The following is a 288358-nucleotide window of genomic DNA, read 5'->3' on the forward strand; positions in this document are numbered from 1 at the left end:
GGCCATAGCAGATGGAGCTGAGCTAGAGCAAATATAGCCCTCAAATGGTTTGGTGCTTCCTCAGCTCTTTGGCTCAGTGGTATTGACCTGTTGAAGAACTAACTTTGAATTTTAAGCATTAAGGCTAAACTTCATAGCCAAACATTTTATTTTATTTGGAGATGCAGCACAGTAACAGGCCATTCCAGCCCAATGAGCCTGTGCTCTGGAATTACACCCATGTGAGCAATTGACCTCCTAACACATTCACCTTTGAAATGTAGGCGGAAACCCAAGCAGTCGCAGGGAGAATGTATAAACTCCTATCAGACAGCATGGAATTGAACACTGGTTGCTGGCACTGTAATAGCATTATGCTAGCAGCTGGCCTACTGTGCCACCCAATTCTCTTTGGTAGTAAGGTATTTGAAATATTTTTTTTTCCCTGAAGGAGTGAATAGTTTTCAGGTCTAAAGTGTGCTGTCACATCAGCCCAACAGCACCACCTTGTGTAAAGGTAAAGTATATCATTTCCATTTGATTTATCATGAGTTTTAATTTTTCATGATTTCTTAGGTAGCCTTGTGACTTTGAATTCAACTATAATTCAGACAGCACTTCTATCAAATTTAAACACTTTCTATTCTATATATGACTTCTCAAATTGAGGCATTGTGTGCAATGCAAGTGCACAATAGCACAAATCTGCTGGGAAATTCCTGCAATTATGTTTCCTAATCCTTTCAAAATGTAGCCCATAATGTGCTGACCTATTTAAACCTATTCTGCAATCACTCTCTGTCTTCACCCCTACATGACCCATAACTGTTCATTTTTTAATATATTCATGAGCTTATCTAAGAGTCTCTTAAATGTTCTATTGTGTCAGCCTGTAACACCATCCTGGCAATGTGTTCCAAGCACCAACCACTTTGGGTTTTAAAAAAAACTTGCCTCTGATATCTCCCTTAAACTTTCCTCCATTCACCTTAAAATGATGACCTCTGGTATTGGCCATTGCCGTCCTGGGTAAATGGCACTGGTTATCCACGCTATCTATTCCTCTGACAATCATACACTTCTGTCAAGGTGCCTCTCGTTCTCTTTTGCTCCAAAGAGAAAAGTCTTAGCTTGCTCAACCTTTCCTGGTAAGACATGTTATTTAATCCAGGCAGCATCCTGGTAGATCTCTGCACACCCTTCCTAAAACTTCCATATCCAGAACTGAACACAGTACTCCAAATGTGGTCTAACCAGGGTTTTGTAGAGCTGCACATTACCTTGTGGCTTTTAACTCTAAATTCTCCAACTAATGAAGACCAATACACCTTAAACACCCTAACAACCTGTGTGGCAACTTTGCAGTCTATGGACTTGGACTTCAAGCTCCCTCTTTTCCTGCACACTGCTAAGAATCCTGCTATTGGTATGTACTCTGCCTTCAAGTTCAATCTTCCAATTGTGTCCTTCAATGTATCACTTCATACTTTTCCAGACTGAACTCCATCTGGCACTTCTCAGCCCTATAGACTCTATCGCTAGAAAGATTATATACGGTATAGGTATCTGTTACAAAATGATGGACAAGTCACTGATAGTATTTCCCATTGTAAGTCAACTTCCAGGTATTTGCTAATTTTGATAAAATTTGTAGATATAATATTTATTTTACTATTCTCTATTATACATCATTGTGAACTGCAGATTCTCAGACCTGAAGCATTCTAAACTCAATATATTAACAACAGGTCCTGCTGAAGGGTCTTGGCCCAAAACTTTGTTTATCCCTTTCCATAAATGCTGCCTGACATGCTGAACTCCTCCAGTATTTTGTATGCATAGACCTGCAATGTTGACTGTTTGCCTTTCCACAGATGCTGCCAGACCTACTGAGTTTTCCCAGCATTTCTGTTGTTGCAACACTCTTACTGAACTGGTAACAAATAGCAAATGAAAACCACATTAATTCTGCATACTAAGAAAAGGGAGCAAATGTTTCAGCTGCATTTTAACTTTTGCTTTTAGTTTCATCATATGACTTTAACTAAAAATTAAGTGGACTGTTAATGGTTTAGCTGTTTTATGCGTTTTACCATTTCCAATGTGGGGGAAATTAATTTTGTTTGCATTTTGCCTGATCACGTGCTATTTTGGCAGGAGAGAAAGTGACTCAGCAGGAGCTGATAAAACAGCTTTGTTCAGAAGCAATTAACCTTTCTCTGTTCTTTTACATACAGATTACTATATTCTTTAAAAAGTTACATGACCACGTCGGATGTATTGTTTGCACTCCCAAAGTTCATGCACTATCAGTGCATGTCTGTTTAATTACCTTTATTTTAAATTTGGGGATCTAATTTAAATACAATAAAATGTCACAATTTAGACCTTACTGGCTTAGTATTATTGCAAAGCAGTACATTGAAAACAAGAAAATGTCTGAATTATAAAAAGTAGAAATTCCAGGAGTGACTCCATATCAGATTGTCTTTTTTTGCTGTAGTTAGGGTCATTGGTTGAGTGAGTGTTGGAAAGGACAGGTCTGATTAGTACTGTAATCATAAATTACAACTAAATCACTGCATCAAATAAAAAAATAAGCTACTTCATTGTTAATCTGCAATTGTAGTTATGTGGCAGAGAAAATTGTGTGTCTCACTATTGCCAAGGGGGGGTCTAGAAGCCAAAGTAGAATAGCAGTTAGTGTAACACTATTACAGCTTGGGGTGTGGGAGTTCAGAGTTCAACACCAATACTGCACCTTCTGTAAGAAGTTTGTACATCCTTCTGAGTGCTCTGGTTTTCTCCCATATTCCAAAGACATACTGGTTAGTAGGTTAATTGGCCATTGTAACTTGTCCTGTGATTAGGTTAGGCTTAATAGGTGGGTTTGCTGGATATGGCTCGTTAAGCTGGAAATACCTTTTCTGCACTGTATCCCAAAATACGTAGAAACAAGCTTTGCTGACAGCTCCTGATCTGTGGATCAGTGTTTCATTTGGAAGTGAAGCTTCACCATATTGACTTCAACCTTTTACATCCCGGTAAATCAGAAATTTGTTGATTTGGGCCCAACCACAGGATGTACAGTAACAACCCATTGAGACTATTAAAGGCAATTTGCACACAAGTTTTCATAAACCATTTAACCACAATTAATATTATGATAATAACCATATACTTCTCAGTTTTGATATTGGTTGAGGAACAAATAGTGGACCCGGGGGTAACTCAACAGCTATTTGAAATAATGTAGAATCTTTTTGAGGTTGAAGTAGCAGTTTAATACTCCCAATATCATGAAGTGTGTGGGTTACATAAATGCAAGATCAGTTTGAAAGGAAAAGATTTATCAGTAAATTTCAGAAAAATGTATTCTCTGAAAGATAAGCTATTTATTTTAGTTACTCATTATGAGAAATTGATAAATGCAACTTCGTAATTGTGCCCTGTATTTCCTGTGCACTCTATGGGTTGTTAGGCCTCCAAAGAGTTTAAGAAGATAAAAGTTCTTTTGTTTTTTCTTTGCTGTAATTAAAACAGTAAACAAAAATCATTGCAGAGATTAGACTGAACGCTCACTACGCACAGATCCACTTTGTCACTGTAAAAACCGACAGGTATTTGAATGTCACAATATTTTGAAATGTGATAGTGTGACCTTTCTTCTCATTGTAATGGGCTTTGAGAATTTCAGCTTCAGTGATAGAGGTCAACAGACTCTGCAAGATCATATTGTAGTTCTTTAGTAAATGAAAGTATCCTTTGATACTGTTGTTGATACTTCTGTAGTAGGAGTGTAACCAGTGTCACTTTTTGGTTGACCTATTTTAGCAATTGCATCAATTGCTAATGTTACCAGTTGCACAGTGCTTCAGTTCACAAGATGCTGATCCTATCTATTTTGACGGATGGCACTGATAATATTGATGAAAGCATTCCTGTGTGTAATGAGAGTCTCATTATATTGCAGTCTGAAATTGATCCAACAGATGGTGCTAAGGATACAGTTTGCAGAATGTCCCGTACACCTGGGATATGCAATAGACTTAAGGTGGCATTGCCAATAAAGAACATTGATTCAAAGCTGAGGCATGAAGTTCTGGAGAAATCTTGAGCAACCAACACAAAATGTTGGACCGACTCACCAAGTCAGGCAAATAAACAGTCTATGTCTCAAGCTGAGACCCTTAATCAGAACTGGAAAGGAAAGGGGGCAGAAGCCAGAATACGAAGGTGGAGAGAGAGAGAGGGAGGAGAATAAGCTGGCAGGTAGTAGGTTCAAAACTACGTAGAGTTGCCAAGTAAAGAGTTTCCAATGTGAATACTGACTGGCAGGGTGTGTCTACAGAAGTAGATTTTTAATGATTGCAATGATCTTGAGTTAGTTAAAAAGTTGATGAGGTGTAATGCATTCTCAGTCTGGTCATACTCAGTTAAAGTTTTCCAAAGATAAAATATTTCCTTTGTTATACCTCTGGTTGCAGGGGAAAATACGTTGGGAGGGGGAGGGGTAAATGTGGAGGGATGAGTGGACCAAGGATTTACAGAGGGAGGGGAAGATATGGATGCAGGTGAGATCACTTTGTAGCAGGCAGAAGTTGTGAAGAATGATGTGCTGGATATGTAGGCTAGTGTGGTGGTAGATGATGACTATAAGACATGTAACAATTGTGCTTACACCTCCTACGTAAGACCCTCCAGGTGAGATAATTCGCACAACTGCAAATCCTCTGGCCTTATTTAATGCATCTGGTATGCAGAGCATGGCCTCATCGACATCAGTGAGAGTGGATGCAGACTGGACAACCCCTTCATTGAGCGCCAGTCTGCTGTGGCAGGCTGGATCTCCTGGGTTAGGCCATTTTAACTCCTTTCCACTCCCATATCAACATGTCAGTCCTTGGCTTCCTGTGCTGCCTCAGTAAGGAAAAATGCAAACTAGAGGAAAAGTACCTCATATTTTGCTTGGTTAATCTACAACCGATGTCATGAACATTGAATTATCCAACTTCTAATAAATTCTTCTGTCCCTTTTTACACTGTCTGCAGCAACCATCATCATCCTATATCTTCTTTCTCCTCCAGCCTCTCCATCTGCTCCTTGCACACATATGCTTCATACTGGTTCCCTTCCCCCACTATTCTCTCCCCTTTCCCTTCCTCTCCCATCAGATTTCATAATTTTCAGCCCTTTTTCATTTTTACCCCTCACCTCCCAGCTTCTGGCACTATTTCCACTCTCCCCTCCCCCAAGGTCTATCGCACGCCCTTGCCCAGATTTGCTGATCTCATGCCAGCTCTTGCTCCACCTTTTCCACTCTACCTTTCAGTCCAGGTGAAGGGTCTTGATTGGCCATTTCCCTCTACAGTTGCTGTCTGATCTGCTGAGTTCCTCCAGATTGCAGCATTTGCAGTCTCTTGCACCTTCATTGAGGTCAAGGATCAACTTTATTGGCTATCTACATTTATATGTATTAGGAACTTGCAGTGGTGTGTTGGTCAGGGTGCGATATGCAATATTCAACAATTGTAACAATTAAGAATTATATGATAAAGTTAGAGGTTAAAGGACCGATATTGAATAAAATATGCATAAATACATAAATAACAGTATGCACAGAACTGCAAAGTCTTAGGCACATATATAGCTAGGGTGCCTAAGACTTTTGCACAGTGCTGTAATAATTTTATGTATTGCACTGTACTGCTGCCGCAAAAAAAAACTCATTTCATGACGTGAAGATAAGACTGATTATGATATGGGTTTCTGTGAATTGGGAGTGAGGAATCACAGTTGAGGGGGGGAAGAGCGGGAAGCATCAGAGAGACATTCTGTAATGATCAATAAACCAATTGTTTGGAATTTAATGATCTTGCTTGGTGTCTCAGGGCTGTGTGTGTCTGCAACTGCACCACCCTCTGTCCCATCACTTGTCCCCCTGTCCCACACCCTCCTGTGGCACTCCATGTTGGCAAATGCAGTACTGTGCAAAAGTCTGGGGTATATATATATATACACAGCATATTTACAATGTAATCTTCATTAAAAAGTGGTTTAAAATGTACCATGTAATGCAGTGACAGGAGTACTGAACTAACATCATGTGAGTCTTTCCTCATCATTCTTTAATGTGAATGATTTACAAACTCATGTTCAGAGTTAACAAATAACAAAGCATTGATGGTTGTTTATAGAAATGGGTTCCAAATTTCTATTACCTTTTGTTTGTAGAAGCGTTTCTTAATACCACTGTTAAAACATCTGATTTTCAAACTTTTCCAGTAAGGTGGTGGGGTAGCAGCTTCTACCGGGTCAACCAAAGCCATTATTGTTACTTTTAAACATACTTTTTTATAATTACAAGACCCTGCTGGGTATTGAGAACTTAAAGTACTGCAGGCCTACACCATCAGCGAATTACTTGTTGGCAGAGAAACTGAAGGAACGGATCGTGCTGCTGTCTGCGTCAGAGAGGAGTCAATGCACGAAGGCAGTGTGCAGTATAACATCGGCTGATCGCCTTAGTCACTTTTCTTGTGATTGCAAGATCCTCTTGGACATTGTTAGTCCTTGGACACCATAGGCGGAGTGGTGTGATGTCAAATTGTATTCGGTGCTGGCCCCAGTGTTCGCTGGGCAGAAGACAAGCCACATGGTGTCTGATTGCCAATTGTGGCAACATTCGTGGACTCAGGGTCTTGGACTATATTTTTTTTGTATGACTGCATTTTACTGATATCTTCTATGTGCTTACTGTCTTATATGTGTTATGTGTGCTTTATGCTGTGTGACTGTTGGTACTGTGTTTTACACCTTGGCCCCAGAGTAATGCTGTTTCATTTGGCTGTGTTCATGTATGGTTGAATGACAATTAAACTTGACCTTGAATTTGAACCCTGTCCCTTTAATACTGGATTTTACAAACAAAGGAAATGTTCTTCCCGATTGCTATCAGATTCTGAACTGCAATGCAAAGCCCGCTCACAATTTACATTTGTAACATACTATGCTGCTGTTGCAAAGAAACTAATTATATCTTAGCCCCCCAGTAGCCTCCAACCTGACAGCATGAATATCAATTTCCTTAACTTCTAGTAATTTCTCCTTCTCTCTTTTTCCATTCCCCATTCCCTATTCTGGCTTGCCTCTTACTCCTTCTCTTCTCCTCACCTCCCTCTGGTGCCCCTTCTCCTTCCCTTCCTGTCATGGTCCCCTGCTCTCTTCTATCAGATTCTTTCTTCTTCAGCTCTTTACCTCTTCCACCTATCACTTCCCGGCTTCTCACTTCATCCCCCTCCCCACTCATCTACCTCCCCCTTACCTGGCTTCGCCTATCACCTTCCAGCTTGTATTCACCATCACCTTATTCTGGATTCTTCCCTCTTCCTTTCCAGTCCTGATGAAGGGTCTCAGCCCAAAATATCGACTATTTATTCCTCTCCATTGATGCTGCCTGACCCGCTTAAGTTCCTTCAGCATTTTGTGTGTGTTAATCTGGATTTCCAGCATCTGCAGAATCTCTTGTGTTTACATTTGAGCTGTAGGTTACCCTCAGGTAAGGTATAGAACCTGCTTAGCCACACCCCCCACCCCTACTGAATTAGGGTCACTTGAAGCCATGGGAGCAGGTGGTGGATGGTTGTTACGAGCAATTGGTACATATCACAAGTCCTGGTTATGTGACCCCTGATGCCAGGCAGACAATCTCTGAAGAGTATTGATCATGGCTGGGGTCACCCATCTTGTAAAGACACTGCCCTGAAGAAGGCAATGGAAAACCACTTCTGCAGAAGTATTTGCCAAGAATAATCATGGTCATGGAAAGACCATGGTCACCTATGTCATACGACATGGCACATAACGAATGAACATTGACAAACTAGTCCTTCTCTTAATCCACATTCTTCATTTCCCTCATGCTGGTTGTATTATACATGGTCCTAGTCTAGAATTCCCAAATGTTTTCTTCAAACTAATCTATATCAGAACTAAGCAACACACATCAAAGTTGCTGGTGAACGCAGCAGGCCAGGCAGCATCTCTAGGAAGAGGTACAGTCGACGATTCAGGTGAGACCCTTCGTCAGGGCTTCGTCCTAGAGATGCTGCCTGGCCTGCTGCGTTCACCAGCAACGTTGATGTGTGTTGCTTGAATTTCCAGCATCTGCAGAATTCCTCGTGTTCGCGTATATTGAAACTGAGACCATTTGTGTTAAAGAGCTGCACAATCTAAGCTCCAGTAAAGAAGTTACTGAGTTTCATGATACCTCATCATTCCACAATTGGCTACATACTTTTGACATGTCCTCACTGATGAGGGGAACATCAGTAATGTAATAATAACCAGATTGCTTTGAATCTTCCATTGACATCACCGACACCATCAGACCTATCAGACCACCAGAAGCCTTAGCTGCCCAACCACCGGGGTTCAGGAAGAGTTATTGCCCTTCAGCCATCAGGCTCCTTAACTACCATGAATAACTTCAATCACCACTACTCTGAACTGATTCTATGACCTACAGACCCACTTTGAAGGACTCTTTACAATTCATGCTCTCAGTAATCTTTTTTATTTGCAGTTTATCTTCTTTTACATATTGTTGTTTGTCAATCGTTGTTCCTGTACAGTTTTCATAAATTCTATTGTATTTCTTTTTCCCCTGTAAATGCCTGCAAGAAAATATATCTCAAGATAGTACTGTATATGTTAACATATATGTACCTTGATAATAAATTTACTTTAAAATTTGAACTTTGACATGTGACATCATCTTTGGTAACCTGCTGCCTTAATCCAATCTGGTTCTTCCAGCATGATCCCACTTAGGGGATGAGCTCCCAGCTCATCAGCCTTCCAAGGGCTGCTCCTAACTCACTGAACCAATGGATAGAACAACATTGGGATGTGTGGCTATACCCAGGATCTGATTCACCAACCGTCAAAGCTTCTGCTTACATTGAATTGCAAACAAGAGAAAATCTGCAGATGCTAGAAATCAAAGCAACACACACAAAATGCTGGAGGAACTCAGCAAGCCAGGCAGCACCTATTGGGAAAAAGTACAGTTGACGTTTTGGGCCTGCTGAGTTCTTCCAGTACTTTGAGTGTGTTGCTTACATTGGACGTTTGTGAATGTCGTAGTCACAAACATTCAAGATCACTTAAGACCGATTTAAAAGAACACAAATGTTAGATAACTTGTGTAACATTTTAACTTAAATGCATCCTAATTTAAAAACTACTGAAAAGATTTAAACTAATTTAATGAAACTGCCACAAGCATTGCCACAGAGCAGTAGCATCTGTTATCTGGGAACCCCATCATCCAGGTCACGCTTTCTTCTCACTGCTGCCATTGGGAAGAAGGAACAGGAGCCTTGGGTCCCAAACCACCAGCTTCAGGAACAACTATTACCTGTCAACCATCAGGCTCCTGAACCAGTGTAGATAACTTCACTTGCCTCAACTCTGAACTGATTCCTCAACCTATGGACTCACTTTCAAAGACTCTTCAATTCACTTTCTCAGTACAACTCATGTTTTCTATATGTATACATGTATTTATTTATTGCTTTTTTGTATTTGCAGTTTTATGCGTAGGAGTTGGGGAGGGGGGCTTTGGGGTTCTAACATTTTTCCGTCATTCATTCTTTGGATGGGTTTCTGTTTCATGAATGTCTGCAAAGAGTAAGAATTTCAGGCTGTGTACTGTATGCATTGATGCATATTAAATTGAACCATTAAAACATTTTTCTTCTTTTGCACATTGGTTGTCATTCATCATGTGTAGCATTTCATTGAATCAGTCGTATTTCTATGTTCTACTGTGAATGCCTACAAGAAATGAATCTCGGGTTAGTATATGGTGACATATACATAATTGGATAAGAAATTTAACTTTGAACTTTGAAACATTTCACTCATCTTTCTCCTGACTGCAGACATTTACAGAAGTCCCATTAGGAGTCCCACGACATCAACAGGTTGGTACTCTGCTTAGTTGAAATTTGTATTATCTCCTCTGCTCTGGAGTAACCCAGTTCCAGGTACTTGTGCTGGCAATTCAGTGTAGATTTTGACAGATGATGTTCTAATTTGTTTTTAATAATGTTGGTTGATGAATAAATGCTGGCCAGGGTCCCTGTTCTCTTCAAAACTAGTGGCACTCCATATGTCCAAGTGAGAGAGTAATCAAGTTTAACATCTCATCCAAAGACACTTCCATCAGCACAGAACTCCCTCAGTCCTGCACTTGATTTTATGCTCAGATATCTAAAAATTGACTTGAACCATAATCTCTTGTGTTAAGAGTGCTATCTTTGACATTCATCTAGAGGTGCAACTAGAAATGTTAAATTGAAAAATGCATTTCCAAGTTCAAAGTATATATCATTTTGACAAGTACATACAGTGTATGTCACCAGAGACAACCCCAAGATTCATCATCTTGTGGGCATACTCAATAAATCAATAGAATGGTAACTATAACAGGTTCAATGAAAGATCAACCAAAGTGCAGAAGACAATGAGCTGTGCAAACACAAATATAAATAAATTACAATTTTAAAAAAAGAGAACATGAGATAAAGAGTCTTTGAAAGTGAGCTCATTGGCTGGGGGACCATTTCAATGAAGGGGAAAGTGAAATTGAGTGTAGTTATTCAAAAGCCTGATGGTTGAGGGGTAACTGTTTCTCAGTAAAATAAATTTAATTGCTCTTGAAATGTTGGAACATGAGAAGGCTATTCAGCCCTTTGATGCTGTCACTCCATTCAGTTAAATTGTACTGACCTGTATTTTTCATTGAGCGATATATCAAGGAATAGGCCTTTCTGGCCCTTCAAGCTATGCCACCCCAGCAATCCCACAGCCCTGATTAATCCTAAACTAATCACGGGACAACTTACAATGACCAATTAGCCTACCCAGTACGTCTTTCAAACGTAGGAGGAAACCGGAGCCCCCAGAGAAAACCAGCGCATTCTCTGGAGTGGATGTACAGAGACTCTTTTCAGAACGGCATCAGAGTTGAACTCCGATCTTCAGAATGCTCCGAGATGTAATAGTGTTGCGCTAACCACTACACTACCATGGCACCCATTTTTTTTAATGTTATCTTATGTTATTACTGTTATCCCATGTATTTAAATGTTATCTGCATGAACTGCTTCAACAACCCTCAGCATCATACCACAAGACCTCACAAAAGATTGTTTGGACTGCTGAGAGGATTGTCGAGGTCTTTCTTCCATCCGAGATATTTATCAGGTGCGCTGCATAAGCAGGATCCTTGCCATTATCAAGGACTCCTCCATCCATCTAACAAACTTTTTGACTCCTATCATCAGCCAGGAGGCACCGTAGCATTAGGACAAGGACAATTAGAATGGGAAACAGCTTCTTCTCCCCAGGCCATGAGTCTACCAAGTTTCTGGCCACCGCCACCCCCCCCAACCCCCAACCCCGTCCAGGTCTCATCATGTATGAAGTAGCAGTAATGTTACACTGTATACTTTCTAATTTGTTTTGTAAATGCACCTTATGGTAAATGATAAACTTCTGGACTGTTATTAATTTTTGTTAAATTATTTATGGTGATATTACTATTTGTATTGCGTTAGTATTGTGCACCTTGGTCTGGAGGAATGTTGTTTCATTTGGTTGTATACATGTACAATACTGTGCAAATAAGTCTTAGGGACACAAATATATATAGCTAGGGTGCCTAAGAATTTTGCACAGTGCTGTAGAAGGGTTATGTATTGCACTGTACTGCTGCCACAAAGAAAAAAACACAAATTTCATGATGTATGTGAGTGATGCTAAACCTGATTCTGATATGGGTCTCTGTTGTGGACTGAGAGCGGGAAGGGGGTGGGGAGAGGGGAATCATGATTGGGAAAAGGGGAAGGGAGAAGGGGGGAAGCAGGAGGCATCAAAGAGATGTTCTGTAATGATCAATAAACCAATTGTTAGGAATCAAATGACCTTGCCTGGTTCCTTAGAGCTGGGTGTGTCTGTACCTGCGCCACCCCCTGCTCCTGGCACTCCTTCTCTTCCACCTGTCCCACTCCTCTCCCACGGCACTTCACCCTTACTACTCCCATCAGATTTACAAATTCGCTCTCAGTTCCATGTTGACAAATATAGCATTGTGCCCCCTATATGTGCCTAAGAGTTTTGCACAGTATGTTGTAGATGGCCGGATGGCAGTAAACTTGAACTTGAGCATTTTAGCACACTGTCATCACAGTGTTGGGGGTCCCTTCGGTGTTGTCCACCCAGGAGAGGTGAGATTTCTCAGTCATTGAACAGATACAAGAAACAGGTGAATGATTACAAGGCCTACTCATGCTCTTGTTTCTCAAGCTCTTTACTTACTTACCTACTCCCTGTTACACTGCTGGCGTTTAGGCCATCAATGAAGGTCCTCCATCTCTGGTGGTGTTCAGGGCTTCCTTCATCATGTCAGTAGCTTCCTCTCAGTTTTCACTACACTACTGTCTGCCATGCTAGTCCTTGGTCGCACTCAGATATAGAAGGATTCTTTATTGCTGTTTCCATAACAATATTGCTTTACCAGTCAGGTTTGTTAGCCCTGAGCTGAAGCCCCAGTCCTGGAAGACTGGTGAACCCCTCTTAGTCTGGCGTCTACTCTTTGACCTGTTTGGCATGGGTGACCCTACCAAGAGCCAAAGCACAAGGCCCTGACTCCAGCCAACATAGCTCTCCGGGTCATTGAGGCACGCAAGCCTCCAAACCATGACAAGGTTGTGGTTCTCTTGGAGGTCTCAAGCTTTGTTGTTTGTTAAAATATATGAACATTTAATTTTGTATTTGAAATATTTGAATTGCCTTATCTCAGCAGCTTGTTATTCTTGGTAGAGAAGGAGACATTCTAATGCAGAAGGATCAGAAGGCCAGTGTCAATAATGTTTCCAAGTCTTAGAAAATTTCTAAATAGAACATCAAGTTTATTTTCCCTTTTTTTTTCCTTTTAAGCTTTAAATATACCAAGGTTGATAGGTCCTTGATAAGTAATGGCATCAAAGCTTATGGGGAGAAGGCAGGAGAATGGGGTTGAAAGGGATAATAAATCAGCCATGATGGAATGGCAGAGCTGACATGATGGGCCCAAAGTCCTAATTGTGCTCTAAAATGAAAAAAGGAAAATAAATTGATGTTTCCATAGAAATTTCAACAAGACTTGGGAAGATGATTGAGACTGGGCCTCTTCATTAGAAGTTCTAAGTAATAGCTTTCATCTGCAGAGGGGGTGGAAAGTGAAGGGAGGTTGAAGCTTTAAAATTATATCAGCACCATTCTATCTGAAGGGGATAAACGCTGTTGATTTAAAAGAATGTTCAGCATCTGGACTTGCTGTCAGAGGCATGCTGGTAAAAGCAACAAGCACAGGCTCACTGACAGCTCCACAGACACTTTAATGGGGGTACCCGATGACACAGTCATGCTTTTTTGTAGCAAACCTTTTTTTTAACTGAATTCAAAAGCAGCGAAAAAAAAACCCAAAACAATAGATTCACTGATATGAAATTGATGGGATTTTATGGCACTCGGTGCTGATTTTTTTTTTTGCCCCTTGACAGTTTGGAAAGGAGTATTTGCTTGATCTGAGAGTAGATCTCGGGGGTTGAAGTGTCCTTGTTGTTCAGTTTCTGCAGATCTTTCAGCAGTAATTAAAGCTGCATCTTGATTTTTTTTTTTGAGGTTGGAATCTCTTGAACAAGGATTTCTTTCCATCTGTCTTTGCAGTCAATATCACCACCCACAAGCAAGATGAACAGGCTTCCCTTTCAGCGAACATCCGATCAAGGCTTCAGCACGAAGGCTACTCAGAGACAAGTGTGGTGAGAATCTTCAGACTAAAATGATCCGCATGCTATGAGCTGTGCTGGTCTTTGTGGCTTCTGTGTATCTACAACAGATCTCTCCATCCTTTTGAATTTCATCCAGAATCTAACAAGGCAGAGTTCTATCACCTTATCTGCAGTGAACTCATGGTGTGGATCTTTCTAAAATACTTAACATTTTAAGCACAAATTGTGTGTGTAGCAAAAATTGATGTTACTTGTATTTTCCTAATGGCATGAGGTAAACTTCTCAAAACTTGGAATAATGAATTTGTTGGGTTTCTGTTTAATTTTTGATATTGGGGTTCTCCTAGGGGTCAGGAATGACGAGCAGTCTGAAGCCCAAGATTTCTGTTTATTTTAGAGTACTAACAAACACACAAATACCGAGCCAACTAGATAAAGAGCTAAGAAACAATGTTAAGAGGGAAATTAATGTTTTGGGGTGTAAGACAAAGGAATAAAAAAAAATAAAAGATGACACTTCAGAAAAATTTATCACTTTTATAGATTAGGTAATGAAAATTCCTTAGATAGTGATAAATTAGTTAATAAGCTACATAATTAAAACAATTACATCATGTGGGTAATGTGCTAATACTTAGCCAATGAAAAATGAGAAAGGTGATAAGCCGTTGGTTTAGCTGCTATACCGCTTTCTGCCAGTGAATGCGAAAAATGTATGAGTTTGTTAAAAAGTACAAATCTTTTAAAATGTATTTTTTTTTAAAAACAGTGGTTTCCAACAAAGGCACAAATCAAATTTAGAGTTAGTGAATTAAGATTATGTCAGGAGTGATCCTTCATATAATATAACTAGGGTTAATTTACACCTGAACGGTCTCTCTTGTTCAAATGCTGACTGTTCCATTGTCTGTTTGCATTTTCTGATTGTGACTGATTGCCATTCATAATAATTCTACAAAACAGAATGTAGGAGAGGGGGAGAAAAACAATTTGATAGAGAGGGATGTTGCATGGTAAGTCATAGGAGCAGAATTAGGCCATTCAGTTCATCAAGCCTGCTCCACCATTCCATCATGGCTGATTTATTATCCTTCTCAACCCCATTCTCCTGCCTTCTCCCTATAACCTTTGACACCCTTACTAATCAAAACCTATCAATCTCTATGTTAAATATACCTAATAACTTGGCCTTCATAGCATCTGTGGCAATGAATTCTACAGCTTCACTACCCTCTAGCTAAAGAAGTTCCTCCTAAAGGAACATCCTTGTATTCTGAGGCTGTGCCCTCTGGTCCTAGACTCCTCCAGTATAGGAAACACCCTCTCCATTGACACTCTATCCAGACCTTTCAATATTTGATAGATTTAAATGAGATCCCCCCTCTTTCTTCTAAACTCCAGTGAGTACAGGCCCAGAGCTATCAAACACTCCTCATTCTTAGACCATAAGACAAAGGAGCACAAGTAGGCCATTCGGCCCATTGAGTCTTCTCCGCCATCTTTCCAGGAATCATTCTCGTAAAACTCCTCTGGACCCTCTCCAATGCCAACACATCTTTCTTTAGGTAAGGGGCTCAAAACTGCTCACAATACTTGTTGTGTGGTCTGAACAATGCCTTATAAAGACTCAGCATTACATCTTTCCTTTAGCAGTGTGTTCTAGTCCTCGTGAAAAGAATGTTAATATTGCATTTGCCTTTCTTACTGCCAACTCAACTTGCAAGTTAACCTTTAGGGAATCCTACAACAAGAAGAAGATGGCGGCGCGACGCAGCTCGCAGCGGCCACTATATTTGTCAAATAGGGTGCCGTGTATAATCCTGATTTGATGGAGATGAACGTGAGAGTATGGAGGAACATCTGGTGAAAATTCTGAAATGCCTGCTTCGCTGCTGCTGTTACTGTGTGGTCCAGAATCTCCAGAGGAGAAGGCCCTGAGTCCTCGGCTTTGCTTGTTGCTCGGCGGCCAGGGCGGGGTCGTAGCGCTTGGCAGAGGACGGTGCTCGGAGAGGCTGTGTTGGAGGGGCTGGTCGGAGGCTCGAAGTTTTCGGACGGACTCAGAGTCTGCTGCGGTCGGGTACTTCCAATGGTGCTACATTGGCAATTTGGCGGCACTTGGAGGTTCATGACAGGAAGAGTTCCCTCCTTCTGCCGCCTGCATGAGATGAAGAGTCTATCGGGATTTTGAAACTTTTTTTTACCATGCCCATGGTCTGCTCTTTATCAAATTATGGTATTGCTTTGTACTGTTGTAACTATATGTTATAATTATGTGGTTTTGTCAGTTTTAGTCTTGGTTTGTCCTGTGTTTTCTTGTGATATCATTCTGAAGGAACGTTGTATCATTTTTTAATGCAGGCATTTCTAAATGACAATAAACAAGGACTGAGTGTCCTCATAACCTAATCTTTTACCCCTTGATTTCTTGGATCATGCTCATTAACCTCTTCTGGACCCTCTCCAATGCCAGCATGTTCTTTCCCATATAATGTGCCCAAAACTGCTTGCAGTAGTCCTGGTGACTAACCATCGGCAGGATAGTGCGATACTGACTGCCCCTGCAGCAGGAGCGTTTGGCAAAGTGTACAGGAAGGGTGGCAGAGCGTTGCAGCAAGTTCAGCTGCTGGCCCATGCCTCCAGCAACCCAGCTCCAATCCTCACCTCGGGAACTGTCTGCGTGAGGTTTACCTGCTCTCCTCATGAGCCAGTAGATTTCCTCCAGGTGAACGGTTTCCTCAAGGGTTTGCAGGTTAATAGATTAATAGGCCCCTGATCCCTGGTGTAGGTGGGTGGTTGAAACTGAGAGGGTTGTTGGAAATGAATTTGAATTTGATTTTTGAATTGACTTTATTTCTTACATCCTTCACACATGTGAGGAGTAAAAATCTTTGTTATTTCTCCACCTGAATGTGCAATGTGCAAATTATAGTAATTTGTAATAAATAGTATGTACAGTAAGATACATAATAGAACAGTCAATATAGCTTAGAAATACAATTGTGTCAGCATGAATTAATCAGTCTGATGGTCTGGTGGAAGAAGCTGTCCCGGAGCCTGTTGGTCCTGGCTTCAATGCTGCGGTACCATTTCCTGGATGGTAGCAGCTGGAACAGTTTGTGGTTGGGGTGACTCAGGTCCCCAATGATCCTTCGGGCCCTTTTTATACACCTGTCACTGTAAATGTGCTGAATAGTGGGAAGTTGACATCCACAGAGGCACTGGGCTGTCCGCATCACTCTCTGCTGAGTCCTGCAGTTAGGGGAGGTACAGTTCTCATACCAGGCAGTGATACAGCCAGTCAGGATGCTCTGAATTGTGCCCCTGTAGAAAGTCCCTAGGATTTGGGGACTCATGCCAAACTTCTTCAACCGTCTGAAGTGAAAGAGGAGCTGTTGTGCTTTTTTCACCACACAGCCAGAGTGTACAGATCAAATGAGATGCTTGGTGATGTGTATACCGAGGAACACGAAGCTGTTCACCTTCTCAGCCCCAGATGTATTGATGTCAATAGGGGTGAGCCTGTCTCCGTTCCTCCTGTAGTCCACAACCAGCTCCTTTGTTTTTGCGACATTCAGGGAGAAGTTGTTTTCTTGACACCACCGTGTCAGGGTGATGACTTCTTCTATGGAGGCTGCCTCGTTATTATTTGAGGTAAGGCCAATGTGTGGAGAATAAGTGGGACTCACTGTCCCCAGTTCATCCTTAGGCTGTGCTGCTTGTTAAGGCAAGTGGTGCATTTCGATGTACATATGACATATTAATAAATCTGAATCTGAATTGTAGTCTAGGCTTTGTGTAATTTATGTAGGAGAGATGGCATGGACTCAATGGGCTCAAAGGTCTTATTCTGTGCTCTCTGACTTTGTACTGATCAATAGCAGAACAGCAGAAGGTATCTCAAAAGACCAGGTTATGATCGAATCCGAAGTCTAGACGTCAGGATCTGCAAGTCCACTGGGGTAGTTGAAGGCCCAATGTCAGCACATCTACAATCCAAAGTTTGAGGCTGGAGGCCGAAGAATATGGAATTCTTGGAGGTAGAGGACTGCGTATATGCATGGGTGGGAGGGAGTGTTGAAGCTTGTTTTGCAGTTGTAGTTTTTTTTACTTGCTATGTTCTGTGTAGTTGTGTTGTCTGCTTTTGTGTTTTTTAAAATTTTATCGAGATACAGTGCAGAATAGGCCCTTCTGGCCTTTCGAGCCACACTGCCCTGCAATCCCCCAAATTAATCCGAGCCTAATCACGGGGACAATTTACAATGGCCAATTAACCGAGGAACCAGCAGGTCTTTGGACTGTGGGAGGAAACCGGAGCTCCCAGACGAAACTCATGCAGTCACAGGGAGAATATGCAAACTCCTTACAGTGGGAATCGAACCCCGGTCACCTGTACTGTAAAGTGTTGTGCTAACCACTACGCTGCTGTGTCCTTCCCAGTCTACTGGGCATGTTATGTTGGCGCCAGAATGGGTGACGCCTCTTGCGGGTCCCCCCCCCCAACACCTGGTCATTTACGTAAATTATGCATTTCACTGCATGTTTCGATGTACACCAGATAAATAAACTTGAGTCTGAAACCTTTAATGATAAAAAGGTTGCACCGTACTGTAATTTATGACAAGCAATGATTGTAATGCCTTTGAGTTTCAACTCCAGCTCAAAATATTGCATTACAGACTGCCTCATTATCGCTGAAGCTCCAGTCGGCCAAGATGCTGTGATGTCAGATCCTCAGACACCAATGGACTGGTTTTTCTCTGTGTCAGACATCATGAGACATCAGCTGTCCCTTTAAGGACCAACAGCAAACTTTAATGTGCACTGGACAATTAAGAGAAGTATTAATATATAACACCGGGAATGTTGGGTAACCTTTTGCAACCCAATAACTCTCACTGAAGCATATCGTTGAGTTACCAGCATGATTTACAATTGTGATCTTAAAAACAAAATCAAGAATGGATAATCTATGAATATGCCAAGTAATGCTGAACAGTGGTTTCCTGGTTTGGTTCCCAGTCTGACTAGAGGTAGCTGACTTCATCTGAAACACTGGTTTAAAAAAATTCAAATTGACCCCTAGGTCAATAAGGAGAAGATTGATCACAGCTTGAGCTCCGGACCAGAACGTTAGTCTCAGGCTCCTGCTGCACTGGCTCGGTGGCAAAGACATGGGTGGGTGGTGATGCTTCCCGTGTTTTGAGTAGCCAGCTGACCCCATCTGCTTGGGCTCATAAGTTTGTTCCTCCATACAGCTGCAAGTGTTCGGGTGATTGTACCCCAGTGGCATATTCCAGCCACTAAAGGGGGAGTAGAGATTGCGAGGGAGGTGTGTACTTTTGTTCTATTTTGTGAGAGACCAGTTGAAGGAAATTGAAAATAAGTGGTTTTCTTGATTTCTTTCAGGCATTTAATTCAGCACTATGTATAAATACAAAATCTCTATCCCTCTTGATGAAGGATTTTGGCTTGAAATGCCGACTGTGTATTCCCCTCCACAGAGTTCCTCCAGTGTTTTGTGTGTGTTGCTCAAAGATGCTCCAGAATCAATATTGTGTATTGTGTCTTGCAATGTTGAAGTCACTGTCATGTATCAGCACCAGTCTGCCAAGTATAAACATATTGTTCCAATTAAATTTTCTGATTGATTGATTGAGATACAGCTTGGAATAGGCCCTTATGCCCTTTGAGCCACATTGCCCAGTAACCCACCGATTTAACCTTAGCCTAATCATGGGATAATTTACATTGATCAATTAACCTACCAACTGCTTTGTCTTTGGACTGTCGGAGGAGAACCTGGAGCACCCGGAGGAAGCCCATGCGGTCACGGGAAGAATGTATAAACCCTTTACAGGCAGCAGCAGGGTCTCGCTGCCCTGTTGGAGAACTTTTCCGAAGTGGCAAACTTGGTCGGCTATGACTTTTTTTCCATCTACCAATTTTTCAGCCAATGAGCAAGAGGCATAATTTCCAATGACTCCTATTGTCACATGACCATTTAATACATGCACTAATATTATTGCTTATTTTAACATTCAGATAGAACTTGTTAGCAAATGTGGTTGGTTGAAAGCTCAAATACTGGAGAAATCTGCATTAAGGTTGTTCATTCGTTTTGTGCCATCTTGTATGACAAGGGCGATCATGGCCTTTCCATGCCCATAATTGTTCTTGGCAGATTTTTTTCTACAGAAGTGGTTTGCCATTGCTTCCTTCTGGGCAGTGTCTTTACAAGACGGGTGACGCCAGCCATTATCAATACTCTTCAGAGATTGTCAGCATGGCGTCAGTTATTGTATACCCAGGACTTACTATATGCACCAGCTGCCCCTTGGCTTCACTTGACCCCGAGTGGGAGGAGGGGCTCAGCAGGTGCTACACCTTGCCCAAGGATGACCTGCAGGCTAGCAGAGAGAAGGAGCACCTTACACCTCCTCTGGAAGAGACATATCTCCACCACATCTCCCAATTAAAATCAGGATAACATACAGGAACCTGGCTAATGATACAGCACCGATAAAGGTCCCCATCCTACTGAGAACCCATCTATCCCAATGCCATTTTATTTTCCCAGCATTCCCATTCACTCTCCAGGTTCTGCATCTCCACTGTGCACACAAAGCAATTCCCAGCAGCTAATTAACTTATCAATCCGCACACAAAATGGCATGTGGGAGGCAGGCAGAAAACCTGGAGGAAATTCAGGCAAGCTCCACACAGACAGCACCGGAGGCAGCAAGAGCACCACTATAAAAGGATAAACAGGGTTAACTTCAGTTTAGGTAGAACTTTCTTGCTGAATCAGCATTTATCTTTCATTTCTGTTTCCATGCTGCCTGATTTGTTGAGTACTTCCACCATTTTGAATTTCTACTTCTACAATCGTTTGCTTTTTTATGTTAAATTAGCATTTATAAAGTGTTTAGGCAGCTTGAACCTGTCTCAGTTAGGTTAGAAAAGCAACTAAAAGATCTAAATATTTCCCAAACACTTTTTGAATTGAGTGAAGACTTTCAGTAATTAACTTGTGTGTTATGAGGTAGAATTGGGTAGGTGAATTGCAGATTCGAGCTGCTGTCTTCCTTGCCAGCAGATGGCAGTATATCACAAGCGGTGATAAATACTTTATTCAGGCAATGACCAAATAGTGAATATGAAAATATTCACAGGTCCCTTGGGTTAAGAATGCCTAACTTATTGATGCCCCTTATGTACAATTACGTTTTCAGAATATTAATAAATTCAAAAGTTAGATTGATATACGTATCTCTGTTCCTATGAATGTCGAAATTAGTTTCTTCTCTCTCTGCTTTTAGTAGTTGTTCTTTCTTATCAGTTTAATATGCTTTTAATGCCAGTCATCACAATACTGTGGAGATATGGTTACCATATTGAGTGATCTTTGAGTATTTTCCATCTTATAGACAGAATTGACATAAGGATGTCTGCATAAATGGTGCCCGTTTGTCAATGGAGTGGTCTGTATCCTTTTCAGCAAACTCTATTTTCTGATCGAGAATCAAAATTGTTTAATGCCATTTCCAGTACACAAGTGTAAAGGAGAATGAAATAATTGTTATGCTGGATCCAATGCTGCACAAAATAATACATAATACAATAAAGGTTGAGAAAAAAGCAATAAATATAAATTCCTAGAAGCATGATTTTCCACAAGCTATTCTGTAAACAGACATGTAGACCTCAATCCCATTTATAAGCCAATGTGGGCAAAATACCAGACAACGCACAGAGTTTGCCACACATCCAATCAGCGACGAGACCCTCTCCTCACGTCACAATTGAGTTTCCGTGATGACGACCAATCAACTGATTGGTAAGTAGAAAGGCCAAGCATTCGGAGGACACACCACAAGTGAACAGCGCACCGATAATGTCTCCTCGCATGGTGATGAAACATCTGCAAATGGATTGCCAAGATCGGAGAACAGCTCAACCCAACCATAAATTCCTAAAATAGCTTATATCCATAGATTATTGGTATGACCATAAAGTAACACTAGGCACAGGTGTGTCTGTACATGAGGTAACTCTGACAAGAAATGATGACATAGTGATGATAGAAGGTGTAGAGGGGTGGGTTAGTGGAGGGAGGTGTTAGTCAGCCTCACTGCTTGAGGAAAGTAGGTGTTTTTGAATCAGGTAGTCCTGGCGTGGATGTTACGTATCTCCTCCCTGACAGGAGTGGGACAAACAGTCCATGAGCAGGGTGGGTGCGATCCCTCATGATGTTACTGGCTTTTTCCAGCACCTTTCTATATATACATATGTCCTTGAGATGGGTAGGCTCATGTCAGTGATTCGCTGGGCAGTTTAGACTACCCAGTGTAATGATGTTTCTATACCATGCAGTGATGAAGCATTTAGGATGCTCACTACTGTGCAGCTGTAGGAGTTCATGAGTATAGACGTGCATAGTCCAGCTCTGTTCGGCCTCTTGAGAAAGCAGAGGTGTTGGTGAGCTTTCCTGATGATGTAGAACATGTTCCTTGATCATGAAAGGTTGCGCGAGATGTGTACTCCCAGGAGCTTGAATCTTCTTGCAGTTTTCACTGCTGTGCCATCGACGTAACATGGGGTGCGAGTGATTTGAGTTCTCCTGAGGTCAATAACCATCTCCTGTGTCTTGCTAACATTGAGGAAAAGGTTACTTGCCTGGCACCAGGCCTCGATTGCTTCCACCTCCTCTCTGTAGACCGTCTCATCATCGTTGGGGATGAGCCTCACCACAGTCGTGTCATCGGCAAAATTGACGATGTGATTACTCGTGTGTTTGGCCGTGCAGTCACGTGTGAGATGAGTGTACAGCAATGGGCTCAGCACACAGCATGGGTGGCACGCGTGTTGAGGTTGATGGGAAGGGAGGAGCAGTTGTGGATCCTGACTATCTGATACCTGTTCGTTAGGAAGCCCATCACCCAGTTGCACAGTGGTGTATTTAGACCAAAAAGTAGGGGTTTGTTCAGCAAGGTCTGTGGGACTATAGTGTTGAATGCCAAACTGAAATCCAGTAACAGCATTCTGACATAAGTGTCCTTGTTTTCTCGGTGTGTCAGGGCCAGATGTGTGACAGAAGCTATGGTATCTGTTGTAGAGCAGTTCTGTCGGTAAGCAGATTGGTGAGTGTCCAGTGTGGCAGGAATGGAGTTTTTGTTATGTGCCGTTACCAGCAAAGCTCTTCATGATGATTGGCATCAGTGCCGCTGGATGGAAGTCATTTAGTTCTGAGGCTGTACAGTTCTTTGGTACAGGGATGGTGATGGCTGATCTGAAGCATGTGGGGACAGCAGCCTGGGCAGGTGAAACGTTGGAGATGTCTGTGATGATGTCAGTGAGCTGATGTGCACACTTCTGGGATGTTGTCCGGCACAGAGCCTAGCAGGGATTGATTTCCTGCTGAGTCCTTCTCTCATCTGCTGCTGTTACAGTGGCTGCTCACCTGGGAGGGGACTGATGTTGTGCTGGAAGCCTTGAGGTGCTTAGAGCATTGGTGAAGGAGGCATCATTGGTACAGCCAACACTGGATTTCCTTGCATAGTCAGTAATGTCCTTCGTGCCTAGCCACCTACGCCAGGGTTTGTTATCGGAGCAGTGATCCTGATTTTTTTGTGCGTAGGTAGTCTTCGCCCTCTTGGTGCCTAACATGAGGTTTCTCTTAGCTGCTCCGAGACCTGGTCTGTCTCCAAACTTGAAGGCAGCAATTATGCAAATATATCAACATGCATGAAGAAATCTGCCAATGCTGGAAATCCAGAGCAACACACACAAAATGTTGGAGTCAGGCAGCATCCGCAGAAAAGAGTACACTGTCAATGTTTCGGGCCGAGACCATCAACGTGCATGACTGCTTGTTTTAGCTTAATTTTACAATGAAAATTCTTAGAACCTAATCATGTTGGAAAGTTAAAATCCGAAACATTCAAGTGTTTAGAAAGAGAAAAGAAACTTTCAATTTTGTAAAAATATTTTCAGGTAAGTGATGCTGTCTGGTTTAAATTTTGAATCATTTTGATGTATCATTGATGGGATGTTGAATGCTCAAGTCATTATGTGAAGTCAGATTTCTCTGTGTATACAAGGCACCACGAACGCCTCTCCATGAATTCATCTCAATAGTCCTAGAGTCATAGAACAATACAGCACAGAAACAGGCCTCTCAGCCTACCTAGTCTGTGCTGAACTATTATTCTGTCTACTTCAATCAACCTGCACCCTGACCATAGCTCTCCATACCCCTCCCATCCATGTACGTATCCAAATTTCTCTTAAACCCGCATCCACTACATCTGCTGGCAGCTCGTTCCATTCTCTATCGAGCCTCTGAGTGAAAAGGCTCCCCCTCATGTTCCCCTTAAACATTTCACCTTTCACCCTTAACCCATGACCTCTAGTTCAAGTCTCAACCAACCTCAGTGGAAAGAGCCTGCTTGAATTTATCCTACCTATACCCCTCATAAATTTCCCCTCATTCTCCTCGACTCTAGGGAATAAAGTCCTAACTTTCCCTATAACTGAGGTTCTCAAGTCCCAGCAACAACCTTGTAAATTTTCTCTGCACTCTTTCAATCTTATTCATATCCTATAAAGAGAACATAATAAGAAACCTCCCTGTAAAACATCTGGTTCTCTATACCCTTTTAGCTGAATTTCTGTTCTCCCTTCTTCCAGAGTAAGGGAGTCTTTTTTTCTCAACATCCCTGTGGTTTTGATTAAAAATTGCAATTATAACAAAGTTTTATTTAAGTGCATTGGATTCTGGTTAACTGGGACACATTGGGACCTGTACATTGTGGCCCAATTAAGCAGCTGCCCCAATTAGCTGAAGTTTCATGGAAATAGTTAAAAGGTATAAAAAAGACAGACTACCATTTAACTGAGTAACAAATTATGCATTTAAATGAAACACAGAACAAATTAGAGCCCTACCAATACCTCTACAGTACTATAAAACTGTGTATTAGTTTCTAATAATTATTGATGGACGAATTCATCCGCCATGTACTTTTGTTTGACTGTAAATGAACAAAATCAGTGCAGACACCTAGTGCAAATAATGCAAGCCTTCATATAATGCTTTAGACAACTGAATCCTCTAAATCTTTATTTTCATTGCAATATTCAAGATACCTTCAAATTCTCCTTAATTCCTAACTTGTTGAAGTAGTGAAAACACTTCCTTTTCACTCCTGCCCGTTTCTGGCATTTCCAAACCTGAATACTTGAAACTGCACTGAGCAAAACAGTTCTGAATTCTCTTACTGCTTATTTCTTGCCATTAGTAGCAAAAATCACTGCTTTTTGAACTTAAATGCATGCAACTGATGCTATTTAAAAACTGCTTGCTCTAAGCACAGTGGCCACACACGTGCACACGACTGACACTAGTCTCCTGTCCCAATAAAGTAGCATTCTGTCCCAAATAAACAAAAGGAATCCCAGCTATTGTATCAATTTAGTTTTAAGAATTGTCCCAAATAAAGGACTACCTCGATTAACCAAAAGCCCAATTAACCGGAATCCACTGTATATTTAACAAGATTGGACTGTGCACCCTGTGCTCACCCAAGCTGGCAGGCTGATCAACACCTCCACCTATTAACCAGCCCCACCTCCAATACATACACATCAGCCCCTCTTCTCAATACCCTTCATCACCCTCAAGCACTGGCACTTTACGGTAGCAGTTCACACCTCAACAAGTACTGAGCAAAAGTCTTAGGCACATATAAATAGCTAGGGTGCCTAAGACTTTTACACAATTCCGTAGTAATTTTATGTATTGCACTGTAATGCTGCCACAAAAATAAAACAAATTTCATGACATATGTGGGTGATGATAAACCTGATTCTGATATGGGTCTCTATTGTGGACTGAGAATGGGAAGGGGGCAGAGATAGGGGAATAATGGCTGAGAAAACATCAAGAGAGAGGTGAGAGAGCAGGAAGCACCAGAGAGATATTCTGCAATGACCAATAAGCCAATTAATTGGAATCAAATCACCTTGCCTGGTGTCTCAGGGCTGGGTGTATCAGCACTGACGCCAGCCCCCACCCTGGCACTCCTCTGCCACCTGTCCCACACTGCTCCACCCTCACCATTCCTAATGTCCTTTGCTCCTGCCAGATTTACAAACCCGCACTCCGCTCCACGTTGACAAATACGGTACTGTGCAAGCTTTCGATCTCTCTCTCTCTCTCGCTCGTTCCTCGTTCTCTAAATAAATCTCAAAAGTATGCAATCCGATAGGTAAATCAGAATCAGGTTTAATATCACCTCGTACGTCATGAAATTAGTCGTCTTTGAAGCAGCTGAAGACTGCAATACATAATAATAGAACTGAATTATAGTAGGTATGTGTATGTACTAAATAGTTAAGTAGTGCAAAAATAGAAATAAAAAAGTAGTGAGGCAGTGTTCATGGGTTCAATGTCCATTGGGACATTGGGTGGCAGAGGGGAAGAAGCTATTTCTGAACCACTGAGCGTGTGCCTTCGGACTCCTCTACCTCCTGATGGTAGCACTGAGAAGAAGGCTTGTACTAGGTGATTGGGTCCTTAACGATGGATGCCACCTTTTTGAGGTATTGCTCCTTGAAGATGATTTGGATGCTAAGCATCTCCACCTCAATGGTAGTAGTGTGAAGAGTGCATGTTCTGGATGGCGAGGGTCCTGAATGACATATGCTGCCTTTTTGAGGCATTGCTCCACGAAGGTGTCCTGGGTAGTGCTCCTGATGGAAATGGTTGCACTGAGTGTATAGGTGACAGGTAGAATCTGGAAGGAGTTGAGGAGAATGACGGGAGAATAAAAACTAAGATTAACTAAGGTGACTGATGGTTGGCATATACTGGGTGGGCTGAATTGCCTGCTTCTATGCTGTATGATGCTACAGAAGGCAACAGACATAGTAAAAATATAAATAACAGGCATAATTTTTCCTTATGGTAATTCTACATTGCTTAAACATTAGCTGTGAGTTATTATCTAATTCAAAGAAAGTGATTTTGTTTAAAAAAACAGTTTTATGCTGAAGACATGGAAGTACGTGCACACGCTTAGAGAGGGGGTGAAATCTGTGGCTCTGCTGAATGTTCAAAGCAACACAAACAGGCCAGAGACCTGTAACCCTTAATCCAGACACATAACATTAGAACCAGCCATTCATCAGTTCACTCATTGCTCTTCCCCGAACAGCCTAAATGCCTTAGTGCCAGGTTGAAAAGAACAGGTATGGGTGAAAGGAGGGTGCTTCCCCAAGCGACAGAGCGTGGGCCCGAATGCAGGATATTTCAGGGCACTGTTACGCTCGGGGACCTGAGCGCTCTGAAGAAAGCGAGACAAAAGAAATGGCAAGAATAGCGTCTGAAGAAACAAGACGGTCTGGGTCACTGTGTCTCAGAGCAACTGACGTGGTGGCTAATTATGCACGCGGAGGAGGGGCTGTCTGCTCAGGGCATTTTGAAAAAAAAGTTTTAAAAGAGATAAATAAGTTTAAGATGATTAAGGATCCCTTTGAAGGCTTTCTTTGGGTCTGAAATACATTCAGAGGTCAAGTCTTTAAGATACAGCAGATCGATAAGCAATAGAGAGAGGTGGAATTGATGATTCTGTAGGTGCTTTTCACAAAGACATGGTGTCATATAACGATAATGCTTTTAAATAATAGCAGAGTCTCCAGGTATTTGGTTTTAATTTCTAGTGTTTGGATTTTTGCAACTTTGCCTTATTTTATTTGTGGTGTTGATGAAAGACCAATCCTCACTAACCCAATTTTACTCACCAGTGTGTTGTAGGTGGTAAATTCTCTGTTCTCTGTGAAACTCACTCAGACATGTCAGGCAGACTTGAGATTTGGGAGACGGTTCATTTTTTTTTTGGCTCTCAGTCAATGTAGCACAAAATGTCACAGAGTCATAGAAAGAGACAGCACAGAAACAGGCCCTTTGGCCCATCTAGTCTGTGCCAAACGATTTAAACTGCCTACTCCCATTGACCTACACTGGGACCGTAGCCATCCATATTCCTCCCATACAAGTACCTATGCAAACCTCTCTTAAACTTTGAATTTGAGCACCACTTGTGCTGGCAGCTTGTTCCACACTTTCATGACCCTTTCATGAAGAAGTTTCCCCTCATGTTCCTCTTTGGTAAATAAAACAGCCCATAACATTTGACCTTCCAAGAGGACCATAACCTTGTCATGGTTTGTAATGATGGATCAGAGCTTTATGCTTTGGCTCTTGGTAGGGTCAAAGGATAGAGGTCAGACTAAGAGTGATCCACCGGTCCTCCAGGTTTGGGGGTTCAGCTCAGGGCTAACAACCCTGACTGGTAAAACACAATTGTTATGGAAATAGCAATGAAAAATCGTTCTACATCTGAGTGCAGCAGTACTCTCCACCTGGGACTTGCATGACCAAGCTACCGACACAATGAGGAAAGCTCTGAACACCACCAGAGACAGAGGACCTTCATTACCCTCCTAAACACCAGCAGCGTAGCAGGTAGTAAGTAAGTGCAACAACTGGTAGAAACTGTCCTGGTGATGAGAGTTGGAATCTACTGTTATTAACTATTGCCCCATTAGAAAACTTCCTGTTCCAACCAATTCTGAGACGTGGCGACTGGAATAAGACTGTGCACACCATGCGAATAAATGCTAAGGAATCCTGATTTGATGCGGAATGCCAATGAGACAAGATACTCATGGATTCCATTGCGATCAGCAAAACCATTTGTAGTGGACACACAAAGGATTTCAGTGGGTTAGGCAGTATCTATGGAGGGAAATGAACAGTGACATTTCCTCAGTTCTGATGAACATTTGGGTAATCAATTTCAAGTTTTGAACCATGCAAGAGACCACTTGACAATAAACTTAAGGAAGAAATGTTACTATGAAAAGGCTTCACTGTCTTTCTTGCTTTGCAGCCATCTTCAGACTCTGCTGCTTTTTTCACCATGAATAAATTAATTGCTCTGATATTTGGTGGGTGTATGTACAGTATCTCAGGGCAGAAATGGCTAATATGAGGGGGCGGGGTCATAATTTTAAGGTGATTGGAGGAACGTATAGGGGGGATATCAGAGGAAGGTTGCTTACACAGAGACTGTCACTGTCAGTGATGGTGGTAGAGTCGGATATGTTAGGAACATTGAAGAGACTCTTAAATAGGCACGTAGATGGAAGAAACTTTAGGATTTGTGGGGGGGGAAGGGTTAGGTTTTTCTTAGAATATTTTAAAAGGCCAGCACAACATTGTGGGCTGAAGGGCCTGTACTACATTGTACTGTTCTATGAACTTGTAGGGAAGTGTATACTCATGCACTTTAGTAGAAGGAATAAAGACGTTGACTATTTTCTAATCAGGGAGCAAATTCAGTAATCAGAGGTGCAGAGGGACTTGGGAGTCCTCTTGCAGGACACCCTAAAGGTTGACTTGCAGGTTGAATCAGTGGTAACGAAGGCAAATGCAATGTTAGCATTTGTTTCAAGAGGACCAGAGTATAAAAACAAGGATGTGATGCTGAGGCTTTGATAAGCCATTGGTCAGACCGCACTTGGAGCATTGTGAGCAGTTTTGGACTCCTTATCTTAGAAAGATTGTAGTGACATTGGAGAAGGTCCAGAGGATGTTTATGAGAATAACTTTGGGAATGAAGGGGTTAACCTTTGAGGAGCATTTGATGGCTCTGGGCCTGTACTTGCTGGAGTTTAGAAGAATGAGGGTGGATCTCATTGAAATATATTGGATGTTGAAAGGCCTTTAGTGAGTGTGAAGAGCATGTTTTCTGTAGTGTAGGAGTCTAGGACCAGAATACACAGCCTTAGGATAGAAGGATGTCTCTTTGGAACAGAGGTGAGTAGGAATTTCTTTAGCCAGGGGGTGGTGAATCTGTGGAATTCATTGCCACAGATGGCTAGGCCGAGTAATTAGATTAGATTAGGAGAACACTCAGTCCTCTTTTATTGTCATTTAGAAATGCATACATGCATTAAGAAATGATACAATGTTTCTCCGGAGTGATATCACAGAAAACAGGACAGACCAAAGACTAACACTGACAGGACCACATAATTATAACATATAGTTACAGCAGTGCAAAGCAATATCATAATTTGATGAAGAACTGACCATGGGCACAGTAAAAAAAAAGTCTCAAAGTCCCGAGTTGATTGACTCCCGAGTCCCCGATAACAAGTGGCAAAGGGGAGAAACTCCCTGCCATAAACCTCCAGGCACCGTCAACTTGCCGATGTCTTAGAAACAGCTGACCACAGCCAACACTGAGTCTGTCCGTCCAAAAACTTCGAGCCTCTCACCAGCCCCTCCAATACAGCCTCCCAAGCCCCATCCTCTGCCAAGCGCCTTGGACCTCGCCCTGGCCGCTGAAACACGCAAAGCCGAGGATTTTGGGGCCTTCAGCTCTGGAGATTCCGGTTACCACACAGTAGCAGCGGCAGTAAAGCGGGCATTTCAGAAGTTTTCCAGATATTCCTCCGTGCTCTCACATCTATCTCCATCAAATCAGAATTGTGCACGATCCCCTACTTGACAGATAGCAGAGATCATCACCGAAGTGGCCGCACACGCTGCCGCTGCGCCGCCATCTTCTCCCCCCCCTCCCCAATATTAGGTATATTTAAAGTGGAGGTTGATTGGTTCTTGATTAGTAAGGACGTCAAAGGTTTAGGGGCAAAGGCAGGAGAATGGGGTTGAGAGGAATAATAAATCAGCCATGGATTCAGCAGATGTGATGGGCTGAATGGCCTAATTCTACTCCTATGTCTGATGGTCTTCTAATTCCCTCTATAATGTCTCTCTTTCAAATTTTACAGGGATTTTCTCTTCTTTGACCAAGCAGTTTGTCGTCTAACGCTGATTTCTCTTATCACACATGGTATAAAATTTTGATTGATTAGAAGTTTGATTCATATTTGCAAAATGCTTTAGGACACTTTCAAATATAAGTTGCTGTCAATTTTGATCTTCAGCACTTTCTATGATTTTCCATTCCAGTTGCCTGATAATTACAACCCGATAGTATTTGTTCAAAAGAAAAACTTTTCTCAAATTGAACATTTGTGCTCTTGACCACCCTCTCAAAACATGATTTAAAACAAAATTGCCTTTCACGTGCTCCTTTTTGCTTAATGTATCTTTATGCCATCTCTCAGATGCCTCTCTCAAACTGAAGGGCAGAAATATTTGCACTAAATTCACTTAAGTGGGATTGATGCAATCTGATTAAAACCTTCTGCAGCAGTAAAATAAAATGTACTGGTGGTATTGAAAGGATGACCACATTAAGCTGACATTCACTATGAACAAAGTGATAACACATTATTTTGATGAGCAGTCAAAAGGCTCGCGTGTGACACTGATCACACAGATGTTTTAGGAACCTCATTTTTTTTTTATCTGTCTGGAGAAGTCGATGGTTTGTAAGACCTTAGGTGGATCAAACAGGAGTACTGCACCATGAGGGTGTACTGTGTATATGAGTGCTTTTATCATTAGTGAATAGAGAATGATTTGTTGTAATGAAAACATACCGTTAAAGGGAGTAAACATGATCATCTGGAGTGTAGGGGCTTACACGTTATCCAATGTTTTATATTAATGATTCAGGTGCTTACAGATACCAACACAGGTATTTGAGTCTGATGCCAGATGGTCACATTTAACTTTTGCAACTTAGCAGGTACAGTATTTAACTTAAAACACGTTGAATCTCGGCCAGCATTTCTTCCTATGTATTTTATTTTGGAGCAAAACTGGAAAAACCAAGAGATCACAGTTAGTTATTTTAACTTTATTTCTGTTTCTTTAGCAATATTGCAGTTTTGGTACCCTAATCTGAGGAAAGACATTCCTGTCATAGAGGGAGTACAAAGAAGGTTCACCAGATTGATTCCTGGAATGGCAGGACTTTCATATGATGAAATTCTGTGGAATTCTCTGCCACAGGAAACAGTTGAGGCCAGTTCATTGTCTATATTTAAGAGGGAGTTAGATATGGTCCTTGTGGCTAAAGGGATCACAGGGTATGGAGGGAAGGCTGGTACAGGGTTCTGAGTTGGATGATCAGCCACGATCATACTGAATGGCGGTGCAGGCTCGAAGGGCCGAATGGCCTACTCCTCACCTATTTTCTATGTTTCTATGAAAGACTGGATCGACTAGGCTTATATTCGCTGGAATTTAGAAGATTGAGGGGGGATCTTATTGAAACATATAAAATCCTAAAGGGATTGGATAGGCTAGATGCAGGAAAATTGTTCCCGATGTTGGGGAAGTCTAGAACGAGGGGTCACAGTTTAAGAATAAAGGGGAAGCCTTTTAGGACAGAGATGAGGAAAAACTTCTTCACACAGGGAATGGTGAATCTGTGGAATTCTCCGCCACAGGAAACAGTTGAGGCCAGTTCATTGTCTATATTTAAGAGGGAGTTAGATATGGCCCTTGTGGCTAAAGGGATCGGGGGTACGGAGGGAAGGCAGGTACAGGGTTTTGAGTTGGATGATCAGCCATGATCATACTGAATGGCGGTGCAGGCTCGAAGGGCCGAATGGCCTACTCCTGCGCCTATTTTCTATGTTTCTAATATAGTATGGTTTTTTATTTATATATATATATATATATATACACTGCCTTTTACACCAGTGGTGCTTAAGGCAGCAATGAAAGTCTTTGGTCTTCCCTCTCTGGCCATGTTCAGGGCTTCGTTCATCATGACAGTAACTTTCTTGCAGTTTTCACTACTGTCAGTCATGCAAGTCCCAGGTGCAGAATCGAGCATATCGCCGTGCACAGATGTAGAAGGATTCTTCATTGCTTTTTCCATAGCAGTTTTGTTTTAGCAGCCAGGGTCATTAGCCCTGAGCTGAACCCCCGAACATGGAGGACTGGTGGACTGCTCATAGTCTGACCCTTTGACCTGGGTGACCCTATGGAGAACCAAAGCATGAAGTCTTGACTCCAGCCACCTAGCTCTCCAGATCATTGAGGCCCACAAGCCTCCAAACCCAACAACAAGGCTGTGGTCCTCCTGGAGGAATGGTAACATTCCAGAGGGAGCACCTGGAACTGGAATCCCTAAGGCAGTCCTATGTTGAGTTCAATGCTGACTAGCAACTCCTGCGATGCTGCTGGTGGCCGACTATATCGATTTCCGCTGTTCCTTTGGATTCATCAGATGTGTGGAGAGGGGGAGCTTGCGACATGGGCAACAGCTTGCTCTCCATGTTGTACTGCCCAGCCTTGCATATCTAGACAGCTAGGACACAATATCCATAGTCAATCCCAACTGAGAGGCCTTTACTCACTTATGGTAATGTGGTACTGCCCTGATCAGATAAGTGTTTAATTTACACCACTGCAACTTATTTTTAAAAATGGACATGAGCTCTAAGAATGTTACAACATAAATGTTCATCTTCACTAAACATGGTAACAGACATCCCATTCTGCAAAAACACATTTCAGGGAGGTAGCACCATCAATTTGCGGGAGACTTCCGGGAGAGGTGGGATGTCTGCAATAGAGTAGCTCCTTAGCAGCTGGCCAGCTAGTTTAAATAACGTTAGCTATGCTAATGAATGAATGACACTTGTTAAACTCACCTCAACATGTCTTTTACAGTCTTAACCCACCATGGGCAATAGAAAAGTCACTGTTGCAAACAGTGCAGCGAGCAACACTGTCATTATTTTTGACCCCTATTAGGTAGGGGTACACTTTAGTGTAGTCTGGGGTAACATACGTTTTATTTTTTTTGGAACACTCTGCAATGGTGTGGTCGCTCACGCGCTGTCAAGCGCTCTTGCTTGCTTTCTCTCTCACTCGTTCTTTCTCCCTCTCTCACTTTCTCGCTTGCACGCTCGCTTGCCTTCGCTCTCTCTCGCGCGCATGCGCTCTCTCTCGTGGTCGCTCTCGTGCTCTCTCTTGCTTTTCTCTCACTCGTTCTCAAAAAAATTGATTTCTGTGATATTGTATATAATTTGCGGGCATCAGGGAGCCACTATTAACATGCGGGAGACTCCCGGAAGTTCCGGGAGAGGTAGGATGTCTGTGATAGAACTGCATGGTAACAGGTTCTTTTGACCTAAAGAGCCAGTGCTGTCCAACTACACCCATGTTACCAATTAATCTACTATCCCACTCATTTTTGAATGTGGGACAAAACCGGAAGAAACCCTCACAGTCACGACTCCATACAGGCAGTAGTGGGAATTGACCCCCAGTTACTGCTGTTGTGATTGCATTACACTATTCACCACAGTAACATAATTTACAGCGGCAAATAAGGACTTTTTTTTTGTGGCAGTCTTAAGTCGAATTTACAGTCTGAACAGCTTTAACCGAGAAGCAGTTTGTATAAACCTTTTGTGAAAATGCTCATTTGTGTTGTAAAATTCAAAGAGCATTTTCTAAAATGGTGTGAATTAACTGATCAGAGTAAATTAAACAGTAAATTAATTATCTGATCAGAGCAGTGCCATGCAACCGCACTTTCAGTGCCCACAGACCCATTCCAGGAAAGACCTATCCTAAGAAAGGATGTGCTGGCGTTGGAGAAGGTCCAGAGTAGGTTCACAAGAATGATCCCCAGAATGAAAGTGTTCATGTTTGAGGAGTGTTTCGTGGCTCTGAACCTGTATTTGCTGGAGTCTAGAAGAATGTGGGAGATTACATTGAAACCTATCGGAAGGCCTAGGGTGGAGTGGATGTATGTTTCCTATACTGGGGGAATCTAGGACAAGAGCGCACAGCCTCAGAATACGAGGACGTCCCTTTAGAAGACAGATGATGAGGAATTCTTTTTTAGCCTGTGGGTGATGAATCTATGGAATTCATCTCCACAAATGGTTGTGGAGGCCATGCCTTGGGGTATGTTTAAATTGGAGGTTGATAGGTTCCTGATTAGTAAGGGCATCAAAGTTTAGGGGAGAAGGCAGCAGAATGTGGTTGAGAGGGATAATAAATCAGCCTTATTAGAATGGCAGAGCAAACTCAAGCTGAATTTTGCTCCTATGACTTATGGTCTAAAGCCCCCCATAAGAATGCTGTATCATAATTTGAGACCCCTACACTGGGGAACCCATGTTACCACAGTACAATAATAGGGCATTGATTGCTAGGGTGTCAGTGGGGTTCCCTCATTTGAATAAAAGTACATTTTACCTGCTAGTGTAATGGCACCTTAGTCTGCAAGAACATGTTGGCTGTTGTTATACCCTGCTTATGTGGTTTATGAAAACAGGGAACACAGTAGCCAATGTATTCAGGCAGAGGAATGTCACTGTGAATCCTGCAGCAAATTTTAATTATACCAAAGCTCTGGCTGGAAATCTGGCCACTGTCTTTCAGCTGTGGGATGGCATAACAATGATAAGTTCTATAAAGATTAATTTTATTTGTCACTTAAGCATCAAAACGTACAGTGAAATGTACCATTTGCGTCAACGAACAAGACAATCCAAAGATATGCTGATGGCAGCCCACGTGTTGCCATGCTTCCAGCACAAACATAGCATGCCCACAACTTACCAGCACATAGATCTTTGGAATATAGGAGGAAACCAGAGCACCCGGAGGAAACTCTCACAGTCACTATTAGGACGTGCAAACTCCTTACAGACCGTGGCGGTGATTGAACCCAAATTACGGATGCTGTAAAGTATTATGCTAGTCACAACACTATCATGCCACACTACACTCCATCCCTCTTATTAACATAATTTATCTCTTATCATTCTTTTAGAATAAGTTCCATACTAATCTTTTTATTTAACATGCAGAAATGCTGCTGTCACATCTGTGAAATGATTGCAGAGTTATGGAATTGCGTTGGGTGTGATCAGTTTTAGGTTTAGTTCTGAGCAGACATAGCCTGATGACTCAGAGCTCACGACATTCACCTCTGGATCCTTGGCTTCCATTCAGCACAGGTGTATGTTTCCCTGTCACATGGGAATGAAGCTCAATTTCTACCAGGCGGACGTAGGTATGGTCAAAGCTTTTTCAGTCAGAAATAATGAATATCCTCACACTGGCAATAAGCCAGAAACGCATCAGTAAGGCTGAATACAAGGAACGCTTTCACAGGAAAAAGCAGCATCCACCATCCAGGCCATGCTGTCTTCTCACTGCTGCCATCAGGAAAGAAGAGCAGGAGCCTGATGTCCCACACCGCCATATTCGGGAACAGTTATTACTCTAGAACCATCAGGCTTCTGAACCAGTGGGGCTTCCTTTACTCACCCCATCACTGAACCGATTCCACAACCCATAGACTCACTTTGAAAGACTCTAAAACCCTTGTTCTCAATTTTTTTTACCTATGTACTCAACATTATTATTTTTTTTCTTTATTATTTACACAAATTTGATGTCCTTTGCAAACTGGTTATAGTCCGTCTTTGTTTGTTTGCAGTTTTTCATAGATCCTATTGTATTTCTCAGTATTAACTGTGAATGCCCACAAGAAATGAATCTCAGGGCAGAATATGGTGACATATACTATGTATTTTGATAATAAATTTACTTTGAACTTTGAATAGTGGGAACTTCCTGTTAAGTCTAACATAGTTGAAACAAGCATCTATTTAAAAAATGTTTTATTATCTTGCTTCATGTTATTGATGTGTAAGTGTGCCAGGGGAGAGGCTCAGGTAAAGGCAAAAGTAAGTACACCCAAAAATCTGCCTCATTGGTGTGCCTTGGCTTCTCAGATCTTGTACTTTCAGCCTCTGGTCCAAAGTGGTCTATTGAGTAATACTTGCCATCTTCCCTTCATGAAAGAAAATGCTTTCACCTCTGGCCAACAATCTGCGGTCAGTGGTTAAGCAATGGTTCTATTCACCGCCAAAGAAGATTTTAAAGAAAGATAAGTTAAAGATTAGCTCTATTTGTTGCATGTACATTGAAACATTGAACATGCAAGTGAAATGTGCATGCTATGTTGGCGGTGGAAGCGTGGAGCCAGGTGACGACCACCAGCTCATCCTTAACGCAAACGACACATTTCACTGTACACTGTACACGTTTGGATGTACATGTGACAACCAAAGCCAATTTTGTCTGTTGTCTATTGTGTCCAGTGCTCCCGATGTAGCCTCGTCTACATTGGTGAGACCCATTGTGAAGTGGGGGACCACTTCGTTGAGCACCTTGGCTCCAGCCACCAAAAACAGAACTTCTGCCTGATGGTATGAATGCTAATTTCTCCTTCCGGTAAAAGAAATTCCTCCCCCTCCTCTCTTCTTCTATTCCCCACTCTGGCCTTTTACCTCTTCTCACCTGCCTATCACTTCCCCCTGGGTCCCCTCCTCCCTCCCTTTCTCCTGTGGTCCTCTCTCTTCTTCTATCAGATTCCTTCCTCTCCAGCCCTTTTATCTTTCCCACCCACCCAGCTACATGCCTTCCCGTCCCCCCATTTTTTAATTCTAGCATCGTCCCCCTTCCTTTTCAGTCCTGAAAAAGGCTCTTGGCCCAAAACATCGACTGTTTATTCACTTGCATGGATTCTGCCTGACCTGCTGATTTCCTCCAGCATTTTGGATTTCCAGCATCTGCAGACATCCTCACGTTGATGAACTAAAGCTAATTTTAAAATCTCTATCCTTAAAGTAGTAGCAATACTGAAATCCGATGAAACATCTCCACATGAAATATTGGCCATCTATTTCCTTTTACAGATGCTGCCTGATTGACTTTATAAGTTCCTCCAGCCTTTTGAGACACGAGACTCCAGGTGCTGGAACCTGGAGCAACAATTTGCTGCATGAACTCAGTGGGTCCAGTATTTTGCTTTTCACTCCGTATTCCAGCATCAGCACTCTCTTGTGTGTTCATGCCATCTTTGCTGATACGCTAAGCTCTAACAGGGCAGCACTGTAGCCTTGGAACTGACAGCATCTCAGCCAGGGCTCCTGTTCCATTTCAGTTAGTAGTGATCTCCAGAGAAAAGAGGATGTTGGCTGAAGCCAGTACTAGGCTCAGTACGTATTTCGCCTATTGCATCTAATTCCATGTCTGAGCTCTCATAAACTGAATAAGCCATTGGTGTGGACGTTCTTGAGGAATAAGGATGAGAGGAAAGGGGAATAAATATAGGGGAAGGACCGTGGGCATGGGAAGGCAGGGATGACATAGGAACAAAGGTTCTTATTTTGTGCAGGGAGTTTACATACACTTAGTGGTCACTTTATTAGGAAATAGATGTCAGCGAGTGTATTTCTATACATATGTTCATGGTCTTCTGCTGCTGTAGCCCATCCACTTCACAGTTCAATGTATTGTGTGTTCAGAGATGCTCTTCTGCACACTCTGTGTAATGCATGGTTATTTAGGTTATTTTGTCTAGTCCTGACGAAGGGTCTCGGCCTGAAACGTCGACTGCACCTCTTCCTACAGATGCTGCTTGGCCTGTTGCGTTCACCAGCAACTTTGATGTGTGTTGCTTGAATTTCCAGCATCTGCAGAATTCCTGTTGTTTTATTTAAGTTACTGTAGCTTTCCTATCAGCTTGTACCAGTCTGGCCATAATCCTCTGACCTCCCGCATTAACAAGGTTTTATTTGCCCATGGAACTGCTGTCACTGGATTTTTTTTGTTGTTTGCACCACTCTTTGTAAACTCTAGATACTGTTGTGCATGGAACCCCCAGGGGATCAACAGTTTCTGAGATACTCAAACCACCCCATCTAGCACCAACAATTAGTCCATGATCAAAGTCATTTAGATCACATTTCTTTCCCATTTTGATGCTTGATCTGAACAACAACTGAACCTCTTGACCATGTCTGCATTGAGTTGCTGCTACATGATTGGCTGTTTAGATATTTATATTAACAAGCAGGTGTACAGGTGTACCCTAATAAAGTGGCCACTGAATGTATATTGGGGAAGATATTCTATTGCCCCAAATTGTCCTGGGACCAGCACATAAGAGTTATTTCAAAAAAGACACAATACTGTAATGTCTCTACTTTCCACATATAAGTTGTGGAACTGCAGATTTTGAATTTAGTTAGATGATATATCCTGATAATAAAAGAATACATAAAAGAATATTTCTACGTGAATGAATGTCTTATCTTACCAGAAGAATTCATTGGAAAAGAGATATTGCTTTACATGTTCTTCTTAGCCCAAGGTCACACGTTATGTGATCTATAAGTTTGAAATATTTATTTTTATTCATTGCTTTTTACTATTTGCTTGTGTTTATTGTTAACATGATTTGCTTTTTTTTTTTCTCTTTTCACTTTGGATGCTTGACGGTCTTTTTTAAATTGGGTTCTTTAGGTTTCTTTGTTATGTGGCTGCCTGTCAAGAGACGCTTCTCAAAGTTTGGTAATAAATGTATTTTGAACTTCGAACTTAACTCAAATTACTATCCAGAGTTTTTTGTCTCATTGTCATATTAAAGTTTTCTTTTCTCGTGATCATTTCTATTTTGTGATCTTGTTATTCTGGTCTAGTTTCAAATCTGTTCACGTTGTTAAAAAGAGGTTGTGTTGATTTGTAAGGTGGCAAAGAAAACATCTGCATTTATATAGAATCTCTTCACATCCTGAGAAGTATCTAATGAAGCCTTACAGAGCTTATGGATTATGTATGAATGGTCATCGCTGTAACCAAAGAAAATTAACAACATTCATGTCATTTATTGGCTGTGTTTTAAAACCATGAGCAAAATGCAGTTGGCCGTTGTTTGTTCATTGATAGCTGATCTTCACATTAAAATTCTGCTATTGTAAACCAAAGAAATGCTTAGCTTGTACAAACTGAGAAATGAAAGCTGTTAATTCCTTGGACTTTAAGAAACCCATTCTTTATGAACTAGTAGGAATCAGAATCAGAACTAGGTTTAATATCACTGGCACATCTTGTGAAATTTGTTGTTTTGTGGCAGCAGTACAGTGCAATACTTAACTTAAAAAATTATAAATTACAATAAGAGACATAGACATAAAAATACATTAAATAAGTAGTGCCAAAAAAGAGCAAAATGAAAGGAAAAGAGTGAGCAGGTGTACATGGATTCATTGTCAATTCAGAAATCTGATGGCAAAAAGGAAGAAGCTGTTTCTTTTTTTTTTGTAATTTATTTTTTATTGAGTTTCATCATCAAACAAACATTTCCGTAAGATGTATTTCAGATACTGTACGTATATATCATATAATCATATTTGTCACAAATCTCCACATAATATTTGTCTGAGGTATACACTTATAGAAAGGAGAGGAAAGAAAGAACAATCGAAAGTAGAAAACTACGTACAGAGTAAGGAGTGATTTCTTTACAACATGTTCGTTGATTGTGAGAATAAAATCAGGCCTATGAGGTGTTATGTAGTTAAACCATTTTTTCCAGTATGAATAAAATTGTTCCAACTTATGATTAACAGGTGTTATCTTCTCCATTTTGTAAATGTCCATTGTAATTTCCATCCATACATTTAAAGTTGGGCTCTCCTGTGATAACCATTTCCTGGGAAGGGTCTTTTTACCAGCCACCAGCAGTATATTCATTAAATATTTATATTTATCTCTTTTCAACCATTCTTGAGATATATATCCAAAGTATATGGTCTTACTCTCTAAGTGTATTTATCTGTTAGTATATCATTGAAATTTGCAGAATATAACAATTGATCTACTCCCTGAACAAATAAGAACCAAGAAAAGTGAATAATAAAAAAAAAGTAATGAAGACATGATTCCAAGGCTGGGGTCTCTAGATGACCCTGGGTTGGGCTAGAAGAAAAATCTAGCCGTGGGGGATAGCCCCTCCTACCTGTGGGTTGAGGGCCCCCACTGCAGTACCTATAGAAGTAAGTAAAAAAAACTATGTCCATTACACAGAAATGATTTCCCCGTGTATTCCTCCCATGTATATATTCTCATTTAGGTGGGGAAAAAGGAATGAATAAATGAATTTTTAAAAAAGTTGAGTAATGTAAAATCCACCTTATAACACGTATTTCTTGAGATAGATATATCACCGTCTATTTTTGCTTCCGTTTAGTTTATCAGCACTTTTAAAGTTAACCAAACCTTATGGCTCTTCTGGAGGAGGTGAGGGCTGCCCTCGGAGAACTGACAGTCTCTTCCTAAAATCCTTCTCTCGTCCTGTTCCCGTCCCCTGCTTTCTAGGTCCTCTTACAATTTCCCAAGCAGCTCGGCCAGACTTTCCCATGGTTTGACCACGCTAATGGACAGTCCTCTGTTGTTCATGTCTTTAGTCGCCTCCTCCACCGTCTGGTACAGTCGCATCCCTTCTTGGTAAAATACCCTCAGTTTAGCAGGGTACAGGGTTTGGAATTTAATCTTTCCTTGCTTTAATATTCATTTCACTTCGGAATATTCCTTCCATTTCTGTAGGACCGCCGAGGGCTAATCATGATCAAAGTATGTTAACTTCCTGTTCCCAAACACCCTCTTCTTACCTCAGGCCCTTCGTAGAATCTCCGCCTTGCTCTTGAATCCAAGGAATTTAAGTACTATTGAGCGCGGTTTACTTTGTCTGTCTCTAGGAGGCCGCTGGACGAGTGAACGATGCGCCATTTCAATTTCAATCTCCATTGTCTGGGGAATCTCCAGCGCCTCCCGCAACAGCTTGTCTACAAAGTCCATCATTCACAATTCCTCCGTTCCTTCGGGAACATTATAAGCCCTGATATTTTTTCGTCGCGATCTTCCCTCCTGGTCAAGCAATTTACTTTCCTGTTGATTTAATACTTTTATCATCTTACTTAGTATCTGTTCCACGTTTTGCACGCGATCTTCCACCTTCTCAATTTGAGTCTCTGCCACCACTATTTTCTGATTGACGTTGACAAGCTCTGACTTTATATCATTGAGTTGCTGCTTTGTATCTTTTTGGAGTTCCCTCATCTCCTCCAGAATCCCAATCATATTTGCTGCTTCACCTGCACGAGGTCCATTGTCAGCTTCGCCGCCACGCGCACGTGTAGGAGAATCGCGCACTGTACCTCTCTCTTCCATACGCTCCGCAGTGGTGCTTTTTTTTATCTCTATTCTTTCTCCCCATTCTTGCCCCCCTTATCAATTCAGATATTTTGGAATGATCTTATATTTGATGGATTAGCCGGGCAAAATATGCATTTTTCCGGAGGAGCTGTTGATTTAAGCTGCCATTCTGAACGATGACGTCACCGGAACCGGAAGAAGCTGTTTCTAATATGTTGATTGTGTGTCTTCAGGCTCCTGTACCTTGTCCTCGATGGCAGCAAAGAGAAGCGGGCATATCCTGGGTGATGGGGATCTTTAATGATAGATGCCGTCTTTTTGAGATGGACTCTTGTGACCTCATCTTTAGCCCGTTACAAAATAGAATGGAAGCCATTGATCACATGGGCATTTTCTCTCAGATATTATCCATGCCAATCCTACATGACTTCACTCCATTCTGTGAAGAATGGTTTTGCTTATTCAAAAAATGCACTCAATTCTTTCCCTAAGGCCCAGCAAATTATTTTTTCCTAATGTGCCTATCTACTTTCAGAGAACATAGAACATAGAGATCTACAGCACATTACAGGCCCTTCGGCCCACAATTCTGTGCTGACCATGTAACCTACTCTAGAAACTGCCTAGAATTTCCCTACTACATGGCCCTCTTTTTGTCTAAGCTCCATGTACCTATCTAAGAGTCTCTTAAGGGACCCTATCGTATCTGCCTCTACCACCATTGCTGACAGTGCATTCCATGCACCCACCACACTGTGTGAAAAACTTACTCACTGACATCCCCCTTGTACCAGTTTCCAAGTACCTTGAAACTATGCCCCCTCATGTTAGCCATTTCAGCCCTGGGGAAAAAAAGCCTCTTGTTCTCCACAAAGATCCACACAACCTTGTGAAATCCCAGATCATCTGTTTCAACCAACCATAAGACAGTGAATTCAAGACCACTTTTCTGCATCAAAAGATAATGTCTTCTCCCCTTTTCCCTCATCCCCACTCCCTAGGTTGTTTGCCCATCATTTTAAATCTATCTCCTCTGCTTTTTGAACTATCCACTACTGGGAACAATTACATTTTATTTGACCCTTCCTAAGTCAGCCATGATCTCGTACATTGCTATCAAATCTCCTTCCAGTGTATTTTTTTTTTTTTTTTTACAGAATTTGAAATACAGCTTGGTAAAAGGTCCTTCTGGCCCAACGTGTGGTGAGAGTGGTGGGACGAGAGAGTCCATTTATTATCCATACCAGCAATCAGGTCAGTTTAACAGAAGTAACACAGATGGATGGATGTTGCGGAAGCAGGGAGGTCTCAGTCCCAACCTGGGAGAGATTACTTATGTATTGCAGAAAGGAGTCACTGGGATTTTGTTAAAGAATCACTTTGTGTTTGTTCTGTTATTTAGAGACACGACACTGTAACAGGCTCTTCTGTCCCAAACGAGACCACACCGCCCAATTACATCATGTGACCAATTAACCTACAAACCCATATGTCTTTGGAATGTGGGAAGAAATCGAACACCAAGAGGAAACCCATGAGGTTATGGGGAGAACATCCAAACCCCTTACAGACAAAGGTGGAATTGAACCTGGGTCACTGTCGCTGTCACAGTAATAGCGATATGCTGACCGGTATGCTACTGGGCTGCTAAAATGAATAGAACTAACGATTCAGGAACAGCTTCTTCCCCTCTGCTATCAGATTTCTAAATGGGCATTGAACTACCTCTCTACCCTTTTTTGCCTCTCTTTCTGCACAACTTATTTAATTTAACTTATATATTATATATATTTCTTCCCGTAATTTACAGTCTTTATTATGTATTGAAATGTACTGCTGCCACATAACAACAAATTTCACAGCATATGCCGATGATATTAAAACCTGATCCTGACACAATTTGGAACTAAAAGCAGAAAATGCTAGAGACAGTCAAGTATTGGTAAATGGGGCAAATGCTATAATTGGTGTAGGCGTATCTCTGAGATTGGATTGATAAGTTTTGTTGTAATGGATAATCCTCCCACTGTCTTAATGGAGCTTGCACCTTCTCCCAGTCACTAGCCCGTATCCCTCTGAAGCTTTTCTATCCATGTACCTGTCTAAATGTCTTTTAAATGTTGTTGTTCTTTCCTCAGCTACTTCCTACAGTGGCTCACTGTATCTAAGAAGGTACCCCTCAGGTCCCTTTTAAATCTTTCCCTTCTCATCTTAAACCTATGCTCTCTCTTATAGACTCTCTTTCCCTGGGAAAAAGACTATACACCCTAGCTATGTCCCTCATGATTTTATAGATCTCTGCAAATTCAATACACGGTCTTCAACATTGCAATGAATAAAGTCCTGGCCTGTCTAACCCCTCAGCCCTCAAGTCCTGGAATCGTTCATTCCACCTTCTACAGGGAAAAGTTAGGTGGTGGGGTGGAGATACGTCTCTACCAAAGGCTGTGCAAGACTCTCCTTCCCTACTCTATCCCGCACATTGCCCTCGGGCAAGGCGTAGCAAGCGCTTAGCCCCCGCTCCCCTGATCAGGGTTATGCGAAGTCATGGGAGCAGGTGGTGGATGGTCGTATGAGCAGCTGGTGCAAGTCACAATTCCTGGTTATGTGACCACTGATGTCAGGCAGTCAATCTCGGAAGGGTATTGATAATGGCCGGGGTCACCTTTCTTCTAAAGACACCACCCAGGAGAAGGGAGTGCAGAAAAATTTGCGAAGAACAATCATGGCCAAAGACTATGATCGCCTACATCATATGCCATGGCACATGATGATGATGAGGAAAGGACAGGAGGAATGGGATTGATTGGATTGCACAAAGAGCCTTTATGGACCTGATGGACTGAATAACCATTCCCTTTGACAGAAGGAAATTTGAGAAATAATATTTTTCTCTATTGAATGCAAAAGATTGAAATTACAAACTAAAATTACAAAGGGAGGGAAGATGAGTTTAAAATGCAATTTAAATTCCTGCACATGAATATTTAATAAAAATTAACAAAGCACAGGGAACCTGATGCAGTAAAAGTAATTTCCCACTGTGAGTGAACATGTTAAGAAACATTCAGAATGGATTCCAGTATTACTGAATTAAATGTAAATACAAAATTCACGAAGGCAAGGCATTGGCAGTTCTTAATTATAGATATTTAGGAGTTAAAATATGTTAAGATTTTAAACTGAAAAGGTATTATTTTGAAATATGACACACACACACACACACACACACACACACACACAGAGTAACAATACTGGCTGTAGAACAGTGACTTGTACATTTTGTAGAAAGAAACCGCACAGTGGGTAAAGAGCGTTTTATGCTTGGGAGTCCAAAGGTTCATTCACAAAGTACCATAGAACTGTTTTCTTTAAACAAAACAAGCCTAATCCCAAGTTCTTGTGCTTTGAAAAGCAGGAACAACTGCAGACCATAGACGAGGGATTTAGAATGTTTTTTTGTGCTTGTGATGGCTGGGGAATTAAATTTGTGGCACTCTGTCACTCTCGTAGACCCTGTGGGTATAGAGTGGTTCAACCCTTCAGTACTCTTTTAAAAAAAAGAATGTGGTTTTTAAGGGTTTGTTCGATTTATTCATTCAGTCAGGTCATGAAACTAAACATCTGCCACTTGGAACAAAGCAGAACAAACATTACAGTTTACTAAATATCTAAGTTACAATTCCAACACTGGCCACATCTGCCTTATAAATACAATCCAATAAAATGAATAATGACTACTTAATACACAGTAGGCAGAACATCCTAGTATAATGGTCTTGTGTTTATCTCTATGTAAAACCACAGAAAGCACCTGCACTTGTTAAGTTGTGTATGTCTGGTTGAGCATAGCATCTGAACATCCCTTTTGATTTAGACTAGTGTACCGATTTCAGTTTCTTAAAGATAACTTACATCAAAAGAGCCACTTTGATCTGCTAAGTGCTAAGTGCAGAATTCTATTTTATATGCTGCTGACTGAAACCTAAAGTCATTATAAACAAAAAAATTATACATTATTGGAGGCTGTAAGGTTTATCGTAATATTCTGTGTTTGATGAAAATACATTATTGGAGGCTGTAAGGTTTATCGTAATATTCTGTGTTTGATGAAAATTTTAGGCAAACCCACAGGTAGTGGGGAAGATAACTTTCAGAACTTCAAATAGAGCAGGGCATGCAAACTTCTATTACACACTGGTGCGAAACTCTGAGAGGGCTGGAGGAAGAACTGTTTTGGAAATGTAAGAGCAACTCATTCTCGAAGATCTTCCTCAGGTTGGTCTTTGTAGTGTGATCATGGGAGGAATGAGGAATAAAATTGGAATTCTAGGGAATGTCAAAGCCTTGCACCTCACCTATTGGGAAGCCTGCAGAGACCATGTTATATGCATCCTAGTCTCACAGGCAACAATAAGCTGCAGCATCACTTTGGTAATATTGATTGAAAGAGGAATTGCAAAGGAAAATCAGAATCGGCCTTTGCATTTCTATGAATGGTGGGCCAGTAAATTTCCTGTTTCTCATTGATGTCGGAGAATTTTTTGCCTTTCTAATGTGGTTAAGCTCTCACCTGAAGAGTAACTCCTCCAGCTCCAATGCATTATGCTAAATGTGTGCATCCAGATTTAAGAAACACACAAAATGGAGACAATGCCAATATGTTAAAAAAATAGATTGCCAGTATTTTGAATAAACAATCAGCTTTCTCTGCATGTGTAAGGTTAATATAATAGTAAAAGATTGATGTGGTTCTTTACAAAGTTTTCAATGGAACTGGATATAGTTTTTGCAATAAATGCTATTCATCATTTGGAGAAAAAACGATGTGGCAGACTTTAACATCGTAATTAGCAATTTGTTTTGTTTTTGTTTGTCTCCCCTCTCACTGTGTGACACCCCTTTGCCCCTTTATTAGGGAGGAAGGGAACCTGTGGTATGAAGAATTGTCAGGTGAACAATTAGTTTTCCTTGTACTGCAGATCATGTTCTCTGTTTGGGGGCTTTGATATTGCTTGCTTGGTGGGTGGAGAGTGCTGATGCTTTTTGCTGAAGTAAGTGGAGGAGGGTTGATGCTTTGCTACTGCTTGTGCAGGGGCGGGGGAGAAGGGGCTTTGGCGTTCTAATGTTTTTACTGTCTCCCATTCTTTGGGGCACTCTTCTGATTTCATAGACATCTGTGAAGAGCAAGAATTTCAGGTTGTATATTATATATATTCTCTGATATTAAATGGATCTACTGAAAGTTTTGAAAGGCAAAAGATTTACAGAGAAGGGAAAGGCTGAACATCAAATTCAAAAACTAAGCAAGAGACATTTATGGACAATTGAGGAATAAAAATGTCTCTATTGTTCTTGTGAAGGCAGAATCATCTCTGTTCTGATGAATAATGGAATCACCCATTTGATAAATTAACCTTAAATCACACCAGGTTCCAGGTCTTGAAAATCCAAAACAAGCCAACAGATAAACTTTCCTTATAGCCTGTAGTTCACTGACCGATGAAGTCCATTGAATGCATACCTGGTTTGCACTTATCTTACCTTGCTGGAGCTACACACCGTCATGGAAGTGACTTCTTTTTCAGCAGAAATTTACAATTTAGGTGAGTTACACAAAAGTTATGCATGGCACGGTAGTGTAATGTTAAGTGTAATGCTGTTACAGCACCTGCAACAAGGGTTCAATTCCTACTGCTCTCTGTAAGGAGTTTGTACGTTCTCCCCATGGTCTCATGGATTTCCTCTGGGTACTCCAGTTTCCTCCCACATTCTAAAGATGTACAGATAAGTTGGCTAATTGGTCACTTGGTTATCATTGTAAATTGTGTAAATTTTGTTTATTGTGGCTATTTGTGGAAAGAGAAATCTCAGGGTTGTATTCAGCATAGACACTTTGATAGTGAATGTACCTTGAATCTTTGAATCCTAATTGTGCAGTGCAAGATCATAGGGCCAGAAGGGCCTGTTACCATGCTGTATTTTAAAATAAAATAAAGTAAAATAATAATCAGAAGAAGAAGAAATATTAATTTCTTGATCTGTCAATCAAGATATTTCAAAGTTCTTTAAATCTAATCAAGGTCTTTTGGAGTGTAGTCATTGTGGCAGGGCAAGGAATGCAGCAGCAAATTTATCCAAGTTCCCACAAAATTGATTTAATGATTAATAATCTGGTAATGTGTAAGAAGATTTGTTATAGATAGCATGCAGCAAATAGCTCCCCTTCTTTGATGAAACATGACAGGATATTTTACATATGCCAGTGCATATTGGCCACCAAGAGGGCCACAAACTTGTTATAGGATTTGGAGCTTCCTCCTGTACCTGTCTGTGGTGGCCAGTGCTATCATGTTTGCTGTTGTGTGCTGGGGCAGCAGGCTGAGGGTCGCAGACACCAACAGAATCAACAAGCTCATTCGTAAGGCCAGTGATGTTGTGGGGATGGAACTGGACTCTCTCACGGTGGTGTCTGAAAAGAGGATGCTGTCTAAGTTGCATGCCATCTTGGTCAATGTCTCCCATCCACTACATAATGTACTGGGTGGGCACAGGAGTACATTCAGCCAGAGACTCATTCCACCGAGATACAACACAGAGCATCATAGGAAGTCATTCCTGCCTGTGGCCATCAAACTTTACAACTCCTCCCTTGGAGGGTCAGACACCCTGAGCCAATAGGCTAGTCCTGGACTTATTTCATAATTTACTGGCATAATTTACATGTCACTATTTAACTATTTATGGTTCTATTACTATTTATTATTTATGGTGCAACTGTAACAAAAACCATTTTCCCCCGGGATCAATAAAGTATGCCTATGACTATGACTATGGCTATGACTATGGAGGCTTGTGTGCCTCATCGACCCAGAGGGCTATGGAGACTGGAGTCAGTGCTTTATGCTGTAACTCTTGGTAGGATCACCCACGCTGAATAGGAAAAAGGATAGAGGCCAGACTAAGAGCGGTCCACCAGTCCTCCAGGTTTGGGGATTCAGTTCAGGTCTAACAACCGTGACTGGGAAAACAAAACCGTTACCGAAACAACAATGAAGAATCCTTCTACATCTGTGCGTGATGGTACTCCTGAGTCTCCAGCTGGGCCTTGCATGACTGACAGTAGTGAAAACCAGGCCACCTGAGATGGCAGACCTTCTTTGCTGCCCTAAACGCCAGCAGTGTAATGGGCAGTAGATTGATAGTGCATATTGGACTTGCTGTTCTGAGGGAATGTAGAAATGAAAAGACAGATCCAACTGTGCCACACACCCTCAGAATTACAATGGAATGTCACCCTGTATTCTTTAGTTCTTAGTCTGTTCGTTGAGGCTAATGGGAATATGTTCTGCTTTGCTCTTCATAAATGTGGCCTTCACGGTTGTGTGGAAAATAACCAGACGGACAATGAAGATGAAATGATGCTGCTTTTGAACTCTTACTAAGTTAAATAAATGTCTTTTACTGACAAGTTATTGTGCAGGTATGTGATTGATGCTATTTTCTGTCATAAAATGAATTTGTTGCTGATTCCATCAAGATACTGGGAAGAAGACCCATTCGCATTGCTGTGTAACATTTTCCAAAGTATGTAAATGCATTTCCACACACAGGAAATTCAGAAGTATCACCTGCAACCTCTGATACATCAATTTTAATGCATTGGCGTAATTTTCACTTAATGTCATGAACTTACATTCAGTGGCCACTTCAAGAGGTACATCTGTACACCTGCTTGTTAATGCAAATACCTAATCAGCAAATCATGTGCCAGCAACTCAATGCATAAAAGCATGCAGGCATGGTCAAAAGGTTCAGTAGTTGTTCAGGCCAAATATCAGAATGGGATTGAAATATGATCTAGATGACTTTGACCATGGAATGGTTGTTGGTGCCAGATGGTGTGACTTGAGTATCTCAGAAACTGCTAATCTCTTGGGATTTTCATGTGCAATTATCTCTAGAGTTTAGAGAGAATGGTGTGAAAAACAAAAAATAAGTGAGTGGCAGTTCTGTTGGGGGATAAAACACATTGTTAATGAGCGAGGATAAGGAGAATGGCCAGAATGTTTCAAACGGTTACAATAGTTGTATGCAGAAGAGCATCTCAGGATGCACAGCACATCGAACCTTGAAGTGGATGGGTACAGCAGCAGAAGGTCAAGAACATACATGTATATCTACAAAGAAAGTCACTCGTCTTCCCCAAAAAGGTCTGTTCCTTCTTGGTAGCTTTAAATAGCTACTTGTTGATGATCTAAAGGAAATGAGAAGAATTCATTGATCCATGTTGGACTTATTCACTTCCATTGGGACAGTGTTATTTTTGCTATCCGGTCCTCCAATCTCTGAAGCAGGGTAGATAATATACTAAGCAATCAGAATTTTTAAAATATGTCAAATGTTGCATATCTGAGAAAAATTAATGGAAACACTCAGGAAGTCATGGAACTTCTGTGGCGAATGAAACCAAGTTAAATTTTCATGTTGATGATCTGCAATATCAAATTGTTTAATGTATTTTAATGGGTTGCAATGTATGGACGGTTTCCCGTCCACTTAAAGGGTTACAAGCAGAATGAGCAGGGTTCTGTCAATGCTGCCGTTACTGCAGGATTTTTAACCCTCATCGAAAGAAGGACATCTTCGTAAATTTACTGCAAAGATTCACTTGTCTCAAAGAAGTGGCAGTCATGAAAGGGACAATAAGTGCTACATATACCTCGGTTGCAAATTCAACAGCAAGTGTTTCCTGCTCACTGGCAGACAAGCTGCCATTGATAATTGAACTCCTGTGACCTGGTCACTTTTTGCTCATCAAAAAAACCTTCAAAATTTGTAGTTCAAAAGCCTTACTTGTTATGCTTTAGACTATAAGATATAGGAGCAGAATTAGGCTATTTGACCCATCAACTATGCTCCACCATTCCATCCCGGCTGATTTATTATCCCTCTCAACCTCATTCTCTCAACTTTCTATCATAACCTTTGATACCCTTACTAATCAAGAACATATCAATCTCCGCTTTAAATATATTCACAGACTTGGCCTCCAGAGCATCTGTGGCAATGAATTCCACTGATTCACCACCCAGCAAGACCATAGGGTGATGTGCTGATGGATTTCTTGGGGTGAATCATAAATGAATGCAGACATGGAGGTTTTGGGGGAGTACCAGAAGATGTTCCTGTCCTTCCTATAACAGGGATTAAAAACTATTTTTTCAATTGTTTGTAAGTTTGTATTGCACCATACTCTGATCTCCCCAATGGCTGACCCCATACTGCCATTCAGTTGTGCATCAATCTGAGGCAAAGCCCACCAGAAAGACTGAGTGGTACCAGAGTGATAGGTTTTCATTTACTTATTTATTTTTCAGGACTGAGGCATTGTTGGCAAGGTCAGCATTTCTTTCCCATCTTGAATTACCCTTTAAAATGATGGTGTGGCAACTAAGTGGCTTGATGTCTCTTAGATCATTTTTCTTAAAGAAAAATCTCCCAATGTTTGGATTTGTACATGGGGCATACAGGGTAACATATGCAGAATTCTTCCATAAATACATTTTTAATGCCAATCCTGCAGTATTTGTATGATCAATATTGATAAAAATTATTTTTTGAATTATTAAAAATTAAATTCCACAGGCACGTGATGGCGTTTGATCTGAGGACTCTGGATCAGTTTTTTGTGATCAGTATTGCTTAAAACAAAGTTTTTTCAAACTATTAAAAATTAAATTCCACAGTTGTATAGTGGGATTTGATCTTGGGACTCTGGACAATGAGTCAAAGGGTCTAGATTCCTGGTTAGGTAACTGAATGGCTCTACCATAGTAACCTAAGATGTGACAACAATTGTAATCGATAAGAAGCAATCTTATTTCTATAGGAAGAACACAGAGAGATCTTACTACTATTTGAGACTGTGTAATTGGATTTTTTTTTATCCATCTGAGAGGACAGGCTAGGTCTTTGCTTGATATCTCACTACATGGCAATTTTGGCAATGTGGTAATGGTGTCACACTGGAGCATCAGGCTCTCCGGCGTTAGGCTCGAACCCACTGACTGTTGACTGTGATACAAAAAGGTGCTAGATGTAAATGTGACCCATTTTCTTTATCATCGGCAGACAATTACCTTTATTTTTTGCTCAGGATTATGTTTAAAGCAAAACTGCACCAGTACAGCAACGGGTGCATTTGAAATAATTACATCTTGCTTTTGCACATAGCTGTTTGAGCAGCTGATCGAAGTTATAATTCAAGATCGCACGTTCACTCAATGAAAACAGATCAGGTTGCTTGTACCATTAATGAGGAATCATCGAAACCAAATTTTGTAAAATCAACTTTATTCTGCTTGCTGTAGTCGAACTGCAAGTGTGATTCTTCTTCATTTTTCATATGTACATCTTTCCAGAGCCATTCTCTTGAGTTTGCAGAGCAGACTGAAGGGGCCAAATGGCCGAATTCTGCTCCTGTATATCTTATAGTCATTCTCAAATGTTTCAAAGAATAAGACCCCAGACTTCTGTCGAAGGATTCCATTCAGGGGCACAGATTTAACGCAAGAGTTTAAGAAAGTGTTGCATCTTTGAACAGACGGCTAGTCTCCTGTTTGAACCCTGGATTCTAAAGAGCTTTATGAAATTCCTGGGTGGATGATGTTCAAAGCCTGGCAGTGCAGTGAAGCCAGCGGAAGTGAAGTAACGCTGTTTCATTTGGCTTTATTCATGGGTATTCATGTATGGTTGAATGACAATTAAACTTGAACTTGTATTGCAGTTCAGTGATTCAACTCAGCAAAGGACTACAGCAACTTCAAGTGTCTGGAGTCTTGCTGCACATATAGAGTTGGTGTTCAGTTAAGAGAGGCTACAAGAACAGTTTCAGGAATTGTAACATTAAGCTAACTATGAAATTTTTATTTTGTAAAGTCATATTAAATCCCTGATGCTTCTTGAGAACATATCTCACTCGTAGAGTACAATAGTCGGGCAGACAATGAAGCATAAAGAACCTTTACAAGTAAACACCACAAATCTCATCAATCATGTTGGAACACAGCTGGAAGACATCCTTTAAGTGCTGAGAAGGCAGGGATAGTAAAATGATGAAATTTCAAAATCTGTTGTTGATTTAAATTGCATAGGTGGTGAGTAGGGAAATGGATTGGAATTACCAGTCCGGAGTGCACGGGGTGGTAGTGGAGGTGAATATGACTATGACATTTAAGAGGCTCTTAGATTAGCATGTGAGTGGAGGGATGTGGACTTTGTGTAGATCAGAGGGGTTCATTTAGTTAGGCATTTAATTACTCATTTACTTATTTCGGTACAACATCATAGGCTGAAGGGTCTTTTTCTGCCCTGTTATTATTATTTTTATTTACTTAGAGGTACAGCACAGATCGGATCCTTCCCGCCCACCGAGCTGCACCGCTCAGCAACTCAACTATTTAACCTTACCTTAATCACAGGGCAATTTACAGTGACCAGTTAACCTACTAACTGGTGCATCTGTGGGAGGAGACCGCAGCACCTGAAGGAAACCCCGTGGTCACGGAGAGGGCGTGCAAACTCTTCGTGGACAGCGCTGGAATTGAACTCTGACCCCCCACCCCCCCAGGCTGTAATAGTATTGCACTAACTGCTGCAATACCATGATGCATGTGGTTATTTTATGTAAGCATACCAGAAGTCCTCCAAGCGGATCGCAATCTTGTCGTGGTTTGGAGGCTTGCCTGCCTCAAAGACCTGGAGAGCTAAAGGGCTTTATGCTTTCGCTCCTGGTCGGGTCACCCATGCCAAACAGGTCAAAGGGTCGAGGACAGACTAAGAGTGGTTCACCAGTCTTCCACACTTGGGGGTTCAGCTCAGGGCTAGCAACCCTGACTAGTAAAACAGAGACAGCAATGAAGTGTGAGTGTGATGGTGTTTCCGAGTCTCCACCCAGGAACCGCATGACTGACAGTAGAGAAAACTGAGAGGAAGCGACTGACAGTAGAGAAAACTGAGAGGAAGCTACTGACACAATGCAGGAGTCTCTGAGATGGAGGACCTACATTGCTGTCCTAAATGCCAGCGGTGTAACGGGCAGTTGAGAGAGTAATACCAGAAGTAAAACCGTCCTTATAATTGTGTTCAGTAAGTGCCATTTTCCCAGTGCCATTTAAATAATTTTTATGGTACGAATGAATTTGCTCAAACTCAATCAAGGAGTACAGACAATATGATAAACTACAAAGATAAATTTAATAAGATACCACTTTATTCACTATGTTATAAAAGAGTTGCAACACTCTAATAAACACATTGTAAACCTTTAGAAATCCATCAGAAAACAATATCTCTTGCATGTGCTTTCTAGGAAAGAATGAGATTTATTGAGTTATGTTACATGAAAGCCAACTTCACCTGTATGGAAATGATATTGGTAGTTCTGCAAAACCACCATCAGGAATGTTCCAGCATCGCTTTAACCTAGGAGTAACATCACAATTTATAATTGCATAAATATGACCATATCCTACAAAATCATCAGCCTATCTAACGGTCGCTTTGTAGGGAAGCATTGCCCTTGTATCTGTGCGTAATGGAAGAGTCACAAATTCATCTCTTCAGAGCTCACAATATGTTCAGCTTGGACGTCCCATCTCCCACGATGGGAGTGCAGTCGGTACACAGTCCGTGAACTTGCAGAAGTTAGTACATTGTTTCTCTAAAGCTGGTGCAAATTACAAATGCTGTCTTCTTTGACTAGAGCATAGTCTCCTGTGCATTGAAACAATTCAGAACTTTGGTATAGGTGCTCAATAAGACTTTAGTTCAACCTCTCCCGTTATCCCACCCCAGATACCAGAACAGCACTGTTCACCCATTGTCCACACTCTGAGTCAAAAAAAAAATCAGCTTCTTTCAGGCCTTTTTTAAAAGACCAAATTGTTCCATTAAATCCTACTGCATTACTTCTTTTGTCTATTGTGACTGAAGGGTTTTTCTTTCCTCTACAGAAGTCCTAAGGTTATACTGATGAAGAGGCACTGCAAGTGGTCCCAATAAAACCTATATTTACAACAGTCTATGCTCTGTTGCCTCCACAAGCTTAACGCAGAAATAAACAAAAAATAGCTCAGTATAAAAGATGCATGACAGAAAGGAAAGAAAATGTGCACTTCTTTCTTGTGAAGCATCAAGTAGCAACACTCGGTAATGGTATAAGTTTCAGGGCTACTGGGCACAAGCTGACCTTTAAGGAACCATCATTGGGAGGAAGTGTGCTGAAAGATGTTTTCTCCTTGTTTTATGTCCTCGCCGAGGGGACCCTTTCCCATTCAATGAGATGAACATTTGTCGTCCTTTGTGCTTCCACCTCAGTGAGGCATAGGTATTGTAACCATTTTCTTCTATCCTTTCCTTAAACTTGCAATTGTTGTTGTACTCTTCCTAGAGAGAAAAAAAAAGATCAACAGTTTAGGAATGTTTTCTTTTCTTATTTACCCATAAAGTGAGAATTAATTTTTCTGTTTGGTTCTACCCGGAAGTACTTATCCATGTAATCCTGATGAGCTTTCCCTATATACTACTCCTGGTGTAGACTGTTCAGGTAGACTGGGATGACTAGAGCAAGCAAGTCATTTTTACTGATCGGTTACTAAGGAGTAAGCTTGGATTCCAATTCACAAGTAATTTCGATATTTATTGCCTTATAGTCAAAAGATGTACCGGTTGGAAGCTTAATTGATCATTGTAAATTGTCCTGTGATTAGGCTAGGATTAAAAACACAAACATGAGGAAATCTACAGAAGCTGGAATTTCAAGCAACACACATAAAAGTTGCTGGTGAATGCAGCAGGCCAGGCAGCATCTCTAGGAAGAGGTACAGTCGACGTTTCGGGCCGAGACCCTCCGCCAGGACCCTCTCAGGTCTCAGCCCGAGACATCGACTGTACCTCTTCCTGGAGATGCTGCCTGACCTGCTGCGTTCACCAGCAACTTTTACCCTCCTGATGAAGGATCTCGGCCCGAAACGTCGACTCTACCTCTTCCGAGAGATGTTGCCTGGCCTGCTGCGTTCACCAGCAACTTTTATGTGTGAGACTAGGATTAAATTGGCTTGAAGGGCCAGAAAGGACATTCTGTGCTGTATCACAATAAATAAATAAACCTCAAATCCATTCATCACAAGCACAGAGTGAACAGTGGAAGGTGAGCACCACCTCTCAACACCCACAAAGTCAGGCAGCATCTATGGAGGGAATGTAGTCCTGATGAAGGGCCTCAGACTGACTTACTGGCGCGAAGAGCTGGAAAGGGTTGTTCCGTGCTGTATCTCAATAACTGTCTTAAACCAGAATTAGCATATTCTTTTTGGAAGGAAATAAGGAAGCAGCTTGAGAATGCGAATGTACATGAGGGATGGGGTGGGATTTATGGAGATCTTTGGGAAAACAAAATATCAGGATAAGTTTAATGTTCTTTAACTTTCTGTCATCTGGAAAACACCAGTGATTTCCCCTTCTGTGAGTAGAGTTTGTGGTTAAGCAGTAGCTGGCACCAGTGGGATCATATTTGCTTGTGACTGAGAGGCAGACCATGCAATTTTCAGAGCAATTCCATCATCCCATCATTCCAATTATTTTTCCTCTGACCATTTCTCTCATACATAGCCATTAAAACCTCTTTAGTTCTCCTACTAGTTATAGTCACTAAGGGTAATGTGCACTAGGCAATTATATTGCCAACCAGCACCCCTTTGGGATGCAGGAGGAAAGTGGAGCATTGGGGCCATTCCACCCAGACACAGGGAGAATTGTGAAATGTGTGTGGTCACGACATCTTCAAAAGGTGATACCTCAAAAAGACGGCATTTATCAACCAGGGCACACCCCCTTCTCATTTCTACTATCAGGGAGGAGGTACAGGAGCCTAAAGAAACACGCTCAACATTTTAGGGACAGCTTCCTCCCTTCTGCTGTCAGATTGACAATGAGCCCACAAAGAGTACTTCACTATACTTGCTCCCATTTTGCACTACTCACAGTATTTAATTTTTAAATGTTTTTCTTACGGTAATTTACATTGCATTTTACGTGTCGTCGCTGCAAAACAACATATGTGAGTGATAATAAACCTGTTTCGGATTCAGATTCTGATTCGGCGCTGGAGGTCAGGAATTGAAGCCAAGTTGCAGCAACTGTCCATGGCGTGCAACAACAGGGCACCACACACGGCAACCATGCGCGGACAGGGGAGTCCAGGATTTCAAAAGGTGACTTGTTCTCTTTCTCCATTTATTGTCCACACCTGCAGTCAGGTCATAGATGGATGCATGTGTGGAAGCAGAGAGACCTCAGTCACAGCCCGGGAGAGACATTTATGTGTTACAGAAAGGAGACATTGGGATTTTGGTAGTCACTTTGTTTAGAGATACAGCACAGTAACAGGCCCTTAATTGGCCCATGTGACAAATTAACACAATGTGTCTTTGGGATGTGCTCGGAAACCAGAGCTCCCAGAGGAAACCTATGCAGTCACTGGGAGAACGTACAAACGTATAGACAGCGAAGAATCAAACCCGGGTCTCTGGCGGTGTATTAGTGCTATTCTGTAGTGCCGCCCCTCAATTTTGATTCGTTTATTCATAGTATTAGAAAAAAAGCCTCAATATCTCTGCACCTACCCACCCTTCATCAGAATCAGGTTTAATATCTCTGACATACAGTATGTTGTGAAATGTGTTGTTTTGCGGCAGCAGTACAGTGCAATACATAAAAACATCCTGTAAATTACAGTAGGGTATACATAATTAAATAAACAGTGCAAAAGGAGAGCAAACTTAGTGTTCATGGGTTGGCTTATTGTCTGTTCAGATATCTGATGGCAGAGGGGAATAAGCTGCTCCTAAAATGTTGACTGTATGTCTTCAGGCTCCAGAATTTCCTCCCTGATGGTAGTATTAAGAAGAGGGTGTATTCTGCACGATATGGGTTCTTAATGGTGAATGCCGGATTTTGAAGGCAACGCCTTTTGAAGATGTCCTTGACGCTGGGGAGGCTAGCACCCATGATGGAGCTGGCTAAGTTTGCAACCCTCTGCAGCTTCTTCGGACCATGCTCTTAACCTGGGCTGTGCCAATGGTTCGTTGTCTGAAAGCAAATTGATATCCAGATCTCTTTCATCTTCCTCCCCCTCTTGAGAAGTTGAGATGCAGTTTGCAGCTGAATGATAGGCTTAAGAGACCCTCGTGACAGCAGGCCAACTTGTACTGGTATTCACAAAGGGAGGTTGTCACAACTGGTTTGTGCTCTTTCTAACCTATTTATTTCAGCTTTAAGTACAAAGTTCTACTTCTTTCCCCCTCACTTATTTGTTCTGTTTCTCCTTAAAAGCTCTTGGGCTTGTCCAGTCCTTCACAAGTAAAGCCCTCCCCACCATTGAGTACGTTTACATGGGGTGTTGTCACAAGAAAGCAGCATCCGTTTTCAAGGATGGCCACCATCTAGGCAATGCTCTCTTCTCACAGTAGTGTTCTTCGGGCAGGAGGTTCAGGAGCCTTGGATCCCCCACCACCATGTTCAGGAATAGTTATTACCCTACAACCATCAGGCTCCTGAACCAGCATGGGTAACTTCACTCACCACAACTCTGAGCTGATCCCACAACCTATAGACTCACTTTCAAAAACTCAACAACTCATGTTCTCAGCTTTATTTATTTATTTCCACAATTTGTCTTCTTTTGCATATTAGTTATTTAACAGTCTGTTTATGGATGCCTTTTCATAAATTCTATATATTTATTTACTTTTCTGTAATTGCCTGCTAGAAAATGAATCTGAAGGTAGTATATGGTGCCATACATGTACTTTGATAATAAATTTCCTCTGTCTTTGACTTTGATCAAAAGAATCTGAATTAACCATATTGTTACTATTGCTTGTTGTAATGAAATGGCACACTCAGGTGTCACATTAGTGCGGGAGGCGATGCAACTGTTTCTTACGGTTCCAGTAATTTGTGTTCAATTCTTTGGTACTGTCTGTGTGGAGTTTGCATGTCCTCCCTCTGACAATGTGAGTTTCCCCTGAGTATTCTGGTTTCCTCGCACAGGCTGACTCCCGTAAATTTGTGGCAGATAGACAAAATAGGCTGAGTTGAATGACGTTTGAGAGAAACTAGTTTATAGTGAAATGTGTGGGAACAGGATTGATGAAGTTGATCTGAGACCCAATATGGGCTGAATGGTCACCTTTTCTGTCACGAGGAGATACAGAGTTTGAGAAATATAGCAAAGGAACACAAATGATCTTGCAGACGGTGCAAATCCAGAGTAACACATACAGAGGAACACAGCAGGTCAGCCAGCATTCCTGCAGCATTTTGTGTGTGTGTGTGTTGCTCAAAGAACCATAACTGTTAAAACGGTAGATCTGTTACATAATTTAAGTATCAGCCAGCTCAGAGGACCAAAAATGTTCCAAATGTTCCAGATGTTTAATAGTCAAGCTCTAGGATTTCCCACAGCTTAGTGTTTGGGTGCCACAGACAAATATTTGTGTAACGTACAATCCAGAGAATAATGAATAACTTTTGGCACAGAAATCATCTCGATCAGAAAGGAGTTTCTATGGGAAATGGAAATAATCCCCGGTGCCTGAAGTGACTGCTATTCGGGAGCTGGGATCCCATCATCATTATTGAAGAAGGGAAATTGGCACGTCAACAACAAATGGAATGCTTCAGGCTCCTAACTTCAGCATGTGAATTAGAAAATACTCACATAATGGTGGCAGACCTGCTGAGCTTGTCTTTTTCCAGCCAGTACTGCTAATTATTGGAACCAGAGTATAAGGTTTGTTAAGGGCGTTGCAAATGTGCTATTTGTTCAAAAGATCTTTACATTAGCGTCATGGATAAGTACAGCACAAAAACAGACTTTTTGGCCCATCTAGTCCATGCCAAACCATTTAAACTGCCTACTCCCATCAACCTGCACTGGGACTTATAGATTTCCATACCCCTACCATTCACGTACCTATCCAAACTTCTCTTGAATGTTGAAATTGAGCTTGCATGCACCATTTGCACTGGCAGCTCGTTCTACACTCTCATGACCCTGTGAGTGAAGAAGTTTCCGCTTATATTATCCTTATATTGATCTATGACTGCGTTCCTGTACATGGCTCTAACTCCATAATCAAGTTTGCAGACAACAGCATGGTGGTTGGTCTGATCAGAGGGGATGACGAGACGGCCTACAGGGATGAGGTCCAGCACCTTGCCGTGTGATGTGCCGACAGGAACCTGGCCCTTAACACCCAGAAGACCAAGGAGATGATTGTGGACTTCAGGCATGCTAGGAGCCACACTCACATACCCATCTACATCAATGGAGCTGTAGTGGAGTGTGCATCAATCTTCTAACTCCTTGGTGTCCACATTTCCGAGGATCTCACCTGGACCTTGAACTCCTCCATCCTGATCAAAAAGGTGCAACAACGCCTTTATTTTCTACGGAGCATCAAGAAAGCTCACCTCTGTCCCAGGATACTCACGGGCTTTTACCGCTGTACCATTGAGAGCATACTCACCAACTGCATCTCAGTGTGGTATGGCAATTGTCCCGTATCGGACCGCAAAGCACTCCAGCGTGCGGTGAAAACTGCCCAGTGGATTATCGGCACCCAGTTACCCACCATTGAGAACTTCTACCATAAACACTGCCTGGGCAGGGTGAAAAGCATTATCAAGGATGCACCTCACCCTAACCATGGACTTTTTACTCTCCTCCCACCCGGTAGGCACTACAGGAGCCTCGGCTCCCGTACCAGCAGGAACAGGAAGAGCTTCTTCCCTGAGGCTGTGACCCTGCTGAACCTCACATCACAGCGCTAAGCAGTATTGCACCCGTATTGTACTGTCTCAGTACTTTTATATTTGTGTGCTGTAGCACTTACTTTTTATTCACAGTTATTTTGTAAATAACACTATTCTTTGCATTTCTGGTTAGATGCTAACTGCATTTCATTGGCTTTGTATCTGTACTCGGCACAATGACAATAAAGTTGAATCTTGTAATCTAGTAATCTAGTAAACTACAGGCGAGTAATGGTTTGTTCATTGGTACAATTGCAGCTCGCCTGAAAGGCAATGACTGTGATGAGCATAAGGAGCGAACTTCCCATCCACCCTGGCTCCCAGCTTACAAATAAAGACAAACCAATTCATTTGGGTAATTAGTGTGGTCAAACAAGTATTCATAAAAAATTTGCTAAGATGTCTCCAGGAGAGTCTGGCGTATTGTGATCTAGCCCAGAGCAGTAACACTGATATGGAAGCACGGGATAAAGTAGGGATTTATTGTGTGTCGGGTTATGAAAGATGATCTACACCATAGGTTTTCTTTGTATTTCAGTCTTTTGTTGTTCTTATCACTGATGAAACTCACCACACTTACCAGTATCAGTGGCAGGTATCAGACTCCACTCAACTTCAAGTTTGGCTGTGAAGTTGAGCAGAAGGTATTATTCCAACAGCTGTTAGGTAATTTAGTAAATAAGTAATGTGGGCAGGGATCGGCCGATCTCCTTGTCCTTTGCAGTCAATAGTCCACAAAACTTTGGTACATTATTTAGGCAGAGCAACAGCCCAGAAATGACAGAAACGGTGATCATGTTTCCCATTATCGAGCAAAAATTCTACATTTTGCAGAGACTTTTATTCTTTCACAGGACATAGATGTCATTGGCTACAGCAGCATTTATTGCCCATCCCTAATCCCTTGAACAGCAGGAATGCTTAGATAATTGCAGTTCCGTTCAGCCATGATATTGTGGCTCCTGAGTCACATAAGACCTTAAGACATCGGAGCAGAATTAGGCCAATCGGCCCATTGAGTCTGCTGCATGCAGGTAAGGATGGTAGAATGGTAGCTTACCTTTTGACAAGGATATTCATGAGCTAGTGATCTTACAAAATATAGCCATTTTGTGGCCACTTCTAATAATCCTAGATTTTTGAAATTCTAAACATAGAATTCATTGCTTAGTACAGCTGTCATTACTTGTCCAACAAAATAACAAATGTCTATTGTTATTCTTGCGTGGTATTTTTAGCATATTGGCAATAGAAAGGAAAATGGAGAGGCACGATAGTGTAGTGGTTAGCATAATGCTTTACAGTACCAGTGACCTGGGTTCAATTCCCATCGCTGTCTGTAAGGGCTTTGTACGTTCTCCCCGTGACCACATGGGTTTCCTCCGGGTGCTTCAGTTTCCTCCCACAGTCCAAAGGCGTAATGGTTAACAGGTTGATTTGTCATTGTAAGTTGTTCTGTGATTAGCTAGGGTTATATTGGGGGTTTCTGGGTGGTACAGTTCAAAGGGCCAGAAGGGCCTATTCCAGGCTATACCCCAATAAGTAAATTGGTTATGCGCTGCAGTGTTGGAGATATGATTTTCAACAGGGTTTAAATAGATCTCTATCTGTTACAATCTTGAGAAGTCTCACCTCATTTTCCATCCAGGTATGTTGCACTATCTCAGATTTAATATTGGATCCTCCATCTTTGAGTAACTCACTCTTTCTTTCTGCCTTGATCATAACTGGCCACTTCTGCTTGTCATTACTTTTGGCCATGTTTCTTATTTCATTTGTATAGTCTTGCCTACTCCCCATATCTCATAACCCTACTATTAACAACATACTAAAAGAACAAGCAACTATCAACATCATCATCATTATGTGCCATGTCATATGACGTGCGATCGTGGTCTTTGACCATGATTGTTCTTGGCAGATTTATCTGTCAAAGTAATTTACCATTGCCTTCTTCTGGGCAGTGACTTTACAAGGCAGGTGACCCCAGCCATTATCAATACTGTTCAGAGATTGTCTGTCTGGTGTCAGTGGTCACATAACTTGAGTGATTGGTACCAGCTGCTCATATGATTGTCCATCACCTACTTCCATAGCTTCACGTGACTGTGATCGGAGGGGGTGGGGTGCTAAGCAGGTGTTATACTTTGCTCAAAAGGGTGACCTGCAGGTTAGCGGAGGGAAGGAGCATCTTACACCTCCTTTTGTAGATATATCTCCATCCTGCCACCCACTATAACTGCTCCCATTAACATTTTGGTATCATGCTATCAGATATCTTCCCTTTGTTCTATCTGTTCAACCACCACATCCTTCTCTGGTCTGCTACTGAAAACAAATTTATTTTTAGCGCTTTCTCTTTTCTATTGAAGGTTCCAGACCTGAAACATTATTTGTTTACACTAGAGCTGCCCGACCTGCTAAATATTTTTTTTTGTTTTATTCTCTGTCTGTCAGCTATGAATGTCAAACAAGAAGTGTTGAATATCTGGGCCTATATTTGCCCTATAACAATGCCACATTTATATATGGAAGAGGGATTTCACATATTAGGTAAGGTGAGAAAAGATTGGATTGTTTTTCTTGAGACAAAGACAGCTGGGAAGAAATTTACTGTTGAAAGAAGATTTACCTGGGCTTAGAGAGGAAAGGTTGAAGTTAATCCCATTAACAAGATGGAGTGCTGGGAGGATGGGTGCTACGGGGACATAGATGAACTTCTAGGCAACAATCACAAGGAGGAATGAGATGGAAAACATTTTTACATAGAGTAGCTGTAATCTAGAGCCCACTGCACATTGTAATTGTATAAATTAGGTCAAAAGGGCAACATTCATCGTTATGGACCCCCATCATGCCTTGGAATGTTGACCTTTTGCAGCATTGCCTTTTGAAGTTGTTCTCACTGTTAGGGAGGCTAGTGCCCACGATGGAGCTGGCAGAGTTCACAACTTTCTGCAGCCTTTTCTGATCCTGTACTGCGACAGCTCCATACCAGATGGCGATGCAACCAGTTAGAATCTTCCATAGTACTTCTGCAGAATTTTGTGAAAGTCTTTGGTGACATACCAAGTCTCCTCAAACTCCAAAGAAACACACCACAGTCATGCCTTCTTTGTAAGTGCATCAATATGTTGGTCCCAGGATTGATCTTCAGAGATGTTGACACCCAGGTACTTGAAACTGCACATCATTTCCACTGCTGATCCCTTGGCGAGGACAGGTGTGTGTTCCTCGACTTACCCTTCTTGAAGTCCACAACTTGGTCTTACTGACGTTGAGTGTTGAGTGCAAGGTTGTTCCAACATTGCTCAACCAACTGATCTGTCTCACTCCTGCACACTTCCTCATCACATCTGAAATTCTGCCAACGATAGTTGTGTCATTGCCAAATTTACAGATATCATTTGAGCTGTGGAGAGAGTTGAGCAGTGGGTTAATCACGCATCCTTAAGGTGCTCCAGTGTTGATTACCAGCGAGGAAGAGATGTTATTTCCGATCTGCACTGACTGTAGTCTCCCGAAGAGGAAGTTAAGGATTCATTTGCAGGGAGGAACAGCGGTCCAGGTTTTGGAGCTAGTTGATTAGCATTGAGGGTATGATTGTGTTGAATGCTGAGCTGTAGACAATAAACAGCAGCCTGACTTGGGTATTGCTGTTATCCACGTGATCCAAGGCTGAGTGGAGAGCCAGTGAGATTGCATCCACTGTAGATTTATTGTGGCGAAAAGCAAATTGCAGGAGTTGATCCTGGCCGCGACCAACCTCTCAAAGCACTTCATCACAGTAGATGCAAGTGCAACTGGGTGATCATCATTGAGAAAGCTCACTCTGCTCTTGTGTCCCTTTTGAAGCAGATGGGAACCTCTGACTACAGTAGTGAGAGATTGAAGGTGGCCTGGAACACTCTCCCAGTTAGTTGGCTCAGGTTTTCAGTGCCTACCAGGTACACCATCAGGGCCTGGTGCCTTATGGAGGTGCACCCTCTTGAAAGATGTTCTGATATCAGCCTCCGAGACAGAGATCACAGGGTCACCAGATGCTGCAGGGATTCACACAGGTCTAGTTTTATTCTCCCTTTCAAAGTATGCATAGAAGGCATTGAGCTCATCTGGGAGTGAGGTATCACAGCCGTTCATGATGTTAAATTTCACCTTGTAGGAAGTAATGGCCTGCAACCCCTGCCAGAGCCGAATGCATCTGATTCCGTCCCTAACTTCAATCAGAATTGTTTTTCTCACTCTTTAAATAGCCTTCTTTAGGTCATACCTGGACCTTTTGTATAGTTCTGGATCACCAGTCTTCAACAGATCTAGCAGACTATGAATCTCCTGGTTCATCTATGGCTTTTGGTTTGGGTGTGTCCAGTATGTTCTCGAAGGTACACATTCACTCACACAGGTCTTGATGGAGTTGGTGACATTTGTAGTGTATTCATTCAGATGTGAACATTGTCCAGTCCACAGACTCAAAGCAGCCCTGTAAGTGTTCCTTCGCTGCTCTTGACCATACCTCCTTGGTCCTCACCACTGGTGCTGCGACCTTTAGTCTCTGCCGATACGCTGGGAGTAGTACAGCCAGACGATCTGGACTTGCCAACGTGTGGGTGTGAGCTAGCACGGTAACCGTTCTTGATGGCAGCATAAAAGTGGTCACGTATGCTGGCTCCTCTTGTTCCACAGGTGGTATGTTGGTGGTGTTTGCTCAGGGACTTCTTCAAGCTGGCCTGGTTGAAATCCCGCACAATGATAGGCAAGGTATCAGGATGTGCTGACTAGGTGGCATCAGGGGAAGGAGCTGGAGACAAGATTGCTCAAAGGAGCCTAAAATAGACTGAATGGTCTCCTTTGCCAGGTCACATCTATTGTCTGGGAGTCTATAGGCATTCAATTTAATATTGCATGTGGAAGATTACTGTTTACAATTTGGTTTCTGCAGTGAAGGATGATAGTGAGCATACTTCAAATATACCTAATATGACGTGATAGTAAAGCATATCCTTGCTGCTTTCATGGTTTCTTTTAATTTAATGAGTTTGTACTCTCAATATTGTTTAATGTTTATTTACTTCAGTAAAAAATCACCAGGTCATAAACTTACAAAGTAAATCATACTAGAATCTTACAATGGAAGTCATACTAGTAAAAGTAGCCTTTCCATTCACTGGTCAAGAATCTTGTTAGAAAGTCAAGAACACAAGAAATCAGGAGCAGAATTTGGTCATAAGCTTCCTCAAGCTTGCCTCATCATTCAATATGACCATGGTTGATCTGCACTGGCCTCAATTCCTCTGCTGTGCCAGTTCCTCATAATTGTCAATTCCTTGATCTTTCAAGTATTTAACTATCTCTACCTTGTATATGTATATCTAATGATGTTCCCTCCAGCACCTTCGGGGGCAGAGAATTTCAGAGACTCACTACACTCAGAGTGAAGAATTTTCTCAGCACCTCTGTTTTAAATGTGCAATCCTTTATTGGCACCATTGACCCCTTGTTCATGACTCTTTCACTAGAGAAAACATCTCAACATCTATTCTGTCAAGACCCTGCAGAATTTTGACACTGTAGAATCGTCTGAATGACTTTAGGCACAGGAAAATGGAGAGAGATGGACATAGAAAAGAAAGATGACAATAAGCTATTTTTATAAGGTAATAATTGACTTCCTGTAAATAGGATCATAAATTTCAATGTTTTTTTTCTAACTCTAATCATTTTATAACTTAACAAAAATATTTTGATAGGAAGTACCAAAGTCTCACCACCCAGCATGGCCCCTGCTAGGTGCCCACCAGTGTCAGAAAATACTGGTTCATTTTGTTCCCCACCCCCATCAGTAATCCTGCTCTGAAGAAGTCAGAGGCAGAGGTCACCCAAGGAAGCTCCAGCTGCTTGTGTTGGGATTAAAGGATCATGGCCAATGTCTGCATAGAAATGTTTAATGGTTTATACTTTAGCAAAACCTGGATTGGTCAAATACTTCTGAAAGATAAGGGTAAATTTTCTGTCCAAGTATTAATGCCAAAGAGTTTGAAATCTCTTGTATTTTCAATTTAAGCTTAAAGTTTAGTCTATTGCTGAGTAGACGATATTCTCCCACATCTCTGAATCAATGTTACTTTGAAAAATATTACAGATATTAATCGCTTCTGCATCTACTATGTGGGCACGTGGCCAAGTGGTTAAGGCATTGGACTAGCAACCTGAAGGTCGTGAGTTTGAGCCCCAGCCGAGGCAGCGTGTTGTGTCCTTGAGCAAGACACTTAACCACACAGTGCTCTGCGGGGACCCTGGTGCCAAGCTGTATCGGCCCTTGCCCTTTCCTTGGACAACATCGGTGTCGTGGAGAGGGGAGACTTGAAGCATGGGCAACTGCCGGTCTTCCATACAACCTTGCCCAGGCCTGCGCCCTGGAGAGTGAAAACTTTTTAGGCATAGATCCAAGGTCTCGCAAGACTAACGGATGCCTTATTTATCTACTATGTAGAGACCATCACTTCCAGTGTTGTTAATTTGGGGTTTAATGAGCAGACATTAATGGACAAGACTGGAAAACATCTGCTAGTTTCCTTAAGGTGGGACTGAGGAGAACAGAGTCCTATTTTGTAAGCCATTGCCTGCTTGGAACTGGAGTGAGGAACTATGTTTCATTTTCTCAAAGGGTAGAAATTTCCTGACAGGGTAGAAATTGACCCCAGGCGCAGATATTAAACACAATAAAATAGCAACAGTACATTGTAGGGCAGAATTGCATAGTGGTTAGCACTTCGCTTTACAGCGCTAGCAACCGGGGTTCAGTTCCCGTTGCTGTCTGTAAAGAGTTTGTATGTTCTCCTCATGACTGCGTGGGTTTCCTCCAGGTGCTCCAGTTTCCTCCAATATTCTGAAGACGTAGGTTCATTGGTCACATGGGTGTAATTGTGCAGCACAGGCTCATAGTGCCAGAAGGGCTTGTAACTGTGCCGTATCTTTAAAATTTAAAAAACCTAAAAAACACACCATTTTGGCTCCATTTGTATAGTTGAATTCCATAGGATACGAGCCATAAGCAGAGCAGACTCCATCAGATGAATTGCTTAATTCTATACACAAACAAGTGAAAACCTGCAGATGCTGGAAATCCGAGCAACACACACAAAATGTTGGAGATCTTGGCCCGAAACGTCGACAGCTTACTCTTTGCCATAGCTGCTGCCTGGCCTGCTGAGTTCCTCCAGCATCTTGTGTGTGTTGCTTAATTCTGTACCTACATCTTATGAAATTCTGGAAGCAATATACAATGTATAGCTGCTACTTCAGTTATATTCCATACACAAAGGTGATGACAAGTTTCTATGGTTGCGGCCAACACACAAGATACTGTTAGTCCCACCAGTTCAAACAGCATTTGAACCCTGCCCCCCACCCCAAAGAACTGCTGTGCCAACCACCCCACCCATCCACCCCAGCACCCAACGTTCCCCACACATTCCCCAAATGAGCACACGTAACACTTAACAGAAACTTGATGAGCTGCTTTTATAATCACTAAGTAACTGAGATGCTAATGTATAATCTTACCGTGCCATATAGCTTTCCTTTCTTGTTCATGGCCAAATAAAAGCCAGTGTTGACTGCTTTGATGGCGACCACTCCAACATTAACTGACCTGATCTCCATTATACCTGTAAGTGAAGAAGGAACTATGTTACAAAAAGGGTTTATTTGTCCTACTAACTAACAACCCTAGAGCTGCATTATGCTCTGACAGAGTTCTAGGTAGCACTGCTGCCTGGTCTTTGTATGTATTAATATCCATAAACAAAAATTATTACATCTTCCATATTAATTACTGATACATCTTATTTTGTTTCCTAATTGCAATCTTATCTCACTTGATAACTAGATAGACTTTCCATCTGCTGTTTTAAGGTTCTCTTGCTGAAGAGACATTTCTGTTTTATGGAGATCCTTGAGGAACAGTGTCTCAAAAAGGCAGCATCCGTCATTAAGGACCCCCACCACCCAGGACATGCCCTCTTCTCATTGATACCATCAGGAAGGAGGTACAAGAGCCTGAAGGCACTCACTTAACAATTCAGGGACATTTTCTTCCCTTCTGTCATCAGATTTCTGAATGGACACTGAACCCATGAACACGACTTTTTTTGCATGACTTATTTAATTTAACTATCTAATACATATATGTATATATTGCCAACTGAAAATAACTCCTTCCAAGGCGATGAAATGTTTGTGTAAATTGCCAGGACTGGAGAACAACTCAACACAACTATATATAATTTCTTTTTCTCACCCCTTATGGGTGGTGTGAAGGTGTATTTTCCCTCAATCTTGGGTCCTCTACCGGAAGCCTGGGAGCTTGAGGGCTTGGTGTTGTATCCTTGCTGTTCCTAATAGTTCACTCTTCTAGACTGAGATCTCAGATGTTGTTCCCGGGATTTGTTGGAGCCACTCTCCCAGTCCAGGCGTCACAGCTCCAGGTGCTCCTATCACCACTGGGATTACTCTGGCTTTGACCTTTCACTTCAATATATATACTTACAGCAATTCACAGCTTTTATTATTACGTATGTATTGCTGTCGTAAAAACAGCAAATTTCACAACCTCTGCCTGTGATATTAAACCTGTTTCTGATTCTGATCAACATAATTGGCTGTCTCTTTAATAACTCATGCACAGGCACACCTACAATTTTGAACTTTAAGGCCCAAGTTAAATGAGCAGAATTGCTAAATACAAGAGATTCATTCTGCTGAAAATCCGGGGTAACATACGCACAAACTGGTGGAGGAATTCAGTCGGTCAGGCAGCACCTATGCAGAGAAATAAAGGGTCGATGTTTTGGGCCGAGACCTTGCATCAGGACTCAAAATAAATTTAGTCTGCTGCTTTTGTTGGGTTTCATGTCTAGCAAAGGACAAGTGGAACCAATTTCCATACATTGTAGTATTTAATACCAGGCATGCATCCTTATGTCAACGTCTGTGTTGGTTGTGTGTTTTACAACATTTCTCTGGAGTATCTTGAGAAGCTTTTCTACATTAAAGGTGCTATAACAACGCAAATTTCAAACTCATTTTTTGTTGTACTCAGAAGTTTGATGGCTCAAACTCTGAGCTGACTTTTTGTCCGTGTACTGTATTCTCAACTGCAGAACAGAATGGAATCTTCAGTTATGGATTGAATGAAGCCTCATGATGTGCTGACCTGGAAGGTGCTGATGGTTGGACAGTAGTTCTGTGGGGAATGCTGGCTCACAGCACTGCACGCGGCTGCGTATTCCTGACTTTTGCACCTGTGCACTCTCGTACCGAAATCAGGAGGTCATCGGAGGGCAGATCTACTCTCCTGGTCTGCTGCTGCACTCACCACCCATCCCACTGGCTTAAATAGACTGAGTGTGAGAGGGGGAGAATGTGTTAAAATGTAACCCCAGATATCCACTCAGTTTTGGTCAAACACAAGTTGTCCTGGCCGCTCTTTCTGAAACAGGGGTTCCCAACCTGTTTCCAAGGACCCCAGGCATTAACCAAGGAGTCTGTGGACCCCAGGTTGAGAAGCCCAGCTCTAAAATATTAGTTATTGGAACATGCTGGATTATAAAATGCCTCATAACAAATCTTTGTACTCTAAGCTCATGGACGATTGGCTTCAAAATTCAAAACATGTTCCATTAGCCTAATAATTATTAAGGGTAAGGACACGGATGGTAATGATGGTAAGTTGATGCAGCGGACTTTGATTCATCCCGGATGCCACTGGCAAGTCAGCATTGACTGATGATACCCTGGCGGCTTGTGAGAATGGGATGGAGGCTCAGCACGCCCTGCCCTCTCAGCCGGGCCCTCCCATCCTCCCATCCGCTGGCCAGAACTGAGCGAAATTCAGAAGCAGTATCAGCATTGGGTTTAATATCACCGACATACATCGTGCAATTTGTTCTTTGGCATTAGTAGTACAATGCAGCACAAAAAAACTACATTACAATAAGAAACCTATGTTAAAAATTCAGTTAATTAAGTAGTGCAAAGAGACAGTAAAAATAGTGAGGTAGTGTTCATGGTTTGGCTCATTGTCCTTTTAGAAATATGATGGCAGAAGAGAAGAAGGTATTCCTAAAACATTGGGTGTCTTCTAGCTCCTGGACCTCCTCTCTGATGGTAGTAGTAAGAAGAGAGCATGTCCTGGCTGATGGGGATCCTTAACGATGGATTCCACATTTTGAGACATCACTTTTTGAAGATCTTCTTGATGCTAGGGAGATTGGTGCCCATGATGGAGGCATAATTTTCCATTTAAAGCTAAATCATTATTTACTTATCAGACTTTTGTAACAGGCTCTTTGTAAATAGATTTATAACTTGCCTTCCACCCTCAGATGTGCATGTAAACACTCAGGTCTTTCTGCTCCTTTAGAATTATGGTTATCCGAGCCTATGAGGTCAATATGTTTGCTGCACTGTTAACCAACCAGTGGTATAATTTCCATGTTGGGACACTTCCTGCTTGCCTCCCCTTTACAAGCACTGCCCTGTGCTGTGTGGTAGATGTCATCAGTCTGCACTTTATACATGCTGAAAAGGCCATCGCAGGCCAGGACGTGAGAACTGAGGCACAGAACACAGTGCTGTTGTATTTACAGCTTTTATGTTGCTTCAAAGCACCAAGTGACTCCATTACAAACTGCTGCAGGAAATCAGTGGTTGTCGTTCCTTCTCGCGCCTTGCGGCACACTGAGCAGCTCTTTTGCTGTCCCCATAGCATTTGCCTGTGTTTTTTTTTAACGAGGCCAAGTTGCTAGCTCGACGCTCAACCCTATGCGGATAGAAAGCGTGAAAGGAGCCGGACAGATTCTCTCAGGACCATTGGCCTCGAATTTTGATGCTGAAGCCACTGCGCCAGCGCACGGTTTAGGAAATCAATGGGTCAAGCAACATCTGTTGACATTTTGTGTCAAGTGTCAAGATACATCAGTAGTTTCAAATCCCTTACTCACTCTTCCTTCAGTTAGTCCTGACGAAGGGTCTCGGCCTGAAACGTCAACTGCACCTCTTCCTAGAAATGCTGCCTGGCCTGCTGCATTCACCAGCAACTTTTATGTGTGTTACATCAGTAGTGGTAGTTTTGCTGACAATTGGACCATAATCTTTGAAGTAGTCATAGCTAATGATGTGTTTGAACATTTAAATTCACTAAAATTTACCGCGTTAATCAAAGGATTCAAACAGATTTCATTAAATAACGTTACAACTGCTCCAATGTTGATAGTTAATAACTTTACAGTGACTCCTTGCTGGGTTACAGTTCATAGAAATTTTTGTCATCTAACAGTGCACAGTTTTTCCCATGGGCACAAGGTGAAAATACATATCTGTGGCTTATTTCACATCAGGAAGAACCCAGCATTTTTTGCTTTCAATAGACAATAGATAATAGACAATAGGTGCAGGAGTAGGCCATTCGGCCCTTCGAGCCAGCACCGCCATTCACTGTGATCATGGCTGATCATCCACAATCAGTATCCAGTTCCTGCCTTATCCCCATAACCTTTGATTCCGCTATCTTTAAGAGCTCTATCCATCTCTTTCTTGAAAGCATCCAGAGACTTGGCCTCCACAGCCTTCTGGGGCAGAGCATTCCATATATCCACCACTCTTTGGGTGAAAAAGTTTTTCCTCAACTCCGTTCTAAATGGCCTACCCCTTATTCTTAAACTGTGGCCTCTGGTTCTGGACTCACCCATCAGCGGGAACATGCTTCCTGCCTCCAGCGTGTCCAATCCCTTAATAATTTCATATGTTTCAATAAGATCCCCTCTCAGCCTTCTAAATTCCAGAATATACAAGCCCAGTCGCTTCAATCTTTCGACATATGACTGTCCGGCCATCCCGGGAATTAACCTTGTGAACCTGCGCTGCACTCCCTCAATAGCAAGAATGTCCTTCCTCAAATTTGGAGACCAAAACTGCACACAGTACTCCAGGTGTGGTCTCACCAGGGCCTTGTACAGCTGCAGAAGGACCTCTTTGCTCTTATACTCAATTCCTCTTGTTATGAAAGCCAGCATGCCATTAGCTTTCTTCACTGCCTGCTGTACTTGCATGCTTGCTTTCAGTGACTGATGTACAAGAACACCTAGATCTCGTTGTGCTTCCCCTTTTCCTAACTTGACTCCATTTAGATAATAATTTGCCTTCCTGTACTTACCAAGAAAGTGGATAATCTCACATTTATCCACATTAAACTGCGTCTGCTAAATCATTCAGGCAACATCTGCTTCCATCAAGATTAACCAAAGGTGTCCCACAAAATCCTTTACCAAAAATGGTAGTCAAAGATCTCTTGTTATCAGAATAAAGTTTAATATCACTGGCATCCAGTATTTCTTGAAATCTGTTGTTTTGCGACAATAGTACAGTGAAATACACAATTAAGAACTATAAATTACAGTAAGAAAATATATACATGAACAATTAAATTAAATAAGTTGTGGAAAAAGAGAGCGAATTATTTTAAAAAGTGAGATAGTGTACCTGGGTTCATTGTCCATTCAGAAATCTGTTAGCAGAGGGAAGAAACTATTCCTAAAACATTGAGTGTGTGCCTTCAGACTCCTGTACCTCCTACTGGATGGTAGCAATGAGAAGTGGACATGTCCTGGGTGATGGGACTCCTTAATGATAGATGCAGCCTTTTTGAGGCATTGAACATGTCCTCGACCCTGGGGAGCTGGCTGAGTTTGCAACTTTCTGCAACTTATAAAGGCCTTGCTTGTGACTCCTTAGCTGGGCACAGAATCTGAAAAATGTTGCCCTATGTAGCAGTATTTATTGGCAGTTTTCTGAGCCTCTTTAGGAACTTGTACTTTAGGATGTAGAAATTTTTAGTGAGTCTTCTGAAGTCAATTAAAAAAATTGGGATTATGATGCATGGAAAATGTTTATTGATTGGAGAATGGATAGTGATGATTCAGATTTATTTATTTATGCTGTGTACATAGAAACATACAATGAAATGTGTCATTTGCGTCAACGCAAAGTAGGAATGAGTTGGAGGCAGCCTGCAGATGTTGCCACACATTTCTGTGACAACATAGCATGCTCACAATGAACTTCCTTTTGTTTTCTCGAGCTTTGTTTGTGGTTAACTGAGCCAAAAATATCTCGCAATTTTGTTTGAAATCTAGGCGACATATTTTCCATCAAGATTTCTCAGTTGTGGATATTCCAGACCCCTTGTCTCGTGAGGGTAGGTTGAGTGAGCTAGGGCTTTTCTCTTTGGAGCAAAGGAGAATGAGAGCTGACTTGATAGAGGTGTACAAGCAGATAAGAGGCGCATGTAAATTGAGTGAAGAGCTGGAGACATTTTCTCAGGGCTGAAATACCTAATGTAAGGGGGCATAATTTAAAGGTGATTGGAGGAAAGTATGGAAGGAACCCAGAGTTAAGCTCTTTCAACAGAGTGTGGTGGGTGCATGGAACGCTCTGCCATGGATGGTGGTAGAGGTAGGTACATTAGAGACATTTAAGAAACCCTTAGATAGGCACATAGATGATGGAAAAATGGAGGGCTATGTGGATTAATCTTAGAGTAGGTAAAAAGGGTTAGATTGAGCTTAGAATAGGTTAAAAGTTTGGCACAACATCATGGGCAAAAGGACCTGTACTGCTTTGTGATGTTTTGTGTTCCATGTCCAATGTGAGCAGGTGAGGTGGCATCTAAGCTTGAATTTAAATAGCTTCTGGGAATGGTTTGGACACAATGGGTGAAATAGTATCCTTAAATGTTGCAAAGTTCCATTTTTTATATAATCAAGGTAAGCTTCATTCATAATAAAAAATATTTCCAAGAATTGTTTGATCATTATGTGGTTTGTCATTTGAAATAGGTATTCATGGCCTTTCCATGACTATGATTATTCTTGGCAATTTTTTCTGCAGAAGTGCTTGCCATTACATTCTTTTGGGCAGTGTCATTACTGGGTGACCCTGGCTGTTATCAATACTCTTCAGTTATTGTCTGGCGTCAGTTGTTGTCATGCACCAGCAGCTCATATGACCATCCACCAACTGCTCCAACGGCTTCAGCTCACCCTGATCAAGGGGGGGGGGGGGGGTTAGGGGTGCTAAGCATGTGCTACACTTTGCCCAAGGGTGACCTGCAGGCTCACAAAGGGAAGGAGCGTCTTACACTCCTTTGGTAGAGACGTATCTCCAACCCGCGTCCCATTACAAGAATGAACTGTGCAATGCCTTTTCATTCTTTACGTTCACAGTCAACGCTCTCTGTACTGTCCTGTTACATTCCTACACATCAATAGTACTGCTGCCACTCGTGTAGCCCTTTGGAGTGGTTCACTACTACAATGATTGAGGGCTTCCTCGCCCAACCCGGCCCTTCCCTCTACAGTAGCAGAAAAAACCCTATACCCTGGTCCGGCCCCTCCGAGCCTGTAAATTTCCAAAATGCTACAGGACTCAGGGCTGAGATTCTGTACTGTTAAAAGCTACAGTTCAATCACAGTCATGGCCAAGTTTGTCAGAGACTTTTCTTTTTGTTGTGCGATGCAGTCAGGATGATGCCAAATTAAACATACGTTTTAAATCAGATTAATCAAGCTTCTGCAGCTTTAAAAGGCATTCATCAGACCACACTTGGAGTATTGTGAGCAGTTCTTTAAAATTTAGAGATACAGCGCGGAACAGGTCCTTCAGAACGCCGAGCTGCGTTGCCCAGCAACCCACCGATTTGAACTTAGCCTGATCACAGCACAAAATACAGTGACCAATTCAACTATTAAACGGTACGCCTTTGGACCATGGCAGGAATCCGAAGCACCCACGTGCTCACAGGAAGCATGTACAAACTTTCTTGTAAAGGATACCAGAATTGAACTCAGAACTCCGATGCCCCAAGTTGTAACAGCATTGTGCTAACCACTGTGCTTCCATGGTGCCTGGATCCCTTATCTAAGGAAAGATATGCTGGCACTGGAGACGGTACAGAGGAGGTTCAAGAGAATGATTCCGGGAATAAAAGGATTAATGTATGAGGAGCATTTGATGGCTCTGGGCCTGCAGTCACTGGAGCTTAGAAGAATGAGGGTGGATCTCATTGAAACTTATCAATTATTGAAAGGCCTAGATAGAGTAGTTGTGGACGGGATGTTTCTATAATGGTGAGCCTAGGACCAGAGGGCACAACCTCAGAATAGAGGATGAATATAGAACAGTGATGAATAAGAATTTCTTCAGCTGGACATTGTTGAATCTGTGGAATTCATTGCCACAGAAGGCTGTGGAGGCCAAGTCATTGTTTATATTTAAAGCTGAATTTAATAGGTTCTGGATTAGTAAGGGTGTCAAAGGTTACGAGGAGAAGGCAGGAGAATGGGGTTGAGAAGCCATGATTGAATGGTGGAGCAGACTCGATGGGCCGAATGGCCTAATTCTGCTCCTATGGCTTAAGGTATAAGTCTATACTTTGTACATGGTGAAAAGGCTGGAGCGAGCTAGACTTCAGAATCACGACGGTATAATTTTATAACGTAGCATATTCTGACTAGTCTAAGTTCCTGCAAAATTTGCCAAACAGCATGGGGAAAGGTGTATGTGGCTAAGACTACCAAGTCACGCCACTACAATCTGCTGGAGGAAATCAATGGGTCGAGCAGCATCTGTTGGGGCAAGGAAGGAACTGTTGACATTTTGTGTCAAAGCCCTTCATCAAGTAGTGTTAGCGATGTTGACAACTGGATCCTAACCTGTGAAGTATTCATAGTTAATGCTCTGTCAGAACATTTGAATTCACTAAAATTTATGACATTAATCAGCCTCTACTGAAAGGATTCAGGCAGATACCATTAAGTAACACGAGAAATTAAATATTGGGAATTTTTGCCATAAACAGCAAAATATTAAAACTTCCCAAAACCATCATTTCACATTTGTTACAATAAGCAGTCAGAATCCCAGTGTAAAATTGCTCTGCATAAGCTTTTCAAACCATAATTACTTTAAATTACCTGGCTTTATTTTATATAAATTGGCCACAATAGAATGGAGGCACAGACTCAATGGGCCGAATGGCCGGATTTTGCTCCTTATGGTCTTATGATCTTCTACGAAGCCATCAATTTGTAAAAAAAGATGTAGTTCTTAATTCAATGCACTGGCAAGCGAAGACTCTAGAGCGTGTTATCTCGGAGGAAAACGGCAATTATCTAACAGCTGATACATTACTTTTGAAAACATGGGGGCAACAGGACTTTCTGTGGCTACACCTACAATTGTCCACTTTGAACGTAGCTCCAAAAGAACTTGTAGAGATAGATTGTCGGGAGAAAATGATTGAGTATTTGTAAAATAATAAAACCCCTATCAAAACAAACCCAGTTTTCAAAGGTACTTGGAGCTGAACTCATGCTATGTGTGTTATCTGATGACCTATCATCACCTTGTCATGCATTTTTAAGTCGCATCTTCACGCAACTGTCAATATATTTACTCTTGTAGTATCTACAATCTTGTTGCTACAGGCAAGATGATGCTATTTATATGTCACCTTTCCTATCAATCAAATCTGAAAGAGCTTCGCATGTTAGGCAAAGCTTCATGATCTTCACCCATAATTATAGGTGGCACGGCAGCGCAGTTAGTATCATAATGCTATTACAATCCTAGTGACATGGATTAGATTCTTACTCTATCTGTAAGGAAGTTGTTTATTCTCCTTGTGTACATGTGGGTTTTCTCCAGGTGCTCCAATTTCCTCGCACATTCCAAAAATCTGTGGGTTAGTAGGTTAATTGTTCATATGGATGTTTTGGGTGGTGCGGGATCGTGGGCTGGAAAAGGACCTGTTACAGTACTATCCTCTAAATAAATAAAATACATATTGTATTAACTGCTAATTGAATAACTCCTGCAAGTATACTTGGCCTGTTAATTAGTAGATATTTGATCAGTGATTGTGGTGAAGGGTATTTATGGGTTTATTATGAAAAACAGTTCCCTGAATCTAATCTATTTAATATACATTCAGTGGCACTTTATCAGGTACAGGGGTGAAACCCAGAGTAGCCCTTTGTTGCTGTAGCCCATCCACTTCAAGGTTCGGTGTTGGGCATTCAGATTTGCTCTTCTGCATACCACTGTTGTAATGTCTGAGTTATTGTCGCCTTCCTGTCAGGGTCTTGTGCTTTGGCTCTTGGTCGGGTTGCCTATGCCAGACAGGTCAAAGGGTAGAGGCCAGACTAAGAGTGGTCCACTGGTTCTCCAGGTTCAAGGGTTCAGCTCAGGTCTAACAATCCTGATGGGTCAAAAAATTTGTTGCACCAAGTCCTACTATAGATGTGTGTGACAGAGATGGAGGACTTCACTGCTGTTCTAAATGCCAGCGGCATAACGAACAGTAAAGAAATCTGGAGATGTGAGTTCAAATCCCATTTCAGCCTCTGAAGAATTTTAATAGTAAAATAAATCTGGAGTTTGTAAATATCCACAATCAACAAAGGTGATCATGATGGTTGTAAAAGCTGGTTCCCTACATCATCCCGATACCCAACAGCGAATAAGAGTAACACACATCAAAGTTGCTGGTGAACGCAGCAGGCCAGGCAGCATCCTGACGAAGGGTCTCGGCCTGAAACGTCGACTGCACCTCTTCCTACAGATGCTGCCTGGCCTGCTGCGTTCACCAGCAACTTTGATGTATGTTGCTTGAATTTCCAGCATCTGCAGAATTCCTGTTGTTAGCGAATAAAAGTAGCCTAGTCTTCATTAGATATAATGCCAATAACAATATGACTGAATCTTATCTATCCTTAAGTGTGATTGAGCAAGGTACGAAGTTGTGAAGGAATATTTTTCTTAAGGCCACTAATGGATGCGCAATAAATATCGGCCTTCCCAGTGAGAATTACTTTCTAAAAATCAATAAAAGAAAATGACATTTACTTTCCAGGAAGGAAAAGTTGACAGGAATCAGCAAGCTGTCCCACATCGATCCCCACCACCCCATGTCCCACAGAGGCTAGCAAAGACAGAATTCCCAGACCAGGGCTGGTGGATTGGCCTTTCTCACTTGAGTGAATTGTCCCAGGTCTTCCCAAAAAAAAAGTACTTGAAGGTTCCAGTTCTAATCATGTTTTAAGTCTAATTCCCAAGGGTTTCATTGTCTACAGAAAGCAGTAGCTCAAAGAAAAAAAAACATTGAAGAAAAGCAGATTGTCCAATCAATGGAACTGATGTTGAGCAATGGCCACGGGATGCATCGGTTGGCCCATTGTCTGACTTCCAGACTTTTTAACTAGAACACTGGAAAATGAAGTGCTGCAGGCTGGCAATTTCTGCACACCTGACTGAATGAGCCCTGTAGGTGATCCAAAACATGATGGTAAACACAATCACGAGGAATTCTACAGATGCTGGAAATTCAAGCAAACCACATAAAAGTTGCTGATGAACGCAGCAGGCCAGGCAGCATCTCTAGGAAGAGGTACAGTCCACATTTCGGGCCGAGACCCTTCGTCAGGACTAACTGGAGTGCCTTGAGATATTATAAATCCCTCCTGCTCTTATCTAATTGTCTTTGCTCATTAGAGTCTAATGCCTGGTACATAATTCACAACAACCTTGGAGTTCATAACAAACAATGTATTTATAATTAGTTACCAGGCAAGTTGATCTATGATAATATCTCCCGTTATCAATTGTTTGGATAATCAGCCTGTTTTACCATGACTACATAGCTCTATGTTCCTGTTTTTAATAATCCCTGTTTGGACGGAGATTCCGGCACTGGGGCAGATTGAAAAGGTCAGCGTGTCGGGCCCCGAGCCAAGGGATGGGTTGGTTCAGATCACTGCTCCGTGATTCGGCCCTGCATCATATTGAACTATGGGACTCTCTTTGCGGAGTTCAGTTCAGAACGCTATTTGCTTGTGACTGCTGTTTGCATGATGTTCCATTTTCTCTGCACATTGGGTGTTTGACGGTCTTTTTTTTTTAATAGGTTCTCTTATAATTTTATGGATTCTTCTTGATGGGCATGGTGCGTTTTTATTCTCTGCACACTGGGTGTTCAATGGTCTTTAACATGGGTTCTTTTGGGTTTCTTTATTGCCTGGCTGCCTGTTAGGAGACAAGCCTCAAGGTTGCATAATGTGCATGGATTTTGCTAATAAATGTATTTTGAACGTTATCTAATATTTCTACTAAACTCTGCAGATTCAACATGTAATATAATAAAGGGTATTGAGACTGATTGTGTCTATTTTAGTTTTGTAATCACAGCAAATGGATTTCCTGGCTGCATCAATTCCACTCTAAGTGATCTAAAAAGGACACATTTATAATCCCATTAGTAATAGTGATCAGAGCAATTATTATCGCGTGTTTGTTTTAAACCAATAATGAATAGGGACTAGAGCAAGTCGCTCCTCATTAACTGAGTCTCCACTACAACTTGCAGGCAGCCATCTGCCTTTAGGACAGATTACACTTCCATAATGAACAAGATCACAGCCTAGCCACAAATGGATAGACTTAATTCCATTTGATGACATGGAGTGCAAGGATGTTATTTTCTGGATACAGAGATCACTTTCTGCAATGCTTACCATCGGTAATAATACCTATTGATTTATGGTGACGGCGCCATTCAAAATCACTTTTAATTGTAATAGCTAATGAATATTCCAGGAACCTTTTCTGATTCTCTAGGAAATGTGCGCGATGCTTGCATACATACTTTTCACATCACTCTATCGCTGGATGGTATGTTTATTTGTTTGTTTATTGAGATACAGTGTGGAATAGGCCTTTCCGGATGCTTGAGACGGCACACCCAGCAACCCCTCCGATTTAACCCTAGCCTAAACACGGGACAATTTTACAATGACCAATTAACATACCAGCCAGTACATCTTTAGAATGTGGGAGGAAACCAGAACACCTGGAGGAATCCCATGCGTTCATGGGGAGAACATACAAACTCCTAACAGACAGTGGCGGGAATTTAACCTGTGTCAACTGTACTGTAAAATGTTGCGCTAACCACTTCACTACTGTGCTATATATAGTTCTGCAAAGATTTTAGACCATAAGACCATAGGATATAGAAGCAGAGTTAGGCCACTTGACCCATCCAGTCTGCTCCACCATTTCATCATAGTTGATCCATTTTCCCTCCCAGCCCTAACCTCCTGCCTTCTCCCCGTATCCCTTCATCCCCTGAACAATCCAGAATCTATCAACCTTTGCCTTAACTATAGGCAAAGACATGGTCTTTACTTTTTGTGTGAAATTTGTGAAGTTTATTGTGAAATTTTCCAAATTTCAGAGTCATACTTCATTGAGAATTTTTTTGGGTTGCAGTTACAGTGTATGAAAATACTTAAAATGTGTTTTAATTATAGAATGAGGATTTAAAGAAAGCAATATAGTGAACACCTGTTTGTCTGGTTACTGAGTGTGTGGAATATTTTTGTCCTTTAAGTGTGTTTGCTTCTAATGTTTTTGGGCTGTTTAGCAAAGCAATACAGAGCTGTTTTAGGACTCTCTTTGTCATTAGGCATTTTGGCTTCTGGTGTGCTGGGGCAAGAAACGAGTTAAATGTTCTGGGCCTTGAAATAAAAGCCGTAACATGGTCGAAACATAAGAGTGACTCTGCTTCGTCCAAAAGGAAACAGGCCTTGTGGAGGAAAAAAGACTGGGTATAAGATCAATCAACCGTCTCTGACCTGATGGCCTGACTGGGTCTTTTGTCAGGTTTAAAATACTGTGTGGTCTATAGAATAAAACCCTGACAAGGTTCCTTTTTGACCCCAAAGTGCTCACCTGAGAGTGGCTTTAACAATAGCTCCCAGTTATATTCAATGAGGGTACAAAAAAAGAGTAAAAGGCTTATTAATTGTACAGATTAAAGGGCAGACCCAAAGTCCTCTAAGGCTTTAGTAAGCTTTTCCTGTGTCGGCCCCATCACCACAGTCCAGTTAGTACAATACTGCATGGGAACTCATCAAATCCCACCGTGCCCTTTCTCTGATTGACATACCTTTTCAATTATTTCACAGTTTGCTCAGTTATAAATGGAGAGGGCCTGCTTCTAAGACATCTTTTCATGTTGACTCTGCATTTGCAGCTAATGACCGTGACTAGCACCTTTGATCTGGGACTCTGTGCCCCATGCTGGCTGCACTTGTGTAGGCTTAAGGTCTATCTTCCCATTTCAACACGCCTTTCTCATTCTGGCCCTGTAGTAGTGATCTGTCACAGTTAAATGTGAACAAAAGCCTTTCTTCACCCCTTGCATTTTTCTCTGGGTGGGGGTTGGGGGGGGTGCAGGGTCGTTGGGGGAGTGGTGCTGTTGTATGGAGAGAGGGATCTGTCTGCTGCCGCACACTTTATTTTGTAACCCTTTCTGGTCAAGTCCTTCCTACAGAAGCTGAAATAATTGCTAAGGCTTTCTGCCCGGCATTGGTGGCCATCAAGCAGAACTCCGAATTTATTGTCTCTGCAAACAAAAATGATATTGATCTTGATTTTAATAAAGCTTCATACTATTATGGAGCAGATAGTCCACCAAGAATACTTTAAAATGATTTCAAACACAATTAAGGAAATTATATTATTTTACCAGTTCCCAAAGAGGCAGCCTTTCAAGGTGGGGAGGGGGGAGCAGCAGTCTTTTTCACCCTTCAGGGTATTTTCAGACGGAAAACACAAATAGATTCTTATTCCATCTCTTGACAATTTTCCTCTAGAATTTTATTGTTTGCATTTTACTCCATTGATGCAACACTGCGTCAATAGCTTAACTGAGTTTACGCAAGGCAGGATGCTTAATCTTTGTCGGTTTTTAAAATGCTCCTCAAAATATTTATTTGCTGACCTTCAAGAGGATTAATTCTTGCCTGTACAATCTCACCCTTGTAAACATTTCCCCCTCTTTAATCTTCCTTTCCACCCAAAATATCTCACAACTGGACTTAATCTTTTTTGCAGATGCCTTTTGTTTTGCTGTTCTCCCTCCAGATGGATTGAAGAAAAATAATGCCACTGCCTTGCCGTGACTAGAACCATGGTGCACAAAGCAGGCAAAGGCCTTCTCGCTCATTCCCAAGCTAGGTTTCATCTATTTTTGCAAAGGGCAGTCTGGTGTTAATTTCAAAGAGCACATTACACAGCAGATTGTTTAATTCTGATAAAACATTTTTAGTTCTGTAAATACAGATATACTGCATGTCTCAAAATGATGTCGTGTGAAATTATTTTCATCGGATCAGCTTATCCTTAGAAATATGAATTAAATAAACATTCAAACTCCCCCAAGAGGACCACAACCTTGTTGTAAGGTTTGGAAACAGCAATGAAGAATCCTTCTATACAGACAGAGATGGAGGTCCTTCATTGCTGTCCTAACAGCCGGCAGTGTAATGGGCAAAAAAAGCAAAAAGCAAACATTCAAATTATTGTATTTGAATACTTGTTCTCAGAAATAGTTAATTTAAGTACGTCTTTAACATGCTTAAAGTATCTGTTGAAATCCCATTCTATTTCTTGTTAATAGAAAATATACTTGTTTCTCTTTTGTAACTACCTCTCTGTCCTCTTGCCCTTAACTTATTAATTTTTATCATGCTGTTTTCTTGCTTGACACGGCTACCCTCAAAACTTGTTTCTCTCATGCATTTTTTGTCCTCTGATTGCAAACTCTTTGTATCAATGTGCATTCTCGCTCTTATGACTGTAGTCAGTTTTAGTGGGACACGTTCTTTGTATCCACGTGAGTAGAAAGCATCCAATTAGTAAAAAAAAACTTTATGAAATGAAAACATCCCCATTTGTCCTGTTACTAAATTTGTAAATCAATGTTTAAAAAAAAATCTTTAAATGATTCCTTAAGGTTGATATAGCTGGAGGTGGCAAGGGGAACAAGCTCCCAATACCTGCTACATGCTCCTAATGGCGTGCACCTCAAATGGCCTTTGACAACCAAGTCCTGCTCCTGGCCTTCAAATGTGGCTTAGCTACTAAACCCAGAAGAACTGTTTCTACTGACAGGAGAAGGGGAAAAACCGGGTTACTGGCATCTTATAACCAGTTGCATCGGGCAGATGGAGCTCATTAGCCGTGGTTGGCAGGTCATCTAGGAGAAGGAAAACCCTGGACTCAAACCTCTGCTGCCTTGTGGCTATACCTACTCAAGAGTAAACATCAAGGAAAAATCTGGAGCTGGAGTCCCTAAAGCAGTCAATGCTAACAGGCTACTTCTGTGACACCACTGGTGTCAAACTGTATCGGTCTCAGCTATTCATTTGGGTTCCTCAAATGCACAGGGAGGGGGAGTTTGCTATATGAGCAACAGCTCGCTCTCCATATTGTACTGCTTTGGCTTGCTTATCTAGACAGCTAGGAGGCAACAACCATGGTCGACCCTGACTGATGGACGCCTCAAACCCAAACTAAGAAAAAATATTAGAGTAAGAAACTCCAGAACATTCAGTGAAAGATGGACATTGGACTGGATGGTGAAGTTAATGAACAGCAGAAGCTTTAAGTTCCTTTGGTGTTGAGACATTAGTGAAGATGGATGTAGGACAACACAGGTCTAAGTTGTACGCCACAGATTCATAGCAGATCCATATTTAAAAACAATTCAAGGAACATCTTCCCCATTAAGGTCAAGTGAAAAATAAAACTGATGGTTAAAGAAACAACCCAACAAATAAAGTAAGCAGTAAAGGAAAATCTGACATCTTAAGTTAATCGACTCTAATGAAAGGAAACATTAAGTAAAATTAATCATGTATTTTAAAATTACTGGAAGTGGAAACTGCGCCAAGACACTGACAAAAGACAAATATAAGGCTGTTTCAGGGAACTGTTAAACTGGGAACCATAAACAATGCCACTCACTTGGTCAGCTAAATGAAACAGAAATCACTCTAATATTATTTTGTAACCCTTTCTGAACCAGACCTTTCTTCAGTAGCAGATGTTATTGCTAAGAGTTACCGCTCTGTCTTGGTGACCACCAATAGAACTCTGGATTTCATGTTTTGGAAAGCAAACATGTCACTGATTTCGATTTTAATAAAACCAGATTATTATAGCACAGATCGTACACGTATCTTCATTCTATGAGGGGTACAGATAGGGTAAATGCAAACAGGCTTTTTCCACTGAAATTGTGGTTGGACTACAACCAGTGGTCATGGGTGAAGGGTGAAAGGCAAAAGGTTTAAGAGGAACATGAGGGGAAACTTCTTTACTGAGAGGGTGGTGAGAGTGTGGAACGAGCTGCCAGCACAAGTGGTGCATGCAAGCTCAATTTCAACATTTAAGAGAAGTTTGGATAGATACATGGACAGTAGAGGCATGGATGTCCAGTCAATGGCAGAAGGCAGCTTAAATGGTTTGGCACAGACTAGATAGGATGAAGGTCCTGTTTCTGTACTGTACTTTTCTGCGACTCTCTGACCATTACATAACAGATCATACAAGTAGCTTCCTACTATTAAATAAAGTTTCATACTACCCCGGAACAGATGGTACATGTAGAATTGTTTAAAATGATTTTAAATACAGTTCAGGACATGGTGGCACTCCACAAAAACATGTTCCTCAAGAGACAGATTATCAGCAGGGATAGTCTTCATTATCATTCTTAAAGGTATTTTGAGAAAAACAAACAAATAAATACCTAACACTGTTTGTAGAAACTGTGCTAAGACACTGAAGAAAGGTAGATGTAATGATGTCCAGGAAAGATAAACCTGAGATCTATAAACAATGCCACACATGTAATCAGCAAAATAAAAGAAAATATCAGAAATCAGACTATCTGGGTGTCTGAGTAGTAGGGTTGCCAAATAATTTATTGTTGGTTAGTCACACTACCATGCTATTTACTTGTAATCTGCCCCTGAACTTCTGACTATTGAAATTAATAGAATTACTTTTGAACTCAGAGACCAGTGCATTGATATTGTTACATGGTATATTCAGCACTACCCAGAGAGGGTGAACATCTATCCAAGCTTTTGATAAGCAGTTAATCAAAAAGCAAGAGATCTTGCTTCAAAGTGAAAGGAAAGTTGATTGTCACATGTGCAAGTACATGTATACAGAGGTGTACGGAAAAGCCTACATGTTGACAAATCTACTTCATTTGTAAATATAATTTAGTCAAAAATTAGTCATATTTGATATAAGCCTAGAGTTTTGTAAGTCAAAATCAGACACTCCTCCATAAAGTAAAATCTCTTCTATATCTCCAAATAAATGGATAATCAAAATATTAAAAGCAGGTTTCTAAAAAGAGCAACTTCAAAGTGGAGGGACGTTTTCGGTTCAGTAAGCTGGAAAATGTCCAAAAATATTCTATAAGCATATCAAGAACAAAAGATTTGTTGCGGATATACTCAACAAATCTATAGTATAGTAACTAGGATCAATGAAAAGATCAACCAGAGTGCAGAAGACACTGAATTGTACAGATGAAAATATAAATAAATAGTAATAAATAAGGAGAACATGAGATAATAAGATAAAGAGTCCTTGAAATGAGATCATTGATTACAGGAACATTTCATAGATGGGGCAAGTGAGCGTAGTTATCCCCTTCTGTTCAAGACCCTGATGGTTGAGAGGTCGTAACTGTTCTTGAACCTGGTGAGACCTGAGGCTGTTGTACCTTCTACCCAATGGCAGCAGTGAGAAGAGAACATGGCCTGGGTGGTAGGGGATCTCTGATGATGGATGTTGCTTTCCTACAATAATGTTTCGTGCAGATATGCTCAATGATCGGGAGGGCTTTGCCCGTGATGTACTGGGCCGGATTCACTACCTTTTGTAGGATTTTCCATCTGATTTTTTTGGGTAGGATTAAAAATGGTGTAATCTGTATGTGGAGCCAAGTGACACGGCTAAGGGTTTAAATGAGTATTCACCAAGGAGAAGTGAAAAGATTTTAAAGATACGATTAGCTTTATTTGTCACATGTACATTGAAACATAGAGTGAAATGCATAAATTATATCAAATCAAATCAGTGAGTATTGTGCTAAGGGCAGCCTGCAAGTGTCACCACACTTCCAGCGTCAACATAGTGTGCTCTCAATTTACTAACCCTAACCGTACATTGCTGGAATGTGGTGGGAAACAGGAGCTCGGGGAGGAAACCCAAGTGGTCATGGGAAGAACATAAAAACTCTTTACAGACAGCAGCGGGAACTGAACCCTGATTACCAGCACTGAAAACTGTCATGTTAGCCGCTGCACTACCACGAATCCACTATTTGTTTACATTAGTAAATTGTGGTAATTTTATGCCTTTGCAATATACTACTGTCACAAGACAGCAAACATTGCATAATCTAAGTGAGTGATAATAAATTTGATTCTGATCAAATCTGTGAAGACATATGTGATAGTAAGACTACAGTAGATTCATGATCACTGTTACTGATTTATCAGTTTATTCAAGAATAATTTACTTAACAGAATTTATATTCCTCAGCTGCTGTGGTGGGTTTTGAACTTGTGCCTTCAGTTCATTAGCACAGACCTCTGGATTAATTTAACTGCGCTCCAAGCATACTCCAATACCATTGCACATATTTGAGGCTGCTCAGATAATTAAACCAATAAACATCCCAACTTGTTGGTGGGAGAGTATTGTGGTTGTTCAGAAGATAATAGCAAATCAACATCAGAATCAAGTTTAATATCACCAGCATATGTTATGGAATTAGTGGTAGTACAACATTATACAAAATAATAGGAAAAAATGTAAATTACGGTAAGTATATATATATATTAAATAGTTAAATTAACTAAGTAGTGCAAAAATAAAAATAAAAAATAATGTTCATGAGTTCAACAGCCAGTCAGAAATCAGATGGCAGAGGTGAAGAAGCTGTTCCTGAAATATTGAGAGTTCTGCATCTCCTTCCTGATGGAACGACATGGGTGATTGCAGTCTTTTATCTGCACTGAAAACTGTTATGTTAGCCGCTGCACTACTGCAAATCCACTACCGCCTTTTTGAGGCATCGCTCCTTGAAGATGTTCTGGATGCTACAGAGGCTAGTGCCCATGATGGAGCTGACTGAGTTTACAACTGTCTACAGCTTATTTCTATCCCGTGCAGTAGCACCCACCCCACCATAAGCAGATGGTGACGCAGCCTGTTAGAATGCTTTCCACAGTATATCTGTAGAAATTTGCGAGTGTCTTTGGTGACATACCAAATCCCCTCAAACTCCAAATGAAACATAGCCACTGTTGTAACTTCTTTGTAGCTGGTTCGATATGTTGTGCCCAGGATAGGCCGAGGATATCGATGCAGATACTGACTGGAAACTGAGGGAGTTGGAAACTGGTCCCTGTCTTAGATTTATTTTAAAAAATACGAACTTTATGAAATAAGTGCAGGTGGGCTTATGGACCTTCAAATCTATTCAATAATTTGAATTTATTTTGGATTTATTTAAATCTTACATCTGTCCCATAACGTGAGGGAGTAAAAATAAGATCGTGGCTTCACATTTCCTTTCTGCTATGGTCCTTAAATTCTTTGATTCACTTGAAATTCAGCATTGAATGTTCTACATGTGACTTTGTCTCCTCCAAGAGAGAAGAAATTTCAGTCTTCATTGGGTGACCCTTTGTCCTGAAGTGATGCATCTTAAATTCTAGATTTCCACAGTAGGGGAAACATTACTCTGACAAGCCATCTCTCATCTTAATAAAATTGTCTAGTATTCTTCTAACAGTCCAAACATCAAACTTTCCAAATACAATAAACATTTTATATCTGGAATCAATCTAATGCTTAAGTCATCGTTGCTTAAGTCATCGTTACCAAAATCAGGTCCATGCGAATCTTTGCTTGAAAAGTTGGACCACAGTGATAAACTGTAGTTGTAGATCCTCTCAATGGATATATAACTCCCTCTTTACAAAATGGTTTCCACACAGATCCCAAAGACCCCAGGGTGATCTTCCAAATTTGTGCTATTAGCTGGTGATCGATGGTGAATCTGGTAATTGTTATTAACTGCCAGTCCAAGCCAAGCAAGAAAGGTTACCCTTTCCTCAGCTTAACCTTAAATGACAGAGTGAGATATCAGAGGAGAAAGATCCCTTATTACACTGAAAGAGCAGGAGAAATATATCAACACTTATAAACCTTAAGGGGCTCCAGAGATTCTGTCATAAACCTGACCAATATTAAAATGTTTAAAAATATTATAAAAAGCATATGTATGGTTCAATTTTCATCCCATTATGAAGCTTGGTTAGAAAGAAAATCACCACATTAATAGCAATGTAGAAAATGTCCAAAAACTTTAACTCCCTGACTGTTGCAAACTGTTTTCACTGCAGATGGAAACATGCCTACAATCCAAAGACTTAATTTTGTCATTATCATCTTCCCTTTCAAATAAACAGTATTTATCAATTATTAAGTGATTCACTAATACGTTCATCAGCTGCCCTTTTGTAAGAAATTTGCATGTTCTCCTTATGACCGCATGAGTTTCCTTCGGCTGCTCCAGATTGCGCTCACATTCCAAAGACATACGATGAGGGTTAGTGAGTTGTAAGCATACTATGTTGGGATCGGAAAAGTGGTAACACTTGCGGGCTGCCCAGCACAACCTTCGCTGATTTGTTTTGATACAAAACGACATATTTCACTGTAAGTTTTGATGTGCAAGTGTCGAATAAATCTACTCTCTATCCTTTTATCAACACCATATAACTGAAAATTGTTAATAAGAAATAAATCATGTTTGTAACAATTTCTGGGTCAATTCATACCAACTGGGAAATTCAACCAGGCACTTCTGGCATGAGTCACCCTTATGACCCTGATGTGATTTCTAGTTCAGGGTCATAGGACATAGGAACAGAATTAGGCCATTCAGACCATTTAGTCTGCTCCACCATTCAATCATGGCCCATTTATTATCCTTCTCAACCCCTTTCTTCTGCTTTCTCCCCGTAATCTTTGACATGCTTACTAATCAACAACCTACCAAACTCTGCTTTATTAATCTCCGTTAACAAATTTCACAAAATATGCTGGTGATATTAAATCTGATTCTGATTCTCAAATATACCCAATGGCCTGCCCTCCACAGCCAACTGTAGCAATGAATTCCACAGATTCAGCACCCTCTGGCTAAAGAAATTCCTCCTCAAAGAAGATCATTAAACCTTCTGTTGGATAGAATGGGAAATGGTGATACAATCGAACCTTTACTTTACCTTACTTTATACTTTATTGTTACTAGAGCGTACAATCATCACTGCAATATTTGATACTGCGCTTCATGCTCCCTGGAGTACAAATCGATAGTAAATATTAAAAATTTACATTATAAATCATAAATGGAAAACAGAAAAGGGAAAGTCAGGTAGTGCAAAAAAACCAAGAGGCAGGTCCGGATATTTGGAGGGTACGGCCCAGATCCAGGTCAGGATCCGTTCATCAGTCTTATCACAGTTGGAAAGAAGCTGTTCCCAAATCTGGCAGTATGAGTCTTCAAGCTCTGAGCCTTCTCCCGGAGGGAAGAGGGACGAAAAGTGTGTTGGCTGGGTGGGCCGTGCCCTTGATTATCCTGGCAGCACTGCTCCGACAACGTGCGGTGTAAAGTGAGCCCACGGGCGAAAGATTAGTTTGTGTGATGTGCTGGGCTGTGTTCATGATCTTCTGCAGCTTCTTCCGGTCTTGGACAGGACAACTTCCATACCAGCTTGTGATGCACCGGAGAAGAATGCTTTCTACGGTGCATCTATAAAAATTAGTGAGGGAACCTGGAGACCCATTGCGAACCAGATGGAATAAGCACAGTATAAATTTCTCTGATTATCACGGATTAACAAGCAGAAATCTGAACTGAATTATGACAGACAAAAATAAAATGGGATTTTTACATTCTGGAGCACATACACTTAATGAAAGGTTTACAATATAACCTGGCATCTGGTAGATCTGATAAGCACTTTCATCTGGCATCTTTGACTGATAAGACATATCCAATTGAGAAGAATCAATTGTACTGCTGCAGGCCTGTTATCAATGGGTTGGTAATAATTAAAGCCATCACGCAATGGGAACACAAAACATCTCTCCCTGGGGTAATAAGAAAACAGTTAAAGTGCCTTATCGGGAAAATCTGCCACAATGATATCCTGAGAGACTTCAGTGATGTGGGAACAACAAATGAATGTCCAAGATTTAAAAAAATGGTAAACTTGGAGGAAATCTTAGGTCTGCTGCAGTGAACATCAATGGCATGTCATAAGGGTGATCTGGATTGTAACCGATGGCGTTTCTTTGTATTTTAAATATGCAGCTTCTAAATCTTCCGTACAGAAATTACTTAGTGAATCATTTTCTTTATTGTCATATTATGCAGATATTTTACAGCGTACCTTCCAAGTAGATGAATCATTACTTTGCCTCAGATTTATTCACAAGTTAAACATTTCTGATGTTGTTTCAAAACTACCTGAGTCTAGTTGACATTTTAAAATGCAGAGACATAGGAAATAGGAGCAGGACTAGTCCACACAATTCCTATGTTATCTTGTGTTCACTTCCACTTCCCTGCTTGTGTCCCTGTAACTCTTTATTCCACTAAATTCAAAAATATAGTTTTGTATATGAATACACAGAATCATAAAATCATACATCACAGAATTGGGTTCCTTTGGCTCAACATGTTCATGCTGACTGTGATACCTATTTACACTGATCCCAAGTGACTTCATGAGGCCCGTATCCTTCTCCACCTTTTCTATCTAAATGCCTTTTAACCATTGTAATTGCTTCTGCCTCAATCACCTCCTTTGGCAATTTGTTCCAGATAACCACCTCCCTCCATATGAAAAGACTTTGCCCTCAAATCTCCTTTAAAATACTCCCTTCACACTTAAACCTGAACCCTCTAGACTCCCCTGCCCTGGGAAAAAGACCCAGAAGTTCTATCCTCCCTGTGCCACTCAAAATTTTACACATCCTTATAAGATCACCCTAATTTCCAAAGAGAATAAACCCAGCCTACCAAATCGTTCCTTATCGCAACAGCCCTCCAATTTCAGCAAAATTGTAAGGAATCTCTCAAATTCCTCCTCAGCTCCATCTTAAATGGCAGCTCCTTCATCTGAAATCATATCCCTTTGCCTTAATTCCTCAAGAGAAGAAAAGTCATCTAGGCAGATTCAAATAAACTTGGTTGTCACATGTACTGTGAGTAAGTAAGGAACTTTATTACCAAAGTGTATATATGCCACCGTCTACAACCCTGAGATTTGTTTCCTTCCAGGCATACTCAGGAAATCCAAGAACCATAATAGAAGTAATGGAAGAGCATAGTCAACAGGACGGATAGGCAATAAATTGGCAAAAGACAACAAAATGTGCAAATACAAAAAAATAAAAATAATAATTATCATCATAATAAATAAATATCAAAAACATGAGATGTAGAGCCCTGAAAGTGAGTCTATAGGTTGTGGGAATGGTTCAGTGATGGGACTAGTGAAGTTGCGTGAAGTTATTGGTTCAAGAGCCTGATGACTGAGGGGTAATAACTGTTCTTGAACCCTGGTTGTGTGGGTCCTGAGGCTTCTGTACCTTCTTGATGGCAACAGTGAGAAGAGAACATGACCTGGGTGGTGGGGGTCCCTGATGATGGATGCTGCTTTCCTGTGACAACATCCCGTGTAGATGTGCACACTGGTGGGGGGGTGGGGGGTGGGGGGCAGGAGTACTTTCTCTGTGGTGGACTCAAACCTTAAGGTAACCTCATAACTCAATCCAATGCTTTTTTTAAACTGGATTCCAGAAGAGATATCACAGGGTCGGAATGTCACTGACCACTTCAGATTACTCCCCAGAGTCTCATGTAATGGCAGAAGGCATCGTTCCCTGAACATTAATGATTATATAGAATCTTATAGCATTGCAGTAGCTCCATTGTTACTATCAATGATCCCAGCATTTCATACTAGCTCAAGTTTAAACTCCTCTTATGCCATGATGGGATTCAAGCTAACGTCTCCACACTAGTGGCCGAGAGCTGGGCTGGTGATCACAGATCTTCTCCCTGAATAATCAGTTACTTGAGCCTGTCAAGGAAGTGTGAAACCACTATCTGAGTGAGAAAAGCTCCAGTTTAATTTGATAGTTTGCTAAACAACTTCTAAGATATTGATAGGGAACCACATAGTGCCGAGTGAAATTGTGTGTTGGCTTGGCAGGAATGGTACAAATCCATGTTTGAAGAACATTTGGCCCATCAAGTATTCTTTCTCCTGTTAGTCCACAGGTTACTTTTGAAGACAATTGAGCTAGGTGGAACAGAATTCATAATTTAGTTCTGGGGAAAGGTTGCATGATCTGTTCTCTTTTGTTTAAGATGATAAATCAATCCCTAGTTTACTTCCTTGGATGAACATAAAATATCACTAGATAATACTTAAAGAAAAGCAAAGGAGTTGTTTCAGTTTTTTGGCCAGTCATTATTTCCCAAACAGATTTGCTGTTTGGTTGTCCAAGAAATGTACAGAAGTCTGCAGCTTGCACCTCTCTGGTAAGGGTGAACATACTTAAAGAGTGATACATTAAGAAGAAAAAGGAAAATATTCCCCCTCTTTCTTTCTAGTCCAATGGCATAACCACTACTGTCCTAAAATGTTATCAGACAACTGACTTCCAATTGTGATATAAAATGGAAATGTAATTATGTAACTCCAGCCACATGTAGGAAATTGTCATTGAAATATCCTTGTAAATACTATAACTAATTCATGCATGAAATTGGCCGTTACTTGCATTTATACGCGCATTAGCGTTGAGTTTACTGGAGATTTATAGACACAGTGCTCAGTTATTTAGTTAAATCCAGACTGATTTTATTAATACATTTAATTGTACTCTGCCTAGTTGATGAATGGCTTTACCACTGGTATCATATTTCAAACCTGTCATTTACACCATGTGCCAGCATTCCCACATGGAATATTTCAAAGATTAAGATAAGGGAGATTTTACAAGTACAATTTAAATGACTTGTACGTTTTGAGCATTACTTTCAGAAAGGAATTTGTAGGAATTCAGAAGTATAATTTGTAGGCTCGCTATAAAGTTTGAAAAAGTTTATAAGAATACTTTGTTCTTAGCCATAGTTTCCAGCATGTTGCAGTTTATTTCACGGATTGGGTCACCAGTTTATCTTCAAATATAAGAGAAATCACAAGAGCTAGAATGAGGAAAGTGAAGGTCTGCAGGAGCATTGGGCAGTGGAGTGGTGATGGTTGTGGAGATGCTGTAGCTGGATGATAGTACAAAATCCAGAAGTTGAGTGCTATCACAACACAAGTTGTTAAATTCAGCATAAAGCTATCTGTCAGGGCAGTGACAGAATCAATCACAGAGCCTGTCTGATACACTGCCCGGTTTTATTATCCTTTAAGTTGAGCTTTGTGCAAAATAGGAAATTAGAAACCTAAAGTGCAGACTCTGAAGAGATAAAATGGGTGTCAAAGTGCCAGCTGCCATTCGATGACATTGATTTTATTAGGTTCAACATATTCTTGGGATTTGATGCCTGTATTGACATTGTTTGTCCATTTTAGATTTATTAAGAAAGGTAACTATAAACAGAGCCACTGGACGTTAACCACTGTAATAATAAACAAGGAAGCCAGCATTTCAAGCTGCAAAATGCCCATGTATCAGAAATGATTATTTCAAATGAATTGTTCTCAGAGGTTAAAAGTCTGAATTTTAAAATCATCAGATGGACGTTGACTTATTAATGCTCTTCTCAAGCACAATTCAGTTCTCCATAGCCTAGTATGGGTTTCCTCTGGGTGCTCTGGTTTCCTCCCACATTCCAAAGACATACACTTAGTGAGTTGCGGGCATGCTGCATTGGTGCCAGAAACTTGGCAACACCTACCTACGGTCTGCCCAGGACAATCCCCGCTAATTTGATTTGACACAAAATGACTCATTTTGCTGTACATTTTGATGTACATGTGACAAATAAAGCTAATATTTAAATCTTTAAAATTTCTCTCCTTCAAGCCTCTATTTAATACCTTTTTGAAAGACAGATCTGATTTTTTCCCCACCACCCCGCCCTGACAAGCAAGAAATTTGCTTGTAAATTGTGACTGCTCATTATATCAAAATGATTCTTCATGTTACACCTAATTGTCTTGTTAGTCATCTTAAGTTTTAGTCCTCCGGTTTTCAAACTCTTCTACCTACTCATTCACTTTGAACCATCAATAATTTTGAAAACTTCTGTCATATCACTTCACGTCCAATGTTGCCGCAGGACATGAGGGTGTTTCATCCCGTCAACTTGAATTTGAATCTAGCCTAGATTAATGGAAAAACAAATCCCCTCCTCTTTATTGTTGGAGACTGTGTTGAAGATAATTTTTCCTTCAATTGCAATCATTTTTGATTAATGCGCCAAAAACATCCTTGCATCCTATATCTTGTTTCTAGGAAAATTGCAATAGAATTGAATGTTGGTCAGAAAGCTCAGAAGATAATATATAGCTCATTTTGTTTCTGGGTGGAGTGGTGTCCAACAGCTCATGTGCCATTGGTAATAATGAAAAAATTTGAGACAAAATATATTGTTCAGCAGATAAAATCTTGGAATACTTAATTGATGAGAAAGAATTGTTCTCCTTAAAACTGGGAAGGTTTATTTTTAACACAAGGAAGTTTGCAGATGCTGGAAATCCAAAGCAGCACACACTAGATCCTAGAGTAACTCAGTAGGCCAGGCAGCATCTATGGACAGGAATAAACGGTTGACATTTTGGGCTGAGTCCCTTCTTTATTTTTGCCCTTGACGATATATTCTACTACAAGTATTTGATTCTCAAATAGTATAATTTCTCTTCCTCCAAACTGTTAGGTAACACATTAAACTTAGTTTTGCTGAAACACTTTATGACCAAGTAATTCATTTATTTTCGAGGTGTTTTGTTTAGCTGTGATAGGTGCTAAGTTGACTCAAGTTTTCCATTTTGTCCCTTCCTGAGCAATAATGGAGATGGCTGGATTGGTGGTTTAAGCCTTGGGGTCTGTCTCACTGTCGTGGTTGGAAAATCACTGAACAATATGTTGCCGGGCATGAAGCCACACGAGCTATGATCAGGAGAAATAGTTTTAGCTTTAGCTTTTTAGATTTTGTTTTGTCACACGCATATCGAAACATACAGTGAAATGAGTAATTTGTCTCAAATCAAATCAGCGAAGATTGCGCTGGCAGCCCGCAAGTGTCGCCATGCTTCCAGCAATGCCATCGCGTACCCACAAAACATTAATCCTAATCATACGGTTTTGGAATGTGGGAGGAAACATTTCAGAAGAAATCCACGCAGCTACTGGTAGAGTGCACAAACTGCTTGCAGACAGCAGTGGAATCAAGTACCACTCTTAGAGATGACACTGTAAAATGACACATTAACTACTGCACTTACGTGCTGCCGGAGGGTTATTAAGAGCTCCAAGGGTTACCCTTAGTTAATTTGCCTAGGTAAGGAAGAGGACTGACTTTTCCTGTGTTTGATTTTAGAAACATGGAAAACCTACAACACAACACAGGCCCTTCGGCCCACAAAGTTGTGCCGAACATGTCCCTACCTTAGAAATTACCAGGCTTACCCATAGCCCTCTATTTTTCTAAGCTCCATGTACCTATCCAAAAGCCTCTTAAAAGACCCTATCGTATTCGCCTCCACCACCATTGCCGGCAGCCCATTCCACGCACTCACCACTCTTTGAGTAAAAAACTTACCCTGACATCTCCTCTGTACCCACTCCCCAGCACCTTAAACCTGTGTCCTCTTGTGGCAACTATTTCAGCCCTGGGAAAAAGCCTCTGACTGTCCACACGATCAATGCCTCTCATCATCTTATACACCTCTATCAGGTCACCTCTCATCCTCTGTCGCTCCAAGGAGAAAAGGCCAAGTTCACTCAACCTGTTTTCATAAGGCATGCTCCCCAATCCAGGCAACATCCTTGTAAATCTCCTTTGCACCCTTTCCATAGCTTCCACATCTTTCCTGTAGTGAGGCGACCAGAACTGAGCACAGTACTCCAAGTGGGGTCTGACCAGGTTCCTATATAGATGCAACATTACCTCTCGGTTCGTAAATTCAATTCCATGATTGATGAAGGCCAATAGACCGTATGCCTTCTTAACCACAGAGTCAATCTGTGCAACTGCTTTGAGTGTCCTTTGGACTCGGACCCCAAGATCCCTCTGATCCTCCACACTGCCAAGAGTCTTACCATTAATACTATATTCTGCCATCATATTTGACCTACCAAAATGAACCACTTCAAACTTATCTGGGTTGAACTCCATCTGCTACTTCTCAGCCCAGTTTTGCATCCTATCAATGTCCCGCTATAACCTCTGACAGCCCTATCCACAACACCTCCAACCTTTGTGTCATCGGATTTTATGGATTTTATTTTATGGGTAATTCTACCTGAAATCTTCCCAGAATTACTTAGAAACACTTTCAGAATTGAATTTTATAAATAAATACTCTCCACTTATCTTTTTTGATGCAATTGCTCAAATGCACCTACGATATATATATCTTGTAATGTAAATGTTATTAGTGATGACAGTAAACACGAGGAAATCTGCAGATGCTGAAATTTCAAGCAACACACACAAAAATTGCCGTTGAATATAGCAGGCCAGGCAGCATCTATAGGAAGAGGTACAGTCGATGTTTCGGGCCGAGACCCTTCGTCAGGACTAACTGAAAGAAGAGATAGTAACGGATTACGTCTTGGCCTGAAACGGCGACTGTACCTCTTCCTATAGATGCTGCCTGGCCTGCTGCATTCACCAGTAATTTTTGTGTGTGTTGTTTCTTATACAAACAGTTTCTTTTTTGCTTTCTGTCTCTCCATCTGAGCATAAGTTATTTTGATACTAATCTCATACGGAAGGAATTTATGTCTTTTTTTCTTTTTATTAATTTTTCAGGATCTTGGTGTTGCCAGCAAGGCCAGGGATTATAATCCATTACTACAGTGCGATGAGGCCAATTTTGTTTTAAGAATCGAGCACATGGATATATTCCTGGGGTCACATACGGGCTGGGCCTGCTAAAACTGTCAGATTTCCTCTCCCATAACACATTAAATCTGATAGGTAATTATTACAACCTGATAACTTTTGCTGTGGACATTACCAAGAGTAGCTATTGTTATAAATTCCCTATTATTAACTGAATTTAAATTCCAAATTGGAATTTGAATTTGGGTCTCTGAATTGGGAGCCCAAAATCTGGACAATGAGCAAATCCTAGTATTTGATTTTAAATGAGCTGAGGCAGCACGGTTGCGAAGTGGTTAACACCGTGCAGGTAATCTGGGTTTAATTCCCACTGCTGCCTGTAAAGAGTTTCTATGTCCTCCCCATGACTGTGTGGGTTTCCTCCGGGTGCTCTGGTTTCCTCCCACAGTCCAAAGACCTACCGGTTGGTAGGTTAATTGATCATAATAAATTGTCCCGTGATTAGGATGGGGTTAAGTCGGAGGATTGCTGGGCAGTCTATTCCAATAAATAAAGAATAAAATTATTTTCCCGATTGTGGCTGCTTGTTTAGCCTTTCTGAATGAAGCACTATGTAGATCATATCTTCTTATGGGAGAATTTCCAGTGAAAATGTTTTCTCCCCTCCAGACAACAATTACGAATGATTATATCGGTGCACTTTAGCATTGAGTTGGGTGCACCATCTTTATTTGTTACATTTTAAATGATAAGACCGACAGCCGGAACAGATGCTGTGATTTCCCAACAGCTGCTTTGTTTTACCTTAAATTGTGTCTGATCTGAGAGGGAAGTTCAGAAGGAATTTGTATTCTTATGTTCTTTTTCCCCTCACTGCAAATGACTAGATAAAAATCACTCGCTTCTGAAATGTAACTATTCAGCGTGTACTTAAGGGAATTAGCTAGGATGTTCTTGGGCTATTAAGTGAATTAGAAGTATCCGATTTCTTCAATAGCGTGACTCGCTCTGTTTAAGGGTAGTGTGAGAAGGTTGTTTAGACAATCGTGCAGTAGAAAGGGTCAGAGCTACCAGACCAGTGAGCAGTCTAAAGCGCTGGAGGTGTGGGATATATGCGGTGATGGATGAAAATGATCAGCTTAGCGCTGGTTACCATGTGCCCTCGGTCACACCAACCTTGCTTAAACATATGCAATGCATTATCAAAGGAATAATTAGCAGGCAATTCACTCTGGTGTGACTGACAGTTTATGTGTCTAGATGTCATGCTGGTCTGATCTTGTTCTTGTCAGTTTTCAGTAGCCCAGTCTGACCGTCCCTGCTCTCCATCAGGCCACTGGGGTGAGTGATCTGATCAAAGGAACAACTAACTCATCTGATTTCCCCGAGCCAAGTCTCAGCTCAGAGCCTTTCTTTTTTCCCCGCTCTAATCAATTCTCCACCTCTCCTCCCCCACTGCTGCCACCCACTGCCAAGCTTCCTCTCCAGTCAGAGATGGAACGGTCTGATATCACGGTCATTGTCAATGCCATTCTGTGATCAGCCGACAAGACATGTGTGCCTGTAGAGCCGAGCCGGCTCTTCCTGCTATTCCTTTCTTGAGACACAATGCTTGCTCCACAGTCACAGTATTCTCTGTGGTTGTGTCTCCTGCAGCTAGCAATAGCTGCACTTTGTTCAAAGTTCAAAGGTCGAAGTAAATTTATTATCAAAGTATGTGTATGTCACCATATGCCACCTTGAGATTCGTTTTCTTACAGGCATTCACAGTAAAACAAAGAAATACAATAGAACCAATGAAAAACTACACACAACGGAGTGTAACACAGTACCTGAGTGCTAAATGGGCATGCTGCATTAACGAAAAATAAAATGAGGCCTAATTTAAAAAGAGGCACTGTATAGACTTCAAACCACTTTTTATAACATTATTTAAATACATACTGGTCTTTACGTATCTAAGCACATTTTATTCCATATCCATGCTACAATTTTTAACTTTATTTTTAGATAATTCCTTCTAATTGTTGAATGTTCTTGATTTGTGTTGCATGTCACGTCCTGACCAACACATCACAGCAAATTTCTGATACATGTAAATGCATATGGCGAATAAAGTTAATCCTTGATCCTTGAGCCTTTACTTAAAGGGTCTCTTCACCAGGAAATGCAAGGTTGGATTTTAAATCAATTTATTTCTCCCAATTTGAGTAGTACTGCTATTTTCTTAAACTGAGATTTGTTTTTGAGCTTCTGAGGATTGTTGCAATTTTGTTTTGCAGGCACAGTAAACATTCTGAATCAAATTCAATTAATGATCAGTTTGTGTTCATCTGGAAGTTCATTGCAAGCCAGCAGCTGATTGTAGAGAAAGTTCCGGTACTTTTAACTGTACCAGACTGACCAGCTACAGAACTCAGTTTGCCAATATCATAAGGCAGAAAATAGATCAGTGTAAAGCCTGACCAAAGGTTAGGCAAGTCGATGAATTTAATGATGTAAGGGAATTCATAACCCACAATAGAGTCATGTCTGAGATGCAGAAACCCAATTCTGAGCTCTCATAGTGAGGGTTTAAATGACAATCCAAACCATGGAAAATTTTGCTAAGTGGTGTCGAGAATTTGAAAGCATTCAGCAACATGGTCATTATTCCTGGGAACTTATGAAAGTAGACCTGTCAAAGCATAGGCTTCTACTGGGTGTTTGCATATCTCCTACATAAAGGAGGTGTCCTCTACCCTGCAAGCATTGTGGGGTGATTGGGTGTGGAAGGACAATTCAGCCTGCAGTGACCTGCAGTTCTTGGACCCTTCCAAATTCGTGGACCTGTGGTAGTTCCCTGAAATGACGAGTAACACTAGTCAAGTCTGGAAAGGTCCCATGTAATGTTCAGAATAGGCAGAGAGAAGTTTGTCTATTGATTACACATGTGATTGGAATCCGCACCACACCCACCCCCAGCCCCAGGACATTAGTCTCTTTAGTCTCCTTTACTGACCTTTTCCTCCCCTCTTATAGTTTTTACACCGTTATGCTTCCTGGTTTCACCTATCACCTTCCTGCTTTTACTCCTTCCCCTCCCACCACCTTCTTATTCCGGCTTCTTCTCCCTCCTTTTCCAGTCCTTTTGGGGGGTTTTGGTCCAAAACATCAACGGTCTATTCCTCTTCATAGATGCTGCCTGACCCGTTGAGTTCCTCCACAGTTTTAGGTGTGTTGCTCTGGATTTCCAGCATTGATGAATTTCTTGTGTTTGTGTCTTTTATTGTCTTTTCATACTTTCCTTTCTTCCTGTCCTAGAGCTTTATGTCAATGCTGGACTCTGTCTTTCAACTATCCTCATCGCCATTCTCTCTGCCTTTCCACCAGCTTAAGACCTTGCATAGCTCCAGCTCCAGTGCTCTCAACCTGAAACACTGTCTAGTTCTCACTCTATATATCCTGCTTGACCGGCTGAGCACTTCCGGTATCCTATGCCTTTGTTTCATCTTTCCAACTTCTGCAATACTGTGAGGCTTATAAGCTCCACCTTGGACGGTTCCAAGCCCGGCTGTGAAAAGAGGAAGGCTGGGCATGGGGCTCTGTTGTAATTATAGTGTAGCTGATATTGATCTATGTAAAAGCAGGTACACACAAAGTGAACTGATTTGTCACAATCTGTACAGTTTTGAATATTACTGCTGATTTCAGTCTGGTGTCTATTTTAACATTTTATCGGTTTTATACTAGAATGTTACCTGGGTTTCATCACCTAAGTTACAGAGAAAGGTTGAACAAGTTGGAACGTAGAAGGTTTGGGGGGACTTGATAGAGGTATTTAAAATCATGAGGGGGATAGATAGAGTTGACGTGGATAGGCTTTTTCCATTGAGAGTGGGGGAGATTCAAACAAGAGGACATGAGTTGAGAGTTAAAGGGCAAAAGTTTAGGGGTAACATGAGGGGGAACTTCTTTACTCAGAGAGTGGTAGCTGTGTGGAACGAGCTTCCAGCAGAAGTGGTTGAGGCAGGTTCGATTTTGTCATTTAAAGTTAAATTGGACAACTATATGGACAGGAAAGGAATGGAGGGTTATGGGCTGAGTGCAGGTCAGTGGGACTAGGTGTGAGTAAGAGTTTGGCACAGATTAGAAGGGCTGAGATGGCCTGTTTCCGTGTTGTAATTGTTATATGGTTATATATTGAGACATCATTCTACATAGAATACTACAGCACAGTACATTCCCTTCAGTCACAATATTTGCCAACCTTTTAACCTACTCTAAGATCAATCAAGCTTCCCTCCCACAAAACATTTCATTTTTCTAACATCTATTTGCCTATCTAAGTGCCCCTAATGTATCTACCTCTACCACTGTCCCGGCAGGATGTTCCGCACACTCACCACTCTCTGTATAAAGAACTTATTTTTGGCATCCCGTATGTATTTTCCACTAATCACCTTAAAATTATGCCACCTTGTATTAGCAATTTACCCCCTGGGAAGACGTCTCTGGCTGTCTATTCTGTCTGTACCTCTTATCATCTTGCACACCTGTATCAAGCCACCTCTCATCTTTCTTTGCTCCAAAGAGAAAAGCCCTAGTTCACTCAACCAAACTTTATAAAGCATGCCCTCTAATCCAGGCAGCATCCTGTAATCCCCTTTGCATCCTCTCTTACCACCCATAGTTCTGGCCAACATTCCTTCTTAATGTCCCCCAATAATAATTAACTAATGGACAGTCAACATTTTGCTCAAGGTCCTTCTGGACATGAAAACTGCCCATTTCCTTCCACAGATGCTACCTGACCCACTGAGTTCTTCCTGTGATTTCTGTACTTCTCCAGGTTCCAGCATTTGCAATCTCTTGTGTCTCTGTTTTAGCTAATTTATCACCGGTTTCTGAAAGATTTTATGGATTAATATTTATTTACTTTATGGCTGGGGGTGGGGGTGGGAGTGAAGAAGATGTCAGATTCAAAACATTAACTACTTTTCTCTTTCCACAGATGCTGCCTGACTTTCCAAGTGTTTTCTGCTTTTATTTCAGAATTCCAATATCTGCCATTTCTAATTCTGTTTTCGTTCAGTGGAGATAATGTTTACTGCTGTGGGAATATCTGGAACTAGAGGCTGCCCATTTGAGACAGAAAAGAGGCAGTTCTTCATTTCTGTCAGTCTTTGGAATTCTGTTCCTCAAAGGGCAACCGAAGTAGAGCTTTTGAATATTTTTATGGCAGAGATGAATGGATAGTTGATAAGCAAAGGATAAAAGGTTACCATTGGTGGACAGGAATGCGGAGCTAAGGTTTCAATCAAATCAACCAAATGCTGGAACTTGCTTGGGTAGTGGGTGGGGGGGGGTGTATTCATTGAGCTATTCTTAGTTTGTGTGTATTGATAGTTGATAATTCTGGTTATTATTCCAAACATTACAATCTAGAATTTTATGGAACATTTCCTATCACGCAACTGACGATTACAAATAAAGGGCAATTGCGACTATGCATAACAATGAAAGTTGTTCTGTTTGCACCTGATCTGAGTGAGATTCATTTCATAATATCTTCACATTTATATGAACCTGCGTGCAAGGTGTTGAAAGATAAGGGGATTAATCTCTTGCCATTTTTTCCATGGAATATACATCCATTTATGCAACTGCTTTTTTCCATCAACCTTGTTGGCATATTTCTTTATTCTACATCTGCTTCCTTTAAAGATTGTATACAGTATATTTCCCTTAGTCAACATCTATAGGCAGGTGCACTTGTTATTTGCAATGTCTACGTCAACTCCTTTCTGCCTGTTACATTACAGTTGCCATTATTCTCAAATGCTTTAACAGTTATCTTGATAAGAACAGAATTGTGAGTTATTCACTAATAGCATCAAATTTTAGCTTTAAAATCACATTGTGCATTCATAAATTTTCACAGATGATTCCTTTCTAACTCCCCTCCTTCTCACCTTAAGTAACTATTTTTTCATTTGTTTAAAGGCAGTTCACAATCCTGATAAGGCCATTGCTTAATATAGCCAGGATGCCTAAGACTTTTGAACAGTACTGTAGTAATTTTATGTATTGCACTGTATGACTGCTGCAAAAAAAAATCATGACATACGTGAATGATGATAAACCTGATTCTGATATGGGTCTCTATTGTGGCCTGAGAGTGGGAAGGGGGTAGGGAGAGGGGAATCATGGTTAGGAGAAGGGGAAGAGAGAGGGGAGAGAGTGGGAGGCACGAGATATTCTGTATTGATCAATAAACCAATTGTTTGGAATCAAATGACCTTGCCTGGTGTCTGTGGGTTGTGTTTGTCTGTACCCAAACACCACCCACCCCGGCACCCCTTCTCTATTACCTGTCCCACATCCCTCCTATGGTGCTACACCCTCAACATTCCCAACATGCTTTGCTCCTGCTAGATTTACATAATCGCTCTCCACTCCACATTGACAAATACAGGACTTGCGCTCGCTCTCTCTCTCTCTCTCTCTCTCTCTCTTTCTCTCTCTCTATTTTTTATATATATATATATCTAGATATATATAGATGTTCCCAAGACTTTTGCCCAGTACTGTATGCTGCCAAATACAACCCTGAGATTCATTTTCTTGCAGGCATACTCAATAAAGCCAGTAACTATAATAGAGTCAATGAAAGACCTCACCCAATAGGGTAGACAACCAGTGTGCAAAAGACAACAGGCTGAGCAAATACAAGAGGAAAAAAAAAGAAATAATAATACAAAATAAATAAACAATAAATATTGAGAACATGAGATGAAGAGTCCTTGAAATGAGCCTGTAGGTTGTGGGAGCAGTTCAGTGATGGGACAACTGAAATTGAGAGAAGTTATCCCCTCTGGTTCAAACCCCTTGTAGCGGAGGTGTAATAACTGTTCCTGAACCCAGAGGTATGAGGTGAGTCCTGAGGCTGCTGTACCTCCTTCCTGATGACAGCAGTGAGAAGACTTGGGTGGTAGGGGACCCTGATGATGGATGCTGCTTTCCTGTGACAAAGTTCTGAGTAGATATGCTCAATGCTTAGTTATGCTTGAGAGGATGGTAGTGGTGAGACTTCTTAAAGCATTGCAATTAACTTGCCTGAAAATATTGTCACATGCTGCAGATTTAGGATTTCCTGAATTTAGCCCTAGTATTGATGGAGGACCATTGAGTTGTTTGTGTTCGGATTCAGCTTCAGGGTTAGTTAAACATGTAGATGGAAACATACAGTGAAATGCACTATTTGCATTAACAACCAACACACACAAGGATGTGTTGGGGGCAGGCTGCAGGTGTCTCAACACATTCTGGCGCCACCATAATATGCCCACAATGTTTCACAGCACAGCAACAGCAAAATGAGCCCCTTTAGTACACCACTGGAAGGGGAACAGGCAGCCTGTGAAGTTATATCAGAAACAAGAGAAAATCTGCAGATGCTGGAAATCAGGGAAACACACACAAAATGCTGGCGGAACTCAGCAAGCAGGCAGCATCTGTGGAAAAGAAAAAAACAGTTGATGTTTTGGGCCGAGATCCTTCACCGGGACTCCTGAAGTGTCTTGTCCCGAAACGTCAACTGTTTACTCTTTTCCATAGATGCTGCCTGGCCTGCTGAGTAGGTGGTGAAGTTGTCTTGCTCCTACTGTTATTTTCCTTCAGGTGGTCAGCAAAGCAGAACTGGGAGCAGCCTGAGCTTCAGCCAAGTGCATTATATGCTTCAGCAGTAATATTGCTAAAGTGTATCTGCACGCTCATGGTGTCTTGCTCTGGGTGAGTAGGGGAGTATTTTACCAGCTGATATATCAGTATATCCACCAGATCTAGTGTTCATCTGGCCCTTTCATATAACACAAATGTTGATGCTATATGATGATATTCTAATGAGAGCAAAGAATAAACATTAAGGTGCTGGGCTTTGGTCTACATTAGTTTGAGCATATCAGATACATTATTTTTTTCACCTGTGAGCTTCTAAGATCATACAAGGCCTTTGAAAAGCAAATACTGCAAGTATAAGAAATAGGAATTAGAACAGAAAGTGCCAGAAATACTCAGAAGTGCTGTGGCTTTTACAGCGAGAGAATAAAAAGCTGGCATTTGAGGTTGAAGATCTTTCTCAGGACTTTTATCAGTTCTGGGAAGGTCATTGACTTGAAACGTTACCTGTCCCTTGCTCTACAGATGTTGTCCAACCTGCTGAATATCTCCAGCATGTTCACTTTGTATTTCACACCAATACCATACAGATATTAATTGGGGATTATAGAGGAATAGAAATGTCACAGCCATGGAAGGACATTTCTTCCTTCTAGACTGTGCCATTTCATGTCAAAAGCAAGGTGCTAGTCCCCCTAATCCCTCTCCCATTGACTAAAGAACAGTTCAGTGCTGGACAGGTCATTAGACCATAGACCATAGAACCATAGACCATAAAGCAGAAGAGTGCTGGAGCAGCCACTAGACCTACAGACCATAGAACCATAGACCATGGAAAATGGACCATAGAACAGTAGAGAGCTGTACAGGCCATTTAGCCCATGACGTTGTGCCAATCCTGATGCCAATTTGTACTAAATAACCTCCTTCCATGTATTATTCATACTCCTCCACTCCCCATCTTTCTCTGTATTATAGACTTAGGGATATATTTTAACGTTACTAAATATGACTCTGAAATTCAATATTGGGAATGCATATTGAAAATTGTTACCATTTAATTTGTGCTCTACAGCAGGTTTAGATGGGCATTTATTCTTGGGCATTAATTTTGACTTTGCTTTTTCAATATGAATAAAAAATCAGTTTGCTGTGCTGGATCTTTAATAATTGTAAGTTATGTTGGCAGTTGAATACAATTCCACAGACCAGCACTTTGCTAATTGTTTGACCTGCTTCTGCCAATGTTGTTTATTATGGCACAGAAGTGTAGCAGTTAGCTTTACAGTGCCAGCGATTACCAATTGGGGTTTGATTCACACCGTTGTCTGTAAGGAGTTGATGCGTTTTCCCCACGAACACATAGGTTTCTACTGGGTGCTCTGGTTTCCTCCCACATTCCAAAGACGCACAGGGTAGGGTTAGTGGCATGCTATGCTGGCACCGGAAGCATGGCAACTCTTGTGGGCTGTCCTTGGACTGTGTGGTTATTGACGCAAAAGGATACAGTTCACCGTGTTTTGATATTCCAATGTACATGTAGCAAATAAAACTAATCTCTCTTTATCGCTAGATATGCTGGCACAAGTGCCATCAAGTACCTAGGCATTCATCCGACACAATGGCGAGGTACTGGCCACCTTCAACAAGATAGCATCAAATCATTTACCATTTACACTTGAAAACATCGCTTTGCCAAGTCCCCCGGATCAATTGTCTGGGAGATGACCATAGGTCACAACACAGCTTGACCAATCACATAAATACTGTGATTACAGAGTAGGTCAGAGGGTGGGTTCGCTGGCACTCTACAGCTAGTAACACGCCTCCCAACATTCTAAAGTGTTTTCATAGCTTATAGGAATGAAGTTTGGAATACTCTCCACTTCTTTGGCTAACTGCAGCCCCAAAAACACTCAAAACGAGGAGAAAACAGCCCTCTTAATCCCTTCCATCACCCTAGTCTTGTGTTCCTTCCCATCATTACCTTACCGAGGTTTGAAAGTACCATCTACAAAATGCACTTCAATTGCTTGCCTTGGCTATTCCAACTGCATCATCCAAATCTGAAACCACTTTCAAAAAGGACAATGCATGAGAAGAGTGATCCATTCCAAACCCATATCTTCTCAATTAAGAGATATGTGATTGTTCCTTTATCTTTACGATGCCTGAATACCAGAACTCATTAGCCAACAGTAGTTTGTGACAATCTCACCATTACCTTTGTGAAAAAAAAATGTAGGGATTGATAATACATGATGGCTAACTAGTGAGGTCCACAATATCTTCAAAAATTTTTTACCTCAAACATGAGATATAGATTAGTGATTCATGATTTACAAAACAAAGCAACTACAGAAAATTATGGAAAAAAAATTATGTGATCAGTGTAGTAAATATACCAAATGAACATATTTCCTGGTATTTTGAGGATTGTTTAACATAAAGTGCCAATGAAATATAAATCTTTTATATTTACTTTTCAAAGCATACATTGAAGATAGGGAGCAGAGTATCTTTTGTATCTGGGAAATACTTCAATAAACTTGCAATATTTGGGCTTTTGACTATAGCTCCAAGTCTAATGGTTGCACTGGCGAGACTCTACCAGATGAGTGATTAAAGGAAATTTTTACTTACAAAGGGAGAATGAGGCATGGACTGCAAGACTAAACACTTGAAAGAGCACATTGCCATAGAAACCATCAGGGAATCATTCTGTTTTCAAAACAAGTGATACTTAAAAAGGCTATATTCCAGGCTGTATCATTTAGTGTATAAGGCAATCTATTGTAGTCTATACTTTAGAAGTGTCAGACCTCAATGGCATTTTTAAATTCAGTTTGAGATAAGACGTAGACATTTATTGACCATTTGTAGCACAGGTAGCCACAGATGAATGCAGCAATTTTTACTGCTGCTACTAAGTCCTTCAAAATAGCCTTAAGGAGGAGAATGAAGGCAGTTTTTTTTTGTTAATCACTACCTGGATACTGTTGACTGGGAATAGCATTCAAGAAGCAAAAGGTGGTATTCTGTATTACTAATACAATTATTCACCTCTTTAACCTCTAGTGCAACTAACTCTGATGTTCATACAATCGTTTTCTAAAATAAGATCAACTCTAAGCCCTTGCTAATCCATCAGAACATCCAATTGTAACCACTATCTCACTAGAAAGAAACACAACTTGTAATGTAGAGTCCAAAATATCAATCATCCTCTTGGAATTCTATCTGCGTTTAACTGTTTAACTAAAACATTTTGATATTGTACCTGAAAACGCATAACACAACAATCCAAAGTCAGTACTAATGTGCACTGTAATGTTTGCCCACAGAACCGATGGCTTTCAAAATAATGATGTTGGTATTATTAGCTGTTGGATACAGAATAATGAGTAATGGAGATGATTCTTTAAGGTTGATTACTTTGTAGCATATCTCATTCAATAATCTAACTTACCGACTAAATAATGCAAAAGATTTCACTTGGGCTTAAACCTGAGATGCATGTAATTAGATTAAGTGTATACAATTTCACCCGTTTCCTGCCACATCTGTACTCAGCTTTATCATTCTTAGTGGACAGTTCACTTCACTATTTTGTTACTCAAATATATTAAAGAAGAAATGCAACCATATTCAAATGATATAATTTGTTTTCTCAGTCTAATTCACAGGAATCTGTAAAGGCAGATTTAAATTTCTTGATGAACATTAGCAAATGACGAAATCAATGCTCAATTAATGGTGGAACAAAAAATGTCCTTAACATTCCATTCGTCATGCCTGTGATGCCTATTGCTATTCCTTTCTCAGTTACTTTTAAGGAAGTTAGAGAGCTTAATCTGTTTATTTTAATTAGCACTTCTGGTTAAGCCCCTGACAATGGAATTCCTGCATGTATAATATTAAAGCTATTAATTACTGTACTTATATTTCATTTTAGATACTTTCCTGGCTTCAGTGCATAAGGTAAATTAAATGTACAAAATATTAATTAGGTTTGTCTACCCACAGAACTAATTTGTTGAGAATTTCTGGTATTTTCCATTTTTGGATACTATAATAGCATTCACATATTAATTTTAGTTATTTTATGGGACACTCTGTTTAAAAATAATAAATTTATTTTAACATCTATTAGAGAAAGGATAGGATTTCAATATTTATAAATGCAGAGCAATATATTTGCTTTAAGAACCTTGTTAAGTGCATCAGTTGGCAAAGTGAATGTGTTCATTGAAATAGTTTGGTAAGCTATTAAATATGGATAGATTGAGAATTGGAATCAGGTTTCAACATATCATTTTGGTCCAGTCAACGAGGTGAGAGAGATCAGCACAAAGGAAATCGATAAACCCAGACAATAATAAGCAAAGTATTGAAGAAACCAGAGGTAATCATTCACTCTCCGGATAGCATCCTTTGTGATACCACTGTCACTTACACATATCCCACAGCATTTAATGCAGTTGTATGATCAAGTGTAATTTTGTAAGATTTGCTAGTCAATGATAATTATTGTTAAATTTATATTAAATCAGTACTTAGTGTGACATTGCAAGAAAGCCTCCACCTGCTCTGAACCAATGTATTCCAGATTTAAATCATTCTCTGGGTGAAAAAACTTCTTCCACAAAATTTTTTGTGAACTTCCTACCCCTTACTTTAAACTGATACCCTCCGCTAAGGGGAAGCATTTCTCTCTATCTTGGCTATATATGTTCTACATAATTTTATATGTTTCAAACCGATCCCACCTCAGGCTTTGCTTCAAGGGAAACAAGTTTCAGCTTATCTTGTCTCTCATCGTTGCTGAAGTGTTCAGAAAATGTCTTCTCTGTGTCCTTGCCAATGGAAGCATGTCTTTCCTATCATATGACTACTAGAACTGCACACAGTACGCCAGCTTTGGATTAATCAGTGGTTTTTATGGTAATACTGCAAACTCCTTGCTCTTCCATTTCATACTCTGACTAATGAAATCAATTATCTTCCTGTCTCAGAACACAGCCTCAGAATAGAGGGGCGGCTTTTAGGATGGATATGAGGAGGGACTTCTTTAGCCAGAGAGTGGTGAATCTGCGGAGGTCAGGTCTTTATGCATACTTAAGGCAGAAATTGATAGATTCTTGATTGGTCAGAGCATGAAAGGATATGGGGAGAGGGCTAGAGACTGGGGCTGATAGGAAAATTGGATCAGCCATGATGAAATGGCGGAGCAGACTCGATAGGTCCAATGGTCTAATTCTGCTCCTATATCTTAAGGTCTTGATGACTTTATCTGTCCATGCTGGTACTTTCTAGGAATCCCTGAACCTGTACTATAAGGTATGGCAGCCTTCCCTGTGAAGAGCAAGGTAATAATGTCCCAACGATGAGCATTCAGTGGGACATGCATAGCTCGATACTTGGGTAGCAAACAAGGTAACTGGCCTTCAAAGAATTTTACAACCACTATACTTATTTTTTTAGAACTTGGACCACCATAAATTGTTGTATTCCCCATAAAACTAACATTTTCTTTTAACCACTTAAGTGAGTCCTCCAAGTGGACCACAATCTTGTCTTAGGGCTTAGAGGCTTGCATGCCTCAATAACCCAGAGAGCTATGCTGACTAGAGTCAGGACCTTGTGCTTTGGCTTTTGGTAGGATCATCCATGCCAAAGAGGTCAAAAGGTAGAGGCCAGACTAAGAGTGGTCCACTGGTCCTACAAGTTTGCAGGTTCAGCTCAGAGCTAAGAACCCTGACTGGTCAAAACAAAATTGTTACGGAAACAGCAATGAAGAGTCCTTCTGCATCTGTTTGCGATAGTATGGACAGACAGGGATGGAGGCCCTGCACTGCTGCCTTAAACACCAGCAGTGTTACGGACTGTAAGTAAGTAAGTACAGAAGTGAAAAATGGTTAAAGGTGGCTATCAGCTTTGTGCACTTGTGGATGCGTTTTATAATCAGATCTTGAACTCTGAATCAGATTTAGTATCACCGCCATATGTCATGAAATTTGTTAACTTTGTGGCAGCAGTACAATGCAATACATAATAAACGTAGAAAAAAAATGAATGACAGTAAGTATATATATGTATATTAAATAGTTAAATTAAAAATAGTGCAGAAACAGAAATAATAAGAAAAGTGTGTTAGTGTTCATGGGTTCAATGTTCATTTAGAAATCGGATGGCAGAGGGGAAGAAGCTGTTCCTGAATCACTGAGTGTGTGCCTTCAGGCTTCTGTACCTCCTTCCTGATGGTAACAATGAGAAGAGGGCATGTCCTGGGTGATGATGGTCTTTAGTAATGGACACCGCCTTTCCTCTTTTTAATAGTTCAACTAAAGACAAACAACTAAATCAGAAGGTGATATATGTCCATGTGGAGAAGATACCTTACACTATGATATCCATATGTTCTCAAAACTCTGATTACAGTGTATTGAAAGTTTAACAAGACTCATACACCTAAACAGGTTTAAGTAATTGTATACTATTGAACAGGGACTGCATTGGAAAATCTCATTTACAACCATGGGTAACTGGACGATCAGCAAGCTTGCATTAGGGGTCTCATACATTTGTCAGCAAGATCAACAGAGTAGTGGTGGAGGTGGTTCTCAGTAGTGTGTGGGAAAAGGAGCAAAGGTAAAGAATGTATCTTATAGGGGTCGTCATTCAGAGCCCCATTCTCAATGTGGTTGGCCTGCGAATAGTTGGTAATGTTTGCTCCCAGGGAAACATGGTCTAAGCCTCCCCACATTTCTCCCAAAACAAGGACAGCATTTTGATGTTAGGGGTATAATAGTAGCTCATTTGGAGCAATATCAGGAGTTGCAAAAACATCTTAGAACTACAGGTACCAAGTCACTTGCATTTACTGGGAAAAATACCTGGCTTTGTTCCTTTACCATATAGAGCAGCATGGAGATTGTATTCCTAGTAACTTAGAGGCCCACCTTAATAACACAGTAGAGTATGAATTCTACTGTAAGTTCAGAATTTGAATTCAATTATATAAAATAAACAAAATGTTCTAAAATTGTAGGCATACTATGTTGGTGCCAGAAGCATGGTGACACTTGCTGGCTGCCATGCAAAATCCTCACTGATTTAACTTAGCACAAGTGGCACACTTCACTGTATGTTTCAATGTACCTGTGACAAATCGATCTAAAGCTAATCTTCAATTTTGGATCCTAAAAGTCCTATATAGTTAGAAAACTGCCTCTAAGAGAGTACGCTTACCATTTAGTCTGTGAATGATGATAATCCCACATCAGCATGCTTGATTCCCTTTGATGTAACCTTGCAAAACTCTCTGTTGCACTGAGGAATAGTGAATAAGTGGCAGCTTAACCAGCATTACTCATGCCGGAACTGTGCACTTTACACTACCTGGCCATTTTTGTTGAGCTCTCTTCATATTAATTTAACAATTCTGCTTAAGTCAAAGTTTGCTTCCCGCACTTTAAATGGTCTTTTCTCTCCTTGGTTGAATTTTTGCTCAAATAAGTAATATTTTGCCATGTCCCAGAACTTCCATTAATACATTATTTAAAAGTGCTAGCAGGGACTCCATTTGTAATGGGAACCTTATGGTTATTAACTCCTGCCACTCGGGGAAAGCCACATAGATCTTTATATTGGAGAGTTAATAGCATTTTCCTTTCAAAACAAAATGTCCTCATTATTGACCCACTTTGATTCTTAACAGTGTCTCGAATTCTGTTTTAGTTCTAAAGCCCTTTTTGTTATTGAAACAGGTTGTACAAAAAGTTTTCCTGGAATTAATTTTACTTTTTTAAACCTCCTAGTTAAAGAAGGTAAACAGGCCAGTAATGAAGTATGACCCTGTCACAATCCCCAAATGTACATTGGAGCTAAAGGTATGTAGAATATTTCTATTCTTTATTCACAAAACGTGGTTGCAGGAAAAGCAGCATCCATCATCAGTGACCCCCAACACTCAGGACGTGCCCTCTTCTCGCTGCTGCCATCAGGAATAAGGTACAGGAGCCTCAGGACGCACACCACCAGGTTCAGGAACAGCTATAACCCCTCAACCATCAGGGTTTTGAACCAAAGGGGATAACTTCAGAATCAGAATCAAGTTTAATATCATTAGCATATGTTGTGAATTTTTTTAATTTTGTAGTAGCAGTACAATACCTGATAAGTATAGAAAAAATAAATAAATTAATTACGGTAAGAGTATATACGTATATTAAATACAGTAGTTAAATTCAAAATACTGTAGTGCAAAAGCAGAAATAATTTAAAGAAGTGAATTAGTGTTCATGGTTTTAATGTCCATTTAGAAATCGGATGGCAGAAGGGAAGAAGCTGTTTCTGAATCACTGAGTGTGTGCCTTTAGGCTTCTGTATCTCCTTCCTCACGGTAACAGTGAGAAGATGGCATGTCCTGGGTGATGCGGGTCCTTAATAATGGATACCACTTTCTGATACACCGCTCCTTGAAGATGTCTTCACTGAACTTCACTTGGCCCAGCATTGAAATATTCCCACAAACCTATGGACTCACTTTCAAGACCTCTTCATCTCATGTTCTCAATATCTATTGCTTATTTATTTATAATTATTATTTCTTTATTTTTGTATTTGCACAGGTTGTTGTCTTTTGCACACTGATTGAGCATCCAAGTTGGTGCAGTCTTTCACTGATGCTGTTATGGTTGTTATTCTATTATGGATGTATTGAGTATGCCTACAAGAAAATGGATCTCAGGGTTGTATATGGTGACAAATATGCACTTTGATAATAAATTTACTTTGAACTTTCCATAAATGCTACCTGTCCTACTGAGTTCCTCCAGCATTCTGTATGTGTTACTCTAGAGCAGGAGTTCCCAAAATTTTTATGCCATGGACTCCTACCATTAACCGAGGAGTCTGTGGACACCAGGTTGGGAACTCAGCTCTAGAATATTTCCCATATGATTATTTTAAGTCAAGTGAATGTTGAGGTTCTGTAATGAGGGAAGGAAAATCAGGAGTGAAGTTATAAGTCAGCAGGCTGTGATTGGTAATTTGCTTATTGGTATCTGGGGCATCACTGGCAAAGTTAAGACTCATTGTCCATCCATAATTATTCTTGAGAAGATGGTGCAGAACCTCCCCCTTGAACCCATCACAGTCTTTCTAGTGGGAATATTCTCACAATGCTCTAGTGGGGAGTGCTTCAGGACTAGATCAGCAACAACAAAGGCAATTCAATATACGTCCAAGTCAGAACAACACACACAAGAGGACTATCAACTCAGCAGTTCAGGCAGCATCTATGGAGATAAATAAACAGTCAACGTTTCTGGCCAAGACTATTCATCAGGACTCAGTCTCGGCCTGAAGTGTCAACTTTTTATTCCTCTTCACAGACGCTACCTGACCTGCTGAGTTCCTCCAGCATTTTGTGTGTAATACCTTGGATTTCCAGCACCTGCAGAATCTCCTGTGTTTACTTCCAAGTCAGGACAATATGTGACTTTGAAAGAATGTGCAGATGGTCCTATGAGGCCTTCAGGCTCTATGAGGCCTTCAGGCTCTGTGAGCCTGCAACCTTTCCCCTTTTTGGTGGTATTGATTGCATTCTGATAAGTACTGATCAAATAAATAAGGCAAGTTTGAAGATGGTGTAGACTGCGACAGGTAGCGGGAAATGAAAGTTCACAGTTCAAAGTACATTTACTATCAAAGTGTGTATACTTTGTACAACCTTGAGATTTGTCTCTTTACAGGCAGCTACAAAACAAAGAAACCCTAAAGAACTCATTAAAACAGAAGAAGACCACCAAACACCCAATGTGCAGAGAGAAACAAAAAACAAGTTGTGCAAACAATGAAAGTAAGCAAATAGCATTCAGATTTGAAGTTCATGATTCAGAAGCCCATTAGATGCAGGGCACAGCCTCAGTTCAGTGCAGAGACGAGTAAACCTTGTGGAACAGCGGGCTGAAACTTACCTCCAGCCCCAACACCCTGATCTTTTCAATCTGGCCTGGCGCTTAAATCGTCCAAACCCCAGGTCGTTCCTCACTCTCCGGCTCAGGCCCTGCTGCTTTGATATGCTCTCAGGCCCAAGCCCCACTGCCTCGATTAGGCCCATACCCGATAGACAACAAATTAATCGGGATGCTTTATTCTGAATTTGGACCAGCTGAGGCCTACAAGGGCTCCACAACCATCTTGAAACTTGTCCATACACAGTGGCTGCATAAAACCATTCCTTAGCTTCATTAAAGGGGCTACAAATGGGGTTTTAGCTGTTACAGAGATATTACTTCCCTCTCTACAGAACTTATTCGCATTTTCCCATTTTTACCATTATCACACGTCTTAGTTGATAATCTGAGCTATTTGGTCTCTTTAAACGTAATTGATGCTCATAATGTTATATTAACTGATCACTGGTTAGATGAAGATTCAGACACTAAACTTTTAGTCTGCTGGATCCCATAGACAGCAATGATCTGCTCTCCTTCATAATGTTAATTGAAGAGTAAAATTTACCATAGGACTGGGAGAGATCTTCTGCCTCTTCAACAATAGTTCACTTTAGAGTGTTCAATATAATGCCTCAATAGAAAGATAACATTTTCAATAGTGCAGCAGACTCTCATTAGGTCTTGCCACTGTACTGGGGCTGCAGAGATGATAAAATTATTAGCTGTTCCACAGATGATGATGTCTCAATACCCAGGGATGGTTGTATATTATTATTCTGCTTCACACTTTCTAATACCTTGATTACATTCGGAAACTTTAGCATTTTATTTTTCCTAATGTAAGTCATGTCCTCGGTGAAAGTGCTAACACAGTTGTACATTTACCCCGGATTTAGAATCAGATTTAGACAATAGACAATAGACAATAGGTAATAGGTAATAGGTGCAGGAGTAGGCCATTCAGCCCTTCGAGCCAGCACCACCATTCCCTGTGATCATGGCTGATCATCCACAATCAGTTCCCTTTTCCTGCCTTCTCCCCATATCCCTTCACTCCACTATCTTTAAGAGCTCTATCTAACTCTTTCTTGAAAGAATCCAGAGAATTGGCCTCCACTGCCTTCTGAGGCAGAGTATTCCACAGAACCACAACCCTCTGTTAATATCACTGAAATGTATTGTGAAATTCGGACATGTCAATCCATGGCTTCCCCGTGCCAAGATGAGACCACCCTCAGGGTGGAGGAGCAACACCTTATAATCTGTCTGGGTACCCTCCAACCTGACGGCATGAATATCAGTTTCTCCTTCCGGTGAACACTTCTATTCCCCACTCTGACCACTCCCTTCTTCTCACCTGCCTATCACTTCCCCTTGGGTCCCCTCCTCCTTCTATTGTCCACTCCCCTCCCCTATCAGGTTCTTTCTTCTCCAGCCCTTGACCTTTCCCACCCCCGGCTTCACCTATCACTTTCCAGCTAGCCTCCATCCCCACCTACCCTTTTATTCAGGCATCTTCTCCACTAGATCCTTTTTCACCTTCCCCCTTCCTTCACAGTCCTGAAGAAGGGCCTCGACCCAAAACATCAACTGTTTATTCATTTCCGTAGATGCTGCCTGACCTGCTGAGTTCCTCCAGCACTTTGTGTGTGTTGCTTTGGATTTCCAGACTTTTTCATGTAGTGTGAAATTTGTTGTTTTGTGGCAGCGTTACAGTGCAATTCATTAAAAAAACTGTACATTTCAGTAAGAACTGTATATTAAAAAATAAATTAAACTGTTAACGTAAAAGAAACGCAAAAATAGTGAACAGAAAAAAATTCATGTGTTGATTCATTGTTCGTTGAGAAAGCTGATGGTGAGCGGTAAAACTTTGAGTGTATGAGAGTTCAGGCTCTTGGTGCTTCCTCCCAGTTGGCAGTAATGTGAAGAGAGCACGTCCTGGTTGATGGGGTTCTTAATGACGAAGGCCGCCTTTTTGAGGAATTTATGAAGATACCCTTGATGCTGGTGAGGTTACTGCCCACGATGGAGTACATGAGTTTGCAACCCTCTGCAGCTTTTCCCGATCCTGTGCATACCCTTCACCCCTTCAAAAATTGCTTCCCATCAATAACAATTCATCCCATCCCTCTGGATTTCTTAGTTCCGCTAGTTATTGATTTTGTAGCCACGAACTGAACATTATCAGAAAGAAGAGAAATCAGGAGTTTTCTTTATTTGGAGCTTTGTAATAAAATGGATTATCTGACCAGAATTGATGGTGGAAACAGAATCCAGTACAACCCCCAAAGGGAAACCAGTAAAGAATATAAAGAATATGAGGTATAAATAGAAACAGGAATCAATGAGAAGGAGAATGGTTTTCCTCTTTACTATACATATTTCACAACATATATAGTACTGTGCAAAAGTCTTAGGTGCATATACTGTATGCAGCCAGGGTGCCCAAGATTTTTCCACAGGGCTGTAGTAATATTATGTATTGCACTGTACTGCTGCCACAAAAACAACAAATTTCATGACATGTGAGTGATGATAAAACTGATTCTGATATGGGCCTCTGTTGTGGACTGAGAGTGGGTAGGGGACAGGAGGAGGGGAATCATTGTTGGGAAAAGGGGAAGGGAGAGGGGAGGGAGCAGGGAACTCCAGAAAAAGATGCTGTAATGATCAATCTGTTTGGAGTCGATTGAGTTTGCCCCGGTGGTTCAGGGCTGGGTACGCCTGCATCCATGTCACCATCCACCCCTGGCATTCTTTCTCTGCCACCTGTCCCACATCCCTTCCGTGGCGCTGCACCTCGCCATTCCCAACATCCTTTTCTCGCACCAGATTTACAAATTCACTCTCCGCTCCACGTTGACAAACACAGTACTGTGCAAAGGTCTTTGGCACCCGAGATATATACAGTATATGTGCCTAAAACTTTTGCACAGTTCTGTAAGACAATGATAACCAACCCAAATCTGTTTCCTTCATTCCTCTATTTAGAAAGGAAGACATCGAAATGCCGACGGTTTATTACTACAAGATCCACTATTTCCCATTGCAAAGCAAAAACATCTGTGTCTCTGAACTTAATGATTCACTGCAAACCCATAATGATCTCTCCCCCCACCATTCCTCCTCCAAGTAAAGGTTTTAATGTAATTGTAATACTTTTCAGTGGAGGAAAACTTATTTAACCTCCCTTGGTTCACCATTTTTGGGGTGCATTTGTTTGTCTGGATTTTCTGTGGATAGAGCAATCTGATATGACTGTAATTGCTTTTATGATTATATATTTAAAATGACAACAATTTATTTTATTTATCCTCCTCTGCATAAGTAAAGCTATTATTGTGTCATTCTTCAAATTAAGAATGTGATTTGACACTTAATTGCTGATCAAGTTGTGGCAAATCGACTTCTGCATTCTGGTTTGGTGCACAACTCTTAAATGGCATTGTAAAATATAAATGAAGGGACTGTAATAATTTCCAATTAATGAGAATAATGCACTTGCTCACAATAAAATCCTCCACTTATTTTCACTTAAGCGTATCTGTAATTTTCATTTGGCATACCTGTTATTAAATATGACTGCAACATGAAACAGATCTGTTCACAAGAAGGAAACATTTAATTAGGCAATTACTGATGTAAAGCAGATAAAAGGAGTGTGTCCATAGAGTAGAGTCAAAGGTCTCCAATTATACTATTTCCACAAATTACAGGGCAGACTCATTATTGAGAAACTGAAGCTGAAAGAAAATGGACCAGAACTTGGGTCTGTGAAGTGAGGCATGTGCTTTGTTGTAAAACAGAATGGAGGCTTCTATATGGAGATGCATTGTGCTCTCTTCTGTGCCAGCTATCCTGGGATTATATTTAATACTATGGCCCCTACTCTCGCTGCAGTCTAATGCAGATGGAGAGGGCTTCAAATATAATTCTAAAACATATCAGGAGATCATTAAGTATCTTTAATCACAAATACATTGATATCCAGATTTGCCACGTACGTACTGCAACAACAGAATATCATTAAAACTTAAAAGCAATCAACTGTGTAAAAATATGAAGTAAATACTTCACACAGACTATATTTTGAAATTTATTGCTTGGTTAAGGTGAAATTGCACCGCTACTTCCTCATAATGTCAAATTAGCAATAACTAGAGTTGCCAAAATAAATAAGAATTGAATTGAAATTCCAAAAATTTAGTTTAATGTTCTGGGAATCTTCCATCTAAATTACCATCTGAAGATCTTTTAAATGATTAAATACTGGAAATATTTATGAATTTATTGCATTTTCCATTCATCTGATATTTCCAGAATTAATATGCTTTTAAAAATCAATATAAAAAATATAAATTACCCTTACATAAAAAGTGCTTTAATAATCAGAAACCAAACAGGTATGATCTCTTTGTCCTGCTATTCGCTGCCTATAAATAATTTAGTATCAGTCAGGTAGATATCTTGCAACAACAGTGTCACAGTGTAATTGTCAGGGCCTTTGACCTTCCAACTGGATTGTTCACCCACCATCCCCACCCCTTGACATTTCAAGGAATAGAATTGAGATTGACAGCAATGTTAGCTACGCTGAGCAAACAAAGAGGACTGATTTTTTTTCAGTGTAACTACACAGGCATAAAATATGTTTCATTTTCTGATTTATCTTTTATCCATCCGTGGATCCTCAAATAAAGGTACATCTCTTTTGTACTTTCAAATGTGTACCAATCCGGATGATGAATTCACGCAGGAATTTCAGAAGTACTGACAGTCAAAACTGTTGTCCATCATCAAGGACCCCAACCATTCAGGCTCCTTTCTCGCTGTTGGCATCAGGAAGAAGATACAGGAGCCTTAGGACTCACACCACCAGATTCAGGAACAGTTATTGCCCCTCAGCAATCAGGCTCTTGAACTAGCATAGGTAACTTCGCTCACCTCCACACTGAAATGATTCTACAACCTATGAATTCACTTTCAAGGGCTTTACAACTGATATTCTCAAAATTATTTATTTAATATTCTCTTTTTTTTGTATTCGTGCAGTTTGCCTTCTCTTGCACATTGTTTGTTTTTATTTGTGTGTAGTTTTTCTTTGATTCTATTGTATGTCTGTGTTCCACTGTGAATGCCTGCAGAAAAATGAAACCCAGGGTAGAACATGGTGACATAAACGTAATTTGATAATAAATTTCCTTTGAACTTTGAAATTTGTTTTAAGAACTTTTGACTCCTGGGTGGCAATGGTGGGCTGAGTTACAAGGTATTAGGGATAAGAAAAGCATTGGAACTTTTGGACCAGGAGTCAGCCATTCAGACTTTGATAGATATGCTCCAACATTTATTTAAGAGAATTATGGATAAATTTGTTTTCTAGTTTCACACCCATTACAGTTTAATAATCCTTTTCTTTTTATGGGAGTTCCAACAACTAGATTAGAGAAGAGGCTTTCATACATGGGGCTGGACCAGATTCTAACCTTCAGCCTAAGACAAGTAACAGGCAATTTAATTCATCATTAACTCATTGGCTACATGGATTTCTATAACTATCTTTAGATTAAAGAGTAGAAATGAAGTAAACAACTTTATAGCATTTGCATATGCTACTGTAAATTAGGAACCAAGTTGATTACCTTCTAATAATCTGAAATCATTAAATTTTAAATGTGATTCTAATGACACCTTATAAACTATTGCACAGCAAATTCTGATAAACCTGAGTTAAATTAACTGGCGTCACATTTTACACTTGAATTATCACTTGTAAAAGCTGCTGATAAAAACATAATCAGTTAGAACAATGACTCTTTCGGTCAAGCGTCGAACAACTTAATTCCATCAAAATACAAATAATATTATGTATCAAATATGAATATTAAAAATGAAGAAATGTAGGCAGAAGACATTAGTTGGCCATTTGATTACTAACTTAATTGGTTTGGCACAACATAATGGGCCGAAGAGCCTGTTCCTGTGTTGTACAATTCTATGTCCTCTTCAAGCATGCCCAGAGTCTAGTTTGTTGTTGTTCACTCGTTAAGTCAAGTCCGACTCTTCATGACCTCATGGACAATAGGGTCCATAGGGTTTTCACAACAAGGTACAAAAGAAGGTTGCCAGGTCTTTCTTGCACCCACATACTGCTGCTACCCAGGTTGGGACCCGGCTGGGTTTGAACTCAAGACTATCTGCCTTGAAGTACAGTGCTGATGTCACTTCACCACCAGCCGACCCAGAGTCTAGTTATTGATTAGATGTTCATTTATGTTTCTCTGAATACTGAAAAAATAATTTATGTTAAAAATGAGTTGCAGAACAACTTCTGGCTGAATTGAAATTTTGAAAGGGTGCTTGAATGTCAACTTGCAAGGACTGGCCAGAAATTGGATTATGTGACTTTTTTTTGCCTAATTCCATTCCTAGTTTCAAATGGTAATATTGAATATGATCACTTTGAAAGGAACTAATAATAAGCAAAAGCCAATCTATATGTTCATTTATTATTGGGTGACGGATTCATTTTAAGTGGAGCACATAATAGTGAATTGCAATATACCATAAAATACATTAGGAATGAATTTACTGCACATGAATTCTATTCTCATCTCTCACAAATACTTCTGAAGAGTAAAGTCAATTTTACTCCAAAGTTTTATTACAGGTCCACCTTCACTAATCCAGTACCATATGGACCTGAGGAGTGCTGAATTAGTGAAAATGCCAAATTACAGAAGGATCACATTAAGCATAATCAATGCCGGATTACAGGTAGTCAGATTAGTGAAGGTCGACCTGTATTAGGAAGATTGCCTGTCAATCTATTTATGTAAAAACAGCAAACAAGTGTTCTCTTAATGACTCAACCAATAAGGATCAAGGATCATGGATTAACTTTATTTGCCACAGGTATTTACATTACTGTGCAAAAGTGTTAGGCACATGAACTGTGCAAACACAAGCAGCTTTGAGACACCAGGCAAGGTCATTTGGTTTTTTGACCATTACAGAATATCTCTCTGGTGCTTCCTACTCCCTCCCCTCTCCCTTCCCCTTTTCCCAACCATGATTCCCCTCTCCCTGCCCTCTTCCCACTCTCAGTCCACAACAGAGACCTGTATCAGAATCAGGTTTATCATCACTCACATTTATTGTTTTTGCGGCAGCAGTACAGTGCAATACATAAAATTACTACAGTACTGCGCAAAAGTCTTATGTACCCCAGCTATATATATATGTGTGTGTGTGTCTAAGACTTTTGCACAGTACTGTACCTATATTTGCTGTGGGGTACTGGCGCGACATGCAATTAAAAAAGACAATAATATTTCATATTTACAGTATAAAGAATTCTATAAAATTAAGAACGATAGAAAAAGATGTATACTTAAAAGAAAATCTGAACGTCACAGATGCTGAAAATTAGAAATCAGAATAGAAAATGCTGGAAGTATGCCACAGGTTAGTCACCAGTTGTGAAAGAGGAACAGTTAGTGTTTTAGGCCCAAGGTCTTCTTTGGAATTGCCTACTTAAACATCCTTCTCTATCAAAATTTACATCAGTATATTAGTCAAATTGGTAATTGATATTAAGAATCCACCATTCAGTCTGGGTAGCCTCCAACCTGATGGCATGAATATCGATTTCTCCTTCCCCCCGCCCTCCCCTTTCCTTCTATTCCCTACTCTGGCCTTTTACACCTTCTCACCTGCCTATCACTTCCCCCTGGCTCCCCTCCTCCTCCTTCTCTTTCTCCTATGGTCCACTCTCCTCTCCTATAAGATTCTTTCCTCTCTAGCCCTTGACCTTTCCCACCCAGTTGGTTTCACCTATCACCTTCTAGCTTGCCTCCTAGCCTCTTAACCACCCCTTCACCTTTTTATTCTGGCTTCCTCCCCCTTCATTTCCCGTTTTGAAGGAGGGCGTCAGCCTGAAACATTGGCTGTTTATTCATTTCCATAGATGCTGCCTGACCTGCTGAGTTTCTCCAGCATTTTCTGTGTGTAACCATGCGAAATGCAGTTGATTGAAAGCTCCTATGAATTCCGTGGTCCTACGTAAGCTTATAAGTATTCTGTTGGATATATTCCTATAAAATGGACTAATTCTGGATGTTTTTAGTTTGTATCCAGAATGATGTATCCATAAATTGGTTTTCCATTATGCCTCATTGTTGGAGTGTTTTAAAATTGTAGGATGTTCAACACCTATACCCTGCCAACCTGCACTGTACTTTCTCTGCAACTGCATCATTATATTCTGCATTCTGTTTTCCTAGATGGCAAAAACCCAAAGCTTTTCAGAGAACTTGGTGCATGTGACAACATTATAGCAGTATCAGTCTTATCTTGTTCTAAGCAAACCCATGACTGTGTGAGTTTCCTCCATGTTCTGGTCTCCTCCCACATCCAATGATGTACTAGGGTTAGTATGCTGAAATATATTGGCACCAGAAGCATGGCAACATTTGTGAACTTCCCCCAGCACATTCTTGACACAAACAACACTTTTTGAAGTATCTGTGACAAATAACGCTAATCTTTAAGGCCTTTATGTTCAATATTTGATTGTGCTGAATATTGACATTTATTTATGTCAATGAGCAATATAAACAGGTTTATTAAACAAAATATTTTTGATGTTAAACAATCACGCTTATGCACAATATGTTGTTTAATATGGAAAGTTTTCTAAGAAATGTCATTATGACTTAAGTTCCTCTGTTTACAAGAACACTTGAGCTCTTGGACCAGCTCAGATTTTATTGAATGGAGAGGTTCAAGAAGATGAAAGGTCCACACCTGCTTTTAGGTCTGATGTTCTTAAGCAAGACCAGCACCTAGATTGGGAAATACCTTGAAGGGGCACAAAAGATGAATGTGCAGTTTGATCAGAAACTATTCCTTCCAGTAACACATAAATATCCACATGTTAGTGTCAAAGAACAGGGCAGTATTTAAGCAACTAACTACTTTAGATGTTGATATATAGTTTGGGAAATGGAATCACAAATCGAGTAAGTTACAGGCGTATCACAAATGGGAAATGTTTTCAAGTGCAAGAGATTTTCCACCTCTCTTATTTTTGACACAGGGTCATCTATTATATTTCGTGTAGTATGTATTTGAAGTATGATGGAAAATAAAATATGAAATTTAATGTGTGTATCACCAACTCTGCTATTTCCCTTCCAGAGCTCTGAAGTTCACATTAAAGTCCAAGTTTATCATCATCTGACTGTACACATATACGACCAAATGAAACAATGTTCCTCCATAAACCAAAATATTCTCATAAAGGAGTTTGTAAAATATAATTCAAAATGCCTGCCACACAAGTAAACAGTAAATAGTACAGAAAATAGTAAACAGCTCGTTAACCTAGTGATGAGATCTCAGCGGTGACAGGGTATCCACTAATCTCACAGCCTGAGGGAAGAGGCTGATACAATAGACAATAGGAGCAGGAGTAGGCCATTCGGCCCTTCGAGCCAGCACCACCATTCACTGTGATCATGGCTGATCATCCACAATTTGGTGGTCCTAGTCCTGATGCTCTGCTCCTCCTTCTTGATAATAGTAGGTCAAAGAGATTTTGGGATGGGGTGATGGGGATCCTCAACTATACTTTAGGCCTTTCATCTGCAATGGTCCTGATAAAAGTCACAAATGGGTGGGAATGGGGAGGGATATCCCAGTGGGCAGTTTTAACTCTCCTCTGTAGGGCCTTACAGCCTCCTTAGTCATAGTCATAGTCATACTTTATTGATCCCGGGGGAAACTGGTTTTCATTACAGTTGCACCATAAATAATAAATGGTAATAAAACCATAAATAGTTAAATGGTAATATGTAAAATTATGCCAGTCCAGGACCAGCCTATTGGCTCAGGGTGTCTGACCCTCCGAGGGAGGAGTTGTAAAGTTTGATGGCCACAGGCAGGAATGACTTCCTATGACGCTCTGTGCTGCATCTCGGTGGAATGAGTCTCTGGCTGAATGTACTCCTGTGCTCAACCATTACATTATGTAATGGATGGGAGACATTGTCCAAGATGGCATGCAACTTGGACAGCATCCTCTTTTCAGACACCACCGTCAGAGAGTCCAATTCCATCCCCACAACATCACTACCCTTACGAATGAGTTTGTTGATTCTGTTGGTGTCTGCTACCCTCAGCCTGCTGCCCCAGCACACAACAGCAAACATGATCGCACTTACTGCACAAGAGTGCAGCCAGACATAGCACTCTCAATGGTGCCCCTGTAGAAAGTTGTTACCTTCTGTACTTCTGATGTTGATTGCCCTTAAGCATGGCTACTTTCTCTTGAGCTTTATTTCCATATCACTGAGGCATGCCATCTGCCCCTTTGAGTAGGAGCAAGCTTCCAACACATTTGTGAAACCTCTTTTTATTAACTTCAAAGTGATGCTACCCAAGCAGATTTCAAGCTGACTCTGAGACCTTGTTACGCAGGACAACTACACCTTGCTAGTAGTTTATGAGCCTTATTCTCCTTTGGGATCAAACTGTATCATCAAATCACCAAGCCTGTGATCTTTCCCTTCAACCCCATTCAACCCAATCGCCCATTCACTGACCTTCATGACTTTATCCAACGAAAGGTCCTTTTCATACCTCTGTTTTTTTTAATAAAATTTTGCAGAATCAACATTACCTAAAAGTATGTCAGGAATGCATCTCAAAAAATAATATGTGAATATACTCCAATAATAATAAAAAATGGATATATCTCAACACACACAAAATGCTGAAGGAATTCCGCAGGTCAGGCAGCATCTATGGAAATGAATAAACAGTCGATGTTTCAGGCTGAGACCCTTCTTCAGGACTGGAAAGGAAGGGAGAAGATGCCAGGATGAAGATACATGTCTGATTTAGAATTTAAGATAAAGCTGTTTATTTGTTTAAGCCAAAATTTTGTTTTAATGGAATATGAAAAATCTTTTAAAAATGTTTTGTTTGGTTATGTTTATGTATTCATGAATAAGCACTAATATCTGGCACCAGTTGTTTATAAGTAGAACAAAAAATAAATACACTGACTAACTTAATAACATTTGCAATAATTAAACATGCTATAAAAATTGTCATTTACAAGCTCTATTGCATTATAAGCTTATTGAATAACACTATTCAGATCTACTTTTGCAGTTCATTTTGTGCAATTGCTTTAAATATTTTCAAGTATCTTTGTAATGCATCCCACGCAAGCCTCGGACAATCAGTGTTGGGCCAAGTAGGAGGCCCTAGTGGGTAAATGGGGAATGAGTTAATGTGCTTCCTTGTATTATTGGAAACTATAGCCAAATCTAGTGAATGGCACTGCACTGACTAATTTTAAGGTATGTTTTCTCTGACAGGAAAGGTTCTGGTAGCTGGCTTAGCATTCAGGAAGCGTCCGTACGAGCAGGAGCGCTACTGGAACGGTGGCATTGCAGCATAGCAGTTAGCACATTGCTTCACAGTGCCAGTGATAATAGACTGGGGTTCAATTCCCACCTCTGTCGATAAAGGGTTTATATGTCCTCCACATGACCACATTGTTTTCCTCTGGGCATTCTGGTATTCTCCCAATTCCAAAGATTTACAGTACATACAATTAAGGTTAGTGACTTGTAGGCAGGGGCTCCCAACAATTTTTATGTCATGGATCCCTACCATTAACTGAGGACTATGTGGACGCCAGGTTGGGAACGCCAGGTTGTAGGCATGCTATATTGGTGACGGAAATGTGGTGACACCAGGGTTATTTTTTTTTTCCTTTTTCATGACTTCTTTTTAGATATTTTTCTTTGTTTTATATTATTCATTTGTATGCTATATGATTAGAAGTTGTATCATTTAAGTGTTATTTGGCTTTATAATCACTCATGTTAATTATAACAATGTATTCCCAATAACTTTGTAACACTACCATGTTATGTTTATTTTTATGAAACTAATAAAAAGATTGAAAAAGAAAAGGAAATGTGGTGACACTAACGGGCTGCCCCCAGCACATTCCTCAGACTGTGGAGGCCGTTGATGCATTTCACTGTATGTTTCGATGTACAAATGATGGATAAAGCTAATCTTAAAAGGAGTCATTATACGTAAAGAAATGTGTTGACAGCGTTAGTGTGCCTGGATCGCAGCACAAATCCAGCAATAGCTCTCCTGTGGCTCAGTGTTGAGACGTTACCCAGGAGTGCTGGTATTGAGCAAACTGAGGTGAGTGGTACAGCCATTCAGAACTGAGATATAGGACTCAGGTCTGCACCTCGCCATTGCTAGGGTCTTGCCCTATGTGTTGACAGACAATCCAGGTCCCACAGTGCTTCTCATCATCACCTGTTGGATGTGGTGGAACCAGCTTTCTGCTCCTCTCTTTGGCTGCAGCCCAATGCGAAGAGGTCTTGGTGGTAACAAGATCAGCAGAGAGGGGAAGACAGCAGCTCCATCACATCCAACAACAAGTAATAAGGGATAACAGTCTAGTTAGTCATCTGTAGCCCAAGCACAAGCTGACAACATATGTAATGAAATTATGATGAGTCTTATACTGAACTAAGCTCAGAGGCTGAGAGAAATATTGGGAGCAGAGTCCCAGAGGAAAATGTATGATAGTGGATCAAGGAACCAGATACGTTCAAGCTTGCGTAGAGAAGCGATGATCACTAGGGCAGTAGTTAGTGGGAGGGCGGGATGGTAACCTATTTGGATTTTTACTTTGAATAATTAAATTTATTTGCATGCTTTTGTTCTAAAGTTAGAGGGATTTATCTTGGGGCAGATGGGGGAAACAAGGCCTGTGAGGACTCTTTTTCCACGAGGGCCCAGTGCTTTTTAACTAAAGGCATTTTTTTTTAAGAGGCTGAATTATAATAAGTATTTTCATCAAAATAGTTCCAATCTAATATTCATTAAAAAACAAATTTAAAGTTTTAAACTCTTTTAATAAAGTGTTGAATCAGGAACTTATTATTATATTTAAATCTCCAGATCAAATCACTGTGAGATCTAAATGTGTTTTTTTCTATTCTCTGATTATGGATTTTTTTCTCACCTACTGAAAGGCTAACAAATATCCCCAGGTAACATTTCATATAAATGACCTTACAGGTGCCTATTATACCCCACAATGTGTTCTGTACATTGCTTCAAAAATGCTCTGGTAAACACATTAACTATCCAATAAAGAGCATTCAACAAAATCTTTCTGAAGTATTATTGGAATGAACTTCCACAAGGAGTGGGATCAGACTGTTTCAGTTTGATTTGTACTTTGTTTTAAATTAACAGTTTCACATCTTAAGAAGTACTGATTTCATGTTTTGAAATGTTAACTGTTTCTCTCTCCACAGATACTGCCTGATCTGATTAACATAACCTGTTGTTATTTTGATTTCAAGACTGCAGAAGTAGGCCATTCATTTTATTCTGGCGTCTTTCCCCTTCCTTTTCAGTCCTGAAGAAGGGTTTTGGCCCAAAACGTCAAATGCTTATTCATTTCCATGGATGCTGCCTGACCTGCTGAGTTCCTCCAGCATTTTCTGTATGTTGCAATGGGTTATTTTGCCTGCTCCACCTTTCAATAAGATCCCAATTGATCTTTTACCCCAGTTAGCTTAGCAGTTTTTGAAACTTACAATAAGTTTTTTGAGGTGTTTTTTTCCAAGTTTCTGTTGCAGAATGCTATTTGTATTGTTAATCTACTTGTCACAGTCTAGCATCTAAACTTTCTTATACAGAATACAATTCATAACACTTAATGTCTCTTTCAGTACCAGACACTAGGAACTACCATGCACAAACAAAAGTACCACCCCAGTGAAGGCATTATGATGCCAAGCAGCACTTCTTCACTGTGGAGAGTATAAATTGGTCTGTCTCCATAACGATTAATGTGGAGTCTGCTCACTACATTTACACATGACACTGTACTTACAAATCATACAGATCAGATTGCGTGTTACTTGGGTCTCCCACATCCTGTGTTTGTTTCTTGGGTTTATAGGTTGGCACGACAGGGGACCTTATTGAAAAACAACTTTGCAGATCATAATTTACACTGCTCACCACAAAATTAACCAGAGTCACAGCACAGCACAGTGATAGGATGAGACATCTGGATCCATGTCAAATACCCTCCAAGGTCTGACCATTACTTGGGACTTAATTGGAAATGTGTCTCGGCTAACCCAGCTGCTAACTGTTCAGGAGAAGGTTTCAATATGACTTCAGTGAGCCTCATCTGTTCAGAATGATCTCCTCATGGGTCACTGGCCAACAAGGAAACAAATTAATCCTCAAGATGGTTCGATTTAGTTTTAAATTTGAAAAATAATTATTCAAGAAGGGAAACAAAGAACCTGCATTTATTTAGTGTCTTTCATCACTTTAAGATGTCCAAAAATACTCTACTATCAAGGAAGTATTTTTGAAATCTAGTCTGAGTTGTAATTTTGGAAGTATACTGGTTAATTTGAACACAGCAAAAATCATACAGACAGCAAAGAAGTAATGAGCAGATAATCTGTTTTATTGGGAAATAGTGATTGACAATAAACTCGACTTTTGACTTTGACATTTTACAAATGACCCAAAAGAACTTAAGGCAATGGGATCTTTCCAATCTACTTGAAAAAACAGATGGAGCCCTGGTTTATAATTCTTCTTCAGGAAGGGAATTTGAGTTGACGGTCCCCTCCATTTGTGAGATAATGAAATAATAATATCTGACTACATTCTCTAATGAACCCTAGAGCAGAGTAGTCCTTGCAGAAGACCTCACACACAAACCTCACCTGATATGTTTGTTCTTGGACTGATCAACCACTGGATGGCAGCGGGAAGAAGTTGTTCCAAAACATTGATTTTTTAATCATTTATAATACCTAAGGGAGTTCAACATTTTTGATATTCATTGGCAGGGGTTCCCAATCTTTTTTATGCAATGGACTATTATCATTAATCAAGGGATCCATAGACACCAGGTTGGGAGCACCTGACCTAATTCTCTCAGGAGGTCATAATAGATCCCACCAAGATAGTTCAAAAAAGAACAGTAGGTTTATTCCAAGGCAAGATTTAGCTTTCAAATAAAATTGTTCATATATATTTCAAATGTTATATGTATTATACATTATTAGAAAATAAATGTTTTAGGAAGAGCTTCTTCCCCTCTGCCATCTGACTCTTGAACAGCCAAGAACCCATGAACGCTACCTCACTATTTTGTACTCTTTTTGCAAAATATATTTACTTTATGCACTATACCAGTGGCTCAAAACAGCGAGTTTCACGACATACAGTACTGTATAAAAGTCTTAGGCACATATATATAGCTAGGGTGCCTAAGACTTTTGCACAGTATGGTATTTGTCACTGTGGAGCAGAGAGTAAGTTTGTAAAACTGGCGGGAGTAAAGGATTTTGGGAATGGCGAGGGAGTTCCGCGGAAGGGATGTGAGGCAGGTTGCAAAGGAGTGCCAGCGGCGGAAGGTGGCATGGATGCAGACACACCCAGCCCTGAGACACCAGGCAAGATCATTTAATTCAAAACAATTGTTTTATTGATCATTGCAGAATGTCCCTCTGGTGTTTCGCACTCCCTTACCTCTCCCTTCCCCGTTTCCCAACTGGGATTCCCCTCTCCCTGCCTCTTCCCACTCCCAGTCCACAATAGAGACCCATATCAGAATCAGGTTTATCATCACTCACATATGTCATGAAACGTACTTAGTTTCATTGGCTCCATGTTAAACCCACAGCTGCACTCACTTCCTGTGCCACTCATAGAATTCCTCCAAATTTCCTCCGCCGTGGCAGCCAGGCTTCAAGTGGCAGGACACAAGGCCCCAGCCCCAGTGTCACCATGATGGCTTCTGGTAGTTTGTTGCTGTCAAACTATTTTTAATTTTTCTGATGTATGGTTACATTTAAAAACAACTTAAATGGATTTTAATAATGAATATGAACAAATTCATTAAATATAAATTTATTAAGTTATTGCAATTTAATTAATATAATAAATTTTAAGTGAAAGGACATAAGATTATAAGTCATCGGAGCAGAATTAGGCAACTTCCACCCATCGAGTTTTCTCCATCATTTGGTCATGGCTGATTTATTTTCCCTCTCAACTCCATTCTCCTGTCTTCTCCTTGTAACATTTGATACCCTGACTGATCAAGAGCCTATCAAGCTCTGCTTCAAATATACCCAATGACTTGGCCTCCACCACCGCCTGTGGCGATGAAATTCCACAAATTCACGGCCTTCAGTTAAAGAAATTTTTCCTCATCTCTGATCTAAAGAGATGCCCTTCTATTTTGGGACTGTGCCCTCTGGTCCTAGACTCCCGCCACCCCATTTGAAACATCCTCTCCACATCTATCTAGGCCCTTCAAAAATGTAACTGGAACTTACCTTTCTAATGCGACAGCGACGCCACTTGAAAGCCAACGTTGCTTGCACACCAGCAAATGAATGGAAAATGAATTTGGTACATTTGACCCCTTGTCTCAGAGACATCGATAGTAAGTTCAGCAGCAGAGCAGGAGGCCCAGAGACTCATTCCGCCGAGATGCAACACAGAACGTCATAGGAAGTCATTCCTGCCTGTGGCCATCAAACTCTACAACTCCTCCCTTGGAGAGTCAGACACCCTGAGCCAATAGGCTGGTCCTGGACTTATTTCCATCTGGCATAATTTACATATTATTATTTAATTATTTATGGTCTTATATTGCTGTATTTTTACTCTATTCTTGGTTGGCGCAACTGTAAAGAAACCCAATTTCCCTCGGGATCAATAAAGTAAGTCTATCTATCTATCTATCTGCCTGTGCACAAGCTCCAGTAGCCTCTGATTTCTGTATTGCAGTATTCAGCCGCGGGGTGGAAGGGTACTGGCTCACTATGGAAACACGTACCTGCATTGCAACTCAATCTCGCCCATCATCACTTTGCAGGCCTTGAGAAGGCACAAATAGTCTGCAGCCTTTCCTACAGTGTGATATTGGGACGACCTTAAAAGTTCTTCATTCGTCATAATATGTTTTTAGACATCCTAACATTTACCTAACTCACTGGAGGGTAAATAAATGTGATTTACTTCAACAGAGAGTAAAACAGGGCAGGCATCAAATTGAACCTATACCTTCGCTTGCCTGAGCACGAAAGAACATTAAATTAAGATTCCCCTTTATATCTCCTGCACTAAGGCTTGGAAAAAAGATGACCAAGGACACAAGACTGCTTAAAGCCTGACATTGTTCCTTGAAGTACCACCATCTAATTAAAATGGTTTGTTCATTTTCTGTCTGAACAAAGCAACATAATCAAGCTTCTGCAGCTGGAATGGCTTATTATTTACTCATTATGACCTTAATTTACGAAACATTTAGTTTGTAATAACCAAGATGTTCTAGACAGCTCTGCTAGTTTCAGACTGTGTATAAAACACACAAACACTTCACAATTCAAGTTAAGGTAAATCATTTCCCCAGATTACCCTTTTGGATTGGGATAACACTCTGATTCCACATAAATAAATCTGCAAAACACTTCAGCCAGATGGCCAGTTACAGGGTTTAAGAAATATATTTTATGCATCAAGTATTGAATTTTAAAGGTATCATTTCTGAAGCATCAACTGAAAAGATGCTGATCATTAAAAGTGTACAACCGGTTTCTGTCGTAGAGCCAACCTACAGAGTGGCCACTTTACTAGGTACTCCTGTTCGTTTATGTAAATCTCTAATCAGCCAAATATGTGGCAGCAACTCAATGCATAGAAGCATGTAGATATGGTCAAGAGATTCACTTTTGTCAGATCCAACATCAGAATGGGGAGAAAATGTGATCTAAGTCACGTTGACCGTAGAATGATTGTTGGTGCCAGACAGGGTGGTTTGAGTATCTCAGAGTCTGCTGATCTCCTGGGGTTTTCACACACAACAGGCTCTAGAGCTGAGGTTCCCAACCTGGGTTCTGCAGACTCCTCGGTTAATGGTAGGGGTCCAAAAAGGTTGGGAACCCCTGCTCTAGAGTTTATGGAGAATGGTGCGAAAAACGAAAAAAGGGCATTCAGTGAGTGGTAGTTCTGCAGGCGAAAATGTCTTGTTAATGAGAGAGGTTAAAGAACGGACAGACTGCCTTAAGCTGACAGGAAAGCAACAGTAACTCGAATAACCATGGGTTACAACAGTGGTGTGCAGAAGAGCATCTCTGAACACAACACATCGAACCTTGAAGTGGATGGGCTGCAGCAGAAGAGCACACCAGGCTCTTATTAAAGTGACCACTGAATGTACTTACAAATGAAAGTATAAATTCTGAAAACTGAAACAGAAACACAAACACAAACAGAATCAGTTATCAGGCTAGGCCACATCTGTGGAATGTTCAAGAGAGTTCTCCCAACAGTCAACAGTTGAAACATTAACTCTGTTTCATTTTCCACAGAAGCAACCCAATTTCCTGCATTTTCCAGCAGTTTCCATGTTGTTTTAGCATTACATAAAGCATAGAAACATAGAAAACCTACAGCACAATACACGCCCTTCAGCCCACAAGGTTGTACCGAACGTTACCCTACCTTAAAAATTACTAGGCTTACCTATAGCCCTCTATAGGAAAATATTTGAAAATTCTTGGAAAATATTTATAAGGAGATAAATCTCCAAAGATCTGTCAGATGAGGCTGAGGGTAGCAGACACCAACAGAATCATCAAACTCATTTGTAAGGCCAGTGACGTTGTGGGGATGGAACTGGACTCTCTGACGGTGGTGTCTGAAAAGAGGATGCTGTCCAAGTTGCATGCCATCTTGGACAATGTCTCCCATCCACTACATAATGTACTGGTTGGGCACAGGAGTACATTCAGCCAGAGACTCATTCCGCCGAGATGCAACACAGAGCGTCATAGGAAGTTGTTCCTGCCTGTGGCCATCAAACTTTACAACTCCTCCCTTGGAGGGTCAGACACCCTGAGCCAATAGGCTGGTCCTGGACTTATTTCCTGGCATAAATTACATATTACTATTTAACTATTTATGGTTTTATTACTATTTATTATTTATGGTGCAACTGTAACAAAAACCAATTTCCCCCGGACTATGAGTATGACTAAGGATTACAAAAAGTTGTAGATGTGTAATCCTGAAGGGTTTTATTCTGTGACCTCATTGGTCTGAAATTATTCCACATCTCATGTAATATTGTGCTGGAGAGATGCCATGTTCAACAGTTGTGGATTGCCAGGAATGAAAGGGTTAATATGAAGAACATTAATGGCACTAGACCTGTACTTACTTGAGTTTAGAAAAATGGGGGAAGGGGAAAGATCTCTTTGAAACTTATCAGACATGGAAAGGCCTAGACAGAGTGAATGTGGAGAGGATGTTTCCTATAGTGGGAGAGTCTCAGACTAGAGGACACAGTTTCAGAATAGAAGGAGGTCACTTTAGAACAGAGGATGATGAATTTGTAGAATTCACTGCCACAGAAAACTGTAGAAGCCAAATCAAGGGTGATGAGTACTTAAATAAGAAGTGTCAAAGATTATATGGAACAGCCAGGAGAATGGCGTTGAGGGGGAAAATAAATCAGCCGTGATTGGATGGTGGAGTAGACTTGATGGGACAAGTGGCTTAATTCTACTACTTTGCCTTATGGCCTTTTGGTCTTATTTATGGATTCTGCTATGGGTGGATCTTGTTTAAGGTTTATTAAACACAAATCTATTAATAAATACATACTTTTCTTTTTGTAATTTGTAGTTTTTTTTCATTATGTATTGCACTGTACTGCTGCTGAATAACAACATATTTCACGGCATTTGTCAGTGATATTAAACCTGACTCTGACTCTGATTCTGAAAAGTGAGCTGACAGAAGTGGAGGGTGCACTAAATGGGACTGAGGTCGATCCGTTTGATTGCTTACTGCTGTAACTATGTTAACTAGCCTGAAGAGCTGGTGTTAGACAGCTGTACCCAGAGGCTATCTTTTGTTCTGCCCAACCTTGCATTACCATCCCACCTCATTAGTATCTGGTAATTAGGCCGTTTCCTTCATAAACCCCACCCCCAACCCCTCCACCGCATGTTGTGACATATTAACAGTTGTTTAACATGCTAAATCTATCAGCAGAGACAATGGACCTTTTTTGCAACACTCCAAGGTACAGTGGATTCCAGTTAATTGTGACACATCAGGACCAAAACATTTTGGCCCAATTATGTGGCTGTCACAATTAGCCAAAGTTTCATGAAATAGGTTAAAAAGGTATAAAAAAGACAAACTAACAAATTATGTATTTCAATGATGTACAGAACAAATTAGAACACTACCAACAGTACTACAGTACTATAAAACTGATCCTAATAGTTATTGACAGAGGAATTCTTCTAATGTATACTGCCGTTTTTTATTACATCAAATGAACAACATCAGTGCAGATAATGGACTCCTTCATACAATGCTTTTGCCAACTGCAGCCTCCAAATCTCCATGTTCATTGTCACCTTCAAGATGATTGTCAACACCTTCAATTTCCTCATAGTCTCTAACTTGTTGAAGTAGTAAAATTGTTTCATTTTCACCCTCAGCTGTTTCTAGCATTTCCAAGTCTGAATGCTTAAAAATCCAGAGAGCAAAACAGTTCTGAATTGTCTTATTGTTTATGTCTTGCCAGCTATCAGTGACACAAGTTGCCTAATTTTAAACACAAACACACACGACTGGTGCTATTTAAAAACTGTTCGCTCAAAGCACGGTGTAGTGCAAGTGCACAGGACTGACACTAGTTAAAAACTGTTTAGCAACAGTCTCCTGTCCCAATTAGGTGGCATAGTGTCCCAAATAAGTGAAGTGAATCCCAACTATTTTCTCAATTAGTTTTTATTCTGTAAGAGTTGTTTCAAATAAGGAGCTGCCCTGATTAACTAATGGTCCAATTAACTGGAGTCCACTATATATAATTCCCACTCCCCCAGTGTAACTAATGGATTGGAAGAACACATTATTGATAGCCAATATTTAAATGTAACATCTTTCCCATTGTCAGCCTGGTTCACGTTGATCCTCGCTGAACAAAAAATAATTGAATGCATTCTTCCATGAATGTCTGTTTTCTGAATCATATTGGCTTTGCTCGAGCCCTAATTCAGCAGAATCCTGGCCAATGTAATGCTCTGCGATGATAATGTGTTTGAAATAATTTGAAATCTTTGTGAGGCAGAAGCTTGGGGCAAATGGTATATTTCCATTTTCTAGTAATATTACTTTGTGGTAGCCAAGAGTTTAATGAATTTGAAGTTGAATTCCAAAGTAGTGATCTGACTATGATTTCCTAATATATTTTTCAGAATACCATACTGCTTATCTTGTGCACCAGGACTTAATAGAAATGTGTTCAATCTCATGCTTTAAGTTAACATATAAATTATCCTGGTGAGGCTAGACTTTTATACCTGGAGCAGAGGAGGTTAAGAGGGAATATGAATGAGATATATGAAATTATGGGTGAGAGGTGGTGATATGTCTCTACCAAAAGAGGTTATCAATAGATTATGGGTGAGAGGTGGTGATATGTCTCTACCAAAAGAGGCCTAAATTGCTGCTTCCCTCCACTAGCCTGCAGGTCACCCTTGGGCAAAGTATAGCACCTGCTTATCCCCTATATCAGGGTCACATGAAGCCATGGGAGGAGGTGGTGAATTGTCATATGAGCATATCACAAGTCCTTGTTGAGACCAATGACACCACGCAGATAATCTCTGAAGAGTATTGATAACGGCTGGGGTGGGGTCACCCATCTTGTAAAGACACTGCCCAGAAGAAGGCAATGGCAGACCACTTCTGTAGAAAAACTTACCAAGAACAATCAAGGTCATGGAAAGACCAAGATCGCCTACATCATACAACACGACATGTAATGATAATGATGATGATAAGGTTAAGTTGCAGTAATACTTCCCCATATCAAAGGTGGATAAAACTAGAGTGTATAGGATTAGGGCAATTATGAAGAGATATGTAAATGATAGGAAGCCAGAAGTGAATGAGTAGGAAACATTCACATCTAAAGTGAAAAGGATGTTAAGGCACTTACAGAAGAGAAAGTATTAAAGACTCAGAGTGATTATCAATCACGTTTGCCCAGCCAGAAAGATTTATGAATTAAAGAGAAATGATACAGTGGCATTGATGGAAAAAAATTAAGTAGTTTTTATTCTATATGGCTTTTGATTTGCTTTAGTAATTGAAATTTCTAATGTACACAAACAGAAGAAAAATTAATACTTTCCTCCTTCCGTTTCTCTTATTGTCCACTCTCCTATTGGGTTCCTTCTTCTCCAGCCCTTAACCTTTCCCACTCACCTGCTTCTCCCATCACCTTCCAGCTAGCCTCCTTGCCCCCCCCCCCACCCTTTTGTTCAGTCATCTTCCCCCTTCCTTCTCAGTCCTGCTGAACGGTCTCGGCCCGAAACGTTGACTGTTTAGTCATTTCCAGCTGAGTTCCTCCAGCATTTTGTGTGTGTTGGTTTGGATTTCCAGCATCTGTTAACTTTCTCATTTTTATATTCCCTGTTGCATCATTCATTTAATTTTTAGTTCAGCAGCTCAGAAACTGTCACACAGCAATACAGAATGGATACAGCCTCTACAGTCTATACCATCCTTACCATCCATGGTGCCCACCCAACTCGTCTCAATTCCCTACGTTTGGCCAAAATTCCTCCAAGCCCTGTCCACCCACGTACCTATCCAAGAGCTTCTTAACAGATACTATTGTAACTATCCAAACTTCTTCCTCTGGCATTTCATTCCATATACTCACCACCCTCTGCATAAAAAAATGGCCCCTCAGGTCCCTTTTAATTCTTTCCCCTCTCTCCCTAAACTTGTGTCTCCTAATTTTGAACTTCTCTACTCTGGGGTCAGAATACTGTATCTTGTATGATATTTTATGACTCTGATAGCTGGGAGAGAAAATGCAGCTTGGATGTTCGTGATGTGTACAGTTTGACCAACATTCCACTAATACAACTTGACAACTCAAATATTAAAATATTTTTCATCCAGAAATTAGGTTCTCTTTTGGAATTATTTCAAGAATATTTTTGGAAGATTTGTACTGGCAAACACTATCATGACTATAGATGGCCAAGTAAAGTGGAATAAATTGAGAATGAGGAGAATTTGCTTAGAAACCAATGTTATTTAAGATGGAGAGAAGGAGGAATTTCCTGTATCAATAGATTACACATCACTGCAGTTCTCTATTCCTGAGCTGTGTAGACTTAGTCATTGAAAAGGTTGAGAGAGCTTGATATTCAGTCTCTAGGGAAATGAAGGATTAAGAGGATAAGGCAAGAAAATGCGACGGAGATCAAATCAGGCACGATGGAGCAAGCTTGAAGTCCCATATTGCAGCTGTAGGAAAATGGTGTGGAGATTGAATCAGTCATGGTGGACCAAGGTTGAGGTCCCATATTGCAGCTTCTGTTCATTATGTTTTTATTCTTATAGATTTTTCCTTAGAAAATAAGGAATAAACGAAAAAAGAAAGATGGTGCATTTATATATCTGTGTGTGTCTGTCTGTGTACCTGTGTGCATGTGGCTATGTATCTGGTATATATAGAAAATATTGTACGACCGTGGTATCCTCTGATTATATTTGACTTGAATCAATTCATTCATTTCTCTGTGCACAATGGCATTTCAGGTTGTGCAGCTTTGAAAATGGTTTCAATTCAGATAGGCTGCTGAATTTTGTGCAGATTTAGAGCCCAATATTTCAACATATATCACAGGCCCTGTCTAAGGTTTGGCAGGGCTCCATTCCTTAAGAACTGCTAGTAACCCTAACAGTTCACAAGTGGGAAATGCAGTCATGAACTGAGTACCCACGTAGCAGTAGGCACCTGTGTCCATTCAGCAGCTAGCAAATCCAACTCTGACGATCTCCCATCACCCATTTGTATATAGGCACGGTACTTAAGTCAGGCATTTGTAAGCTTTGGAGGACTTGTACATTTTTATTTCATTGGGTAGTACATAAAACAATGTAACAAAAAGAAACTATTATTTGTATTTAAAATGCTAAATAAACTGTGGTTAATATCAAATTTAATTAGGCACCTATAATATCAAATAAACACTGGGCATTTACTACTTAGGCTATGATAGGTCTGGGCCTGTACTCGCTGGAATTGAGAAGAATGAGAGGGGATTTCATTGAAACCTATTGAATATTGAAAGGCCTAGATAGAGTTGACGTGGAGAGAATGCTTCTTATAGTGGGGGAGTCTAGGACCAGAGAGCACAGCCTCAGAATAGAAGGATGCCCCTTCAGGACAGAGATGAGGAGGATTTTATTTAGCTAGAGGGTGGTGAATTGGTGGAATGCCTGAGGAGGTCAAGTCATTGAATGTATTTAAAGCAGAGATTAGTAGGTTCTTGTTGAGTAAGGTTGTCAGAAGTTATAGGGAGAAGGCAGGACACTGGGGTTGAGAGGGATATTAATTGATGGAATGGCAAAGCAGACCTGATTGACTCAATGGCCTAATTCTGCTCCTATGTCTTATGGTCAAAGCAGAAAGTTTCAGATATGAAGCAGATTGACCCGTTGTTCTCAGTTTATTTCTTCATCCAAAAAATTACTTATCTCAGATATTATCTACAGAATTTCTTTTGACAAGGAAGGACCATTTATAGAGAATGTAGCTTGTTAACCCTGTCTGCTTCTATCCACTGGCAAGCGATGCACTGATCACTGTCAATACTACTCGGATATAAAAATATATTTTAGTTTGGGTGAACGGGTTTCCTCGCAGTGCTAATTAAATACAAACTCAAAGGCCTAAAACTTCATAAGCCCAATGCCCAAAAAAAAACAAATTTGCAAATACGATTTTTTAAATGATTTCTGCATGTTTTCCAATAAGGGTTAATGTCTGTCATTAATAAGGATGTTTTATTAATGTGAAGAATCTTAAAGACTTGCTTTATTGGCTCCAAGATGCCCAAATACCTTCAATAGACATGGCGCCACAGTAGTGTAGGGGTTAGCGCGATGCTATTACAACTCAGGGTGTCGGAGTTCGGAGTTCAATTCAAGTACCGTCCTGAAAGGAGTTTGTACATCTCCCGTAACATGGATGCCCCTGTTTACTCCCACAGTCCAAAGACATACCAGTTAATAGGTTAATTGGTCACTGTAAATTGTCCTGTGATTAGCCTAGCATTAAATAGTTTAATTGCTAGGTGGTGGAGACAGAAGGGCCTGTTCCACACTGTATTGATAAATAAATAAATAACATGCAAAACACAATATTCATCCCAGCAAGATTTCTATTAAAGTTTGTGGAAGTAGATAGTTTCATAGAAAAAGCAGTTTTTAATGATGTGGAGGTTAAAACAATATTGTTTTATACTATATAGGCTGGAAGGTAAATCCCTTGCATTCACAGATAATGCACTGCTTTCAATTGGGATGCAAGAATGGGGAGGGGGTGGAGGGAGGGGACAAGGAGGAGAGAGGAGTGAGGGAACAGGAGCAGGGGGAAGGAGGGAGGGGATGAGGAAGAGAGAGGTGGGAGGGTAAAGGGGATGGAAGCAAGAATGAAATGGAGAAGGAGGGAAATGGAGTGGTGGGAGTTAGGGTACCAGAAGAGGATATTTAGCCAGTTCCCTCTTGTGAACCAATGGGCAGAAATTCAAGAAGTCTTACTCAAGCAAAAGTGAGTCCATTGTCATCAGATTGGGAGTGACTAAAAAGCTGGAGAAAGACATCTGGCAAAATTGTGGCAGCAGAAACCTTCTCTGTCTTTCCTCACAGCTCAACCCTCAGAAGGTATCTCAAACCACTACACTTCCAGCTACCAGGGAGCATGGGTGAGGACAGAGAGATTGGTTCAATGATGAACGATGGATGGAGAGAGTCAAACGAAGGTTGCCAGATGGAACTGCACAATCTTCCGAATGACAGCTCGCGCACAGACATTTCAGACATTTGTCTGCACATCAAGGATCATAAAAGCGCAGATGTAGTTGGAGAGGATCCATGCCCTTTAGATATCTACCTGACATCTTTCTGCAGTAAGTGTTTTTTATTCTGTGCAAGCACACACTGTTTTTTAGAAGCATGTGTAGGCTCCCTTCCGGGTGGCACTCGGTACCCCTCGGTCCATCAGTGGAGCATGCACTCATTCCCTTTCAACATTCCCAGGAATTCAAGCCCTGGTGTTTGTAGTGTGAACCTTTAAGGCCTACCTCCTGAGATCATAACCATGAGGAAAAAGAATTTGATTGCTTAAAATTCTGGAGTTATATAGAGGAGGCAACACAACTGGTTTTGTATGAAATTAACTATGAACTTTAATGAGATTCATAAAACAGCTTTGGGATACGGTTGGAATTTTCAATGCTAGAAAATGACTGTTTCCTCCACTGCATATAATTTGGATCCAATTTGTCCTTATATTCCATAAGCTTTTACTTTTCTTTTCTTATCTGATCTTTACTAAATACGTTGCTAATATTTTGTAAACAGCATTACATGGCTGATCATCACCAACCATATTTGTCATCTTCTGAAATAGTTCAATCAAATTAGAGGGGCATGCTCTTGATTCCTCAGTGAACAATGATGGGTATGTTCCCTCAGAGTTTTATCTAGTAATTTATAATATCGCAAATGATTGATGCGTGTTCGATTTCAAAGTGTAAGAGAAATTTGGATAGTTACATCAATGGGAAGAGTACAGAGGACTAGTGTCTAGGAGTTGGCTGATGGAAATAGGCTGATTAATAATTCAGCATGGCCTAGATTGACCGAAGGGCTGTTTCTGTGCTGTAGTGCTCTATGACTGTCCGGACGCTAATGGAACTCTCCTGTGCATCTTCAAATAATACTATTGGGCTGTTTTACCTGATTTTGAATAAATAAATAACTCTTGGCTTTAGAAGATATCTGACAAAATGTGTATGGTAGATTACTTGACAACACTGTGCCACTGACGGTCAATTATTGCCAGTGTAGGAAGTTTCATATCCATTTCTAAGCCAAACCATGTCACTTAGGAAATTGAATCTTTCACTTGTAAGTTATACTTACATTGATGGTGCAATTTCTGCATCACCTATGCTTGGGATGATGTTATTCCCTTGCTGAGTATTGTCTGAGAAATTTGTGTGTACTGCTCTCAGAAGCAGCAATCATTGAGTATTCTTGGAACAGCTGACCCAACTGGGTTTTAATAATTCTACTTTGACATGGGGCCTCATTCAGTTAAATTCAATTACTTACTTCATGTCTCTTCTCTCTGGAAATCACTACTAAATATTACCCCTCCCATATGTACACACACACACACACACTCTCTCTCTCTCTCTGTCTCTCTCACACACATTCAATCTCTGTCTTTCTTTCTTTATCGGCCTCTCTTTATTTATTTATTAAGATACAAGTCGGAATAGGCCCTTCTGCCAACTTGATCCATGCCGCCCAACAACTGATTTAATCCTAACCTAATCACAGGACAAATTACAGGACCAATTAACCTACCAACCAGTACATCTTTGGACAGTGGGAGGAAACTGGAGCATCCGGAAGAAAGGCATGCAGTCATGGGGACAATGTACAAGCTCCTTACAGGCAGCGGAGGGAATTGAAGCCGGGTCACTTGTACTGTAAAGTGTTGTACAAACATGTCTCCATCTCTCTGAATTAACCTGTGCTCCATCCCTCTGACTCTCTAGTGCCCTGAAACATCCAAACCACTCTGCAGCCTGCCAACACTTTATTTGAAATATTTCAGCCTTGGAAGTATTGATGGATCTTCTGTACTTTTCTTATAGTTTTTACTGTCTTTGACATTCTTAGTCATAATAATATTGGTGTCACTACACAATTCCAAAGATGTCTTTTCCACAAGCTTTAAGCATTTTAGATTTGCTATTTGTTGTAAATATAACATATTCAATGGTTAAGTTAATATGTTTACATATAATTAAGTGAATATATGTTTCACAAAAAAATCTTTTTTTAAATAGTGCTGATTTTCCAAAGGAAGTAACATTGCTTGAGGAAATACTACACCTAAGATTATTCTTCTTAAATGTACAATCTGGTATGCACAAAGTTTCCTCACAGTAACATGTAATATACTCGTTAACATTTGTCCATGAGTTGTTTGACTCAGGTAACCACCTCTGTAACATTAAAGGTCAATTTCAAAAACGTACCTGACTGCAAACAACGCAATTGAAATATCTTAGTTGTATCACACACATCACTTGTTAACCAAAAACCACTCTGAGTTTGCCAGTGACAAGTCCAGATGAGATTATATGAAAGGAATTCCTTTCTCAAGGATAGCAAAAGCCCCATCACTCGCTCTTTCATTTCTGTAAGAACAAAGAGGTTTTTTGAACCAAACCCATTCTCTCTCTTTGTGAACAGTGGGTCAATTCAGATACATCCAGTAAAAGCCTAACAGCTACATTTAGTGATATGAATCCCTTCCAGACTGCAGGAGATCAATCTGAAATAGAGACTTGAATCGATCGGCACGGCTTCTTAGAGACAGTCGGCAAAGCATTTTCAACATGTTGTATGAGCTCTCATTTTAAAAAAGAAATCCTTTTAGAAAGATAACCTTGTCTGCTCACTAAAAGGGGCTGTGCCTTTTGCAGCCATTGTTTTATAATGTAGTAGCACTATAGAGTGTTATCTGGAAGGAAAAGAATCTGAAGTATCCAAGGTTGTTTCACACAAGTGCGTACTCTGTTGGTGTGGTTTCGCCATCGATCCTTAGCACCACATCAAGGACAGAATCTTACTTCTTGATTTCTCTGCTTTCAAGATTTACGATCTTCTACACCGACTAACTGAGACAGCATATAATGCAAAAGAAAACCCTACAGTTTTGGAGTCAACCCAACAAGGGAAATTACACTTCTCAGGTCATCAAGTCCTGAGTCCTGTGTCTGTCTGCCTTCGTTACCTCCACATGACAGCTTGCTGCCTAAGGAAGGATCGTTACACTGAGTCCATAAGGTGGAAGGTAAAACAGGAATGAACTAAAGTCGGACAAATTGGTCATCAGACAGTCATCACAAAACCAGGTTAAAACCACAAATGAAGAATTATTTTCAGAGGTCTGGCTGAGGAATAGGAATTAGGTTATACCATGAGACAAGGAGCATAGATTTGATCTAGAATTCACATCAATAATATTATGAAAGGCTGTTTATGTTCAAGTCATGGACCCAGCTTTCAATTGATGATCTCATTGCAGATTGGTGGCATGTGTGCACAATCTTCATTCTTAGATTCGGTCAAGGTCTTCCTTTGACCTTTTTTTGGTTTTCCAGGAAAGAAGATAATGGGGTCACTTTCAAACTTCTGCTGTCATCTTACAGAATTTCGTTATGCTCTTTTGTTTGTGAAAGTTAATGGATTGTCACAGATTATCAAATGAAGAGCATAGGCTCTGAAGAATACAAGTTAATGTTAGGTAAACCATCCTGAGTGAGTCAAAACTAAGGCTAGTTCAAACAATTTTAACAAAGGAACAAAATATAGAATACTGGAGGAACTCAGTGGGGACAGAAGGAAAATCAATGTTTTATGTCAAGAGCCCTTCATCTGAACTGAAAACATGAGCAAACAAGTGTAATCAGCTCCAGAAAGGGGAGGGAAATATCTGGATGAAGACCAGATTTGTCAAGCTCATAAATAATAGAAGTTAGATACAGAAAAGGAGGAAGAAACAAAATGAAACAGATACAGCCACATCCATGGAGAGCCAAAAAGAAGCAAAGCTGGAAAAGCTTCCTGAAATTGTTGAAGTCAGTACTGTTGTCCCAAGTGCTTTGACTTGCCCTAAAAGGAGATGAGGTACTGAGTCTTGACCTTATGCTGTGCACTGCTGTGGCAAAGTGGGTGGTTGGAGACAAAGGTTAGATTTGGAGATGGATGGACACTTCATGTAACCAATTTCCAATTTCCCTCGGGATCAATAAGGTATGACTATGACTATGACTATGATGTAGCTGAGCACTACAAGCTCAAGATTATTAAGACCGCACCCTGACATTGTCCTCAAACCTGCTGGAAGGGTAGTGTTGCAATGCTTAGTAAACTGACCTCGACTTTGAAGAAGCGAATCATCAGCTTCCAATACCACCTCATTCTTCCCACTGTTCCTTGACCTCACTGATATACATTGTTTCAAGACATTTCATGCCACCATTCCCTCTACAGTCTCTGGACTCACAAACCCTGGGTAGTCTACGTCTATCTCTACCCCAGGATCCACAGTCAGGACTGTTATGATATACCCATTGCTATTGCCCATTTTTACCCTGCTTTACTTATTTTTTACTACTGTGCATCCATTCTTTCTCCTCTTTCCCTTCTCATTTGTACCTGATGCTGTCTTAAAATTGGCAGATTCTATTTTTATTTTGTTCTCCGGTGGTCCACTTTTCCCCTAGATGTCAGTCTTCCGCATTTTCACCCCTCACCAGCAAGGTGAGAACACACACACTAAAGCCCTCCACTTTCATTCCCCACCATCTGGCTGATCTTGTTCTTACTGTGAGCAAATTTTCCTTCACCACTCCCTCTCTCCAAATCAAACGGACTGTTATGGGAACTCACAAGGGTGCAAGCTATATCTGTTTCTATATCTGTTTTTGTGTCATCCTGCTGCCCTACACACACTCCTCAACTCTTCCTCCATGACAATGATGTCAGCATTTGGATTCTCTCCAGTAGACATATAAAGATCAAAAATGTCATTGCATTTGCTGCCACTTTCCACCCTGCCCTGACCTTCACACGATGCATCTCTGACTCTTCCCTTGGCCTCCTTGATTTCTCTGCCTCCATCTCATCCAGAAACATCATACAAGCCCACAGATCGCTGCACCTATCCTGATTACACTTCCTCCCATTTGTTTCCTAACGACTCGATACAGCTCTGCCTCTTTCTCTGTCTCCATTGTATCTACTTTGATGACATGACTCTCCACACTTAAGAACTTTATTCCTTAATAATGGCTTCCTGTCTATCAATATAGATAAAGATCTCAACCATCTCTCCTTTTTATCCTGGACTTGTGCTCTCTACACTGTACTGTGCAAAATTTTTATTGCTAGAGTGCCTAAGACTTTTGCACAGTACAGCGATGATTTTATGTATTGCACTGTACTGCTGCCACAAAAAATAAACAGATTTCTTGATATATGTGAGTGATGATGAACCTGATTCTGATGTGAGTCTCTATTGTGGACTGAGAGTGGAAAGGGTGTAGGGAGAGGGGAATCGTGGATGGGAAATGGAAAGTCAGAGGTGAGGGAGCAGGAAGCACCCAGAGAGACATTCTGTAGTGATCAATAAACTAATTGTTTGGACTCAAGTGACCTTGCCTGATGTATCAGGGCTGGGTGAGTCTGCACCTGCATCACCCCCTGCCCCATGCACTCCTCTGCCCTCTGTTCTGTACCCGTCCCGGAGTGCTCCACTGTCACCATTCCCAACATTCTTTGCTCTGCAGCAGATTTACAAACTCGCTCTCTGCTCCAAATTGATAAATACAGTACTATGTAAAAGTCTTAGGACTCCTAGCTATACATATATATATATATATATATGTGTGTGTGTGTGTGTGTGTGTGTGCCTAAGACTTTTGCTCAGTACTGTATCTTCACATCTGGAACAAAGGTAGTTCCACTTGCACTCTCTTGAATCCCAAACAGACAGTGGATCATCTTTCATAACTTCTGTCACTTGAAGTGGAGGTTGTTTGGTGTTTAATTATTAAGGGCATACAAGATTATAGGGAGAAGGCAGGAGAATGAGGTTGAGAGGGATAATAAATCGGCCGTGACAGAATGGTGGAGCAGACTTGATGGGCTACACTGCCTAATTGTGCTCCTATGTCTTATGGACAATTCATCCCCATTCAGTTTTGGGCACCATATTAAAGTGCTGGCCCTGGAGAGAGACTATAAGAAATGGGAGCAGAATTAGGCCATTTCACCCATTGAGTCTGCTCCGCCATTCCCCTCCTCAGCCCCACTCCCCAGCTTTCTCCCCATAACTTTTGATGCTGTGTCCAATCAAGAACCTATCAATCTCTGCCTTAAATACACCCAACAACCTGGCCTCCACAGTTGCCTGCGGTAACAAATTCCACAGATTCACCACCTAGAGGGTCTAGAGGAGGTTCATAAGGACAGTGGCAGGAATGAAAAGGTTAACATATGAGGAGCATTTGATGTCTCTGATCCTGAACTTGATGGAGTTCAGAAGGAAGAGGGGTGAATCTCATCCAAACCTACAGAATACTGAAGGGCCTGGATTGAGTGGATGTGGAGAAGATGTTTCCTTTTATAGGGGAGTCTAGGATCTGAGGACACAACCTCAGAATGAAAGGACATCCCTTTAAAACTGAGGTGAGGAGGAATTTCTTTGACTAGAGAGTGCCGCAGAATGCTGTGGAGGCAAAGTTATTGGAGGTATTTAAGGCTGTGAATGATAAGTTCTTGATTGATAAAGGGATTACAGGATACAAGGAGAAAACGGGAGAACAGGATTGAAAAAGAATCAGCCATGATTCATGATGTATGGCAAAGCTGACTCAATGGGCTGAAAGGCCTAATTCTGCTCCCAGATCTTATGGTCTGACGACTAATAGCAATAAAGTGACTGTGCAGTGAAGTGTACTCAGCAGTGGGGTTGGTGTCATCAATTGGAAATGAAACCTTAGGAAGTTACGTAAATTTCAACGGAGACAACGCATAGGAAAACGAAGTTTTAACTCAATAAAGTGTTAAAACAATTGGAAAACAGCTGAAACTAGGTTAACATTGGTAGGGCCTGGTCCTAGACAGACAGGGTTCCTCTAGGTTCAGTGCAGCTCTTGAGCTTTCCTCGAGCATTTAGCTTCCCTCTGCCATTGATTTGGAGCTCAGAATAAGTTTGAAAATGATCATATTTCATGGAGGAGGAAATGAAGCAACTGCCCATTTAATTATGCAGCAATCAGGGAAAGGAGAATCATGTTTTAAGCAATGAAATCAATAAGTCTTCCAGGCGCCTGTGAGCGCATAATGAAGAGGCCTTGCAAGTCTGTTCCTCACAAAGTGGCAAATTACAGGTTTTCTGAGGTCAAGGAATATCAGATGAACTTTTCAGTGATCCAATTTAAAAAGCTAACTGCTTTTCGTACAAAACCATGCCAATACAACCAACGACAGTTAACATTCTGTAAAAATTAATCACTAATCGCATTACACACTTACACATTTTTAAAAAACCTCTTGGGAACCAGCAGTCATGATGGCCTGCGCTGGATTTAATCTTGCTGTTAAATTCTCAAATGCTGGTTTAATTACATGAATTTAAAGTGTTCTTAGGAATACATAGGATAATGGTGCATTTGGGAATGATGAGAATGGTGCTTTCTCCTCTACTCTGTCTAATATGACTTCTCATTTGAACACAAAGCATATCTGTAAAAAAAATCTCATGACATAAAAATTAAGCACGGTCCATTTATAAAACATGTTACCTCATTCTAGGCTGTTGTTAAGAGTTGACAATGGACTAGTATAGGCTTGGTGAGACTCTCTGTGGAATGATGAATTGAAAACTATTCAGTCAGACAGTTAAAATATCATCCATGTTCGTCGCAACTCAGCTTTATTCTTGTATCGGCTGAGAGAGGGGAAAAAGGATAAAAGCCAGCCTCCGCCTACTGGTAATTCTCTCAAGAGTGCACCATCAGCTGTCAACATTACAGATAAATCAGGGATCGGGTTACTAACAAGAAGGAAAGGTGAGGAAAGATAGTTGCAACTGAGCCACTAAATCGGCTGAGAAAAATCCGCCCATCTAATTTGGCATGTGGTTAGCTTAAAAGCTTGCCAAAACAGAAAACATTTATGTCTGTGATAACAATTATTTTTTTTGTTAAAGGGCATTTTCTGTCAAAAAAACTTCAGCTATATCTGTTTACACATCAAAGACAAGTTGCAGCCTTTTAATTGTGCCTTATTCTGTCCCAGATCCTGTACATTATGGCAAATTCACCACGTGCGTTTTCTTCTAATGTAGATTCATCCCACAAAGCTCATTTAAACAGTTCCCAATCTCTGTTAAAATGTCAACTCTGTCCATTAAAAAAATTACGTTTATAATAGTTAATTTTTATTGGCCCAGATCTGTTCCTTGTTTGAGTGTGGGTGCCAAATTTCCACAATTGCACGGCAATTATGTAGTCTGTTCCCACAGAAAAAGAACAGTTTATGTTGGTCTGAAGGGATCTTGTCATTTATACTACAGCAAAAATTTACTTGGTTAATTGCATTTCTCCATCGACAGCTCTGGTCTCCCACCATAGTTATAAAGTTCAATGTGGTTTAAGTAGCATTTGGAAGATTAGCTAAGTGACAATTACTTGATTGTGAGCTGTTATTGCTGCATCAAACATGCTATTGGGCCCAGAGGGGTATGAGAAACCAACTCAATCAACGTTCCCTCTAAGGTGTGCAAGGTAGTGTTGAGGAAACAGAGAGCCTGCAGAGAGACATACATATTTTAGGGGAATGGGCATTGAAGTGGCAAATGAAATACAATGTTGGAAAGCATATGCTCATGCACTTTGGTGGAAGAAATAAACGGGCAGACTATTATTTAGATGGAGAGAGAATTCAAAATGCAGAGACGCAAAGGGACTTGGGAGTCCTTGTGCAGGATACCTTAAAGGTTAACCTCCAGGTTGAGTCGGTGGTGAAGAAGGCGAATGCAATGTTGGCATTCATTTCTAGAGGTATAGAATATAAGAGCAGGGATGTGATGTTGAGGCTCTATAAGGTACTCGTGAGGTCACACTTGGCGTATTGTGTGCAGTTTTGGGCTTCTTATTTTAGAAAGGATATACTGACATTGGAGAGGGTTTATGAGAATGATTCCAGGAATGAAAGGGTTACTGTATGAGGAACATCTGGCAGATCTTGGGCTGTACTCCCTGGAGTTCAGGAGAATGAGGGGGGGGATCTCATAGAAACATTCCAAATGTTAAAAGGCCTGAACAGATTAGATATGACAAAGTTATTTCCCATGGTAGGGAAGTCTAGGGCAAGAGGGCACGACTTCAGGATTGAAGGAAGTCCATTTAGAATAGAAATGCGGAGAAACTACTTTAGTCAGAGGGTGGTAAATCCGTGGAATTTGTTGCTACAAGCGGCTGTGGTGGCCAAGTCATTGGGTGCATTTAATGCAGAGATAGAGAGGTTCTTGATTAGCCAGGGCATCAAGGGTATGGGGAGAAGGCAGGGGAGTGGGGATGACTGGAAAAATTGAATCAGTCATGACTCAATGGTGGAGCAGACTCGATGGAATGAATGGCCTACTTCTGCTCCTATATCTTATAGTCTTATGGTGTGTGCGTACATATATCTTTTGCTACTAGGAATCTAAACTGCGCACAAAAGGTTGTCACCCTCTACCTCGTTGGCATGTTAAGTATATTTCACGATCGTACACAATAACATTTCGTTTTCCATTTTCTGATGAGGAACAGTGTTGACAACGTGGAGTTTATGATAATTTATCTGCAGATTTTAGAGCTGGCTTATTTATACTGTTCCTATTGTAGAAATTATTCAGTGCACACATTTCTTGTCATTGGGCAAAAAATTGCACAGCAGAAGATTCTATCTCAATATGAGCTCAGATTAGCTGACAGAAAGATTTCAGCATTTGAATTTGGAGTCATTCTAGTCAAGCCTGTATCAATACTAACCCAATTTAATCAAACTTGGTTACAATCTCACTTGTCCAAGCTTTGAGAGATATATGATTTCATATCATGGAAACTCTTAAACCGCAAATAAAGATTACAAAGCAAAATATTGTAGATGTAAGAAATCAGAACAAGAATTAGAATATGGCAGGCATACTCAGCTGACCTTGCAGTAGCTGTGGAGATAGGAACAGCGTTAACATTTAGGGTAAATGATCTTTCATCAAGCAAACACCCTCCATTTTAACACTGTGGTATATAGGTTTCACACTCCCATACTGACAAGTCAATCCATGGGGTCCTCTGTAGCCATAATAAGGAAGAACTCATTCTGGAGGAGCAACATCTTTTACTTCATCTGGTTAACCTCCGAACTGATGGCATGAATATCGATATCTCTATCGTCGGATAATTACTCTCCTTTACCCCCTTCTCTCTCTTTCCATTCTCCATTCTATTTGCCCTCTCATCCCTTCTCTTCTCCTCATGTGCCCATCAGCTCCCTTTAGTTCTCCTCCTACTTCTCTTTATTCCATAGTCCATTGTCTTCTCTGATCAGATTCCTTCTTCTTCAGTCTTTTACTTCATCCACCTATCACCTCCTAGCTTCTTACTTCATCCCTCCTCCGTCCTCCCTTCCCCCTTCACCTAGTCTCACCTATCACCTGTCAGCTTGCACTCTTCTGCTCGCCCATCTTCTTACCCTGGCTTCTGCCCTCTTCCTTTCCAGTCCTGATGAAGGGTTTTGGCCAATACATCGACTGTTTATTCCCTTCATAGGTGCTGCCTGATTCATTGAGTTCTTCTAGAATTTTGTGTGCGTTGCTCAAAATTTCAAGTATTTGCAGAATATCTTCTGTCTCAGATTTCAAATACTGCGTCTTTCTCTACAGATATTGCTTATTCTCTACAGGTAAGACACAGAATATTCCAGCAATTTGCGTTTTCATTCCATTTGGGATTGGAGGCAATAGGTTTGCACAGACAGTGGAATGGTTAAGTAACAGAATAGGAAGTGAGGATAAATGGATCATTTTCTAGTCAGTAATCTGCAGTTAGTGGGATGTCAAAGGGATCAGCGCAGGGTCTCAACTATTTGTAATCTACACTGATGACCTGGATGAAGGAGTCAAGAGCATTGCAGCCAAACTTGCTGATGGTACAAAAATAGGTAGCATAGCCAATTGTCAGAGAGATACAGAGAGAAAGGATTTTGATTGGTTAAGTGAAAGGATGAGGCATGTAACGTGGGAAACTGGGAAGTTATTCATTTTGGAAGTGGAAAAAGTATTAATCATGAAATAAACAAATAAATTATCGGGTTACTGTAAAATATTGCAAGCAATTTTAACACATGACATAACTGGGGGCGGGGTAAGGGTGGGGGTGAGTCTCTAATATAAAGCAATTTTTATGGTTATTTCCCCAAATGACTTAATCTCTAACTAATATCCAACCTGCTAAACCCTCATAAAAAGCACAAAGATGGCATGTAAAAATGGTTAAACACAGAGATTCTGCAGATACCAGAAATCCAGAGTAATGCACACAAATTGTTGGAAGAACTCACTAGGCCAGGCAGCATCCATGGAGAGGAATGAAGAGTCGACGATTCAGGCTGGGACCCTTCAACCCATTCCTCTCCAGTCCTGATGAAGGGACTTAGCTCGAAACATCGTCTTTATATTCCGTTCCATAGATGCTGGGAAAAATAGTTCATTTTTAATGGTATTTTTTTCTACTTATGGCCATTAATGCTGTTTCTCAGGATTTCCACTGATTTCTCAACCCCACTGGTCTGTCAGGAGAGCCCTGAGAGCCGACCACTTCCCATCAGGCACCACTTGCGCCCTCAGTTCTCAGGGTACGATGACCAGATATTGACCAGACCACCTCTTCTAATCAGCCTGTCGCTAGTGTGGCTACAGTGCCTTTCATCTTTCACCTTTCTCCTCTCATATCTTGAGGAGACGTCCACTAAAAACCCTTGTAAATTTCTACAGATATACAGCACTGTGCAAAAGTCTTAGGCACATGTAAAAAAAATCTGTAAAGCGAAGATGCTTTGAAAATAATTAAATGAAAAGTTTCCAAATATCAAAAAAGCTACAATGAGCAGCAGACAGTGAAAAAAACTGCATCAATTCAATATTTGGTGTGATCACCTTTTGCCTTTAAAACTGCATCAGTTCTCTCAGGCACACTGTCATGTGTTTACTTTTAAAAGAAAATCGACTGGTAGTTTGTCCCAAGCATCGTGGGGAACTTGCCACAGTTCCTCAGCAGACTTTGGCTGTCTCGCTTGCTTCTGTCTCTCTAGGTAATCCTAGACAGCTTCCATGATGTTGAGATCATGACTCCATGGAGGCCATACCATCTGAAACCATACTAAAAAAATCTAGGGAGCCTAAAACATTTGCACAGTACTGTTGTGGAGAGCATTCTGACTGGTTGCTCCAGTTACCTGGGACTACAATCACACCTCACAGTTGTGGGCATGGAGATGGTGCTCCCTTTACATTGTTGGTGCCAACCAATTTACTACATTAAGAGGTCAACTACTAGACTAGCTACTAACTGATTATTCGGTTCTCCTTGGTGAACTAACCAGTAGAATGCTAAACATCCCGGATTTTGAAGAAATCATGTGTGCAGTACAGGAGCTGATTTCAGCTGAGAACATTAACAGGGTGCATTAAAACCAGGATTCCTGCATCCAGTTACCACCCTAATATGCTATTCTCTCTCTCTCTCTCTCTCTCTCTCTCTCTCTCTCCACCCCCCCCCCCCAATCAAATGGCAGTATAATCCATGTTTAGGAAAAAATATTAGTTAAAATAAAGGACAGGAAAAAAATTGATAGCAACATATTCAGTTCTAACAAGGCACTTCTTATTAATTTCCAGGGATATACATTAAAAACACATGGTACAGAAGCATTCATATTATGACATGTTTGTCCACGGCCTCTCTCTTTTTCCATCCCCATTCTGGCTTCACTCTTACCCCTTCCCTTCTCCTCACCAGCCTATCACATTCCCTTGGCCCCTCTTCCTTTTCCTTTTTCCCATGGTCCACTCTCATTCTGCCCTTTGCCTTTCTCACCTATCACCTCCCAGCTTCTCACGTTACCCCCTTCCTCCACCACCCATCTAACCCCCCTCACCTGGCTTCACCTCTCACTTTCCAGCTTATACTCCCCCCTTGCTCCCCCCCGTCTTTTCAGTCCTCGCCATAGATGCTGCCTGACCTGCTGAGTTCCTCCAGCATTTTGTGAGCGCTACTATGGAAACATTAAACTGATTTCCCTTGCTAAAGATTTGATTGTACTTCCAGTAAAGGCAGGAGATCAGTAATATAAGTTTGTATCATTTTTGCTTTGAGTTATTTTCCTGGAAAATTGAGAGACGACAATTGAGAGTGGGCATTTAATTAACAATTAATCTGGGATCCTTAATCACGTGCAACAAAAAATCGCTAATCTACCCATAATTTCTGAACTAACTGATTACATTTTGCTCTAGATTCAATTACTTTTACGTTGGTACTTTAAAAAAGATAGTTGGAAAAACAAAAATCCAGCAAATTATAACAGCATTGCAGTTAATGAAGAGTATAAATTTAAACATCATGTTGCATAGAGTCTGTGTTAACTCTAATTAGTTTATTGAATATAAACATTAGTTTATCAGCTACGTATTTGACTACTGTCTGGTATTTTTATATTGGCAATCATTTTAACATTTGTCACAGAGTGATCGATGGACAACACAGAAGAACAAATAATGTACTTTACACCTAAGTTGCGGGTGGCGGGGTGGAGATACGTCTCTACCAAGGGAGGTGTAATGCGTTCCTTCCCTCCACTAGCCTGCAGTTTACCCTTGGCCAAGGTGTAACACCTGCTTAGCCCCCGATCAGGGTTACGTGAAGCCATGGGAGCAGGCGGTGGATGGTCGTATGAGCAGCTGGTGTATAACACAAGTCCTGGTTATGTGACTTATGTGAAGAGTATTGATAATGGCTGGGGTCACTTGTCTTGTAAAGACACTGCCCAAAAGAAGGCAACGGCAAACTACTTCTGTAGAAAAATTTGCCAAGAATAATCATGGTTCATGGTCCTGGAAAGACTGTCATTGCCTATGTCATACGATGTAGCACATAACAAATAAACAAGCAAATAAGTCAGGAGTTCCCGAACTTTTTTTATATCCTGGACCAATACCATTAAGCAAGGGGTCCCAGAATGGGAAATCCTAACTTGATATTTATTTCCCTCAGAAGTTAAGAAACTAAGGAAAATGAGAAATAGGTGTTCCTTCTCCTAGATGAGCTGCCAAACACGGCTGACAAGCCCCATCAGACCGGAGCAACGGGATTTAAGGCACCAGTAATGACTGAGGGGTAATTGTACAAGCAACTGAACCATAGCCGATACGCAGTTGAGTAAAAATTGCTTTTTACTCAATGATAGATGTTAAATTATTTGCTGATGGTTGCAGTTGAATGATAATCAGGTGGAGTGCAAAATGTCACCAGCCCTTGTGTCAGTAAAAGTTAAAATAACTTCATAAAGTAGTATTCTCTACATTGATGGAGATGCTCAAATTCTCCAAACAGTACTTCTGGCTAGTAAAACCTAATTCTAGAAATGGCAAGGTTCAAGTATTGATAGAGAAGTTTGTGGGTCTGAAATCCATGCTGTCATTCATATGCCTCACAGGAAGCAGACTTGCTCGTGGCCTTGACTGCAGTCTGGGTGGAGTTTACGTGTTCTCTCCGTAACTGCATGGATTTCTGTGAATTGCTCCTACCACATCTTAAAGTCGTGCTGGTGGATTAATTAGATGCCGTAAATTACCCCCTTCTGTGTAGGTTAATGGCAGAAAGTGAGTTGTTAAACATGCTTAGAACCTAGAAGAGTACAGCACAGTACAGGCCCTTTGGCCTACCTTCTCCAAGATCAATCAAACCCTTCCCTCACACATAGCCCTCCAGTCTTCTCTCATCCAGTTTGAAAGGGAAGTTGCAGGGAAACAAGGTAGTGAAGGAGAGGGGGAATGGGGCCAATGGGATTACTCCCATAGCTGACGTGGACCAAATGCGCCAAGTGGTCTCCTTATGTGTCACTATAGCGAATTTGTATGTTCTCCCTGTGACCGCGTGGGTTTCCTCCGGATACTCTGGCTTCCTCCCACAGTCCAAAGATGTACCGGTTGGTAGGTTAATTGGTCATTGTAAACAGTCCCATGGTTAGGTTAGGGTTAAACCATCTCTGTTAAGCTGCCTCTATTTCCTGAGGAGACTGAGGTCCTTTAACATCTACCGGATGATGCTGAGGATGTTCTACGAGTCTGTGGTGGCCAGTGCTATCATGTTTGCTGTTGTGTGCTAGGGCAGCAGGCTGAGGGTAGCAGACACCAACAGAATCAACAAACTCATTCGTAAGACCAGTGATGTTGTGGGGATGGAACTGGACTCTCTCACGGTGGTGTCTGAAAAGAGGATGCTGTCCAAGTTGCACACCATCTTGGTCAATGTCTCCCATCCACTACATAACGTACTGGATGGGCACATTCAGCCAGAGACTCATTCCACTGAGATGCAGCACAGAGCGTCATAGGAAGTCATTCCTGTCTGTGGCCATCAAACTTTACAACTCCTCCCTTGGAGAGTCAGGCACCCTGGGCCAATAGGCTGGTCCTGGACTTATTTCATAATTTACTGGCATAATTTACACATCGCTATTTAACTATTTATGGTTCTATTACTATTTATTATTTATGGTGCAACTGTAACGAAAACCAATTTCCCCCGGGATCAATAAAGTGTAACTATGACTGTGACTATGACTATGACTAAACCAGGGGATTGCTGGGCGGTGCAGCTCAAAGAGCTGAGAGGGCCCATTTTGCGCTGTATCTCCATAAATAAATAAATAAAGAAAGGAATAAAAGTTTGGTATATTGGTAAACCTTTAGTATCTTTGGTGCATTTCAGAAGCTGGGCAAGCCAATATATCACGTGAAGGTTTTTTAAAAATGTGAATTGTGGTTCTTGTTGCTTAACAAAAAACAATTTTGTTTGTGCAAAATAATGGTAAAACAAAGTATTGGAATCCAAAACTTTGGGTAGGATTCTTGGTCCAACCACTGTGGCTTCCCTTGTCATTATGTATGTATTCATTGGAATCTAGGATGCATTCCACAGAATCCTAATAAACAGTGCAGATTTTAGGCAGAGAGTGATTCATTCACCATCATCATTTTGTAGTGTTACAGTTTGCAAATATCTTTCTCAGACAGATTAGAAACTCTAAGACTTAAAGCATTTATATTATTTTAATAAAGCTATGTCATTCTATTCACCATGTGCCAAAGTGCAGATACTGACCTATTTCATAAGTTCAGAGGCTTTATGGGAATCACTGTCAGGGAGGTGGCATCCACTCTATTTCTCTTGTTTATCCATCCCAATTACAGCTGTAGTCTATCCTCCTTCCTTCCAATGATTTCCCTATGGGTGTAATCTGAGTTTCAGAGCAGTTTGTGTTTTCCCCGGTGGCTCAGTTGGTTTACACACTCGAGTTAACTGCAAGTTGTCAAAAAAGCCATCTCTGTGTGATATCCCAGAATCCTGATGGACTAATGGGTACCACTCATCTGGATTCTCCCTAAGTATCAGTTATGGTTCAGTTGCTTGTACAATTACCTCTCAGTCGTTACTGGTGCCTTAAGTCCCGTTGCTCCGGTCTGATGGGGCTTGTCAGCCGTGTTTGGCAGCTCATCTAGGAGAAGGAAAACTCTGATCTCAAACCTCCACTGCCTTGCAACTATACCCACTCATAAACCCCAAGGAAAATTTCAGATCTGGAGTCCCTAAGGCAGTCCTATGTTGAGTTCAACATTGACCAGCAACCCCTGCAACGCCACAGGTGCCAGACTGTACTAGCCTCTGCCATTCCTTTGGACTCATCAGCTGTGTGGAGAGAGGGAGCCTGCTGCATGGGCACCAGCTTGCTCTCCATATCGTACTGTCCCAGCCCGCGTACTGGTGGTGCTGCATCAACTGTGTGGACAGCTGGGACACACCACCCATGGTTGACCCTGACCAACGGAGGGCCTCACCCCTCAATTCGTCAGGAAGTATGCTAAAAATCCCAAACTGATAGCAGTAGAGAATTGACAGAGTGGTTTGTTAGTAACAGCCATCACAAAATGTCACAAAGAGTTGACAAGAGGGCAGCACATTAGTGCAACACTACTACTAGTCCAGTAACCTGGATTCAAATCCACTGCTGTCTGTAAGAGTTTGTATGTTCTCCCTGTGACCGCGTGTACTTCCTCCATGTGCTCCAGTTCCCCCACTCCCCGGGTTCAATAAGACATATAGATTACGGTTAATAAATTGTGGGCATGCTATGATAGCCTCGGAAGCATAGCGACACTTGTGGACTGACCTCAGCACATCTCGGACTGTGCTGGTCGTTGACACAAGTGGCACTTTCCACTGTATGTTTTGATGTTTTGGTGCACATATGACACAAATAAAGCTAATCTTTTATTCTTTAAGTAACTTTAAACCTAGCCTACCCCAACAAAAGTTGATGTGTTTGGGTCAGATAAGTATAAGTATTTCATACCTTCCTCAGCTCCCTGCTCCACAGAACAATGTTCTAGATTCCACAGAAGCACACTTGTTCTCATGTTATGTAAGCATCCTTGGTCCACTTCATTCATTCTGACCTTAATGCTATCAAAACTAATCTAGTTTCACATTGGTCCCAAATCACTCTATGCCTTTCCTACCCAGCTATCTGTTAATGGATAATATCTATGGATTGTCATTCTACCTGTTACATTACTGAATTGAAGTAATTATCAAATAACATTTTAATAACTTAAGACTCTTGTTAAAACAGGCAGTGCATTTGCTTACCTTTAAGAGGATCACAAACTTGCCATAGGGTTTGGAGGCTTGTGTGCCTCAATGATCCAGACAGCCATGTTGGCTAGAGTCAGGGCCTTGTGCTTTGATTCTTGGAAGGGTTACCCATGCCAAACAGGTCAAAGGGTAGAGGCCAGACTAAGAATAGTCCACAGGTCCTCCAGGTTTGGGAGTTCAGCTCAAGGATAATACCCTGACTGTCAAAAAAATTGTTATGGACACAAGAATGAAGAACCTTCATTGCTCCCCTAAGTATCAGTGGTGAAATGGAGAGTAAGTAGGTAAGTATTTACTTAGGCCCGAAATGTTAACTGTTTTCCTTCCACAGATGCTTGGCACTTGCTGAGTGTTTAAAGTATTTTCTGCTTCCAGTGCATATTTCCAGTATTTATGGCTCTTTAACTGAAATAAACATCTATAATGTTAAAAATATTCAGTCGATGATACAAATCTTTTCGAAACATGAGGTGTTTGACCATTACATCTATCGAAGATTTCCTGCTATATCTTCTGCACTAATGAGTTGTAATAAAATTCTAACACTGAATATGATTCCCAGTGATGAAACTATATTTGGAGAAAAATGAATATCATTCTTCATTTTTCTCCGAATGTAGCTATGCCTGTTTAATATCTACAGCTTAGGAAGTATCAACAGCATTGAAGCTTATACAGATCAAGTACCCATGGCCAAGCAGATAAAGAATTTATAAAGTTTACAGATTGAACTTCCTGATCTTGATTTCACTCTAGCAAAGACTGATTAGGCAAAATTCTTCCGCATTTGGGTTTTAATGTGTCACGCAAAAGGCATGTGGAAAGGCTCAGTCCTTTTTCCTGAACTGACAGCAGAAACTTGGTAGGCTGGGATTGTGAATCCGGGATGGACAGAGATGATTACAATGGGAAATGGTACCATGCTAACACTGTGCTATTGCAGTTCTCCTGTGCTTGGGGTTGAGTGAATGGCAATTCCTGGGTTACGTTTCATGGTCTCACTCTCATTGTGACCTGATGTCGCCTAAATTGCACACAATAAAAATGGAATATTCTTGTATCCAATGTTTATTGTTCACTTTTTTACCAAAGGTTCCCAAGTTTTGTTCATGAGTTCCCACAGAATGAAATGGATGAATTCCAAAGGCTGAAAGCCTATGAGGGAAGGCATTCATTCTCATCTCAGTGTTAAGCAGGACACTTTTATCCTGAAGCTATACACCCTTAGTTCTACACATCTCCATAGGAGGAAGCTTCTATCCTATCAACCCACACTATCTGATATCACTCCACAAAACTAATTATTTCTCTTCTAAATTGCCAATATATTTGTTCATTCATTGATCCCTCAATTCTGAGATTTATTCACCGAACATTCTCTGCACTTAACATCATTATCTGCCAGGTCATATGACGTAGGTGATCATGGTCTTTGACCATGATTGTTCCTGGCAAATTTTTCTATAGAAGTGATTTGCCGTTGCCTTCTTCTGGACAACGTCTTTACAAGATGGGTGACCCCAGCTATTATCAATACTCTTCAGAGACTGTCTGCCTGGCGTCAGTGGTCACATCACCAGGAATTGTGATATGCACTAGCTGCTCATATGTCCATCCACCACCTGCTTCCATGTCTTCACGTGACACTGATCTGGGGGCTAAGCAGGTGCTACACCTTGCCCAAGTGTGACCTGCAGAAGGAAGGAGGGAAGGAAGTAAGGAGTGCCTTACACCTTCTTTGGTAGAGACATATCTCCGCTCCGCCACCCTTCTTTGCACTAGCTTTGAGGTAAATATGTTCTTCTTTAAAAGAGATCTAAACTGTAAGTATTATTCCAAGTCTGGCCTCTTCAAAAACATTAACTTGTAGCAAGTCTGTGTAGTTTTGTTCTTGCATTGTCCTATTGCATAAAGTCCAAGTTTGCATGTTCCTTCCCAATTACTCTAAATCCTCATTCTATAGTTTCCTCCCCACAATACAAGTGTGATGTCAGAATGACTGCAGAGCCTTTTACAATGGTTGGTCTTCAAAGCTCCAAGTCTCCTTAGAATTATACCATTAGACATCCAAATGATCGTGGAGTTGTAGGGTACAGGGATTTTAAGAGAGATTAAGAGATTAGCTTTATTTGTCACATGTACTTCGCGACATTGAAACCTACAATTAAATGTGTTATTTTGTGTCAACAGTTCAAGGATTGTGCTGGGACAGCGCCAGTACTGTCGCCATGCTTCCACGCCAGTATAGTGTGCCCACAACTTACTAACACTGACCCGGACATCTTTGGAATGTGGGAGGAAAACAGGGCAGCCGAGGGAAACCCACGCAGCCATGGGAAGAACGTACAAGCTCCTTACAGGGAGCGGTGGGAATCAAACCCCGATCAGTGATTGCTGGCGCCACAAAGTGATTGTGCTAACCGCTACTCTACTGTATCGCCCTCCGAGGGTGTCACTGGCAACCTGTTCAAAAGCCACTGCTGGTGGTTTTGTACACTGTGTCCGTTTTAGCGCTCTTGGTTGGTCAGGAGAAGCAGATGTATTTACCCAGCAGGGAGACTTCTGCCCTCACTCTAGTCTTGCTGAACTCTGGGGATTATCCCCAAAAGTCTTCTTTGCCTTCAGTGTCATCTCCAGCTATCTGAGAGCCAACTTGGAAATGGAACTAGGGCTGCCTTAATCTCCAGCCTTACCAATCCTTTCTAATTGGGCCCATTTAAGTCTGCATCAAATAGCAAGAGAAGATGACAGGGTTTGTATTCAAGTGGATTAAAGAGAATTTCCACCTAATTTCTCACAAGAGCACAATGGCTTGCATCTTTGTGTTTCTACCATGCTGTAACAAGTTCCACTTGTACGCAGATGTTTCACCTCTCAAATTCACTTTTCTGAACTGGGAGAGGTTTCCACGTTCTTGGACGCACCAATTTTATGGGAAGATAGGTATTATTGCCATCACAAATTTGTTAATATTTCATGAACATTTCGTACTACTGACATGCAGTCAGTAGGGAACAGGCTATATTTCCCCAGTTTTCCTGTACTTCCTTGTTGGCAAATCTCCAGCAAGAATATGCTTTCATTGAAGCAACCCTCATCTAAATGTTGGCTCCGCATTAAGCACTTACACAATTATACGAGGCCCAACAAATGCTACCTTGCCAAGAGAGGACAGAAAGTAAGTATGAAATAAAGAAATAATGCAGTGCAAATTTTAAGAAAATTGTCTTTCAGGTTCATTTTCTATGATGAAGCCTAAATTCTTCCAGTTTGTACAATACATATCCATATAATTTACACAGTCAATGACACCAAATGTCCTTCAGAGATGTAGCTACACATTTTTTGACATACATTAATTCCCAGTCAGTTAGTAAAGTCAATGAATTTTATTTGGAATTAAATTTCGGATGCAGTATAGCATGTTTAGTGCTATTAAATGAGGGTGCATGTCATCAACTGCAGAATAACAGACCGTATTTTGGCAGTTTGTTGGTCACCACTCCAGAAAGGTAGATAAAAATGTTAAAGTTATAATATTGGGGTTAATACATAGAAAAAAAAACAGGAGAAAATTCCAACCATTACAGGTGGGTAAATTGATTGACTACTGTAAGTTGACTCTAGGTTGGTTGAATCTGAGTGGAGTTCATAGGAATGTTGAGAGAATGAAAAATGGGGTTAACATAGGCATAGGCAGTTCAAATGGTTCAGCACGGACTAGATGGTCCATAGGGCCTGTTCCTGTGCTGTACTTTTCTATGACTCTATAAGGTTACTCTAAGGGGGGGGGGACCAGTGGTTAGCATGCTCTTGGTGGAGCCTGTTTCCTGCTGTACCTCTCTATGATCCTATAATGTCAGCTTTCCCCAGACGATGGTGAAAACTATAATGAAAAATATCAGTAAACCATCCCCAATGAAGTGGCTGCTCGGTGTGTATCTCAACCAACAGCACTATCTGGTTATTATTACATTCCTGTAGTGGGACCATGCAGTACAGTAGTATGCTGCCATCTTCCTTAAATTACAACAGAGACTGTAACAAGAAAATAAAATTCACTGTAAAAAGACATGAAAGCTTTTGTATGAAAGCAAACCTTTTTTCTTTAAAGTGTGTCTGGCACTTTCAAAAATAGCACCCTGGGAGACTAATTGTTGAAAGAAGCAAAAGGATGTACCTCCCAACAAAACACCAATAAACAGGACAATAACTGCACCTTTGATGCGATCTGAGATATCTTCAAACTACAGTCAAAATAATCACTAAGGTATCAAGGAAACAAGTATTCGAATTGTTTCAACTTACAGGGTGCTTGTAACAATTTCACAGGAGAGGGGTTTTTAGTTTGAACAAATATACTGTGTTTGCCGTGTCTTTATTCAGAACAGCTGCAATGGAATTCAGTTATAAAAACAGGTAACCTAGAAAGTTGTGGCTGAAATATAACCTCTTTCTGTCATTAGTTGTCATAAATGGATTTTGATTATTTTGGCCTGCAAGGCTTCCCAGAATATGTGGTTCCCCTTCAGTGGCTAAAATGGCCAAATATATTAGCCGATATATTTGAGATAAAAACAATCTCAAATATATTGGTGTTGTCTACATTCCCAGGACAAAGGTAATACATTGGTGAAGCCACTTGCATTGCCTACTTCCAGTTGTCCTGACAACTAATTCACTGCAAGACAACTTCAGAGGTTGTTAAAAGTCCACCAATTAGTGTGGTACAGTGTTATTTAGGCCACTCCAGCTAGGGACAATAGAGTGCAGACCTGGCAGAGTATTCACAAGACAATTGGTAATGTTACCAGGACAGTTCATTGCTTCTTCGAAACTGGTGACAGTCCAAAGCTGATCAGAATTGAAGGATTCAACTGCACAATTAAAATGTAACCATTCTTTGGCATTCTTCTCTTATTCATAAGCATTATACTAATGTAAAGACAAGAAAATCTGCAGATGCTGGAAATTGAAGCAACACACACACACACACACACACACACACACACACACACACGCACACACACACACACACACACAATGCTGGAGGAACTCTGCAGGCCAGGTAGCACCTATGGAAAAGAGCAAACAGTCGACGTTTCAGGCCCAGACACTTCATCAGGACTGGAAAAAAAGATGAGAGGCTAGAGCAAGGGAAGGGGAGGAAGAAGTACAAGGTGGTAGGTGATGGGTGAAACCGGGAGAGGGGAAGTGGTGAAGTAAAGAGCTGGGAGGTTGATTGATGAAAGAGTTAAAGGGCTGGAGAAGAGGGAATCTGACAGGAGAGGGTAGAAAACCATAGAAGAAAGGGAAGAGGTAGCAGCACTAGTGGGAGGTGATGGACAGGTAAGGAGAGAAGGTGAGAGAGGGAAACACGAATGAGGGAATGGTGATGGATGGATGGGGGGATGTGGGCAATTACCAAAAGCTGCAGAAATCGATATTCATGCCATCAGGTTGGAGGCTACCCAGATGGAGTTTAAGGTGTTGCTCCTCTAACCTGAGTGTTTTCTCATTGTGGCAGTAGCGGAGGCCGTGGACTAACATGTCAGAATGGGAATGGGGAGTGGAAATGAAATGGGTGGCCACTGAGAGATCCCACTTTTTCTGCCAGACAGAGTGTAGATGCTTGACGAAGTGGCCTCCCAATCTACATCAGGTCTCACTGATACTATATACAGGAGGCTTCACTGGGAGCACCAGATACAGTAATTGACCTCAACGGACTCACAGGTAAGGTGTCGCCTCACCGGGAAGGACTGTTTGGGGCCCTGAATGGTAGTGAGGGAGGAGGTGTAGGGGCAGGTGTAGCACTTGCTCTGCTTGCAAGGATAAGTACCAGGAGGGAGATTATTGGGAGGGATGAATGGACAAGGGAGCTGCGTAGGGAGCAACCCCTGTGGAAAGTGGAAGGTGGGGCGGGGGAGAAGGGAAAGATGTGCTTGGTAGTGGGATCCCATTGGAGATGGCAGAAGTTACGGAAAGTTATGTGCTGGATGCAGAGGCTGGTGGGGTGGTAGTTGAGGACAAGGGGAACACTATCCCTGGCAGGGTGGTAGGTGGAAGGGGTGAGGGCAGACATGCGTGAAATGGAAGCGATGTGGGTGAGGGCACCGTTGATGTTGGAGGAAAGAAAGTCCCTTTTTTTGAAGAAGGAGGACATCTCATTTGTTCTGGAGTGAAAAGCCTCATCCTGAGAGCAGATGTGACGCAGATGGAGGATCTGAGAGAAGGGGATGGCATTTTAACAAGAGAGTTTATGAAAGATATCAGTTGATAAACTGGCTCCAGAGACAGAAACATAAAGATTGAGAAAGGGGAGGAAAATGTCAGGACCAGGTAAATTTTGGGCAGGGTGGAAGTTGGAGGCAAAGTTAAAAAGTTGACGAGCTCTGCATGGGTTCAGGAAGCAGCACCAATGCAGTCGTTGATGTAGCATAGGACAAATTGGGAGTGATACCAGCATAGGGTTGGAGCATAGACTGTTCCATGTGGCCAACAAAAAGGCAAGCATAGGTGGGCCCATGGCTACATCTTTGGTTTGAAGGAAGTTGGAGGAGTCAAAGGAGAAATTATTGAGAGTGAGGACCTGTTCTGCCAGACAGAGGAGAGTGGTAGTGGAGGGGAACAGGTTGGGTCTGTTGTCTAGAAAGAAGTGAAGAGCTTTTTGTCTCTCCTGTTGGGGTATGGAGGTGTATATCCATGGTAAAAATGAGACAATAGGGACCAGGGAGTGAAGTCAATGAAAAGACCCAGTGTGGGTGACGTATCACGGAAAGGGACAGAACTTGGTGGGGGGGGTGATAAAACAGAGTTGAGTTATACAGATATAAGTTTGTTGGGGCAGGAACAAGCTAGACAGGAAGGTTTGTGGATCTTGGATAGGAGGTAGAAACGAGAGGTGCAGGGTAAGGAAACTATAAGGTTGGTGGCAGTGAATGGGAGATCCCCAGAGTTAATAAGGTTTGGGTGACAATGGCCTAGTGCTCCCTAGTGGGGATCTGTTCAAGGGGTAGGTAAGAGGAGGTGTCTGAGAGTTGTCGTCACGACTCAGCAAGGTAGTGATCTGTCCACCAGACTACTACAGTCCCCCCCTTATCTGCGGGATGATGGTGAAGTTAGGATTAGTATGGAGAGAGTGGAGTGCAGTGTATTTGGAAGAAGTGAGGTTAGAATTGGAGAGGGAAGTGGTAAAGTTGAGACGATTGGTGTCTCGTCAGCAGTTAGCAATAAAGAAATCCAGAGCAGGCAGAAGACCAGAGAAAAGTATTTAGGAAGAGGGGGAGGTTTGAAGGTGGGTGGAGTGGTGATCGTTGCGGGCTGGAGAGTCCTTGCCAAAGAAGAAGGCATGGAGATTGAGGTGCCAGAAGAAGAGCTCAGCATCATGGCAGGTGCAGAACTCACTGAGGTGTGGGTTCTGGGGTCTAAGCTAAGGCCCTCACATAGGACAGAACATTCTGCCTCAGAGGGGGTAAGGTCAGAGGAAATTGTGAAGACCCGGCACGGATAAGAGTTGGGATCAGAGGGGGGAAGAGGGTTGGTAGTGTCTGAGGAGAGGGGATGGTTGGGGTTTTTGGGAAGGTGGAGCAAAACATTATATTCTGTCTGGGTAGCCTCCAATCTGATGGCATGAACATCAATTTCTCAAACATCCAGTGATTGCCCTCCCACCTTCACCATTTCCTCATTCCTGTTTCTTTCTCTCACCTTATCCCTTTAACTGCTCATCATTTCCCTCTGGTGCTCCACCTCCTTCCGTTTCTTCCATGGTCTTCTACTGTCTCCTATCAGATTCCCCCTACTCCAGCCCTTTATCTCTTTCACCTATCGACTTCCCAGCTCTTTACTTCATCCCTCCCCTCCTCCCAGTTTCACCTATCATATACTACTTTGTACTTTTTCCTCCCCTTCTCCCACTTTCTTGCTCCAACTTCTCATCTTTTTTTTCCAGTCCTGATGAAGGGTCTCAGCCCGAAACATTAGCTGTTTACTCTTTTCCATAGATTGATTGTACTAGTGTACTTTGAATTACCTTTCAGCAAACTTTCTCAGGTGCAATTTACATGGTGTAAATCTGAATCTATTGCTGAACTCATGCATTGGGAATAATCAGTAAGGTGAGTGAAGGAGTTTTATTCTGTGCACAGATAAACCATAATAATACAACCCTTAAATCAGTCGGGAGGGTGATGGGTCTGGGCACTTTTAAATTGCTGTACAGACATACAACTTTCAGCCTATGTTCTTTACGTTAATTCAACTTTTGAAACCAGTAGGATGAATGGACTAAAAAATAAATGAGTTTAATTTGTATTCCTCATTTAGGTAGCATTTTAACACAAGTCATGCATGTTAGCAAGGACCATAGTATCTCATACTGCAAGAAATTTGCATCACCAATTTTTAAATGTTTTATTTTGATTCGTTTAGCAAAGTGTAAGATGTTTATGTAATTCATCATTTCATTTTAACTCAAAGTTGCTTCCAGCACTTTGCTTCTTGTAAGAGTACCAATATTCATGTTTAATTAAGCAAAATTGGTTGCATAAGTTGTGGCATTTTCATTTTGTTTATTTTTACAATTAATACATCAGCAATAACCTCTACATAGAAATACCTTGGAAATATCTAACTTAACACAAATGCATTTTACTCTATACGCTATCCTCCATTCAGGCTTCATTGTACATCAAGATGGATGTACCACCTACAGGTAAGGATGCTTCTTCAGGGGTTCTCAACCTGGTGCCCACAAACCTCTTCCTTAATGATATTGGTCTACAGCATAAATAAAGGTTGGGAACCCCTCTAAGTTGATTCACAAAGTGGTGGATACATTAAATATCTGCAAAGTGTCTCCCAGGTAATTTTGTCATTTTCATGGGAGAACTTACACTGTTTTATTTATTCCTTTACATGACATGGACATCTTTCATTGTCAACTCAAAATGCCCCTGTTTTGAGGAGGCAGTAGGCAGTAAGAGTCTGGAGATCAGTCCATGTAAAGATGGCAGATTTCATTCCATTACATTGATTGATGGGCTAGGTGTATTTTTGCAGCAGCTTGGTGGTATCACGATTAACGAGATGATAATTTTTAAAATGAATTTCCATTTTCTTTAATTACTTGAGTTTTAAATCCCACAGATCTTAGCAATGCTACAACTTGCACAGAATTATGCAAATGGTCTCCGTGGTAACTCTGCTCTTGTATGCCCTTTGGAATTGTGCCCTCCAATTTGTATTAATACTTCACCATCTTCCTCAACTTTCACCCTGTTTTGTGTCACCTGTAAATTTTGAAAATTTACCTATTCTGTTAGACGATAAACATTTTATTAAATTGATATATATGGTATCCATTGCACTTCCATCACATTTCCAACAGCAACACTCTCTCTTGCTTTTATCAAGTACTTTACAAAAGTTATTTGGACATACTGGCTAATACTGACTAATCTATTTACATGCACGATATAGATCGTGTCCTAGATCTTTCCCCAATACCAACATTAAAGTGACTGATCTGTCATTCTGTGAGGATGTCGTGAGAATGTGGGATCTTTGCGTTTGAAGAAATTAGATGAAGTTGTAAAATTCTCAACCTGTGGTGTAATCCAGAGGCACGATAGCATTTGGTGGTTCATGAAGAAATGAGCCACAGTATCCTGTTATGCACCCTCTGCTTACCGTTAAGGTAAAATAAATCAACTGGAAAGAAACTTTAAAGGTAATCTCAGTATACCACACATTGCTATCACATCAGTGGCATAACAGGCAGTAACTAAACCAATATACCACTAATGGGATTCACGATTTAACTGAAAGAAGAAGACTTCCTATTTCATCACATCATAATTAAAGTGACTGCTTTGCAATTATTGAGTTTATCTCTGCAAACATTTTTGAACAAGATGCAACATTTGCGATATTTCAGTCCTCGGGTAAAGCGCCTAAACCTACAGATAGTTAGGAGACCAGAGCCGAAGTCTCTGCAATTTCCTCCTTCATTTTTTCTTAGCAAATAATAATGCATCAAATCTCGATCGGTTGATTTATCCACGTTAAAATTGATCAACTTTCAACCCATCCACAAACTCAGTTAAGTCTCACTTTGTTGGGACTTCATTAGCATCTCTTCCTTGGTGAAGACTGATTTCACCAGTCAGGAGCAGTAGGGTAGTATAGTGGTTAGCAAAACACTTTGCAGTACCAAATACCCAAGTTCATTTCCAGCCGCTGCCTGTAAGGAGTTTGTACGTTCTCCCTGCGACCGCGTGGATTTCCTCCGAGTGCTCCAGTTTCCTCCCACAGTCCAAAAGACCTACCAATTGGTTATTGTAAATTGCCCTGTGATTAGGCTAGGGTTAAATCAGGGGTTGCTGGGTAGCACGACTCGAACTAATAAATTATTCACGTAGTGGCTCAACCGTTCCATCTGCCTCCACCAATAAATGTCCTTTCTGATCCCCGAATGGCCCACTTGTCCTTTTCCTGCTTATACGCTCACAGATATTTTTTGGATTCCCTTTTATATTAGCTGCCAGTCTTTTCTCAGTCTTTTTTGTGCATTTTTTTTTCTCCTTTGAACTTTCTCTGATCAGTCCATTCTCACTGTGCTAACAAACTGCCACCTATTCTATGCTGTCCTGTTTCATTGTCTATCTTTTAAATCAACACTGAGCTTTGACTTTCATTTTCCTAGTCTTATCCCCCATGGGAATGTTCTACAGGCTTCCTCCTTCCCAATTTTTCATTTCCAGTTCTGTATACCAAGACGAGATCCCTGTTTATCTGGGGTAGTTCCATCTATAGGGTCATAGATCATGAAAACAGGCCCTTCAGTCCAACTTGCCCATGCCAAACAAGATGGCTATCAAAGGTAATCTGATCTGCTTACATTTGAAACCTTTCCTCTCCAGGCACCTGTTCAAATATCATTTGAAGGCTGTAATTAGAGTCATAGAGTCATAACACAGAAAAAGGGACTTTTGAAACGTCTAGTCCACGCCGGCTTGGTTTTCTGCCTCGTCCCATCTATCTGTCCCTGCACCACAGCCCACCAATACTGCTTCTTCCATCTCCTCTGTCAACTTGTTCCACATATCCACCACATTTTATCTGGAAAAGTGTGTTCTGATAGTCCTCTTTAAATCTTTTCCCTCTTACCTTACATATTTGCCTTTGAGTTTTAGACTCCGCTTTCCTGGGGGGAAAAAAGATTGTGACTATCTATTCTCTTCATACTTTTATAAATCTCTAAGTGGTCACCCCTTGGCCTGCTTCACTCCTGGGAAAATTGTCCATGCTCACCAGTCCTCTAAATATTTTCTGTCCCTTCTCTTGCTGTTCTCAATATCGAAATTGGCTGTTCTCCAAACAACTATTTTACGTTGAATTAATCAGTATCTTTTTCTATATTTTCTTGAAACCTATGATTTATTTATTTACTTCGAGATGCACCACAGTAACAGTCCCTTCTGGTCCAAAATGCCCTCTCTGCCCAATTACACCCATGTGACCAAGTAACTTACTAACCTGTACATCTGTGGAATGTGGGAGGAAACTGGAGCATCCAAAGGAACCCATTGTGGTCATGGGGAGATGCTATGACGCCACCCCTTATGAGTAAATGTTACGGGATGACCAATATGCCACTGCATAGCATGGCCACAACTTACCAAAGTTAATATTTTCAAACCTTTTTTAACATTTTAATTGATTTGATCTTATTCCGAAAACTTTCATATTAACTCAATGCTGGTATTCGAATGCAGGCGTGTCATTCCTGATTGGTCAGGGCATCAAAGGATATGGCGAGAAGGCAGGTGTATGGGATTGAGTGGGATCTGGGATCAGACGTGATGGAATGGCAGAGCAGACTCAATGGGCTGAATGGCCTAATTCTGCTCCTAAGTCTTATGGTCTTATGATACTATCCTTTGGATGAAGCATTACTGTAATCCAAGACCCATCTGCTTTCTCAGATGGAAATGAAGGACCCAATAACACTATTTTCAATGAGGACAGGTAAGCTATCCACAATAGCCTACTCTATAATTACCACTCACCCAACACTATAAAGAACTGACGTAATAGTCTATTCTTCATGGCGCTAGGTGAGGGGTTATTATATTGTGATTGGTGGGACTGTATTATGGACAATTTGGCTTGCTGTAATTCCTGGATAACCATAGTAACTATTCTTCAAAACTACTCCAAAAGAAACACGGGTGGTATGATGTAATCGCGACCTTATTTTTTTTTCATTCTTTTTGATTTACTTTACCTTGAAAACCAGGTATTAGAAGAGGGTACATAACAGGATATTGTGGTTTATTTCTTCGTGAACCACTAAACACTATCGTGCTTCTGGATTACACCACATTTTGTTTATTGTTCAAGTTTAAGTACAAAGTGACCGCACTCTCACGACAACCTCAGAGACCACAGCCTCTGCTTCTAGAAGGCAAAGGTTCCTTTGCTAGTAAGGAATAGCCATTAAACATGCATGTGGATACTTGGGCTGTTTATGGAGTGGGGGAAAAATTGCTCCATAAGAATATAATGATTGAGTAGGTTTTTTTTAACTAAACCCCAATAAACATCAAGATACATATAACTTTATTCCATGATGTAATTTAAAAGACATTTGGAGGTACTTAGACAGGAATGTTTTAGAGGGATACAGGTCAAATGCAGGCATGTGATTATCTAGCAACACACATAAACATTGGAGGAACTCAGCAGGCCAGGCAAAATATAGCCTGGCCTGCTGAGTTCCTCCAGAATTTTGTGTGTGTTGCTTGGATTTCCAACGTCTGCAGATTTTCTCTTGTTTGTGATGTGATTATCTTAGATGGACATTTTTGCCAGCATGGGTGAATTGGGACAAGGGGCCTGTTTCCATGCTGTAGCACTCTATGAGCCTAATAGGTTAGCTAAGAATTGCTATATATTCGAGAATAATTAGATAATGTTTGAAAAAACACAAGCGGTTCTGCAGATGCTGGAAACTCAGAGCAATATACACAAAATGCTAGAGGAACTCAGCAAGTCAGGCAGCATCTATGGTATTGTGATTAGTGGGACTGTGTTATGGACAAGCTGGCTTGCTGGCTTGCCGTAATTCCTGGATTACCATAGCAACTAGTTTTCAAAACTATTCTAAAAGGACCATGGGTGGTAATATGTAATTGTGACCATTTTTTTGGGTGGATAAAAGGTAATAATTTGCTTTTGGCCAAGACCCTTCATCAGGTCAGGAAAGGAAGGGGGAAGAAGCTAGAAAAGATGAATCATAGTGTTCTTGCTTAATGGTGAAGTCCACTGTGTGGTACACACTCATTTAAAAGTGAATGTGTTGGAATGGTGATTTTTTGTTCGCTCGTTATGTACTGTGTTGTATGACATGGCCAATTATGGTCTTTCCATGACTGTGATTGTTCTTGACAAATTTTTCTTCAAAAGTGGTTTACCATTGTCTTTTTCTGGGCAGTGTCTTTGCAAGACGGGTGACCCCAACCATTATCAATACTCTTCAGGGATTGACTGCCTGGCATCAGTGGTCGCATAACCAGGATTTGTGATATGCACCAGCTGCTCATACGACCATCCACCACCTGCTCCCATGGCTTCACATGACCCTGATCAAGGGACTAAGCAGGTCCTCCACCTTGCCCAAGGGTGACTGTAGGCCAGTGGGGGGAAGGAGCACCTTACTCCTCCTTTATTAGAGACATATCTCCACCTCGCCATCCTACTTCTTTGTATCTAGGTAAAATCATGGCTCTTTAACTATAATTGCACCTGCAGGATAGAGGGAATTTGTTTAGCAAGAAAATGCTGCAGAGACTAGTTTAAAACAAATGTCATCCTCGTTGCCTTTTATTGCATAGACAGTAAGCCAGTAGAGAACATTTTAAAATTCACATGCTGCCTCAACTAGTGTAAAGGACGAAAAGAAAAAGTAATACAGATAGTAGATGTAATGTTTTCATGATACTCATAAATTCATGACTATAGTCATGAAATTACCCATTTCAAGTAAACTGTAAATGATATACTCAAAAATTGATAGCGTCATTGTCAGTAATTACTTCTGCAGCAGTTTAAATAGCACGATGTGATACATTTCCTTTGTTTCCATTGCCAAATAAGCCACTCTTGAACAGACCTGTCCTCAATTTTGAATTGATCAAAAATACGTTAAGTGGTAGACGGGAGCTGAGGCTGGAGATGCTGTTGCCAAAGCTTGCCAGCCTGTTCATCTCAAATTATTTTGGACACCTAAAACTTTAGCTTTGTAAGTGGATGCCACACCTGTGTTATGTATCAAGTCAAGTCAAGGGTATTGTTATTTAAGTATATACATGTATATAATGTATATAGAAACGAGACAACGTTTCTCCGAACCAGGGTGTCAAGCACATCGAGGGGTCAATAGTGAGAAGGATGAGCAGCTTTAAATTCCCGGGTATCAGTGTCTCTGGAGATCGATCCTGGACCTGTTACATTGATGAATTACAAAGAAGGCACACCAGCAGCTATAGTTCATTAGGACTTTGAGGAGATGAAGAACTGCTGCATACTTGTTTTTGTGGAGACGTGGCTCCAGGACAACATCCCATGCACCATCAATCTACAGGCCATGACACTCAGGGACTTGTGCTAATATTATTTTGTGACTGTATGCGCTATCATTACTATATGTACTGTGTGCTGTGTGTGACTGTATGCACTGCATTTTGCTACTTAGTCCCTGGGGGAACGGTGTTTCGCTTAGCTGTGTATGGTTGAATGACAATAAACTTGAACTTGAAATTACCTTCTAGAGATCAATCAAATATGTATTAGAAGAGGGATTTGAGCTGTGACTCTCCCAATGTCTATGATTCAATTCTATAATTGGAAGTACATCTACCAACTGATACATCAACATGCTCCTCTTTTTATCTGGACTACGTCCTTGTTCTGTCCATATCTTTGAGACAGGACAGATGTGTTCTGAAACCCATAGCATACACAACCTACCTCATGGTATGAACGTCAGCCTCTAAAACATCTGGTAATTTCTCTCCCCTTCTCTCTCTTTTCTCCTCCGATCCCCTCTCTTCTCATCTTCTGCCCATCACCTCCTTCTGATGCCCCTCCTCCTTCCCTTTCTTCCAAGGTCCACTATCCTTTCCTATCGGATTTCTTCTTCTTCAACCCTTCAACTCTTCTACCTATCATCTCCCAAGTTCATTTTTCATCCCCTCCCTCCGTACCCATGCATCTACCGCACACCTCCCCCACACCTGGCTTCACCTGTCTCCTGCCAGCTTGTACTCCCTCTCATCCCATACCCCGCCCCAACTTCTTATTCTGGCTTCTTTCACTCTTCCTTTCCAGTCCCAATGAAGGGTCTCGGCCCTAAACATTGCCAGTTTATTCTCCCCCATAGATACTGCCTGACCTGCTGAGTTCCACCAGCACTTTGTGTGTGTTGCATATGCCACGCGTGTTGGTATTTGCACCAGAGTAGAAGTAATTATCACTTACAACCCAAAATAATAAATACAGTCGGCCCTCCGTATCCGTGGGTTCTGCATCCACGGATTCAACCAACCGCGGATCGGGATCGAAAGAAAACCTGGAAGTTCTCTCTCCAGCACTCGTTGTTTGAGCATCGTTCACCTCAGTCTCGTTCGTTCACTACTTGTGTTGTGAGCGCGAGGAAGGAGTTTAAGGCTAGTGAGGGATGGCTGGCTAGCTACGTAAAGCGCTACAGCCTCAAGAACTTAAAGATCACAGGAGAATCAGCATCGGCTGATGCCAAGGCAGCATCAGCGTTCCCAGAAGAGCTACGATGGTTGCGTCTGTACTGAACATGTACCGCGTACCAGGCGGAGCCTCACCCCCACCTCGGTTACTCAGACCACCTCTCCGATATGCTAATCCCAGGCGCTCCAGACCAGTTCAGAAGCTGGTGAAAACCTGGCTAGCAGGAGCCATCTCTGCTCTTCAAGACCACTTTGAGCACACTGACTGGCACATGTTCAGGGAGGTTGTAACTGATGGCAACTCTACCAACTTAGAGGAGTACATGGCATCAGTGACTAGCTACATCAGCAAGTGCATCGATGATGTCACTGCGGCCAAGACCATCTATATATATATAGGCATCCCATATATATAGTCTCTTGAGATCATGGATTTGCGCCTTGGAAGGTTTCCAGGGTGCAGGCCTGGGCAAGGTTGTATGGAAGACCAGCAGTTGCCCATGCTGCAAGTCTCCCCTCTCCACGCCACCGATGTTGTCCAAGGGAAGGGCATTAGGACCCATACAGCTTGGCACCAGTGTCGTCGCATTGCTCTGCTCAAGGACACACACGCTACCTCAGCCAAGGCTCGAACTAGCGACCTTCAAATCATTAGACGAACACCTTAACCACTTGGCCACATGCCAAGACCATCACTACACACGCTAACCAGAAGCTATGGATGACCGCAGAGGTACGTGCACTACTGAGGACCCGTGACTCCGCCTTCAGAGCAGGTAACAAGGCAGCCCTAACAACAGCGAGGGTCAAATTGCCCCGGGCCATCAGAGTGGCAAAGTTTGCACACACCGAGTGAATCCATAGCCACTTCCAGGACAGCGATGACACGTGGCGCATGTGGAAGGGCATTCAGGACATCACCAACTACAAGACATCACCACCTGCCTGTGCTGGTGATGCCTCCCTCCCAGATGCGTTGAACAACTGCTACGCTAGTTTTGAGGTGTAAAATGACGTGGCGGTGAGGAAGACCACCCCTCCTCCAAATGACCAGGTGCTGTGTCTTACCATAGCTGATGTGAGGAGAACCCTGTGCAGGATCAACCCACGGAAGGCTGCTGGACCAGACAATATTCCTGGCAGGCTGCTTAGAGGATGTCCAGACCAGCTAGCAGAGATTCTCACTGCCATATTCAACATCTCCCTGAGCAGCGCTGTCATTCCTACGTCCTTCAAGGCCACCACCATCGTCCCCGTGCCGAATAAATCTTCAGTGTCCTGCCTCAACAACTACCATCCCATTGCACTTACATCTATCGTCATGAAATGTTTCGAGAGGCTTGTCACGAGGCACAACAAGACCCCGCTGCCCCTCTCACTGGACCCATTGCAGTTCGTGTACTATCCCAACCGTTCAACAGACAACGCCATTGCCATCACCCTCCACCTGGCCCTAACCCACCTGGACAAAAAAGACACGTACGTTCGAATGCCATTCATAGACTTCAGTTCAGTATTCAACACAATCATTCCTCAGAATCTGATTGGAAAGCTGAGCCTACTGGGCCTGAACACCTCCCTCTGCAACTGGATCCTAGACTTCCTGACTGCGAGACCTCAGTCAGTCCGGATTGGAAGCAGCATCTCCAACACCATCACAGAGCACAGGGGCTCCCCAGGGCTGTGTGCTCAGTCCACTGCTGTTCACTCTGCTGACCCAAGACTGTGCTGCAACACACAGCTCAAACCATATCATGAAGTTCACCGATGACACGACCATGGTGGGTCTCATCAGCAAGATCGATGAGTCAGCATACAGAGAGGAGGTGCAGCAGCTAACAGACTGGTGCAGAGCCAACAACCTGTCTCTGAATGTGAACAAAACAAAAGAGATGGTTGTTGACTTCAGGAGGACACGGAGCGACCACTCTCCACCAAACATCGACGACTCCTCCGTAGAGATCGTTAACAGCACCAAATTTCTTAGTGTTCACCTGGCGGAGAATCTCACCTGGTCCCTCAACACCAGCTCCATAGCAAAGAAAGCCCAACTGTGTCTCTACTTTCAGCAAAGGCTGAGAAAAGTCCATCTCCCACCCCCCCATCCTCACCACATTCCACAGAGGTTGTATTGAGAGCATCCTGAGCAGCTGCATCACTGCCTGGTTCAGAAATTGCACCATCTCGGATCACAAGACCCTGCAGCGGATAATGAGGTCAGCTGAGAAGATCATCGGGGTCTCTCTTCCCGCCTTTACAGACTTTTACACCGCACGTTGCATCCGTAAAGCAAACAGCATTATGAAGCACCCCTCATACAAACCCTTCTCCCTCCTGCCATCTGGCAAAAGGCACCGAAGCATTCGGACTCTCACGACTAGACTATGTAACAGTTTCTTCCCCCAAGCCATCAGACTCCTCAATACCAGCAGTTATGGTCGAAATGACAATAAAAAGTGATTTGAATTGACGACTTTCTTTTCGTCGTTATTCCCTAAACAATGCAGTATAACAACTATTTACAAAGCATTAACATTGTATTAGGTATTATAAGTAATCTAGAGATGATTTAAAGTATACGGGAGGATATGTGTAGGTTACATGCAAATACTACGCCATTTTATATACGGGACTTGAGCACCTGCGGAATTTGGTATCCGCAGGGGGGGGAGGGGGTGGGGTCCCGGAACCAAACCCCCTCAGATACAGAAGGCCGACTGTAATATGATGCTTCTTTACTCTCTGTTCTTGTTTAAAAAGAACACTGCATAAAATACATAAGCGGCTGATTTTTCTGCTTCAAGAGATCTGTTGTTGCTTAGACATAGGTAGGAACCTGCTTCTGAGATGTTGTATACAAAGTCTAATGTTCAAACAGTAACACCCACTAAATATAGTAGTTTAGAGTTGCTACAACATCTCAGTGGTATTCTTGTCTCTTGGGTCACATTGCGCTTCAGAGGAAAAAAACACAAAAATTTAGACCGTTCCTGTAGTATTGCACTGTCAGAAGGGCTGCGTTTCGGTCAAGACATTAAACTGGGGCCCCATGTGGATGTAAAATATCACTTGATGCAATATCAAAGAAGAGAAGGGTGGTTACTGTTCTCTCTAGTCAATATTTAACCCCCAGTCTTATACGGAGTAGATTCTCTGGTCCTTTTCACACTGAGCTTCCAGCAAATTGTGGGCAATTTTTTTTTGCATAATACGTTAGTGACTTCACTTCAGTAGAAGTTCGCTGGTTGCAAAGTATTTTAGAATATCCTAACCATAAAAGGCGCCATATAAATACAAATCTTTTTTATCTGTTCCTTTCTATATGTAAATATAAACTTCAAGGGGAGCTGCATGCTGACCCATTCTGAAATCTGAGTGGAAAATCTTAAGCATAGATTAATTACACACAAGTGTTAACAATTCCAACCTCTGAGTAACATCGGAGAAGATAAAACCAGAGGTCAATGCCAGGAAGGGTGAATCACTGAGTCACAGCTTGGCCACAGTATCAACTCCACCTCTGCCAGACGAAACTACAGCTTGAATTCTTCATTTAAAAGACTATCGCCTTCTCTAGTCAGGTAAAATGATGGGAAAATGGACACGGAGCCAATACTCAAGTTTACCAGATGGGTTCAAGTTTGATATTTCTGCTGTCAGTTTAGAGGGAAGACCGACATAACGTCCACGCTGAAAAGCACTGCTCCTATCCAGTGGGCAGTATTAACTGGGCGGTTTCAAGGCTCTGATTTCATTTACGTTATTGTGCAACTTATACAATATAGTTTACTGTAGTTTAAATATCTCATGATAGAGCGTTCAATTCAGTTTCACTAGTTGCTGGGAGACTAAACAAAGTAATGAGACTGACCTCTCATGGCTGTGTTTTTAACAAGACACCACCCAAAAAAGTGTCTGAAGAAACTGGTCATTTTTTTCCGCAATTCTGTTCCCAGTGGCTTTGCCCTATTCTTAATCATCTCCTTTAACTAACAGGAAACATCTCTGTCACCTCTCCAATCTATCCATGGAAGGCACATACTTCAAGTCCCTGACTATCTTTCCCCTTTCATCAGTGCGGTAAGCTGAGGTCTTCCCTACTGTGACCCGGATAAGAAGAGGTTAAATTCACTCCAAGGCTTAGTGAAGCGTTTATAGATCGACCAAACGTTGTGCACAGTGGAACAGCAGAGCCCGTGGGCTTCTGCCTTGCAATTTCCTAACGTGATGAAGACCTGGTCTTCAGCTTGAGTCAGCGGGAGGAGACACCCCACAGAGCAGAGGCACTTCCCACAGGATGTGAAAATTGGCAGGTGATTCACCCAGTTCACTCTCTCACACCTCTAAGGCACTGTTTATTGAGTTTAATAGTGCCCAAGGATAGTGTGTGGTGCTGGGGGAGGGGTGTGGGATGTAGTGGTAGGAAACTAAACTAACAAGGAACCAGGGGCATATTCAAAATACAGATAAAATTGTAGATTATAAACTTGCACTGGCTATGATTAGTTAAATGCAGAAATGTGATGGGATCTGTCACCAGAACACCGGTCCAAAATCACATTAAGTACCAAATTTTAAAGGAGCATTCACAAACGGAAGCTTTTGCTCATCTCTATTTAAGACCACTGTATCAATGCCCTCAAACCCCTATCGCTGCATTTTTCATGAGCATCCCTGACTAGTGTCTTTTTTTTACGCAGTCAATAACATGTAACATCTGTGCACTGTCCTGAGTGGACATAAAACAGAGATTCATTTAAATGTCTTGTACAAGTTTTTAGCAAATGAACAAAGGACTGAAAGTATGTAAAAGAAACAGCGGGCAACGTGTGATGAATTAAACTTAATGCTGCTTTGGGAATTTCTGCACAATTGCCACTCAGTATGTGGATGCAAGATAAGGATCGGTATTAATATCACCATTCAATATCACTAAGTGTTTGCACCTTTAAAACCAGAATTATATTTCAAATGCTAAATGATAACTCTGCTGACTTGGATTGTAAACCATGTGTTGCATGCATCAGCTCATTGTAATGGCAATTTAAGTGAAAATGCAGAGATCCACGCAGATATAGATTAATCGACTTTACTTCTCTCCAATGTTGTAGTAAGCATTTTAATATTGCTGCAGAATGAAGCTGAGAAAACTCCGGACCCATTATTACACATACTGTACAATAGTTACCAACAACATTTTGCTAAGCATTTTAATATTCCTCTATTACGAAGCTGAGAAAACTATTGCTATATTATTAGGCTACATTTTCCCTAAGATCTCAGAATTAGTTGGATTTTCCCAGGTTGGGAAATGATGAGATTAGAAGACTTTCTTCACCGACGTACATGCAAATTCGCAAAAATAATACTTCCCTGCACAGACTGGAAAATGCTACCTAGATAGTGTGAAATCCCAATTATCCTCATTCAAACGTACTATTATAATGACCTGTCAAATGAATGAAACTTCATCCTCCTTGTTGCATCGGGCATCCTGTATATTTAAAAAAATAGCTGTAAGATAACTATTTCTGCCCCACCAATACTTAAATGGATCACTTGATATTAGTTGTGAGGTAATTATTTCTGCTTTACTAATTCCTCCCACCCCTCACCTAGCTCTATAGATCATTTTAAAATCACAGATATTAAAAGTTTGATTACTCACTGTTCAGACAGTTCTTCTTTCTGGTCCCATTTACCTTCCCTGTTCTGTCAATCTTGAGGAAGTACTTAGTGGCGGAATAGAGTCTCCGCCACCGCACATCACCCTGCAAATGGTTGTAGCTGCGCGTGTGGCGCTCCAGGCTCGAGGAGCAATTTGTACCATCCAGCGTCAGCGCATCTTCGGACTCGCCACGGCAGCTGGCAGACACGGACCAGGCCAGGGTTAAGACAAGGAAGCAAGCAAGATGAGGCAAGGGAGAGGCATCTCCGGTCAGCATCCATTTCCACATTGTAGTAATGCTCCTGGAGTGGGATCTAGGAAAAGATGCATACTGAAGCGGCAATGAATTCACCTGGGCAAAGTGAGAGGTTCTCACGAAGACTTCTCTTCACAACACGCTTGCCACTAGTGTGTCTGAGTTGCCCCGAAACTGTTACATCCATGACCTAGTCACACCTGAAGCATCAGTCCAACTGACTCTCAGAAATTCCGTAAAGACAACTGTGCAGATTTTAACTGGGTGTGTAGATTCCTTCTTCACTGGAGCTAGCTGTAATTTGTACAGGGAAGAAAGAAAATGGGAAAAAAAAACTTCAGTCCTGAGTTTCTGAATTCTTCTAAATTTGCCTCGTTAAAAAGGAGAGCCCTGAGAGGCTGCAGCGGTGGAAAGGAATGGTTGTGTTTTCATCAATGCTTCAGACACTACAAATCGCAAGCAGCCTGTCATCTGCTTACCATTCAACTGACAGCTGAGAATGGGTTGGCTCTTTTCAGATAGGAGGATGTTTTTTTTTTGTCCTAACAGCCAGTAGTTTGTCGCCTGGTGATAGATATGTCATCAGGAGGGTTGGGCATTGACTCAAGTCACTTTTCTGAGCTGCGAACAGCTTGCAGTAGTTATAGTTAACAGCTCACCTATGTGCTATCAAATTTATTGGCATTATATAGCTTCCTTCCATATCTCATTGCAATCATATCTTGCATTTCTAAACAATAACAAATCAGTTCCTCCCGATGTGGAACAGAAAAGTTATAAGTCAGTTCTAAGGGGATTACCTAGTGTTTAAAAATCCATTCATCGTTTCTTACATTATTGCAAAGAATTCTTCAATGGGCACGATCATTTATTGATACTCTTGAGTTCTTGATTTTTGCCTATTGGAAGGGGGTGTATCAGTGATAAAACGCTCATCTGTAATGCCTCACTCTGTTATTTGAACAATACAACTGAAGAACAGCATAAAGGTATTTCTGGGCAACATGGTAGTGTTCAGAAGTTACGATTCCATCGTGTCTTTTCACTGCTGAGAAAGTGTAGATCCGTGCACTTTCTAAAAAGTTGCTTAGTATTGCAGACATTTCTTTAGAAGCAAAAACTCAGATTTCAATGTTGAATTATTACCACTTTATCCCTGTCTTCCAAAGATCTTGAACGAATCAATAGCAGTTTAATAAGTGGCTGATGTCCTTTAGGGAGTCACAGTACAGTGTGTGCGGATATAGTTGTGTGCCCCTTCCGATGCCAATCAATCCTATTACCCGTATTTAAAGAAGAAATTATCTCTTGTCTTCTCTAATCTACCTTGCTTTAAGCATCACAACAGAATAGCAAAGGAACAAACAACTTAAACTATTTTACTCTTTTGTAAACTGAGTCTCTCTTGCACATCACAAGAGTTCAATTATTTTTTTATATAACCAAGTAGCTTTGGTTTCTTCAGGTGAAGCACTGACTTAAAATAAACACATTCATGGCTGTGTTAGAATAATTAACAAATAGGGTAATGCCTCAGTGGTGAACTAATGTGCAAACGGAAGAATTGATTGAAGAAAACATTTTCGTTCTCAATAGGGCAGACGTATTTATAAGAGGATTCTTTAAGCTGAAGTTCTCCAGTAGGCCTGCCATCTGCAACATGACCCAAAATGCTTGCAACTTTGAATGCCAGCACTGACTCAAGGTTGCCTTCTCTGTTGGAGGAGTGTGGTCAACTGGCAGGGTACAGGATTTGTGGAACTGAACTGCACCATACCAGGGTATGTTTGATATAGTTTGTCCAGAGGAAACATTAACTCTTTCAGACCAGTGACATTTGAGAGTCACGGATGTAGCACAGAAACCTTACTCAATTTGAGTATTTTTTGACTCCTTCCCTTCCCCCACTTTTCCCACATAACCACTTAAGCTTCCCGTGTTTTCAATCAGTAAGTGGCGAGGAAAGCCTGTTTTTTTTTTGAGTTTTATAGTTCCTTTGACGCTGTGGCTTTTCAAGGGAGGACTTACCCATCAAATAGCCAGTCTAAGAAGTGATGAACCTCATCAAACATATCGGCTGACAGGCTCAAGTGGCACCCACAGCTGGGGCTCCGACTTGCAGCCACACTGTCGTGGAGCAGCCATTTTAGCCATGCACTGCTGGATGGCTCTTCTGTCAGTCCCTGTGTAGTCAGAGGGAACGGAGACCTTTACCTCCAACAAATATATTCATGCCTCACTCACTTCCAAGAACACACATTCTTTCCCCATTAAAAGAAAAATCTGACAGTCCTTTTTGGCTTGTCCATCACAATAAATAAGAGTTACCAAAAGTTGAAAAGACAGATAAAATTAGCATTTTTAAAGTTTAACATCTGTAACACAAGATTTTAACTGCTCCTAATCTAACACTTTCCCAATGCATAGTTGATGATCTATTTGCTAATGGCCCATGTGATTTATTGGTAGTTTTAGTTTCAGTGATGAGTATTGAGGGTGTTTGTTAAACATATAGTATATCACCACACCAATTGAAAACAGAGTCTTCTTGAGTGCTAAAGTGATTTTCAGCTCACTACCTGAAATCATTTAATGTTATCCAGTTTCTTTCCTTTTTTCAGTCTTAATGTTACAGTCCGCACATATAATTTGAATAGTTTTAAGCCTTTGTAACAAAACTGAGAACTACTATGTGATCGTTTCAAGCATCTCAACAGTAATGTCACAAGACTGTAATTTCCAAGCTTCTAGAGAAGGGTCAGTTCCTAGAAATCAAATGTTAAACTCAGCAATGTTTGTTTGAGATTACAGTGGTTTGGTAATCTGACTTTAGTTCCTTAACCAGTTTTGATACAATCAGAACTGATGCATAGCATCATGCCTGTGTAAATGCAGCCTGTTTATACTTTCGACAACTTAAATGTTTGCTGATGATTTATGTTTTAAGAGTGGGAGCTAGGAAAAAAATGTGTTACTGTGTTTTTCCTGCTGAGGCATTATAAGCACAGACATTCTCCCAAGTGAATGGCCCACGGGACCACTTATATAATTTGATTACTCAATGAATCTGTGCTTTAACACTTTTACAATTCCCGTACCATGAAGTGCTGGAATGGGCACCTTTCTAGAGCAAACCCTGAGGTTGCATTCCAAGGTTTGATACACATGATATACATCTGTTTTATTTCCCTGCATTCCCCTCAATGCCATCCTCCCAGAATCTATCACTCAAATACACTCGAGGGGCAAAATATACCGTAGTCATTTCACCTACCATCCTCTGTGGGATGTGGGAGGAAATTGAAACACCCATAGAAATCCACGGATTCCCTGAAAGAACATGCAAACTCCACACGGACAGCGCCTGGTATCAGGATTGAACCCAGATCACTGGAGCAATGAGACACCAGCTTTAACAGCTGCATCACCATGCTGATGAAAGGTCTCGGCCTGAAATGTCAACTATTTATTCCCTTCCACGACCTGCTGAGTTCCTCCTGCATTATGTGTCTGTTTATTAGGGGCAACACTTATTTTGGAACTTCTCCCTCTTTCTGGTTGTCAATCTTCTGCACTCTTTGTTATTGATGTCCTTTTAAACTTTGAACCAACCAGCAACTTCCAAAAGTTCAGGATTCCATTTTTGAACCTTAACTTTTAGAACAGACTCCTCAAACATAAATTTCAACATATTATTGTTTTAATATAAGGTCTGCTGAGACTCAGCCTTAAATTTGAAAATAAATGCACAATGTCTCATGGCTGCAGTTCCTCAGTACCACAAATGCCTTCAGTTCTTGTCCAATAGAGATCAGAAAAACACCATAATCAGTTTGCAATTGTTAACTCCAAGTTATCTTAGCTCTTGTTTTATCACTGTTGAAGTGACATGGTTTTGTCCGTAAAGTTACATTATTTTGTGTTTAGAAACACATTTACGGACAAGGTAAATAGTGTAGGCCTCTGATGGCTGAACAGATGGAGCTTGATCTCAAAGACCCAAATCAAGAAATGATTAGAAGAGGATAAACAGCTCACGATCTAACATACAGCACTGTGCATAAAGTCTTAGGCACACATAATATAGCTAGGGTGCCTAAGACTTTTACACAGTACTGTATTTGTCAATGTGGAGCAGAGAGTGAGTTTGTAAATCTGGCTGGAGCAAAGGATGTTGGGAATGGTTATGAGAGAGGTGTGGGACGGGTGGCAGAGAAAGAAAGCCAGGGGTGGGGGGGGGGGTGAGTGGCGTGGGTGCAGACACACCCAGCCCTGAGACACCAGGCAAGGTCATTTGATTCCAAATAATTGGTTTATTGATCACTACAGAATGTCTCTTTAGTGCTTCCTGCTCCTTCCCCTCTCCCTTCCCATTTTCCCAACCATGATTCCCCTCTTTCTGCCTGTTTCCCACTCTCAGTCCACAATAGAGACCCATATCAGAATCCGGTTTATCATCACTCACATATGTCTTGAAATTTGTTTTTTTTTCCCCTGTAGCAGCAGTACAGTGCAATACATAAAATCATTACAATACTGCACAAAAGTCCTAAGTGTCCTAGCGAAACATATATATATGCAGAAGACTTTTGTACTGTAATCTGGAGATTAAAAGAATTAAAGACAGATTCATGTGAAAAATGTACCACAGAGATACAACAAACTTCCCACTGCACCGATGCTCCTGTATAACCACCACAAAAAAATTGACCTGTGCAGCAGTTAAGCTGTGTGTGTTCAGTTGTCCAACATTTAGTCCTTGATATGACCTTGATGAGAGATGATCTCATTGGGACACAACAAGATTTTGAGAGACATAGTTGACTGAGCAGATAATATTTCTCCAGGTACAACATTACAACTATAGGCAATATTTGAAAATAATGGCTTGACTGTCTTGGACTGAGGTGCCGAGCTGGGCTATAAATTTTTGGAATTTTCTATTTTTGCAAATACTTGCTAATCAAGGAATTTTTGGGCTCCAAGAGAATGCAAACGTATTGGGATTCGTGGAAAGGTGGATGTAAAGACAGGGAGCAGGCATGGATTTATTGAATCAGGCTCGAGCAGCCTTATGGCCTACTCTTCCTTCATTTTACGTCCTTTTGCAAAGGAGGGTATATAAAAATAATCAAAACTCCACTTATCTAAAAAATAAATTTATTTCCTAATACGTGGAAAGCTAAAAATTAAAAGTAAATAGTCATAACTCAAAAAAGTCTGCAGATGCTGGAGATCCAAAGCAACACACACACAAATTGCTGGAGGTAATCAGCAGGTCAGGCAGCATCTAATTAAGAGTCGACGTTTTGGGCTGAGACCCTTTTGTGTGTGTTGCAAAGGTAAATAGTGTTTTTCACTAATGATACAGAATATATATTTATTTAGCTATACAATGTGGAGTAGGCCCTTCCTGCTGTCGAGCCATGCTGCACAACCCCTGACAAACTGGATTAACCCTAACCTAATAACCCATGAAACCTCAAAATGGATGATAGGAACAGTGTCTTTAATTTTCCTTATAAAGCACCAGAAAGATTATGGAGAATAAAAGGATGTTCAGGTCAAATGTGATCATATCCTATGATAATTTGTCCATTATAGTATTCAATAACACTTGAATTACTGCAGTTTTTAAATGAGAGATCAATATCCAATAATTCAAGTAATTTACTGATTGAGAGAAAATAGAGTTTAGAAGAAACAGCGAAGTATTCAGCAGTAACATAAATAACAAAAGGAAAATTAGAGTTAGGATAGGGGTTACTGGCAGATGCAAATTTGGATGATGTGGAAATATTGGAAAATAATTTTGCCTCTGCAATATCAAGGAAATGTGTAGTGGGGATGCTATTAGAAATAGACCTGGGTATGTCATAGTGGAAATCATTATTTTTAATTATTTATCGTTGCCTTTCTAACCCACCTGGCTTTACCAATTAGCTTCCAGCTACCCACCTTCCCCTACCCCCACCTTTTTATTCTGGCATATTCCCCCTTCTTTTCCAGTCCTGAAGAAGGGTCGCAGCCTGAAACAGCAACAATTTAATTACCATAGATGTTGCCTGAGCTGCTGTGATCCTCCAGCATTTGGTGCTGTTGCTTTGGATTTCCAACATCATCAGACTTCTTGTGTTTATCATTATACTTATGACTGGATAAACAGTTGCGTTCTGTCTTAACTGAAGAGGCTGAAACTTCAAGGCATGCATATGCATAAAATTAAAATTCAAGGAACTGGCATGGTCAAGTTTGCTTTTACTTGAGGAGGCATTGTTTGGATAGGCACATGAGTGTAAGGAAGATGGAGGGATATGGACATGGTGTAGGTAGGAAGGATTAGTGTTCGGGTGTTTTTGATTTGCTTTTTAGCTGGTCCAGCACAACATTATGGGCCGAATGGCCTGTTCCTGCATTGTACTCTTCTATGTTCTATGAAACTTGGCATTGCCCCTTCGGCACTCATGCCTGCTCCACCATTTAATAAACAAGGCTGGTGCTTAACAGTGACATCTTCATGCACAACCCCCTGATAACTTAATTCTCTATATATCCAAAACTATATTGGTGTTTGTTCTGAAGATTCTCAGCAACTGAGCTTCCACCTAGAGAATTCCAAAGATTCAGCACCTTCTAAATCTTATTTCTCATTCCTGTCCGAAAGGGCTGACCTTTATTTTGAGACTGGAATCCCAATCAAAGGAAGCATTTATCCTCGGGGGGCAGGGTGGAGACATGTCACTACCAACGGAGGCGTAAGGTGCTCCTTCCCTCTGTTAGCTTGGGCAAAGTGCAGCATCTGCTTAGCATCCCCCCCCCACCACCCCCCCCATCAGGGTCACATAAACCAATAAGTGCAGGTGGTGCATGGTCATATGAGTAGCTGGTGAGCATAAGTTCTGGTTATACGACCACTGATGCCAGGCAGACAATCTCTGAAAAGTGTTGACAATGGCCAGGGTCACCCGTTGTAAAGACACTGCCCAGAAGAAAACAATGACAAACCAATTCCGTAGAAAAAATTGCCAAGAACAATCATGGTCAAGGAAAGACTGTGATCAAATGACATGGCACATAACGAAACAATATTTATCCTGTAAAGCCCATGCCAATACCTTATGCTTCTTTGACCCAAGGAGTACAGGCCCAATCTGCTTAACATCTGTCATTCCAGTAACCAACCTAGTTGATCTTCACTGCATTCCCATAATCACAAATATATCCTTTCCAGGGCAGGGAGACCAATTCGGTACACAGTATTCCGGATGTGTCCTCACCACCCGCATTTGAGAAGAGGGGACATGCTGGAGATGTTGCAATTGTGACCATATCAATGAACGATATAAATCTGATTACACTAAATACAGACAGCAATCCTTGCTGAAAGGCACTGAGAAAGATATTGCCAACTCTTTGACCGCCTCCTCACAATGATGGAAGATGCACTCCCAAACTCAGAAGAGCGATTCCTCCGTAAAGGACATGATCTTCTCTGCCCATCAACACCAAGAGAAATGTAATGAAAAACCAATAGACATGGTTTTCTTTCCCTCATTGTCTGTTTATGAGGAATAACTGTGGAGAACATTTTTCACATTTGTCTGCCTGATGAAATTTACTTCCTATTTTTTCCTGCAACACAAAACTCTCATTTTAACCAATATGTCCAAATTTGCTTTAAGAATTATAGCTCCAAACCTTCCTAACCCAGTTCTGCATACCATTTCCAACACGCTTCCCACTGTAGTGTAACTAATCTACAGGAAAATGGGAAAATGTTCAACTGCACGACCTCCACTCCAATACGCAGATGTTCAGAAACATTCAACATTCAGACATCCACTAAGATATACATACATATGGACTTTGCTTTTAGCATCTACAAAATTCTTCTGTTGGTTTTGGCCCAATTTTATTGATTTATTTAGAGATACAAACCACAGCAAGTCCTTCCAACTCAGTGAGCAGTCTGCCCAGCAACCCACCTATATAATGCTAGCCTAGTCACAGGACAATTGACAATGACCAATTAACCTAATAACTGGCAAGCCTTTGGACTGTGAGAGGAAAGAGGAGCACCCAAAGGAAACTCATGTGATTACAGGAAGACTGTACAAACTCCTTACAGATGGCACAGAATTGAACTCTGAACTCTGATGACCCGAGGTGTAATATTGTTGCACTAATCACAACACTACTATGGATCCGCAACCACCACTACCTTCAATGATAGATATACGTAAAGGATAGCTCTCTATAAAAGATGGACCTCTTTCTATAATCTTGGAGCCACCTCTCCAAGAAGGTAAACATCAATGATACAATTCGTCATTGCCTTCAGTGTAATGGCCTGCTTTATAAGCTGACACAAAGCTCATGGCTGAGAAGGTGGCAGTGATCCCTACCTGCTTAAATGTTTCAGGGTTTTCTACAGCAGACATTTCAAAGCACTTGTGAAATACCAGTCAAACTGTCCTCCAGATCCCCCCAGAACAAACAAAGCAATGACGGTACCCTGTGCTAGCCCAACATCCTTTGGTATTGACATCTTAGTTGCCAACATGCCCAATACTAAACTTGCCAAACAGACACTGAACTTCAAATTCTGTCACAGTAAGAAGTTCTAGCCAGCTGCCCCTGAAAGCAAGCTACACCCTCACAGATGTAGAAATCAGGAGAAAGAACTGTACAAAGTGGAAAAAGAGCATCAGCGCATAGTGGTTAGCACAACGCATGACAGTACCAGCGACCTGGGTTCAATTCCCGCTACTGCCTGTAAGGAGTTTGTATGTTCTCCCTCTCGGTACCCCAGTTTCCTCACACAGTGCAAAGACATACCAGATGGTAGGTTAATTGATCTTTGTAAATTGTCTCATGATTAAATCAGGGGATTGCCGGGCTGCATGGCCTCGAAGTGCCTTATCATAATAAACAAAACATAAATAAATCTCGAATCTATTTATCCCAAACACAGTAAACAATGGAAGGTGAATACTTTCTCACAGCAAACACAAAGTTGAGGACGGGCTCAGCAAGTCAGGCAGCATTTACAGAGGGGAATACCGAGCCCTGATGAAAGGTCTCCGCCCAACTTACTGATTTCCTCCACAACTTAGTGTACTTCGCTCAGCATCAGCAGGATCTCTTGTGTTTATGATTTTCACATCATCCCTGACTACCCAAGCACCTGCCCAATTAAGTACCACCTGCCTTACCTACGGCAAAGCCTGCAGCTCCTACGTCGACCCTATCAGTCACTTCAGAAACCACAGAACTGGTGTGGAAGCAAGTCTTTTGCAATCCCAATGGACTGCCTAAGAATTGATGCTATCCTTGGATTTTGAAAAGGCCTTTGACAAATACACTCAGTGATAACTTCATTAGGTAAACTTGTACACCTGCTCGTTAATACAAATATTTAATCAGCCAATCATGTGGCAGAAACTCAATGCATGCAGGCATGGTCAAGAGGTTCAGTTGTTGTTCAGACCACACATCAGAATGGGGAAGAAATGTGATTTCAGTGACTTTGACTGTGGAATGATTGCTGGTGCCAGACGTGGTGGTTTGAGTGTCTCAGAAACTGCTGATCACCTGGGATTTTCACACATAGCAGTCTCTAGAGAATGGTATGATAAGCAAATAAAAAACACATCCAGTGAGAGGCAGTTCTCTGGGCCAAAATAGTCATAGTCGTACTTTATTGATCCCGGGGGAAATTGGTTTTCGTTACAGTTGCACCATAAATAATTAAATAGTAATAAAACCATAAATAGTTAAATAGTAATATGTAAATTATGCCAGGAAATAAGTCCAGGACCAGCCTATTGGCTCAGGGTGTCTGACCCTCCAAGGGAGGAGTTGTAAAGTTTGATGGCCACAGGCAGGAATGACTTCCTATGATGCTCTGTGTTGCATCTCTGTGGAATGAGTCTCTGGTTGAATGTACTCCTGTGCCCAACCAGTACATTATGTAGTGGATGGGAGACATTGTCCAAGATGACATGCAACTTGGACAGCATCCTCTTTTCAGACACCACCATCAGAGAGTCCAGTTCCATCCCCACGACATCACTGGCCTTACGAATGAGTTTGTTGATTCTGTTGGTGTCCGCTACCCTCAGCCTGCTGCCCCAGCACACAACAGCAAACATGATCGCACTGGCCACCACAGACTCATAGAGCATCCTCAGCATCGTCCGGCAGATGTTAAAGGACCTCAGTCTCCTCAGGAAATAGAGACGGCTCTGACCTTGTTAATAACTTGTTAATGAGAGGTCAGAGGATAATGGCCAGACTGGTTCAAGCTGACAGAAAGGTGACACAATCTCAAAAAACCATGCATTACGACAGAAGAATGTCACTGAACGCACAAAACTTTGAAACTTGAAGTGGCTAGGCTACAGCAGCAGGGGTGGTGCAAGGTTCCACTCCTGTCGCTAAGAATGTGGTGACTGCGTGCAAATGACTAAATAGCATGGACAGCCACTTTAAAGTGAAGGGCAAGTGATAAAGTGTGGATATAAAGGTAAACATTTTGATTCAGAGTGTGGTTATAATCTAGAACTCATTGGCTGTAAAAGTGGTGGAAACAAGAGCTATACAAGCACTGGAGGGAAATGATTTGCAGGCCTCAAGAGAAACAACAGGGGAATCAGTCTGACTGGACTGCACTACAAAGAGCTGGCAAGAGTTCAATTGGCCAAATGGCCTCCTTCTGGGCTATAATGAATCTATGGGTACATAAATCACGAAAGATTTTGCTTAGTCAGGCTATAAGAATGCAAATAAAGCAGATTCAGTTTTATTTCAAGAGAAGCAGCAAAGAATAGCCAAGTAACTTCAATTACTTCATCACTGGAAATCTGTACATAGCTCGGGTCTCCTCATGACAAGCAAGGCATGGGGGCCAGGAGAAGATGTGTGCGACTAGAAATAGGATATTACCATTTTATGATGTGATAAACATGTTGAGTATTTGATGTTTAATGTCCTCCACCATGAATGCGCTCTGCAGTTGTGACCCACTTTTGGGGACTCTGCAGTTCACGTTCCATGTGTCCTTTGATTTCTCTTTTTTAATATTTGCGTGATTTGCTTGAGGTGCTTCGACACTGCGGTCTGGTGTTTGACGTTCTGTGCGTTATTCGATCACTGTTTGCTGTTTACGCGATTTGTGCTTTTTTCGCGTGTTGGGTGTTTAATGGCTTTTGTTGTGTGGTGTCTCTTTGTTATGCGGCTGTCTGCAAGAAAATGAATCTCCAGGCTGTATACAGATAATAAATATAGAACATAGAAAACCTACAGCACAATACAGGCCCTTCGGCCCACAGTGCTGTGCTGAATATGCACTAATGGAGGAGGAGAAGATGGCGACGCAACCTCTCCAGTGATGAATATCTGTTATCTGTCAAGTAGGGAGCTGTGCACAATTCTGATTTGATGGAGACAGACGTGAGAGCACGGAGGAACATCTGGTGAAACTTCTGAAATGCCTGTTTTGCTGCTGCTGCTACTGTGTGATCCAGAATCTCCGGAAAGGAAGGCCCCGAATCCTTGGCTTTGCTTGTTGCTCAGCGGCCTGGGCAGGGTCGAAGCACCCGGCAGAGATGGTGCTCGGTGCTCGGTGTCGGAGGGCTGGTCGGAGGCTCGAAGTTTTCGGACGGACTCAGAGTCGGACTGTGGTTGAATGCTTCCAGGATGCTACATTGGCAAGTTTGCGGCGCTGGAAGCTCATGGCAGGAAGAATTTCTCCCTTCTACCGTCTGCATGAGATGATGGGCTATCGGGACTTTGAGACTTTTTTTTACTGTGCCCATGGTCTGCTCTTATCAAATTATGGTATTGCATTGCCCTGTTGTAACTATGTGTTATAATTATGTGGTTTTTGTCAGTTTTAGTCTTGATCTGTCTTGTGTTTCTGTGATATTATACTGGAGGAACATTGTATCATTTTTTAATGCATGCATTTCTAAATGACAATAAACGAGGACTGAGTGTCCCCATAATCTAATCTAATCTATTTTAGAAATTATCTAGGGTTACCCTCTATTTTTCTAAGCTCCATGTACCTATTCAAGAGTCTCTTAAAAGACCCTATTGTATCTGCCTCCACCAGCATCGCCAGCAGCCCATTCCACACACTCACCACTTTCTGCGTAAAAAACTTACCCCTGACATCTCCTCTGTACCTACTTCCAAGCACCTTAAAACTGTGCCCTCTTACGTTAGCCATTCCAGCCCTGGGAAAAAGCCTCTGACTATCCACACAACCAATGCCTCTTATCATCTTATCAGATCACCTCTCATCCTCTGTCACTCCAAGGAGTAAAGGCCAAGTTCACTCAATCTATTCTCATAAGGCATGCTCCCCAATCCAGGCAACATCCTTGTAAATCTCCTCTGCACTCTTTCTATAGTCTCCACATCCTTCCTGCAGTGAGGTGACCGGTACTGAGCACAGTACTCCAAGTGGGGCCTGGCCACGATCCTATATAACCGTAACTTTGAAACTTTGAATAATTGCATTGCCATAGAACCCACAGCAACAATTTGAGAAATTGGGCAAAAATATTTGTAAAGTGGCACTGCGGAGAATTGCACAGTAAGACAGGTCCTGTGCAGTGAAGAAACAAACAACTGTTTGTTAACTGTCTTGAACTGAGATGATGAGATACTGTGGGTTATAAATTTTTGGAATTCTTTGTAGGGTCAGTGGTGTTCATTTGAAACTCTCAGCCCACTCAACCTCAGCATCGTTAATGTAGACAGCAGCATGCGCATCATCCCTCCCACTTCCTGAAGTCAATGACCAGCTCTTATGTTTTGCTGACACTGAGGGAAAGGTTGTTGCCATGACACCGTGTCACCCAGTCTCACGTCACTAACTGTTGCCTCATTGAATCTGCATGTTCTGTTCCTACAGTTTTCTTTGGAGATTATAGGTTACATCCCAAAACACCAATTAATGGAGAAAACTTGCAGAGCATGGCTTGCGACGTCATTAGGCCGGCAGCTGATGCCAGGAAACCATCAAGCGAATAACATATGGAAGTGCCCAAACCCATTTCCCAATGGGCACAATTTCACCCGGAAATGATCGCCAGCGTGACCTAACCTGGGCAAAAATCATATTTCTGTTTGACTTGCTTTTGAGATAAAACCCCAGATGAATCCAGTTTGAGCTACATTTACTTACAATGATGACATCGGAATGGAGACATCTTAACCATCAGGAAATAATTCACAAGCTTGTGTCCTTTCCTCCAGAAAAACTGAGTGGTGATCTGATTGTGGTATTTAAACTTAGGAAGGAGAAAACGTCTGCAGCTGTGCACAAGTCAAAATCTAGAAACTGCAAGCATAATGTGGTGACTGCAACACACACAAAATGCTGGAGGAACTCAGCTGGTCAGGCAACATCTATGGAGATGAATAAACAGTCGACATAGAAACATAGAAAACCTACAGCACAATACAGGCCCTTCGGCCCACTGAGCTGTGCCGAACATGTCCTTACCTTAGAACTACCTAGGGTTACCCATAGCCCTCTGTTTTTCTAAGTTCCATGTACCTATCCAGGAGTCTCTTAAAAGACCCTATCGTATCCGTCTCCACCGCTGCCGCCAGCAGCCCATTCCAAGCACTCACCACTCTCTGCGTAAAAAAACGTACCCCTGATATCTCCTCTGTACCTATTTCCAAGCATCTTAAAACAATGCCCTCTCGTGCTAGTCATTTTAGCCCTGTGAAAAAGCCTCTGACTACCCACATGATCAATGCCTCTCATTATCTTGTACACCTCTATCAGGTCACCCCTCATCCTCTGTCGTTCCAAGGAGAAAAGGCCGAGTTCACTCAACTATTCTCATTAGGCATGCTCTCCAATCCAGGCACCCTCTTCTTCACTCTCTTTGGTTGTCCATTGAAATCTGATGATGATGTCCACTCCTTTAATGGTGAGATCTTTGATGACTATACAGTCCCATCCTGGACCCACAAGCTCTATTGCAGGTGGGACATGTGTATGTAGTAGTGGTGATGGTAGTGGTGGCAATCATGGCTGCATTTCTCCTGGCTCTCTTCTGGTCTCTTCTGGTTGTTCTTTCCATCTCCAGAATATGAACCCCGTCCCTTGTAAATCTCCTCTGCACCCTTTCTATGGTTTCCACATCCTTCCTGTAGTGAGGCAACAAGAATTGAGCACAGTACTCCGTGGGGTCTGACCAGGGCCCATTTCAGGCTGAGACCCTTCTTCAGGACTGGAAAGGAAGGGGAAAGATGCCAGAATAAAAAGGTGGGGGAGGGGAAGGAGGATAGCTGGAGCAATCCTGGGTGAGTACCTGGTTGAAGAGGGCAGCAGAGATCACAGAGGGGGAGCATTAAGAGAGGGTGTCACTGAGCTTCCATCAAAGAGAAGATAGACACTGCTTCAGGCTCGGCATCCCTCAAAGAGACCACAGTGGAGCAACAAATGATAAGCACAAGAAATTCTGCAGATGCTGGAAATCCAAAGCAACACACACAAAATGTTGGAGGAACTCAACCGGTCTGGCAGGATCTATGGTCACTACTAAGTCCAAGAGAACTTGGGGAAACATTTCTTTACGCAGAGAATGGATAGAATATAGACTCAAGCATATCTCATTTTTTCTTCATACACAGAACAATGCCATTTGGCCATCAGATATGTGGAAGATCTCAGAGCAATGCCATCGGTTCTTTTCCAACACACTTTCCCTGTAAGCCGTCCTCTCAGACATGTCCATCAACTCTAATCAATATCCCTGCCATAATTCACAGTAACTAATTAATCTCCAGGTATGGCATTGAGATGTGAGAGGAAATCAAAGTTCTCACAGGGAGAATGTGCAACTCCACATGAACAGGTTGGCATCATAATGGTTGCTGCCTCATTGTGCTGCTATATCGAACAAGAAGCATCAAGGGACAGAACGGAACAGCTGAAAGAGGAATATGAAAACGTAGAATGTGGGTTTGCGGAAGTGTCAGCATGAATCGGTGACCACAGATCACAAATCAGGAAACTTTGGGTGCAGTGATGCTTGGCTTCATGTCTGTGATCTCGTGACGTTTACTCGGCTTTGCACTGATCTGAAGCTGTGGCCTGCTCCTCCTGCAGTGATGCCTGAATTTGTGTCTTTCATAAAACTTTAGTTCATTTCAATGCTACTTACTTAGTTATATTATTTGCATGATTTGGTTTTTTTTCTCTACACATAAGGTGTTTGACGGTCTTCCTATTTTAAAATGGGTTCTTTTGGGTTTCTTTGTTTTGTGGCTGCCTGTAAGGAGACGAATCTCAAGGTTGTATAATGTATACATACTTTGATAATAAATGTACTTTGAACTTTAGAAATATGGACACGGTTGCTTTCTCCAATGGTGCTACCTTGCTTATTGAGTTGGTCAACCATTTCCTGTTTGAACTTCAGATTTCCAGCATCTATTTCAACAACCAATTTCCCCCGGGATCAATAAAGTATGACTACTACTACTACGACTACTACTATCTATAGATATTTGATGTAGCTTAGCAAGTCTACAAGAGTGATAAAACAATGGCCAGTTTTGTTGTCACAGTGACACATTACCCAATAGGGAACAGATGGGAGAATATTCAGTCTTCTTTCAACACCCACGGGATGTTGGACAAAATGAAATAGCAGCATTATGCTCTGTCTGAGACTTACTGGGCCAATGCCTTGCAGAAATCACACCTAAGACCTTCTTAATTGAAATAAGTCTACCCAATAGAGAGTGCAGACTCCAAGTAGACAGTGTCAGAGGTCAGGACTGAGCTCAGGTCCCCAGACTTGTGAGGCAGCAGTGCCTCTGTGCCGTTAGAATACCATTAGACCATAGATATTGGAGCAGAATAAGGCCATTTGGCCCATCGGGTCTGCTCGGCCACTGCATCATGGCCGACTTTTCAACCCCATTCTCCTGCTTTCTTCCAGTAACCTTTGACACCCGTACTAATCTAGAACCTGTCAACCTCTGCTTTAGATATGCTGAATGATGTGGCCTCCACAGATGCCTGTGGCAATGAATTCTACAGACTCACCACCCTCTGGCTAAAGAAATTCCTCCTCATCTCTGTCCTAAAAGGGCACCTTTCTCCTCTGAAGTTGTTCCCTCTTGTCCTAGACTCCTCCACTAAAGGAAACATCCTCTCCACATCAACTCTATCTAGACCTTTTAATATTCAATAGGTTTCATATCTTTAAATATGTGTTCAAAAATAATTTATATTTGAGTGTTCAAGATGCAGTTTACGATGTAACCAACGAAAGTCATCTTTCATTTATTGAATTCTCTGATCAATTCGCAAGAAATTTTCAATCAGTATGTATCATGACAACCTAGCAGTTAACACAATGCTTTACAGGACCAGCTGTAAGGCCAGGTTTAATCCCCACCAGTATCTATAAGAGGTTTGTATGTTACTGAGAGGGTTTTCTCCAGGTTCTCCGGTTTCCTCCCACAATCCAAGATGTACAAAGGTGAGGGTTGGGAAGTTGCTGGTGCTGGAAGTGTGGCGTAACCTGTGAGCTGTCCCCATCACGTCCCCGAATCAAGCGACACAGTTTACTGCATGATGTTTCAACGTACAGTACATGTGATAGATAAAGCGAATCTTTAATTTTGTCCCCCTTTAATTTCTGTCCTGGAAATGAATATTATTCAAACATCCAAATTCCCCAAGGGGGCGCAATTAGACTTGTGTTGATTGAGTGGAAGCGAGCGCATACATTTAAACCTGTCTGTATAAACTCCATAAGAATACTTGTATTATAAAGGGAGAATATCGGAGATATTACAACAAAGAGTAGAAAGAGCACCCGTCTACTCAGTAATGCCTTCATTTTTGTAAAGTCATGTTACACAGTGGTTTTATTTGGCTGCATCAATAACCATTGGAGAAAACAATTTTATTTTGATGGAGCCCACACAAGTGGGATTGTTTTTAGTTTGTGTGTGAGCAAGAATTACTACAATTGTGAGACAATGAAATTAGAGCTGGTGCCCAATGTTCTTTTATTCATTCAGTAGGGAAATATTGAATAGAATTAAAACTTACTGACATGATAAACTTACTAACGATAAAACTTATTGCCAAGGGCAGCAGGGTAGCGTAATGGTTAGCACAATGTTTTACAGTAGAGACAATCCAGGTTCAATTCCCATCACTGCCTGTAAGGAGTTTGTACATTCTCCCTGTGACTGCATGGGTCCAAAGACATACCAGTTAGTAGGTTAACTGATCATTTTAAATTGTCCTGTGATTAGGTTCAGATTAAATTGGAGGGTTTTTGGGCAGTGTGACACAAAGGGCCAGAAGGGCCTGTTCCGCACTGTATCTCAATAAATAAATAGCTATGTATTCTTAAAATGTTTCTATTAATGGACAGATTCCCTTTATTCATAATTTTTCCAACGGGTCTCCATATTTTTTATTAAGACATTGTCCATTTCTCTAGCACTGTTGTATGGATTGCATTTAATATCTTTCCAAATGTTCTGTGCTTTCCATACTTGAACTTAAATGGTGAACTTCTGGAAGCTGACCGTTAAAATCCAAAGTCATTTATTTCATCATTGCTACTGTCCAAATTGAGAATGAGAACGGCAGTAATAATTCAAATTAGAACCTTCTTAATAAGCGTGTGGTTCAGGGGGTGCACTACCTACTGAGTTACTGCAAGAACCTTTTTGAGAAGTGTATCCACCTCTTGCATTGCAGGACAAAGTCTTCCATTAAATCTCTCTTTTTGAATTCTACCTACAGCATTCATTATTACAAGCAATGTTTCCTGAGTAAGGTAAAATTTAAGTACCTTAGGGGGGAAAAAAATAGCCACGCTAGCAGTATATTTCCATATGTCTGCAGTTCTCTTTCGCTCAGGTTAGAGGAGATGATCTTGATCAGTGAAGTTCTGAGGACGATTCCCCTTTTGTCCTTCACACATCTCAGTGAAGAAACTTGTTAATTATTCTAAAAACCATAATTTTAGTAATGAGATTGTGATAACCCAAGCATCTTAGGCGGGAGGAGAAGATGGCAGCACGACACAGTGCACACAGCTCTCCGGTGAAATGATATCGTCTCTGTCAAATAGGGGCCGTGGACAATTCTGATTTGATAGACACAGACGTGAAAGCACAGAGGAACATCTGGAGAAATTTCTGAAACACCGGTTCACTGCCGCTGTTACTGGGCGATCGAGAATCTTCTGGAGGGAAGGCCCCAAAATCCCCGGCTTTGCCTGCTGCTGGCAACCGAGGCTGAGGTTGAATCGTTCAGATAGAGATGGTGCTCGGTACTCGGTGTCGGAGGGCTGATCGGAGGCTCGAAGTTTTCGGACAACTCAGAGTCGGACTGTGGTCGGGCACGGCAGGGAGAGTTTTCTTCCTTCTCCCGTCTGCGTGAGATGTGGGACATTCAAGAGACTTTGAACTTTTTTATTGTGCCATGGCCTGTTCTTCATCAAGTTATGGTATTGTTGCACTGTTGTAACTATATGTTATGATTATGTGGTTTTTGTTAGTTTTTCAGTATTGGTCTGTCCTGTGTTTTTGTGATATCACACCGAAGGAATATTGTATCATTTCTTAATGCGTGCATTACTAAATGACAATAAAAGAGGACTGCGTGTCTTCATAATCTAATCTAATTTAGCACCGAGGTGTGATTTCTCTCTTATTTTCAATCAACGTTATTATTCAATGGTCAAGGATTAAGAATCAGCTTTATTTATCTTATGTATTTATAGGTATTAGGAACTTGCTGTGGTGCATGCAACAAAAATAAACAACTTTCAACAATTATAAAGAATAAAGAAATATATAAACTATGAAGTTAGAGGTTAAAGTATAAATATGGAATAAAATGTGTTTAAGTGCATAAACACCAGGTGATAAAGTCAAGAAAGTCTGCAGATGCTGGAAATTGAAAGCAATAGACACAAAGTGCTGGAGGAACTCAGCAGGTCAGGCAGCATCCATGGAAATTAATAAGTGCTCGACATATCGGGCTGAGACCCTTCTTCAGGACTGAGAGGAAAGGGGGAAGATACCACAATAAAAAGGTGAGGGGAAGGGAAGGGCGCTAGCTGGAAGGTGATAGACGAAACCAGGTATGTGGGAAAGGGCTGCAGAAGAATGAATCTGATAGGAGACGGGAGTGGACAATAGGAGAAAGGGAAGGAGGAGGGGACCCAGGGGAAGTAACAGGAAGGTGAGAAGAGGTAAAAGATCAGAGTGGGAAATAGAGGGAGGGAGGAAAAATTTGTTTACCGGAAGGAGAAATCAATATTCATGCCATCAGGTTGGAGGCTTCCCAGACAGAATATAAAGTGCTGCTCCTCAATCCTGAGGGTGGCCTCTTCTTGGCACAAGAGGAGGCCATAGACTGACACATCAGAATGGGAATGGGAATCAGAATTAAAATGTTTGACCACAGAGAAGTCTCACTTGTGGTGGATGGAATGAAGGTACTTGAAGAAATGATCCCCCAATTTATGGCAGGTCTCACCAATGTATAGGAGGCCACATCAGGACCTCCAGACACAATAGCCCCATGAAGGACTATGGGAAGCTTGGTAAAATGGCTGATAGTCCACAGTCAGCCAGTCAGAGGCGCATCATTCCTCCTCCTTTCCCTGTCTCAATAAGCCCTATCAGTAGACTCACGGCCACAACTCTGAATCAGACAACGCCAGGTCTGTGTTTTGAACCTGCACGCTTCAGCACAAATGCAAGAAGTGCTGACCACCATGCAGACTTTGACAATGATAGCTCATTGAGACAATGGAGGTCTGTGGACATTGTGGCTTCCAGAGGCCAGAGTTGTCTATTGTTCATTACAAACACCCTTTCAGAGAGACACTTCCTGTGTGACATCACTTAATTGAGTGCGCTGCTGGCATCGACCACTGATTATAAGGCAGAGTGCGACAGACCCTCGCCAACAGCAGCAGGATCCAAACCTCACCAAGCCCATATTTTCCTCTATAGTCATAAAGCATGGGGCCTAGCACCACCTTTCCACAACTGGCTCGTTAACTGCACGTAAATTGGACTGAGAAAATCTGGCCAGGGTGAAGGCCGAGTTTGCTAACATGGAAATGCTTGGCGTTGATCACAGATCAAATAGCCCTTGGGCTTCACCCCTCTACATGATCTCTAAACCCAGTGGGGGGTTCCATCCATATGGTGGTTGCCACTGTCTGCAACGAGGACACCCGGTCCGACGTATTCAAGACTTTTTGGCACATTTAGACAGAAAGATGATTTTTTTCTGAAGTTGACCATCAGGTGCCTGTTTGTACAGAGGACGTTCTCAAAACTGCTGTTAAAACTCCACTTGTTCCATCTGAGTTTATGCCATGCTGTTTGGGCTGAAAAATGCAGTACAGTCTTTCCAGCAACAAATGGGCTTGGTGTTAAAAGTCTTCGATTTTCGCTTTGTTTACCAAGATGCCCTACTTGTCGCCAGTGTATCCAAAGTCAGACACTTAACACATCTCTGCACACTTTTCAAGCCAATATGGGCTGATTATTAACTCTGTTAAATGCCAGTCGGGGTTGTCTCCTATTGACTTTCTCAGCCACCACATCTATGCAGAAGGTGTTTCACGTCTGCCATCAAAAGTCACCGCTATTATGGACTTTCCACTGTCCCGCACTACCAAAGCATTGGAAGAAGTTTCAAGTATGGTGAATTTCTATCACCATTTCATTCTGCGAGCTGCTGAACTTACGCTCCCCTTGTACAGTGCCCTTAAAGGTGGTGCCCCTAACCACATTCCTCACTGGTCAGCAGACATGATGACAGCATTTGACGACACCGAATGTGCTCTTTCCTTCATGGCCCTACTGGCACACCTGCTCCCCATGGTCATCACTCCTGATGTCTCAGACTATGCTGTGGGTGCTGTGCAGGAACAGTTGGTTGGAGGCATGAGGAAATCGCTCTCCTTCTTCAGCCAGAATCTTCTCCCATCCTGAGAGAAAGTACAGCACATTTGACCATGAGCTTCTCGGTCTCTGTTTGGTCTCTACTGGAGGGTTGACTTTTCACAGCGTATGTTAACCCAATAGGCAAAGCATCAGACCCTTGGTCTTCATGACAGCAATTGCACTTGGCCTACATTTTGGAATTCACAACTGACAAACAGCATGTCGAAGGAGAAAATTAACTGTCACGTTCAGGCACTATTGGCAAGGTCCCAATGAGACGGTTTGACCATGTCAATGTGAATTTAGTTTGTCCTCTCTCCCCCCTCCCCCCCCGTGGTTTCATGCATCTCTTTACCATGATGGGCCAGAGGTTGTCCATCATGGTGGACAAGGTGGCCAGAGGTTGTCCCTCTAATATCAATGACGGCTGAGGAATTGGCTCAGACGTTCATTAACTCCAGGATCACTCAGTTCAGCACCCCAGCTGATATTTCTTCTGATTGGGGTCCCCAGTTCACGTCGAGCTCTGGGCTGCAATGGATCAGAACCTTGGCATTAAATTGCATCACATCATGGCGCATCACCTGGAGTTCAATAGCCTATGCGAACAGTTTCACCGTTCCTTAAAGACTGCTCTGAGGGCCTCCTTGATGGATAAGCGTTGGCACAACCATCTCCCATGAGTCCTGCTGGGGCCCAAAATGGCTTCAAAAGAGGACCTGCAGTCCTCTCTAACTGAGTTGATGTATGGGTAGATGCTATGGGTACTGGGTGATTTTATTCTTGATGCCACAGCTGCCTGATTTTTGTCTCTGCAGCGTTCTGCCCCCCCTTCAGTAAACTCAATTCTTTTACACCTATTTCTTTCTCCTATCATGGCGTACAACACTCTTGGGTTCCAGTTGACTGACATTGTACCTTGTTCGTTTTTATCCACCTTAATAACAGTAGCTCTGAATCTGTATAAAGCTTTCTCATGATGAACTGGCATGGTCAATAAATCATTGATTTTGAAAATGTAGTGAGAATGCTGTATGAAAGATTAAAACACAAGTGTGCAATCAGATGTCCCCATAAATTACTTCAAATGTTCAAAATCAAAATTCAAAGTTCAAAGTAAATTTATTATCAAAGTACGTATAAGTCACCACGTACTACCTTGAGATGAATTTTCTTGCAATCATTCACAGTAGAAAGCCACGAAAGACAAATAATCATGGAAAAAAACTACACACAAGCAAAGACTGTGCAAAAGAAGACAAACTGTGTGAATAAAACAAAATAATAAATAGATAAATAGATAAATAATACCGAGAACATGAGTTGTAGAGTCCTTAGAAGTGGGTCCATGCGTTGTGGAATAAGTTCAGAGTGGATCCATCTATTACTGCTACATGGGACTGATGCGTGGGACTATCACAACACACATTCTGTTTATATAATTCTTTCAGGTACTGTACGTACTTTTGTTTTAGATCCATTAATCATACAAAACAGTGGGAAAGGGATTCCAGATAACTGGAGACAAGGCTTTGTTGCATACACGTTAAGATTCACTATTATAGTTGGGCACATTATAGTTGGCCTGTCAACACACTCACACACATAGGGCACAACGTCATGTACCTTCCACTCTCTTTATCCTCAAATTGCACCCCAACCTGTTCTCCAATTAACCCTTCTCTCCATCTCCTTGGCTCAGAATTTCCTCTCCTTCAGTATCACTGTTGCTTCTAACCTTCTCTCACACCCTCCCTCCAACACCTAAGCTCCATCTCTCTTGAGCGTGAGTTTCCTCCAGGTGCTCCGGATTTCCTCTCACAGTCCCAAGATTTACCAGTTGGTAGGTGCAGTCTGCGATACGGATCATGGTTTTGTATGCTGCAAGATCAAACTACATCCAAAGAAAATCCACCACTCCAAACAAACTGGAAAACCTTGCATCAAAACAACAGAGGTGAAACAGTTAGAAAAGGTTGACCAGTTTGCCAAGTCAGTACAGGGTGCTGTGACTACCTCCTCACAAGGAGATACTGCAATAGAACAATGGTTATACCTTCGCGACACCATCCACGAGTGAGCACTCTCTATCTTTGGAAGAAAGACCACAAAGAGCAGTGACTGGTTTGAGGCAAAGTCCACCATCATGACTCCTGTCATCGAAGCCAAGCGTGCAGCTCTCACGGAGTACAAGCGCTCCCATCTGACCAAACACTCCAGGCACTTTGAGCTGCTAGAAGCAACGTGAAACAGACTGCAAGGCAGTGCGCAAATGAGTACCTGCTCCAACTCAGTGAGGACATTCAGACAGCAGCTGTGACAGGCAACATCAGATGGTATGATGGTATCAAGAAGACCCTTGGCCCATCGCAGAGCAAGACAGCACCCCTGAAGTCACCCAGCGGTGAAATAATCACCGATAAAAGCAGATGGAACAATACTCTGAGCTCTACTCGAGAGAAAATGTTGTTGTTAGGTCAGCCATTGATGCCATCGATTGTCTACCAGTTATGGATGAACTCAACTCTGAACCAACTATTGAGGACCTCAGCAAGGCAATTGACAGTCTGGCCCCAGGGAAAGCTCCTACCAATGATGGGATTCCTCCAGACCAGATCAAACACTGCAAGAGCTCACTCCTCTAACCTTTACACGAGGTCCTCCGTCAGTGCTGGAAGGAAGGAGCTGTACCACAGGATATGCACGACTCCAAAATCGTCACTTTGTACAAGAACAAGGGTGACAGGAGTGACTGCAACAACTACAGGGTTATCTCCCACCTGAGTATTGTCTGCAAAGCCTTTACTTGTGTAACTCTGGCAGAACGGGTCTACCCTGAGTACCAAGGTGGTTTTCACGCAAGGAGGTCAACTATCATCATGATTTTCTCACTCCGTCAACTCCAGAAGAAGTGCAGGGAACAACAGAAACCCCACTGTTGCTTTCATCGATCTGACCAAGGCATTCGACCTTGTCAGCAGGGATGGGCTCTTTCAGATTCTCCGCAAGATCGGCTGTCCCTCGAAACTCCAAAGTATCATCAAGTCATTCCACGACGACGTGAGGGCTACTGTTCAGTATGATGGCAGCTCATCAGAACTCTTCGCTATTCATAGTGGAGTCAAACAAGGATGCGTGTTGGCCCCATTGTTATTCCGCATCTTCTTCTCTCTGCTATTGAAGCACGCATTTGGGATGTTGACAGAAGGCACCTACATGCATACCGGGTCTGATGGGCGGCTGTTCAACCCTGCGCGCCTGAGAGCAAGACCAAAGGTGTGAAAGATCTTAATACGTGACATGCTCTTTGCCAATGACGCTGCTCTAACCTCTCACACCAAACAGCAACTACAAACTCTCATGGACTGCTTCTCTAAGGCATGCAAGGACTTCGGGCTTACCATCAACCTAAAGAAAACAAATGTCCTTGTCCAGAATGTACTGGAGACACCAGTTATTACGATCAACAATCACAATCTAGCGGTGGTCCATGAGTTCACGTACTTGAGGTTGACCATTAGCGACACTCTCTCCCTCGATGCTGAAATCAATAGGCGTATCGGCAAAGCAGTATCGATCCTTGCTCGACTCTCATCGCTGGTCTGAGAGAATCCAACACTCGCTACAAAGACCAAGACTGCTGTGTACAATGAATGCATTATCAGCACCCTCCTGTATGGTAGCAAGACTTGGACCATCTACTCCAAGCAGGAGAGGAAACTCAATGGTTTTCACCTGCGCAGCCTTCGGCACATCCTCGGTATCACCTGGAGAGACAAAGTCCCTAATTCTGAGGTCCTCTCCCGTGCTGGACTTCCCACAATGTTCACACTATTAAGACAACGCAGACTGCGCTGGCTGGGCCACAGCCCTCGTACGAAGGATGGTAGACTGCCAAAGGACATCCTCTATGGAGAACTAGCAACAGGCAAGAGGAATGTTGGTGGACCCCAGCTTCGCTTCGAGGACCTCTGCAAGCGCGACATAAAAGCCTTAAAAATCAACACGGAGTGCTGGGAGGATACAGCAGATGACTGCAACAAACGGCGAGGTACTCTTCAGTAACACCGAGAGCAAGGCGAAAGAGTGATCCTGGGTCGCTTTGAGGGGCGGAGAGCTAAACGGAGAGCACAGCGGACAGCGGACAACAACTCCATGATGCCCTACACATGCAGCAACTGTGGCAGAGCCTGCCATTCCAGGATCAGCCTCAATAGACACAGTCGACGCTGCTCGACAAACCAGTGACTACCAGAGGCGCAGTACCCATGGTCGACCACGACCGACGGAGGTCACACACACACACACACACACACACACGCACACACACACACACACACACACACACACACATTAATTTGTCATTGTGATTAGGCTAGGATTCAAACTAGGATAAATTTAGGCTAGGATTAGTCTAGGCGGTGCGTCTCAAAGGGCAGAATGTTCTATTCCGCGCTGTAACCTAAAAAATAATAAATTGTAGCTTGGGCTTGTATATTCTGGTGTTTGTGACACAGGAACGCGAGGCAATCTTACAGAGTTAGGGTCATATTGTCATACAGTGCAGAAAACTGAGCCCATCAAATCTATGCCAACCAACACACAGGCACGTACGTATCCTAATTTATTCTCCCTGTATTTCCATCAATCTCTCCCAGATTCTACCACTTACCAACTTACAATGGCCGGGCGATGCAGAGGAAGACCATGTGGTCACAAGGAGAGCATGCAGACTTAGTAGCGAAGGTCAGGACTGAACCAGAACTGTGTGGGGCTATAGTTTTACAGCACACACCACTAAGCTATTCTAAATCAACCTAATTCTTACAAGGCTCAGCCAGCTGAAAGCAGGAAGAATACATGAGGAGAGTCACAGAAATACAGCAGGGATTAAATACCTCAGCCCACTGAGTTCACATCTACCATCAAGCAAACATTGGGAGTGTAGACCTCAGAAGAGGGGGTAGATAATTCAGAACTTAGAAGGGAAATTACTTCTCACAGATGTCTGTGTATCTCGTGATTTATCTGTCCCAGAGAAAGTTAAGATCTAAAACTTTGACAAACTTCCATAGTTGTGTAGTGGTGAGTGCATTGACTGGCTGTATCTTGGCCTGGCAGGGAAACACCAATTTCTTTGAACGGAAAATCCTACAAAAGGTAGTAGATTCAGCCCAGTATATTATGGGTAAAGCCCTCCCAACCATTGAGCACATCTACATGAAATGCTATCAAAGGAAAGTAGCAGCCATCATCAGAGATCCCCACCACCCAGGTCATACTCTTTTCTTGCTGCTGCCATCAAGTAGAAGGTACAAGAGCCTCAGGACTCACACCATCAGGTTCAAGAACAGTTACTATCCCCCAATCACCAGGCTCTTGAACAAAAGGGGATAACTACACGCACTTACCCATCCATTGTGATATTCCCACAACCAATGATCTTACTTTAAGGACACTTTTATCTTGTTATCTCATGTTCTTGTTATTTATTGCTATTTACTTATATTTGTATTTGCATAGTTTGTTCTCTTCTGTACTCTGGTTGATCTTTCATTGATCCTGTTATACTTATTTTTCTATAGATTTGCTGAGTATGCTCACAGGAAAATGAATCTCGGGGTTTTTATATGGTGATGCATATGTACTTTGATAATAAAAGTTTCTTTGAACATTTCTGAATATTAAGAGAACCAAAGAATATAGTGGAGAAAAAAGTCAATGACTTAAAAGATAATCTTGATAAATAGAGGAGCAGGCCTGAGGGTGACTTGACTCCAGCTCTTATTTCTTATGTTCTTTCTTTTTAGTGAAGTTCTAGACCTTGATAGTATTGAACTTCAGTTGTAAATTTGCAAACCGAGTTCTCGTGTCTGGGAGTGGAGGACATATCAAGTTACCTGAGAGTTGCCATAATCATGGCTACATTCGTAAAGGACATAAATCTGATTATAATAACTAAAGAGAAGTCTACTTGCTGTGTGCCACAAGGAAAATCATTCCATGAGTCCTTCTCAACTGCTCACTTGGTTGCTGTGTGGAACTTGTCCATCCTGGGACACATCGGATTGATCCTCACCATGCATCAACTCATAAAGATCCTTAACTCAGTTAATTGAGAAGGACAGTAAGGCATTTCTTCTCAGAAATGGCTGCCTGTAGAAATTTTACTCCATCTTATATCTGCTTGATAATGAGAAGCAAGACCTTACACAGCTTTGAACTTTGTTTTTAACCAAGAAGTCCACAACAAATCCAGCCTCAGGGCAGGATGTTATCAAACAAGGCCACATCATTACTCCAACATTTTATCTGGCTCCAATGAAGCATCTTACCTCAAAAAGATTTGAACTGGAGTGGAATTTCTCAAAACTCACCAGTAAAATAAGCAAATCATCTCAACATCCATTCCCAGTCAAAATCTCCACCATCAAGGGCCTAATTACATTTAATTAATTTGTCATTCAGATGCTCAACAATAAGTTCCCAAAATAAAGTTCCAAGCTCTAGTTTGACAGATGATTATCTAGTAGAATGAGAATATAATTCAAGAATATTCTCAAAGCATTCTTGAAGTGTAACATCATCACCAACCTATGTAGAATCCTTGGCCCAGGAGATTCAAATTCAGAGCACACTCTCTCAAACTACACCCCCATCTGCTCAGCCAAGCACCTCCTGCCTGACTGCTGACCTCATCATCCACCTTGGAACCCATGGGACCAGAGTAGGGGCAATCCTGAGAGGCTGCCCAAAAGGAGAAGAAACATGGCCTTGCCGAGAACAAAATAAATAAAAACGAAAACTGATTTTTGGACAAGGTGTCCTTATTCTCTTGTAAGGAAAAAAAGCGAGATTAATTCCAAAAGGATTACATTTTCAAATCTCCAGAACAATATCCAAAATAACAAGAAGTTTTTTATAAGATTAGAGAGACGAAATGTGAAATACACACTTGTTATGCAACATTGCAAGTTTCTGTAGTTTAATTGTTAATAAGATGGGCCTACATAGTAAAAAACGTTATATGATTTATCTAAAAGTTGTTACCCGTAAAGATAAAGAAAGCTCATTTCCCTTGTCATAAGGGTTATTCCGACACTAACTGGAAGACCAGATAATTTATGGAAGAGTCAAGGTCAATTAATTATGTAATTGTTTCTGAACATCATTTTCCTGCCCATAAAGTTAACCCAAGAAGTTCTGATCCCAACTGCAGCCAATATGTGATAATCATCAAAGATGTTTATTGTGTTACCTTGTTAGCAGATGCCAGTCAGTAGAACAGACACTCTGTATTTCTGGGATCTTAGTAAGTAAACAGCTCCCGTACCTTTATTTAACCTTGCAAACTATTCTGTATTGAATCTCTGTCTGGTGCTTGAGACTAGAAAAAAAAAACTCTCTGTGGCAGAGATGCTCTATGGATGTGCAATTCAATATGTCCCAATAGATCCAGCTAACCAACATAAATGTATGAATGTAGATTATATCTCTGTAATGAGGCCTGATTCATACCCAGTTACATCAAAGAGCTGTAATTCTACCTTCCTCTCAGTGGCAACAATCAGCCTTTAATAGGTTCCATTATTAATTGTTTTTCTGCCTCACTGCAGAGAACTGACCACACTACAAGGACTAAATCTTCTGTTTCAGGAGTGGGGGGTGGGGGTGGATGGGAGGGGGAGGTGACAGGGAAACTCCTTCACAATTATTTTTGAACCAAAGCCAGTTTTTCACATCCAATCCTCCTCTCACATGTCTTATTTTTGGGAGGGGGGGGGTGAAATGACAATATAAAAGCGGAGCTGCATGAGATCAGTTTAATTGAACCAAGATTGTTGCTTGGAGTAGATTTGGACCCAAGATGATAGGTCCGTGAGGCAGAGCTGGATTAATTCCACAATTTCATTCAAACTAGATATATTTTTTATATTTTCTCCTACCAATTTTCAGATTACACTTGGAGGACTTCCATTATTTTGTACTAGTTTATTATAATCCTCGTTTGATTACTTGACTGCATATTTTTATGTGGCTCTCCTATGATGGGAATAGGACAGAAGGCTATAAACTCCCAAGTGGATTGTTGGCATTGAGTGTCGTCTGACAGCAGGGCATACAATAGATAAAGTGTCAGGTTCTTATCCTTTACCCCGTCAAGAAATAAGCCACATATCGCCACATATACATGTAAGATAAAAATAAAGGCCCTGCTGCAAATGGCCAACTGTTTCAAAGACATCTGCCGGGTACAAGAAATCAAAATTGTATTCGTAAGGACAACATTGTAAAATGAGAAAATTACATATCTTAATTCCCTTTTCTATATTTGGATTAAATTAGGTTCAGTAGTCCAAATTCAATATCACTTGTGGCAAGGCATTAAAGGCTGTAAATGCATCAGTAGTAGGGCTTATTGTCACGAACACTGAGGGCCTTTGGGCCTCTGTGACGAGCTGCAGAGTGTCGGGCTTCTTGGTTTCTCAAGCGCCTGTATTTACTAATTCATGGAAAAGAGTAAACAGTCAATTTTTAGGACCAAGAAGAGTCTTGGTCCAAAACATCAACTATTCACTCCTTCCCATAGATGCTGCCTGGCCTGCTGAGTTCCACTAGCCACTTGCGTGTGCTGCTTTGGATTTCCAGCATCTGTAGATTTTCTCGTGTTTGAATTTACTAATTGTTGCCTTAATGAGAGTCATTAAATCCTTATGCTTTCTGTTTAATCTTGTTAAATTAATTGTGACTGGCATGGGTTTTCCGCTTTCTATGACTATTAAATGCGGGCTCCCGTTTAGCGCTCATTGTGGAGTTGTTGGTGCTGAGAATGATTTGTCTCACAGTGTCCCTCGGTCATGCCACCAATGCTCTGCTGAAATTCCTATGTGTAACCTTTCATTTCTGTCTCTACATCTGCATTCCTCTGCATCTGGGTTCAGTCACTGCCCACACTTACCGTGACACTTATTCACAGGAGAAGTAGGTGTTATTTAAAGTATGCGGTGAGGGTCAAGAAGAGAATAGACTGGTCCTGCTGAAGGGTCTTAGCCTGAAACATCGACTAATTTATTATTATATTTATATTTATTATATAAGGAGTCTAATACATTATTCCTCATCCTGAGTTCCGCTAACACTTTGTGCGTAAAGCTCTGGAGTTCCTTCGTCTGCAGAACCTCTCGTGTTTACAGAGAGTGGCAATTTTGATTGAGGACTGCCTCGCTGAGTGAATGGACTTCTCACCAGCTCAACTATTTTTCATGAGGTGCCTCCAAGAATCCATGCTCCACTTAAGAACACGGATCAGAGATAGAGGTAGCACACTGTGCCCCTGATTTTTCCGTCCCTGTCTGCAATGGCCAATACTTCATTAGGAGTTTGAAGAGGTTTGGTATGTCAACAAAAATACTCAAAAACTCCTATAGTTGTACCGTGGAGAGCATTCTGACAGGCTGCATCACTGTCTGGTTTGGGCGGGATACTGTACAGCAGGGGTCCCAAACCTTTTTTGCACCGCGGACCGGTTTATTATTGACAATATTCTTGCGGACCGGCTGACCCGGGGGTGGGGGGGTTAGGGTTGCCAATGGAGAACAGTAGCAGTCAAATACGTTGTGTTTACTCGGAGAAAGACTACCATGACCATGAAGCCTTGTGTGGGCACCAGTGCACATGCGTGTACGTGCCGATTTTTTCTACAAATTGTTTTTGGCGATTCTGTTCGGGGGGGGGGTGTTAGTCACGACCGGAATATAGGTGATAAGTAGCTAATACATTCAATTTCATTTCTAAAAGGGTTTACCTAACAAATTTCATATTAAACACACAGCACATATTTTCCTCGCATGAATATAGTGATAAGTCAATTATCAGGGGAGGACAGGGGAGCTTGAAGTAAGTATTGAACGAACTTCCGGTAGAAGTGGTAGAGGCAGGTTCGATATTATCATTTAAAGAAAAATTGGACAGCTATATGGACAGGAAAGGAATGGAGGGTTATGGACTGAGCGCAGGTCGGTGGGACAAGGTGAGAGTAGCGTTCGGCGTGGATTAGAAGGGCCGAGATCACCTGTTTCTGTGCTGTAATTGTTATATGGTTATATAGTTATATAAGTCATTTATAAGTCAATAGCATCATAATATTTTAAGTAACGTTTGGATATTAAACACGCAGCACATATTTTCCCCGTATGAACATAAAAAATCATTGCAACACACCAATATCGCTGAATCAGTGGGAGCCCTGGGCTTGTTTCCCTGCAACAAGATGGTGCCATCGAGGGGTGATGGGAGACAGCGATACTCAAAGGGGGTTCCTTATGTCCAGTCTATTCCGCAATTTAATTTTCGTTGCATTCATTGCAGAAAACCCCGTTTCGCAGAGATATGTTGGAAATGGAAGCAACGTTTTCAGTGCTTTCATGGCTATCTCAGGTTACTTAGCCTTGACTTTGATCCAGAATGCCAGCAGAGATGTTATGTCAAATATACTTTTCAGCCCGTCGTCATTTGCAAGCTCGAGGAGTTGATCTCCTTCCCGCGCTGACATGGATGACGCGCAGGTAATGACTTTGCGTGCGTTCAAGCTCAACAGTGGGCGTGACAGGGAATGAGGAAAGGTGCAGCTGACTCATATCGCCAAATCATATCATTTCCTCGCGGCCCGGTAGCTTTGTGGCCTGGTACCGGTCTGCAGCGCAACGGTTGGGGATCACTGCCGTACAGGACCGAAAGAAGCTGCAGAGGGTCGTAAGTTTAGTTGGCTCCATCTTGGGTACTAGTTCCCAGGACATCTTCAAGGAGCGGTGTCTCAGAAAGGCAGCGTTCATTATTAAGGACCCCCAGCACCCTGGGCATGCCCTTTTCTCACTGTTACTGTTAGGTAGGAGGTACAGAAGCCCGAAAGCACACACTCAGTGATTCAGGAACAGTTCCTTCCCTTCTGCCATCTGATTCCTAAATGGACATTGAACCCGTGAACACTACCTCACTTTTTAAATATATATTATTTCTGTTTTTACATGATTTTTAATCTCCAATATACATTGTAATTGATTGACTTAATTATTTATTTTCTTCTATATTATGTATTGCATTGAACTGCTGCTGTTAAGGTAACAAACCTGATTCTGATTCTAAGTTGATCGAATAAGCATGTTTCACATGTGCTGTGTGACTGATGTTGAAAATCTCAAATTTGAAGGATATCCATCAGGTTATATATGATCCTTATATGATAGCCACCAGGCTCCTAAACCAGTATGGATAACGTCACTCACCTCAACTCTGAACTGATTCCACAACCTACGGATTCACTTTCAAGGACTCCACAACTCAAGTTCTCAGTACTATTTACACATGTATGCACATATATATTTGTTTGTTTATTTATGTATTTATTTATTTATTTACACAGTTTGTCTTCATTTGCACACTGGTTGTTTGTCAGTCTTTGTGTGCAGTTCATCATTGTATGTCTTTGTTCTGCTCTGAATGACTGCAAGAAAATAAATATCAAGGTAGTATACGCCAACATATGCGTACTTGATAATAAATTTACTTTACACTAGATTTTCTGTTAGCTTGTACCAGCATCCATTGTAAACTTCTCTGCAATAAATTTTTTCCTCAATGTCAGCAAAACGGTTGATTTCAAGAAGCAGGGTCGAGTAGACATCAGTCTGGACCAATAGTGCTGAGGTGGGGATAGTTGAGAGCTCCAAGTTCCTGGGTGTAAATATCAGTTGGTGCAGCAGGCTGGGCCGGTGCGGGGATGCCGCCTCTTGGTGAGGCCGAGGCCGGGGCCCGGCCCCGGGCCGCCTGCCGCCACTGCACCGTCGGCGACCTGCAGCCAGTGCGAGGCGGCGGCGGGCGGAGGGGGCGAGGCCCGAGGCCTGGAGCTGGCCTGCCGCTCGTTGCGACCGCCGCCGCCGCCTGGTACGGCCAGCGCGGCGGCGAGCTGCGAGCCCACTTCCATAGGCCAGTAACCAAGGTGATCATCCCAACGACGGAGCAGGCGGAAGAGGAGACATCTCCCAACGGCTGCAAAGGCGGATGAGGATGCCCAACAATGGGTAGGGAGGCTTGCGAGCACGCCGCAAGAACTGCCGTAGACCCACAACACTCAGGGCTTGTCTACCTAGCGTGTGAAGCCTGGATTCGGCGGACTGCGCGGAAGAAACCATCACTGGTTCAACGGGCAGAAAGGCGATTCTCAGCAATGCGTCGTGGAGCGCTAAGAGGGCACAGTGAGACACACAGAACACTGCTGGCCATCCACTGCATCCTGACCTATCTCCAGCCGTCTCGACTATGTCTTGCCACTGGGTCCAGATAGGCCGGGACGAGAGAGTGAGGCTGACGACCTGCGCAACTCTCCCTCACTTTAATCCAAGTCAAGCGCAAGTCATGACTTCAAACCCAACGCGCAACCTAAAGTCCTGTGGCGATGGGGGAGCGGCGAAGCAGCAGGTACGGATACACTGGAAGCTGTAGTCACAAACCTGCACACAGGCGGCCCAGGGCATAGGGTCGCTCTCTACTGGACCAAAGCAGCAGTTGAGTTCGGCAGCCCCCTGGGTGTCTGAGCAGCCCTCTTTAGGATCGCTCTGCTCACCTCCATGGAGGAAGGGGCTGGAAAAGGTGCCTCAAACATAGTCTGCTTCACTTCACCCTGGCCAGCTTACCGCGGCTGGTGGGGATCCCTCATAGCGGTCGACCTACAACAGTGAAGAAGAAAGTGATGGTGCTCAACCTTGACACATGGAACGTGAGAACTCTGCGAGATAACATCAAGGCAGACAGATCAGAGAGAAGAACTGCACTGGTTGCAAAAGAGCTAGCTCGCTACAATGTGGACATAGCAGCTCTCAGCGAAACGCGCCTGGCTGACAAGGGCCAGCTGACAGAATGTAGTGGTGGATACACGTTCTTCTGGAGCGGTCGCAGCAGCGCTGAACGATGAGAAGCAGGCCTGGGATTTGCCATCAATTCTAACCTCGCCCGTAAACTCACCAAGCACCCAGAGAGCATCAACGACCGCCTGATGACACTTCAGCTCCCACTTGCAAACAAGAAGAGTGCTACGCTGATTAGTGCCTACGCTTCCACCATGACCAACCCAGATGACATTAGAGACAAGTTCTATGAAGAACTCGTCGCTCTCATCTCAGCAATCCCACAGTCAGAGGAGCTCATCGTTCTCGGGGACTTCAATGCCAGAGTAGGGACAGAATACCAAACCTAGGAAGGGATCATTGGAAGACACGGCACTGGCAAGTGTAACAGCAACGGGCTTCTGCTCCTCAAGACATGTGCCTCACACGACCTTGTCATCACCAACACCCTGTTCCGCTTACCCACCCGTAAGAAGACGTCATGGATGCACCCACACTCGAAGCACTGGCATCTGATTGACTACATCATCACCAGGAAGAGGGACAGGATGGATGTCAGAGTGACGAGAGCCATGTGTGGTGCCGACTGCTGGACTGACCACCGCCTCATTGTGTCCAAGTTCAGGCTTCGTATTCTGCCCATGAGAAGATCCCAAGGGCAGAAGACTGCAAAGAGGCTGAATGTCTCCAAGTTGAAAAGCAGCAGGGTTACAGAAGAATTCGTCGATGTCCTTGAAGGCAGTCTGCCAGACACACCACAGGATGACAGGACCAGCGTTGAGGAACAGTGGACGGCCTTGAGAGACGCTGTCTACACTACCGCCCTCGAACATCTCAGACCAGCCACCCGAAGAAACCAAGACTGGTTTGATGAGAATGATGAAGAAATACAGGCACTACTAACGGAGAAACATCAACATTATAGAGCGCATCAGAACGACCCCACATCGCTAGCCAAGAAAGATGCCTTTACCAACGCAAGAAGAAAGGTGCAGAAAAAACTTCGCGAGATGTAGGACAGCTCGTTCAGCAAGAAGGCCGATGAAATCCAGGGCTATGCAGACAGCCACGACATAAAGCGCTTCTATGATGCGCTTAAGGTTGTATACGGACCCCAGTCCTCCGGCTCCTCACCTCTCCTCAACGCAGATGAGACGCAGCTGCTGACAGAGAAGAAGCAGATTCTGGATCGGTGGGCTGAGCACTTTAACAACGTCCTTAACGGCCCTGCCGACATCAGCGATGAGGCCATTGCCCGCCTGCCCCAGGTAGAGATCAACAAGAACCTCGACACCCTCCCCACAGTAGATGAAGTCAGGGAGGCAGTGAAGCAACTCTCCTGTGGCAAAGCGCCAGGACCTGATGCAATCCCTGCTGAGGTATACAAAGCAGGAGGCCCTGTCATGATGCAAAAGCTGACTGTACTCTTCCAGTCCATGTGGAAAAAGGGACAGGTCCCGCAACAGCTGAAAGATGCCAGCATAGTCCACATCTACAAGAGGAAAGGCAACCGCCAGTCTTACGACAACCACCGAGGCATCTCCCTCTTGGCCATTGCGGGGAAGATTCTGGCCCGCGTCCTGCTCAACCGCCTTCTCCAACATCTTGAGCAAGGTCTGCTCCCAGAAAGCCAGTGCGGCTTCCGTGCTGAACGTGGGACCGCGGACATGATTTTTGCTGCGTGCCAACTCCAGGAAAAATGCCAGGAGCAACACAGTGACCTCTTCATGACCTTTGTCGATCTAACCAAGGCTTTCGATACGGTCAGCAGAGAAGGCTTGTGGAAGATCATGGAGAAGTTTGGCTGCCCCAGCAAGTTCATCACAATCGTCCAGCAGTTCCACAACGGTATGATGGTGAAAGTTCTGGATGACGGCGACGAGTTGGAGGCCTTCCAGTGACAAATGGCATCAAGCAAGGCTGCGTTCTTGCCCCGACTCTGTTCAGTATGGTATTCTCTGCCATGCTGACAGATGCCTTCCATAACTACGAAGAAGGAATCCACGTCAGGTACAGGACTGACAGCAGGTTGTTCAACCTTAGGCGCCTGCAGGCAGTTACAAAGGTGCAAGAGACTGTCATCAGAGACTTCTTGTTTGCTGATGACTGCGCACTCAACGCCAGCACAGAGCAGGAGATGCAGCATGAAATGGACTGCTTCTCACAAGCCTGCGACAACTTCGGTCTCACTATCAGCACCAAAAAGACCGAAGTTATGTACCAGCCTGCCCCAGGAAAGCCATACCAGGAGCCGCGCATCACGGTGAAAGGCCAGAACCTCCAGGCAGTCGACAACTTCACCTACCTGGGCAGCATACTCTCTTGCGCAGTGAACATAGATGCTGAGGTCAACAACAGGATTGCCAAAGCCAGCGCCGCCTTTGGGAGACTCCGTGAGAATGTCTGGGAGCGCAGAGGACTCAGCCTTACCACCAAGCTGAAGGTCTACTGTGCAGTGGTCCTTACCACCCTCCTTTACGCCAGCGAGACCTGGACTGTCTACAGCAGACACGTCAAACAGCTCAACCACTTTCACCTGAGCTGTCTCCGCAGACTCCTCCACATCAGGTGGCAGGACAAAGTCCCCGACACGGAAATCCTGGAACGAGCTGGGCTCTGCAGCGTCTATACCCTCCTGCTGAAAGTCCACGCCAGGTGGGCTGGACACGTGGTCAGAATGCCAGACAGCCGATTGCCTAAGCAGCTGCTGTACGGAGAACTGTGTCAGGGCAAGCGCTCAGTCGGGGGGCAGAAGAAGTGTTACAAAGACTGCCTCCAAGTGTCCCTCAAAGGCCTGGGTGTCGACATCAACACGTGGGAGACGCTTGCCCTCGACCGTCCAGCTTGGCGCAGCAAGATCACCACAGGAGCCCGTGCAGCTGAAGTCAGGCGCATCATCGAGGCGCAACGAAAGCGTGCTGTGCGCAAGGCCCGAGCAGCATGCACTGCCACGACAGCACCCACCCACTTGTGTCCCACATGTGGGCGAGCCTTCAGGGCCCGGATTGGCCTCATCAGTCACCTCCGGACCCACAGCCACCAATCTCCCATTTGACTTTGAAGCCATGGTCATCTTCGACTACGAAGGATGAACAACAACAGATATTATTACCAGCTTGTCCAGCAAAGAAAGCTCACCAGCGCAGTTAATTCCTCAGAAGGCTAAGGAAATTCAGAATGCTCCTGATGACCCTTAGCAATGTTTATAGATGCAAAAGTAAAGACCATCTTATCTGGGTGCATCAGAGCTTGGTGTGGCAACTGTTCTGCCCAAGACTGCACCAAAATTGCAGAGTTTTGTGAGCATAGCCCAATCTATTACAAAAAGATGTTTTGCCTCCATGGCTCCTGTCTGCACATTTCACCACCGCAGTAAAGGAGCCAACTCCTGCCAATCTGGTCATTCACACTTCTCCCCCTTTTCAACAGCAGGAAATACAAAAGCTTGAAAACATGTTCCACCATTTTCAAGGACATCTTCTATCCCACTGTTATAAGATGCCTAAAAGGACCTCTTGTAAGGTGGACGCTTGATCTCTTAATCCAGCTTGTCATGGTCCCTTGCATTTTACTTGCACTATCCCTTCTCTGCAACTATAAACTCAGTGGCCACTTTATTAGGTACACCTGCTCATTAATGCAAATAGCCAGTCAGCCAATCATGTGGCAGCAACTCAGTAAATAAAAGCATGCAGACAAGCAGGTCACGAGGTTCAGCTGATGTTCGGACCAAACATCAGAATGGGGGAAGAAATGTGATCTGAGTTACTTTGACTATGGAATAATTGTTGGTGCCAGACAAGGTGGTCTGGGTGTCTCTGAAACTGCTGACTGTCTGGGATCTCCACGCACAACACACTCTAGCGTTTACAGAGAATGGGGCAAAAAATAAAATAAAATCCAGTCAGTGGCAGTACCGAGGATGAAAACACCTTGTTAATGAGAGAGGTCAGAGGAGAATTGCCAGATTGGTTCAAGTTGACAAGAAGGTGACAGTAACTCAAACAAATATGCGTTACAACAGTGGTATGCAGTAGAGCATCTCTGAATGAACAAAACATTGCACCTTGAAGTAGCTAGTCTACAGCAGCAGAAGTCCACAAACATGTGCTCAGTGGCAGCTTTATTACATACAGGAGGTAGCTAATAAAGTGGCTCCTGATTGTATTTTCTGTATTCTGTTCTAGCTTTTACTTTTAAGCTACCTCAATGTACTAATTATGGAATGGTCTGAGAGGGTAGCAAGCAAAACAAAGCTTTTCACTGTATCTTGTTACATGCGACAATAATAAACCAATTACCAATCGATAATTAATGGCAAGTACTCCACTGACTGTAAATAGTGCAGTTTGAACTTGCATTATCAGTGTTATAACACACACTTGCAGGAAGAATTCAGCAGATTAGGTGGTATATATGGAGGAGAATAAACAAACAACATTTTGAGCAGAGACTCCTCGTCAGTCCTGGGGAAGGGTCTTGGCTTGAAATGCCTGAATCAGAATCAGATTTCAGGTTTGATACCACTGGCAAAGTAGTGCAGTAGTGATCGTGGGTTCAATGTCCATTCAGAAATTGGACGGCAGAGGGGAAGAAGCTGGTCCTGAATCATTGAGTGGGTGCCTTCAGGCTCCTGTACTGCCTCCCTGATGGTAGCAATGAGAAGAGGGCATGTCCTGGGTGATGGAGGTCCTTAATGATGGATACCGCCCTTTTGAGGCATCGCTCCTTGGAGATGTCCCGATAACCCAGGAGGCTAGTGCCCATGATGAAGGTGGCTAAATTTACAATTCACTGCAGCTTATTTCGATCTTGTGTAGTAGCCCCCCACCCATACCAGATGGTAATGCAGCCATTTATTTTCCTCCATAGATCCTACATGACCTTCTGAGTTCCTCCAGAATTTTGCATATATTGTTCAAGACTTCTAGTATATTTGGCCTCTCTTGCGTTTGTGCTAATAACACTTGTGCCAACATTCAGAATTTCTCATATTTAGAGTACATTTTAACATAAAAAGTGTTAAAACCACAGAGCCATTGGAATTAAGGTGAGAAAAACTTCAGTAAAGAAAACAGACCAACAAAAACCAGAAGTTAATTAATTCATTCATTCTTTAAAACATGCACCTTGACTTTGTGGTTAAGGTCTAGGTTGTGTGTAAGGCATCTTTAAAAGCCATATATATGAAGCTCCACCAACAGCATAGCAACAGATATACAAGGGGTGATTGATAAGTTCGTGGCCTAAGGTAGAAGGAGTCAATTTTAGAAAACTTAGCACATTTATTTTTTAACATAGTCCCCTCCTACATTTACACACTTAGTCCAGCAGTTGTGGAGCATAAGGATCCCTTTCCTCTAGAAGTCGGTGTCTTGGACCTCCAGAAAGTGGTCCACAGCAGAGGTGATTGATAAGTCTGTGGCCTAAGGTAGAAGGAGATGAGTTATACAGCTCTTGTTACATGCACGTGCAGTTCAACTCTTTTAGTGATTACGCAGAAAGTTTGAAGTTAATAACTCATCTCCTTCTACATTAGGCCACGAACTTATCAATCACCTCTTCTGGAGGTCCAAGACGCCGACTTTTACAAAGAAGGGATCCATATGCTCCATGACAGCTGAACTAATTGTGTACATGTAGGAAAAATAAATGTGCTAGGTTTTCTAAAATTGTCTCCTTCTACCTTAGGCCACAAACTTATCAATCACCCCTTGTGTGTTAATGTAACTATTAAAAAAAATCAAGGTGGAGTTTGGATGTCTAATTTGAAACAATGTTGAGTTAATGTTATGTATAATGTTAATTTGACTTAACATGTAGGGATATTTCTAAGCTTTTTGGAAATGTTGATTACAGATCTCACACTCACAATCACGAATAGGACACAGAGGAGTCTGGGGCACTAAGTTCAAAGTAAATTTGCTATCAAGGTTGTGTTACCATAAACAACCCTGAGAATTGTTTTCTTGCGGGCATACTCAGTAAATCCAATAACCATAATAAATTCAGTGGAAGACCACATCCAACAGGGCAGACAACCCATTTGCAAACGACAAGAAACTGTGCAAATACAAAATAATAAAAAAACCTAATAAATAAATAAATAAGCAATGAACATCAACAACGTGAGATGAAGAGTCTTTGAAAGTGAGTCCATAGGTCATGGAAACAATCCAGTGATAAGGCAAGAGATATTGAATGATGTTATCCACTTTGGTTCAGGAACCTGTTGGTTGAGGGGTAATAACTGTTCCTGACCTGGTGATGTGTGCCCTGAGTCTCCTGTACCTCCTTCCTAGTGGCAACAGCGAGAAGAGAGCATAACCTGGGTAGTGGGGTTCCCTGATGACTGGTGCTGCTTTCCTGTGACAGCACACTGTCTGGATGTGCTCAGTCATGGGGAGGGCTCTATCTGTGATGGACAGGGCCATTACAGTTATTAGTTCTCTCTGGACTTCATTAACATAAGATTAGCTGCCTAGATAAGATGCCTCATTTTTGAACAGCTCAATGTGGAAATACTTGTCTTATATTTAATCACGATCAGGCCTTAGAACACGCCAAATATTTTATCTTCTCCCCAATTCACTCCCACACACTCTCCTGTTTAACAATTTTAGCAATCAATATTTGGAGCATTGTCAATGGTACAACTAATGATTCATTCCTGAAAGAGAAGGCTTTGCAAATAAATAATTAACATCCCTTTTTACACATCTAAATAACAGGCAAAACATTTACCTGGATATCCGTGGAGACGGGTGAGATGAGTTCTGGTTAAATAAGAATAGCAGCTTAACAAGAATCAGGTGGAAATGCTCTTTGGCACTGCCAAATCGAATGGTTCTTTTAACTCTCTGATGACTTAGGTTACTCCAGAACAAGGTTAAGGTTGAGAGATTACCAGGTACTCTATGTGTTGGCCTGGCCAATAACATGATTGTAAGAACTGGAATCTATACAGCTGAAGCAGAAAGGTGGCAGCCTTAACATCCTCCTTGAATATACTTTGGAGTCACTAAGATCTTGTCTGTATCAAACTACATTCAAATAAATCACATGGTTAATGCTGAATTATCAACTGTGCAGTAATTTATTACAATCAAAGTTCAGAGTTAAAACTCCCACCAGTGAGTTAACCCTGATTGTTGTGTAATGGATTCGCAGCAAGTCCATATAAAGAACTGACATGAATCTCTGGCCATCTTCTGTGAAAAATGAAACAATGCTCGGCATGTGTACTCAGTTTATAACTTAATTTGGGGCTATTAATCTCATAAACAGATTCAGAACTGCCATAAACTTAAACAGTGGTTGATCATGCATTGTTCAAATCCTTACTATCACAGATGAGTCCAATCCTTGAGGACCTGAGGATTAAATATGGCTAAATATTAACAGCATTTCTGTATAGGAATGTCTTACGCAAGCATATCAAGTGGTTTCAAGTAACTGTGTTATAGATGGTTATTGATGGGCCCCACCAGCATAAAAATAGTTCAGAAAAATCATATTATTGTTGGGAGTCCAAGGTGATTCTGTGCCCTCAGCCCAGCTTTCGTGGTCATTGGCAAAATGGTAACAGCCCACCCTGAACTTCAAGAAATCTGCCCACGATAATCTAGTAATGTCTCTGAAGTCGATTTCTAACTTGCACTTCCTGAAGTGAAGTGTTAGTTCAAGAAGATCCCTTGCATTCAACAGGAAGGATGGCAGCAAACTGGCTCGGCAGCCAATCCAGTTCAAGAAATCTTATAGTCGGCAAACGGAAATAAAAAGAATATTTTAATGAACATTTCAAGGAACATAAAATAGATACTGGAAGCTACATGGAATTTAGCACTGAGAGATAGTAATTCAAAAATTATATTGAATAAAATGATGGTTTTCATTATTTAAAATATCTCAAGATTTAGAAATATTTATCTGAGGGAATTACAATCCAGTTATATGACATATTGTTCAGGCTCACTTTTGTAAGTATTAGTACACTAACCTTCAATTCATAAAGCTGGGCTGATGGCTGAGAATCTCCTTGGACTCCCAGCAATAATATGATTTTTCTGAACTATTTTTATGCTGGTAGGGCCCACCAATAACCATTCATAACGCAGTTACCTGAAACCACTTGAAATCAGTTCTACATTCCCAAAGACTTCTCCAGTTCATTGACTTCTAAAGCTAAATCAAAAATAGTTGAACAATGTATCCTGTTGAAGAACTGAAAATCACAGAGAGCAACTATTTGGGATTGATATCTACAGCTGTGAATGCATGTACTTGAGAAGTTGAGATCAGCTTCAATTTATAATGAGGGCAAGTGTTAAATGTTTCACTGGTTTATAACTGTTTTATACTGACGATCAAAACATAAGACATTAAGAAAAATCCACAAATGAGTCGATGTTACACACATCAAATTTGCTGGTGAATGCAGCAGGTCAGGCAGCATTTCTAGGAAGAGGTACAGTCGACGTTTCAGGCCGAAACCCTTCATCAGGACTGAAACGTTGATGGTACCTCTTCCTAGAGATGCTGCCCGGCCTGCTGCGTTCACCAGCAAATTTGATGTGTGTTGTTTGAATTTCCAGCATCTGCAGAATTCCTCGTGTTTGCGTAATGAGTAGATGTTACTCATTTAAGTTGCAATCAGCATTGTGTGAGCTGTGTCAAGTACATGTCATTAATAAATCCATTCCAAGTACACATGTGGGAATGTCTGTGTATTAATAATGTCATTAGATCGCATAACTATACAATACAGTCAGTTCATCGTTCCTGTGCTGGGAAATCTATCCAATTAATCGCACTTGCCTTTCATTTCTTTTTTAGTGACTATTTAGTTCTCATTTGAAGGCTAAAATGAAATGTGCCAATCTCCTAATCTTTATGTAATGCATCCATCAAGTAAAAAGAATTACTTTCCGTGAAAGTTAGCTGTGAGCTATATTCATCCTGGGTTCTCCTTTCACAAAGAGAAATTTCTTTTGCCTTATTCACTCTGTTGAAACTTTTCTAAGTTTTAAATATCTTTATATTAAATCTTCCCTTAACCTTCTCTACTCGGAGGTGAAGAATTCCAACTTCTGCATTCTCTCCATATTACTGTTCTCCTTCATAAACTCTCTCTATGACAAAAAAAAACTTAGCAGTGAACTTTCTTTTTCTGACAATCCTTATCATAATGAGAAAAGTTTTCTGATTATGCTGTAAATAATTTACAAATACACCTTCTAGACTTAGGCACTGGGCCAGATTGAAAAAGTTAGGGTGTTGGGGCATGAGGCCAGCGTCAGGCCGATTCAGCAGACTGCTGGGCAATGTTTTCTCGACTCTGCACTAAACTAAGAGTTTGTGGACAAACTCCATGTGGACTTCAGTTCAGAGCATTCTTTGCTTGCATTTATCATTTGTATGAGTTGTTAATTTTCTCTCTGTACACTGGGTGTTTGACGGTCTTCTTTTTAAATTTTTTTTGTATTTCTTTGTTTCATGGCAAAGGAGATGAATCTTAAGGTTGTATTATGTATACATACTTTGATAATAAATGTACTTTGAACTTTAAAGCCACAAAAAAACAAAGTTAGGATAATAACTGCAAAGTAGCAGGTACATTCTCCAGTTAAGCGTCTGCTGTACTTGGTGCAATATAAAGCTGTAGGAAAGGATTTGAGAAATGAAGTGGATCGTCTTCAGTTCCCTTCCCAATCAGGCGCGAAGTGGATTTTCCCAACTTCAATATTTGGATAACAAACGATCTCCTAGAGGAACGCAGTAGGCCAAGCAAGATCTATAAAAGGGGAAAGAAATTAGGAGTTCTAGTTGTGACGAGAGGCCTAGGTGAGGATGGTAAGGATGCAAGTGCTGGAGTACCTGAGGCTAGAATCGAGACATGATTTCGAGACTGAGACGAGAACAGAGTTCTTGACTGGGTTCTAGATGAGAACCTGATGAGATTAGACGAGAATCCAAATGTGACAGAAATCCTAAACACAATCACAGACTAAACCAAACTTGAGCTGACGGTTAAGCCCCAAACCTGAGTTCAGGTGCTCTTTAAATATCCAGATCTTGGTACCAAAACGTGGCCGCCAATTAGCGGAGTGGGCTAGAATCTTTAAAGAGACCGCGCCAGCTAGCCATACTCTGGAGAATCAGAGTGTCTAAATCCCAAATGCTGGCATGGTCAGGGGCATACCATAGCACCAGTATCATGCTCTCTCTAGTTGGGACCTCTAAATATTGATTAAAGAAACTTTTCTGAACACACTCGACAAATTCTATCCTATTCGGTCCTTTCACAGTATTGGATCCCCAGTCAGTATCGTTGACATTTCAGGTTGAAATCTAACATTAGGATTGAGAGTGGAGAGGGAAGATCAGTCAGATGATGGAACAGTTGGTGTAGTGGTAGATGCAGCATAGGGAGAGATGGCGAGGAAGGTTAGGTAGTGAAGAGGACATAAATGCAGTCAGTGGGATGAATTGAAATATGTCTATCTTAATGAAGATAAGTATCAGGAACAAGAGCAATGAACTTAGGGCATGGAACTACGACATTGCAGAGACTTGGCTGTCACAAGGGCAGGAATGGCAGCTGGAAGTTCTGGAGTTTAGATGTTGCAATTTGGAAATGGAGGAAGGTAAAAGAGGTGGAGTGATTTTGCTAATCAGGGATAGTATGACAGCCACAGAAACAGTGGATGGCATGGAGGAATCGTCCACTGAGTCAGTGTGGGTGGAAGTCAGAAGCAAATGGAGCTATTCTATAGACCTCCTCACACCCACCCCTGCCAAGAGTGACAGAGACACTGAGGAGCAGATCGGGAAATGGATTTTGGAAAAAAGCAAATACGACCGGGTTGTTGCCATGGGTGACTTCAACTTCCCTAATATTGATTGGCACCTCACTAATGCAGAAAGCTTAGATGGGGTGGAATTTGTTAAGTGGTTCTAGGAAGAATTCCTGACTCAATATATAGACAGGTCAATGAGAGAGAGGTCACTCTGGATCTGGTGCTAGGCAATAAATCTGGTCAGGAGATACCTCTTGGTGGGTGAGTATTTCAGAGACAGTGACCACAACTTCCTGACCTCTTGAACAAGGATAGGAGTAGGTGGTATGGGAAAGTATTTAATTGGGAGAGGGTAAATTATGAAGTAATTAGGCAGGAACTTGGGATCACATGTTGGGAGCAGGCGTCCTTAGGGATATTCACATTGGAAATGTACAGGGGACCACTTGCTTGAGGATCTGGATATGCTTGTCCTGTTAAGGCAGGGGAAGGAGAGCAGGGTGAAGGAACCATGGTTGAGAAGAGATGTGAAACATCTAGTCAAGAGGAAGAAAGAAGCATACTTGGGGTTGTGGAAGCAAGAATTGAACAGGGCTTTAGAGAGTTACAAGGTAGCCTGCAAAGAGTTTAAGAATGGACTTAGGGTAGCTAGAAGGGGACATGAGAAGGCCTCGGCGAGTAGGATTAATGAAAATCCCATGCAGTTCTGTGTGTGTGAAAAACAGGAGGATGGCTAAAGTGAGGATAGAACTGATCTAGGATAGAAGAGGAAATGTGTCTGTAGTCAAAGGAGGTAGGAAGGTTCTTAATGAATACTTTGCCTGAGTATTCACCAATGAGAGGGAAAATGCCTTGATAAATGTGAGGAGAATGTAAAACAGGCGATGTTTAAGGGAATCTACAGGAACTTTTAAAAAAATATGAGGATAGAAAAGTAAACACGAGACTTTCTGCAGATGCTGGAAATCCAAAGCAACATGCACAAAATGCTGGAGGAACTCAGCAGGTTCGGTAGCATATATGGAAATGAATAAACAGTTGATGTTTTGAGCTGAGACCTTTCATCAGGACTGAAAAGGAAGGTGGAAGATGTCAGGATAGGTAAGTCCCTGGACCGGACAGGGTATACCCCAGGTTACTATGGGAAGCAAGGGAAGAGATTGCTCTGCCTTTGGTAGCGATGATCTTTGCATCCTCCCTGGCCACAGTAGTAGTATCAGAAGATTGAAGCGTGACAAATGTAATTCCTTTGTTCAAGAAAGGCAAAAAGGATAATCCTGGAAATTATAGAGCAGTGAATCTTATGTCAGTGGTGGACAAACTATTAGAGAGGATTCTTGGGGATAGATTTGTGACCATTTGGAGAAGCATAGTCTGATTAGGGATAGCCAGCATGGTTTTGTGAGGGGCAGGTCATGCCTTATTAGTCTAATTGAATTCTTTGAGGAAGTGATGAAAAAGTGATGAGGTAGAGCAGTGGATATGTTGTATATGGATTTTACTAAGTTTTATAAGATAGCCCATGGTAGCCTCATTCAAAAAGTCAGGAGACATGGGATCCAGGGAAATTTGGTTGTGTGGATTCAGAATTGGCTTACCAACAAAAGGCATAAGGCATTTGCAGACGAAGCATATTCTGCTTGGAGAACAGTGACCAGTGGTGTTCAGCAGGGACTTATTCTGGGATCCATGCTCTTTATGACTTTTACAAATGACTTGGAATAGGAAGTGGAAGGGTGGGTAGGTAAGTATGCAAATGACGCGAAGGTTGGTGTTGCTGTGGGGAGAGTAGAAGCTTGTCGTAGGTTACAATGGGATATTGATAGGATGCAGAGCTGGCCTGAGAGGTGGCAGATGGAGTACAATCTGGAAAAGCGTGAAGTGATTCACTTTGGAAGGTCGAACTTGAAGGCAGAGTCGAGATTAATGGCAGAATTCTATGCAGTGTGAATGAACGAAGGGATCTTGGGGTCCACGTCCACTCATCTCTCGAAGCTGCCGCGCAAGTTGATCAGATGTTTAAGAAGGTATATGGTGTGTTGGTCTTCATTAGTCAGGGAATTAAGTTCAAGAGGCACAAGGTAATGTTGTAGCTCTACAAAAGAGTGGTGGAATGCACTCCCAGGAGTGGTGAACAGATATATTAGGAACATTTAAGAAACTCTTAGATTAGCACATGGATGAAAGAAAAATGAAGGGCTATGTGTGAAGGAAGGGTTATTTTGATCTTAGAGTAGGTTAAAAAAATCGACACGACATTATGGGCCAAAAGGCCTGTACTGTGCTGTACTGTTCTGTGTTCTATGTTCTACAGTTAGTGAAAATGGGGGTGGGGGGTGGTGGGAGGGGAGAGAGACAGGGACCTGTAGGTGATTGGTGGATTAAGCAGAACTGAAGGATGGTGGGCCAATGGAAGGAGGTGGGGGTGGTGGTAGAGGTGGAAAGGAGAGGCAAATGGATGATAGGTGGAGGCAGGTGGATCAAGGTAGGGGGAAAGGAGGATGAAGGTGTATACAGCTAGAAAGGCAGTTAGCAAGAACACAAAGCCTACCAGTTTTAGAATCTGAAAAGTAATGGGGATCATTAAGAGAGAGGAAAGCAAATGGAACCGGTTGAATTGGGGGTGGAGGTGGAATGTGGTAGCTGGTGCACAAAATGAGTGGGTTGTAAATTGATGGAACCAGGAATGTGGGGGGAGGGGCACAAAATATGCATTTCCTACCTTGGGACAACAAATCTTCATTTCAAATGACTGAAACATGTATTGACCTATTTAATGATAAGTGAGCGTTACTAAGAAAGTGAGACAGATTTTACCTCACTACCCAGCTATAAATCAATTAGTTATCTCTACTCAAATATGCTTCTGATCATACTACTGCTGTGGTGCATTTAACAACCTGAAGATCAATGTTTACAAACTGAAAGCTCTTGTTAAGAAAACAATTTGTGACCCACAAAGGGACATTTTGTTGAAGGCCTTATGCTAGTGTAACACGCTGTAAGGTTTCACTGCTAATGTAATGGCTCCTCTGTAATGTTCTACTGCTGAGGTAACGGTTTCTCTGTAGGTTTGAGTTCTGACTAGAGATAACGGGGCATGCTAGCCAATGAGCATGATGTTGTTCTTTCTTGTGTGTCTGGGAGCCGGGAATTTGTGGGTTTTTTTTTGCTGGGGAGAGATGAGGAGAGAAGACATGAATGGAGAGAATTGGTAGACCGCCGGATGGGGTGGACTTGGAGCAAGGTTCCGAAGGTCAGCAACGAACGGAGGAGGTCGATGGTGGATGAGCGGCCTTATCAGTGAGCTCCAACCTTGTGCAATAGATTGTTTCATGACAATGGGCCCTTTTTCTTTTTCATTTTCTTTACCAGCCATATAGTCAAAAAAAGAATTATAAAGCTCAATCATTTGTTATTTCATGGCACTGATTTGTAACAGGGGATACATCGCGCAGCATCCACCCAAACAAGATTTAAGTTTAGCTGGGCCAAGGGCTATCATCCCCTATATAAGCCACTAGCCGAAGTGAGAGTTACAATTGTGAGGGCTCGTCTGGGATAAAGCATCAACATCAATGTTCCTGCTTCCCAGCCAGTACTTCAGACTGAAATCATAGGCAGGCAATGCCGCCAACCACCAATGGCCTGTGGCCTCCAGTTTCGCCAAGGTCAGAATATAAATTGGGTGTTTTTGTCTGTCCTTGCCTCAAGATTGGCCCCGTAGAGATAGTCACTCAGCTTATCCACCACCACCCATTTAAATGCCAGAAATTCCAACATGCGTGTGGGATAGTTTTTCTCGGAGGGTGACAGGCTCTGGCTGACAAACGCAACAGGCCTCAACCTGGTGCCCTGATCCTGATACAGGATGCCCCCTAAACCCTCTCAGCTGGCATCTGTGTGCAGTACATACAGTAATTGGGGGTCCACAAAAGCCAACACCGGTGCCTGAGTCAGCAGCTTCTTCAGTGACTGAAAGGCCTCCTCACATTCTGCATCCCACCTCGGTCCAAAGGGCTCTGATGGGTTAAGATACTCTCCATCCTCCTGTCCCTTTCTTCCCCAAGGGAGGGTAACTGCACAGAAGCTTATTCAACGGGTGACTCACTTTTGCATAGCCCTTCACAAACCTCCAATAGTAACCACAGAACCCAAGGAACGAGCGCAGAGCACTCACAGTCTGGGGTCTTGACCAAGTGGTAATAGCCTCTATCTTAGCTGAATCTGTAGCTACCCCATTTCATGAGACTCTGCGTCCAACATAGCTAACAGACATTTGGCAGAACTGGCACTTGTCCAGGAAACGTTTTAATCCTTCAGCTCTCAGGCAGCCCAGCACCTTCAGCAGCCCCTCTTCATGTTCTTCCGAGGTGGATCCAAATACTATGAGGTCATCCAGATTTACCAATACCTCAAGCAAGTTCATATCCTCCACCGTCTTCTCCATGACCTGCTGGAAGGTTGCAGGAGCTCCCGAGATGCCCTGGGGCATCCTTTCGAACTTGAAAAATCCCAGAGAACACATAAATGCCATTTTCTCTTTGCTGACCTCACTCATGGGGATCTGGTAATATCCACTTCTCAAGTCCAGCACACTGAACCACTTTGCACCACTCAGGTAGGCCAGCGCATCTTCAGTCCTCGGGACAGTATACTGGTCAGGGATGGTGCGCCTGTTCAGAGTCCTATAGTCCACACACATTCATACCTTCCCATTCTTCTTTCAGGCCACTACTATTGGGGATGCATAGGGGCTTTGGGACTCGGTGATGATCCCAGCTTCCTTCAACTTACACAAATGCTGCCAAACATCCTCCACTTCTGCAGGGGCCAGTCGCTGTGACCTTTCTCTGAATGGGGTATCCTCAGTCACCCGGATAGTGTGACGCGTGCTCTTGGAACAACCCACATCGAACTCATCAGTGGAAAAGACACCTTCCAGCTTTAACATCTTCTCTACCAACCTCTTCTCCAACCTGCAGGAACCAGGGAGTCCCCAAAGCTGAACGACTCAGTGGTCAACTTTCCCCCCTTTTCCAATAGTTTCTCCCCAGCTTGTCTCACAGGGACAGAGGGATCTGAGTTGCAGGTGGGCACGAGTGATAGGCTGGGGCAGGCCTTGCCAAGTAGACCGGAAGTATCCCCAGTAGTGTCTGAACCTGAAGAGTTAGGTGAGGAGGTGCGGAGGTCTCAGAGAATTTGGAGACCATCAAATACGCTGGCTTACGTAGCACCAGGGGAGCAGAGTGTGACCCCTACTGTTTTGGGAGCTATGTCACTACCTTGTGCATCTGGTTTGGACTTTGTGTTTTGCAGGAAGGGTTGGCGAGTTATCTCAATGTCATGAGGACATAACTAAATTTAGTGGGGGGAGAGTGTAACACATCGTAAGGTTTCACTGCTTATGTAATGGCTTCTCTGTAATGTTCCACTACTGAGGTAATAGTTTCTCTGTAGCAACAAAATTTGGGTTATGACCAGAGATAACGGGGCATGCTAGCCAATGAGTAGGATGTTGTTCTTTCTTGTGTGTTAGGGAGCCGGGAATTTGCGGGTCTTTTGCCAGGGAGAGATGAGGAGAAAAGGCACAAATGGAGAGAGTTGGTAGACCACCAGATGGAGTGGACTTGGAGCGAGGGTCAGAAGGTCAGCGATGATTGGAGGAGGTCGATGGTGGACGAACGGCCTTTTCGGTGAGCTCCAACCTTGTGCAATAGGTTGCTGCATGAGAATGGGCCCTTTTTCTTTTTCACTTTCTTTACTAGCCATATAGTCAAAAAAAGAATTATAAAGCTCAATCATTTAATTGCATATTGTGTACTGTTTGTTATTTTGTGGCACTGATTTGTAACAGGGGACACATCGAGCAGCATCCACCCAAACGAGACCGGTTGGCCGGGGCGGGGGCTACCATCCCTCATATAAGCTGTTAGCCAAAGTGAGAGTTACACTAGCAATTCAGAAGCATGTAAAGCATGTAAGACATGAAAGCAGAATTAGGCTATTCGGCCCATCAAATCTGCTTCACCATTTCAGCATGGCTAATCCATTTCCCTCTCAACTCCATTCTCCTGCTTTCTCCCTGTAACCTTTCACACCCAAACTAATCAAGGAAATTGAAAGACTACGGAACCTGAACAAGGCATACGTTGTCCCAATAGTAATATCTGCAACTGGTATCATCCCAAAGTCAGTACACAACAGCATTGAACAATTAGGCCTACAAAGCAATACTTATTTAAATCTCGAGAAAACCATAATACTAAGAACTACTAGAATAGTCCAAAGTTCCTAACAAGTGAGAAATAAGTGGGCTTGGTTATGCCCATATCTCAGGTTTTACCAGCTTGAGCTGAGAATAAATAAATAATACTGAGAACATGAGTTGTAGAGTCCTTGTAAATGAATCCATAGGTTGTGAAATCAGTTCAGTATTGAGGTGAGTGAAGCTAGCAACACTGGTTCAAGAGCCTGATGGTTGAAGGGCAATAACTTTTTGGCAACACACATCAAAGTTGCTGGTGAACGCAGCAGGCCAGGCAGCATCTACAGGAAGAGGTACAGTCGACGTTTCAGGCCGAGACCCTTCGTCAGGACTAACTGAAGGAAGAGTGAGTAAGGGATTTGAAAGTTGGAGGGGGAGGGGGAGGGGGAGATCCAAAATGATAGGAGAAGACAGGAGAGGGAGGGATAGAGCCAAGAGCTGGACAGGTGATTGGCAAAAGGGGATACGAGAGGATCATGGGACAGGAGGTCCGGGAAGAAAGACAAGTGGGGGGGGGGGGACCCAGAGGATGGGCAAGAGGTATATTCAGAGGGACAGAGGGAGAAAAAGGAGAGTGAGAGAAAGAATGTGTGCATAAAAATAAGTAACAGATGGGGTACGAGGGGGAGGTGGGGCCTTAGCGGAAGTTAGAGAAGTCGATGTTCATGCCATCAGGTTGGAGGCTACCCAGACGGAATATAAGGTGTTGTTCCTCCAACCTGAGTGTGGCTTCATCTTTGCAGTAGAGGAGGCCGTGGATAAACATGTCAGAATGGGAATGGGATATGGAATTAAAATGTGTGGCCACTGGGAGATCCTGCTTTCTCTGGCGGACAGAGCGTAGATGTTCAGCAAAGCGGTCTCCCAGTCTGCATCGGGTCTCGCCAATATATAAAAGGCCACATCGGGAGCACCGGACGCAGTATATCACCCCAGTCGACTCACAGGTGAAGTGTTGCCTCACCTGGAAGGACTGTTTGGGGCCCTGAATGGTGGTGAGGGAGGAAGTGTAAGGGCATGTGTAGCACTTGTTCCGCTTACACGGATAAGTGCCAGGAGGGAGATCAGTGGGGAGGGATGGGGGGGACGAATGGACAAGGGAGTTGTGTAGGGAGCGATCCCTGCGGAATGCAGAGAGAGGTGGGGAGGGAAAGATGTGCTTAGTGGTGGGATCCCGTTGGAGGTGGCGGAAGTTACGGAGAATAATATGTTGGACCCAGAGGCTGGTGGGGTTGTAGGTGAGGACCAGGGGAACCCTATTCCTAGTGGGGTGGCGGGAGGATGGAGTGAGAGCAGATGTACGTGAAGTGGGGGAGATGCGTTTAAGAGCAGAGTTGATAGTGGAGGAAGGGAAGCCCCTTTCTTTAAAAAAGGAAGACATCTCCCTCGTTCTAGAATGAAAAGCCTCATCCTGAGAGCAGATGCGGCGGAGATGGAGGAATTGCGAGAAGGGGATGGCGTTTTTGCAAGAGACAGGGTGGGAAGAGGAATAGTCCAGATAGCTGTGAGAGTCAGTAGGCTTATAGTAGACATCAGTGGATAAGCTGTCTCCAGAGACAGAGACAGAAAGATCTAGAAAGGGGAGGGAGGTGTCGGAAATGGACCAGGTAAACTTATGGGCAGGGTGAAAGTTGGAGGCAAAGTTAATAAAGTCAATGAGTTCTGCATGCGTGCAGGAAGCAGCACCAATGCAGTCGTCGATGTAGCAAAGGAAAAGTGGGGGACAGATACCAGAATAGGCACGGAACATAGATTGTTCCACAAAGCCAACAAAAAGGCAGGCATAGCTAGGACCCATACGGGTGCCCATAGCTACACCTTTAGTTTGGAGGAAGTGGGAGGAGTCAAAGGAGAAATTATTAAGAGTAAGGACTAATTCCGCTAGACGGAGCAGAGTGGTGGTAGCGGGAAACTGATTAGGTCTGGAATCCAAAAAGAAGCGTAGAGCTTTGAGACCTTCCTGATGGGGGATGGAAGTATATAAGGACTGGACATCCATGGTGAAAATAAAGCGGTGGGGGCCAGGGAACTTAAAATCATCGAAAAGTTTAAGAGCGTGAGAAGTGTCACGAACATAGGTCGGAAGGGATTGAACAAGGGGTGATAAAACAGTGTCGAGGTATGCAGAAATGAGTTCGGTGGGGCAGGAGCAAGCTGAGACAATAGGTCGGCCAGGACAGGCAGGTTTGTGGATCTTGGGTAGGAGGTAGAAACGGGAAGTGCGGGGTGTGGGAACTATAAGGTTGGTAGCAGTGGATGGGAGATCCCCTGAGCGGATAAAGTCGGTGATGGTGTGGGAGACAATGGCCTGGTGCTCCTTAGTGGGATCACGATCGAGGGGTAAATAAGAGGAGGTATCCGCGAGTTGTCGCTGTGCCTCAGCAAGGTAGAGGTCAGTACGCCAGACTACAACAGCACCCCCCTTATCGGCGGGTTTAATAATAAGGTTAGGATTAGTGCGGAGGGAGTGGAGAGCAGAGCGTTCTGAAGGAGTGAGGTTGGAATGGGGACAAGGTGTGGTGAAGTCGAGATGGTTGAATGTCTCGTCGGCAATTAGCGATAAAGAGATCCAGAGCAGGCAGAAGACCAGAGCGGGGTGTCCAGGAAGAGGAGGAGGGTTGAAGACGGGAGAAGGGGTCATCAGTGGGGGTGGAAGAGTCCTTGCCGAAGAAGTAGGCTCGGAGACAGAGACGGCGGAAGAAAAGTTCCGCATCGTGGCGAACACGGAACTCGCTGAGGTGTGGGCGAAGGGGGACAAAGGTGAGGCCCTTACTGAGAACAGAGCGTTCTGCCTCCGACAGTTGAAGGTCGGAGGGGATGGTAAAGACCCGGCACGGATGAGAGCTGGGATCGGGGAGGGGGGGAGGCGGAAGCTGGGGGTGTCAATGGAGAGGGGAGGGTTGGGGTGAGAGGAAGATGGAGCCTCTGAGGGCCCAGGAGTTGACGGTGGGATCTGAAGGAGACGGGATTGCAGAGTATTGGTGGGGGAAGGGGAGACGGGAGTCACAATAGCAGCACATAAAGACCTGGCCTGGAGTTCAAGGCTGGCGTCGCAGTTGGTGGTTGCGCAATTGCTGTGAAGGTGTCCATGGTCGTTGCTGGAGGCCAGGTTTTGAATATGCCCTGAGGTGTTGGAGCCGGCGAGATCAGTGGCAGGGGCCGCAATCTGAAGTTCATGCCTGCTAGCGTCGGGGCCGGCAGGCTCTGGAGTCCGTAGATGTAGGATCTTGCGATCTTTGCCTAACATGACAAAGTCAAAAAAACTGCGATTGCAGGCGTGAATCCGACGGAGGATGAAATAACGGGTAGGACCATTACAGACGGCGAAGAAAGTGTCCCGAAGGTGTGGAAGGGTCTGGGATAGGGACACCAAGTACCTCCTCATGGTGGAGAGAGTCGCCTTCAGAGCTTGACGGGAGAAGCGGCGAGAGGCAGAGTCAATAAAATGTGAGTACCTGGGATCCTCAGAAGGTCCAAATTGAGAGGCTTGGAAACAAATCCTAAAGCCAACTGGAGTAAGTTGGCGACGGAGGCATGTTCCAAGAAAGGATATATGGCTGTGATAGCGAGTCTGAGTCAAAGTGTGGTCGAAAAGTTGAAGAGCCGAAGAAATTACAGATGGGGAGCAGTGAGAGATGGTTTCAAAAATAACTTTTTGGACTTGCATTGAGAGGCAGCTCCAAAGCCAATCCAAATGGGAAGTACAACATAAACATGAGAAATTCTGCAGGTGCTGGAAATCCAAAGTAATACATACAAAATGTTGGAGGAGATCAGCAGGTCAGGCAGCATCTATGGAAATGAATTAACAGTCAACATTTTGGGCTGAGACCCTTTTTCAGGAAGCTCAACAGTATTTTTCTGCTTTGCAAAACTTAATAAAATAAATAATTTTCTTGTATGGAAATTCAGAACACAAGCAGTTTCTATAAGCTAAGTTTTCAATGAGAGTCCAAACTTTATAAGCACTGTCACTTTCTTCTTTGCTGCTCTTTATCATAACTCATAGATTTTATTTATGTATTTTAGAAGTTGACTCGATTAAAATGTTCTCTACAAAAGGAAAGTTTGTGAATTGCATTATAAATAGTGTATTAATTCAACAATATTTTTGCAACCCCATTTCAAAGTCCTTGTTTCTGGAGGGTCAAAACTAGCACAATATGTGCAGATTAGTAATCAGTTTATCTAAAGTGGCAATGGAATAGAATAGCCAAACATATGTTAAGTTTATTGCAATTGCAAAGTTATCTGTCTCGGTCTATCAGTTATTCTTTTCGGCAATGTCTTATTCCTTTAGTTTCAACTGAAACTGACAACACTGCCAGTGATGTCAAAGACTGAACATTTTGTGTTCTGGATCAGTGAATTTACCACATATCAGGTTGTGTCAGTAACTAGATTAAATCCAGCAACTTGTGTTGGATTTAAACCATGCCAGGGTGCCACTGCGTAGCGTAACAGTTAGCATGATGGTATTACAGTTCCAGGTGTTAAATCAGTGAGTTGCAGGGTGGTGTGACTTGTTGGGCCACACAAAATACTCTGCAGATACTGGGGTCAAAGCAACACTCACACCACACTGGAGGAACTCAGCAGGTCAGGCAGCATCCGTGGAAAAGATCAGTCAACGTTTCGGGCCGGAACCCTTCGTCAGGACTGAAGAGGGAAGGGGCAGAGGCCCTATAAAGAAGGTGGGAAGGAGAAGGCTGGTAGGTTCCAGGTGAAAAACCAGTAAGGGGAAAGATAAAGGGGTGGGGGAGAGGAAACAGGGAGGTGATAGGCAGGAAAGGTGAAGAAGGAATAGGGGAAAACACAATGGGTAGTAGAAGGAGGCGGAACCATGAGGGAGGTGATAGACAGCTGGGGGAGGGGGCAGAGTGAAATAGGGATAGGGGAAGGGAGGGGGAGGGAATTACCGGAAGTTGGAGAATTCTATGTTCATACCAAGGGGCTGAAGACTACCTAGACGGTATATGAGGTTTTGCTCCTTCAGCCTGAGTTTAGCCTCATTATGTCAGTAGAGGACTCGTTAGGCCAGAAGGACTTGTATCTGTAAATAAGATAAGCAAATAATTTATCCTCAACATTCATTTCAAGCTTGTGACTGGTTCCCTCCAACAAACCCCACGTTCCCTTGAGCAAGTTTTGACACCAACAGGTAGAGTGCTTTCACCTTGAACCCTGTTGACTGTGTTCAATAAAGGTTTGTTGGTCAAGTGCCGACTTGATACCAAAGGCAACCACCCTCTCGTCACTTCTGAAGTTTGCTCCTCGTTCCGTTCAAGTCTATGATGAGCTCTGGAGAGTGAGCAAAGCCCAGACTAGACATTGGTCAGTGGGTTATTGAGGAGCACGTTCTATCTAAGTCCATTGTTGACAACAAACTTCATAGATTTGCTGATATCTGAGATTCAACCAACTGAGCATTAATTGGCTAGCTTGGATTCATCTTGCTTTTGGCTGTAATGTTCCTATATTTTCAGCTGGATGTCAGTGTTGAATTACACTGAAACAGCTTGGACGGAGGCATGGTTAATTCTGAGAAATGAATGTTGCCTGGTAACACAGCCTTTGCAGTGATTCCTTGATGTCAAACAGGGTAAGCTAAAGTGCCTGGAGACTGGCTTCTGTGGTGTCGGCGATCTCGGGAAGAAGCTGAATTGTATCTTTTTCTCAGCACTTGTTACTGAACATATTTCTTCTTTAGATCTCATAGACTTGGCCTTGCTGATATCGAGGATGGAGATGTTCTTGAAGCCTTTCTCCATTTGGCTGTTCATTATCAAACACCTTTCTGATCTGATTTGAAGCTTGTTTCTTTTCAACATAGAAAAAAGAGCATAGAATGTTTCAGCACAGTACAGGTCCTTTGGCCCACAAATGTTCTGCTGACCTTTTAACCTACTCCAGGAACTTCTCTCCCACATGGCTCTTTCATCAATGTGCCTACTTAAGAGTATCTTAAATGTCCCTAATGTACCTGCCTCTACCACCAACCCGGGCAGTGTGCTCCATACACTCATTACTCTTTTTCTTAATGTTAGGGCTTGTAGGGTGTCTTTGGGGCGAAGACTGAACTTCGCCTCCATCAGAACTGAGTGGCAATTGTTCCCGTATCTTTCAAAGTCTAAACAACAGAACAGAGGATTAGGGATTTCCGATAAAGTGGATTATAGGTTTTAGAGTAACAGGTGCAATTCTCTAAAATTGATATTGCTTAAAATTGGCAATTGTAAATTGATTAATATAGTAAATATTCTCAAAGATTGATGATTTTTGAGAAGTCAATGCCGTCAAACAGAATTTGGTAAAATTAGGAATTATAAATGAATGCAACACGCATCAGAGTACACCTGGATTAAAACATTAAACCTGTAAGTAAAAAGACGCTTATATAAGACAATAAGACCATAGGAGCAGAATTAGACCATCTGGCCCATCGAGTCTGCTCCACCATTCAATCATGGCTGATCCTTTTTTCTGTCTCCTCCTCAACCCCAGATCCTGGCCTTCTCCCCGTAACCTTTGATGCCGTGTCCAATCAAGAACCTATCAAACTCTGCCTTAAATACACCCAAAGATCTGGCCTCCACAGCTGCATGTTTCAACAAATTCCACAAATTCACCACCCTTTGGCTAAAGAAGTGTCTTCGCATCTTGTTTTGAAAGGGTGACCTTCTATCTTGAGGCTATGCCCTCTTGTCCTAGACTGTCCCACCATGGGAAACATCATTTCCACATCTACTCTGTCTAGCCTTTCAACATTCAAAAGGTTTCAATGAGATCCCCCCTCATCCTTCTGAATTCCAGTGAAATTCTCAGACCCAGAACCATCAAATGTTCCTTGTATGATAACCTTTTCATTCCTGGAATCATCTTTGTGAACCTCCTCTGGACCCTGTCTAATGCCAACACATCTTTCTAAGATGAGGGGTCCAAAACTGTTCACAATACTCAAGGTGAGGCCTCACCAGTGCCTTATAAAGCCTCAGCATCATATCTTGTATTCTAGACCACTTGAAATGAATGCTAACATGGCATTTGTGTTCCTCACCACCGACTCAACCTGCAAGTTAACCTTCAGGGTGTTCTGCACAAGGACTCCCAAATCCCTCTGCATCTCAGATTCCTGGATTTTCTCCCCATTTAGAAAAGAGTCTGCACGTTTATTTCTACTACCAAAGTGCATGACCATGCATTTTCCAACATTGTATTTCATTTGCCACTTTCTTGCCCATTCTCCTAATCTGTCTGTCCTTCTGCATCCTACCTGTTTCCTCAGCACTACCTGCCCCTCCACCAATCTTCGTATTATCTGCAAACTTGGCAACAAAGCCATCTATTCCATCATCTAAATCATTTATATACAGCATAAAAAGAAGTGGGCCCAACACCAAACCCTGTGGAACACCTCTAGTCACCGGCAGCTAACCAGAAAAGGATCCTTTTATTCCCACTCGCTGCCTCCTACCAATCAGCCAATGCTCTAACCATGTTAGTAACTTTCCTGTAACACCATAGGCTCTTAACTTGGTAAGGAGCCTCATGTGTGGCACCTTGTCAAAGGCCTTCTGAAAGTCCAAATATACAACATCCACTACATCTCCTTTATCTATCCTACTTGTAATCTCCTCAAAGAATTCCAACAGGTTCGTCAGGCAGGATTTTCCCTGAAGAAAACCATGCTGACTTTGTACTATCTTGTCCTGTGTCACCAAGTACTCCATCACCTCATCCTTAACAATTGAGTCTAACATCTTCCCAACCACTGAGGTCAGGCTAACTGGTCCATAATTTCCTTTCTGCTGTCTTCCTTCTTTCTTAAAGAACAGAGTAATGTTTGCAGTTTTCCAGTCCTCTGGCACCATGCTAGAGTCCAATGGTTTTTCAAAGATCATTTCTGATGCCACCACAATCTCAAATGCTATCTCTTTTAGAGCCCTAGGGTGCAGTTCATCTGGTCCAGTTGACTTATGTAGCTTTAGGTCTTTCGGGTTTTTGAGCACCTTCTCTCTTGTAACATTAACTGTACCAGTAACTTAGCACCCATTATAGATACATACACTCAATGGTGTTTTCATTAGATACCTCATGAACCTAACAAAGAGTTTACTGTATATACATATGTGGTCATCTGCTGCTATAGACCATCTACTTCAAGGTGCAATGTTCTGTGCATTCAGAGGTGCACACCAGTGTTGTAACACGTGGTTATTTGAGTTACTGTTGCTTTCCTGTCATCTCGAACCAGTCTGGCCGTTCTCCTCTGATCTCTCTTATTAACAAGGAGTTTTGAACCACAGAACTGTTGCTCACTGGATTTTTTTTTGTTTTTCTCAACATTCTCAGTAAACTCCAGAGAAAGTTTTTAATGAAAACCTCAGGAGATCAGCAAGTTCTCAGATACTCAAACCACCTCAATTGGCACCAACAATAATTCCACGGTCAAGGTCACTTAGGTCACATTTTGTCCCCCATTCTGATATTTGGCCTGTCCTCACCTACCACCCCATGAGCATCCAATACATTATTCTCTACAACTTCCACCATCTCCAAAGGGATCCTACCACCAAACACGTTTTTACCTCCCCCCATTCTTTGCTTTCCACAGGGATCCCTCCATGATTCCCTTGTCCATTCATCCCTATTCACTAATCTCCCTCTTGGCAGATATGACTAGTGGTGACTGTGACTAGTGGTGTGCCACAGGGATCACCTGTGACTAGTGGTATGCCACAGGGATCAGTGCTGGGTCCATTGTTATTTGTCATCTATATCAATGACCTGGATGATAATGTGGTAAATTAGATCAGCAAATTTGCTGATGATACAAAGATTGGAGGTGTAGTAGACAGTGAGGAAGGTTTTCAGAGCCTGCAGAGGGACTTGGACCAGCTGGAAAAGTGGGCAGAAAAATGGCAGATGGAGTTTAATACAGACAAGTGTGAGGTGTTGCAGGTTGGAAGGACAAACCAAGGTAGAACATACAGGGTTAATGGTAAGGCACTGAGAAGTGCAGTGGAACAGAGGGATCTGGGAATACAGACACAAAATTCCCTAAAAGTGTCGTCACAGGTAGATAGGGTCGTAAAGAGAGCTTTTAGTACATTGGCCTTTATTAATCAAAGTATTGAGTATAAGAGCTGGAATGTTATGATGAGGTTGTATAAGGCATTGGTGAGGGCGAATCTGGAGTATTGTGTTCAGTTTTGGTCACCAAATTACAGGAAGGATATAAATAAGGTTGAAAGAGTGCAGAGAAGGTTTACAAGAATGTTGCCAGAACTTGAGAAACTCAGTTACAGAGAAAGGTTGAATAGGTTAGGACTTTATTCCCTGGAGCGTAGAAGAATGAGGGGAGATTTGATAGAGGTATATAAAAATATGATGAGTATAGATAGAGTGAATGCAAGCAGGCTTTTTCCACTGAGGCAAGGGGAGAAAAAAACCAGAGGACATGGGTTAAGGGTGAGGGGGGAAAAGTTTAAAGGGAACATGGGGGGGGGGGCTTCTTCACACGTCACACGGAGAGTGGTGGGAGTATGGAATGAGCTACCAGATGAGGTGGTAAATGCGGGTTCTTTATTAACATTTAAGAATAAATTGGACAGATACATGGATGGGAGGTGTATGGAGGGATATGGTCTGTGTGCAGGTCAGTGGGACTAGGCAGAAAATGGTTCGGCACAGCCAAGAAGGGCCAAAAGCCATGTTTCTGTGCTGTAGTTTCTATGGTTTCTATGGTTCTATATCCCTGTAAGCACCACAAATGCTACACCTGACCATTTACCTCCTTCTTTACCTCCATTCAAGGCCCCAAGCAGTCCTTCCAGGAGAAGCAATGTTTCACCAGAGAACCTGCTGGTGTTGTCTGTTGTATCCAGTGATCCTAATATGACCTCCTCTACATTGGTGAGACCCAATGTAGGTTGGAGGACTGCTTCGTCAAGCACCTTTGCTCCATCCGCCAAAAGCAGAATTTCTCGTTGCTCAACCATTTTATTTCCAGTCACCATTCCCATTCTGGCACATTGGTCAATAGCCTCCTCTTGTGCCACAATGAGGCCATTCTGAGTATAGAGGAGCAACACCTCATATTCCATCTAGGTAGCTTCCAACCTGATGGCGTGAACATCCAATTGTCCTTCTGGTACTTTTTCCCTCCCTCTTCCCTCTTCTTCTATTCCCTACTCTGACCTCTTAACTCTTCTCCTCACCTGCCTATCACCTTCTCCCTCGGTCCCCATCCTTCTTCCCTTTCTCCCATGGTCCACTCATCTCTCTTAACAAGTTCCTCTTCTCCAGCCCTTTACCTTTCCCACTCACCTGGCTTACCACCTTCTAAATAGTCTTCCTTCCTCTCCGACCACCTTTTTATTCTGGTGTCTTCCCCATTCCTTTCCAGTCCTGAAACAGGTTCTCAGACTGAAATATCGAATGCTTATTCATTTCTATAGATGCTGCATAATCCGCTGTTCCCCCAGCATTTTCTGTGTGTTAAACTGACCATGTCTACATGCTTCGAGGAATTGAACCGCTGCTACATGATTGACTGATTAGCTCTTTGCATTAACAAGCAGGTGTATGGGCCAACCTAATAAAGTAGCCACTGAGTGTACATTGACATATCTTTCTTCCTCCAATTTATCTATTTATTTATTTAGAGATGCAGCGCAGAACAGGCCCATACAGTCCAACAAATCACAATGCCTAGCAACCTACATACTTAACACTAGCCTAATCACAGGACAATTTACAATGACCAAGTAACCTACTAACCAAAGATTCAAAATACATTTATTATCAAGGCAAAACATGATTCCTGAAGAAGGGACTCGGAATTGAAGTGTTGACTTCATTCATTTGCATAGATGAAGCCTGATCTGCTGAGGTCCTCCAGTATTTTGTGCGTGTTGTTTAAGTATCAAAGTATGTTGAGGGCCTCTGTCGGTCAGAGCTGACCATGGATATTGTGTCCTAGCTGTCTACATACACAAGCCTGGACAGTACGATATGGAGAGCAAGCTGTTGCCTATGCAGCAAGCACCCCCCCCCCCCAACGCACCTGATGAACCCAAAGGAACGGTGAGACCGTTACAGTTTGGTACCAGTAGCACTGCATATTAGTGTCAGTCAGCATTGAGCTCAATGTAGGACTGCCTCAGAGACTCCAGCTTCAGATTTTTTCCTCGGGGTTTACTCACCAAGCCTTCCCCATGAATGGGCATAGCCCGAAGGCAGCGTAGATTTGAGATGAGAGCTTTCCCTCTCCTGGATGAGCTGACAATTATCGCTGATGAGTTCCATCTACCCGAAGTGACTGGTTTTAAGGTGCCAGAAATCAGCCTTTGTCCCTTTCTCTGTCAGTAGAAACAGTTCTGCCAATCTTAGTAGCTAAGTCACACATGAAGGCCAGGAGTTGGACTTGGTTGTCAGATGCTATTTGAGGTGCAAACTCCCACTACCTATCAAAGTACGTATTCAGTATACAGCTCGGAGATTTGTCTTCCTGCAGGCAGCCATGAAACAACGAAACACCAAGAAACCCATTCAAAGACAACTCAATGCGCAAAAGAAAAAGAACAAATCATGCAAATGGCAAAATATGAGCAAATTACACACAGTATGTCTATGGTGGGAGGAAACCAGAGCAGCGGGAGGAAACCTACAAACTCCTTATAGACGGTGCCTGAAATAAACTCTGGTGCCCCCAACTGTAGTAGGACTGCATTAATCGCTAACCTACCTTGGCGCCCAATTTCTCAAGTAATCAATAGTTATGGGCTGCTCTCCTTTCGGATGAAGTCACAATGATTTAAAGGCAAGGCATGCTAAGCAGCACTCTCCATTTCAGAAATGCACTGCACATTAAACAGGCGCATCCTAGGTTTGAGCACTGAGACTACCACTTTTGATGATCCTTGCTTTAGTTTTACATGTGGAGGAGACTAAGATGTAATATTTTGGCAGATAAAGAGCTGGAAAGCAAAGATGAGGGAGAAGAGCAAAACCCTATTGAACATTGGAAGGGACTTGGGAGGTCTTGTGAGTTACTTGCATATTTATTTGTTGAGCAACATGCACAAAATGCAGGAGGAACTTAGCAATTCAGGCAGATTCATGGCATGCTATTTGCTTGTGCTTTCTTGTACAATGTCAAGTGGACTTTAATCTATCAATATTACTGAAGGGTTGATTACTTAATGTCTTTATTCCAGAATAACTGCTCCAAATCGCTCATTCTGGACACATGTAACTTCATAGTCATTTGGCCCGGCTACCAAGTGCTCAGCAGCAAGTTTCCATGTGAAAATCCAAGAGGACTGAAACGGATAACTTCACTTGCCTATCACTGAAATGTTCCCATTATCAATGGATTCACTTTCAAGGACTTTTCATCCTATGTTCTCGATATTTATTGCTTATTTTGTTTATTATTATTATTTCTTTATTTTTGTATTTGCACAGTTTGTAGTCTTTTGCACACTGGTTGAATGCCCAAGTTGATGTGGAGTCTCATTGATTCTATTATGATTGTTATTCCATTATGGATTTAATGAGTATGCCTGCAAGAAAATAAATCTCAGGGTTGTATATGGTGACGATATATACTTTGATAATAAGTTTACTTTGAATGTAAAGTGTTGGGAGTTAGAAATGGTGGGCTCAGGGATAAACTAGCTGTATATTACACAAAACAAGTGCCTTTGCTGGCAGCTGAGATGGTTTCAAAGCAGTAATGAGAGCAATAAGCTGCAACAACATTTCACTAAAAAATTTGGCTGATAGACTCAGGGAAAAATGAGCTGCAGTAAATCAACATAGAAGTTCGAAGCTCTCATACATAGAAACATCTTAGTTTACTTTGTAGGGTTCCTGAACTAGGTGTGGAAATGTGAGATAAAAGAATAACAGAGAAATCAAAAGCAGAGTGGACCTTAATGAGTTATTAAAGATTAGCTTTATTCATCGCATGGGCTCTTTAGGTACACCTGTTGTTAATGCAAATATCTAATCAGCCAATCATATGGGAGCACCTCAATGCATAAAAGCATGCAGACACGGTCAAGAGGTTCCGTTGTTGTTCAGACCAAATATCAGAATGGGGAGAACATAGAAACATAGAAACATAGAAAACCTACAGCACAATACAGACCCTTCGGCCCACAAAGCTGTGCCGAACATGTCCTTACCTTAGAACTACCTAGGCTTACCTATATCCCTTTATTTTTCTAAGCTCCATGTATCCATCCAGGAGTCTCTTAAAAGACCCTATCATTTCCGCCTCCACCACCACCACCTGCAGCCCATTCCACGCACTCAACGCTCTCTGCGTAAAAAACTTACCCCTGACATCTCCTCTGTACCTACTTCCATGCACCATAAAACTGTGCCCTCTTGTGTTAGCCATTTCAGCCCTGGGAAAAAGCCTCTGACTATCCACAAAATCAATGCCTCTCATTATCTTCTACACCTCTATCAGGTCACCTCTCATCCTCCTTTGCTCCAAGGAGAAAAGGCCGAGTTCACTCAACCTATTCTCATAAGGCATGCTCCCCAATCCAGGCAACAGACTTGTAAATCTCCTCTGCACCCTTTCCACGTACTTTCTGTAGTGAGGCGACCAGAATTGAGCACAGTAATCCAACTGGGGTCTGACCAGGGTCCTATATAGCTGTAACGTTACCTCTTGGCTCCTAAACTCAGTCCCATGATTGGCGAAGACCAATACACCGTATGCCTTCTTAACCACAGAGTCAACCTGCATAGCAGCTTTGAGTATCCTATGGACTCGGACCCCAAGATCCCTCTGATCCTCCACACTGCCAAGAGTCTTACCATTAATGTTATATTCCTCCATCATATTTGACCTACCAAAATGAACCACCTCACACTCATCTGGGTTGAACTCCATCTGCCACTTCTCAGCCCAGTTTTGCATCCTATCAATGTCCTGCTGTAACCTCTGACAGCCCTCCACACTATCCACAACACCCCCAACCTTTGTGTCATCAGCAAATTTACTAATCCACCCCTCCACTTCCTCATCCAAGTCATTTATAAAAATGACCAAGAATAGGGGTCCAGGAACAGTTCCCTGAGGCACACCACTGGTCACCGGAAGAAATGTGACCTCAGTGATTTTAATCGTGGAATGATTGTTGCTGCCTGATGGGGTTTGAGCATCTCAGAAACTGCTGATCTTCTGCAATTTTCATGCACAACTGTCTAGAGTTTACAGAGAATGGTGCAAGAAACAAAAAAACACAGCCAGAGAGTGGCAGTGGTGTGCAGAAGAGCATCGCTGAATGCACAACATGTTGAACCTTGAAGTGGATTGGTTACAGCTTCAGAAACCTATGAAAGTGTAGAAAAACACTCAGTGGCCATTTTATTAGGTACCTCCTGTACCAAATAAAGTGGTCACTGAGCGTACAAGGAAATGCATTGTGTCAAATCAAAGTGGCGCGGATCCTGCTGCGCATCCTGGAAACGTCGCCATGCTTCCTGAACCAACAAGGCACACCCAGAACTTACTGACTGTAACCCTAACTCATATGTCTTTGGAATGTGGGAGGAGACTGGAGTACCTGGAGGAAACCCACACAGTCGCAAGGAGAATGTAAGAAACTCTGTACAAGCAGTGGTACGAACTGAACTTCAATCAGTGATCGCTGACACTGTAATCGTGCTGCACTATCTATTATGCCACTGTGTTGAAAGACAGATATGCAGATATGGCTAGTAATAGGGAGGGCAGGATCACTGTTGGGGTGTGTGTTTCAAATCAAAGATCAAAGATCAACTTTATTTGCCATATATATTTACATGTGTTAGGAAGCAATAAACGCATTATCAGTTACAGTCAGTGGATTTAGAGAAGCTTAGCTTTTAAGGAGACCAGAAAAAAATAGTTGAGGCCACAATGAGATTCAATGTGAAGTAATAATGATGATGTACAGATATGGAGGGATGGGCTTCTGACGAGGAATGATCAGATGTTTGCAGTACACCCAACGTGTGCTGTCATTAAGTATTCATGTAGAGATACAATATGTGATCTAATAGCTCTCCCTGCCCTTTTATAATAAGGAAATACAAAGAATGTTGCTTTCCATAAGACCATAAGATATAAGAGATATCTTATCACTTGGCTCACAGAGTCTGCTCTGCCATTTCATCATGGCTGATCCATTTTTCCTCCAGCCCCTATCTCCTGCCTTCACCCTGTATCCCTTCATGCCCTGACCAGTCAAGAATCTATCAACATCTGCTTTAAATATATATAATGACTTGGCCTCCACAGCTGCCTGTGGCAATGAATCCCACAGATTCACTACTCTCTGACTAAAGAAATTCCTCCTCATCTCCATTCTAAAAGGACGCCCCTCTTTTCTGAGGCTGTGGTCTTAGACACTCCCGTCATAGAAAATATCCCCTCTACATCTACTCTATCAAGGCCTTTCACCATTCGATAGGTTTTAATTAGGTCATCCTTCATTCTTCTGAATTCCAGAGAATACAGGCCCAGTGGCGTCAATTGGCCTTCATATGCAAGCCATTTAATCCTGGAATCATTTTCGTGAACCTCCTTTGAACCCTCTCCAGTTTCAGCACATCCTTTCTAAGATAAGGGACCCAATTCTGCACACAATACTCCAAGTGAGACCTCACCAGTGCTTTATAAAGTCTCAACATTACATCCTTGCCTTTATATTCTAGTCCTCTTGAAATGAATACTAACATTGCATTTGCCTTCCTCACCACAGGCTCAACCTTCAAGTTAACCTTTAGGGAATCCTGCACTGGAACAAATATAGGGATATCCTGTTACAACTATTCTTGCCACTAAATAGATCCCATATACACTATAGAAAGTATTAATTTTGTTTCATTGAAGTCTGATTCTTGAGTTGAAGGGATTGTCTAATTTTGAAATATTGTGCAGCTTGAAGTAATTCTGGTCAGTATTTGGAAGGTTATGAAGTGTTCTTATTAAAAAGTAACTCAGCCATGGATGGTTGCAAGCCTGGCGGTGAAAGGAGGAGGATTGGCCATGGGACAAGTAACCCCATCCCGTAAAAGCCCAGAGCTACAGAAGCACAAACAAAATGTCAAGGATCTCATCCCTGGAAGAGGAAGGGTCTTCGAAGATGGGCTATACATGGGGACAATTTGAAAGGATGGCCCAGGACAGAGGGCTCTGGTGAGCAACTGACGACAGTCTAGGCCCCAACAGTAGTGATCATTCATTATTAAAACACGTGATGGGACCTGACATGCTAGATACTGAAGGGATTTTTCCCTTGTTTGGGAGTCAACAAGTGTATGGAATGGTTTCAGAAGAAGCAGAGTAGGAAGCTTGTTATGAAAGATGAAGATGAGGAGGAATTTCTTCACTCAGATAATCAAAAAATGTAGTAGAGTCTAAGATCAGATTGGAAATTATCTTAAAGCAGAGCTTGATAGGTTCTTGATTGGACGTGGCATCAAAGGTTACGGGGAGAAGGTAGGGAGTGGGGTTGAGGATGGGAAAAAAGGATCAGCCATGATTGAATGGTGGAGCAGACTCAATGGGCCAAATGGCCTAATTCTGCTCCTGTACCTATGGTGTTATGGTCTTATAGAAGAGCAGAGCAGGCTCGAGCCTGTATGACCTCCCCTGCTGCCATTTTTAATGGCCTTAAAGAAGCCTACTGAAAATAATAGAGTGGAAAGACACTTTCTGGCTGGGCAACATCTGATGGGTCAGATAGTTACCGTCTTTGTTGTCGGTGGTTCTTCAGAGGGTTTGGGAATACAAACTATGTGCTATCGCAGTTCTCTAGTCTCGGGTTGTCTGCAGAGAACCTGTTTATAACCAAATCATTTAACAAAATGTAACATATGCATTTCAATGATGAACGACAGAATAATTTCAGTATTTTTACAAATATTTCACAATAATCAAATGAACGCTTGGCTTTGGTGGGGGGGGGGTTATTTATTTATTTACAGATGCACTGTGGGACAGTCTATTCCGGCCTAATAAGCTATGCAGCCCAGCAACCTATTCAACGCTAGCCTAATCACTGGACAATTTACATTGACCAACTAACCAACTAACCAGTATGTCTTTGGACTGAGGGAGGAAACCAGAGAATCCAGAGGAAACCCACACGGTCATGAGAAGACCACGCAAGCTCCTTACTGATGGTGCCGGAACTGAACTCCAAACTCAGACAGCCCAAACTGTAATAGCATCGTGCTGCTACGCCACCTTGCGCCCCCAAGAAGATTTTGTTTTACGTGTGGACATCCTGAGAGATCCGTACTTTTAGTATAAAGCCATTAACTGCTTTATAAGGAATGTGACACAAGGTATCAAACGCCGCGTTATTTTGTTCCTGGGTGTGGCTATGTCTAACTATCTAGCTAAAACTTCTTATTGCTGTAAGTAAGCATCAGGTCCCTTTGTGCCAAGTGTCTGTCGGGCACACCTGAGACAAATTAGTGAGTAATTCTTTCAGTAGATTGACAGAGTGCCAGAGTGTTAATATTACTAAGACGTATCTCGAAGAAATATGACATGCCCACTGATTTCTTAGACTTTCTGACCCAGTACATATCAAAGTGGAGAACGAACATTCGGGATGATACTGAGAACTTTGAGCAGGCATTGATGCATACGGTAGCCCTGTGTAAAAGATGGATCCTGATGCTTTTGCAGTCCAAAGGTTCTTCAGAGGTCAACAATGATGCAAAAAACTTGCTGCTTACAGTCGTTTTATGAAGAGTTACAAGAGCAAAGAAGGAGGGAATGGGGAAGCATGATGAGAGACCAATAAAGAGAAAAAAAGACTAAAAATATTGTGTCTTCTCATACCAGACAACTGATTACAGAATTTTCATTGATAACAATTAACCAATAAGATAGCTAGATTTGTGTAGTCATAGTCATAGTCATACATTATTGATCCTGGGGGAAATTGGTTTTCGTTACAGTTGCACCATAAATAATAAATAGTAATAGAACCATAAATAGTTAAATAGTAATATGTAAATTATGCCAGTAAATTATGAAATAAGTCCAGGACCAGCCTATTGGCTCAGGGTGTCTGACCCTCCAAGGGAGGAGTTGTAAAGTTTGATGGCCACAGGCAGGAATGACTTCCTATGACGCTCTGTGCTGCATCTAATATGACACCTGCCACTAAAACCAAGAAGTTGGTGTGACGAGCTGGGGCTGAGGCTGTGGGCCTGCTCTAGCTGCTCCAGGCTTCCTGTCTGTGGACTCAATCTCATCCTGGGTGCTGTCGCTTGCTTTTAATGTCTGCACGATTTTCTTTTTCTTTCTTCCTCTGCATGTTGGGTATTGATCTTATTTAAAATTTGATTCTTTTGGGCTTCTTGCTTTGTGGCTGCCCGTAAGCAGACAAATCTCAAGGTTGGCTCATATATACATACTTTGATAATAAAAGTACATTGAAGCTTGAAGTTTGAGCTTTGAACAGTACAGAGGCAACTGTAAAACTCACAGAGTAATTACATGTATATAGGTAATTATATAAACATATATAAACAAACATTGGAGAGTTGAACTATAAGATTAATAACAGTTCTACAGCTCAAACAACACCACCAACCAGGCACCTTCTCCTTCATCTGTGGATAAGTCTGAAGTTTCTGTTGGTCATTTTAGAATCAACCAAATTGGAGTGGAAGCAAAATCATCTTCAATCCTGAAAGACTGATGTCAAGAATGGATTCATCGTTATACATTATTTCTGTATTTACATGCATTGACTTTATTGACTATAATTAAATCCTTGTTGGGATATATGACCTTCTTAAACATTTCCGACAAAATTTCTGATTAATAATTAAATACATTTTTGATCTAACAATCTGGATCACTTTACTAAGATGTAATCGCTGAGTCTTGCGACTGTCCTTGAACTAAGCTGCATCCATGTGGCTCATACTCAAAAAAAGGTGTTGTTTTCTTCAATTGCTGCTACTATACTCTCCTCTCTAAGTCTGGTTTTCGCGAGCGTGTGAACGCTACATTAACAGCCCTGCTGGAGAGAAGTCACCCATGGAGACTGGAGTTGTGTGGTATCTTTATATAAGAGATTAGATTATGAAGCCACGTAGTCCCCTTTTATTGTCATTTAGTAAGGCATACATTAAGAAATGATACATTATTTCCTCCGGTGTGATATCACGAAACACAGGACAAACCAAGACTGAAAGAACTGACAAAACCACATAATTATACATATAGTTACAACAGTGCACAGTACCATAACTTGATGAAGAAAGTCCGTGAGCACAGTAAAGTTCAAAGTTTCTCAAATGTCCCACATCTCACGCAGACGGGAGAGGGAAGAGAAACTCTCCATGCCATGCTGACCATAATCCGACTCTGAGTCATCTGAAAACTTCGAGCTCTCATCAGCTCTCTGACACCGAGTACTGAGCACCATCTCTGTCCGAGCGATTCGACCTCTTTCTCAGTCGCCAAAAGCAGGCAAGGCCAGGGATTTTGAGGCCTACCCTCCGAAAGATTCCCGACCACACAATAACGACAGTAGGGAACGGGCATTTCAGAAATTTCTCTAGATGTTCCTCTGTGATTTCACGTCCATTCTCCATCAAATCAGAATTGTCCACGGCCCCTATTTAACAGATATAACATCATTTTTCACCGGAGAGCTGCGCACGCGCGGTGCGCTGCCATCTTCTCCCGCCTTAGCATGTTTCATTGGAACACTAGAGCAACCCTGGAAATCTGGCTTCTTATTATACAATTAGGACTTTCTGTTGCTTGAATAGAAGTGGACAACATGGAAAGATATCAAGAAATGTTTGAAACCATTGCAATGAATGTAGCCCATGAACAGAGAGTAATTCTGTTAATATTCGAAGTGCAGCAAAGACCTAGCTTATCTTTTCAATGGCTGGTCAATGTTCCCATTTGTCTGTTCACAAGATGGCACCAAACGGCACTGTGCCTGTAAGACCATGGTCTCCACCTTCTCTTCCCCACCCCTCCCCTTTGCTACAACTTAAAACGCACATATTTTCTCACTATTCTGATGACCAAAATATTTTTCTTTCTCCACAGATGCTGCCAAACTACTGAATATTTCCAGAAATATCAGTTTTGTTCACGCTTCTAGAATCAGAATCAGAATCAGGTTTAATATCACCAGCATATGTCGTGAAATATGTTAACTTAGCGGCAGCAGTCCAGTGCAATACATGATAAAGTGAAAAAATAAGTAAATCAATTAAAGTAAGTATATATATATATATGTATATTAAATAGTAAAATTAAAAATAGTGCAAAACAGAAATAATAAAAAAGTAGTGAGGTAGTGTTCATGGGTTCAATGTCCATTCAGAAATCTGATGGTAGAGGGAAAGAAGGTGTTCCTAAAACATTGAGGGTGTGTCTTCAGTTCTTGTACCTCCTCTATGATGGTAGTAATGAGAAGAGAGCACATCCTGTGTGACGAGGGCCCTTAATGATGGATGCTGCCTCTTTGAGGCATCGTCTTTTAAAGACATCCTCAATGCTGGTCCTGGCTGGGTTTGCAAGCCTCTGCGGCTTTTTCAGAACCTGTGATAGATCTGTGATAGATTCAGTGATGGTCTTGATCGAACTTCGATTACAGGGATTTCAGTTTGTCCCAGATGTAGTTTACGGGTATCCATCAATAGTTGCCTGGTATCTCAAGCAGTCATGGATGGAGGTATTCTTCCAGTGTTTGTAATTGTAAGGCACGGAACAGATTAACCAGAGACACCTCGAATGCGATGTGGCAGGGAGTTCAGAAGCCTAGTGGCCTGGGGGAAGAAACTGTTTTTCATCCTGACCATTCTCGTTTTGATGCATCATAGCCTCCTGCCCAAAGGCAGAAAGTCAAAGAGGATGCTGGATGGACGGGTGGGATCCTTAATAATACCAAGGGCCCTGCGTATGCAGCGTTCCTAATAAGTGCCCCCGATGGATGGCAGGGAGATTCCTATGACCATCTCAGCTGTTCTCACAGTCCTTTGTAAGAACTTCTGGTCCGATACTTGACTGTTCCCGTACCAGATGGAGATGCAGCTTGTCAAGGTGGTGATAATGGTGCTTCTGTAAAATGCAGCTAAGATGGAGGTGGAGCTTTGCTTACCTCAATCTGCTTAGAAGGTGGAGATGCTGCTGTGCCTTCTTGTTCAGCGAGGTGATATTAAAGGACCAGGTGAGGTCATCCGTGATGTGAACTCCCAGAAACTTGGCGCACTTAACTCTCTGCGGAGAGAGAGAGCGAAGTGTGTCATTTGCATCACCTCTGTGCTGGGGGCAGATCGCAAGTGTTGCCATGATTCTGGCACCAACATGGCATGCTCACAACCGTCTCAACCTGACCCATATGTCTTTGGAATGTGGGAGGAAACTGAAGCACCTGGAGGAAACAGAAGCACCTGGAGGAAACAGTCCGTCACAGGGAAAGCATGCAAACTCCTCATAGACAGTGGCGGGAAACGAACTCAGATCACTGGCTTTTCTCAGCACTGCCTTACAGATGATAATTATTATCGGCCTTGATAAACATCTCCATCTCTCCATGTAAAAACATAACATTTCACACATTTTGTTAACATCTTTAGGCTGCCTTTAAAGACTACTTGTGCTTGTGGTATTCGAGCATCTCATATGTTTGCACTTGAATACTTGGCTGGTTGACTGCTTCAGACACGCACTGTCATACCTGTTTTAATTTAGTGTAATTTTGGCAACAACTACTGCTTCACAGTCTAACTGTCTTTGATCTGATCCACAGAACTCGTGCAAAATAAGACTCAAGTAATATCTAGGGCCTGTTTTCTGTTTTCCAGCAGATCTTCGGCAGCCGCAGAGTTTTCAGAGTCCACAAGGCGGCATATGATACACCTAAAGCCTTACGGTGAAATATATGCACAATAGAGAAATGATGGAGCAACCTACAAAGTTATATTGAATCCAAACGCTGTGGGCTTGTCCATTTGTCATATCACTTGCTGTCGATCATCAATTGAAGAGGAGCACTGATATCCAGCAAGTGTGATGGCATCAAACAAGCACAACAGCCAATCAAAACTCTTTGAATTAGAAAGTTTTGAGATTAGAGTTCTTGAAGTATTAACTATTGTATAGAGACCACTTTAATGTTGAAATAAACTCATAAAACTAAAGCAGGAATTAAAATAATCATTTTAAAACTTGCTTCTTACATCTCAGGGTTAAAGTCTTCATTCTTCTGAGATGCAGCACAGAGCGTCATAGGAAGTCATTCCTGCCTGTGGCCATCAAACTTTACAACTCCTCCCTTGGAGGGTCAGACACCCTGAGCCGATAGGCTGGTCCTGGACTTATTTCATAATTTACATATTGCTATATAACTATTTATTATTTATGGGCAACTGTAACGAAAACCAGTTTCCCCCGGGATCAATAAAGTATGATTATGACTATGACTGACTATGACTAAATCAAGTTCACTAAAAATTAAGCAAAGCAAAAATTAAAATAAAATGAACAACAGTTTACAATTCATTCACTTGCATTGTGTACTTGAGATTATTCTGAAATGTTTGTGTTTATTGGTAGTAACATTTTTAGTTGATTATGTATCCATTATGAGAAGTTTTAGTCTAAACTGAGATTAATTTACAGAATTCATACATAACATCCTCCAATATCATGGTAGTGTAGCAGTTAGTGCAACGTTATTACAGCCAGGGCGTCAGAGTCACGAGTTCAGTTCTGGCACTGTCTGTAAGGAATGCATACATCAGGAACGAGTTTCCTCCTGATGCTCCAGTTTCCTCCCACATTCCAAAGACGTGAGGATAACTGATTACGTGGTGTAATTGCGTGACGTGGACTTATTGCGCTAGAAGGGCCTGTTGCCATCCGATATCTCTACATAAATAAATATACTACATCCCTTGTTTATAGATAAGGAAATAAATATTCCATTTTGTTGCTAAGTGGTGACTAAGATCCTGAACTATGAATAATATGTACAGATATCTGCCAGTTAATGCGTAATACAACACTGCCCATTGGATCAGTCAGGTCAGCCATGGTTACCAAGCCATAAAAGTAGGCGACATACAGACTTAAGACAGATAATTTCAAGCTGGAGACTAACCAGAGCCACCAGCAGGCTTGGTCGCCACAGTGTCTGACTGGCGACCTGGACAAGCAATTAAAGTTCCCTGACTTCATCGCATTATTCCTGAGGCCTGGCATGGTCATTCTGTCAGAAACTTCAAAACAGGTGGTCATGGTAGAACAGATAGTTCCTTGGGAAGACTGGATTGGGGAGGTGTTTGAGCATAAGAAAGCTAAATACCAGGAGCTGGTAGAGCAGTGGTGGAGACAGAGGTGTAGGACATGACTCAAGCCAGTGGAGATGGGGTGCAGAGGTTTTTCTGGATGCTTACTGTGCAGACCCTCCATGGTTTTGCAGGGGGCTGCAAAGAAAAGAGCCATCAGGACCGTCACAGTGATGGCTGGTCGAGCCTCCCAAGGGCTATGGATTAAGTACAACCCGCGGACCAATGCAAGCAAGCAAGCAAGGGCCAGATCAAAATAGCAAAATAAGTGTAGCTATGGGCATTCGCACGTGCCCCAACTATGCCTGCCTCTTCGTGGGTTATGTGGAACAGTCTGTGCTCCAAACCTATTCTGGTACTGCTGCCCAACTTTTCCTTCGCTACATTGACGACTACATTGGTGCTGCTTCCTGCACCCATGCTGAGCTTGTCAATTTCATCGACTTTACTTCAAACTTCCACTCAGCCCTCAAATTCACTTGGTCTATCTCGGGCACTTCTCTCCCCTTTCTCTATCTCTCAGTCTCCATCTCTGGAGACAGACTGTCCATTGACATCTTCTACAAGCCTACTGACTCTCATAACTACCTCGACTATACCTCTTCCCACCCTGCCACATGCAAAAATGCCAATCCTTATTCCCAGTTCCTCCGTCTCCGCCGCATCTGCTCCCAGGATGAGGCTTTCCGTTCCAGGACATCTCAAATGTTTTCTTTCTTTAAAGATCGTGGTTTCCCTTCTGCCATCATCAATGATGCCCTCACCTGCATCTTCTCCACTTCCCACACTTCGGCCCTCACCTCATCCTCCGCCACCACAACAGGGACTGAGTTCCCCTTGTACTCACCTACCACCCCATCAGCCTCCGGATCCAGCACATTATCCTCCGCAACTTCCGCCACCTTCAACCGGACCCCACCACTAAGCACATCTTTCCCTCTCCACCCCTCTCCGCTTTCCGCAAGGATCAGTCCCTCGGTGGCTCCTGATCCACACGTCCCTCCCCACGGATCTCCCACCCGGCACTTACCCCTGTAAGCGTAAGTGATACACCTGTCCCTACACCTCCTCTCTTGCCACCATTCAGGGCCCCAAACAGTCCTTCCAGGTGAGGCAACACTTCACTTGTGAGTCTGTTGGGGTCGTCTATTGCATCCGGAGCTCCCGGTATGGCCTCCTCTACATCGTGAAACTCGATGCAGATTGGGGGACCGCTTCGTCGAGCACCTCCGCTCCGTCCGCCACAACAGACAGGCTCTCCCGGTTGTCACCCACTTCAACTCTGCTTCCCATTCCCATTTGGATATGTCCATACATGGCCTCCTCCACTGCCATGATCAGGCTAAACTCAGGTCGGAGGAGCAACACCTCATATATCCTCTAGGTAATCTTCAGGCCCTTGGGATGAACATAGAATTCTCCAACTTCTGGTAATTCTCTCCCCCTCCCTTCCCCTATCCCTATTTCACTCTGTCCCCTCCCTCAGTTGCCTATCACCTCCCTCATGGTTCCGCCTCCTTCTACTACCCATTGTGTTTTCCCCTATTCCTTCTTCACTTTTCCCGCCTATTCCCTCCCTGTTTCCCCTCCCCCACCCCTTTATCTTTCCCCTTACTGGTTTTTCACCTGGAACCTACCAGCCTTCTCCTTCCCACCCTCCCCCCACCTTCTTTATAGGGCCTCTGCCCCTTCCCTCTACAGTCCTGACGAAGGGTTCTGGCCCAAAACGTTGACTGATCGTTTCCACGGATGCTGCCCGACCTGCTGAGTTCCTCCAGCGTGTTGTGAGTGTTGCTTTGACCCCAACATCTGCAAAATAAGCAAAATCTATTGTAGTGAAAAGCGGTCATGGTGTTGCTGGAATAAACTGAGAAAGTGATTAGATTTGTGCAGGTTGGTTCAAGGACTGAACAGTTAAAGGAAAATAGTTGTTCTTTAAGCTGGCGGTGCAGGACTTCAGGATTCAGCACTCTCCTGTCCAATGGTAGCTACAACAAAGAGACATGGCCTGGATGGTGGGGATCTTTTTAATTTTATTTCTATTTATTTATTGCGATTCAGCATGGAGCAGGTCCTTTGGTTCTTTAAGCCATGCTGCCCAGCAATTCCCAATTTCACCCTAGCCTAATTATGGGACTACTTACAATGACCAATTCACCTACCAACTGGTATGTCTTTGGACTGTGGGCGGAAACTGGAGCACTTGGAGGAAACCCATGTGGTAATGGGGAGAGCATACAAACTCCTTACAGTCAATGGTGGGAATTGAGCCCAGGTCGTCGGTACTGCAAAGTGTTGCACTATTGTGCTTTGATGATAGATGTTGCCTTTTTGAGGCATTGCCTAATGGAGACACTTCCGATGGTGAGGAAGGAAGTGCCAGTGATTTATTTACCTGTTCATAATTTTCTGCAATCTCTTTATGTTCCTGTGCACTTGAATTGTCATGTATGTTTTGGGAACTAAAGGAGGCATGACCAATGACCAATAGTACAAATGTCTCCCTTTGTGTGATAAAGCATAGGTTAATGAAATTACACATTGAAAACCCCATAAGGCATTTGAGAAAAAGATTCAATAACATTAAAATCATACCAAAATAGAATTGTAAAAGGTAAAACTGATGATATTTAATGACATTTTAAAAAGTGGAAAGTGGCAAACTTTCAAGCAATAACTTGAAGGCAGAATACAAGCTTAATGGCAGGATTCTTAACAGTGTGGAAAAACTGAGGGATTTTGGGGGTTCACATTCATAGCTCTCTCAAAACTGCAGCATAGGTTGATAGGGTGGTAAAGAAGGTGAATGGTGAGTTGGCTGAGCATAGCGGTTAGCACAATGCTTTACAGAACAGGTGACCCGTGTTCAATTCCTGCCACCGCTGTTTGTAAGGAGCTTGTACATTCTCCCTGTGACCACATGGGCTTTCTTCAGGTGCTTCTGTTTCCTCCCACAGTCCCAAGACGTACCAGTTGGTAATTTAATTGGTCATTGTTAATCATCCCATGATTAGGCTGGGATTAAATTGGGGGATTGCTGGGCAACGTGGCCAGAAGGGCCTATTCCTCACTGTATCTCAATAAATAAAAGTTGGGAGGATTAAGTTCAAGAGCTGTGTGGTAATGTTGCTGCTCTATAAAACTCTAACTAGACCACACTTGGAGCATTGTGTTCAGTTTTGGTTGCCTCATTATAGAAAGGAGGTGTAAGTTTTAGAGATGGGGTGCAGAGGAGATTTACCCAAATGCTGCTTGAATTAGAGAGCGTTTCTTATAAGGATAGGTTGAGCAAGCTGGAGTGTTTCTCTTTAGAGCGAATGAGGATGAGAAATGATTTGATAAAGGTGGACAAGATGATAGGAGGCATATATCAAGTGGAAAGCCAGAGACCTTTTCACAGGGAAGAAATGGCTAATACCAAGGGGCATAGATTTAAGGTGTTGGGAGAAAAGTATAGAACTGGAGCTCCCAACCTTTTTCATGCCTTGGAGCCTTATCATTTCCCTTCTTGTTTTTTTTAACTGTTTTTCATGGAGGTCGGGTTTGAGGACGTGATTTTAAGTTCTTTAACTCTACTTGTTTCCTAGTTATCCCATTGCTTTGCTTTGCTTTTTAGTTTAGTTGCCGGTGTTTTTTTTGGGGGGGGGGGGTTGGGTTTTTTTTTCTTTCTTTATTGATATATATAAAAATTAGTATACTATTATATTACCTTGTTATTTTATGTTTAAATTGCACTGTTTGTATTAATTTTTTTGTCATGGGTTAAGGATGAAAGGTGAAAAGTTTAAGAGGAACATGAGGGGAAAAACATGAGGCAAGCTTGATTTCAATGTTTAGGCAAAATTTGGATAGATACATGGATGTAGGGGGATGGAGGGGTTTGGTCCAGGTGCAGGTCAATGGGAGTAGGCAGTTTAAATGATTTGTTACGGACTAGAGGGGCCTGTCTCTGTGCTGTACTTTTCTATGACTCTGTGATCTAGAAATTAGAATTAAGCTTAGTACTATATAAAATATAAATGTTATGAAATGTTATGGAAGGTGTCAATATGCATGGAATGGTCTAACTGAAACACTAGTGGTATGTCATCCACTCATACAGCAAAAAATGAGGCCTTTCTTTCCATCATGACTGTTGCCATGAAAAGTGCCGAGTTACCAGAAAAATTGCTGCTTCTTCCAAAGCAGGGGTTTCCAACCTTTTTTGTGGCATGGACCCCACCATTAACCGAGTGGTCCGTGGACCCCAGGTTCTAGTGAATCCAAGATTAGCCTTTGAAAAATACATCGATAAAGCCATAATCATGCCCTAGAGGAGATTTCTTTGGTAGCACAGTGTCACAACAGTTAGTACTGCGATCTCGTAGCTCCAAGGGCCAATGTTCAATCCTGAGCTCAGGTGCTGTTTGTACTGTTCATCCATTCTCCCCATGACTATATGTGTTTCCCCAATTCGATCTATGTTCCAAAGACAATGGCTATTATACACTGGTGCAGGTAAATCATCAGACGGAAGTTATAAACACATGAGATTCTGCAGTTGCTGGAAATCTCAAGAAACACATGCAAAATGCTGGAAGAACTCAGCAGGTCAGGCAACACCTATAGAGAAGAGTAAACAGTGAACATTTCGGTGAAGGCTTTCAGCCCAAAATGCCGCCTGTTTGCTCTTCTCGATTGATGCTGTTTTATTTACCAAGTTCCTCCAGTATTTTGAGTGGGTCGCTCGAAAGCAGGTTCGTGAGCACATGAGAGAGAACAGTTCCTAGAGCGCAGCTCAATGAGATTGATGGGATTGTCCTTTTAGAAGCTAGCATCAGCCAAAATGCTTTCTTCCGGGTCCTAATTAGGAACGGTGTGGGGGGGGGGTGGTTATAGTAGATATGACATATGATTTACTAAATAACCTAATTCAAAATGTAGAAGTCTTTATTAAAGGACAGACAAGACAGAAGCAGGAAAGTTGTTTCCACTGATAAGCGAGACTAGAACTAGGTGATGTAGCCTTAAGACTTGAGGGAATAGATTTAGGACGGAGATGAGGAGAAGCTGCTTTTCCCAGAGAGTAACGAGTCTGTGGAATTCTCTGCACAGGGAACAGTAGAGGCTCCCACATCAAATTTATTTAAGACACGGGTAGATAGGTTTCTGCGTGGTATAATAGGAGAAGTAACAGTTATGGAAAAGGCAGGTAGGTGGAGCTGAGTCTACAACCAGATTGCCTTGTACCGATTGAATGGCGGAGCAGGCTCAACTGGCCAAATGGCCTACTCCTGCTCCTATTTCAAGATTCAAGATTCAAGATTCAAAAACTTTATTGTCATTCTAACCGTACATCAGCTCTGCAGGGCAGAATGAGACAGCGTTTCTCAGGGGCAGTGCAATCAAACATAACAAACACAACACTAAATAATAAACATAACAATAAATAGTAAAACACAACAGCTGCATGTCAGTTAAAATCAGTTATGAGTGTCCAGTGCAAGTTAAAAGTGTCCAAAGCAGAGTCAGGTGGAGCAGCTATTTAGCAGTCTGACTGCCTGTGGGAGGAAGCTGTTTAGTAGCCTTGTGGTTTTAGTTTTGATGCTCCTGTAACGTTTGCCTTATGGCAGAACAATCAGTTCATGGAAAGGGTGTGAGGGGTCTTTAATGATATACCTTGTCTTCTAGAGGCATCGACTCTGAAAGAGGTCTTGGACAGAAGGTAGGGAGACCCCAATAACCTTCTCTGCTCCCCTAACCACCCTCTGCAAGGCTTTTTTGTCAACAGCACTGCAGCTGGAGTACCAGGTTGTGATGCAAAAGGTCAGCACACTCTCAACCACGCCTCTGTAGAATGTAGTTAAGATGTTAGTGGGGAGTGATGTTTGTTTAAGCTTCCTCAGCTTCCTCTTATATTTCTTCCATTCTTATATTCTTCTAAACAGGATTTGATCAATGCTTTCAAAGAATAATTTGTTAGGTGGTTTATAGCAAGATAAAGACTTTTTTTGGCTGCATGTCCATGGAGAGAAAGATCAGTGATGACAGACACTGTTTCATTTGGCTGTATTCACGTATGGTTGAAAGATAATTAAGATTTATTTGATTTGATTTTGAGTCTTTACGTGAACAAAGACCTCTCCTCTGTAAGTTTTAACAGTGTGGAGAATGTAAAAAAAAACATATACTGTACATTAGAAGTGGGGCTGGTGTGGAAGCTGGACTCTGGTGATATGAGGAGTATGGAATGGGTGCGGATCTGATTAGTAGGGGAATGCAAGGAAACTGGGGTGGAGTCACTGTGGGTTGGGTGGTGGATCAGATGGGTAGTTAGGGGTGGAGAAAGGTTATGTTCGATTTGGGAGTTCAGTGACTTAAAACTGGTTGTCCGTGGTAACCCATCGGCTTGCGAGGCGGTAGCAATCGCAGTTGGAGGTTGGAAGAGAGCAAGTTGTGGGTAGGCAGCCCTCAGATGTTGTGAAGTTGATGCGGAGAGATGCAGTGGGTTGTAGATGTTGACGAGATAATTGAAAAATGTTTCACGCCATAAAGGGGGCCAAGCTAAGGTGAATCGTAAGTGCCATTCCTCCTAAGGCTTTGTGGAAGTCTACCTCTGCTTCTGTCTGAGCAGCCAATGAATGGCATAGAACCCAGATCCACCTCTGAACATTATAGCATGGGTGTCCAAGCTGGAAATGCATGTTGTTGAAATGCACTGCCAATACCCAAAGTCCTCTATATGTCAGTACGGTAATACGTTGAAATCTGAAACACAAGTTATGGGGAGAATGTTACATAAGTTGCATAACCCCGGCTTTCAATTATTCTTTACCTGTTGCAGAAATTGGATTGAGCAGTCCACATAGACAAGGTCTGCAGGGTCTGATATGATTTTCCATATTTTCAACTACTTCTGTATTTCCTTATGTCATAAACTGAGAAAATAAGCAAGAAATCCACTGCAGAGTTTGCAAGAGCTTAAATAAGTATAGTTCCCCTCGCTTTCAAACATTTTTATTGTTAACATTCATTTATAGTCACTTTGACAAGTTAACTAGTATTTTATATTCTTTAATACCAAACAATGTAGGTTATAAGGCATTGGTAAGGCCAAATTTGAAGTATTGTGTACAGTTCTGGTCACCGAATTATAGGAAAGATGTCAATAAAATTGAGAGAGTACAGAGGAGATTTACCAGAATGTTGCCTGGGTTTCATCTCCCAAGTTCCAGAGAAAGGTTTAACAAGTTGGGTCTTTATTCTTTGGAGCGTAGAAGGTTGAGGGGGGACTTGATAGAAGCATTTAAAATTATGAGGGAGATAGACAGAGTTGATGTGGATAGGCTTTTTCCATTGAGAGTGGGGGAGATTCAAACAAGAGGACATGAGTTGAGAGTTAAAGGGCAAAAGTTTAGGGGTAACATGAGGGGGAACTTCTTTACACAGAGAGTGGTAGCTGTGTGGAATGAGCTTCCAGCAGAAGTGGTTAAGGCAAGTTCGATGTTGTCATTTAAAGTTAAATTGGATAGATATATGGACAGGAAAGGAATGGAGGGTTACGGGCTGAGTGCAAGCCGGTGGAACTAGGTGAGAGTAAGAGTGCGGCACAGACTAGAAGAGCCGAGATGGCCTGTTTCTGTGCTGTAATTGTTATATGGTTATATGTTCAGCACAGCATTGTGGGCCGAAGGACCTGTATTGTGCTGTGGTTTTTCTATGTCCCGGTGTTTCTCTGTTTCTAATGTGATATTACTGATATGCACAGTTAATTGCAGATATTTCTTCTTCAAAGTATTATAAATTGAAGGTTACATTTTGGTTTCTTAGTCAGACATTCTTTCTATTTATATCGCAAATGCTTCCCTAGAGCCTCCCTACACTCATCTATTCAGCAAAAGTGTTACATTACATCTGGGAAACATACAGCTGATATTCTTGGGAGAAACACTTTATTATCATTACACATAGAAGGACAAGTCACGTCAGAGCTGGTTACACAGTTGTTGAGTAGTTGGGTGATTTGTATGTCTTTGGCCCATGTGAAACTTGAACAGTCTGAGAACACTGTGTGAACTTGATACTATCCCACAGCCTGTGGTTCTCGACTTATTTACAGTGATATAATTTGATTAAATAATTTTTTGCTGTCAGTGATGTTGATACTGTTACTTCCGCTGCAATGAATTGTTTGGAACTGCTCCATTGTCGTGAGACAGGAAAACATCATACTTCATGAAGAGGCGCCTCAGGTGTTCCGTTCCACACCATAAGCAGAGAATAACAATATTCTTTTTGAAACAGAGCACAGGTAACTATGTTTTAATTGGAAAAAATATTGGAACCATTAAGTTTCATGTGACAATTAATATTTAATTATGTTAGAGTAAAAATGTCCTTCCCTGGACTTGACATCAGCCCTACATGTGTGATTTAACTTTGGAATTAAGCATAATGTACTTAAACATGGATTAAGATGTCCCAGATTGTATTGTAGTGGCTGTAGTGCTCAGCGACTAATCCAGAGACAGATATTAGATTTCATTGAATTCAATAAATCTGGCATTTTCCAGATTACCTTTGTCATAAATTTCATAAAATGTGCAGGATTGCTGCAAATAGATGGGTAGGGTGACTGTAAATTCAAATACTAATTGAAAACAAAATATCTCTACAAATGTGCTAACTACACAATTAACAATCACAATTGATTCTATTTTATTAGAACAGTTTCTTTAAAATGGTTCCAAATTATTTCAGTGTTTGCAAAACAATTTAGGCTCTGAAAGGCATTATGCAAATACTATTCTTTCATTTTATCTTTCAAAATGAATTTTAGTCCCATACAGGGGCTAATAAGCAATTATAATTAAACATGGACACACATTTCTTTGCTGTTTATTTATATTTGCATTTGCACAGTTCGTTGTCTTTTGCGTTCTAGTTGAACTCTCACTGATCCTGTTATCCTTCAAGAGGACCCACAACCTTGTCATGGTTTGGAGGCTTGTATGCCTCAACGACCTGGAGAGATATGTTGGCTGGAGTCAGGGCTTTAAGCTTCAGCTCTTGATAGGGACACCCATGCCAAACAGGTCAAAGGGTAGAGGGCAGCCTAAGAGTGGTCCTCCAGTCCTCCAACCCTTACTGGTCAACGAAAGAGAAACAGCAGTGAAGAATACTTCTACAACTGAGTGTGATGGTATTCCTGACTCTTCACCTGGGACTGCATGACTATAGTGATGCAAACTGAGAGGAAGCTATTGACATTGAAGGAAGTCCTGAACACTGCCAGATATGGAGGACGTTCATTGCTGTCCTTAATGCCAGTGGTATAATGAGCAGTAAGTCAGTGATCCTGTTATAGTTACTATTCTATAGATTTGCTGAGTAGGTGCACAGGAAAATGAATCTCACAGTTGTATGTGGTGACATATATGTACTTTGATAATAAATTTACTTTGCACTTTTGAAAAGTATGTTTATGTATATATCAATTGTTTATTCCTTAAGCAACCAGAAATATAAATGTAAAGAATGAGGTTCTTTTCAGCCCATGTGGCCAGAACCATTCTGAGTTTGTTCTCTTAAAACTGTTCAACATTCAGCCTTATTGTTGGCTTGCACACTTTTGTTTGAACTTCAGAAAATATCGATCTTAGTTTACCTTGAACTTTGTTTTATGCTCAGGTGAGGGGTTTTATCCAACAAACTTTTAACTAGAAAACAAGTTTGTATAGGCAAGTTCAAAGGTTCAAAGGTCCAAAGGTCCAATTAATGTCAGAGAAATGTATACAATGTACATCCTGAAATGCTCTTTCTTCACAAACATCCACGAAAACAGTGGAGTGCCCCAAAGAATGAATGACAGTTAAATGTAAGAACCCCAAAGTCCCCCTTAGTTCTCCTCCCTCCCACACGTAAGCGACAGCGAGCAACAATCCCCCCCTCCCCCACCAGCAAAAAAAAAGGAAACATCGGCACCGCCACTGAGCACGCAAGCGTGAGCAAAGCAATAGCAAAGACACAGACTTGCAGTTACCTCAAAAACTTTGCGTTTCACCTGGCTCTCAACATACATCAGGTTCTCTCTCTCTCCCTAATAAGGGAGAAGGAGGATTCTCTATTTCCCCAGCGAGCGGGGAGACATAACAAACAACTCGCTGGTTTATGATGTTAAAGGTCTGTTACGTCGGCTTTTTTCAAGCTCTCTGCCTGACGATTGCAAAGATCCCGGGTCTTCGGGCACATTTCGTCTTCATTTAGGATTTATTGAATTATTTACTGTAATTTTTAATATTACAAAATGTAGTTGAAGTAGCATTATACCTGCATAGTTATTCATGTTGTAGATTGAGCAAAATATCTTTTATTTTCACTGCAATTACTAAAAGTTACCTAAAAAGAGCATGCAAGGAAAAAAGACTTTCAGTTATAGGGAGTTTTACAAACTCTGAAGATTATAAACATGAGAAAGTCTGCAGATGCTGGAAATCCAAAGCGTCACATACACCCAGAAGAATAGTCTTGGCCTGAAACATTGACTGCTATTAGTTTCCATAGATGCTGCCGACTGCTGAGTTGCTCCAGCAACTTTATGTGTGTTGCTCAGAATGTTGTAAGGTGTTTCACAGCTAACCGTTCTAGTTAAACGCGTAATCAGTATGCAATGCAGGAAACGAAGCAGCTAATTTACTCTGCAAATTGTAACTAATAAATGAGATAATTGATTTCAGTAAAGTGGATAGACAGTGGATGGAATAATCCCTGAGCTCTGAAATAATGCCATGGCATTCTCTGCATCCACTTGAGAATACCAACAAAACGTCAGCTTAGTGCTTCAAACCCAGAGCAATACTTCCATCAAGACTGCAATTAGACTGTCAGTCCAGTTCCTGAGCTCCAGTCTCTGGAGCAGGACTTACACTCATGACCTTGGGCTTGAGGGTAAAAGTACTACCAACTGAACCACTGTTGGTTCAAGTAGGAGCCTATTTGGTGTGGAAAAAAACTGTACATGTTTTGGCTTGAGTAGTGTGAAGTTATGTGAAAAACTAATTGACAAAATGGGAAGATTCCCATTGGTTTCAGCTGTTTCCGTGATGATTTTTAAAGCCAAAGACCACTGGAAGTTGATTGTATGATGATTTAGGAAAGCTGATCTGGCTACACAAAGTTACTATGCTAATCAGGATACTGCTTGGGTGAGGTAATCTGCTTCCCACGTGTGGAGATACTATATACTTGCAGGAATATATCAACTATAATGGTTTTTATTTCTTGTTATGAAAGGACTGTCAAAAATCCCCAAGCAGGCTTCAGAAGATAATTTATTCAAATGGCATAGCTACTATAAGACAGAGTCTGAGGAAATGGTATAATCTCAGCTATCTATCACATCACTATCTGGCACTTCCCAGTAAATGTTATTTCAAGAGATCCCCCAGACCAACATTAGCTTAATCACTACCTGTAAAGTTTGGCATGCATCCAACGATCATGATGTTACCGTAATTGTTTTTAATCTGGTTCATAAAACAAGAATTATATGATTTCAGTTTGGAATAAGTGCCTGGATCACTTAGAGGGTGGTTCAAAATATGTTCTGCAATGTGATTTAATCATCCAAATAACTTCTGTCAGAAACAGATTTAAATTCATGCAATTATGGATGAAAGTAGGTGCAGCAGACAACATTGACCACACAGGCTAGTAAGGAGTCTGGCACCGGTCCAACGGAAAATGATGCTGATGTAACCCTCAGTTACCTACTGCCAAGTTATCACCAAGAAAGAAAAGTCTTATTTGCTATATAATCTCATTTTTATTTTGCATCTTGTTCCCACCGACAGACTTGTGGGGAAATAGAAATGTGGTTGTTGGCACCTGCTGATTAATCTACAAACATTTGTTTCTATTCATTCATTGCCACACATTGGACAAAATGTCAACTTTTATTTCGTATAGTACACTTTAAGGGTGCCAAAGGTTAACGGGAGAAGGCAAGAGAGTAGGGTTGAGAGAAGTAATGAAGCAGCCATGATGGAATGGCAGAACAGACTCGATGGGCTGAATGGCCTAAATCTGCTCCCACGTCTGATGGTCTTACGGCATCTGGTCCTCATTGTGAATTTGTACATAGTTTTAATGGATTCAAAGGTTTCAAAGTACATTTATTATCAAAGCATGTATGCAGTATACAACCCTGAGATTTGTCTTCTCTACAGACAGTCATGAAACTAAGAAAACCATAGAACCCATTCAAAGAAAAACATCAACCCACTCCACCACGTGTGAAAAACAAATCGCACAAATGGCAACAAGAACATCAACAAACCCCCCCATGAACAAAAGACAAATTGCACAAACAGCAACTTTCTAATTCCTAAAGAGCGCCTGGTATTTATTTGACCTGACTGCCTAACTGCTCCTTACACTGGCCTTTTTGGTTCATCTATGGCAGATGGTTCACTGGGGCTGAGAGTCACATCCAAAGATGATGTATGAGAATGACAATCAGAGATAAGTTTCTCCTTTATCACTTTGAGTAAATAAGTACCTTTTCTCTGCAGACCTTACTATTACCATCATGCGTCACAGTGGATATTTTATCTCTGAGGTTTTTCTTGTTCTTTCCAAGCCATGCTTTGGGGATTCATTGCTGATCAGTCTTTCCTGGAACATGTGTGTTCATAAAATTTAGATTTCTCTGTAGATAAAGTCACAATTTTAGAATTAGCTGGCTTCATAATTGTGATGACCTAAGAGGCAAGGCAGGGGTGATTGCTTTGGGAAGAGCAACTTGAGCACACGCACACACATTAGGTGGCACGGTAGCATTGTGCTTGGCACAGTCGCAGGGAACTGGGTTCATTTCCTGCCACTGTCTCAAAGGAGTTTGTATGGTCTCGCCGTGATCAACTGGGTTTCTTCCAGGTGCTCCGGTTTCTTCTCACAGTCCAAAGACTTAAGGGTTGGTTGGTTAATTGGCCATTGTAAATTGTCCTGTGATTACGCTAGGGTTAAATTGGGGATTGCCGGGCGGTGTGACTCGTAGCGTCAGTAGGGCCTATTCTGCGCTGTAATTCAATAAAGAAACAAAAACACAAATAAATAAATAGCATTATTTATTTATATCTGTGTGTGTTTTTTTTTGTTTAGAGATACAGCACAGAAAATCCCTTGCAGTCCAATGAGCTGCATCCCCCAACAATCCACCTATTTTACACCGATTTACAATGACCAATTAACCTGCAAACCGGCATGTCTTTGGACTGCAGGAAGAAACTGGAGCACCCAGGGGAAATTGGTGTGGTTCACGGGGAGAATGTACGAACCCCTTACAGACGGCGCCAGAATTGATGTCCGAACTATGGAACACCCCGAACTGTAATCACACAGTGTAACTGTCTCAGAGACAAGTTCCATTGAAATGTTTATTTTATATGTTTTTGTCATAAATTCATGACTAATTTATCACCTTAAATTATTTTATATAAGGTTTATTTAATGCAGAGTGTAACGGGTCACATGACCAGAGTTTAATAAAAGCATGACTGTGGCATTATGGGTCAGAACCAACATGGAAGCGGAGAAAGACACATGGCCCTAAAATAACCTCATTCAGCATGTGGTCCAAGAGGCGCACACGGTAGTTGTTTTTCTTAATTTGTTTTATATAATGTTGTTGAACTGTCTTTATATGAACAGTGTGATACGTTTTAGTGACTTATTTGATTTCAGCACACTTCTGCTGTGTTAACGTGTTCGGGTCTGTTTATCGGCGGACACCAGCTTGAGAGACTTTAAAAGACACAGATTATGTTTCAAACTTTATGTCCTTTACTTTCTTGTAGTTTTCACGGTGTCTACTGAAGAAAGAGAGAGAGAGAAATAAAAATAAATCTTCAAGGACATCTGTATGTTGCGTGGGCACTATTTCATTGGACCAGTGCAGTTACACACAGTACTAGCCACTACAGTACAGTGGTACCATTATAACTTACACACGTATACATCTCTGTAGTGTTGAGCTATTATCGAAGGTAGTCTGATTGCCATGGTGGCTCTTATTTCCTATCTTCATCACTCTGTCACACCTTCATGGCCAGGACTCATTTCAGCATTACTGTCCATTTACTTCCATGGCTGCTGCCTGACCTGCTGAGATCCCCCAGGATCTTAGGTGTTGCTCCAGGTTCCAGCATCTGCAGTGTCTACTGTGTCTCCAGTTTGCTACTCTTCAAGGTATGGTCACTTTCAAGAAGTTTTCTTCCCCTTTTCAATGGGCTTTGTGTGCAAGCTTCTCCCATTGCTTGCCCTCTGTGATCTGTGCTGTCGTCCTACTTGTCAGCCACGCTCTCACTCAGACTCACCCCTCCCCTCCCCCACCTGCCTGTCAGTGCTCCTCACCTGAATTCACCTATTGCTTCCTATCTTTGTTTCCCACCTTCTCTCCCACCTTTTCCTACTGATGAACTCCCCTTTATCCTTCTGTCCAAATGAAAAGTCTTGACCTGAAATATTGCCTGTCCATTTCCCTCCACAAATGCTGTCTGATTCGTTGAGTTCCTCCAGCATTGTACGTGTTGTTCTGTTTTACCTATGTCCAGTTACATCTCTCTGTTCACCTCAGCAACCAAAATGTAGAGACTCCTAAACATTTCTTTATCCTGTGCTATTTCCAGATTGCTAAACTGTTCACCTACCCTCTACCAGCATATGCTTTTATACTGGAAATGCTTTCACACCATTTTTAACTGAAGAGTTTTGAAGGCATTCTTAAAAAAATAATTTCTTTCTGCTTATTAAAAGGTTGATGCGCAGAAATTGAAACTGATTTGTGCAGTTTTTAACGCCAGTCACATTCCCTCTCCTCATAGCCCACCCCAGCTATCAGTTCATGTCTTAATACACTTAACAACAATTTATTTACTCTGTAGCTCAAGTTTTTGTTGCTCAAGAATGGATTTTATTCAATCAATGTTTTAATGAAAAGAGAAGTTAATATTAGGATGTCTCTTGGGATCTATTAATTGTTACACAATATTGGCAAAAGTCTTCGGCACCCTAGCTATATATGCAGTTACTATTAATGTTTATCAACATGGAGTGGAGAGCAAGTTTTAAATCTGGTAGGAGCAAAGAATGTTTAGAGTGGCACAGTGGAGTGCTATGGGAGTCATGTGGAACAGGTGGCAGAGGAGTGCCAGGGAGGGGAGAGGTTACGGATGCAGACGCACTAAGCCCTGAGACACCAGGCATGGTCATTTGATTCTATACAATTGGTTTATTGATCATTAGAATGGTTCTCTGCTGATTCCTGCTCCCTTCCCCTTTTCCCAACCATGATTCCCCTCTCCCTGCCCCCTTCCCACCCTCAGTCCACAATAGAGACGCACACCAGAATCAGGTTTGTCATCGGCCAGATTTGTCATGAAGTTTGTTTTTTATTGCAGCAAAAGTACAGTGCAATACATAAAATTACTACAGTACTATGCAAAAGTCTTAGATATTCTATCTATCTATATATATATATATACTGGAGACCTTTGCACAGTGCCGTATAAACTTAAAACATAGAACAGTACAATTCACTGTCCTGTGTTTTATTTTCGATATCCTATACAGGTCCTCAGGCCCGTCTAGCCACAATGTTGTACCAATCTTTTAACCTAACCTAAGATCGATCTAACCATTCCCTCTCTCATAGCCCTCTATTTTTTTTCCATTCATGAAATAGTAATTCTAACATTACAAAGTGCAGTTAGAATAACATTATTTCTTATCTGAATAGTTATTCAAAGTTCAAAGTACATTTATTATCAAAGTATGTATACATTATATGTCCTTGAGATTCGTCTTCTTACAGGCAGCCACAAAACAAAGAATCCTAAAAGAACCCATTTAAAAAAGACTGCCAAACCCCCAATGCACAGAGAGAAAAAAAAATTGTGCAAGCCATAAAAGTAAGTAGTATTTAGGTCAAAAGTGAGTCCTCAGACATGAAGACTGGAGCAGCCAGCACAGCAGCACAGGCCCACAGCCTCAGACTGGAGCAGCCAGCGCAGGCCCACAGCCTCAGACTGGAGCAGCCAGCACAGGCCCACACCCTCAGACTGGAGCAGCCAGCGCAGGCCCACAGCCTCAGACTGGAGCAGCCAGCGCAGGCCCACAGCCTCAGACTGGAGCAGCCAGCGCAGGCCCACAGCCTCAGACTGGAGCAGCCAGCGCAGGCCCACACCCTCAGACTGGAGCAGCCAGCGCAGGCCCAGAGCCTCAGACTGGAGCAGCCAGTGCAGGCCCACATCTTCAGCCTCAGTGCAATACAGAGCAGAGTAAATATCGCAGAGCAGCGAGCCAAACTAGTCCAACCCTCTCCCCGCCATCTTAAGGTGCACAAATGTTACCTAAAAAAGGCAAGGAAAATAGGTTTTCATTTCTAGAGAATTTTACATACCATATCGTAAGGCATAATACAACTAATGGACATAGTCATTGTACAGTGTGGAAACAAAACAGTTAACTTACTCTGAAAATTGTAACTAATGAACTAGATAATTGATTTCAGTGAAGTGGATAGACAGTGGATGGAATAATTCCTGAGCTCTGAAATAGTGCCATGGCATTCTCTGCGTCCACTCGAGAATGCCAACAAAATTTTGGTTTAATGCTTCAACCCTCCGGAGCAACATTTCCAGCAAGACTGCAATTAGATTGTCAGTCATTGTCCTTGAGCTCAAGTCTCTGGAGCAGGACTTCGAATGTACAACTTATGCATAAAGATCATTTGGCAGGTATTAGGTGTCTGAAGGGGCAGGCTAAGGTGGTGGTGCACTGTTTCCATCGTTTAACCTGAGCTTCCTGGTGTATCTGATGGACCCAGTGTTCCCTCAGTACCACCCTGAATGCTCCACCTCGACTTTGACTAGTCAGGTGGGGGAGGGGAGATGAAGGAGGTGAGAGAAAATGTGAGGGAAATGGAGGAAAAGAATGTGAGGGTTCCATCAATTATGGCAGAAGGAAAAACATATTTCCAGAAGAAACAGGACATTACTGAACCCTAGAGTGGAGGATTTCATCTAGAGAACAAACCCAACAATGACAGAGAAATTAAGAAAAAGGGAGCCAGTGCGGGAGGAGGTGTAGTCATGGCAGCTTTGGGAGTCAGTCAATGAAATTTAGTTCTGGACCCTGTTGCCTCCTCTCTTCCCCATTGAGATAGTTTCGCTTCATGTAGAGGATCATACAGTTCCTGTGTTAATGCTTCTTTCATATTTAAAACACCTTAATACTGTTTCAGAGCTGTTTATGAACATTTTAAAGATTTGGTTCTAACAGTAAATGAAATAATAGTTTTGGACATTAATACAGATGAAGGACTTAAAAGCTTTCAATAATCATTTATTATCAAAGTGTCTATACCTTATATAACCGTGAGATTTGCGTTCCCACAGACAGCCATGATACAAAGAGCCATGGAGCTCACTCAAAGAAAAACATCAACCTATCCCCTCGCCCTCACACACAGGAAAAAAAATGCACAAATGGCAACAAAAAAAATACAAGCAAAAACACAGAATATAAACACAAAATCAAAAGGCTATTTCAGTTCAGCTCAGAGTTCATTACCTGCAGACTGCCCTGATTCAAAAATTACTCAAAAATAGCATTGAAAAAAATGAATGACCAGAAACCAGAACACACCATAAGATGAGTTAGAGTCCAATCTACAAACTGCATCCAATTGTTATTAGGCAAATGTCGCTTGCATTATCTTATGTTTCTCTAACGGATGGCTTCAGAGACTGACCTGCTGTGCTACACACTGACAACTGTGAGAACTCCCGAGACATCATCAGGGAATGCTGTACTGAACCCAAGGATCTCAACGCTTGAGTGATGTTATACAGAGAAGCCTGATGGTTCTGGCCTGTCAGTCTTGCAGTTGTCTTTCTTACCCTACATGCAACTTTGGCTGATCCAAAAAGCTCAGTTGAGCACATCTCTGAAATTTGAAGACAGCAGAGTCCAGATATTTGCCCTTAGATTAATAAGATCTGAAATGATAATGTGTCTCCAGCATGAATTAAAATCAAGAATCACGAGTCAACTTTATTCATCATTTATATGTATATTTATTAGGAATTTGTAGTCATTAAGGGAAGTGTGAAGCAATTTCTAGACCTAGTGCCTCTGCTCAGTAACAGTAATTCTTCTTTTGTTGGTTATGCCACTAGCGTTTAGGCCAGTAATGAAAGTCCTCCATCTCTGGTGGCCTTTGCGGCTTCCTTCCTCATGTCAGTAGCTTTCTCTCGGTTTACTGTCAGTCTTGCAAGTCCCAGGTGCAGACTCAGGAATACTATAGCACACAGATGTAGAAGGGTTCTATGTTACTGTTTCTGTAGCAGTTTTGTTTGACCAGTCAGGGTTATTAGCCCAGAGGTGAATTCCTGAAATTGGAGGATCTGTAAACAACTCTTAGTCTGTTCTCTACCCTTTGGCCTGTTTGGCATAGGTGACCCTACCAAGAGCCAAAGCATAAAGCCCTGACTCCAGCCAACACAGCTCTCCTGGTAACAGAGGCACGCAAGCCTCCAAACCACGACAAGGTTGTGGCCCTCTTGGAGCAGTGACTGTGATACTACCACAATTAGTTATAGGGAAGATTACTGAGGGAATGGGATTGCTATGGCTGCTGATAGAGACCTAATGAATAAAACGTCATAAAGAAATCTGAGAACTGCAAAATCTGCCTTTGGAAGACAACTTTTTGTCAGCATGTGTCTGCAATGTAACATTCTAGAGCACCTTTCTTCCTGAGGCTTACTGACTGCCCCACAAGCAAAAGGAGAACTACGTATGTTATAAAACTTCCCAAATGGCAGTGAAATTCTTCAGAATCAAAAAATATTTCTTATCATAAGGTATTTCTTGAGTTAACAATATTCTCGAAGCAGAAATGCAGTTTAACTTAGTATGGTCATAGAGCGCAGTTAATTTGAGATGGAAAATTTTTTAAAAATTCAAGTTGAAATTAATATTGGTTAGATTATCCTATAAATCAGCAATCCCCAACCACCGGGCCGCAAAGCAGGAGCTACCGGGCCGCGAGGAAACAATATGATTTGGCGATAGGAATCAGCTGCACCTCTCCTCATTCCCTGTCATGGCTACTGTTGAGCTTGAATGCACGAGGGGTCATTACCCGTGTGTCATCCGTGTCAGCGCGGGAAGGAGATCAACTCCTTGAGCTTGCAAATGACGGCAGGCTGAAAAGTATGTTTGACATAACATCTCTGCCGGCATTCTGGATCAAAGTCAAGGCTAAATATCCTGAAATAGCCACGAAAGCACTGAAAATGTTGCTTCCATTTCCAACATTTTTCTGCAAAGCGGAGTTTTCTGGAATGAATGCAATGAAAACTAAATTACGGAATAGACTGGACATAAGGAACCTCCTTCGAGTATCGCTGTCTCCCATCACCCCTCGATGGCACCATCTTGTTGCAGGGAAACAAGCCCAGGGCTCCCACTGATTCAGCAATATAGGTGTGTTGCAATGATTTTATATGTTCATACGGGGAAAATATGTGCTGTGTGTTTAATATCCAAACATTACTTAAAATGTTATGATGTGATTGACTTATATAACCATATAACAATTTCAGCATGGAAGCAGGCCATCTCGGCCCTTCTAATCCGTGCTGAACGCTACTCTCACCTAGTCCCACCGACCTGCACTCAGCCCATAACCCTCCATTGCTTTCCTGTCCAGTTTTTCTTTAAATGATAATATCAAACCTGATTCTGCCACTTCTACTGGAAGTTCGTTCAACACTTACTTCAAGCTCTCCTGTCCTCCCCGATAATTGACTTATCACTATATTCATGCGAGGAAAATATGTGCTGTGTGTTTAATATTAAGTTCGTTAGATAAACCCTTTTAGAAATGAAATTGAGTGTATTAGCCACTTATCACCTATATTCTGGTCGTGATTAACACACCCCCCCCCCCCCACTGACCAGAATTGCCAAAAACGATTTGTAGAAAAAAAAATCGGCATGTACACGCAGGTCACGCATGCGCACTGGTGCCTGCGCAAGGCTTCATGGTCATTGTAGTCTTTATCTGGGTAAACACAACGTATTTGACTGCTACTCTTGTCCGTTGGCAACCCTACCCCTCCCCATCCCCCCCCCCCCCCCGCCCCGGTCGGCCGGTCCGCAAGAGTATTGTCAATATTAAACCGGTCCGCAGTGCAAAAAAGGTTGGGGACCCCTGCTATATACGCCACATGTCTTTGCTTATTTTAACGGAACTGCTGACTCACTTGCCCTCATATCTTCTGAAGCTTTATCACATCATATAACTGATCAGAAATCTGATTTTTTGAGCAATTTGCGCTCAAGAGCTCTGATGTTGCATTCAACTGCAATTTTGTAGCATTTTTCATGCAATTGCAGAAAACCTAAAAGGTTTTTTTGTGTCCTGGGTTGTGGGCAGTTGAAAAAAACTATCTTCAAAAGGACTGAAATAATTACAAAGAGAAAATAAGTTGTGATCAAAGATTCACCTCAGGCATTTCAAAATTTTCGAGCTCTGTTATCTCTAACACTCATCAAAATATAGATACAATACAAGACAAAAGAGAGACCAACTTGGAATGCTTTGCCACTGCTGCTAAGATATTAAAATCGTTCTGGTGCAGGAAGGCAGTGCTTGTTTTTACATTTTTGCAATACTTCACATTACTAATCAAATGCCGGCTGGTCTTTGATGTATAAATTGTCCCATATTTTATTTGAGAGTGAAAATGATTAGCAGATAACATCAACAATTCAGCAGATGGGCAAGTGTTCTGAGATTATTTCTGCAGGCTAGACTTTTGGAAAAAAGTACCACCTGATGTTGGATTTCGTAGTTAATGCTGGCTGCTTATGACTTAAGCAGCATTGATCGGATGTGGATAGTATCACACCTTGCTAGTACCAGTTTGTCACTTCAAGGAACCTAGCAATGTACTTGCATTTCATAAATCCCTAAGACCTTCGGAAAGTGTAAGTTAACAAACTCTTGTAATGGGAGAGATCCTGTATTTTTCATTGATCCAGATCATCACAGGGATCAAACTCAGTGTTTTAAACGTTTTAATAATGTGCAACTTCTGAAAATGAACAATTTGTAGGATTTGTTAAACACAAGAAAGTCTGCAGATGCTGGAAGTTCAAAGCAACACACACAAAATGCTGGAGGAACTCAGCAGGCCATGGAACTCAGCATCCATGGTAATGAATAAATGGTGAACATTTCGGGCCGAGACCCTTCTCCAGGATTGAGAAGAAAAGGGAAAGATGCCAGAATAAGAAGGAAGAGTGAGGGGAAGGAGGATAGCTGGAAGGTGATAGATGAAACCAGGAGGAGGGGAAAGGTCCCCGGTTGGAGGAGAAGGAATCTGATAGGAGATGAGTGTGGACTGCAGGAGAAAGGGAAGGAAGAGGGGACCCAGGAGGAAGTAATAGACAGGTGAAAAGAGGTAAAAGGTCAGAAGAGGGAATAGAGGAAATGGGGGGGGGGGGGGGGAGGGAGGAAATTTGTTTACCGGAAGAGGAAATCGAAATTCTTGCCACATACATTAAAGTTGCTGGTGAACTCAGCAGGCCAGGCAGCATCTCTAGGAAGAGGTACAGTCGACATTTCGGGCCGAGACCCTTCATCAGGACTAACTGAAAGAAGAGCTAGTAAGAGATTTGAAAGTGGAAGGGGTAATTAATAAAGCATGGAAACGGGTCCTACAGTCCAACTTGGCCATGCCAGCCAAGATGCCTGTGTAAGTTAATCCCATTTGCCCAGATTTGGCCCACGCCCTATTGATCCTTTCCTACCCATCCAAATGTATATGTATTTTCAATTCCAATGGATACAGAACTACTCAAAGGTTTCTGAGGCACATATATAGCTAGGGTGTTTAACACAGTTGCATAGTACAGAAAATGGGAATGAGGCTCATTCCCTGGTGAGCTTGATGTTTGTTTATTTATTTATTGAGATACAGCTTGGAATAGGCCCTTTGGGCCATACCAGCCAGCAACTGTCCTAGTTTAATCCAGGCCTAATCATTGGACAGTTTACAATGATCAACTAAGTTACCAATCAGTAGGTCTTCAGACTGTGGGAGCAAACTCACACTTCACACAAAGCAATCTTCTGTCCTTGGGCTCACTTTATACCACACGCTGTCGGAGCAGTGCTGCCAGGATAATCAAGGACACAACCCACCCAGCCAACACACTTTTCGTCCCTCTTCCCTCCGGGAGAAGGCTCAGGAGCTTGAAGACTCGTATGGCCAGATTTGGGAACAGCCTCTTTCCAACTGTGATAAGACTGCTGAATGGATCCTGACCCGGATCTGGGCCATACCCTCCAAATATCCGGACCTGCCTCTTGGTTTTTTTGCACTACCTTACTTTCCCTTTTCTATTTTCTATTTATGATTTATAATTTAAATTTTTAAATATTTACTATCGATTTGTACTTCAGGGAGCAGAAAGCGCACAATCAAACATCGCTGTGATGATTGTACGTTCTAGTATCAATTGTTTGGCGACAATAAAGTATAAAGTATAACTGGAGCACCCAAAAGAAACCCGCGCTGTCACGGGGTGAATGTACAAGGTTTTCACCACCGTCTGTTATGGATTTCTGGGTGGAGGCTCTGAATTACCATCGTACGCAGATGTAGAAGTACTCTTCATTGCTGTTTCCTTAACAGTTTTGTTTTACCAGTCAGGGTCGTTAGCCCTGAGCTGAACCCCTGAACCTGGAGGACCGGAGGACGACTCTTAGTCTGGCCTCTACCCTTTGACCTGTTTGGCATGGGTGACCCTATCAACAGCCAAAGCTAAAAGGCCAGTCAGCACAGTTCTCTGGGCCATTGAAGCATGCAAGCCTCCAAATCCTATTGCAAGGTTGTGGTCCTCTTGGAGGAGTTACGTGAATATAGCACATATGAATTCAAAGAACCAGTACGGTACAAATGTCTTAGACACCCTAGCTATATAAATGTGCCTAAGATAGTTGCACAGTACTGCATATACATTAATTTATGACTGAACCTGACTCAACTACGTATTATCTCGAAAGGTAATAGTCTAAAAGCAGTAGGTTCTGATTATTACACTCCATTATTTGCATTACATTGTTCAATGTACTTATTTGATGCTTTACTGCATTCTTGGGTGTTCAGTGGAGGATACTGATGCTTTTTTGCTGTTGTTTGATGGGGGGCATTGTTGCCTTACTGCTGTTTGTGCGTGGGAGGGGGAAGCTGGGGGTTACTTTGGGGTTCTAACATTTCAACTGTCATTCATTCTTTGGGGCACTCCCCTGTTTTCATGGATGTTTGCGAAGAAAAAGAATTTCAGTATGTATATTGTATACATTTCTCTGGCATTAAGTGTACTTTTGAAACCTATTGCATGACCTCAGTGCAATTTTTCATCAGCTCAGCTAACTGAAATAAAAGACAGCATCTAAACCTGACCAGAGCACTAAAAAAAATTGTAGAATTATACCTCTAGATGGTTCTGCAAAATATTTGTAAAATAAACCATAGTCCTGTTTATCTGATATGTCTACCTAATGGCAAACGATTAGGTGGAAATGATTTTAATTATTTTTATATTCTTGTATAAAGTTTAGTTGACCTAAATTTCTCATGTGTTTCCTTTGGTATTAAGAGTGTTTGTTAATTTATTAATATACTTTTCTTCATGCCTTCATTTTAATGATCCAGAAGTGTGAATGATGGGTATGTAATTCATTTCTGAATTTCTATTCAGAAGTGAGCAAGTAAGATTTAGATGTTATTTCATGCCTTTCGCATTCTTGGGATGTCTCAGAGTGCATCACAGTTGATGTTTTTTCTTTGTTGTATTCTGACTATGCATATAAAGCAAATAGAATTTTGATGACAGAGCTAAGAGTAAGATACAAGCTGAAATAGGCAAAGTGTAGTGGTTTTGTGAAAGACAAAGGTACAAGAAATGCAATATTGAAGTTAAGGATACTATCAGAACGAGTTATTCAAGTGCAAAAAGATTTGTTTGTTTGTTTGTTTTATCGACTACCCAAAAGCATTTGATAAAGTGAAGCACAATAAGTTATTTGAAATATTACAGAAAACTCTAGATCTAGATTCGAAAGACCTCCGCTTAATCAGAAATCTGTACTGGGGACAAACTGCCGCTGTAAGAATAGATGGAGAAGTGAGTCAGTTTACGAAAATGAAGAGAGGCATTAGACAAGGGTGTGTTTTCTCCCCTGATTTATTTAATGTGTACAGTGAAACAATATTACAAAAAATAAGAGACATCTTGGGAATCAAAGTTGGCGGTGAAAACATCAGTAATTTCAGATATGCTGATGACACTGTGTTAATTGCAAGTACGGAGGAAGAACTACAAAACTTAATTGATATAATTGTTGAAGAAAGTGCAAAAATGGGTCTATCTATCAATTGCAAAAAGACAGAATGTATGGTGATAGCCAAAAAGAAGGAGAATCCTATTTGCAGGCTGAGAATAAACGGGGAAGGCAGAAAACAATTACAGAACTTTTGCTACTAAGGAAGCTGGGTGACATCAGATGACAGGTGCGACTTGGACATCAAAAGAAGAATAAGGATGGCAAAAGTCACCGTTATAAGAATGAAGAGTATACTGACCAATACTAAACTAGGCATGACAACCCGCCTCAGAGTACTGAAATGTTACGTTTATCCAGTTACGTTATATGGCTCAGAATGTTGCACAGTATCTAGTAACATGAGGAAACGAATTGTAGCAGCAGAGATGTGGTTTTTGAGGAGAATGCAAAGAATATCATGAACAAAACAAATATCTAACGAGGATGTCATGAACAGAGCAAACACAAAAAGAGAAATGATGTATGAGATCATGAAAAAGCAATGTAACTTCATTGCAAACAACAGGAATGCTGCAGATGCTGGAAATTCAAGCAACACACATCAAAGTTGCTGGTGAATGCAGCAGGCCAGGCAGCATCTGTAGGAAGAGGTGCAGTCGACATTTCAGGCCGAGACCCTTCGTCAGGACTAACTGAAGGAAGGGTGAGTAAGGGATTTGAAAGTTGGAGGGGGAGGGGGAGATCCAAAATGATAGGAGAAGACAGGAGGGGGAGGGATGGAGCCAAGAGCTGGACAGGTGATAGGCAAAAGGGGATACGAGAGGATCATGGGACAGGAGGTCGGGAAGAAAGACAAGGGGGGGGGGGACCCAGAGGATGGGCAAGAGGTACGTTCAGAGGGATAGAGGGAGAAAAAGGATGTGTGCATAAAATAAGTAACAGATGGGGTACGAGGGGGAGGTGGGGCCTTAGCGGAAGTTAGAGAAGTCGATGTTCATGCCATCAGGTTGGAGGCTACCCAGACGGAATATAAGGTGTTGTTCCTCCAACCTGAGTGTGGCTTCATCTTTACAGTAGAGGAGGCCGTGGATAGACATTTCAGAATGGGAATGGGATGTGGAATTAAAATGTGTGGCCACTGGGAGATCCTGCTTTCTCTGGCGGACAGAGCGAAGATGTTCAGCAAAACGGTCTCCCAGTCTGCGTCGGGTCTCGCCAATATATAAAAGGCCACATCGGGAGCACCGGACGCAGTATATCACCCCAGTCGACTCACAGGTGAAGTGTTGCCTCACCTGGAAGGACTGTTTGGGGCCCTGAATGGTGGTAAGGGAGGAAGTGTAAGGGCATGTGTAGCACTTGTTCCGCTTACACGGATAAGTGCCAGGAGGGAGATCAGTGGGGAGGGATGGGGGGGACGAATGGACAAGGGAGTTGTGTAGGGAGCGATCCCTGCGGAATGCAGAGAGAGGGGGGGAGGGAAAGATGTGCTTAGTGGTGGGATCCCGTTGGAGGTGGCAGAAGTTACGGAGAATAATATGTTGGACCCGGAGGCCGATGGGGTGGTAGGTGAGGACCAGGGGAACCCTATTCCTAGTGGGGTGGCGGGAGGATGGAGTGAGAGCAGATGTACGTGAAATGGGGGAGATGCGTTTAAGAGCAGAGTTGATAGTGGAGGAAGGGAAGCCCCTTTCTTTAAAAAAAGAAGACATCTCCCTCGTCCTAGAATGAAAAGCCTCATCCTGAGAGCAGATGCGGTGGAGACGGAGGAATTGCGAGAAGGGGATGGCGTTTTTGCAAGAGACAGGGTGAGAAGAGGAATAGTCCAGATAGCTGTGAGAGTCAGTAGGCTTATAGTAGACATCAGTGGATAAGCTGTCTCCAGAGACAGAGACAGAAAGATCTAGAAAGGGGAGGGAGGTGTCGGAAATGGACCAGGTAAACTTGAGGGCAGGGTGAAAGTTGGAGGCAAAGTTAATAAAGTCAACGAGTTCTGCATGCGTGCAGGAAGCAGCGCCAATGCAGTCGTCGATGTAGCGAAGGAAAAGTGGGGGACAGATACCAGAATAGGTACGGAACATAGATTGTTCCACAAAGCCAACAAAAAGGCAGGCATAGCTAGGACCCATATGGGTGCCCATAGCTACACCTTTAGTTTGGAGGAAGTGGGAGGAGCCGAAGGAGAAATTATTAAGAGTAAGGACTAATTCCGCTAGACGGAGCAGAGTGGTGGTAGAGGGGAACTGATTAGGTCTGGAATCCAAAAAGATTCATTGGACGTGATTAGGAAAGAGGAGTTAGAATGCACGGTAATTATGGGAAAGATTGAAGGGAAGAAAGCAAGAGGAAGACAAAGACAAATGATGATGGAGACAGCAGCCAGAGAACTGGAAATAAATACCAATGAATTGATCCACTTGACCCGAAACAGGAGTGTGTGGGCCAAAGCTCAAACTGGGCATGGCACCTGATGACGATGATGATATAAAGGCAAATGCAAACACAAATTTTCTTATAATATAAGGCCATAAGACCATGTCCTTACTGAGGTAGGAGTTGATTTGAGCTATAACCAATCTCCCAAAGCCCTACATTACAGTGTGTGCAAGCACCACTAGGCAGTTCAGCCTGCTCTACTTAGGCACCGGTATAATCAATGCCACTTTGACGCAGGTGGGAGCCTCGGACAGCAGGGACAAGAACTGATTCACTGCAGGTTTTTAGCATTTGAGCAGCAGTGCCCTCAGGGCTTGGCACCTTGGGAGGGATGTTCTGACATCAGCTTCTTGAGAATGAGATCCCAAGGTAGTCAGGTGCTGTAGGAATTCACACATGGATATAGACAAAGAGCTCCCAACCTGTGGTCCATGGACCCCCTTGCTTAATGGTGTTGGTCTGTGGCATAAAAAAGGTTGTGAACCCCAGATTTAGACCATAAGACTATAAGATATGGGAGCAGAATTAGACCATTTGGCCCATTGGGTCTCCTCCACCATTTCACTATGGCTGATCCAATTTTCCTCTCAACCCGAAACTCCTGCCTTCTCCCCATATCCCTTCATTCTATGACCATCAAGAACCTATCAACCTCTGCCTTCATCATACACAAAGACTTGGCCTCCACAGCTACCTGTAGCAAAGAACTCCACAGATTCACCACTCTATGGCTAAAGAAATTCCTCCTCATTTCCATTCTAAAAGGACCGCCCCCCCCCCCATTCTGAAACGATCATCTGGTATTAGAATCTCCCACTGTAGGAAACATCCTCTCTACATCCACTCTATCAAGGCCTTTCACCATTCAATAGGTTTCAATGAAGTTACCCTCATTCTTCTGAATTCTAGAGAAGTGGAAATTCAAAGTTCCAAGTAAATTTATTATCGAAGCACAAATACTTCACTATATACTACCTTGTGATTCATTTTCTTACAGGAATTCACAGTGAAACAGGGAAATGCAATGAAAACTTACATACAAATACTGTAGTAATGCATAAATACTACAAAACCAATGTGCAAAAGAAGACTGTCATCGTCAGGTCCTTGAAGTCCGCATTCCGGTTCACGGTCCAGTCCATCGATCCATAATCCAGGATTTCCGGTTTTCCCTTGTTCTGTTGGTGCCTTAATTGAGGCACATGATTCTCATTTTGAGCTGGTTACATAAATAGCTCCTGGGTTCAGCTTCATTGGCTGGACTGTTCCCTTCCCTTCACCTTCCTCCTGAAGCCTTGCCTGCAACCTTTGCCTGAAGCCTTGCCCTGAAGAGTTGCCAGCAACCTCACCTATATCGCTGTCAAGTTCTACCGCTGGAGCAAGACCGGAGCCTTGCTGTGTCTAGATAAGGAACTTTCTGTCGTTGTTTGGAACTGTCTCTGCGTCCGTGCCTTCGCTAGGTAGGTCTGGCCATTTGTCGCTACCTGTATTGGGAACTGTCTCTTTGTGTTCTGTGTATGAGTCCCAGCCCTATGTCCTGTTCCCAAGGAGGGGTTCCGGCTCTGTATTCCATGTTCCTGCCTCCCAAGACCAAGGCTCTGTGTTCTGCGTTCCTGTCTTCCAAGACCATATCAAGGCTTTGGGGTCTCATCCTGTCCTTGTGCCTCACCCAGCCCAGGAGTATGCCATCTAGTCCAAGCCACATCCAAGAAGCTCATCCAAGCCAATGCTTTGTGTTCTTATCCTACGCAGGAGCTCCACGTCCAGTCCTGCAGCCATGTCTTGTCCTTGCCGAGATCCGGGGTCCGAGCCAGAGTCAAGACCCAGTTTCCGGGTCCCTGTCCAGACTCTGGCTCGGAGTTCTTGTCCAATTCAAAGTTCCTTGTTCCTTGTTCCTTGTCCAGGTCCCGCTTTCCTAGTCTAGTCCTAGCCCAGGCCCTGTATCCAAGTCTCGTCCAAGGCCTGTGTCTTGTCCAGCGTCATTTCTTGCCTACTTCCCTTGCTTTCTTTACACAGCTAGTCCTGTTCCTAGTACTTCAGTGTCTGTGTCTTGCGTTTGGGTCCACTCCCAACGCCCCCTTATGACAAAGGCAAACTGTACAAATAATATAATAAATAAATAAAATAATAAATAAATCGACAAACAGACAAATAAATAAATAGGTAGGTAGATAAATAAATAATTCATACCGAGAACTTGAGTTGCAGAGCCCTGGGAAGTGAGACCATAGGTTGCAGGATCAGCCCTCTGCTGAAGCAACTAGAAACACCCACAATGGTTCAGGAGCCCAACAGTCAAAGGGTAACAACCATGCCTGAACATGGTGGTACAGGACACAAAACTGCTGCACCTCCCTTCCAACAGTAGCAGTAGGAAGAGCCCATGTCCTGGATGATGGATGTTGCCCTCCTGTGGCAGTGCTTCCTGTAGATGGCGCTCAATGATAGTTGTACTTCCCACTTCCAAACGCTATCCTATTTCCAATCATGAGGTAAAATTTTCTCCTGTTGACACCTTCTCCTTGCTTCCCAAATTACGTTTAATAGTATCAGAAAATGCTGGAAATGGTCAGCTGGTTAAGCAGCATCCATGACGAAAAAATCTCAGTGTTTTCGGTAAAGGGCTCTTCATCACGACTGGAAAAGCAAGGAAACAGGCATATGTTAAACTGCAGAGAAGGGGAGAGGGGTGGAGAGCAACTCTGAACACAGGAATCAGTATCAGTAATTCACCAAGTATATTATTATCACTGACCTCTGCTCTTTGGTCTGAGTTTCCTATGTGTCACAGGTACCAGGAACTAAGGGACAAAGGACGTTCAGTGGTGTCTCCACAAAAAAAGTGTTATTGATTGATAGGAAAATTTCAACTGCAGCTAACAGATTGAGTTTAGAAAGGCAAGCTTCCATAGCTACAGTCAACCTGATGCACCTTTCAAACTGAATGCCATGTTGTTTTACGGAATTATTTTGCTTATGATGCATGTGTAGTGGAGCACTAGCTCTGGTGAATAGTTCCAAAAATAGATCTACTCCCTAAAGTGGAGAAGAGCCATGTAAGAAAAATAAATATTGGGTAAAATCTTTCTGCTTTCCACTGGGGCAGAAGTGCAGTACAGTTAGAATCTGGGTAATGACAGAAGAGAAGAGTGAGCAGGGCTCTTGCTGCTGGCTGGTAGAGTGAAATCATCAATACATCCAGCACAAAAAAAGATCCTTTGTCCCACTGAGTCCATCAAACACCCTTAAAACAACTAACTAATCCTCCATTCACAAAAATTGCTGGTGAACGCAGCAGGCCAGGCAGCATCTATAGGAAGAGGTACAGTCGACGTTTCGGGCCGAGACACTTCGTTGGTCCTGATGAAGGGTCTCGGCCCGAAACGTCGACTGTACCTCTTCCTATAGATGCTGCCTGGTCTGCTGTGTTCACCAGCAATTTTTGTGTGTGTTGCTTGAATTTCCAGCATCTGCAGATTTCCTCGTGTTTGCGTTTTTAATCCTCCATTCATCCTGTTTCTCATCCTCCCTGAATTCACACCAACTCTGCCCCTCCCCTTAAAAATTCTACCACTCACACTTTAGGAAATCAAACTAAGGTGGGTCTTGTACAATGTTGTGTAACAGAGTAACCTGTGGGAATAAGTACTTATTTCACTGAAATCAGCAACTCAGGGTGGTGAAGAAGCCATTTGTCAAGCAGGCCTTCGTCAGGTACAGTATAGTATAGGAAGTGGGCCATTATGTTTCAGTTGTACAAGATGTTGGTAAGATTACATTTAGACTATTGTGTGCAGTTTTACAGTACTGTGCAAAAGTCTTTGGGACATATGTATAGCTATGGTGTCAAAGACTTCTGCACAGTACTGTGGTAATTTTATGTATTGTACTGCACTGCTGCATCAAAATATAATCAAATTTCCTGACATATGTGAATGATGACAAACCTGGTTCTGATATGGGTCACTGTTGTGGCCTGACAGTGGGAAGGGGGCAGGGAGAGGGGATTCATGGATGGGGTGATTGGAAAAAGGAGAAGGGAGCAGAAAGCACCACAGAGACATTCTGTAATGATTAATAAACCAGTTCTTTGGAATCAAATGACCTTACCTGGTATCTCAGGGCTGGGTATGCCTTCACACGTGCCACACCCCACCCACTCCTGGCACTGCCTTCTCTATCCCACATTGCTCGCTTGGCACTCCACCCTCAACGTTCCCATCGTACTTTGCTCCTGCTAAATCTACAAACTCGCTCTCTGTTCCATGTTTACTTAAATATTTATTTACTTACTTTCTATTATGTCGCTGCCATTTAGGGCAGCAATGAAGGTCCTCCATCTCGCAGTGTTCAGGGCATCCTTCACTGTGTCAGTAGCTTCCTCTTGATTTTCACTATTGTCAGTCATGCAAGTCCAGGGTGGAGGCTCAGGAATACTGTCACACTCAGATGTAGAAGGATTCTCCATTGTTGCTTCCGTTACAATTTTGTTTGACCAGTCAAGGTAGTCAGCCCTGAGCTGAACCCCTGAACCTGGAGGACCAGTGAACCACTCTTGGTCTGACCTCTACCCTTTGACCTGTTTGGTCTTGGTGACCTTACTGAGAGCCAAAGCATAAAGCACCAACTCCAGCTAACATAGCTCTCCAGGTCATTGAGGCACGCAAGCCTCCAAACCACAACAAGGTTGCGGTCCTCTTGGAATTACAAATACAGGACTGCTCAAAAGCCTTTGGCACTCCAACACACGACTGTATTTATTATAGGTGAGACATCATTAGGTTGGAAAGAAGGCAGAGAAGATGTTCAGGACTCGAGCGCCCATGTTACAGGGAGAGTTTGGGCAGGCTAGAACTTTATTTCTTGAAACATAAGAGATGGAGGGGTGACCTTAAAGAGGTGTATAAAATCATGTATGGCATAGATCAGGTGGACCCACATGGAATTTTTCCCAGTAACCTAAACACTTGAGAGCATGTGGTTTATGATAACAGGGTGAAGATTTAAGAGGGATCTGAGGGAAAACTTCCTCACGATGGAGGTGGTGCATATATGGAAAGAGCTGCCAGAGGAGGGGGTTGAGGCAGGTGTAATAACAACTTTTAAAAGAAATTTGGATAAGTAAATGGAAAAGATGAGTTTCAAAAGATATGGACCAAATGTGGGCAAATGGGACTTGCTTGTTGACACCATGGTTGTCACGGATGAGTTGGGCCAAAGGGCCTGTTTTCCACGGTGTGTTACTCAATGACTCCACACACTAGGAGCAAATTATAGTGACTAATTTAACCTACCTCTGGGAAACCAAAGGAAACAGCAGGAAACAGATCAGATTCTGCAGCTGAATATTTTACAGAAACGCAGGATTTGAAATCTGATGCTACCACCTCAGATGTTTGGACATGTATTTGTTGGCTCCACATGGATGTAAGCAGTAAGGCTGGCATCATCTCTGATTGCCTGCTGCACATTTCATAGAGTGGTTAAGAGCCAGTTTAACTGGTGAGTCTGGGGTCACATTTAGAAATAACAGATTTACCACCTTAAAGAATATTGAACTAGGTGACTTTTGATAGTCTAGAAGTGTCTAGACTTTATATATTTCAGTTTTCTGTCATTACTTACTGGTAAATTCCTTCAGCTTCAATGCAGAGATTCATAATCAATGTCTGGATCAATGGTCTAGGATTCCAGAAAATGTTCTAGTACTTCACAGCTATACCCCTGGGTCTCACAGGCACAAAGCAGCCCCACATCAGCACCTAAAGTGGTAGGTGTTCTTTATATTCCCTGAATGTAAATTCCCTGCCTCCATACAAGACCAGACAAGATGGCAAACCTACCTCAATCTCTGAGTAAAACTCTTAGAAATCTATGCTCACTCTATTCCCATCTCTTCTATTGTCCTGACTTTTTAATTCGACCTAACATGTGGTTAGATCCTCAGCGACTACAGCAAGAAGCCTTCAACCATGTTATTTAAAGGACTCGTGCAATACACATAGATTAGTTTGTCATTGATATTATTGGAGACACAAGAGACTGCAGGTGCTGGAATTTGGAACAACAAGCAATCCGGTGAAGAAACTCAGCAGGTCAAGCTTATGTTCTATCAGGAGATATTGCAAGGGAGGTGAAAATCATTGTAACCTGTGGCCTATGCATCAAGGACTTTAACAAGTGTGGAAGCCAACTATGCACAGATAGAGAAAGAGCGTCTCACCAGCACACACAGTATGAATGTGAAAG

The 288358-nt window shown here is 41.9% G+C and overlaps 1 protein-coding gene across 2 annotated transcripts; it reads right to left on the reverse strand.

The window, feature by feature from the left end:
- Positions 1 to 54127: 54127 nt before the first annotated feature.
- fgf22 (fibroblast growth factor 22) lies at positions 54128 to 221857 on the reverse strand. 2 transcript variants are annotated; one of them, XM_072243890.1, is made up of 4 exons: positions 221584 to 221857; positions 180700 to 181013; positions 68300 to 68403; positions 54128 to 55303 (listed from the first exon to the last, which is right to left on the reverse strand). In XM_072243890.1, exons 1-4 carry the CDS (start codon positions 221778 to 221780, stop codon positions 55109 to 55111), a joined length of 810 nt encoding a protein of 269 aa, XP_072099991.1. In that variant the 5' UTR covers positions 221781 to 221857; the 3' UTR covers positions 54128 to 55108. The 2 variants fall into 2 exon arrangements, with proteins under 2 accessions (XP_072099991.1, XP_072099992.1); XM_072243891.1 differs by having other exon boundaries at positions 180700 to 181249; positions 221584 to 221672.
- Between the last annotated feature and the right edge of the window lie 66501 nt (positions 221858 to 288358).

The sequence above is a fragment of the Mobula birostris genome, chromosome 26 (genome assembly GCF_030028105.1).
Source record: "Mobula birostris isolate sMobBir1 chromosome 26, sMobBir1.hap1, whole genome shotgun sequence".
Classification (NCBI taxonomy): Eukaryota; Metazoa; Chordata; class Chondrichthyes; order Myliobatiformes; family Myliobatidae; genus Mobula; species Mobula birostris.

Bases quoted from the DNA above. Each gene is read 5' to 3' on its own strand.
- fgf22 (XM_072243890.1), bottom strand. From the start codon at position 221,780: ATGTTATTGGCCAGGCCAACACATAGAGTACCTGGTAATCTCTCAACC. The intron at 181,014-221,583 runs GTAAATGTTTTG...ATCTTTTCCTAG, and splicing joins CCGTCTCCACGGATATCCAG to ATCCCACTCCAGGAGCATTA. The intron at 68,404-180,699 runs GTGAGTAATCAA...CTTCACTTACAG, and splicing joins AAAGAAGAACTGTCTGAACA to GTATAATGGAGATCAGGTCA.